This window comes from Cavia porcellus, unplaced genomic scaffold, assembly GCF_034190915.1.
Source record: "Cavia porcellus strain 051 isolate PalLab524CR breed Dunkin Hartley unplaced genomic scaffold, mCavPor4.1 scaffold_33, whole genome shotgun sequence".
NCBI lineage: Eukaryota > Metazoa > Chordata > Mammalia > Rodentia > Caviidae > Cavia > Cavia porcellus.
In genome coordinates, this window is record NW_026947516.1 from 14956533 (window position 1) to 15229332 (window position 272800).

The window sequence follows — 272800 nt, forward strand, 5'->3', positions numbered from 1 at the left end:
CCTGTTGTGTCCCTGGAAGTTCAGTGTGGTACCAATGCTTTCTCAGTGGGCCTCCAGTTTTTTGGGTGTTTTTAAAGAAGACTTGATTACCCTTTTTGAAATTCTCTGTGGGGTACATCCTGAGAGAAATCATTGCTAGTTGGACCTCAGGGGGAGAGATTGGTCAAATAGCAAAGCACTTTTGTGTGGATTCTCTTTCTCTGGTGACATTCAGGGGCATGGATGATTGGAAGCCTGTGCACAATGTACTAAGTGGAGGGTTATTCTAACCTGGAGGTAGGTGGGGAAATGAGTTGCAATGGGCACAGCAAGTTGGCGTAAAAAGCTTTTGGAGAAGTCAGTTCCAGCAGCTCTGTATGGCGCCATGGGAGGTGGTTGATGAAGTGAAAGTTCCCTTAGCTAAGCTGACTTTTCTGAAGAGCTACTCACATACCTTGTGTGTGTGTGAGGGTGTGTGGCTGCACCCTCCCTGCGGGATGATACTGGGAGCCTCCAATCTAATTGAGTCCCGTGTGCCAGGCACATGGCCCCCTCCCTCATCCCATATAATGCCCGCTTCTTTTACTTCTCTATCAAGTTCTCCTTTGCTGGGCTTGGGGTCTTGTGGGCAGTGCTTGAATGCTAAGCCAGGGTTAATATACTGGATAAGTTCGCCAGCCCTTTTTTTCCTTATCTGCTCTAAATTAAACACTTGTGTTTTTTTTATCTAACTCAGAGAGAGGCAGCAGCAACAGTGTTTCCTTGTGTGATAGCAAAACATGTACTCTGTAGAGCAGATTTGGTTTGTGTTTTGCTGCTATATATTTTTCTAATACACATTCCGAGGCATTCCTTTCCAATAAATTTTTCTTCCTGAAACACTGGGCTGTGATTCCCAGCATTCCTGTCTTGTGACTCTTAGCCATTTCTTTGCATTTAATTTTGTTCTTCAAAGTGTAGTCTTTTTAATTTTTTTATTTATTTTTTATTGGTACCGGAGATCAAACTCATGACCGCCTGCTTGCAAGGCCGGTGCTTATGCCGCTGAGCTAAATCCCCAGCCCCTTCAAAGTGTATTCTTAAGTGACCCCCACACTTTTTCATCGCTGAGAACTATTTTAAGTCCCTTTTACAGATTTAAGTGTCTTACTGTAGCTAGATTTATGCTTGAAAAACCAAACCAAACAAAGTGCAAAACATCCTCACTTTTGGAGTGTAGCAGATTCCCAGGAGTCAGGCTGCTCATGGAACCTCACAGGTCAAAGTGTAATGCAGTAAACCCTGATGGATAGGGGTGGGGTGGGAGTTAGATGCTGAGTCCAGAAGGAAAGACTCTCAGGGTGTCAGGAGATTCACAGATGGATCACATGAGGGAGTTCAAACTTTAAGAATCTGATGAAACCTTTTTTTAGTTTTTTCAGAAAAACACTCAGGCTCATAAGCTTCCACCCACATACTCATCCTAATTCTACCTGTGATTCCGGTACAGTAGCCAGAAGCCTTAGGCAGCACTGCAAAGGTAGAGGAATTAAAGGATGAAAAATGCAGTTCCTCAGGTGAACCAACCACATTTCAGGTGTTAAAAGCTTTTGCATTATCTGAGAGCTCTACATGATCCTCATGGGAGCTGTACTGTCTCAGTGCTGTAAGGAAATTTCCTTCCTTCGATTCAGTTTTTTTTTCCTTTATTGCTCTCTCCTTTTTTCCCCTTTCTGCTCCCCCCTCCCTCACACCTAACTAGGAAGTGCTTTTTTTTTTTTTTTTTTTTTTGGTCTTTTTGAGACAGGGTCTCAGTCTGAAGTTCAGGCTGGCCTTGAACTAATTTTGTAACCTAGGCTGGTCTCAAATTTGCAGGGATCCTCCTGCCTCAGCCTCCCATTGCTGGGATTATTACAGGCATGTGTTACCACACCTGGCTAAAATAATTCCTTCTTTTTCTTTTTTTGGTACCAGGGATCGAACTCATGACTTCATGCTTGCCAGGCAGGCACTTGCGCCACTGAGCTAAATCCTCAGACCTGGTACTTACTTTTATGAAAAATTTAGCATGTGTTTTTAAAAGTTAAATGATTCATCTTCAGAAAGGAGTGTTTGTTCCTACCATGCTTTTGTTCTTCTGTTTCCATTGGTTCTGTCTATTTTATCTTATTGGATTGTATTATATGTGATAGTATAAACAAATTTTATATGGAAAATGAGACAACAGAGTAGCTATTGTTTGTTTTCTGTTATTTGGTTCTGAATGCCCTGTAATACTCATTCTCTTGAATGGTTTTATACTATTTTGTTATCTTCGATACTATTATATATGAAGTTATGTTCAATTATTTCAAAGAAAGAGACATTATGGTAGTTACTATTTACGGGTGGTCTTGTGAAATACTGTGTTGCTTACATTGTTCTGTTCTGATCTGCTTTGTTATGTCCTGTTTTGTCTTAAATCTCTTTAAAATAGAAAAAAAACCTTTAAAAATTCCCTTCGCACTGAGGGTTACAGACAGATCAGAGTATGCATCTGCTTGTAGACTCATCTCAGCTTTAAGTTTGTTACTTTGTACAAACATGGATTTCAGTTCCTCTTATGACCAGGTGTGACACACTGCTTTTAAATAAAAGTCTTTGATGATATTAAAAAAAAAGAGTTACTTGAAGAGGGCATGTACTCAGTGAAAATGCAGTTTTCATTTTACAGGGATTTTTCCCTTTTCTAGCAGTGTCTGGCTGAGGCAATACTCATTGGTCAACTAGGTCATTTACTTCGTCTGGCAAGTCTTATCTACCTCCAAGTTGGTTTGTTCCTGTGGTACAGTCTTTTCCTTCTCCTTTTTCTCTCTGTGTGTAAGGGGGTACCTTCTCCTTGTAGAGCTGGCTCCCATTAGAGTTAATGACTTTCCTTGACTTGCTTTCATACACTGAAGCATGACAGCCGGGAACACTGAACAAATTAGATATATCTAAATAAAGACATGAGGAAATAAAAACAGCTCAAGTGTAAATAGAAATAATTATGAGATTCTGCTGTTGTTTCCGTGGTTAATTTCAGTAAGCAATATGCTCGTGAAGAGGACTTTTTTATGGAGAATGCAAATGGAACCTTTGAATTTGAAAAAAAAGAACTGTTCTTAAATTTAAACCAGAGTGATAAATTCAGTTTACATTTTTGGAAGTAAGAACTAGGCAAAGCATTATGGAGTAAGTGCTTCAAAATCTAAAGTTTTGGGAAAGCAGTTTACAAAGGAAGTCTGCCTTCTCCTTGGCAGCTTACTAGAAGAATGTAGCAGTTTTTCAGGGCTTGCCAGCTCCCTGTTGTGGCCCATCAATAGTACATACTTTAAAGTGGCTTTCTCATTAGACTTGCAAGTAAGAGTCAATTTTTGTTCCCACACATTTTAATAGGAGGTGAATTGATAAAGACACAAATACAAGTACAGAAAGTACAGATAGAATAATAATAGAATAACAGAATAAAGGGGGAAGTAACTTACTTTTTGGTCTCAGTATAGCATTTATTTGTACCTTACCACATGCAGAACATTGTACACGATGTGGCAGACTAAAAAAAGGGACAGATTGAACGGATGGCATTAGGTGTTGTATGGCACTGGGGGAGTTGACATTGTAATTTAGAAAACGTGATTAGAGCCTGGGCAGATAGAGGCTGTAAGGAGGTGAAAGTGTGAGCTCTGAGAGAAAAGACTTCTGCATTTGGTGATCTGAACTAGGCCTCAGATGACTAGAATTTTCATAGCCTTGGAGGTATGCAGGGTCACAATTCTAGAGAAGCGGGGATCAGTAAGTGCCAGACATAGGTGTAGGAATAATGTGTTGTAGGGAAATACAGTGATACCTCGGTTCATGAACTTAATTCTTTCCATGATTCTGGTTACAAACTGAGTTGGATGAAAACTGGATCAAATTCAGTAGTTAGGGTCAACATTGACTTTATGGGGAAATTTGATTTGGTTCTCATCCAATTTGGTTTTCGATCAGAATTAGGGAAAGAATTAAGTTCATGAACTGAGGTGCCACTGTAATTAGGATAAGCCGATGTTGAGGTTGGATAGCTCTTTGAATGCCTTGCTCAAAATGTTGCGTAATAAAAAATAAGAAAATGGATTTAATATAAGAATGGAGGCAATTAGATCCATGACCATCTAAAAATGTCTAGCTTTAATCCACATAAAGATTCATTTTAGGTAATTACAGTCTTAATGCTTAGATCTAAGTGCTTTATATTCTCTTCCCTGGTTTATTGTAATATATGGCTTTGTAAGCCAGAAAGAGAAAAGGGTACTATCGATAAACTACTGTATTCATAAATAGTGAGTGGGGCGAGATAAAAGTACAGAATAGCAAAGTTAAGGAAATAGTGTTGTAAGAAGAAAGGAGTTGAGCCAGGGATGGTGGTGCACACGTAATACTAGCTAATTTGGAGGGTGAGGCAGGAGGATCACAAATTCAGGACTAACCAGGACAACTGAATAAGATGATAACCCTGTCTCAGAGTAAAAGTTTTTAAAATAAGTAACCCTGTCTCAAAGTAAAAGTTTTTAAAAACTTGTTTCATTAGAAGTAATGATAATATGGGGCTGGGGATTTAGCTCAGCGGCATAAGCGCCTGCCTTGCAAGCAGGTGGTCGTGAGTTCGATCCCTGGTACCGATAAAAAATGGAAAAAAAAAAAAGAAGTAATGATAATATATACTAAAATTTTTCTGGACTTTAGTTTTTTTTTTTTACCTTTTTCATTTTTATCGGTACCGGGGATCGAACTCACGACTGCCTGCTTGCAAGGCAGGTGCTTATGCCGCTGAACTAAATCCCTAGCCCCTTTTTTGTTCTTTTTGAGACAGAGTTTCACTGTGCTGAGGCTGGACTTGAGCTCACAGCAGTTATCCTACCTCAGCCTCTAGTGCTGAGATTATAGGCATGAGCCCACCACACCTGGCCATTTTTTTGGATTTTGGAAAGATATCAAATATAAAGTGAAATTCTCGCTTCTGTCCACCAGCTTTTTCCTTCTACAAGTATCTCTTGAGAGAAAGTAGTGCCTCTCTACCTGTATATATAGCTATATAGATTTTCAAAGTAAAAATGTTTTGAAAGACCACAGGATGTAGCTCTGTGGTAGAGTGCTTGCCTAGCATGCGTGAGCCCCTGGGTTTGGTCCCTAGTACCACAAACAAAAAGAACAAAACAGAAAAAATTGGCATAAAAGGCTCTTTTTTGTCTTTGAGTTAGCTCTTGAAAACGTTGTTCATTTTTATTCTAGTGACCTGGTTGGCCAACTTTCCATTCAGATTAGCATGTGCCACAAACAGCATATGTTGGTACTAACACGTGGTATTGTGATCCAGAGGTACTCTCTGTTGTATGTGTAACTGATTGATTTAAAGGGACAAGATCACTTGCAGCTCCAGTCGTGTAAATCCAATTCTAGGATAGTATTTCTAGTTCTCAGAATGAGTTCACTCTGTTATATAGTTCAGTGGTTTTTAGCATACAGTATTCACAAAGTTGTGCAACCATCATTACCATCCAGAATATTTTCACTACCCCCCCCCCAAAAAAAAACCCAAACCTGTTACCAATCACTCCTTATTTCCCATCCTCGCCCAATCTTCTGGCAAGTACAGGTCTACCTTCCTGCCCATGTTGAAACATTTCAGATAAATAAAATCAAATATCATGCAGGCTTTTGTGTGTGGTTTCTTTCACTTAGCATAATGTGTTTGAAGTGCCCCCCACATTACAGCATTGTACTAGATATGCCATGTTTTATGTATTCATCAGTTGATGGATGTTAGGGTTGTTTCTACGTTTTGGCTATTATGACTAGTGTAACTGAACATTCATGTACCAACTTTTATGTTGGATATACGCCTAGAAGAGGAACTGTTTGGGAATTGCAAAACTTTTTTCTCACCGGTGTACCATTTTACAGTCCCACTAGTAGTGTATGAAGGTTCCATGTTTTCTTCATGTCCTTGTTATTATCTGCCTTTAATTTTAGCCACCAAAGGTGAAAAGTGCTATTTCATTGCAGTTTTGATTCGCATTTTCGCTACAGTATTGGCTAATGTCATTAGCATTTTTGCCCAGTTTTAAATTGAGTAATTTGGTCTTTTTTAACTGATTAATCGGAGGTGTTCAGATTATTTTTTCTTTTGTGCCTCTTGCTTTTGTTGTCATACTGAATTGGTACTTCATATATGGAAGCTACTGAAAAGTTCAGAAAGTGATATCCTTGATACCTGGTGGGTACTTGAAGAAAATTTTAATGAATGGTTTCCATTTCATTTTAATTGTAGTGTGCAGAGTTAGGCTTCGATTGAAAATGAAGCTTTAAAAAATACTTTTGGTATTTAAAAACTGTCACTTTGGAACCAAATTGGAACTTTGATGACTGAACTCAGTATTCTAGGTTCTCAATTATTCTTAGGTTTCTCAAATTATTCTAGGTTTTCTTATAGACTTTAATGTAAATCTGTATGCCTTACAGAGTGAGGCCCATAAGCATGCTGCTTGATTTCATCATGTTACTGGGTATAATCCTATGTCTCTGTGTCTCAGGTTGTTCAGAGCACTCCCTGAGCAGACATTTAAATCATTTCCATTTGCCCAGCTAGACATTTTTTATGGTTTTCTTTCTTTTGGTAGAAAGGTGATTTTAGAATAATATGTGCATTTTTAGGCATTGTCTGAAAAAGTGACAAGTGGTATGATATATATCTTTTTAGAGAGGCTGTTTCGTTTTTACTACACAAAATAGGTCAGTTACAGACTTATGTGTGGTAAACAGTAAAGGCATGTGTAGGTGTGAGCAGCACAAGGGAAGAGGGTTCAGTCAGAGATGCAGGTGTTTGGGAGGGGATGAAATCCAGCTGCGTATACAAGGGATGGGGCGGAGGAATTGGGGGGAGCCAGGTGCAGCTTGAAGTCACATGGTGAAAATGTTAGTGGGAGATCAGTACCACTGTTCTCATTTGCATTTCTAAACCCCACTGGCAGTGGCCCGGGGTCATGAGGACATGTATCCCAGCTCTACCTGGATGGATTCTTCGACCTCCTCCTCCTCCTCTCACCTGCAACTCATTGTCCCTTTGAAGAGTTACTCAGGATCTGATAGAGTCAGCCACTCCTGATGCTGCCTTGGAGGTTTTCCATTATCATAGGGCAGTGGCGAAATCTTCCTGTGGCTTCTGAAGCCCTGCCCACGCCAGGACCTGGTCCTCCAGCTCTGTCTACCTAGCATACTCCTCCTCTCCAGTTTCCAGGTGCTCAGGCCTTCCTGGGCTACTCCTAGTCCATGCCAGGGCCAGGCCTCCTTGGCAGGGCCTTGCATAAGTCCATCCCTTTACTGCTGAGCTTCGCTTGTGCTCAAACCTGGGTCAAATCAAATCCCCTCCCTTGGAGTCACATCGCTGAGAGCTGTGTCTCCAAGGACAATGCATGGCCAAAATGAACATCAAGACATGAAACACCCCCAATGGAAACCCATGTATGGTCTTTCATTAACACAGTGTAACACTACCCAGTTTCCTTCCTCTGTTGAAAGACAGTGCTTTTCTTTAACTGTTGCTCTGCAGGTGAAATACTTAGCTTAATGTTACAGGACTGTGTTATATGCACAGGAAGTCCTTCTGATGGCTAAAATCACACAGGCATGCAGGACCTGATTGAAGGGGTCTCATGTTTTGTCCCCTCCCCTACAGTTGTGCCTATCAAGGAGGGAGACGGTAGGCAGACTCCCCTGCACAATTTTTTAAGCATGCATTGATTGGTTGATAGGCTGTACTGGGGATTGAACCCTGGGCCTTCACCCTGAGCTACATTCTCAGCACCTATTTTTAAAATAGGGTCTCCCTAAAATGCTAAATTGCCCAGGTGGGAGTTGGAATTGTCTATCCTGCTTCAGCCTCCTGAAGTGCTGCCATTACAAACGTACACCACCGCCTCCACCTGCTCTTTTGAGTTTTGGCTGTCAGTAGTTCTAAGCTATCCCAAGTACCTCATTTCATAGGACTGCCACAGTTGTGACTTAAGGGACTTTGGGCATGGCCCAGTGTCTGGGCATCGTGGCACTCAACAAAAATATTTGTTGAAAAAGTATTTTCCTGTCTGTTCCATAAAGCGGCTTCAGAAGAGAGTCTGCAGGTGTGTGATTCACGTTTCACTTAAGTGATATTTTAAACCACTTAAACTCCAGTAAAACATAGGCACACTCAAATGTACTGTACACTAGTGATCCATCATCAGAGGGTAGTAGTTCTGTCCCTTTAACTTGTTCTCTTGCACATCCAGATAGCAGAACAGAGCAAGTTGAAAGGCTCTTACTGGGCACCTCAGGTATGACCGGGCTGCCACCCAGAGTGGGGTCATGGAGGGCGGGCCTTGAGTAAGTGGACCGAAGGGCAGAGCGGGGGAGGGGCACAGGTGCACACTGCGGCTGCGCACAACGGCGACGTCAGCGGCTTCCAACGGTCTCCGTTTGGCCTCCGTTTGGCTTGGCCTAGTCTGGCGACGGCGGTGACAAAGATTCGTTAGGCAGGTGTGCCGACGTGGAAGTCATGAAGCGAAAGCGTAAGGAGCAGCTTCAGTTGGCGGCGACCCAGTACTTGAAGGACCGACAGTATAAGGTCGAGGAGCAGCCATCCACGAGTCAAGGCTTACGCTTGCAGCAGAGCCCTGAGGAAATGGCGGCCCGCCTCTTCGTGCAGGCAGAGTCGGGCAGTGACAACCTTGTGGCCGCCGCCCCGTGCTACGGGGGTCCCCAGCAGGCTGAGGAACAGTTTGGCCGACTGTGGCAGTTCCTCCACGAGTCAGACACCCCGTCGCACTGCGACATTAAGCCGCTGCTCTACCCATTCTTTGTCTACCTCCTGCTTGGCCTGGTGGAGAGCGGCCCAAGGAGCGCAGTGGAAAGTTTCTACAACCGCTTCCACGGCCACTTCCTGCAGGACGAGAGCCAGAGGGACATTATCGAGCAGCTGGGGGCCACCCACATCGCCCAGGACATCCTGGCCTACCCTCGACTCTGCAACTTCCTAGAAAACAAGTATGTGGTGCGCCTCAAGGAAGATGGCTACCACTTCCTAATGCGTTACCTGCAGAGTGAGAACAACGCTGCCCTGTGCCAGGTCCTCACGGTGCACATCCAGCTGGACGTGCAGCCTGCGGGGGCAGCAGACACCCAGCGCAAGAGCGGCGCAGACACCCCGCAGGAGCTCAGCCCTGTACTGGTCAGCTTGCAGCACGATGAGGACGCCCTGGAGGCCTTGCAGGAGAGCATCAGGCGCGTCCGGGCCGGGCCGCCCTCCCTTATCGCACTACGCTTCTACACCTTTACCAACACGCAGCAGCAGCTAAACACGGCCGAGGTCGCCCGCAATGACAAGCTGCTCGCTGCCGGCTTTGACAACTCCAGCATAAAACTCTGGAGCCTGTGTTCTGTGAAGCTGAAGTCTGAGCCCCACATTGCGGATGTCTCGCAAGTTCACCTGGCTTGTGACCTCCTGGAGCAAGAGGAGGTTGAGGAGGGTAGCATAGGCACAGAGGTGAAGCTCCTTCGGGGGCACGCTGGGCCTGTGTACAGTGTGCGCTTCCTCCCTGACAGCACGGGGCTGCTCTCTTCTTCAGAGGATACGTCCATCCGGTTCTGGGACCTGAACACCTTCACCAACACTGTGCGGTACGAAGGACATGCCTACCCGGTGTGGGACCTGGACGTCAGCCCATACAATTTGTACTTCGCCAGCTGCTCTGTCGACCGCACTGCCAGGCTGTGGACCTTTGATCGCACGTACCCGCTGAGAATTTTGGCGGGACACTTGGCCGATGTGGACTGTATCAAGTTCCACCCGAATTCCAACTACCTCGCTACCGGCTCCACCGACCAGACCGTGCGGCTATGGGATGCCCAGCAGGGATCCTCTGTGCGGCTTTTCACCGGCCACCATGGCTCCGTGCTTGCTCTCGCCTTCTCTCCTAATGGAAAGTACTTGGCATCTGCTGGTGAAGATCAGGGGTTGAAGCTGTGGGACTTGGCTTCCGGGACTCTTTATAAAGACTTGAGAGGCCATGAGGATAATATCACCAGCCTCACCTTCAGCTCAGACAGTGCTCTAGTGGCCTCTGCCTCCATGGACAATTCGGTTCGTGTCTGGGACATCCAGAGCACACAAGGCACACCTCGCTTCCCAGGCGCCTCTAGCGAGCTCTTGGGGGTCTACACTGGGCAGGTGAGCAAGCTGCTGAGTGTGCAATTCATGGGCTCCAACCAGCTTCTGGTGACTGGAGTTGCGCAGGAGGATCAGCAACAGTAATGCTTACCTTGGCTGGAGCCCACCGGGTTGTGTCGGGAGGCCTTTGGCTGCACTGTGAACTGTGAAAGACCTTCCTTTCTTTCCTCCCAATTTTCCCTAGTGCCCCAGTGTTGCAGGGCTTGGATTACATATCAAGTTATGCCCTGAGAATAAAATTGTAATGTTTGAGAAAAGGATTAAATAGTTCTCCTTTTTGACAGTTACGTTTTGTTTTCTAATAAAGTGTATTTTCACGAACACTCTTGAGTGTTTATTTTCAGTATATCTGCAACAACAACAAAGCCTTCTGACAGATGCAAAAGCAGTTGCAATTGACATAAACTAGTGGGCTAAGTATCTGCTTCAGCTGCGTTTATCTTGATCCCACTTTTTACTATTTTATGCTGTTAAACCAGGTATATTAGTGTCTCTGAGTCAGTCTCCTCATCTGTAATATAGGAGTTTCTGAGGAGTAAATTCAGTGTTGGCGTATTGAAGGGTCCCATCAGCCTTAGCTGCTATTGTGGCTTTGCCCCTAAATATCAGCATTTTGAAGAATAACATATTTTTTTCCCTTGACTAAATTTATGAGTTAAGGACTGATACATGTAAGTCCCACAAAAGATTGTCTTTGCTTTTTATAAGGATGGGCAGGGGGTGGCAGGGTTGTCAAAACAGGTTTGGGCTGAGACACCTGGCACTTGAGCCTGGCTCCCTAGAGGCACCATTGAGAAACGTTCGGGTTGAATTGGATCCTTTGGCTCCCTTATGTAGGCCTGATTCCTTTTTCATTTGTCCTTCCTGTAGCTCTGAAATTTGAAATAGGATATGGCTGTAACAGGAACCTGTCTGTAAAACCACCAGTGAAGACTTTTTTTCTGTATTCATTCTGCAGAAATGTTATGCTAATCCAGGGAACCTGGCACTGTGATGAAATACTCATTTCATCTGAGTGACTTCCCAACGGTACCTAGGAGGTACTAGTGTTGCTAGCTGGCTGTTGTGTGGTACTAGAGATTGAACCCAGGGCTTCACGTATGCTAGGCAAGTACTCTGTCACTCAATTGCACCCCAGCCCTCCAATTGTTGCTCATGTTCCTGGAGGTTTCAGGATATCACATAACTCCAACTCTGGGCTGTGCTCTTTGGCTCTTGACACAGGATCTGACTTCTTTCTGGTTGTATGTGCCTACCTGCAAGGGCAGTTCCATTTTTACCTTGACCACCCATGAGTTTGACAGCCCTGTGGTGCCTTTAGCCTCAGCCTGGTGCTTCTTGTGTCATACTGTACTCCTCCCTTACACGGCTTTTGTTTGTGCTGTTTGTGTTATGCTATCTTGATTCTGTTCTCTGGAATACAACTTAATTCTTTCTCTCTCTTTTTTTTGGTAGCAAGGCTTGTACTTACAACCTGGTGCTTGCCAAGCAGGCACTTAGGCCACTGAGCTAAATCCCTAGCCCCCTACAACTTAATTCTCTGCTACCCAGTTTTGGACAAGTTTTAAAGAAAGAATGAAATATTATTCATTTTTTAATTTTACAGCTGTCTCTGAGTATGAAACTCAGAAAAGAAATGTGAACAGGTAAAAAAAACTCAAACTGATTAAATTGTAATACTTGGTGTAAGATTTTTTAGGCTTAGATCATGAACAAAATTTAGATATGATATTTCTTTTAGGTTAAGTATTGACTGCAAATAGAATTCAGATACTTAGAACATTTGAGTTCTGAAAACATTATTAATGTGAACTTTCTAATTTTTTTCTTTGCAGATAATGGTTTGAACTGAATTATAAAGGTAAGAGAGTTCTGACTTATGTAATAATGCTTTTGTGTATGTATGTGGTACTGAGGATTGAACCCAGGGCCTTTGCACTAAGCTTTCTCCTTAGCCCTTTTTGAAACAGGGTCTCACTAAGTCGTTCAGTTGCCCAGACTGGGATTGAACTTGCAATCGTCCTGCCTCAACCTCTCAGGGTGCTGGGGTGTGCCACCATGTCTGGCTGTAATATGCTTTTCTTACTCATATTTTTTTATTTGTAGAGTTTAGCTGAATTATTAAAGTGTGGGTTTTTTTTTTTTTTTTTTGTCTTTTTCCTTTTTATCGGTACCAGGGATTGAACTCATGACTGCCTGCTTGCAAGGCAGGTGCTTATGCCGCTGAGCTAAATCCCCAGCCCCAATGTGGGGTTTTTTTGTGTGTGTTTTTTTGGTACCGGGGATGGAACTCATGACCTCACACTTGCCAGGCAGGTGCTTGTGCTGCTGAGCTAAACCCCTGGGCCCAAAGTGTATTTTTTTGTTTTGTTTTGTTTTGTGGTCCTGGACATAGGACCCAAGGCTACATGTGTGCTAGGCAATTGTACCACTGAGCTGCACTGTCAGTCTTAAAGTAGTGTTTTAACCTTGAAGATTATTGCCTTTGGACAATTATCCCAAATATAAGAGACTTCACATTATATCTTTAGGTAAATTTTAAAATAATATAGTGTAGAGGGATACTTTTTTTTCTTTACCTTATGAAAGTAGTTTCAAAAGATTCTACTCTTTTTAGATAAAAACAAGGATTATTTTTAATGTCCATTAGCTGTTTATAATTATATTAATATATAGCTTAAATGTGAGGAGGAGGTGCCTAGGCAAACTTAAGGCTGGGTACCTTGTTCTCGAAGTTGACCTTAGTCCTCAGTCACTGCAGAATAAACTATTAAAGAATTGTAGTCATTTTAAGGGAGCATTACACATTATCCTGTGTTGAAATAACAGAGGTGACCAAAAACATAGTGCGTACTTAAAACCATTCAAAGCATTGCCAACAATGATGGGATGTGTCCAAAGCAAAGAGGAGCATTTTGAGAGAGATTAATGGTATTATATCTTTTACTGTAATACAATTTTAAACATTCATTGTATTTTTTGGTCACAGTTTGTGATCAAAGGTTTGTGGTGATTTCTGTCAAATAAAAACATCATGGTGTGTCCTCACCTGCCTTATTCACTGGCTCTGGCACCTTGCAATTTCTGGCTCTTCCCCAAAGTCAAAATGACCATGAAAGGTGAATGTTCTGAATGGATTCTGGATATCACGGCAGCCACAACAGTGTAACTAAATACACTCACGTGAGAGAACTTCCAGAACTGCTTCAGGAAGTGGCAAGAATGGTGAGATAAGTGTGTTCACAAGTAAAGAGTATTTTGAGAGATGTTAATGGCAATGTGTCTTTTACTGTCATTTTGAAAATTGAAACATTTGCTGTGTTTTTTTCAGTCACATCTCATACAATTGTTTAACAACAGGGTAAATTCTGAGAAACGAACGTCGTAGAGTGCTTTGACAAATCTAAGTGGTATAGGTAGAAACCTAAATGGTACAGGTCCATTACTAGACATGGCCTTGTGACATGCAGTGTGACATGGTATACTGTTTGACAGTACATTTTTTAATAAGTAGAAGTACATGCTAGCATAATGAAAAAATATAGTAAGTACATCAATTGATGCCAGTCATTTATTACCAGATATTATGTGCATGGTATCCTTCTTATATTACCAGCAGCGTGGTAGGTTGATTTCCACTAGAATCACCATAAACAGGTGGGGAGTTGGTTGTATGAGGCCAGCTGCATCACCAGGTGATAAGTTTTTCTGCGTCATTATAATCTGTGTGACCACCATGTTATATGTGATCTGCTATTGACTAAAATGTCATGTGGCACATGGCTGTAGTTGTTTTGTTTTGTTTTAGGGGTATTGGTAATCTTTTTTAAAAAGTTGTAGTTGCTAAAGCAAGATTCAAAATAAAGGAACTGATTTAGTGAATTTGTTTCCTGCAGTAAGAGATTAAGGAGCTTGAGGTTGTTTTACAGGTTAAAAAAAATTTATTATTGTTATTTTCAGCATTAGGGATTGAATCCTGGGTCTTCACACTGAGCTGCATCCTTAGCCCTTTTTAATTTTTTTTTTTTAACTTTGAGATAGGGTCCTGCTAAGTTGCCTGGGCTAGATTTAAACTTGAGATCCTCCTGCCTTAGCCTCTGAGAGTGATGGGCTTACATGCATGCTTCAGCATTCCTGGCTTTGAGGTTGTTTTGTTTTTCTCTAACATTAATGTATGTAGTCAAGGCATTAAGCAGAGCAACATTTTGATAATCTTTGCACTTTTGTTGGATAGTTTACATTTTATAAATCACCATGGTCATCGTGGGAGTGGTAATCTGAAAGAGGGTAAGGAATCTGTCTTGTTGTTGTTACTGGGGATCGAACTCAACGACCGCATGCTTGCAAGACAGACGCTTATGCTGCTGAGCTAAATTCCCGCCCCTGTCATTTTTAATCATGTTTCCATTCATTAGTTTTTCATTATGTAAAATACAGCAGAAATGTACTTTTGTTGGATAGTTTAATTTTTATAAATTATAGTGGTCCTTACAGGAATGGTAATTTGAAAGAGATAGGGTAAGGAATCTGTCTTTTTAAGTCATGTTTCCACTCATTTGCTTTTCATTATGCAAAATACAGCAGAAATGCAGAATTCTTACATGTTCAGTTACATTATACTAATTCACATTTGCATATGACAAGTTAGTCAGATAATGTTTACTGTAGTGGTTTTGCAAATTTATCCTAGTCAATAAAACAATCATTGTTCATGTCTTTATTACCTTCCCACTCAGCAAGTCACAATATCTACTTTTTTTCTTTTAATACCAAGTACATTTATTAGAAAAAGGAAAGTAATGAAATACCCTCATATCTTTCCTTGAGAAATTAAAAATAGAATAAAACTAGAAACGAATAGAAGAAAATAATAAAGATCAGAACACAATTCCTTATCAAACTGCCAACATCATTTTTCATATGGATTAACATTTTGATTCTTAAATTTCTGTAAAAATAGAAGACTCAGAATAATCTAAGCAACTTTGATAAAGAAACAAAAAGTCACAAAATAGATACCCATATAACAGACAGTTGATTTCTGGCAAAGATGCAAAAACAATTAAGTGGAGAAAGGATCGTACCTTCAATAAATATACTGGAACAACTGGACATCCATATGCAAATAACCCAAACCTTATGGCACAGCAAAAATTTCTTAAGACATCCAAAAGTCAACTCAAAATGGCTCACAGTGCATTAAAATAAAGGCAGGTGTAACCTGAGTCGTTGCTTGGCTTAAGTTATTCTCTCTTGGACAAAATACGTGTTTTTTCCTTATCATACTAATGAAACAATACAATGTTTATATGTGTGACATTTATTTCACTAATAAGTATGTTCTCAAGATGTATCCGTTTACCTATAAAAAGTGTCCAGTTTTTCATTCTTTATGGCCGAATAGTGTTCCATTATATAGAAATGCCACATCTTTTTTTATCCATTACTCAGTCAATGGGCATTTAGGTTGTTTCCAAGATCTGGATATTATAATCTGCTTTGATATTGAGGTTAAGAACCATTTTTGCTTCAGAGCTAAGCCAGTAGTTATTGGCGCTGTCAGTGTGGCCATTTAAATTAGTTAAAATTAATTAATTGGTGCTGGAGGTATAGCTTTAGTGTGGTCAGATGCGTACTTAGCATGTGCAAGGCCCTGAGTTCAATCTCTGGCAGCAAAATAATAATAAAATTGCACATTCACTTTCTCACTCTCATTGACCACATACATACCTAACGGCCGTGTATGGCCAGTGACTGGCTGTTAAACGTTGCCATCACTATGTAAAATTCTTTGCACACTGAGGCACTGAAGTTTTCCTTCACAGATTGTAATATATTTAGAAACTATTTACTACTGAAATATCTAGAGCTTACATAATCTGATTTAATATAACAGGACAAAGAAGGGCCTGGTGTAATGAATAGGAAACAGGATTTGCCAGATGTTGATAACTGAGAAAGCTGGGATTAGGGTTCATAAGAGTTTGTTGTTTTGTTCTCTTTATTCAGAAGTTTTATACATTTGAAATTGTCTATAGTAAAAATACTGAAACCGGCATTCAGTGTGAAGTGTTCCCTCCAGCACTTAGAAGTAACTCTCAGCAGACCTCAGAAATCTCACCCAACGAGAGCCACAGTATAGTGGCACATTGTTTTGGATTTTCACTCCAGTTGAAGACACATAAACAGCAAGTAGCACAGGTGGTGTTTGTTAGAGTTTGAATGGCCCAAATGTGTTGTGAGTGTAGCATGCTAAGCTATTAAAAATTCCATTGCTGCTCGCATGGTATTACTAATGAAAATAAACTGCATTAACTCAGTGGTTTGTTCATTTTATTTCACGGCCAGATCAGTGGCTTCTAGAAGTCTCTGGCTTTGCCTTGTCTTCAGAGCAATAGAGCAAATCCCTGGCAGAAGGAGTATTGAAAGGCTGTATGAAGTTGCTAAAGAAATCTGTGGACTTTGGTCTCTTAGCACTTCTTTAATAAATGTTGGGAGGGCTTACTGTGATCCTGAAGGGGCTGATCATAACATGATGTCAGAGCAAGGTCTTCAGAGCAGACTTGGCTTAAGCACCAACTTCACAACCAGCTGACCCAGGAAAGGGGAAGAGTGAGCCCTTTATAGTTACTGTCTGGAACAATGGTAGGATCAAGGGTGGAACCTGGCTGAGAGTTCAGTATATGAAACTTCTTGCAAGAAAGGAATAGCGGCTGTGTGCTTTGTTTTAAGCATTGATATTCCTAAAATTACGTAGATGACTGTACATGTGTAAAGGAATATAATGGTTCACTTTTATTTTACAGGGTTCTGAAGTCAAAGCTCATTAAATTAATAATGGCAGGAAAATCATCACTTTTAAAAGTAATTCTCCTTGGAGATGGTGGAGTTGGGAAGAGTTCTCTTATGAACAGATATGTAACTAATAAGTTTGATGCCCAGCTCTTCCATACAATAGGTGTGGAATTTCTAAATAAAGATTTGGAGGTGGATGGACATTTTGTCACCATGCAGATTTGGGACACAGCTGGTCAAGAACGATTCCGAAGCCTGAGGACGCCTTTTTACAGAGGCTCTGACTGTTGCCTGCTTACTTTTAGTGTTGATGATTCACAGAGTTTCCAGAACTTGAGTAACTGGAAGAAAGAATTCATATATTATGCAGATGTAAAAGAGCCTGAAAGCTTTCCTTTTGTAATTTTGGGCAACAAGGTCGATATAAGCGAACGGCAAGTGTCTACAGAAGAAGCTCAAGCTTGGTGCAGGGACAACGGCGACTATCCTTACTTTGAGACAAGTGCAAAAGATGCCACCAATGTTGCAGCAGCCTTTGAGGAAGCAGTTCGAAGAGTTCTTGCAACTGAGGATAGGTCTGATCACTTGATTCAGACAGACACCGTCAATCTTCATCGAAAGCCCAAGCCTAGCTCATCCTGCTGTTGATCGTTAGATAGATGGTCAGTGCATTCTAACCAACTCACACATACACACATGGTGGACAAGGGTGGATAAGAGAATTAGGATTTGCAGCAGTGTGTCATGTACTAATAAAATTAATGTATGTCGCTGCTTCATTAGTTGGTGGGAGAAGGGACGCATCCACTCTGGAAGAATCAATTTACTCAGTAATGGCACCTTGCCTTTCTAAATTGTAACTGTTGTCTAATGTTTCTTTGAATATGTAAGTTAGAGCTAATAAGAAATGACCAAGACTTTAATTATAATTAAACAAAAATTGACTATTCTAGAAGATACACTTGGATTGTTTTTTCCCAGGAAAAGGGAAAACTACTTTTCTATGTGTATATTTTTATGTAATTAGCATTCTATTCTTGGTTCAAGGGAAAAATCTAAAGCAATAATGTTATAATATTAAAGATCAAAGTCTAATGCATTTATATTGGATTGCTTTTTGAGTATGTTTTCATCTCTTTAAGATGATTTGAAACAAGAAAGGTCCTATTCATTCACAGGTTCATTAGAATTGATCTCACAGCTGCTCCCCACTTGTGTGCTGTGCAGGCACCCAACACCTCCCCCTCATGCTGAAGCTTTGCTGTATTACTCTTGGAGGAAGCAGTTGGAATTGTACTTTGTGAGAGGGTACAGGATAATAGGGTGTCTTGGTTTACTCAGCTACTTAATAAAGCGAGCACACTTGGTGTCTTCTCTCTTGCTCCGCATTGTAGTGGTTTGCACTCAAGGTTTTTCCTTCTAAAATGAGGACTTGCTGTAGTGACCAGACTTGATGAAGCAGATTGTGGTCTTTTGTGAGTCAAGTTCATGTTTCCTGCTGATGAGAGGCCTATGAAAGCAAATCAAAGCACACACTACAATTTACATGGATGGGATCCTCAGTTATAGGGCGGTGGGCTTATTAAAGGTCATATTGACATGGGATAAGAAGATGTCACACAAGGAGAGTAGAATTTGAAAACTAGATTGACTTGACCCCCACCTATTGGGAACTACTTGAAAAAACATTGCAGTAAGATAAACTTCTAAAGTCGAATTTCCTAAACAAAAGGGAATTTTGTCATATGAGAACATTTTAAATTTGGGGCAACACCCTCATTTTCTCAGGTCAGAGTGAGCTGTGGTTTTGATTATAACTGACCCCATCCCCAGCTATAATCCTCTGTATAAAAATAATCCCATAAAAAATTGTTAATATGTTATTGTTCCTTGTTTTTCTTTATAGACTTATCTATACTTTTTGCAAGTCAGAATTACACCCGATGTCTGGTAATTTGCTTTTTCTCAACATATCAACATTTCTATGTATCCTTTATTAGCTGAGTCAATGTGTGAACAATTTGTTAAATATTCTTAGTTGATATTGACCTAGTAGTAAGAAAGTAGTACATAAGGATAAAGAACCTCAAAGAATAAATTGCTTGCCCTTCATCCAAGTTAACTTCAATGGAAAAGCTTTTCAGCAGCAAAAGCAGCTGCAAATTTTGATTTTCTTTGGGTTGAAAGGACAATGATGGGTGGAATTATCTGTGTAAAGGTGAGCAATATGGAAAAAATAAAAAAGCAGATGAGGCACAAAGCAGGTGGTGACTCTGGTGGCAGAAGTGATGAGTAGTGCCCAGTATCCCAGAGAGACAGGCGATGGGCAGGAAGAACTGAAGGTCATGCTTCACACCTTGGGAGAGGGAGGCTCTAAGATACTGAAGGCACCATCGGGTGTGTCTGTCAGTTAAGTTCAAGCTGTGCATGAATGCAGTCTTTGAAGACAGTTGAGTTTTAAAAATGCAATGTACTGGACTCAGAACAGATACATATGCATTTGTTGACTTGTGTAGTGATTATAGCGTGGCCTGTGGAAGATGGAAACAATCCCATCAAAGGATTACTTCTGTTCATCCCACTTGCTTTACCCTTTGAAAAATTTCCTAGTTAGAAGCGTCCCAGCTGTTCCTTGCATTAAAAAGGATACCTTACTATATTTCTATACAGATTTAAGTTTTCACTTTAATATTACATCACGATGCAAGTTCTCTCACAGTATCTGTCTTATCAGGTGCCACAGTGTTATGTAGAAAAACAGACCAGGGTAGGTACCCAGTGAAAGGCAGAAGTGGACAGTCAGTGGCTTCTGGGATCCTACAGATTGTCAATTGGGAAGTGCTGAATGACTGAGAAACAGCATGGGGTAGCAGCAGGAAAGCAGAGAAGGCTGCTGCCTACACACAGAAACATTAATGCTGAACGAAGCAGCCAAAGACAATTCCAGCTATAAAGGGGACTTTTGTGCACTTTACGTGGATCAGGGGGCTAATGTGTATTATAAATCTAGTGCTGACATGTATGTACTTAGTATAGCCTGATTTTACCCCTTGGTCTTACACTCCGGGATGTTCAGGAACATCACCTACCAGAGCCAAGCTTTGCCAACTTTGTTTTCCTAATGCTTCGGCCCTGTTTCCATCCTGTCAGCCTCTGTGCATTCTCCGTGTTTCTGGAATGCTGCTTCCCTGGGTGGCCCCACCTCTGAGGTCCCATTCCTTGCTGGACTTTCCCCTGAGCTCCTTCAATGATGTAGTCACATGTGAAAATTGGCATTCAGCTACTCACAGAGCATGTGTGTTCCAAGCTCCCATCTCACCCTCACAAACCTAGAGAAAATGAAGACTATTTGCAATGTACTACTGTCATGCAGCTGAGCTGGGGCCTGAACCCAAGGCTCCTCACCCATACGGCTTCCTGCTGTAATGTGCTACTGCTCCTGGCTGGCTCCCATGACCGCCTTTGGATTATATGCTCATTGAAGGTGGGGCAAATTGTATACCATACATACATGTTTGGATACCTCATTTTATCATGGCTGAAATTACTCCTAGATTTCTACATGAGTATCTGTTTTCCCTGTTCCTAAAACTGGCACATAGTGGGAGGTGAAATGAAATGTCTAATGGGTTAAGGTTTTGGAGTTTGCAGACTTTTCATGGGCAAAATAGGACTGAAACTGGTGGTGGCGTGTAGTACTTTCAAAATGGATATCAAACTACCACAAACTTGGATAAATATCTTTATTTAAGAAATCAAATAAGAGTAAATCTGATGGTAGCAACTTCACACAAGGATATAGGATCAAGCTTAAAATTACTTGCTCAAAATTTTTGTCATTCAGAACAGAATTCTTCAAGTGCTCATAAGCACAGAAAATATCTGGTCTTGCTTTTCCATGGACATTCATTATTTTACATTGAAAACACACAGTATAGTACAGAAGAGACAACTATTAGCCTCCAGTGTACAACCTAAAAAGCTAAGTGCAAATGTTAATATAATCCAAACTTTAATGACAGTTCTTCAACTGTATTACAATTTTTACAAGCACAGATACCAGTCAGTTTATTCAAGTTCCATTTTACTTTCAGAAAAAATACAAAAACATAGGGTAACAGAGGCAACACATTTCACTATGGTCTGTAAACTTGGTCCATTATACACATACAGGTAAAGGATTCCAAAGTTATAGCAGTGATGATCACTAGTCCTAGTCTCTGACAGAGGCAGGCATACAACAAATAGCCACGGCAAAAGCGTTTTGATTCAGCTTAGGTAGTGCTGTGTACTATAAATGTTTATAGTATATCTCCAAGTGTACAAATAAATCACTGTATGTGCTATCAATTTCATTTCCTTCTGCACAATCTTAGTTTTAAATCTGTCTACCAAAGCTTGACTATGACATTTGGTAGTTTGACACTAAGGTCAAACTATCTGGATAAGGAAAGTCAAAAGCTTTTCAATTTTTTAAAAAAAATTTATTTAAAGGAGAAAAAAACAAAACTAAACAGTAAGCTTCCCAACTTTTAAAATACAAATATTTCAAAATTATCGACAAGGAACTCTATAAATAACACTTGACAAGCAAATACTGTTGATATCCAAGATGAAACAATGTACTATTTTTAAATTATAAAAGAAATTCTACTAAATTTAGATAAACTGAGAAAAGTAAAAGTTTATAGGCTAATCAAGTTACTTACAATGTACACATTCCTGAGTATATCCCATTGTGACACTGTTTATTTTGAAAATTTTTCTGTATTCAGCTTAAAAGATGTTTCTTCCCAAGAAACTGAACTTTTCTGTCAAATGCGCTTGATCGAATAGGAGAGTTGGGTTCATAAAATGGATTCATTGCAAACTAGAAAAGAAGAAGGTATTAGTGAGCTTGTCAAAGCAAAAGACTGAAAAAATCATAGGCCTTAAAAGGAAATTATTTGGAACTTTTAAATTAAGTCATAAAAAACATTCAAAACAAAAATCACATTTTTAAGTTTCATTCTATATCCTCAATTGTTAAACACTATCTCCTTAAGGAAAGTTTTGTCTTTGTTTTAGTTTTGAGAAGTATCTAGCAAAACTAACGGTAATAGGATAGGTATTATTCTCTGAGTAAATTAATTTTCTAGATCCACCCTGTGTGTGAAATACAGTACTAATTTACTAGTAGTCTTTAGAACAAATAGACTGAGCAGTAAGGCACTTTGCATAAACAAATGAAAATCTGCCATGTATTCAGAGTTAAGAAAAAGTTACTCTTGGGTATTTTTTAATCAGGTTTTTAAATATATTTTAACAGAAAGCTAAATAATCAGTTCCTTATCTAAAGCAGTTAAGTGCATCGTAACAGATGTGAGGAAATTAACATTAAATGGAATTACTGAGGAAAGGAATTGCTGATTTTTACATCTTAATCACTTGATACTTATCCGTCTTTTTTTTTTTCTTTTTGAGACATGGTCCGCTATGCAGTTCAGGTGGGACTTGAGCTCACTTTGTAGCCCAGGCTGGTCTTTTTTTTGGGGGGGGGGGGCAGTACTGGGGATTGAACTCACAACCTCACGCTTGCCAGGCAGGTGCTTATGCCATTGAGCTAAATCCCCGGCCCTCAGGCTAGTCTTGAACTTGCAAAGTTCCTTCAGCCTCAGCCTCCTCAATGTTGGGATTACAGGCGTGCGCCAACACACCCAACTAGCTTATCCATCTTTGTAAGAGTTAAACATGCCTAGTTGGTACCTCTGACTAGAAATAGTGATTTTTCAACTTTATTGTGGTGCAGATATGTAAGAAATCCTGGCTAGATATAAAACATATTTAAGAACAAACTGTTATTAGCACTGTATGCTAACCATGACATCATATTACTATTTTCTCATTTCAGTATCAAATGTAGGTGCACCGTTATCCTTTTTCATGACGTAAGAATTAACACTTCTGGGGCTGGGGATTTAGCTCAGCGGCATAAGCACCTGCCTTGCAAGCAGGTAGTCCGGAGTTCGATCCCTGGTACCAATAAAAACGAAAAATACAAAAAAAAAAAAAAAAAAAAAAAAGAATTAACACTTCTTGCCAGTTTAGGATCTATATCCACGGCATTGTAGATATAAATTATAAAGCAGATTTCCTTTATGTAGGCCATTTCCTTGCTCTCCTAAGGGTTCCCTAACTCAATAATATGCCTCAGTAGAGGAAGAATGGCACTGATTTACCTTCATAAACATTTAAAAATACCTACCACGGGTTATTTTCCTGACTACATATTAACTTAGCAGCAAAGACCTGCTTGCTGAGAAAGTTGCCAGAGCTAGTTCTGATTTGGCAAAAGCTAATCTGAAACGAAAACTAGCTAGCCTTAGGGAGTTAAACAGGTTAGTTTCATGTCAAAGCTAGATTAGATTTAGAAAATTGTAGGACATGCCATACCTTTATATACAAATCATAAACATCAGTAAAGAAGTTCTTTATTCCATCTTCTTGCCTTATATCGTGAAGCATAATAAATCTCATATGTGGAATAATTAAGGTATCATTTATTAAAAATGAAAAGCTATCAGTTGACACTTTAAGTCGCCTGCACTGTATTTTGCAATGGAAAAGTTGAAGACAAAAACTGGGTTTAAAGTCAGCTTTATCATACAGAGAATGTAACCTTTTAAGGTTAGGAGACAGATATAAAAATAGCTCTATAAATGGAAATTTTACCATTTTTACCAACTCCTTGACATCTACAGATTCTGAACCTGGTCATCAATGTTCCATATTCTTGTAAGTCTGTTCACCCAACCTTTAGTCAAATATCTTTTTTTTTTTTTACTTTTTTATGACTAATAAGGTAAGGATATGGCCGGCAGTGACAAATGCTGACACAAACCACTCATTAAATTTGTCCACAGTTTTCAAGTACATGTTGTTTGAGAGCCACATATTTTCATCCACAAGGTCAAGAGCAGCATGAGCTATGAATTGGTTCAGATGACGATGATCATCCTAGATGACAGAGAGCAGCAACAGATTAACGTTTCCATGTAGCATCAGGAATGCCAACCCTTCATTCTGCAGATTCCACATGTGGTTTTTTCATGAGGGAAAAACAGTACTTGTTTTTACTTCATCTATCATCATGAGACATAAAAGCCTCTGGTTCCCTATATTCTTACATTTTAATCTGATATCTAAAACTTGACAAGGAAATAGGGAGCCAGCTAATAAATAAAATGTGTTTAAGAAGCTACACAGAAAACATTTTTAGTGTTACAAGAAGATAGTTATCAAATTCTGTAACCATTTAAGGATATGAAAACAATACTGCATTTAAGAGGGAACACACACACACACACACATACTCGTGGTAGATCCTGCTTTTCAGAAGCTTGTATCTTAATCAGAGGAGAAAGACATGAACCTGTCAGTGGATGTGGGTTTAGGGGAGCACCCTAGGAAGCCCAAGCCCAAGGAGGTGGTGAAGGAAGGCTACAGAGGAGTGGGCTGCACTGGCCAGAGGCAGCAGGGAAGGTCGGGTTCCTGAGGAATGACACCAGGGATGCAAGCAGCAGTGACAACTGAGAGGTAGTACACATGATGGCTGCCCAGAGGCCTCTTTTAGATGAACAGAGCTCATACTATATATGGGGATCCGGGGTTGGTGCGAGGCCACGCTCAGCTCTAGCTTGTGAGCAGTCATCTATGTCAGCAGGGGACAATCCTGCCAGAACTGGGAATGTCCTTGTGCTGGGCTTATATTGCCTAATTGGAAGGTGGGACAGATCCACCCTAATATAGAGAACAAATTCAGAACCTAAGATGCAGTTTTACCCCTGAGGAGTTTTCTCTCCGTCTCTCTCTTTGGTAGTGCTGGAGAGTGAAACCATAGCCTCGGCAGTGCTAGGCAAGTGCTCTACCACTTGATCTATATCCCCAGCCTAGAATTCTTAGTTTCAAAATGTACTTGCAGTGAGTATCTGTTATGGATTAAACTGTGTCTTCCCCAAAATTCATAGGCTGAAGTCCCAAGCCCTAGTGTTTCTGAATGTGGCCCTAAAGAGGGTTGCTGCAGATGTGGTTCATGTATGCTGGGCCTCTGGTACACTCAACAAACACAGGAATGCCCTGTGAACACTGGTGTTATAATTGCTACAAACCACTAACTACCAGAAGCTAGAAGAGAAGCCTTGGAATGAACCCTTTCTTGGAGACTTCAGAGGGAACATGGCCTTGCTGACACCTGCTCTTCAAACTTCTACCAGTTATGGGTTCATTCTAGATGTCCCCCCAAAGCCTTATGCAGGAATAGGTGGGGCTTTTCAGAGGTGGTAGGATCTGGAGTGTGTGATGCTGGGATTAAGGGTGTGTGATTACTAAATCAGTCCATTGATTGATTTGGCAGTTCTGGGCAGGTTAAGGCTACCCCATCCTGCGTGTGAGTGCTCTCTGCCCTAAGGATGGGTAGGCTTGATAAGATTAAGAGACAGAAATAGATTTTTGGGTCCTTTGTTGCTTATTGCTTGCTGCCTTCTGCCCTGCTTTGCACTGGACTATTTCTCTCCTCTGCCATGTGCCACTCTGCCTTGGAGCCAGCTGACTATGGACTGAAACCTCTACATACTGGGGGCTAAACCTTTCCTCCTTTAACTTTGGGTTCCAGGTATTTTGTCTCAGCACTGAGAAAAAAATAACTAAGCCCCCTTGGTCTATAGGAATAAATTTGTTGTTCCAAGCCACTTGAGTTTTAACACAGGAAACCAATACTACCTTTTTCCTGGGAAGTCTGTTCCCATGATTAGGCTATAGGAAGGCTGCCAGTTGCCCTGGAATCCCTCATATTGCTAAGTATGTTTACTTCACTCACATTATCATGGCAAAACTAACTGAACCCTTAGAGAAAAGGGATGTATTTTGTCTCTAGCTCACAGCAGTACTTTCGATGACTTTACCGTGATGATCACTCCTGAAAGGGAAGCAAGGGGATATGAAAAGAATTGAGATGCGTTATGTTCATGTACCAACCCCCACAGTCAGTATGTTGAGCAAACATAGTAACAAAAATTCTTTTAAAGACTAAAAAACGATCACTTTTGAAAGATTGGAACAAACAGTAAAAATAGTTTAAGAAGGTGGGCAGTACCAGGAAAGAGAACTAAGACCAAGTCAAGTGATTAAGTGTTTTAATTATTCTTTTTTTGGTAATGGCAATTGAACTCAGGGCTTTGCGCTTGTCAGGCAGGTGCAGTACCACTGAGCTATATCCCCGGCTCTGATTAAGTGTTTTTGTATGTGCTATTTTTTTTATATTGGGGATCAAACTCATGACCTTGCACTTGCCAGGCAGGCACTTGTGCTGCTGAGCTAAATCTCTGGCGCTGTATGTGCCATTTTGTCCACCATCAGCCCACTGTGCTGCACAGAAACTGAATGCAAGTAACAATGTCCCATGAAGCAACTAGTGCTACAAAAGTACCTCAAAACAGAGTTTTAATGAGTAATAGAACTCTCATAAGAATACAGGGAAAATTATGTTGCAATAGCTCCTGGTACATAATACCTTAAACAAGTCTTTTTGTGATAAGTGAACATTTTAAAAGCATCTTACACTTAACATTGTGCACTATGACTAAGTTACAAAACCAACTCCTTGTCTTAAAGGACACTGAAGCCTATTTGTGGAGGCTGGGAGAAACACAGCATACTTGGCGGCAATTCATTAGGCACATGGATGAGTACAAACAGATGGAAGGGACTGAATCTTTGACTGTTTACTTTGAATGGTAGGTAATGTTACCGAAGCAAGCTCATTTCTCTGAAACCATTCCTGGCAATCAGATGGTTGGGGCTTCGCCTCTGGTGCTGCTTTCAAAGTTTCTTGAGCACAGACAGGGTGTCACTACGGAGAAGGCCATGCAGGTACCACCCAGCGAGGCAGTGCTACAGAAGTCACTGGAAACACAGGCCCGCAGACCTAGCAGCATCAGGACAGTATGAGAGTCTCTTTGAATCCTCTCAGATATAAAGTGATCCACTACATCCATACCCATGAAAAGTGTGAATCACCAAAATAGAATGGACATCTAATCCTTTTCAAGGCAGCAAGGATTGTTCTTCCAGACTCACTAAGGTAGATGATGTTTCCATGCATGTAAGAAAGAGCATTTCCTAGGGGTGACAGTGAACCAAACATCATGGGAAAGAGACCTGGGCATCTTGCTAGTCTAAATATGTGCTGAATAAAGGTTGCCTAAGCAACCCCAAAGACATTCCTCTGGCTAGCTTCTACTGTCTCGAGACTCCAGAGTGCCTCATTTAATGGTGGTGAATTTCGGTTACCTCATCTGACCAGATCTTCCAGGTCTAAAATCATACCACATCATTATACCAGTTTAAAAATTCTTATGTAATTTAAGATTTCATACGTACTTTGGATTCTGCTTTCCCAGCTGGCAAAAATTCCATTTCAAAAACTGGATTATCATGGTGACCAACGATTACAAAGTAGAAGCTTCCAGACATTGTCTTTAATATATGGCTCCTAATAAATGAAAAATACTTAATTTTGGTATTCAGAAATGAACTCCAAACATAGTTAACACAACATCCAGAATTATTTTCTTAGCTTACAATTGGCTTGTTTTCCAGTATAAGTATGATAGATATACAACTTTTGGACTATTAATGTTAGATATCTGGAATGCATCCTATATAATCCAATGTACTATGTTGTCAGAGAAAATGGAAAACCTCTAATATAAAATAAAAAAGGAAACATTTTTGTGACCTGAAAATTCAGGACATTCAGCTCGAGTCCCTGTATGTCTCATGGAGTAATCCAGGCTTAATTTGGTTTGGACTGGCTAGTGTTCACATTAACATCTAGGCAGATGAATTGTGAGTAGTTAAGTGCAATTGAAAGTGAAAACACAAAGGAAATAATGAGCTTGTCTCAGAAACTTCTAAGAAACATCCTTTAGAGAAAGCTAAAAACAGCTGCACCATATATCATTTACACAGGAGACACTGTAGCATTAATCTACAGATTGTGTACTCCAGTCCTCTTTTTCCCAACTGAAGGATATGTGCTGGAATTTAAGTCCCTACACATTCAAGAGCCTACAATATGCCCCTTAATATACCTGAAAGCAAGGAGTTTTATGTTCTACAAAAAATGGATGAAATAATACAAAAAGGAAGATATTCTGAGGTACTGAAAGGTCTTAGAAGTAAGGGTCATCAGGTTGACCGGGGCGGGGGGGGGGGCGACTAAGAAACTGGGAGAAAACGTTAGTGATCCCATGGCTTTTAATACAGATCAACCAAAAGCTGCACTGGTAGATGGATGTGTGGACAGACAGGCAAGTAAACAGAAAGACAGATGATGGCTGGACAGAGGGGATAAATAGATTTACCTATGTGTATATTTTTATCATAGGGCTCTGGAGCCAGATGTTAAGTTCAGTATAGCTCTGTTTCTTACCACCAATTGCGACCATCTTAATCTCCCAGGGTCTGCTTCCTCAGCTGCACAACAGAGATAATGCTGTAGCTACTTTGATGATATAATCATGAGAATTACAATCTAATGCCTGAGAAGCATGAAACTCTAATGCATGGTGCTTAGTTCACTGTGTGTGTTCAATAACTATTATTTAGAACAACATGGAAGAGCTCATGCACACTAGGCACCTGGTAACTCCTCAACATGTGGTGGGAAACTAGTTAACTGGGGGGATCTAGTCAGCCTCCCAAACATCTGATGTGGGGCGGGCCCAGGATTCACCAAGCCTCATTAGACCTTCTGCTGATTTACTCAGAACTCCCGACACAATCAGAAGACATCTTCTTCTTTTTTTTTTTTTTTTTTGTCTTTTTCCTTTTTATCGGTACCAGGGATCGAACTCACGACTGCCTGCTTGCAAGGCAGGCGCTTATACCACCGAGCTAAATCCCCAGCCCCAAGACATCCGTTTCTTTTTTTTTTTTCCTGTGTACAGTGCAAAGACATCTGTTTCTTAAAGAATGAAACATTTTGTAACATGAAATCAGGCCACATCTGGCACTTTTGACTCAAATTAGAAGGCTATGACTGGAAGAAAATGCAGCTAGGAGACTTGGCATGATGAAATAGGATTTATATGGAGCAGAGGTCAGCACCCTACAGACTGCAGGCTAAATTGAGCCTCATGCATATCCTTACTATCTAAAGGCTGCTTTCACTCTTCAATGGAAGAGCTAAGCAGCTGCAACAGAGGCCATCTGGCCCCCAAAGCCAAGAATATTTACTCTCTGGGCCTACACAGAACTTTGCCTTTGCTTTAGGGGAAAGATAAGTAAGACTGGATGACAAAGACAAGCAGAATGATACAAAATTATACAAAACCAGGAGAAGTTGCAATAATTCTTCAGAGAAAGTGAGATAAAGAGGAAAGGGAACTTGAAATGTGAACCAAGTAAACAATAATATCACTTTTTTATTTTAAAGGGATTAAGACAAAAGAGTGTCAACATAACAAAGCAGATCAGAACAGAACAATGTAAGCAACACAGTATTTACCACAAGAAAACCCGTAATTAACAGTCACTACCATGATGTCACTTTCTTTGAAATAGTTGAACATAATGTCATATACGATAGTATCAAACATAACAAAATAGTATAAAACCATTCAAGAGAATGAAAGTATTTCAGGGCATTCAGAACCAAATAACAAGAGAATGAACAATGGCTACTATATTATCTCATTTGCCATATAAATTTTTTTATACTATTACACATGATAAAATCCAATAAGATACAATATGATTGAACCAATGGAAACAGAAGAACAAAAGCATGGTAGGACTTCAAAGGAAGATGATATTAAATCAGCACTGGCTATTACAATGTCTTGTTTTCTTCAAAATAGCTGTTCATACTATCACAGATAATAAAATCAAACAAACCAGGATAAAACCATTCCAACCAATGAATGCCTAGACCCATGCCTATCACCATGTACTAAACTAAAATCTAAATGGATCAAAGATCTGAATATTAAAACAGAAACACTAAATCTGTTGGAAGACAAATTAGGTAAAAACCTTGAAGACATAGGGGTAGGTAGAGAATTCATGAACAGGAATCAAACTGCACGGGTAATACTTTCCAGAATCAATAACTGGGATCACGTCTTATTAAAAAGTTTCTGCATGTCAAAAGAAATCTCCAGCATAGTGAAAAGAAAACCCACAAACTGGGAAAAAAACTTAGTGAACTGTCCCTCAGACAAAGGACTTCTGTCTAAAACATATAAAGAATTTAAAAAACCCCAACAATATCATGAGTACTCTACAGCTGCAGTTGGCCAAGGGAAGGGCTTATTCTTCTTCACATTTAAGCAGTAGCAGAAGAGAAAAAATAAAAACCCAAGCAGCAGAATACAAACACACACACACACACACACACACACACACACACACTCTATATTTACATCCCTCCCTGCATACTTGCTCCTTTATGGAATCCACAAATGGGAAAGAAGCACAGTGTTTAAGTACAGCATGATGAAGAGGAACAGAAAGGGGTCTGAAAGGTTCTGTTACAAACTACCCAGCTGGCCAGATGAGACAGAATCTTCTTTATATGCATTCTGTCCTTGATTCGAGCTGCCAATAATTTGATTTGTAAACAGCTCTAGAAGCTAGAAGGCCTATAACTCTCCATTCTATTCTGCGAAGGGAAATCTGACAGGTAAAGTGGAAGAACTTAAAACCCTGTGACAAAAGAATGCCAACGCCTCAGGAGGATAATGTGTGCAGTCATTTAGCACCTGCGTGTAGGCTTACCGCCATGGATACTGAGCAAAGGTAAGACACACCTCTGCCAGCCAACACAATGAACTTTGTGCAGCCATGGAAGCGTCCTGTAACTGCTGTCTACAGTGAGAGCCAGTAAACCTTTAACATGTGGCAAGTGTGAATGCAAAATGGAATCTTTAATTTTGGTTAATTTTACTTTAAACATAAATAGCTGTATTTGGATACTAGGTACAATATAGGACAGTACAACTCTAGATAAATGATTCCCAATTCCTTACAAACCATAGAATTCCAATAAATAAAACAATACAAATAAAGGAACTGCTGTGATTGAGCATCAGTGTTTGTATAGGTATATGTATTTTTTTTTGTCTTTTTGCTTTTTATCGGTACTGGGGATCGAACTCATGACTGCCCGCTTGCAAGGCAAGTGCTTATGTCGCTGAGCTAAATCCCCAGCCCCGAAGTATACATATTTTTGTCTGCTCAATTTTTCTACTACTTTAAATAGAGGGTCTGAAGCATCCCATGGGAAGTCTGGCCTGAGAGTGTTGAGGAGACAGCTACACAGAATTTAGAAAAGAGTTAACCAAGGAATTGAGAAACAGATGAATCTAGGATGGTTTCCAAATGCCTAGTTTAGGTAACCATGCTGAACAGTGTCTCCTTTCGAGATGTCTGTGTCCTAATCTCTGGAACCTGTGAACATGTTTGGGTTCCTGGCAGAGAGAAATTGAGGTTGCAGATGGAATAAAAATGATCTTAAAATAGAGAAATTAAGCTGGATGTAGCAGTACATGCCCGTAGTCCCAGCACTGTGGGAGGCTGAGGCAGGAAGACTGAGTTGGAGCCCAGCCTGAGTCATATGGTTAATATAATGCTGGCCTGAGTTAAATGGCAAGCTCAAAGCAGCCTGTCTCAAAAAAAGGGTAGGGGGGGATTATACTGGATCATGCAGTTGGGTTCAATGGAACTTGCAAGCACCCTTTGAATGGAAGAGGGAGGCAAAGGAACAAAGTGAGAGGGAAAAGTGGGCAGGGAAGGATGGTCACAGGGACGCAATGCTGATGGCTCTGAAATCAAACGGGTCACACCCAAGGAATGCACGTGGCCTCTCGAAGCAGGAAAATACAAGGAAATATTCTTCCCAAAGCTTTTGATAAAAGCATACCCTGCTGACACCTTCATTTAAGTCCAGGGAGATCCATGTCAGATTTCTATCTGCAGAACACTGAAGTATTTGTGCTCCACTGAGCTACTAAAATTGTAGCAATTTATTAAGGCAGCAGTAGGAATCTTGCACATATGACAAAGCTGAAAAACCTGTAGGCCTGAGAAGGAAGGAAGGAAGGAAATGCTCAAGTCAGTATCAGCACATTCTACAAAGAGAATGGGAACAAAAGGGAGTTTCCTTGCCAGGGTCAAGGGTTTCAAAGCACAGGGCAAAGATGTCAGGGGGAGGCCACAGGTGCCTTAATGTGAGGACTGCCACAATGTGTGGGTGTCAGTGTGGAGAACAGGGGCATGCAGTGCTCACACAATGAACTGCAGACAGGACTGTAGCTTAGACAGTGATGCCTGTCAGCTGCTGCTGTGATGCAGGAATGAGAGTCAGGAAAGGATTTTAGGAGCCTCCACACTAAAAGGAGCTTTTCACAGCTCCAGTGCTGAGGCCACAGGGGTCTCAGGTGACCAAGGAAGATGTCTGTGTTCAGATAATCCACAGCACCTGGGTGAGAAGTTGCTCAAGTCTGTTGGTGCCTATGAAAAAGTCCCCCATGACAAGGGCCTGGATTAGGTGGCTGATGAGACGGAAGCCAGGACTCTGACTTGTGGTGGAGACAACACTTGTCTCAGGTGATTTCCATAGCTTGAGCTTCTATTGAGAGGGAGACACCTTTAGAAAACAACTTGGTGATACGAGGTGTTAGACTGACAAACAATGTAGGAAGTCATTAATTGGTAAGGAACATAAAAATGGGATCAGAAATCTCTGAGGTCAGCATCAGAGGGACAAAAGCCCACAAGGAACTGAAGTATATGAAATATCTTTTTTTTTTTTTTTGTCTTTTTCCTTTTTATTGGTACCGGGAATCGAACTCACGACCGCCTGCTTGCAAGGCAGGTGCTTATGCCGCTGAGCTAAATCTCCAGCCCCATATGAAGTATCTTAAGAAAAAAAAAGGTCTTTTTAGCTAACAATCAGGTAAAAGCAGGAGAAAGGTCAACGTCATTTACCACTTGGTACACAATGAAATGTTCATGTTGAAAGAGAATAGCTTTCAAATAGTAAGCACCCAAAAAACCAGGTTAGGCAGGATGCAAACATCACAATGGGTCTGTTAAAAAAATATCTGGGTATTTCAACAGCCTCCAGTGTTTAGGTCCTGGCAAATTATATACAGTAGCTTGGACTAACAAATGTGATTATAGGTCTACTGTTGATTGACATTTGAGAAATCACAGGCAGGAAAGTGCCATACCCTCTGTCTTGGTTACTTTTCTCTCATTGCTGGGACAAAATACTGGACACCCAAAATGAAGGAAGGAAAGGCTTATTTAGCTTACCATTTGTGGAGTCCATGATCGACTGGCTCCAAGGCAGGATGATGGCATGGCACTGGGGCAACAATTCAAGGCAGCAGCCAGCAAAAGAAGCCAGGACAAGAGGAGGGAGGAGCAAGCCTCATTTCCTCCTTGTATTGTACACAGGCTACCACCCCCCTCCAGGTGGGTGTAGCACTCAACAAAATCTTTTTGCCCTCCTCTAGCACAGGATGGGGATGTTTACAAAGAAGAATCCTGGCTCCCTGCTTAGTCTCTTAGTTAAACTTCTAAACTTCCCAAGTTGACACAATGTATCAACCATAACAGCTTTGAGATAGCTTAAGTGGTATTCCTATTTTCAGAGACAGAAAAAAGGGGTTCCCCTTTGTAACTGAATACAAACAGACCAAAACAACAGAAATATGTATTAAATGCCTGTTTTTCTGGGTGGTGGTGGTGGTGCTCAGAAATGCCAGGTGCTTTTATTATACATTAGTTCATTTAATGGGAATCCCTGCAAAAAACAGTAAGTTATTATGTATTCACATACCCAGGACAAGCCAAGCCAAACTTGCATCTTTTGTTTAGGAAGAACAGTATGATAGGTAGGCAATAAATCATTTTTGGAAGTATTTTGGTTATCTACCTAAGAACAAACTGCAGGTCTGCAGCTAGCCTGGGTGATAATACAGTTTTGCTTGACTGGTGCCCTTTATAAGGACACACATGCTGATTGTCTTGTTCACATTGGTATCCCCAGAACTATAACAATGTCAGGGTCCAGTAGGCACTCATTATTTGCTGGAGAAGGGACCACTCATAGCTGACTTGTGTGTTCATACTTAAAGAACTGGAATTTTCTATGTCAGTTTATGGCCCAGGGTCTCTAGGGGAGGCTCTGAGGTTGACTTTAACCTATTCCAGGTCAACATTTGAATGTGTAACTTGGATGAAGATAACTCACCACATTCAAAGATAATGCTAACGGTAGCTAACTTATTAGAAGGCGTAAGTTAGGATTCAAAAACATCTCCATGACTAGGAGAGTTAGATGAATTTTTTTTTTTTTGAGTTAGATGAAATTAACAAAATGTAATTTAAGAGGATGAGCTTAAAAGAAATCAACAGGAAGACAGAAACCTACATTAAGAGCAGTTCATCTGCACAAAGCCCCAAGTTTTAATTTACTGCAAGCTTATTAAGAGGCAGCAGTGTAATGTGGTGGTCAAAAAAGCTAAAGTAATTGTAGGCTGCATTAGGAGAAAGAGATGGCCAAGCCAGGCTGAGAAGGTGCTGACGCGCTCTTTACTAATAATACCACCTGTGAGGAAGTACTCAGATCCGGGAACAGCATTTTCAAAGGATTGATAACTAAAAAAATGTGTTAGGGCCAACGGTGGGATCTAGGTTAGGGAATGCTCTAGAGAGAAAAATGAGAGGTGACCAAACTTTAAGAGAGAAAAAGACTGTTTTGGTCGGGAGATACAGCACAGTACTATTTTTAAACATGCTGTTTAAGAAAGGGATTTGACTAGGGATGGCAAAAGGTTTCTTTTCCTTTGCCATCTCAAATCACTTCATAGTGATTGCCAGGAACTGGTGATGAATAAGAGTCTGTAGTCAGTGAGTCAGCAGGAAATCACTGTGATCGATTCTGGTTTGGGGAGTGCAGGGCCTATAGGAGAGTCAATGCTGTATTTGTTAGTTTTGCTAACTCTGCATGGCACAGATTTGCTCTACTTTTCTGCACAAGCCAAGCTCAGGGTTGTTCATCTGAAGTTACCAGGAAGCTAAAAATGAGTAATGGCAGATAGAGTAAGAGTACCAGGAGCACCAGAGTGGGAGGATGAACTCAAAGAACTTAGGAGTTGTTCCCAACCCATCTTAAGTTGCAGACAAAACTCATGAACTGCAGCTCCAAAACCATTTATTTTTTTATAGCAAAACTCTTTACAGCCTCTACAAAAGGATTTCTAGAAAACTGCCCTGTGCTCTGGATAGCAGTGGTTTCTTTCAGTAATTCCACAAGTCTGGGCTGCAAGACTGAAGTGGGGTGGCAAAACACATGTCTATTTAAATGAGGAGCAGTATGAATATTACTAACAGGTCTCTAATGGGAAATTTTCCTATTAATATTATAAGCAGTTCTCCCTATGGCCAAGTTTATTCTGGCTTTTGGTGAACATTTCATCTAATTCTATTCAACTTTTGGACCAAACATAGGGGTGGGTAGCAAGAGTGTCTTCGGGAACTGATGCTTCTTAAAAATCTAGTGTACTTTTTAACGGTATTTACAACACTGCGATATCACACTGAGCTATACTCCCTGTTCTCCCCTTTTGACAGGGTCTCCCTAAGTCTCTAAGTTGATCAGGCTGGGCTTGAACTTGAGATCCTCCTGCCTTAGCCACCCAGAGTGCTGGAATTACACTACTACACTCTGCTTCATGTTATCTTTCTAGAACACTGTTTTCAACATTTTACTATTGTGCTCAAAAGCCTTACTGCTTCCCAGCTACAGGTCATGTACTAGTACTCAAAACAGATTCTCAAGTTGCTCCTTCAATCTTATTGTTCACTTTTGCTAGAGGTGACAGGTCTACTTACTGTTTCTCCCAAATTTACTTTCATTGTATCAATGTTATACTTTAGAGTTACTTTCCTTATTTCTCTTTTTATATTTCAATGGCTCTTCCTGAGTGTCCAAACCTTACCTATCCAACAAAGTCCTTCTTCCACAATGATTTATAATAAAAACTTATAGGCTCTTCCACAGTCAGTATTGGTGGGAATCCAACCTAGTACAACTACTATGGAAAATAGTATGGAGATTCCTCCAAAAACTACGAAGAGAAATTCCATTTGACCCAGGTATTCCCCTTTTAGGTATCTTTCCAAAGGTATTAAAGGCATCATATTACAGTGATCCATGCATACCTATACTGACAGCAGTAACGAGTGTAATAGATACATCTTAGAAGTGGCATACATGTCCATCAGCAAATGAACGGATAAAAAGAATGGATAAAGTAAATGCAGTATCCATACACAGTGGATGATGACTCTGGCATAAATAAGGATAAATTTGAGTCATCTGTAGGAAAATGGATACACTTTGAGTCATAATGTTCAGTGAATTAAATCAGAAACACAAGCTTAAATAGCAAATAACTTCTCATATGAGAAATCCAAAGTATTAATAAGTTAAAGAGCAAAAAGAAAAGACATAATAGAAAACGGAGATACACGTTTTGCAAAAGGTAAGGGTACTCAGGGATAGAGGGAGATGAAAAAAGGATTAAGATATGTTATGTATATAAGTCAACTTCCCATAATGAACGTAACCCTTATGCACTGCAAACATGAACAACAACAACAACCCCCTACAGCATGTCCACCTCCTAAGTGTTACCCTTGCTGCCTCCGCGAAATACTATAAACTTTTCATAGCCAGAGATCAAAACTTGTACTCTTTAGTGCTGTGCACAAAGCTGACACTGACCCAATTTTGTCCTCATTGGTAGGACTTCCCCATACTCTGTATCCCCAAAAGTCAAGCCAGAATTTCTACTGCCTCCACAAACGTCCTTTTTTATATTCCCTTGTTCATTTGCCCTTCTGCGATATTCTGTTTGTCCACTATCTAAATCTTACTAATCAAGGCACTGATGAGTAATGCTTTTTCAGAGAGCCGACACTGCCCTCTTTCATCTTCAACTGCCTCTTTCCAAACTCTACCCTACTTACAAAAGCATCTTAGTTCTTGTTCTATTTTTAGGCTGTAACGTTTTCATTATTGCTTCTGAGATTTAGTTCCTTTGCTTTCCAATTAAGTTTAAGTACCCTGGGGCCCGGACTTAACTTTCTCAAAGTACACAGAAGTGAGTATTATAAAGTTTGGTTCCGTAGTTCTTAAATAGGAGCAATTCCGCCTCCCTGAGGACATGTGACAAATGTCCGCAGGCAGTTTCAGTTTTCAAAACCACGTGCCTGGAAGCGGTGGGCATTAATAGTTACACATCACGGATATGGTTAACATGTTACAATCACAGAACTAGACTAAGTCCTACAACAAGGAATTTTCAGGTTCCAAAAGGCAACAGTATCACGGGTAAAGAAACAATGAGTTAGCTGAAGGACTTAGGGAAAACCAAGCGTCCTAAAAACGAACATCAGCAGGTCGAAACGGGGTGTGGCTCGCTCAGATGAAGCTGGCCGCGATTTATATACAAGGTCAACGTCCGCCTCACGCCGGACCTAGGACGTCCCCTAGGGAATCAGAGAGCCCGTCCTTTCCCCTCGCTACAACCCCTACCTGTAGTGAGACGCAGGCAAAGGAAACGCCCAGCTAATTCTTGAAGCTGAGACCCGCGCTGTAAACCCTTAGCCGGGACTCCGGAAGCAATCCTCGCGAGATACCTCCGTTACTGAGCTCTCGCGAGATGTGGATGAGTTTATGGTTCGGCGCATGCGCTGAGGCATTCTGGACGTAAGTGGCCAAAATGGTAGGCTCGCGGGAGGGCACGCATAGAGTCTCAGCGGCAAAAACTTGCGGTCCTCCATCCCTGCTAGGCTTCTTTCTCTAGTTCTCCGCCCACCAGCTTCTGTCTTTGAGAGTCCCATCAAAATCAAGGCCTCCTGTACTGTTCAGAACCGCAGAGAGAGGGAGTTAGTGTCTTTGACAGAGTTCTAGTTCGAAGTGCTAGGCTGAGCGTTCTCCCTTGTTCTCCGGTCCCCCCAGATACGGGACTCTGAAATCAGGGATTCCCTCTGGTCTAGGGCCGGCAGCCTGGGTTGGGCCTTGAATCGGGTCACAGCGGTTCAGGCTCGGGAGGAAGTAGTTACCGGGTGATGGCTAGGTAGCTACAACTGCCGCTTTGCGGAACCGACGCGACAGAATCCTCTCATTGTGTCTGTCGGAGTTCTTTTACACTATAGGCATCTTAGAGCTTCCCGGGCGGCCACTGGCCTGTTTTCAGAAATTCACTTCCCCTCTGCCCTCCCGGTAACTTGAAACCATTTTCTCTTCCAGTCCATCATGCCCCACAAGTGTGATGTGTTGAGTCAAGATGAACTGCGCAAAAAGCTATACCAGACGTTTAAGGATCGGGGCGTACTGGACAAGTTAAAGGTATCAGATTTAGAGAAATCTGTGTCGTAGCTTTTGCAAGTGTAACCTAAAACAAATAGTCCACATTTAAATTTATCCAGAGCTTGAGTTTTAAAAGCAGGATGACGTATGCGTTGTAGTGACGAGTTATACGTTTATATGGAAAATGTTGAGTTTGAGTTGTATTTTTTTTTTTTTTTTGGTCTTTTTCCTTTTTATCGGTACCGGGGATCGAGCTCACGACTGCCTGCTTGCAATGCAGGCGTTTATGCCGCTGAGCTAAATCCCCAGCCCCCAAGTTTGAGTTGTCTTAAAAGAGCCTGTTTAAATAATAGATTTATGGAACTGACATTAAGATAGAAGCAGTAACATGTACTGAACACATTTGAGTAAGATTAGACTTGATCTATAAATCTGGCATACCAGTTCCTGAATTAATTGGTGATTTTGTAATACATTTGATGAAGGCCGTCGACTCCATACAGAAAATATTAAGTGTACTACTTACTGTAGAACAATTTGATACTTTTTTTTTAAAGACAGGGTCTTGCTGTGTAGTCCAGGCTGGCTTTGAAGTCGCTCTGTAGCCCACGCTGGCCTCCACTTGCAGCGATCTTCCTGCCTCAGCCTCCTGTGCTGGGATTACAGGCATGCATCACCACACTTGGCAACAGAACAGTTTGAGGAGTGACATTTTTCCCTTAAAAAACATTGGGTCATACCCTTTAAGCTTTGAGAATAAAATATGCAACAAAATGGTGACTTGGAGATGGAAGCCCACTACCTGGGTTCCTCATTCTGTTTGCATGCAAGTACACAGTTTTTATGCTGAGGATTCATGTCCAAAAGTCTTGTAAACTTAGATATTTCACCTATGTAGAGCAGATGTCAGTGTGGCTTAGCATGTAAATTCGTGCTTTAAGCTGTAATTTAATGTAAACGTGCATCATAGTATTTGTTGTGTTTGACCTAATATAACCCTTGTAATAAAATTTTGTATAGATTTTACTGTTTTTTTCGGGCTAAACCTTTGGGAAAAGGGCTAGCTAGCAAAGGTAGTTTTGAAATAGATGTGTATATGATTTCTTTTGAGCGTTTTCTTTCTTTTTTTTGGTCTTTTTCGTTTTTATCGATACCAGGGATCGAACTCACGACTGCCTGCTTGCAAGGCAGGAGCTTATGCCGCTGAGCTAAATCCCCAGCCCCTGAGCGTTTTCTTTATAGTGCATTTAAATTTAGTTTGACTCAGTACATTTTTTCAGTTATTTAATTAGTAATTTAAAGTGTGTGGTAAATCATTGGGAAGTTCAGATTCATTATGGAGAATCAGTGTGCAGAAAGCATAATGTTTAACAATTTTAACATCAAAAATGTTACTCCTGCATAAACATATTTTAATAATTAATAGGTGTTTCTGTATATATAGAATGCATAGAGTACCTTAGTAAATCTTTGAATCATAAAAAATAAATGTAGGTTAGAACATAGAATTTAATATAGACAGTAGATATATATAAGTACATTTTATATTTTAACAGGAGTAGTATTAGCTCTGTTTTCATTTCAAAAGCATGAAGTAGGAAATAAAGAAAAGTAACCCTGATTAGTCTCACCCTCTTGCTCATTATTTTGTAACCTCATAAAAACAGATTCATCTAGAAAATACAGAAATGCAGAAAGGGGGAAATGATGTCTAATTCAGCCTAAGTTGATATAATGTGTATATATCTTGTTTTAAATTGTATGGTAAACATTTCCTTGTTGCCTTAAATTTCTTTTTTTTCTTTTTTTTCTTTTTTTTTTTTTTTTTTTTTGTCTTTTCCCCTTTTATCGGTACCAGGGATCGAACTCACGACTGCCTGCTTGCAAGGCAGGCGCTTATGCCGCTGAGTTAAATCCCCAGCACCTTAAATTTCTTGAAATCCTCATTTCAGTAGCAGCAGGCTCATCTTTGGATGTATGAGTAATTTATGTTGCAGTCCCCTATTGAATGTTTAGTTTATATCCAAGTCTACACATAACTTCAGTTGCACCTTTCATATTTTTGCTTGGCATAGATAAAATCACATTACTGAGTCGACAGAAGTATTTTTAAAGTTATTGAACTTGTTCTAGAAAGATTATATTAGTTTATGTTCCATCAGCAGTTTAGGAATGTTTGTTTCCCTGCAATATTACTAACATTACACTTTTTAGCAATCTAAAATTGCGAACAAAACCTGTTGTTTCAGTATTTAATATTTCATTCCTTTGCTTATTGATGAGGTTCATATCTTTTCTGTCATTTGTATTTTCCATTGATGACAATTCATGTTCCTTTTGTGTTTTTCCTGTAGTGTTAGTGTTCTGTTGCCAATGTTTTTAGTTTCTTTTAGTAGAAACTATTAATCTTTTCCCTATTTGTATTGCAATACATTATCTCTGTGTTCAAATTTAATTTGATCTGTAACATTTTTATATGGTTAAATCTTTTTGAATTTTTACTTTTATTCTTGGTACTTGCAAAGAGAATGACTATTCATTTTTAAACTTTATTTTTCTGGATTTTTTGAAATAGCATCTCACTACATTGTTCAGTTTGGCCTTGAGCTCACCATGTTGCCCAGGCTGGACTCAAACTTGGAGTGATCCTCCTGCCTCAGCTTCCTGAGTGCTGGGATTTCAGGTGTGCACTACCATGCCCAGCTTCACTTTTAAAATTTTAGTAAGACTTTTTTACATTTATTTCCTTAACCCATCTGTAATTAGCTGTAGTATATGAATCTACCTGGAATCATTTGTACTTCATTAATGTACTTTCTGATATTAACAATCCTCACGTTCCTGGGCATGTCCTATTCTGGGTTAGATTTGATAGTGTTTTACTTCATATCTGGAGTCATGACTGATATTGGCCTATCATTATCCTCCTTGAGCTCTCCTTTGCTTTGGTGCAGGGTAATACTGGCATTATTCACTCTGTAGCTACAGTGTAGCCTCCTGAGAATTACTGCTTCCTGTTCATTTTGCTGCTGGATATTCACTTTCTGATATTCCATCTTGATCACTGTTGATCTTTACTTGGTCAGACGAACTAATTGTTACTTTTTGATGACTAGTATAGGTGAATTCTGATTTCTTTTTTCTTTTTCTTTCTTTCTTTCTTTGTTGTTTTTTTGATACCAGGGATTGAACTCATGACCACGCACTTGCAATGCAGGCACTTATGCCACTGTGCTAAATCCCCAGCCCAAATTCTGATTTTTAAAATTAGACTAATATATGTTTTGTTTGGGTATTTGAGAAGAATTTCTGTTTACAGTGAAATACACAGTCAGTTTAGGTGCCATTAAATGAAGCTTGTGAGATCTTCTGTTCCCTTATTCTGTCCTAATTAATCAATTTCTGAGGACTTAGAAGTCTCTTCTCTCCCACTTCTCTTCTCCCCATGGTCACTGTTCTTTTTTCTCCTCCTCCTCCTTTTTCTTCTTCTTCTTTTTTTTTTTTTTTAAAAAACAGAGTCTCGCTGTGTGGTTCAAGCTGTCTTTGAACTCACCATGTAACCCAGGCTGGCTTCAGACTCACAGGGATCCTCCTGCCTCAGCTTATTGAGTGCAGGAATTTCAGGCATGCAGCACCATGCTCAGCTCAAGCTAGTTTTTTCATTCATTTTAGGAAGTACTAGATGACATGATTTTTATGTTTTTTGAGCTAGAAATACATCTATGTTGTTTCATTTTTTCCTATTTTTCATTTCATTAGTTTATATCATTCATTTTTTTACTTTATTCTGTTTCATTACTTGTATGCAAAAAGACTCACTAAATCCTTTTATTAATTAAGATCCATCTGAACATATCAGTGTGTTACAGATGTACTGTAATTAAACTCCTTATAAATTTTAATGATGGACATTATAGTTACTTTTTCTTTGCTTTATTTTAGGTAATGAATTGTTTTAGGTGAGACTGAGCATGCATATTTTGTTCAGTATAATGTCTTTTTAAATACAGAATTTTATATGTATAATAAGTCCTGCTCTGTCTTGGTAATTATATATCATTCTTTTATAATTAAAAGACATAGAAAGGTAAAATAAGAACTCCATTTGTTGCTTGCATGAATTGTGTTAATATGAATTATGAGATATTATTTCCCACAAATCTAGGCAGTTTGTTCTTGAGATCTGCCCAGTTACATATTTCCAAGTTATATATAAAATAGATTAAACAGTCAGTAGTCCATTTAATTTAGGGGTTTTTCTTAAGATCCAAATGGTTAATAATACCAGTGCTATCACCTTGAGAAAATCGCCTATTCCAAACCTAAATTTCATGATTTATAAATTATGAAAAGATTATTATACTTAATAATGGCTCCAGATGCTAATATTCTCTATATAACTACATCCTCCCTCTCTCTCTTTTTTTCGCCTCTCTCTCTCTTCCCTCCCTCCCTTTCTCTTTCTCCCTCTCCTTTCTCCCTCCCTCTCCCTCTCTTTGTGTCTCTCTGTCTCTCTCTGTCTCTCTCTCTGTCTCTCTCTCTGTCTCTCTGTCTCTCTGTCTCTCTGTCTCTCTCTCTCTCTCTCTCTCTCTCTCTCTCTCTTGAAGATTGAATCCAGGGCTGCCTTTGGGCTTACTAATTTTCCTTTTTTAATTTTTTGGCTACCTGGGATTTAACTCAGGTCTTGCATTTGCTAGGCAGGCACTTGTGCCATTGAGCTAAACCCCTAGCCTAATTTTTTTCCTTTTGGGAACCCAGTTTTACTTTGACCAGGCTGCCCAATAAACTGACCTAACAGTAGTTTCACAGCCTTGAGCATTCCACAGCAGTGTGAAGTCATCAGATGTTCTACTTTACTTGATACCAGTCACAGTCATTTGTACTTTTAGGGAAGCTAAGTGAAGAGTCTACAAGTGGTCTGAGTTCACCTGGATCTGGGAAGAGAAAGCTTTTGCCTGAAACCTTTGGGGCTACTTTTCTCATTAGGTCAGACAAATTATACAGGGCTTAGTTCTTAACTTGTGGCCATGCATCTAGAACCATTCTGGAAAAAAAAAAAGATTCCAATGGAGACAAATCTGTTTGTATTGCTAGTGAAGCAATCTTGCAAAATTTTTTCTTGTGTTTTATTCCCTCCCCTCTTTTGTATTTTGCTTTTTTTTTTGCTTTGCTTAGACACAACTCAGAAACCAGCTAATCCATGAACTGATGCACCCTGTACTGAGCGGAGAGCTGCAGCCTCAGTCCATCTCAGTTGAAGGGAGCACCCTCCTTATAGGCGCCTCGAACTCTATAGTGGCTGATCACTTACAAAGATGTGGCTATGAATATTCCCTTTCTGTTTTCTTTCCAGAAAGTGGTTTGGCAAAAGAGAAGGTAAAGTCTGTTTTTGAATTTTCTCCTAAGACTTTCTCCCTCTGATAATTGTAAAGTGCTGCATAACAACTAAGTTCGCTTTTTGTGTGTGAACTGTGGATTGGCCCCAAGGAGCTATATCCCTGGTCTGCTAAGTGTTTCTTGACTAGCTTCTTCATCTGTGAATTCACGTTGTGTCTGCCGGTAATACACAATTTAGTAGCTTGTGTATTGTTACATAACAAATGAGTACTGACTGTGATTATTATTCTTTGGTATCTCAGTGTTTTAGAGCCGGAGCTGATCTTACATTCCATGTAGTCTAACTAGTTTTTATCTGCCATTTCTGTTGAGCATCACCTGTGAACTTGACATGATGCTATGTACAGTGTAGGTGTCATATGTTGTAGATGACTAACCAGACCCTGGACAGGTGATTTACCCAAGGTCACATTACTAGGAGGTGATGTAATTTGTAACTATAGATCACTAAAATGTGCTCTTTTTACTGTACTACAGTGTCTTCAGATTTCTCTGCTTTGTAATTGCATAAGAGAAGTGAAAGATGCATAATTTAAGAAAAGCTATAAAATTCTCAAGTAGTAAAACACTTTTTATGTTTTATCGCTTTTATGATGATTTTAACTGTATTTTCATAATATATTAGGTAGACTTTACTATTTGAAAAGTATATGTAGCAAACATCTTTGTGGATTTGTTTTTTAAAGATGGTGTATTTTTTTCAGAGCAGTTTTAGGCTCACAGCAGAATTGAGTGGAAAATCCTGAGAATTTCCATGTACCCCAACCCCACACATGCACAGACCTCCCTACTGTCACTATTTCAACTCTGGATGGTATATTTGCTGTCGCTGGTGAACCTACAATGACACATTTTTATCACTCGAAATTTACAGTTTATATCAAGGTTCTTGCTTGGTGTCAGCCCTGACTTTTTACTCTCTATTTCATTTATAATTATCCAAAAGTATCATTCCACAGCATTAGGGAAATAAGATCATTAGTATTTGAATGAATGAAATCTTAAAATTTAAATCTGCTGTGTTTCTTCATTAAGAACTAAATTCTGTTTATCAAAATTAGGAATTGGTTTTTAGTCCATCATTCTCTAACTTTCTAATGATGCTTTATACTTTTGCTTAATGTGTGATGATTAATTACGTAATTATTATGGCAGCAATTAATCCAGTTCATGCATTTAATGGTTTGTACTCATAAAATACTATGCAGAATATTTTCTTTATAGGAAAACCATTTGAAAATAAATTACTACATCTCAGTGTTCTCAGGGTAGATATAGTAAATGATATATACTGTAGTAGAAATCCATATTAAAAGTAGCTATTCAAAATGTTGGTTTAAAACTATTTTGGGTGCTTTGTAGTCATTCATAGTTGAAAGGACAGTGAAAATTTAGTTTCTTTACATTTTTAAGTAGTAATTGCAATATGAAGACCTGTAATTCACTCATCTATTCATTGATTCATTAGATACTATATTTGATTGTCATCTAAAAGGCATTAACTATTTCTGTCATTTCTGTTGGGCATATCATCTTTGATATTAAGTATTTGGGAATTATTTTAAAAATGTATCCTTTTACCCTCAATATATTTATTGTAACTTATTTAGCAATATAAGAAAAAGCTCCAATTTTGCATTAGCAACATAGTTGTAATCTTCATTTAATCTGACATATAATTCCTAGTATAGTCAGAAACATACCCTAATTGAACATTTAAATATTGATGTAAAAACATAACTACTGTTTTTTCCCCTTAAGGTATTTACTCTACAAGATCTATTACAGCTCATTAAAATCAACCCCACATCCAGTCTCTACAAATCACTGGTAAGATTTAGTTTTTATAATCTGTGCTTTGATTTGTTCATTATAACTGAATAGTTGAGTAAATATGAAATATTATCTTTTAACAGATTTCAGGATTTGAAAAAGAAAACCAGAAAGGTAAGAACCTTCATCTTAGTGGAAATAAGGAACATTTTTGTATGTACTTTTTGCTATGAAAGTATGAAGCTATTAATTTTTAAAGGAAGGCATGGGAAATTTAATTTGAACTAAATAATTTGATTTTCCTTGTTGACTATACCTCACCTTTAATAACATTTCAAATGTTCTGACAAATGTAGATCACTTCTCATCTTCCCTTCTTTTTACTAACTCTTAGATATCAAGAGTGCTACTTACAGATTGAAAATGTTTTTTGTAAAAGTACTCATTGGGATGTGTCCACATACACACACACACACACACAAATTTACTAACATTTGGCCAGATATCTTTGTATCCTAGGTGTCCCCCTCAAATACAATTTATAGAGTGTGAAATGTATTAATATTGTTTTAAAGAATATCTTTTCAGCAATGTTTTAAAAAAAATTTTAGTGTTTATATACACCTAATAAATTGCTTTAAAATTGACCTTGATAATCTTTCATAGAATCCATAGCTATTGCAGTTGCCTTACTATACGTTAGATTTTTCTCTCTCTCTCTTTTTTTTTTTTTTGTCTTTTTCCTTTTTATCGGTACCAGGGATCGAACTCATGACTGCCTACTTACAAGGCAGGCGCTTATGCTGCTGAGCTAAATCCCCAGCCCCTATACATTAGATTTGATGATGGGCTTTGTACCTTGAACATAAGCTGGCAACTTGCCTTTGATGCATAATTAATCTTTGGTCTTTTAAAATAATTGATGATCTTGTGTCATGGTCCTTCTGTGTTAGTTTGCTTTTGGATTTTTTTCTGTTGCCAACACTGCTGCCATCCCTACTAGGACATTGTTTTCTTTGGAACTCATTCAGCAAACCTTTAAATACCAACTTTCTCTTTCTTTCTTTCTTTTTTTCTTTTTCTTTCTTTCTTTCTTTCTTATCTTTCTCTTTGTTTGTTTGTTTGTTTGTTTGTTTGTTTTGACAGGGTCTTGCCTGGTAGTTCAGGCTGACCTTGAACTCACTGTGTAGCCCAAGGTGGACTTGAACTCATGGCAGTTCTCCTGCCTTGGCCTCCTAAGTGCTGGGATTATACACATACACCACCACGCCTGACTTGAGTACCAACTTTTGGTACCAGGGATTGAACTCATGACCTCACACTTGCCAGGCAGGTACTTATACTATTGAGCTAAACCTCCAGCTGAGTACCAGCTTTGAATCACCCGTTAGTCTGTTGTTTAATTGCCAGGTCTCTTAGAGATAATTTTTGATTGGCTCACTAAACGTACTAGAATACCTGCAAAATAGATCATTCCTACTGAAGTCTGGTAAGCATTGTATATTCTGGACCCAAAGGCAGTGCCATCCAGATTAACTCTCTGTTATGATGGCAATATTTATATATATATATTTTTTTGTCTTTTTCCTTTTTATCGGTACTGGGAATCAAACTCACGACTGCCTGCTTGCAAGGCAGGCGCTTATGCCGCTGAGCTAAATCTCTAGCCCAGCGATATTTATATTTGTTCTGTCTCATGTGGGGACCACTAAATGTGGCTAGTGTGACTAACCAACTGTGTTGGCTACTTTTTTCTTGTTGCCGAGACAAAATACCTGACACCCAATTAAGAAAGGAAAGGTTGATTTAGCTCACAGTTTGTAGAGAATTCAATCCATACTCCACTGACTCCAAAGGCTACCCACCTGAGGGTGGGTGTGGTACTCACATCCATAATGCCAGCATTGGACCACGAATGAATCACAAACTCTAGAACCCTGCTCGATGACCACAGGAGGCTTTGCGGGGACATCCAGATACTATAAAAACAACTGAATTTTTAATTTAGTTTAATTTAAATTTAACCACATTGGACAGCACAGTCCAAAGGTATGTAGCTAATATCTGTTGACATATTATTTGAGAAGGACATTCGGGGCTTGAAGGGATGCTGAGAAAAATCTTATTATGGGCATTTATATTATCCTTAAAAGGTTTTTCCCCTTTATACAGTCTCCTTAAATGCTTCTAGTTCAGAAAGATATCTGACTAACAATCCTTACCACCTTCACCCAGCATCTGAGTAAAATTTTTGGAAGTCAGAAAAACTATGCCAACATTTGTATAGATCTCTTTGGTAACCATAAAACAGCTACTGTTAAAATGATACTAAAAATTGGTAGCTTCCAATTAAGAGACTGAGACCATCAAAAAATAAGTAGGAGTTAGGCATGCTGGCACATGTCTAACTCCAGCACTCAGGAGGCTGAGACAGGAGGATCATGAGCTCCAGACCATCTAAGCTGAATAGCAAGCTCAAGGCCAGAATGGTCAGCTTAGATCTGGCCCTGTCTCAAAATAAAATTGAAAAGAGCTGGTGATGTACCTTAGCATTCCACACACTGAGAGAGGGGGGATGTACAGATAGATAATATGCACATGAAAAGATGCTCAAGATCATTAGTCATTAGGGAAATGAAAATTAAGGAGATACTACCACATACCTTTTAGAATGACATTCAAAACAGTGAAGCAAATGCTGATAAATGTGTGGAGCAAAAACAGCTTTCATTTGCTGCTGATGGAAGTTCAGAATCACTTGAAAGAGACTGGTAGTTTCTTACAAAGCTAAATGTAGTCATAGCATAAACCCCACAATTACAGTACTGCTACTAGGTGTTTACACGACTGACTTGAAAACTCATGTCCTCACAGAACCTGCATTTGAGTGTATTTGGCAGCTGTATTTGGAACTGCCGTAAACTAAGAGCACCAAGAATCCTTTAATAGGTGAATGAACAATGGAGCTGTGGCCCAGCCATACAAGATAGCGTTACTTATGTTACTTATCTCTCAGGAGTGCCTTATTAGGCCATGTAAAAATGTAAATGAATCCAGGGATTAGGAGGAAAGGGGTGGGGATGTTGAATAGGTGACAGCATGGGATTTTTAGGATAGTGAAAGTGTCCATATTGTATGATACTGCAGTGGTGGCTACTGGACACAAAATCCAGGGAACTTCACAACATAAAGCAAATCTGAATGCAAATGTAGTAGGCCTGGGGATCCCAGGGTGGATTGCAAACTGTGACAAGATAATGGAGCAATAATGTCCTCAGGTTGAGAGTGGTGGGGGAAGGGGGAGTGCCAGGCCAATAGAGACTACCAGTCTTAAAGCCATTGTACACGGATACTGGCACTGAAAATTCAGTCAGCTGGTAGTAGATGGTTAAGCTTCTTATTGTTTGAATGAGAATTTACAGATATGCAAGGAAGGAGGCTAGAATGATCCATGTGGTGAAAGACATCAGTATGAATTCATGTTTAGCCTAATTTACAGATGCTATATATAGAAGTAGCTATAGATAGAGTGGCACCTTGGTTTGTGAACTTAATTTGTTTTATGGTTTTGGGGAAGATGGTTATGGTTTTGTCTGTCACTTGATGCAGTTTGCAAATGGAAGCAGAATTTTGCCCAAGGCTTTTCTTTGCAAACCAAATTGTTTGCAAACAGAAGTGTTCATGAACCGAGGTATTGTATGTGTATACACACAAGTTAGTACTGTATATGTACATTTGTTTGCTTGTTCTGTCACCTGAGAGAGCCCTAAAACAGATACTTCAATAGCAGTGAGTGCATTAGTGTCCAATTTGGGCAAGTTTGGGTCTCTGTTACCATTCTGTAATAAAAGAAACTAGGACTCCTTGGAGAAATGCCTGATCTTAGAAACAGGCAGAGAATATACAAGATGATCTTGTAGCATCTCTAATGCCACAGCATAAGAAAGTCCTTTAAAAAATTCCACAAAGATCTGCCAGAGGCCAAAGCTGGAACAAATTGGTGCACCAAAATAAAATAATTGGCTGATGTAAATAAAAGGATGCATTATATCCCCAAATATGAAATAAACAAGGATGAGTCCATGCTGATAGTAGTAAATTACTGGAGGAGTAAATGGAGGCGGATAGGTGAATCCTTCACAGAGGTGGGTGTGGGTGTGGGCGTAGGCATGGGTGTGTGTGGGAGGGGACACAGGGACTCCTCAGGGGCTGGGAAAAGTACAGATCCCAGAACTGAGGACAGGGAACAGCCTTAGGAACACTTTAGTGGAGGAGCATGTCTCTGATGATCAGTCAGTACTTTTATAGTGGAACAAAACTTTCCCAAAATAAAGATACTTTGGGGTTAGAAGGGTTTAGGTTTAGGTAGGATTTAGGTTAGGTTAGGGTTTAGATTTAGATTAGGATTTAGAATTTAGAAGGTTATGTTAGGGTTTAGGTTAGGGTTTAGAAGTCCTTGGGTTTAAGGAAAAAAAACCAGCATAGATTTAGTCTTAGATTTCTGTGTCAGAAAATTTAAAAATCTTGTACGTCCTATGGAAAGAAAAATAGATATCTCCAAAGAAACAACTGAGCTGGGATTTCTGGGAGGAATGTTCTGACTGGCAATATCCTATTGGGGCAGCCCGCACTTTCCCTGCAGATGCTCCTGATCCCACTGTTGTGCAGCTCACATGCCGTGTGACACAGGGGACTGACATCTTCCCAGGCACAGGCGTGAGGTTGCTGTGTGATTCTGCCTGTAGAGGGGAAGCCGAAATTGCAGGAAAGAGTTTTGAAATCTTCAATGGAGAAGAAAAAAGACCTGTAACTTGCCTGATGCAGACATAGGAGTCTTTTCAATTCTTCCATTGGTGGCTGGGCAATTTTTTTATTGTTTTAAATTTAGAATTTTCATTAACACATATTTTGTAGTCACGGAGATGACACTCATTGTAAGGAGTTGGTCCATGTACTAAACACGTTAACACTTTTTGTGACCCTTCCCCTGCCCCCTCCCTCCATTTCCTGGTCCCCTGCCCATTTGCCAAAGACTATTTTTAAAGAATGTTTTTAACCCCTATTCATGGAGACTTAGTTGTTTTATTTGCTTTTTGCTATTAGAGGTGATCACTATGCACCCTTATGAAAGTGAGTGCAGCTATGTAAATTCATAAAAATAGAATGACTGGGGTAAAGGACGTACACATTTTGAATATATATATAAAACACTGATAAGTGTCCTGTCTAAGTAGTGACTATATCTATATCCCTCTCCCATGCCAAAACTTAGTATTATCAAGGTTTTATTTTTGTAGTGGTATAGGGAACATATAGTCTGTGTATTTAGTATTAATTTGCATTTATTTTTTTCATGTTTACCCAACATTTAAAAATGTTTTTCATCTTTATTTAACATTTAAATTTTTTCCTGTGAACTATTTGTATGGTTAGGTTGATAAATCATCTTATTCCTTCTAGGTTTTGTATCGTGCTTAGAAAGACTTTTCCTCAGAAATTATTTTTAAATAATGTAAAAAATGATAGTTTTATAAATACAAGATTATATGAATAGTAACTGAGGAAGGATTCAATAAAAGTTCTGAAGCAAAACTATGCACATTGTGTTTTTTAGGTTTCCTTATGAATTTCTTAACAGAATTGGTAGAATATCATCAAGCTAAAGAGAACTGTGATGTGGAAACTCAGACAAGTTCACCATTTCCTAGCAAGGACTCTCTTGGTAATTAAAGCTCTAGCTTTTTTTCTACTGGTTTCTTTTTGAATGGAGGAAAAGGCCTCATTTATCATGGTTCTTAGTCAAACTGGAGAGAAGTAACCTTTAAGGGATAAGGACATTCACTCATCCTGGAATTGTGTTACTGGAATTTGGAACCAGGAATTGTTCTCCAGTGTTATTCCCTATCCTCGCCAGGGCTACAGTGGCCAAATGGTGCAGGAATCCCAAGGCCCAAATTCTTCTTAGCTTGCCAAGTGTAACTTCTCTTAACTGAAGCATTCCCCCTCATGTCTCAGCAAACTTTATTTTATAGCCATTAAGGTAGAATAGCATAGACTTATTTGCTCTGCAAAAAGCAAGAGAAGTCTTTGGCCCATCAGCCCATCACTTCAGTTTATAGTTGAGGAAACTGAGGTTCAGAGGAAGAACAACGTGGAAATGTCCAGTCTCGCTCAGAATTAATATTAGAACCTAAGTTTTCTGGCCCATGAGGCAGAGTTTTTTTTTTTTTAAACTATGCAAGATTTCTATAACACCATGCATTTTGTGCTCATTAGACATGGGAAAAGAGCATTTTAAATTGATGTGCCTAATCAGCTTATTGGCCTGTCTTTATTTGTAAATAATAATAGTGCCTTTAACTTGTAAGAAGAGAAGCAATTCATCATTTGTAAAAGACTTGTATGATTAGGCCTTTGAGTAGTGGTTGAATTCCATTAGAAATATTTTCCATGTTGCTGGGTATGGTGGTGCATGCCTGTAATCCCAGCACTTGGAGGGCTAAGACAGGAGGATCGCTGTGAGTTCAAGGCCAGCCTGGGCTACATAATGAGACCGTCTTTTTTTTTTTAAAGAGATCTATGTATGTATGTATATTCCACTTTTATTATAAATCAGTGCTCTCCCATAATGCTAGCCACATAAGTAATTTTAAATCTATAGGAGCTGCAAAAACGTAAAAAGAAAACAGGTAAAGTTCTTTTAAATGTTTTGCTTACCCCAACATATCCAGAATATTTCAACATGTACTCAGCATAAAATATTACTGAGATATTTCATTTAGTTTTTGTACCAAAGTTGAAATTTAGTGTGATTTTTATACTTAGCACATCTCAGTTTGGAGTGGTCTTATTTCAAGTACTTGGAAGCCACATGAGTCTAGAAAGTCCTGTGTTAGACTGCACAGGTAGAGAGCATTTGGAAAACCTAGAAAAGTATCTGGAAACACATGTGTACAGTGCTACTTTACAGGAAAAAACCCGTTGCTGTGTTAGTCTGCTTCTGCCAGCCTGTTTTACCCTGCACATCTTTGCTAAATGTTGGTGCCATACGTGGTTGGGTTTATACCCAAGTTGAGTGTGTACTCTGGTCTGTGGCCAATTCTGTCCCACAGTTGGTTTGAAGGTGGCAGGCTTTGTGGAAAGATGCTGGCTTGAGGTGGAGCAGACTTTCCTTTAGTACCAGTTGTACTGTAGTTGCTTTACCCTCTGAAAGTCATTTTGTTCCTTATCTAGAAATGGAGGGTTTAAGATACGTGATTTTTGAGTTTTTCAAAATAATTGTTTTGAATCTGCTCATTAAATTTAAAGTGCTCTGTGCCTTGGCAGAGACTGGGAAGAGAATCTGGTCATTTATGATTTAAATCGTGTTCTTTTGATTCTCCCAACATTTTATTAAGAACATTCTCAAACACACAGAACAATTCTTACAATGAATGTGTGCATCCCTGAGGCTACCATAAAATTCATATTATATTGGTTTCATCCCTTATCTGCTCATTCATTAATCCATCTCAATTTTTTGATCAATTTCAAAATAAATAGCAGATATCCCTACAGTTTTCGCCAAGCATACTCTGCTTTTTTCGTCTTATATGCCTGACCAGATTTACATATCCTAATCTGATGTGTTATTTCTTAATAGCGGAGAAACTTCAGCTTATCGATGATCAATTTGCGGATGCTCGTCTTCAGCGTCCAAAGCTAGAGTCTTTTGAATTAAAGTTAAATGAATATAAGAGTGAGCTACAACAAGGACTTCAAGCAGAAATGTGTCAAAAGGTAAACTGTATCTCTTGTTGATGTTAACAAGAGTGATATTTTTGTTTCTTTTCTTGTGAAGTATCTTGATTTTAGGTGTATGGGAAGACATACAGAGATTGGGATAGTGTTGCATGTTATTTTAATTTCCAATTGATGTCATTTGTTTTTGACTTTTGGCTGAACCATAGAGGTCCAGAGAATGTAATAAAACTAAATTAAATGAAATGTGTTATATTTAGACAGAACATTCATATTAAATTTAACTATGAAGAGAAAATTTGTACTGTTTGTTCAGTGTAGTAACTATACTTTCAATTTTCAGTTAAAGCACTTCAAGGAGATTGAAATAGCAAAGATGAAAATGGAAGAGAAAAAAAAGCATGAGAAGGAATTAGCGAAGTTCCGGCATGAGTTTGAGAGAACTTACAAAACGAAAACCGAAGCCCTCATTTCTCAGGAAAAGAACGTTCTGGAAAGAATTCAACAGTATCGGGAGGTAATATTTGAAAAGAATGTAATGGGTGGTGCATTCCTGTAGCTGTTGGAAGGTTGGTTTAAGGTCCGGGTGAGGGAAGGGACGGTTGATGGAACAGGGTCCTGGAGGAGCAATCAGGACGGGGCCAGGCTGTAGGTGGAGAGAACTGCGGAGTGACCATGCAGGCCAACACACACACTGAGTGAAAGCCGTCTTCTCAGGCACTGGGGGCGTCAGTGAGGGGTGTGGGGAGCCTGAGAGGTGTAGAGCTGCGCCTGTGTGCAAGGGGTGAGCAGTTCATTTGTGGAGAGAGGACTGGTTGGCAGGATTGCAGGCCAAGTGAGAGGCCAAACCATGTGCTTGGAGGCAGGTTCTCTCCTCGCTCTGAGGGCTGGTAGTTCATGAGTGCTTCATCTTTCAGCCCTGTCAGCAAGGTGGATCGGTAGAGGTGCTTCGGGAGCGGACCTAGGCACAGCTTAATGTCCTCGACTGAAGAAAGGCGGCTATTGAACTGGGGCCTTGGTGCTCTGCTAGGTGGTACACGGAAGGCTGGAAACAGAGGGGAAGGTGTGGGCTCCCGACCTGAGGGGATAGAGATAAGGGAAGGCCACAGGGCCGTCTTGAAGTGACCAAGAATAGGCCCCGAGGGACTGGCAGGTGGAAGAGTGAAGCTAGGCCAAGGGCCAGACACTCGGGTGAGGTTTCAGGTAGTGACTGTAAACGGTGCAGCGAGCAGTGGCTGGGTGGAGCTGCAGAGGAGAACAAAGCTGAGGGTCCCCGGGATAGTAGAGTCCAGGGCTACGAGGGTTGTCCATGTGGCCCTTCAGTCTCATCACTGGGGAGTGACTACTTGGGCAGTGGAGAGGCTGAGAAGTGGCCAGACCGTGTGTCTGCAGGTAAGGTTTGTCCAGCTCTGCAGCACTGTTTCCCTGTGTGCACCCAGAGCTGCCGCCGCCAGGAGATATGAAAGGAGGAAGCTTCCCCTACCGTCCCATGCCCACGGCTTCTCAGGACCTCCATATTTCATGGCAGACAGATCCCTCCTTCAGTTAAGCTATAGAAATAAGTGTTGGAAACACAAATCTTCGAGATAACTGGATTGTGGATAGAACAATAGCTTCATTTCTGTTGAATGGTTGACTACATCCCCATCCACGTAACATTTTCTGAAGGCGTTAAAGAGGATTGGCATTCTCCTGGAATGCCCGTCTACTCCTGTACCCCTCTGAGAACACTATTCTGGCCTTGAGGGATTCAACTTGGCTGTCACTCTGGAGATGTCTTCCCTGACTCCCACTGAGCGATTCATTCAGACCTTGTTCCTGTGTACAGTCTTTGTGTACTTGCTTATGGAATCCCTATATCTTAGCATAATTATTCGTCTCTCTTTTCTTGACCAAATGGTGAGCCTGAAGGATGGGGATTATACGCTTACCTTTTTATATCTAGCTCCTGGTATGCTGTATAATGTGATAAGTAGCTAGTAAATCCATGCTTCACGCACTTCTCAGTAGGCCTCTTCATTCAGGAGTTCATAGGAGCTTGCTTGAACTGAATCAGAATTACCTACAAACTGAAATATCCATCCATCACCACCACAAGGAAATCACTACCGTGGGGATTCTTTTGGAGTTTTGTTGCTGAAAAAATGCACATTTTAATTTTTTCTTGCTGACAGACTTACCAGAATTTTAAGTAAAGGACTGAGAGATGTTAAAGAATTAAATAGAGTAATTAGATGAGCTGTTAAGATATAGGGTAATAACATTAGTAGACATTGGAAAAATAATTTTTTGTACAAGGGAGTAACTTTTTGTGCAAATAAAATAGACCAAAGCATGCCTTGAATCGAAATCTCTTGCAGGTGAAAGTATTACCCTAAATGTCTATATTTCCATTTTTTTCTGGAATTTAAGAAGCCACGTATGAGTTCCAATCCGTTTTATTTTCTTTTGCTTGCTAAAAATCAATGTTGTCCTATACAGGCTGAAACAAAAGAAATCTATGGTCAAAGGCAGCTTCTACTGAAAGATATAGATTTGCTAAGAGGCAGAGAAGCAGAGCTGAAGCAAAGAGTTGAAGATTTTGAATTGTAAGTAATACATGTTTGTTTTGGATACTCAGAACGAGGTGAAAAAGGCTTGCTAAATATGTCTAGAGATCCTAAGGTCAGTTGCCAAGTAAAGTTCTTGGTTGTAAACGTGCTATTACCTAGCTTTAGAAAGGTCTAAATTAAGCGAAACAAAGACTAGGATTTTGCTTGTGAAAAATTAGAAATTAAGGCAAAAACCAAAATGAAACATCATCACTAGGCACTGTAAGACCAGATAGATAATCGAGAGAAGCTTGAACAAATCATCTGTTGTGCAGTTTCCCTCAGTCATTCAGACCCATTCGTTTCACTTCCGTAACTGGATTCCACGCATCCAGGCTGCTGCATTTACACCTGCCGTGTGCTCTCCGAATGAAATGTGGCGACGCTTGGACTTACCTTGTGATGGGTGAAAGCATTTCTCACAGGGTGCTGTTCACTTTTTCCTAGTGTTCACAGTGTTTTTTCCTTCAAATCTTAGCTGAGTGCGATAGCAAGCTAACCCATCTATAATTTGTGCTAGGCCTTCTTTCTCATTGAGAATTCACTATTAATTTATACTCACAGATACTTTTAGGAACCTTAGTACACTGAAGACATTGTTTCTGTCTTTATCAATGTTTTCTCATTTCTGTAGGCTACATTCGTTTGATCTTTTTCTGTGTCTACATTACTCTTTTTGACAGCATGAAGAGGCAATTTGATCGAGCACAAGAAAGGAGCACATTTTTTGGCTATATGGTACTGCTCCCACTTCCTCTGCTGCTCTTGCCCCCTGAGCATATAGATGGCATGAATGTGCCTTTCCAGATCAGCCAGCAGAGGGCGTTCTCCTGTTCTCTCAGGATGGCTTCATCTAAGTAGCATCTGTGAACCCAGCCTCTGCTCGAGGCTTGGCTTTACTGTTGATTAGATAGCAAACAGGGCCATAGATCTTTTGTAAATGAAGAGATGGAGGGAGGAGGAGGGAAAAAGGCAGTAAAAGAATTAAGACATCTTATGTATCAACTCCGCATGGTGAATGTAGTCTTTACATGGTACAAACCTGGGCTAATAAAAATTTAAACAATTTTAGAAAACTATGAAGACATGTTGAGGACTGATATGGAAATGAGATGACTCATTGGCAACTGAAAGCCCTGATCAGTCTTCTAACTTTTGATGTGTCATTTCACACTTCTATCTATATTAACCAATAGACCATTAAATAATAAAAAGCATCCTTATTATCCATGCACTGATGGCTTAGATCTCCCAGTTAGAAGCAGTATTACAGAGAAGACAAGCACTGAGGACCCTAACTTTTGTGACTTTGTAACTAACAATATCATTCTCCCATCTTCAAACTGATTAAAGAAACTACTTAGTTTTTCCTCCCCTAGCTGCCTTCTATACAGTTCCCTCTGATGTTTTGGGTACACTGTATCTAGGCCATTTTCTAAAACAGAGGACTTCTGGCTTGCTCTTTTATTTTCCAGTAGGTGATGATCACAAAACAGTATTAGCCTATTGAGCCACAAATATGTCTTATTTTTCCCTTCAGTTCCTTACCTCACTTATCATAGTTTACTTTGTGTGTTTTTGTTAATTTCAGGAACCAAAAGCTCCAAGAACAAAAAAATAAAAGCATGGCTGAAGAACTTAGGAGACGGGAGCAAGATATAGAGAGCGCGCAGGAGACCTTTGAGCAAAAGCTTAAGAATGAAGTTCTAAAGTAATTGTTTGGCTTTTAAATTTTTTTCTTTGTATATGATTGCAATACATAGTGGTTACATTCACTGTAGGAAGTTGGTCAGTGTTCCTAGGGCATTTTGTTCTTTTTCCATCCCTTTCCCGCCCCCTCCACGCCCTCCATCTCTTGGTTCCCTAAGGAAGTAATACATTTGAATTAAGTTGGTGAAAATGTGCCAAAGGCTGGTGGAATAAATAACAGTAACACTTTATGGCAAAATTTAGTGTTTAAAAAAAATACCTACTCGATAGTTCTTTCCCATGAGAATTTGAGTTAGGATACTTGTAAAATACACGATGTAGAATTATACCTTTCACCCTTTCTTTTTTTATTTTTTTAAATTTATTTTATTACAATGATTATGTCTTTCACCCTTTCTTATAGCATCTCCAGTAGTTACCGAGAACCTGCAGTTTGCTTTACTTTTGAGGACACTGTATGACTTTCTTGCTCAGCTTGTATAGCTCGTGAGCTATAGAATTAGAATTGCAGTCACTTTTAGTCATCTTTTCCTCTACTGCGCTCAGACTGCCACTTAAAATGCTGATCTCTAACAGTTTACAGAGGTTGGAGTATTTGGCCCTCAATGTGTGCTTTGTATTCGAGAGTCTGCAAAGCCAAAATCAGAAGAAATGAACTAAAATTAACTGTATAAAGCAAAGGCGATATATGGAAAGGAAAATATGGACAGCTATGATTACTTGTACTTTTTTATAGTCTGAGTTTTGTGTATCAAGGGAATAATATCTCAGCACAAGGACATTACACCCATATGGGTAGCTTTTCTTGGTGGCAGCATTGCATATTGCAGTAAATAACTGTTCAGTTAATATTTCTTAAATAAATGTGTAATGAAGAGATGACTCAACCCAGCTGCCCCAGGCATTTCATAATCATTGGTCTTTTCTGCTGTCTTGCCTATAATTTGTCATTGATTATCCATTATATAGTACTTCAGAGGACTTCTTGAGGTTATTAAGTGAATTGTATTAAAAAAGGGAACAGCAGCTTTCCACCTATCAATTTTAAAATGATACATTTTCTCCACATATTTTCTGTCTACTCTTTTACTAAAGTAGGAAACACTGAAGCTCCTGTAGGTGTTAACCCTTTAGGAATGGGTATGCAAAAGTACATATTTCATTTTGTGTAGTTTTGAAGCCTGTGAACTGTTTGGATCATTTTGACATTTCCATGACCTGGGAGACCTTTTATGACTTTGGCAGGCATGAGCATTTGAACAGCAGCCATCCAAGGGTTTGTCTTTCTCTTGTCCCATCTCTGAACTAGGAGACTGACTGGTGATATCTGGTGAAAATAAGGGCAGCTTCATGCAAACGTGCTTGTGGCGTGGTCGAGCAGGATAGGATGCTGTTGCAAGCTGGCCGTCAAGATGCTTACAGCTTAAGGGCAAAAATTCTCCTGGTTGGGGCTGGGGAGATGGGGCCAGTGGATGGAAAGTGACAGCCTCATTGGTCTTGGGGTTTAGAGCCCATCCTGTGCTGGGTTAAGTTTACCTTAGTTTACTACTTTGTTCTCTGAGCCAGCTGAGTGTTGCTAAAGCAGCATTGCTTTCAGTGACCTCAGGAGAACACTCCTCATTTTGTGCAGTTGATTTCGGAGTCCCAGTTTACAGGATCAAGGCAGGGAAAGAGTTTTCTCTAACATTTTACGTTGAGAATTGAGGTCCCCAGCCTTAGTACTGAAAGACTTTCTAGTTTGTGCATTGTTGTGTTCAGGCCTTCTGTTCTATTGCCCTAGATCAACTCCTGCAATGATAGAAGTCGTTCCAACAAGATGACAAGGAACTCATTTTTAGTCATTTTGATTCTCAGGTATCAACTTGCACTAAAGGAAGAATACCTCACAAAAGCCAATAAACTGGTTGAAGAAGAAAGGAAGAATAAAGGTGATGGGGGTGGGGAGCTGTAGTTTTCAGTTCTGAAGTAACTTACTGGCTTCCTAAGTTGGATCAGTTCTCTATTTTAGAAAATGTATAGCCCTTACACTTCAGTTTTACTCTAGGATTACATTTTTTATGATTTTAATTTTACAAAATTGGAAAAAAATTATCTTTAAGGGAAACCTTCATGTTTACCATCTTGTATATTAATAAAGGCCAGTGATTTATCAGTAGTTTATCCAACTTCATTTCATTATATTTTGATAGAGACATCTGTAATTATTAAGAAGTTAGTAGCAAATTATTGCTGTATGGTACATACTACTCTTAACTACAAGAGATTTTAGTTTTGGTTTGTTTTGTTTTGTTGGGTTTTTTTGAGACAGGTCTCACTATGCAGTTCAGGCTGGCCTTGAGCTGTGTAACCCATGCTGGCCTTGAACTCATGGTATTCCTCCTGCCTCAGCTTCCTGAGTGTGGGATTACAAGTGTGCGCTACCACACTTGGTGAGACTTTAATTTTTACTTATGGGAAATTACATTTTAATTTCTCTGTCCTCTGTGCCTGAGGTTACTTATTTTGCTTTAATATATTTTTACGCTTCATGGTATTTTTACTTCACATGTAAACTCCTACACTCTCATACACACTGACCTGAGTCTATGGAGGTTGAGAAATTTTTTACTCTTTAGATACTCTACATTTTATCATTTCTCAGCCTTTTAGCTAAGATCAGGTATAGATATTTTACATTCAGTATATTTCTAGGAAATTGCCTGTAACAAGAAATTGAACTTCTGGTGGAAATTTTAGACAGATGCTTAGGAGCAAATTATATTCCCAAAGTGTAGCAGTACCTTTACCACTGTCTTACAGAAACCAGTATTCCTTTTGTGGATTAGTAGCATCACATACTCCAAAAATTATCTTTTAATGGCAGCTCTACATAGACTTGTGTTAGAGGGAGTGAAAACTACAAAATACTAACAGACCTTTGTCTTGGACAAAATTTAGACTGTTGGCCTTAGGACCATGTGCTGGAACTGGTTACAGTGTGGCACACTGGACAGTACTAACTTCATCTCACCACTGGATAGTAAGGTTTATTTCTCTTTTTTTTTGTCTTATCTCTTTTTATCGGTACCCGGGATTGAACTCATGACCACATGCTTGCAAGGCAGGCGCTTATGCCGCTGAGCTAAATCCCCAGCCCCAAGGTTTATTTCTTAACTTGCCTGCTGAATATTTGACTCAGAAAACATTTAATTGGTGAGTTCTTTGTTTCAGAAAAAGCCATACATTTGCAAGAGGAGCTCACAGCTTTTAATTCCAAAAAGGAAGAACTCAGTCAGTCTGCAAATCGTATAAAAGAACTGGAGGTAATTGTTAAGCCTATTTTTAAATAGAATTTAAGCAATACATGAAGTTGTAGTAAGTGAAAGTTCAGCACAAACTGTTAAACACAGTTTTTCTGAAGTCATCCCTTTGATCTGTTTGGATCCATTATTCTATGGCTAAGAGGTCGATGATTGAAGTTAATTCAGTAGTTCTTAATTTCAGTGGAGGAAGAGCTTTGAGTCCTAGAGTCCCATCTTTCTCCTTTTCTGCTTGTGTGCTTCTGGGTGGATTCTGTGAGCTGGGATTCTGATTTGTAGACTTGGGATATTTCCTACCATCATATGGTGGTTCAGGGAAGTGAGTGAGCTAACTTAACGTGTCTAGCTTATAGCAGATGATCAGTAAATACAAGCTTCAACACCAGCCTCTTCTCCTGTACCATTAGCAGTGGGGAAAACCTGGTATCATCGCATCACTATCTTACAACTTAAAACAAAATGAGACGTGCTTTTCACATGCTGTTATTACTTTTATTTATTAGTGTGATTGCTTTCTGAAGAATAGAGCCAAAACTTTTAAGTACTGAAAATGTATATTTGTAAGTAAAATTTACATTTTCAACCATGATGGCTTATTTAAGAACTTTGCAGGCTTCTGTATCCAAATATAAGGTATATTATACTAAGAAAAAGAAAGCACTTCACAGCGAGTTTATGGATAATATCTGTCTCACCTTTTCCTACTTTAAAAATGTATTGCCACAGTGTATGATTGTTATTGGGTCCTGCTTGCGTTTGGAAAATGGAGTGATGACTTTCATCAGAAGTACTAACTTGATAGGCATGGGTCTATAGATGCAGGTTATGAGTGTCCCTTGCCCACTTCAGCACAGATGACTTTCCTTATGGTACAGTAGTTAGGATCTGTGGTTGCAAAGAACCCGACCCCTGTCCAGTGACCATAGGAAGTTGCTGCTCAGCTTAAGGCAGCCCCCCAGCTTTCATGTTTCCAGTACCGTGATTCACATGGAAGTTTTCCTGTCTCATTTTCAGCTCGAGTTAGAGTCCATCAAAGCACAGTTGACAACAACAACCGAACAAAACCACTTGCTGAATGAGAAGCTTAAAGACATGAGTGATTATTCACAATTGAAGCAAGAGAGACTGGAGCTTCAGGCACAAAATAAATTGCTTAAACAACAACTGGAAGACAATAAAAATGAAAACTTGCGTCTCCTAAACCGTATGTCTTTTTTTTTTTTCTAATGTGAATATTTCCTTAACCTATATGAAGTCATCATTATGAAACTGCTTTGTACTTGTAAGCGAGGCCTCAGTTTCTTGCACTGGAAATGCTTGTTTTGCATAAGTAACAGTATCACCTGAAGAAGGCCCACCTTTAAGGTGCGCTGCTCTGCGGGTAGTAGCCATGCTCACCTTGCCCTCGGACCTCTGCTGGGGTTTGGCCACTAGGGAGTCCCAAGCACTTGGAGAGAGGCAGTTGAGATGGTTATCACCTCATTGTCACCCCATTTCCATATCCAGCAGCCCTGGAGCATTGTACCTGTCAGCCAACTGAGGCCGTAGTACCTGCTGGTGGCCTGTCACCAGTGCTCTCTGTACTGTGCTCACTCAGGCTCTCTACTTCTGAGAATTTCTTCTTCCTTTCACCTGCCAGGCCCAAGTGCTGCTAACAGTCTGGCTTCCTTTCTGGCCCAGGAAGTGATACACTCCTTTGTAGTTACCTTGCACATGGTACCATTCATTAAAGGGTCTTTGGGTGACCCAAATTGAGGACACCACAACACTGCCTGTTACTATCGTCGCTCAGATCGGATGAGACCTCAGGGAAGTCATCCACAGGCAGATGGCAAGAGAGTTCCTTCTAGGCCTTCTGTGAATAGTAGAGGAGAAAGGCAGGCTTGGAGGTCATTTGTGGATTTGCAAGAATTCTTTTACTTGGAGTAGGACTGAAACAGTAGCAAGCAGTGCATCAGTATGCATTAAATTCTTTTATTCTGAAACTTGTGAATCAGGATTGCTTTTAGTCCAGTTAGAAGAATTGATAGAATATTAATTGCAGGAGTACAAAGAAAGGAAATGGTTAAATTCTTTAGTTGCTTTTGTTTAATAATATAAGCAAAGTTAAGGTTGGTAATAACCAGGATTTTTCTTCTGCCTTTTTAGGCATTGCTCAGCCGGCTCCTGAACTTCTAGTTTTACAGAAGGAATTACAGAAAGCAGAAGATACTATCGCACTTAAGCATAAGGAGTTTGAAACTCATAGGCAAGCTATGCAAAAAGAGCTGCAAAATGAAGTGAGTATTTTCTGTACTCGTGCCTGTAATGTGCCAGGCCACCGAAGCTACGTAAACTTGGCACAGGTCACACCGCACAAATTATGTCTATGTTATCATCAGAAGTGACTTCCCTAAATGTGCTAAAGGATCTTTTTTGATCTGAGAAAAATTTTTCATGACTGTTTGACTTTATATTCCTAATAGTAGTAAAATTCAAAGAAAAACAAACACCTCTAAACACCCAATTTTGTGAGTGTCCAATAGTACCCACGTTAGCTTTTGTTTCTCCTTCTGAGACTTATAAATATTCACTGTCTCTTTCTGATTTCTGCCTGCCTGCCCAGAAGTAGCTATTGTTTGCTATGGAGAAGGTGGTGAAAAGCTTGTCTGTGTGTTCTGTTTCGTCTTGTTGTTTTAAGTAGAGGTCCATTGATGACTGGTGTAAAGCTTCTCAGAACTGGCAAGATGGAAAAAGAGGATAAGCACAATGAGACAGTTTCACCTTTGATGCAAGCTATGATTTGTTTTACATGGATTTGTTTTTTTCTGTATCTTTTCAGATTGAGCATTCCGCACAGCTAACGGCGCAGCTATTAGATTATGATTCTTCTGTAAAGAGGTTAAATCATCAGATTGCTGATTTAAAATTGCAACTGAAACAAACTCAGAGAGGTGTGTGACATTTTTAACCTGTAAATATCTGTATGTGTAAAGCTTCTGACACTTGTGGAAATGTAATGGCTATAATCTATTGGGCATTTAGTAACTCTTATATTAGGAGGAAAGCCATAGACATATGTATCATCCTAGAAGTAAAACTTCCTTTCTAGCTCAGAAATGCCACCTGGTCATCAGCCACATCAGTTGCCTCACAGGTGTCCCAAATAAGAGGGGTGTCGTGGTAACACAGATGTTCTCCATTTTATCCTCACATTTCCTTTTTCTTTAATTACCCTGATGACTAGACATTGGCTATGTAATAGTTTTTCTTATTCCTTAGCAGACAGATATATAAATCTGAGAGAAGCAGGTGGCTTAGCAAAAAGAACATTGCTATCCAAGTCAGAGAACCATTATTTGTCCATTTATTTGTTTTTGAGATAGGGTCTTGCTATGTAGTTCAGCAGCTGGTCTCAATCTGGCTGTGATCCTGCTGCCTCAGCTTCCTGAGTGCTGGGGTTATGGGCCTGTGCCATCACTCACACCTAGCCAAGAGAACTGTTTTTGTTTGCACCCTGATTTTGAAGTTAATTGTTTTGCCTCGGGTAGAATACTTCAACTGCCCTGGGGCTCCATTTCCTTGCTTGCAACAGGGATCCCAGTACCGACTGGGTCATACTGAACAGAGATAGATGGGTCCCAGTCTTGCTCCTGGGCTATGACAGGCACTCAGGAAACGGTTACTGCCGCTGTTTCATTACCCAGTGAAGGTGGGTGCACATCTGCCCCTTCCTGCCTTGTAAGAAGGGTATGTATACTTAGATGCTTTATTTTTCAGTTGCTTTAAAACCCAAGCAGGTACATGTTACCAGTTGTACACATCCTGGACCTCAGCCTATCTTGGTTCCGACTTGTATTCTCCTCCTCAGACCCTTGTTCCTTTGCCCTGCACTTGTTTTATTCTTTTTTCTCCTCACTTTTGCTCTTTTTTATTCCTCATTTTCTCTCAGTTGTCCTGTTAGCTTTCCCACAGCTGAAAATCACAGCGCCCCCATATGATGGCAGTAATTCCCTGTGGCTTTTGCTTCTGTGGTATAGCAGCACAGATGGGGAGCTGACCGGACACTGCCTTTGCAGAGGAGGTCCCAGCAGCTGTAGGACCTGTTGGCTGGGTGGCTTTGCCTCAGTATACCGCTGTCATCTGTAAGATGCAACAAGTGACAGAGAGTCCTGTCCTCAATGTTGCTTTCCCTTATCGGAATCATGGGCCATAGGCTGTGGACTTGGCAACAGCCCTAGGAATCCTGAAGCTGCATCGTGTAGTGAAGGAAGCCGATCACTTTGCAGTCAAATGTATGAATAGTCATGCTGGTTGGGCTAAATAAACAGATCATAAATGGCTTTAGATCAGTTCAGGTCAAGCTTTTCGACCAAATGAATTTAAATCTGGTTGGACTTTGCCACTGCTTAGTAAGTAAATGTTCAGTTACTTAGCTTACAGCTTTCGGAATTTTAAAATCACACACAGTGGATTGTGAAGTTGTATTATATAAAGGAGGGCATGTCTGAAACTGTAGCTAATGCAGACAGGTTCTCAGTAAATCTTAATAGTAGTGATTATGACTTCAGAACCTATTTACTGTGGAAGTTTTTCCTCTTTTCTTTCATTAAAAAAAAAACTGTTCTTGAGTTTTAAGTTTTATTCACCACCTTCTCTCCTTATTTGTCAAATTGTCTTTTTGTAACTTGCAGCCCTGGAGAATGAAGTGTACCGCAACACCAAGCAGTCTGTGAGTCATCAATGTGTGAATAGTTTAATGAGTGACCCGGTGGTGCCTCACTATGGGAATGGACTCAGGGGGATCCTGATCCACCCCCCGGGACAGGAGGCTATGCCAGATATCACAGGTTTCCGGAATGCAGGGAGGGAGGGCAGCTCCCCGGATTCAGACCTTGAGTTTGTTGCCAGTACCAAGGTCAAGGTGAGAGAGCTAGAACAAGAGGCTGAACGCTTGGAAAAGGCTTTCAGAAATTACCATCAAAGACTCACTCAAAACCCTGCTAAAAGCCCACCCCTGGCCAAGAATCCACTACCTTTGCATTTGCTTGGAGCTTTCAAAAGCAGCAGTTCCACTTCCCTGGGAAGACGTGTTTTCCCAGAGGATGGAATTCTCTCTGAGCAACCTCAAGTGTGTACACGTAAGGAGGACAAGTGTGATGCTGCCGAAGAAGCCATGTCGGGTAGTTCGACCTCACGGCTGCACAGGAGCACCTCCTTGAGACGCCTGTCCTCCACACCACTTCCCAAAGCCAGAAGAAGCCTTGACAATGAGCTGTATCGGGAAGGTGAGCCACTGCCTTGAAGGTCATGGGACACTGGCGGCAAGCAGATCATGTCCTCGTACTTCTGACTTGAATGCGAGTGCAGCCCGAGACAACAGAAGGGACGCACGCAGCCAAAGCCCTGGCCCCAGCAGCCCCGGCGCTCTGTCCTGCCATCTCTTGGCTGGCAGTAGTGTTGCTCCACCACACAGGGCTGCCCTGGGGTCAGTAGCCTAAAGGCTGTCAAGGGCTCGTGTTTGCTCAGCAGGTAGAGGTGCTGAGGAGCCCCAGTGGCTTTGCTCGTGCTGCTGCTTAGTGCTGCACAGCTTAGCGTTACCTCTGGAGTTTAATTCTCTCTGTGACTTCCGGGTGTCACATTTGGCTATTAGCAAGGATAGCAAAATGTATTTTAAGGCTTATAGAGCTCTTTCACAATCATATTAGTATCTTCTCTATGTCGTTCATAATATCCTTACCCTTGTTTCTTCTGTCACTTAGGTCTGAACAGGTCATGTGTTGTGTCCCCCAGCCCTTGTCCTGATGAAACGCCCCAGTTATCACCTGATGAGTCAAAGCACAGCCTCTCTGTTCATTCATTCTCCAGCCCGCCAGTGCAGAAGGCTGCGTGAGTATTGTTTTCTGATTGACTTCAGTTGTGTCTTGTCACCCACTGTCTCAGACTTTACTCCTTTGAATTTTTGAGGTGTAGTAAAGATCATGTGGCTGTATAGAATTAATAATCAGACTGTGAAATCATGTGTAATCTTTGTGTATCATCTGCATCCCCGGGGAATGTGAAATGATACTAATAACCCCTTTCCTATATCTGTGAATAGGCTCAGATTCTGAGATAAACAAATGTATAAAATTTGTCAAAAGCAAGTAAATTGAGCTTATTTTTAAAAGTTGGAACAATCTCATAAGTCATGAAAAGTCATTTTAAAAAGTGTTTTGACATTTAAATATAAGCAGATATGGTTCCAATTTGTATGTTATTGAAACAAATTCTGAAGTGCTAGTGGGCTCTAGGGTATGGCTGCTGAAGCAGAAAGGAGTGGATGTCTTTAGAGACTAGGGCAGTGGTCACCTAGGCTGTGATTTATAGGCAGGACTTGTACCCATGCTTGGTCTCCATGACAGGAAATTCTGACTCTTCGCTCTGGGCTTATGCCTGGGTACGCAAGGTTTACATGGTTCTGTACAGGGCTGGAAACTGCCATGTACCTCTTGTGGTCCTAGGGCATTTACATTGTTTTTTTTTTTTTTTTTTTTTTTTTATATTGTACTTTCCTGTATGATGAACCAAAAGGTAAAATAAGACCCACACATACAACAGATTCATGCACTTCGATGTACACTCAGGCTTGTGATGGTGTATCCTCAGCTGGTTTGTGGCGATGGTGTGTGGAAATTCTTTTTCCAAAATGTTGTGTAGTTATTGGAAAGTTAAGTCTTGTCTTAGTTACTTTTTGCTCGTCACTGAGATAAAATTCCTGATGCCCAAATTTGGGAAAGGAAAGGTTTATTTCCTACAGTTTTTGGAGGTTTCAGTTTATATTCAGTTGGTTCCAAGGCAGGGTAGCATGGCGGGGCCACAGTTAATGGTGGCTGCGAACAGCAAGGCACAAACCAGCAAGAGAGAGAGACATACCTTCTTCCTGCCATTGCATTGTATGCTGGCTCCACCCCTAGATGGGTGTAGCACTGACACCACCATCAATCCAAGCACTAGACAATAAACCAATCACAAATACACAATGCAGATGCTTGAGGCCTGGGGCCACCGACATAAACCATGACAAGTCCTTAGGAATGGCATCTGGAGATAGTACGAACTTCTTGCTGACAGAGGGGGTGCCTGTGCAGGGTGGCAGTGGTGCAGGGCCAGCTGAGTCAGCGCCCAGTAATTGCTGACGCCTCTCTGTTCTTGGGTTTTACTTTTCTTAAGACTCCACACTCATGACTATTCTTGCAATCTAGTCTTTATCAGAGACAAACAGAAGAAGACAGAAGTGAATTTCCAAATCTGGAGAAGCCAGCTTTTAAAGATAATGAGGCATTTGAACCAGCTTTTACAAGTAAGTTGAAATATAAGTACTGATTTTTATAAGTTGAAAGCACGAAAAGCTTAGTTGTCGTGAAATGTGGTATAGCTATTAGTATAAGCAAAGCTGTTACAAATGGGAACATTTGCGATAAGACCACAAATAAGAGTACATTTCCTCATTTTTCTGTCACAAAGATTTTCAGGGGTGTATCTGAGAACCCTTTATAAAAATGTTAGGATGACTCATAATTTCGTAGTTATAGCTGGGTTCATAAGTGAATCCCTGATTTACCAAGTTTGTGATTACCTTGAATTTAAAATAAGTGATGTTTCTTTATTTTCCCTTTTTACAGAATATGAAGGTGTTATTTTACTTAAACTACACTCATTCTGTTGATTGCCCAGATTTATTTTATTTTTGATTGCCCAGATTTAGAAAATCCCATCCTCGGTGAGAAAATGGAGGTGGTGGAATCCAAAGCTCAAGAGTCCAGAAACTGTTGTTCTGCCTCTGGCCCTGCCCTGGACTGTCTCACCCTGTTGCCCACTTCATAAGTGTGAAATAAGGATGTGGGGCCTATCATCTGAGGCTCTTTCCAGCTTGAGAAATCTTTGTTTTATTTTGTTTTTATGGTGCTGGGAATTAAGCTCACGGAGCACTGAGCTATACTCTCAGCAGTTTTGTTTTTTTTTTTTTTTTTTTTTTGAGATAGGGTCCTGCCAAGTTCCCAGGCTGGCCTCAGGCTGATGATACTCCTGCCTCAACCTCCTGAATAGCTAGGGTTACAGACATGAGCCACTGTGCCTGGCTGAGCAATTTTTGAATGCAGTCCCTTAGCCTTATGAATTTAATTGTCAAATCTAAAAGTATCATTTATCATTTTGACAATTAAATGAGAGAGCTTATAAATTTTATAAATTTAACCCACCAGTTAAAAGGACTGTTGAATCATTGACATTTAAATTGAATTCAAATGATTTATCAGCAAGCTAAGTGAATTCTGCTGCTGTTGGATTGATTTTTCCTGGTGGGTAATAATCCAATTTGGTAAACAGATTTGGTCCTTAAACATACTCATGCCGGGGTCATAATTGCTGTGTCTCGCTGCCAAATGGCTCTGACTTGAACATGTCACATCCCCGCTGGTGTGAACCACTGTCCTGGGACCTGTTAAAGTATAAAAATGCTTTGACTTGGGTTCCAACTGCAGCGCTACCAGCAGCACTTGGAGAAGTGACCTTACTAGCAAGTGGTAGGAAGGTGCTTAGTATCACAGAGGAGAGGGCAGGGCACCTGGTGGCTTTAGCTGGGGTTCCCTTCCCCGCCCCACATACTGCCCAGCCTTCACCTGCTGTGTCGGGAGAGACTCATGGTTGTGTGTTGTTTGCACCTCAGCAGATGCAGAGGCTTGGCCAAGGCAGTTTGAAGTGGATAGGCTCCTCCCTGCTGGTGACATGCCTCACATGGACACTGCTGCAGCTGCCACCCCCACCCCCACCCCCCACTCGTATCACAACCAATGTAAGTGTGCATTTACTCCAGCAGCTGCCACAGCCAGGTACTGAATGCTGATTTTTGTGCTCTAGAAATTATTTCAGGATTGACAGGTTACTTATAAGCATAAATTATTAAAGGCTTGGGGTTGGAGTATTGTTGGAATTAATGACATTTCCGAAGTAACCGCACAGGTAAACACATAAAGATGGTACTTGGAAAATCTCACGAGGAAAGAATTCTGGTTTAGTGTTCCAGGAAAGCAGCTTTCTAAAGTTTTGTCTGTACCTATTCAGAGCCCGACAGCCTGCCTAAGACTTTGGCAGAAGCTGAAACCATTCCACAGGCAACTTATTATCTAGGCAAATTATGGTGAGAAACGTCATTAGCAGTCAGCTCCTCTTCCATGGCTTTGATGTGATGACAGCATTTTCGTATTCTCTCTGTTTGCTTCCTTTATGGCTTAAGAAATTAGGACTAAAATTTTATATTTCAGTCTTCCCAAAAGTTGACAACATTCCACCAACTTGTCGATGGAAGGAAACTGGTCACACTTTTCCTATGTGGCCCATAGGTTTTTCTTGGTTTCTCCATAGGGCACAGAGCTGAGTGGCCACATGGCCTCCACTGACAGCTGGGTCCTTTATTCTTTGGACCAAAGCCTTCATGTGAGGAAGCATCTCCCAGTACCCCTGACACATGAGGACAGCATCATGTACTATATATACTCAGAGGCTCTTCATAGCAGTTTGTTGGTTTAAGTCGCAGAGAACATGAGAAATTACTGAAAGAAGCCATAGATTCTGAGAGCATGGGGTTGCTTTTTCTGACTCCACAAGAAATCTGCTTTGGAAAGCACCCCCATCAGCCGGAATTGATAGAGAACTTTCTCCCTGTGGGCTGCTCTCCTAGGGCAGGCATTTAGCAGGAAGCCAAACCAAGCTGCTTCTTACAGTGTCTGGGGCAGGGAGGCAAAGCGGCGCCCAAACCCTCACCAAGCCCCAGGATGGAGCTGCTGCCCCATCTGTGGGGCAGCGGCCATGGACCCAGCCTGAGGGAGGCGACTCAGTTGCACAGTAGGAGGTGGATATCCGTGAACAGTAATGCAGATGATGGTGACGCCTGTTGAGATAATTAGTAAGCGGTACTGTTATGCTTTGGTCTTTGAGAATTCTCTGACTAATTCACCTCTTCCTGTGGACACAGAAGGACATTGCAAGGCCAGAACATGGTATCTTTGAGGTGCCAGTGGGCCTACTTACCTTGGCTCTTGTGTCTCAAGAAACTTCCGTATAGCAGCCCACAGGTGCAACATACTGCCCCCCAGAGCACAGGAGCAACTCCCCCCCCCTTTTTTTGGTGCCGGGAATCAAAATCTACCTCACATTTGCCAAGCAGGCACTTATACCGCTGAGCTTAACCCCTAGCCCCCAACCTCCTTTGTTTTAATCAGCCCCAAACAGCGTTCCTGTTTTGAGATTGCTATTCCTGTAAAAGCAGTGCTGTTTGGGAGGGACCCTTCTCCACCAGCAAGGAGGCCGCTCCAGTTCTGCCTGTGGAAGTGATTCTTGGCTTCCCCTGGATCCAACAGAGTTGGGGAGAGAAGAGACCGGGTCTTTTCTCCTAGTAGCAAAACTAACTCTTTCTCACCAAGATTCAGGAGAAGGCACAGCGGAAAGCAGTGGAAGTCCTCTAGTGAAGCTGTGGTATTTTCTGCTCATTGACATTGCTCAGGTTAAAAAAAAGAGTTATGGGGCAGAACTGAAAGAGAAAGGCCAGCTTAATCATCTTTGGTGAGGTTTAATTAAAGCTTGGAGTATAGGCCCTGTTGCCAAGAGTGAGAAAGAATAGTCAAGTAATTAAAACATGGGCCTTGCCCAGAAGAGATAGAGGTGAGACCAATAAGTACATGAGGTTGGTGACAAAGCAGGGACAAGTTAACCCTGCAGGTCAGGTGTCCGAGTGCTTGTCCTTCAGAGGACCGGCATGTGAGTCCAGTATCTAGTAGCATGGCCAGATTTGTGCCAGAGACAGGAGCACAAGGCCAAGGAGCAGAGTGGCCGTGAGCTATGGGCAGGGACCAGAGTGGGCTGGGGTATGCAGACTGGTTTTGGGGCAAAGGCGGGGCACTATGCGCTGTGGGTGATTGGTTTGGGAGGCGGCAGGCTGTCAGGTCCTAGACAGCTGTGGGTTTGGGCTATGCCCAAGCAGTCACTGGACTGCAAAACCATGTCTGCCTTGTAGGAAATGCTGAGGGCTGATGTCAGTGGGTACTGGAAAGCGGAGCCTTCTGTCAGGGAAGGCATTGGCTAAGTGCTCCAGGGAAAGCCTGAGAAGGCAGGGTGGCAAGGTTGAATCTGCAAGCCCTAGTGGCCTAATGAACAAAGGGGAGAATGGACAGAGGTTTGTATTATTTTGTTTTTTTGCCCAGGCTAACCTGGAATTCAGGGGCTCATGAGTACCCCCTACCTAGGTCTCCTGAGTAGCTGGGACTACATATGTGTGCCATGCCCAACCCAGGAAGCATATGATTAAAGGAATAGCGTAATTTTAGGAATGAAGCCAGTGGCATGGGATCTTCATGTGCTGATGGCAAGAACTCATTAGAAACATAGAAGTAAGGCTAGGGTGAGAGTTTGGGACCAGAGACATAGATGTGGGAATGGCTGGGGCCCAGGGATCACTAAAACCCCAGGAAGAGCCACCATCAGTAGGGAAGTAGCAGGTAATGAATACTGACATGGTTCGGGAGCTGGAGGATTTTGGAGGCTTTCTTTTTGTTTGGAGGAGATTTGAGCATCTTTCTGGGAGAAAAAGGGCTTTAAACTGCTGTGCACATGAATAGAGGCCAGTGGCTCTAAGGGGGTCCTCAAGATGGGGCAGATGGGCATGGAATGCGGGATTTCAGGGAAAAGTAACAGGAGGACAGGCACGGCTGAAGAGGACGAAGTAACATGGCACAGTGGAGTCTTTGGTGGGGAAGGTGCCTTGTACTCATCTCGGGAAAGCCAAAGGTGACATGCAGCAGGGCTGGGGTAGGTTGGGGGCTTGAACCAGGTCCACAGTTGGGGACAATTCTGGCAGAGCATTCCTGCAAACAGAGCCTGCATCATATGGCAAACTTGATGCTGGAAGCTAGTCACCCTGTATTTTCCATCCCATTATGTGCAGGTGAGAAACAAAGTGGAGAACATCAGGAAGAAGAAAACACGTGGGCACAGCGTGTTAAAGAACAAAAGCAGAAGGAAGAACGAAGACGGAATGAATTGATAGAGGCTCTGGAAAGGGAACGGAGAGAACTGGAAAAGTTGGATCAGGAAAGGGTAAGTGACACGCTCTGAGCTGCTTTTCTCATGTCTCTGTTGGATGTGTTTGGAAGGCACCTTGGGCTCTGGGAGGTGAGCCAGTAATGTCTTGAAGCCAGAGAAGTGGTGGGTGACCGAAAAGGCATCCCTGTCCTCAAGTAGTCATACTGCAGTGGGAAGGGCTGCAGAGTGCACACTCTTTACAGGTGACACGCTGAGTGTCACATACCCTTTGCCAGAGTGTCACACACTCTGTGAGTATCATGGTAGAGGACAATTTGGGAAAGTGCTTTTGTATACACTTGTGCTCCTTAAAACAAGCCCACAGAGGGAGGGAGGGAGACCATGCTTTGGTATGGAACACCCCTTTGTAAATGTGGCTAATGAACAACCTCCTGAGGTCAGCCAGCTGTGACTAGAAGAGCCAGGGGTGGAAGTGGCCCCCAGTCAACTGTTAATTCCAGGGACACACACTGCCTTCCTCCTCCCTCTGCCCTGTGGTTCTCATTTTGCTTTCTACAACCTGGCTGTGGTCCTAGACTGATGGGACTACTCTGGCCACTGAACATGCTGATCAAGTTTCGTTTCATTTTCCATATGAATGTTCCTGAGGCCAACGAATGTCCTCCTTTGAGATGCCAAGTTGGTCTTCCTTTGATGGGAGCATGACTTCAGTTGAAATCTATAGTTCTTCAGCATGCAGGCTGTACCTAAAGGGTCAGGATTCTATTACTGTGTAATTTCTTAAAGACTGAAGAGCTTTTTTGTGTATTTCCTATTTTGGCACCCATCTCTTTAATAGAGGATGATTGAAGAATCATTGAGGATTGAGATGAAAGAAGAAAGTATTGAAGAAATGAAAGAAAAATCAGCTGTTGGTGAAAATCCTTTAGAAAAGTACATGAAACTCATCCAGCAAAAGACAGAGCAACAGGCTGCAGATAAGGTAGGTGCCTGTGCTGTGGTTAGGCCTGTGCTTTGGGAGTCAGAGGGTTGTGCAGGGCTTCCATGAGTCCTCTCCTGAAGACAGAAAGGTTTGAAAGCATAGAAAATCCATAGTTTAAAAGGAGCCATGAATCTTTTTAACTATATCATGCTCTTTCAACAAAATCTCACACATTTTGCCCAGGCAGAAGATTGAAGAGTTTTTGATTTGTCAGTTTATATAGGTTTGGGTGTTTCTTACTAAAAACAAGAAAGGAATCTGTCACTGAATAACAAGTACATTGTAAGACAAAAGTGAATTATTGGTGTTAAACTGTAGACTATATTTTGATGTGCTTGTAAAATTTCACACTGAGGTTGTATTTGAGACTCATGTTACATATATATTTCAAAAATAGTTCTTAGATAAATGAGCATTTCATAAAATTCATGTCTAACTTCCAACCCCCTCCCTTGCCCACTGTCAGAGCTCCAAAAAGACACTTCGCGAAAGCTCTCAAGGGGATACACTGCCACCTAGCGACAAGGATGAAAGGTATGCTTTCCCTAACCTGTTCCTTAGGCAACCATTGTGGCTCCTTTTGTCAGCCCAGGGAAATGGTCAAATACTTGAGGTTGCCTTTGACAAACTGGTCAGTCAGTCCAAAGTATTGACTTTAAAAAACAATCTGTTGTGATTTTAACTTGTGGGAAATTGACCCTGATGCAAATGTAAGTGAGGGCAGAAGACTCCCCACGGGAGAAATGAAAACATTATGATGATCTCAAACTTGACATGAATTTTTGTCTGATTTAGTTGTGCAGGTTTTTCTCATGAAGAACCAGATGACACTTGGTAATTACGCTAGCTGTCCAGCTTCTTACAACCATGAAGTAACCAAAGTCTAGTTGTTTCCAACATTTCTCTGTAATTGAACAAAATTCTCAATAAAAACTGTGCAGTCCAGTGTGCTTTTTATATCATTTTATTTGGGTACTGTAGCATATGAACCAAGCATAATCTAGTCAAGTGAAACCCATTCTTCAGCTATAGAATTTCCCATTCATCACATTCCAGTGAACTGTTTTCCTGCCCATTTTTTTTTTTTTCATCTTAGGTTTGGCTTATTTGAAAATTTCTCTTACTGGTCAAACTCCAGGCCTACATTTTGAAAGTGTAAGATGTGTGTTCCTCCCCTTCCCTGGAGTCAGGCTACTACTGGTAAAACAAAGGGCCTATTTCCCAGCACCTTCTTGTTTCCTGGACGGAATTTTCCCCTCTAGACCAGAGAAGGAGTACTTTTGGCATCAGCTGTGGTTTAAATGTATGTGTCTCTCCAAAATTCCTGTGTTGGAACTTAAACCCTGAGGTGACTCAGTCCTCAAGATGCCATTTTGGAAGCCAAGACCCAACTCTCCCTGAACCTGGCAGTACCCTGATCTTGGACTTCCCAGTCTCCCAAAACAGTAAGAAACGCATTTCTTTATAAATTACCCAGTCTGTTTTCTTACAGCAGCAGGAATAGATCGAGACAGCATCTTTACTGGGGAATCTTCAGTTTTCCTTTTTAGTGAGCAGATTTAAAATGTCATTTTTAAACAAGTGGGCTCCTCCCTTCTGACTTCATTCTCATCTCCTAAAATTTAAGTTTTGTAAGGCATAACTGGGAAAAAAATTGTCTTCTTTCCAAAGGTTCCTAAATTTGCTGGCAGGATTACAGTTAAGAGACTGCTTATGATTTATCGAACATTATTTACAGTTTGTTCTTAAGACTATATAATTACACAGAATGCAACTAAACAGAAGATAGTAAGCAGTGTGACAAATAGGCTAATCCAGCTCCTGCTTCTCCGCTGTCTCTAAATGAAGGGTGACGATCCAGACTCGGCACCTCATTTAGAAATGTCACTGTCAATGGTGACAAAGGCTGGTCCTTACTAAGAAAGCTCAGATGTAGCAAATCCAAATGCATAATGACACTAACAGATAAGTAGTTTTAAAACACTGGAAAGTGAAATCCTATATAACAAATTTAGCTCTGCTCATCACTGTCATATGCCCAAATAAATCTTTCATTAGACTTTTATATTTTAGGTTCAAATATGAGCCAGTGTTATATACTGCCCCTTATTAAGGCTCCCCATTGTTTCTGCCTTGCCAAAGATTAACTCTTGTGTTAACTGTGTAGGTATGTGGCCTTTATTTATTGGAGGAGCTAGTCAGAAAAATTGAGTGTTTTTCAAACATTATAATATTTTCTCAAATTGCTCTTGCTGAACAGAGATTCCTGTCAGAAATAAAACATCTAGTTCTTATAGATTAGATTTCTACACAAATGTGAAATATTGATTATGCATATTTAAGAATGACACCATACTGAGGACAGAGACAGATAGGATTTATGTATGGTAAAAAGGCAAACGAATGAAGCTATAATTTTATTTCATTACCGTTAATACATCCACAACTATTTATTTCCACCTAAATAGATCTTTAAAATAAGCATACACAAGTATTGACTATTATCTACAAATATTTATTGTAACACTTGAATAGAACTACAGGAAGCCCTTGGCACTGATAGAAAATATTGATTCACTGTTAGGTTACAAAAATTTATACATAGCAAAATTTAATGCTCTTTACATAAAAAATATTAGACTACGTCAACAAAACTTTCAAAAGTTCCTGGTAATAGCTACCAGAATTAGAAAAGTAAAATTAGGCTTTAGACACTGCCTCTTCTAGAACACTGGACTCTAACAGCACCTCCACTGCTGGAAAGAATATTTAAGTTCGTCATGCAACAGGAAAACAAAACACTATGCTACTTTAGAACACTTGTTCTACACAGAAGAGAGCTTCTCCAAATTAAGAAATCCAAGTAGGCATTTTTTTAGGCATAACTAAAAATAAAGAATCCAAATGAAATATTATACTTGATGTTCAATTTTAATAGTATCTTGATAAATGTATGCTTCCTTTCATTTGAATACATTTCTGCACATGTATATGTTTTAAAATCCAGGAAACAGCCAAACCACAAGTTAACTCTTAACGTGAATATACATAGTTAACCCTATAGTATGCAGCCCCTTTGAAAAGCAGTGATGCACCCAACAGTTATATGGATCATTTCAAAAAGAAAAACACAAAGTTTACCATCACTAATACCCAGTACCTATAGTCACTTAATGTTCTGGAACACAATGATTTAGAAGGCAAATTTCTTTTGAAAATGGCTTAAACTCAAGCAGTTTTCTTGCTGAACATCAGACATTATTATTCCAGGAAACTTAAGTTTTAGATAAGAAAAAAATACGGAATAAATACCAGCCCTAATTTATTTATGTATTCAAGTTTATAAAAGTAGGAGGTTAGAGGTCTGTGGTCAATTTGCAGTTAGGTTTTTAGATAGTTGGTATGAAACTGTAAACTCACTATTCAGACCACTTAAAAATGCTTTAGAATGGTGGTCATTTTAATAAGGTAACACTTTTTACTTAAAAATAGCTATGGAAAAAAATTCTGTGGAGGATTTTGGGGTCTGTTATAATACAAATTCTTAGAAATTTAAAGCAATACTCATTAAGGCAGAGCTGACATTTACTTCCAGAGAAGAATGATAATAACTGGATCAGTATTTTGTTAAAATGAAATCTATTATAAAATTGATTCTGGAAAGCTTAGTGAGTCAGAGCCCAGCTTCTTCAGTGGTAAGTTCAACAGAGTTGTTGTAGCTCATTTTAGCATTATTGAAAAATAGATTTCTTATTGGTTGAAGAAATTAATGGATCTTGACTGAGGGGGTGCAAATGTTTTTAAAGTCACTTGTAAGAATCCAGGTTTGATAAATGTCAGCTGTCAGAGATGGAACATACCAATTCCATTTTATTTCCTATATAGATAATGTTTGAAGACAGATGATGGCATATGTGAATTTATGGTTGCACCCTAGATGTTGGCTTGTCAATGGTCCCTACCAAGGAGTGTGACACATTCCCATCACCTACCTTGGTAGATTCGCTCTAAAAATAAGTATGTCCATGCCACAAATTTCAAAAGAATGGACAATCTTTGTCAAAGTGTTGCCTTTTAAAATGGCTAATGTGAAACCTGCAATATTTGTCCTAAAGAAAAAAGATTTACCCACTGGAAGATTTTCCTAGAGATACATCCCAGCAGCTTGAGACAGACAGTGAAGTGTTGATACATCTACATTAGTTTATTTGGTGGGATACACATCTGTACTGCAGAGCAGCTGTCTGATGATTTGTCAGAGCTGTAAATTCGTCGGCTGAAACACTCTGGCAAACATTTATGTGTAAGAATTGAGTTGTTCTTTTGACCGAGACTGGATGTCTTGCAGTTCCTGTTCTTCCTTTGCTTTGATATCGTGGTAAGCCTGCATTTTGCTTGCATCCTTTAAGTAAGCCCAGTTAGAAGACAGTATCATGAGGAAGTGGATCTGGAAAAGAAGGGTGAGCATGATGGCTAGTGAGCATGTGAGAAGGCAAAGCGAGCTGCTAGTCAGATTAGACGCACTCGGCAGGGACAGGACGGTATTAATAATACTCATGACTACTCATTCTGCTTGCGGAGGTGGCAGACGCTGAGAGCATGCTGTAACAGTATGCTTTGTATTAAAAGGCCAGAGAAAAGTTAGTACACAAGTAGAGCAAATTGGGGGGAAAATGGCCAAAGTTATTGTTAAGAAAAAGCAAAAATGAGATACAAAAGGGTGTTTTTTACCATTTTGAGGGTAATTGTAAAGACTAACACGGAAGTTGCAAAACGTGTTCTAAGTGAAGGCAGCGCAAAGATCTTTTCAGCCTGTGGATAAAAATCAATTTCCCCCAAAGGCCTAAAAGTGTGAACAGTGTTTATTTCCAGTAAATAATTTAAAAACTACATATTTAACATGGAAAAAATTAAAATGTCAAAACCAAAGTTAAGAACTATGGGGAAAGCATGCAGTCTCTATGTTAACAAAATTTTAGTAATGAAACTACGTTTTTCATTTTATTACTGCCATTATTTCACAAAATATAAAAATTCTTCTCTAGAACTTCTTTCCAGTTTATTTCCTCACATTTCCTGCAAATAAATCTACATCTCAGTTTCCTTCTATTTCATACTTCCTTCTCAACATATTTGAAACCTTCAGATCAGCACCCAATTTCTCTTACTGTTAAAATCTTTCATGCAGCTTGAAACCTAGCTACAAAAACACAGTTAACCACTCGCCAAAAGACAACAATTTAAGGTTTCCAATTTGGTAGGCTCTAAAGAAATGATTGTTAGGCCAAAAAATTATATGAAAATAAATCCTTTTTGCAGAGAACTCAAATGGGCGATGCCCCTTTTCTTCAAATTTTCATTGGATATAAGGGGACAACTGTTACTGAACCGTGCTGTCATAAAAAAAGAACCTTCAAGTTAAAATATATTTGCAAAATATTTTCTATTAAGAATGTGACAGAACAAAATCCAAATTAAAACATTTCTCTTTCATCATTGAATCTGGTAACCAAGCAAGCAAAAATAACAAAATGCAGGGGTGCCAAAGCATTAATTTTTTCATGTAGACATTCTGCTCAAAGACTCAAGAAAGTTATTGTCAAAGGATGCTCACCAACGTCAGTAAGCGAATCCTTTTCAAAATGGAGAAATGGGCAGATCTCATTATTTTGTAATTCATGTACAGTAAGTCATTTTATTCTACCATGCAAAAGGAGTTAACTGAAGCTATTTACAAATTACTGTCACAAAACTGCAGAAACCTAGACTCTGCTTTAGTCTGGAGTGTCAGTGATATTCATGCTACAGAGTAGAGCTCGCTAACGCTCCTTATTGGCCTTATGCAATTTAGAACTTAGTGCAGCAATCTTCCCGACTCTTAAACTTCAAAACCGCATAGTTATATGTAGTAGCCATCATGTAGATCAGCTGGTGGAAGAGAACAAAACAGGACAGTAAGATACAGGCAGTGAGGGTTGATGTCATGACACTTCTAAGTTTGGGCAGGGACAGGTGCCAGCTCACAGTCTATGGTGATTCTTTTTCCCCACCTGCAGTCTCAACAGATAATTTTCACACGTAGCACACACAAACTTTTCCTCATTGCACATAGACAATCTAAGTTCTTGGCTCTGCCCTCGGTAAGCTTGTTAAAAAGCCTTGGGTGTGTGTCAAGGATAATAAGACAGAGCCAGTCAGCAGCATGGGAAGATTGAAGCTCAAGGCCTTATTTCCCTTCATCTTTTCCCAGGTGCCTGATCAGCAACAATGAGTCCCCTTCCAGCCTGTTGCTCAGCCAAGAGAATGGGTCACCACTGGGAGTACATAGGCTGCTTTTCTTCAGAGGCTGTCATGGGAGGGAACGACCTAATGGTTCAAAGAACCAGGAGCGGCTCATTTCCAGGCAGCTGAGATATCCCTTTTACTCTACCGATCTTAATTGCTTTCCTTCAGATTACAAACCAAGCCCCCCTCCCCGTTTACACACATGCTCACATACAAATACATGCACATGCATGCACGAGCACACACACACACACACGGGTGTCTTTATACAGTTGATCTTATGTGCAGATTCCATTTGCCTACTTGCTAAAATACGCAACCACCAGAGCAGTGCTCAGGGAAGTTTCTCAGTTACAAATTGACCTAGGGCAAGGTGGGGGAAAGGGGGTTATACAAGCTTCTAGTCACCTAATGGCATGACTTAGGCATATTCACCCCAAGGCTGAACAAAGTGGCATTTAGCCTTCTTGGTTCAGTGCTCAGGCTATAAACAAGGGTTCTGGAGGGATATTTAGTGCCACCAGGTTGTCAATTTCTGTTGATTTTGTGATGGCTTAGGAGAGGGCAATGATATGTGTGTTAGAGAGTTATCACTCAGACCTGAGTGACAGTGCTGTTGGCTATGAATTAAATCATAATGAGCCAGAAGTATGTGCTAAATGAGGTGTCTACACTAAAACACAGGTTATGTAGTGCCAGGCTGGTGAAAATGGTGTGACCAGAGGCTCACAGGAACCCTGCCCTATATTTTCCCCAGAGGAAGTTGCTCAGTAGTCACTGTCTTGGGCTTGAAGTGACCTTATAGAATATAACTGCTGCACATAATGACATCAACTATGTATGTCTAATATATGTATGCATACATTTTCCATTTGGCAGTTAAGATTTTTTTTTTTTTTTGCAAAGAAACAGGCAATGCCTTGCATGAGCATCTGCCCATGAATGAAATCATGAAACTTAAGTGCTAAATGCAACAAGGCAATATGCTAGGCCCAGTTGACAGGTGTTGGAACCCTTTCTTCTTCCTACAGAGTCCAAATGCTATTGCCTACGATTGGTGCCAAAGGCAGCCACTAGTACTTCCTGCAAACTAGACATGCGGTAAGTTTACACAGGAGACAGTTCACCAAGACTGAGTGGCAGGACCGTTTGCTTCTGTAGGCTGGTAAAAGCTGGAAGGGAAATCTGTCATTTAGAGGCTGGGGGATGAGGAGAGCTAGACTAGGGTGGTCCCAGGGCAGTTACTCACCAGGGCAATGACGGTGGCACCAGCTCCAGCACAGGCCACAATGAACAGGTGGTAGGACATGTAGAACTAGGAAAGAACAGGGCACCAGCATAAGCATTTGCAGGGGAAGGAAATGGCCTACATGTGTTCTGGAATGTAGTCACAGCCGCCTTTGCAGCTGCGCGCTGCAAGCTTGGGCTGCATGTTGGATCACCGGTGGGTGGGGAGGCTTCAGAAATGTTCTGATGCCAACAGTATGCCCCAGACCCGTGAAATTGGAACACAAGGCCCAGGCTTGGCCATCGTGTACTGTACTGAGCCTGGATGACTGCGATGTGCAGCATGGCTCGCACCAGTCTGTGTTATAGTTGCACAGCGTGGCAAGCCACGGCGGAAGGCTGAGCATTCCTATAGTTCACTGCTTTTGGAAAGCACTGTTGGTGTTTTCTTAGTTATGCAAGTTCCCACCCATGCATTAGTAATTTTACTTTATAAACAGAAGCCCATAACTGAAGAGTATTCTAGAGTTGAGACAAGGTGTCACAACGTACTGCTAATGAATGAGAAGTAGAAATAAGGGTAGGCCATTCTTGAAATAATTAACTGTGACCTCTTATGAAAAATTTGTATATAGGAGTTGGGGATTTAGCTCAGCGGCAGAAGCACCTGCCTTGCAAGCAGGTGGTCGTGAGTTCGATCTCTGGTACCGATTAAAAAAAAATTTGTATATACACAAATCCAGGGAGATCTTTGCTGCAAAAATTACATTTTTCTGTGATACATGTTCTACTTGGAAAAGCTTTCTGAGGCAGAAATAGAAGGCTCAGTTCTCCAATTTGCAGATCTGAGCTCACTTAAATTACTGCCCAAAGGAAGAGCTTACCAGTCCCTAAGGATCCTCACTGATATGACCCTTTTTGTAGGTCAAAAATGATTGAATAGTGATGGTGACATACACTTCACAAGAGTGAACATAAACATATGGAAATGTTACGGTGAACCCTGGGGATTCGTGAGAGAGCTTTCCTTCAGAGCATTCTGGCCATCTCTGGTGCTCTTCCCAGCCAGGAGGACGCTCTTTCTCAGTCTAAGGTATGGGGGCAGCACATGTGAGCCCTGTGAGCTGTGACCGGGTTACCTCGGTAGTGTTGCAGATGTTCTCCAGGGCGGAGCCACAGATTTTTCCTGGGAAAGCATTCCAAGGGATGATACCTGCCAAGTGAATCCCAAAGTTAGTGAAAACCACAGTGCCTCACTGGGGAGATGCTGGGGATGGACAGAACCCTGTGAATTAAGCACACTAAGCACAGCGCTCTACCACTGAGCTTTACCCACAGCCTATTTAATGTACTCTAATTGATCAATTTATTTTGGCAATACTGAGGACTGAATTGAGGGCCTTTGCACCAAGCTACATCCCCTTTTATTTATTTATTTATTTTTTATTTTGAAACAAGGTCTTACCAAGTCACTAACTTGCCTGACCTGGGCTGAAATTTGGGATCCTTCTGCCTCAGCCTCCCAGAGTGGTAGGATTACAGGCATATACCACCATATCAAGCTCATGTTCTTAACCAACCTCACCAGTCTTTTGTTTTAAACAAGCAGTCCACTTTCCCCTGTGTGGCCCAGGCTGGCCTTAGACTCACTGTGATCCTCTTGCTTCAGCCACCCAAGTGCTGGGGTTACAAGTATATGCCACCACACCCAGCTATAGACCACACCACTCTGACTGTCAATTATAGTATAACTATAGGCTGTGTTACCCATTAACAATCGAGATATCTGCCATCTGCAGAACTGGCATTTCTGGCAAAAACAAACTCAACTATTCCATGAGAGATTTAAACAGCTTGGTATTTCCCTCTACAAACTGTGGTTTTTCCAGCTGAGTTGATACTTGCAAAATGACTTGCAATACTAGCTTTTGCCTACAGTGAATTAATTGGTGCAGGGTGCCTCCCCGTAGTAGCCCAGGGCCACTGTGCTCAGGAATGTTTCCACGGGAGCGCCAGGGTCTACAGCCAGGCTACTCACATTCTTTGACAGCGGCCCATGACAAGCTAAGTTCCAAAAATGACACCACATACCAGACACAGTGGCAGTTTGACAGAGCAATTTATGTGTGTTGAAATCTGATAAATCCTGGATTTATATTTTGTATATCTGTGTTGGAAACACTTTGGGCTTGAAAATCAAATTGGAAATATAGGAAAAAAGGAAAGACACTAATGTCCTTCACCCCAGCGGGTAGAAGCACAGTGTGTGATGTGTCTTGTCGCTGTAACTCTGAATGGCTTCTGCAAAGAACTTTTACCGAGATGCTGATTTTTCCCTTGTAATGTACAATTGTGTACTTATCTATTCAGTGCAGCTCAATTCACACTTCTCCAGTAGGCAAGGAAGATATACATCAAAAACAAAAAAAACCCCATAACTTTATTACCTCCATGCCTGACCCAGGCCAAGAGTAAATAGTCATGGGAAGAATGGGAAATTGTCAGTGACACCACTCAGCTCACGAATAACTGGTTGGGCAAATTCAGATTTAAAGAGAGAATTATTATTAAAATTTGTGGCAAAGAGTTATTTTTAAGGACTGGGGCAGTGATATACTTTTAGATAGTCTTTAACACATGCTTTGGAAACCAACTTCAGGCTCTGTTTTTGAATGCATCATGAAGAACAGAGTAGATGGGCCCGGGTTTTTGTGAGGAGATTAATCCACCAGGCAGTTTTTGGCAAGCTTCCTATTATGTTGTAAGGTAAGATGTTGAGAATAAGTCAGATGAGAAAAACAAGCAGCAACACTAAAACGGTCACCCCTCTTCAGCAAAGCTCAAGAAGGACCGTTATTTCTTTTTTGATTCTAATGAAAAGCCCTTTTCCTCCCTAGCTGTTTTTGGCCAAGAACAGATTTCCTACCATCCAGGCTGGAAGCAATAATCAGACTCCTTTCTTAGGATGCTGCCTTCTCTTACGCAGTAGGGAAGTTGAGTCCCAAATTAATTGATGGTAAGAGCCAATGGCTCCTTGTGAGGCTTGTCACAAGGAACCAACCTTAGTTCCCTATTGTGATGATCCCATTCATTAGAGACAGCATTTGAACTGGTTTCCAACAACTGAAGGCAGCTTTCACAGATTACATCCTGAGACCTTTCAAGTACATACGAATTTTATGTGTTGTGTTTTTCAGCAGGGATGAAGTTTAAACAGTTGGTCATTTAAAAGCTTGATTTAAAGAGTCAGATGTGCAAAAAATTACTTGGATTGTATAATGTGTGTAATCTTGTTTTATATGAAAAGTCAGTGATAAAGCCAAGAAACTAAAGAAAAAATACATAATCTTGTTAGAGTGGATGTCCGGAAGTCTTTGATTGAATCGCATTATAAAGTGGTTCTATATTAATAAAAGCTGCTTTAAGTGCACACCTAACTTGAAAATACAGTAGAGCAAAAATTTATATGAGACCCACCAGCAAGTAAAAGCCCAAGTGATGCTTCCACCCAAAAAACTGAGCATATTGAGAGAAAGAGCATAAACCACTTAGCGGGATGGGTGAGACAAGTCCGAATGACTAAAAAGATGTCCCCGTAATAACCAAGGTCCAGGCATGTACGAACAAATGTACAAAACCAGCGGGCAGGGGCAGGGGAGAAAGTACCGTATTGCCGCACGTCCACACAGATCTGCTCCACACCCGTGGTGCCGTTGGTCTGCGGTGACTTGATGACCTCACAGGTGGACCATATGTTGTAGAACATGAACACAGGCACTGCCGAGAAACCAAACACACCCAGCCAGGCCACACCAAGCACATAGGTGAGGAAGACGAACTAGGCCAAACACAAGAGGAAGGAGAGAGAATCAACACTGAGCCAGGCAGGTACATCTTCCAGAAGAAGGACAGGCTTGTCCTGAGCCTGTGGGATACAGGATGCATTCTGGGGACCCCGCCCCCCCACCCCCACTGTGGCAGTGAGAAGGAAATGCCAGAACAAAGTAGGAGGCTGGAGACTAGGGAAAGTCCGAGCTGGCTGTGCTCCTCATGAAGCATTCTAGAATGGTAGTGCCAGAAGCAAACTCAGGGGGGCTTTCAGGTCCCTCTTGATAACCATCCAGGACATGACACCCCAAGAGGTGACTTTACATACCCCAGGTCACAGGGCTAATTAGTGGCAGAGCCTCCCAGGAGGTGCTCAGTATAAACATCAGTTCCAAAAACTGTGTATTCTACTTAATGGGACAGGCTCTGGGTGCTTTTCATAGGCTCCTGAACCAGAGCACCCCATTAATATCTCAAAACCTACCTTTATCCACATGGGTATAGAACGACAGCAATTGCAACGGGAAGCCTTCTCTCAAAAGCAATCATGCTAGTTTCCTGATCTATGAAATTTCTCAAGCATTAGATTGCCTGAACCTTTATCAAAAGTTCAAACAGTCCACAACGCAAGCTAAGAGCCCCGTGAGCCTGAAATGGCACTCATTTTCCTCTAATTTGCTTTTGTCTCTGAGGTTCACAGTGCCTGGCAAGCAAGCAGTGGCTTAGGGACAGGTTCCTGGTGGTTGCCCGCATGTTGCCATGAGTGGTCGTGGGGAAGAATGTAGCCCTACCGCTTGAATTTCTTCATGACTGGCTAATTTTGGAACTTTGAAAAAACTGCCTCAAACGTGGTATTTCTGTCCTCAGAATGTGTACCTACAGGGCATGGGCAGGTCTGGAGTCCTCCTACCTGACTGTTCGTTGTTCAGACTAACGGTGGAGACATGAGGACTGCCTCAGTCTCTCTGCTGGTAGCCAGAGACACCTGGACAGTGGGAGGTAGGCGGGGCTGCCTCCTTTTGGTCACCCAGGGAAACTGCAGAAGCAAGGCCTTTTTCCTTTTCTTTCAAGGCTGTTTATGGGGTTGGAAGCATTTGCATTTCTACAAATATTCAAAGCAGATTTCAGTGGTCACTACCACCCCATTTCCTCTCCAATGCTTATGATCTGGCTGCTCCAGAGTAGGGTGGCTTTTTATTTCTCCAGCAAAACAAGCAAACAAAAGACCTTTCGAGTCTTTCTAATAACACAAGGCCTTGAAAGGGGGCTGCTGAGTCTTGGCCTTGATGAGCCTTCCCTTCCGGGTGGTCAGTGCCCCAGAAGGAAGGCCAGTGCCCAGCAAAAAGAGCCTCACTGGGGGCTGTTCCTGTCCCAGCAGCCACCAGTATTCAAAGCCGCCTCCCTCCCTCGGCCACCTTCTGGGTGCAATGCCCCATCCCCAAGGACGGGAGAGCAAGGCTTTTTACCACCAGCCCCGCCCCTCCATCCACTGTCCTGTGAACCTAACCTTAAAATGCTGGGGGGCAAGAAGAACCCAATTTGGGACTAGGAAGGTCAAAGTAACAAGGGACTAAATGGTTCACAACTGAGGGGCAGGTTTTGTTCTTGTAGGATCGCATTTGTCTGAAATGCCAGTAAACGACACTTATAGTGGGGACTATTACTTGTCCTGAAAGGAGCATTCATGTTCACAAATTTAAGAAATGTACAGGGAGGAGGCAAAGAGCCACCCTGAAGAGGCCTGGCAGTGAGCCTGGGTCTGACCCATCCATTCTGAAGTCCCACAAGTGCTGTCATTCTAGACAGACTTTAGGGTGGCAGCTGCAGCTCTGGGGATCTGTCCCTTTGGGTGCCATTTCTTCCTGAAAGGGCATTCTTATGTGGAACACAGAGACTGGAGTTGGCCCAGACCTGCTGGTGCGAAGAAGCAACAGGGGCCAGGCAAGACTGGGCCTGTGGTCCCCAATAGGTGTAGGGGCCACAGCCCACGGCCATCAGTGAGACTGTGACATTCCTAGCCTTGTCTTCTGGGTGCTGGGGGCTGAGGATCTGGCTAGACCCTGTTGGAGGCCATGGTACAGAAGATCAGGAGCTTGTAGCCAGGCAGCGTGAGATGGTGGAGGCAGCAGGCAGAAGCCCAGGGAGCTGCATGGAGTTCAGGATGGCATGGTGAAAGCCTGGGCATTTCCACACACCCTGGGAGGACATCTCGGCTCTAGGTGCTCTTGCCACAGGCTTTGCATGCCTGTGAGGAGGGACGACACACAGGCCCCGAGATTACACCCAATGATCTAGAGCCCTTAGGAGCATCTCTTTGGTCGCCACTCCTTCCTCACTCTCTGAGCCCTTACTGCCTCTCTGGCTGATCTTCCTCAGTTTCCCTCAATGCTCCTCCTTGGCCTATCCAGTGGATGGTGCTGAGCTCCAGGACACTCATTCCTCAAGCCTTTTCTTGTTCACAACCACTGTTCTTCCATGGACCACTTTCAGTCACCTCGGCCTCCATGTGACACAGTTTTGTTAAGCCCTGATGTGGCCCATGGCACCTTTAGGACACACAGCCCCCTCGGCACACTGCCCAAGCCAGGGACGTGGCACTTGTTCCACCCTCTCATGCTCAGATCCCTGGCTGTGCCTGGAGTCCACTTCCGCTTGTCTTTAAATCTGTCCCCCAGCCTCCACCCTCCCCCTGACCTTTGTGTGTACCTCTGCAGTTGCCTGCTTGTGCCTTGCCCTGTCCTGCACACCACTTGGAGTCTCGAGGTCTGGCTCTTGCTGTGCACTGTCAAGTCGCTCCCCAACCTGTCCCTCAATTTCACTCTTAGCCTGGCTTTTGAGGCCTTGCCTGAACTGACCCCTGCTCCTGCTCCCAAGCAGGACTTTTTCCTTCCTCCTTCGCCAGACCCTTCCCTTCAGCCTGCTCACTCAAGTGGCCCTGGAGTCACCTTCTTTTCCAAGCCTTGCCCTGTTTGTGCCAGGTCCTCTTCCCTAGATGTCACAGGAAGCTGATTTCATTGCTCTGCCCTGGAGCAAACCCCTCCTGATGCCATACAGCACAACAGTGCCCTCCCCCTCTATGGCCCTGCTGCCCTTTAGCCAAGGACACAGAAATGCAGCAGAAGCTGAAGGCCCGGTGGAGCAGGAGCTGGGCAGCTCCCGTCAGTGCAGTTTAGCCAGGCCCTGAGAAGCCCTCCTAGGACTAGTGCCACACCTGCCCACGGCAGCTTCATGCGGACCTTGAGTAGCTTTCCGTGTCATGTCATAGGGACCATACACCTCATGCCTCACCCTCATGACTATGAGGGTCACAGAGACAGCGCAGGGTTCCACCGCAGCTGGCAGGACTCCTGCGGGGCTTGCCTAGAGCTTCAATTGGGCTGCGTCTGTCTTGTCCTCACTGACAGTGACACTCACTGGGGCACCCCAGGGAGTCTGGGCCCTGCCGTGATATCTTCCTCATATTCCTCAGGAGAAGGCCACAGCGAGCCTGGTACTTCTTCCTTGGTGTGAGCCTCCCTTGACTCCCAGAATGTTTTGTTTATGCCTTACCATCCTTTCAAAAGCCACACCAACGTGGCCAGCCACTTGTGCAGTATTCTAATATGAAAATGCCAGTATTAATTCCCATTCAAACACAAACACCATCTTTAAATGAGCCCTAGGTTCTGTGTGGCCCGCATCCCTCCGCATACGTGCTTCTTGTCTCCTAGGCTCATTCTCACAGTTGGCTTTCCTTACGTGATGCAGCATCCTGTTCTCTTCTTTTTTTTTTTTCTTTTCTGTACTGGGGACTGAACACAGGCCTTCCCCACTGAGCTCTATCCCTAGCCCTTTTTCCACATTTTATTTTGAAATGGTGTCTTACTGAGTTATTCAATTTGCTCAGGCTGGGTTTGGATTTGTAATCCTCCTGCCTCAGCTTCCCCAGTGCTGGGATTGCAGGCACGTGCCATCTGGCTACTAGCTGTTTGTAAAATGTGTCATCCTCTGGGGAACAGATGCATATGGACAGGCAGGGGTGTGTGCCGATGTGCATCACAATCCGGACTGTGCCATTTTCACAGGAGGTGAGATACTCACTTGGCTTTTCCCAATCATTTAAACACATAAAATTTACCCTCAGGTCTTAAAAACAGACAGTAAGCTGAATGTGACCCACAGGTCACTGTTTTGCTGTCCTTGTCTCACACTGGAAGCTCCTAGAGGGAGAGCCCAGTTTAATCCCTGCATCTGTGAGGACAAGCAACGCGACTTGTGCTTGGTACAGTACATGCTGGTAAATGCGTACAGGGTTGTGACCATTCCCCACAGGACATGCATGTCTTCATGGCCACTAACACTCAAAGAGGAATGAAGGGAAACAGTGGGAAAGGAAAGTCATATCCTTCTCTAGTGGGAACTTTACAGTTGAAGACCCTTATTTATTAGCTGTGTGTTGCTAAGGAAAATGTCTGATGTGATATTCCCAGCCATAAGTTTTAATTTATCAGCAATACCACGATGGAAGAGTCCATGTTGCTAACTGCACACAGGTAAGACCGGTATTTGTGTCAAGAGACTATGGCTCTGTGGAGAGCAGTGTGCACATGCACAGTCCGAGGGTGGGGGCCCCACTCACCATCCCGCTGATGCATCGACCACAGGCAGTGGTTTTGAACTCTCCGTGCAGCTCCTTCACCGCGCTCGTGGTGTAAAAGCCTTCTGCCAGCAGAATGATGCCGTATAGGAAGAAAAAGGACGCAATTCCATAGATGACATACTGCATCAGCTGTATCCTGTGCACACAAGAAGAGATCTTGGAATGTGAGTTCACCTCACGGTCCTGTGCAGTGACGGGCAGAATCTTGCTCTGTAGTGAACTCAGGTATTGAAGAGTTAAGTTACTTAGTGAGGATGCTCAGCGACAGAGCCACCATCCGAACTATGGGTCAGTGGACAGCATGTTTCTGCCATATACAAAGGCTTCCAGGCCAGGCCTGGTGGTTAATGTCACTCTGACCAACTAGGCACTCACTCGGGGCCTCTCTAAGAAGTGGCATGGGCAGATGGCTTTTGCACTGAGATCCCTATACCTAAGCAAGTGTATCAAGTGGGTTTAAGTTATAGAAAGTTAACTCTCAAGTACGTTTGTCCTATGACAGTGGGTGCAGACCCAAGTGACAGAAAGGGACTTTTGAGTCCCCACTGGAACCACCTGGGGTGGTTTAGAAAATGCTGGCGGCTGGATCTCATGCCCAGAGATTATGACTTCATTGGTCTGGGGTAAGGCCTGGGCATTTTTAAAACTTCTCAGAAATTTGAGCTCTGTTTGGAATGAGATCACTATGAGATGAAATCAGTACACCTTTTCCAGGTTCTGCCTTGGTACACAATCCTTCATCACCCAAAGTTAGCACATGAACCCCCCTTCCTGGCTTGATCCCTCCCTTAGAACCTCCCTGGCCCCTCTTCCTTTCCTTGAATGTCATTCAGCAATGGATTAGAAAACCATTCCCTAAGGTCTCTTCCAACGTGATTTCATGATTATTGCATAAAAATTCAGTCTTGCCTTCTTCACTGTGATGGAGAAACTCCTTACTATCCAAAAACACATAAACACTCTGAAGGTTGGGGATTAAAGGAAAGAAAATGAAAATGCTAAAGGAATGGAGAAAAAGGGAAGATATTCAAAGGAAGTAACTATATTGCAGAGCTTGCCTCATTAGGAGGCTGTGCTTGGGAGCTATGGAGAATTGTCTCAGAATGGGGAGGCAGAGACCAGGGGCTAACCCCCAGAATTTTCCCCTTTCTGCATTAGACAATGCTCTGGGGTATGTTCTTCTGCCAGAAGAATTTCTATTAAATACTGTTCCCAAAGACACAGAGTTGGGGGTTAGCCCTCAGCAGGGGCACCAGAAAACTGGAAGGATCAGCACATTAACCTGTCACCTTGTCACATGCCTCCAGGTTTGCTCCTACTGTGTGAAGCACCCTGTCTGTCACCTGGAGCCATAATGCCACCACGTGCTTGGCCATTTCTGTTTCCTCCTCTCATGGGCTTTTTTCTATCTGCACAAAGTGTTTTAATTAAAAGTGTCAGTTGTCTGCCAAGAGAGTACACGGTAGTCTTTAGGGAAGCATTGCTGAGTGGCTGCATATCATATCTTTTTTCTTTTTTTTGCACTAGACATTGAACCTAGGGCCTTTACACTAAGCTACGTCCCCAGCCCTTTACAAATATTTTTGTTTACTTTGAGACAGGGTCTTGCTAAGTTACCGGGGCCGGGTTTGAACTTTTGATCTTCCTGTCTCAGCCTTTCAGTGTGCTGGGGTTCCATGCGCGTGCCACCCTACCCCGCTTCACACACACTCTTAAAGGGCGCAGGTACTTACACTTCACTCAGCAAGGCGTGGTCACTGGTGTTGGTGGAGAAGTGTTGCTCAAGAATTGCCACGGTGCCCGCCAGAGCCACATGCCCACAGCCGCAGAACAAGGCGACTCCAGAGAAGCACAGGATGGTGGCCACCAGGGAGGCGTAGGGGACTCCTCCCAGACACTTGATGCAGCATTCAAAGCAGCCTGGACCCAAAGGAGAGAAAAGGCAGCCGTGATGGGCAGGGATGCCTGTGGCCTCCTGAACACCCAATGAGCACGCAGGCTCTGCTCTGTCTTCTCTCTTGGGCTCTGTGGCTGATACCTCCATGGCCCCACTCGCAGGGGTCGTTCCCATGGCCATGCGTCCTATGGGAACATGAGGACTCTGGGTCTCTCAGAGGGAATTTGCTCAGAGTCTGGAAGGGTGGTGAATGACAAACAGTTATGGAGGCCGTCACAATTCTAGAGCTTCCTAACAGACAGGGCTGAGGGGGCCCTGTCTAAGTGACAATGCCCATGACAGTCCACTAACAAAGCCAAGGTAATAGCAAGGAAAGTGCAGCTCTGGGAAGGTAAGCAACACCCAGGTTTCCTCTACCTCTAGCCTTCTGGGGGTCACAAGAACATCCATTGCTGTAGCAGCTGTGGCTTTCCCCAAGCCCCTGACCTCTCAGGACAGTGGAAGAATCTGGTGCAATAGTTATCCTGGCACTAGGTTTGGAAAACTATTAATGTGGTCATTTTGGAAAGGTAATAGACACTTGGGTCCCTAGTTCAGTGAAGTACAAAGTCACAGAGATCCACTCAGACAGGCCCATTTGTTTTATTCTCTGTAGCCAAAATTACCTCCACTTCAGAATGAAATGCTTCCCCCAGCTCAGGGAGCAAAGCAATTCATTCAAAGTCCTCCTCCTCCTCCCCCATCCCACCCCACCCTGGCTTCCATCTGTCCCCTTCCCAACACACATGGCCAGAGTCAGAGCCCAGGACTGGTGGGTGATATTTAAGTACTTGAAAGGGGAAAAGGAACAAAAGAAATAGAAAAAGAAAAAAGAAAGACGAAATGAGCATCCATGAAGTGAAATGAAGGAGACAGAACCATAATTCAGTCTTGAGAAGATGAAACTGTTACTCATTTTTTAAAGTAAACATTTCTACTTGAGAGTTCCACAAAGGCCTCTCTGATGGGCATAGCTAGGTGACATTTTCACTTGGGAGACATTTGCGCCTCAACGTAACAGTTCTGGCCTCAGGGTACTGTCAGTACCTTCCTAACCTCCCATCCCTGTTCACATTCTCCAGACCCTTAAGTAAATGGCTTGTCAGGGAAATTGAACTTTAAATGCATTAGAATGTTTAACAGCAATCAACAGCAATTCATTACAGCAAGGCCAGCGCGGTGCATTAAGCCAGTTTGGTTTCCTTGCCCCAGACAATGGTCTTCAGAGTATTCAGGGGATGAAAACCTAACACATCAGAGACAAACTTCTCCATGCGCATGAGTAGCACTGGCTTAAACTGACCACGGAACGTGCCTGCTGCCCCCTTTACCAGATCCCCCTTACTTAGTTCATTGCAAAACAAAGTATAAGGGCTTCATAAGAAGCCTGTACTTCCTTTTCTCAATTTTTGTTTTTATTAGTATATGTCTGCAGTACAGAATGATCACCTTCATTGTGGGGAGCAGGTCCATGTACATATCGCATCTTAAGTCTTAGCCTGAGCTTCCCTGTATTTCAAAAGTGGAACAGCCGTTTCCAGGAAGACCAACGGCTCTCAGGCCAGTTTTTGAAATCTCATCAAATGGGAGCCAGTGTACAATGCAGTTCAAGTTCACCAGCAAGTCAGTACCCTGAAGAGATGTAGACACTTGACACTGGTGACCAGAGATTCAGGAGCTCAATCTTGTTTTGTCACCTTTTTTTTTTGGAGACTGGGACGAAAGGACCATAATGACAGGACTGTAACGATGGCCACTTTCTCTCCAGACTCCAAACCACGAGGTCCAAATTCTCTCTAGCCTCCTGCACCAAGAGCAACCAACATCTTTGGTCTTGACGTGTCCCATATGCCCAGAGCAGGCAGCCCAGTGTGCGTGGTGTCATTCACAACTTCCCCCACATACAGCCTCTGTAATGGTGCTAAGAACAGCACTAGCCTGCTCTCTCGGCTAGTGTAGCTCTGTCTGGTCCTTGTGGGACAGAGATATGTGACCTTGGGACTGTGCTGGTGCAAAAAGGCAGATGTGGCTAGTTACAATCAACTTGTTTATACCTGAAATGAAAAGCTTGGGTCCTCAGTTGCACTAGGCACATTTCACATGTGCCATTGTGATATACATAGTGGCCACTCCAGTGGACAATGTAGATAATTATTTGGCACCACAGAACACTGCTTTGGAAGGCTGTGTTTTTTCACATGGTGCTGGGGATTGGCTAGGGCCTTCACACTTCAGTATACCACCAGACCTTTCAATTTTTTTCAGACAGAGCCTTGCTAAGTTGCCCAGGCTGGGCTCTAGCTCGTGATCCTCCTGCCTCAGCCTCTGTGTGTGCTGCTGTGCCCAGTAGAAAACATATTTTGTATTGCTATAGAGTCAATTCTTTTGCAATATAAATTGGGTTCTGAGCTTTGGCTTTCATTAATTCAGTAATTTTGAAGACCTACTAGGTGAGTGGCAAGTACTGGACTTCACACTGGGGATCCTCACCTGGTATCAGACTTGTACTTGGTCAAGGTCAGTCTAATACTGTCATGGACAAGAAACACACATTACAGTAGGGCAGGGTGAGATCCAGATGGCCAGAGAGCCCAGGAAGTGTGGAAAAGGGAATAGAATTCAGACTGGAGAGCGGGCAGGGACTCCTTTCTATAATGCAGGATACAGAAGGCTTAACACTGATCTATAACCTGGTAAAATGCCCATTAACTTCGGGATGCCTTTAACAAACCCACATCCATTCTTATCATCTGAAGCTAGGGTTAGGTGTTATAGCGTAGCGGCGCGCACATCCTTTAACAATAGACCACATCCTCCCCAAACCACGGGTGCTGCTTCAAAAACATGTTTCATCCAAAGAGTCAGAGGCTTCTGCCTCTTTCAAAGCAGACTCCACAGCTGCTCTCAGGCTCAAAAAGACAGGCAGGCTTAGAAGAATGATGCAGTCCAGTCCCAAATTCAACACTAGATCAAGGCTGAAGTTTCCCTCCAATTTATGCCTCTTAAGGACTCCACGCACTCCATGCTGGGGAGCTGGTTTCCTAAAAGCAGAGAAACAGGGATTCAAGAAGCTGCGTGATCACATCAGTGAGTCAGTCTCTCGGCAGACGTCAGTGGCTCAATGTTTCCAGCAGATGATTTAACTTGTGGCAGGAGGAATTGTAGTTCCTAATTCTACAAATTCTTTATAGAAGAAGTTTGCAAAGCGGGTGGTAGTACATGCCTGTTATCTCGGCACTCTGGGAGGCTGAGGCAGGAAGATCACAAGTTTGAGCCCAGCTTGGGTAACTTAACAAAATCCTATTTCAAAATATAAAATTAAAAAGTCTGGGGATGTAGCTTAGTGTGAAGGCCCTGGGTTCAATCCCTAGTATGAGGGGGTAAATGAAAAGTTTTCGAATCTATATCTAAAAGCACAGGTTGGTTTTAGAGTATGGTTTATGGAGCTGCATTATCATCATCTAGGGACACACCAAAATGCAAATTCTCAGGCCTTGTCTGCCCCAGGATATCAGAACCTCTGAGTGTCTGTATTTCAACAAGTCTTGGGAAATTCTCATATACACTCAACTTTGGAAATAACTGTCCTAAAGAATTATACAAGCTTCTTTACTTGTTTAATTCTATCTGCTGGATTTTATAAACAGCCAAATTCTACTACCATGAAAATCTGATTCCAAGAAATGACTCACCACTTTAGGCCAAGATACAGGAGCAGACACTGAAGCCAATTTCTGATAGAAACACGTACAGAACATATAAACTCTGTTTGTCTGTCTCTCTCTATATATACTGGGGGTTGAAAACCTAGAGTCTTCACACTGAGCTACATTCCCAGTCCTTTTTAAAATGTTTCAAGACAAGGGCTCATTAAGTTGCCCAGGCTGGGCTCAAACTTTGGGTTCTCCTGCCTCAGCCTCCCAGAGTGCACCAGCACACCTGGCTATGTAGGACTCTTAGAGCTCATTTCACTGACACTCCAGTAAGGCAGAGTTATGGCAGAGGAAAGGACAACAGTGATGGTGGTGGTGGTAGTAGCTAGTCTTTCCTTGTTCCTCAAGGACTGAGCACTAGTCCAAATGTCTTCAACACCCAGAGTTTCACACTGACAGGTGTGATCTACACTCTGTTGGAGTTGACAGTCTATGGGAGCAAGGGTGCACGCGAACTGGACTGCTTTAACGTAAAAGTGTGGACGACTGGCTTCACTTTCTGAGGATACCATGGAAGGATCGGAGCTCAGATCTCAAGGCTACATCTGAATTCACTGGGTAAAGAAGAGATAGTATGGGAAGGCAGGGTGAACCGGGAATCAGGAGGAACATGACCCAGAGCTCCCCATGAGACAGAGCAGGGTTCATTCACAGGCCACCTGAATGGTGACAGGAGCCAGAACATCCAGGGACAGAAGGCAGAGTGTGGATCGGAGTGAGGAAGGCAGCCTGGCCCTGTAGGAACTAGAAAGATGGTGCAGACCTGTGGGCTGCCTAGCGGGTTCTGGATTTCACTCTCAGGGTCCCAGGGAACAGCGGAGAGTTAGCAAAAATCACTCTTGCTGGCATGCATGTCTGCAGCTCTGGAGAGCAAAGCTTGGATGCCCACAGCTTCTACTGGGCAGCAATGGAACTGGCAGGGGCAGAGAAGAGAGGAGTAGACCTCGTCAACAGTCCAAAGTGCAAAGAAAGCTTTGCAAAGTATAGATCAGGACCAGCAGCATAGCGTCAGCAGGGGGCGTGAGACAATGCAGACCTCTCATTCCCACTGTCACAGCCCTTCCCGGATGATGTGTGCAGCAGGGAAAGCTGAGAGCCGGTTTCTAGCCAGCAGCCCCATCTGCCCATGCTCCGGTGCAGTGCCCTGAGTCTGCTTTGACATCTAATGGTTTTAGAGTTTTCTCCCTAAGGAAATGGGGACTAGGCCCAAGGGGTTGGGTATACCACTCCAGCCCTTGCAAATCAAATGGCAAGTTCCAGGAGCTGCAAGGAGAAAGACAACATGTTCCCAGTTGTCCAGCTTTCTTGAAAAAAGTATTAATAGAGCACTTTTTCAGAGCCAAGCAAGTAGTTAGTCTTGGAATTTGTTGCATCAAAGATGCTTTAGTAGCTAAGTGTGGTAGTGCATGCTTGGGATCCCAGAACTCAGGAGCCTGAGGCAGGAGGATCACCACAAGCTCCAGGCTAGCCTGGGTTACAATGTGAGTTCAAGGCCAGTCTGCACTGCATGGCAAGACCCTGTCCCAACATCCTCCCCACCCAAAAAAAGTGGTTTAGTGCCACAGCATTGGCAGGGTCTGAGAAATGGTTATGAGGCTGCTTGAAAAAGCAGATGTACTCCTCACCTCCCACGGTGCTAGCAGTGTCCACATAGACAAGGAAGTGGACTTCCGACTCGGGCTGTCCCCAGTGCAAGAAGTCAGGTGCAAGATGACGTTCTAAATCCAGCAGCGGGGCTGATCTCATGCTGGGCAAAGCTAATGCTAGCAGGCGAAGGAAGAGCTCTTATAAACCCACAGACTTGGTTTCTAAAGCCTCAAACCAGCAACGACAGTATTGGTTTATAGGAACCAGAAGAGACATGGAAGAATTTCTTTTAAATGACCACGATCTACTCACATGAAAAAAAAAAAAAAAAGCAAGCAAGAAAGAAAAATAGAAATTAAGAAACACCAGGATTCTTAGCACATTTTATTAGTAATTCTCAATACCCCTCACTACAGTCCAAAATCTCTGTTGGACTAATCATGTCTTAAGCCTCCATTTATCTGGTCTCTAACTAAGAAGAGTTTTTAAGGTTTTGATTCACACAAAAGCTCTAGTGTGCATTAGCCTAAGACAGTTTAAATATAAACCACATAGTAGGGAGAAAAAAAAAAGTACACATCAATGCCCCTAACTGTCAATGGCCATTTTGTCTCCAGCATCCCTAGAACCCTTTGTGCAGAACAACAGAATAAAACACCTTTTGTCCTCAGGCTTGCGGATGGCCGTTGCTATGGCTGTGAGTTCATAATGGCCAAGTGATTTGCCCAAGTTGTCCGCGATCTTGGCTGCAGATTTAATGCCTGCTCAGAAAGAGGGCCAGCGGGAACAAGGACTCAGATTCTTCCCCAGGGAATGAATGTCACATACATACACACACACCCTCTCCACTGGGCCGTCCTTGCTCCTTTACCGATTTCTAATGAGCCACAAGATTCAAAAGAGGAGGAGGAGGAACCAAGCTTTGTAACTTTCAAACCACCGGGACAGGAAAATGGAAGGAGGCAGAATCTTAGCCGAGAGGAGCAGAAGTGGACCGCAGTGGACAGAAGTGTCCCTGATTCCCAAAGGGCTAAGTGGCCTTCTCAACAGGAGACGATTGTGTCCCCTCGGGGGACATCTGGCAGTGCCTGGAGATTATTTTTGGTTGTCACAGCTAGGGGAAGGAGTGCTTGGAGCCCAGGGAGGCTGGTCAACACCCCATTATGGGCAGAACAGCTCCCCCAACCAAGATGTATCCGGGCCCCGAATGGAGCGTTTGCAAAGGAGCATTAAAAACCCCATGCATTGTTTAGTTCTCAACCCCAGGCAAGGTGGCCCTCCCAGGGGACATCTGACAGTGTTTGGCGACAGCTAGGAGGGCGCTTCCACCTGTATATGGGAGGCTAAATATCCTAGAATACACAGGAAAACCTACCCCAAACGAAGAATGCCTGGTCCCAACGCCTTGTGGCAAGGGCAAGAAATGTTCCGAGGTTAAGCTGCACAATCCGAGTTCGAGGGAGCTAATGGCACTGCCAAATTCGGACACATTTTTAGAGATGCTCAGAAAAAATTGTACTTCAAAAAAAATTATAGAACACAAGTTCCTGGTTTTTCCTGCACATTAGAATCACCTGGAGACCAGTGGAAATTCTAATGCCTGACCAATTGAATTGAAATTTCTGAGGGGTAGAAATCAGGAATGAGGAGGTTTGTGTTTTAAAGCTTCCTTAGTGATTTCAGCGAATGTACAAGTTAGAGAAACAGGAGACGTCGAAAGGAAAGGTGCGATTGGTGGCCTCTGGGCCAAAGCTGGCTCTTTGTGCAGCCTGGGAGCTAAGAGCAATTACATTTTTAAATAGTAAAAATGGAAAATAAAAATAAAAAGAGCTCAAAACATTTTGTGACACATGGAAAAGTATATGAATTTCAAATTTCTGTGTCCTTAAATAAAGTTTTTTTTGGCATACAGCCACAGCCTCTTACTTACATATTTTCTATGGCTATTCTCAAGCTATGGAGGCAGAGTTAGTGTTAGCACCTGGCTTTTTACAGAAAAGATTTGCAGAGTTGCATGAAAGAGAACTGGCTGAGCCAAGGCATGGTGGTTTAGTCCTATAATCCCGGGACTCTGGGAGGCTGAGGCAGGAGAATTAAAGGTTTAAGCCGTTTGGGCAATTTAGCAAGGGCCTGTCTCAAAAAGGCTAGAGATGTAGCTCAGTGCAAAGGCCCTGGGGCTCAATTTCCAGTATAAAAACAAACAAACAAAAAAAAAAAAAAGAAAGAAAAAAAAAACAGTGGCCGGGAGACGTTAAACACAGTCTTTTGTGTCAAGATGTCTGGGGAGGAGACAGGGCTACTCAGTGTCCTGCCGCCCACCAGCCCGATGCTGAGCCAGGGGGATGGACACAGAGTTCTTCAAGGATGGTCTGGCTTTTTCTTTCCTTACATCATGCACAGGCAGGAAGAGACATAAATAGAAAAAGCCAGCTTTGCCTAAAAACATCCTTGGAGCAATACAAAGGGGTCACTTGTTTACTAACTCAGCCCTAAGGACGTGTCTTTACCATATCTGTGCTGTGGAATGGCACGAAGGATCCACACATCACTTCAGCTGAATAACAGTGCACTTCAGGTGAAGTGCTGGTGTGACCAAGTTACCCGCCGAGTTAGTATCTTTTTCTTTGAGTTTTTGACATAGGGTCTCACTATGCAGTGCAGGCTGCCCTTAAACTTAGAGGATAGCCCAGGCTGGTCTCAGTCTTGCAGCGAACCTCCTGCTTCAGCTTCCTGAGTGCTGGGGATTACAGGCATGCGCCACCATGCCTGTGCTATGGTTTTCTTGAAAGAATTCCTAACAAGCTATAGTTATTCAGACTTTGGTATTCAGCAGACATTTTCGCAAAAATAAGCCAAGCGAGCACCTTGTCATTTCAAAGAAAACAAGTGGTAGTATCTGTGGCCAATAAACTTGGGGAAATTGTACCCACCTTAGTGAGAATAACAGCATCCCAAATTTGAAGACTCCTTCATAAAACTGGTGGTGATGTGACAAAAATTAAATGTTTTGGTATGGTTTAATGACCTGTGTCATTGAAAGATCTGAACAGTCCGGAAAACTGGTATTTTCCAAACAATAAGTGTGGGACTTCACAATATCACCCATGAATATGAGGGTTAAAGGGTAAGACAGAGCAACAGATTTTGAGGAGACACACTAAAAACACCCATCCTTCTGGTTTCAGATTCCACTATAAGTAGTCATTAAGAAACCACTACTTGCTGGAGTTGGGTTGTCTTATCAAGGAAGAATTCTATATGAGTCCATTGTCTTTTTTTTGTACCAGGAATTGAACTCAGGACTTTGCACTTGCCAAGAAGGCACTGTGCCACTGAGCTCTCTCCTCAGCCCTCTATACATATTTGAAAAAGCCACTAAAACACTCTTCCCTTCAGCTATGCAACCCGTATGAATTTGGGGTTCTTTATATTTCACACAAGCAAGAGCACAAGATGTCTCCGAATGAATGCAGAGGCATGGATCCAGCTGTTTAATATTAAGCCAGGTATTAGAGATTCACGAAACCTGCAAAACAGCACTTAATCTTCCCACTAAAATATTCTTTACAGTGGCAAAACAGCTGTCTTTTCTAAGTACTATTTAGGATAACATATAATGGGTTTATTTTTATTTTAATAAATAAGTTTATTATTAAATACACTTCTCAGTTATGCTTTCTAATGTAGAAAGTATTTGTATAAATATAACCTACACAGCTAAAAGGTTTGTGGGGTCTTTGGTTATTTTTAAGAGTGCAAAGGGACTTTATACCCCAAATCTGAGAGGCACTGCCTCAGGCCAATAGGATGGTATTAGAAGGTAATGCATGGGATGGTTTAAATAGCTAAGTGGAAAATCACTTCCACGATACATTGCTTCCAAGTTCCCTTTTGACTTTTTTATGGTCCTAGACATAAAAGTTCAAGTATAGGCCAAGGATGTTGCTCAGCAGCATAAGTACCTGCCTGGCGTGAGGTCGTGAGTTTGATCCCCGGTACCAAAAAAACAAAAAAAAAGTTCAAGTATATAATGCTCAAAATCTCGAGACTATTTCTAATGCTGTAAAGGGAATTGTTTCTTAGCAGACCCTTTTAAAAGCTTCTCCTAAAATCTTTTCAATAAGGAACTTTTCTTTCTGTGGCACACTGCGGAAGTCTTAACACAGATTGATTACCCATTGACATTTGTAATAAGGTATGAGCTTGGAAGGTAAGTGATTACAGAAAGTAAGATACACTCCTATGGCTGGGAATAAACACATCCAAGAAACAGATGCCTGTCAGTCTCTTCCTGTGCCCCTTGTGGGGACTAGCTTTGATTCTTCTAATGAACACATGTCCCCTCACAGGCTGCTGAAGGGAGGGAATGAGGAAGCAGGGAGATGGATGCGGACAAGATAGTGATAACTCGAGCACAGACAACACAGGTTTTAAGGGAGGGAGGTCTGCAGAAAGCGATGTCCGCTCAGGCAGCGCTGCTGCAGCTTCCCTGACCATCTAGGCCAAAGTCTTGGCTTCTCCTTGCCGGGTCCTATTCATTCTGCGGCTGCTGCATGTGGGGTGTTGGGACCATGTTGGGGTGCCCTTCCTGAACCCATTCTTGGAGCAGGGGATGAGAGAGTGACATAGGAGCCTTCTCCACTACAAAGAAGGAACATGGAGGGGTGCGGTAGGGGCAGGACCCCCACCATCAGTTGTAGGAATCTAAGGAAAGGCTCAGGAAGTGGAGTGGGACAGGGGCCAGGCTGCCACTGAGTTTGTCAAGGACACCAAGGCACTGTGGGGAGAGGACCTGTGGGTGGGACGTGTCCAACCTGCCGGCAGCAGGCAGCAGGAGAGAGGGAAGGCTGGTGTGCGGGCGAGTGACAGGATCCGAGATGTGCTTTAAAGAGACGAATCTGGCACTGGCGTGTAGGCTGGGCTGGAGTGGGTGCAATCCAAAGTCTTCGGCAGTAGGTGGTGGCGTAGTGGGTGGTGGCAGAGTGGGGCTTGCAGAGTTTATTCAAAGGAGGTGGAGTGTCTTTAAACAGAACAGGGGAGATAAAACCCAGCCACATGACATTTTATAGGAATGGACAAATGGGAACGGCTGAGCAAATCTATGTGAACGAATCTTCCTAAAGGCCATTCTAGGAAAGGCAAACTTATGGAGACAGATAGAAAGCATATCAAGCTGGGTGTGGTGGTAAACCCATGTAATCCCAGCACTCTGAGAGGCTGAGGCTCAGCCTAAGGCACTTCAGAATCCTAGTCTTAACTAATAGGGCTGGGGATGCAGCTCAGTGCAAAGGTCCTGGGCTTAATCTCCAGTATGGGGTAGTGGGGAAGCAATCAGTGGTCGCTTGGGGAGAGGGCTGGAGGGAGGGAGTTAATAAGGTTTGGGGAAACTTTGGGAAATGACAACGCATCACCTTCCTCTTGTCGTGCAGGTTCCACCAGAACACACATGTCAAGATTTACCCAAAAGACTCTTAATAGATACAGCATGTGCATGTCAATTATACCCCAAACAAGTTTGCTTTTGTCTTTTCAAACACTGGTTTGATTTTTACAAAAGACACTCAAAAGGGTTGTGAACCTCTCTAGAGAACTAACGGTTGGTGGCAAAAGAAAGGACCATATCACTCTGGATGGGTGGACTGGGGGCCAACTTGGTAGATGCAGAATCAATGGGTGCTCTTCACTTGGTGACAGGAACCTTTGGGTCATCATGGCAGGGCAGAAGGCCACTTCTGTGCTGAGTGCCAAGAACAGCAAAGGGTAGGGCAGGACTCAGGACTTCTGCCACACAGACAGAGGACAGGAAGCCAGAATTAGAGCCAAAAGAGTAAAAGGAGCTGATTAAATATGTGTGTTCTGCCCTGGGTGGGAGGGAGAGACAGAGACAGAGACAGAGACAGAGACAGACAGAGAGAGAGAGAGAGAGAGAGAGAGAGAGAGAGAGAGAGAGAGAAGAGAGGGTCACAGAGAGGATGGACATGACCGCAGCATGGTAGACGCACGTGTGGGAATGTCACAGTGACACTCAGTCTGGGCTGGCTTAAATACCTGTTGAGCTCCTGAGCAAGTCAGAGACTGCAAGATCTTGTCACCAAAACTGTTCACCATCGTACACAGCCACACGTGTAATGAGCACTAAAGGAAATTCACTCTCAGTGCTATGAATGAGAGCTTTCTTGGACCCAGGCTCTGGGGTAGGACAAAGCAGAGAGAAGACAGGAAACTCATAGAGACATTGAACACCTGCTAGGTTCCCAGGCTTTGGGAAAGTGAACTGGCCATTAGCATTCAGGAGACAAGCCAGGGCTTTAAGGAGGCCCAGGATGCATTTCCGCTAGGAAATGGCAGGCAGCTGTGTAACGTGCCTTAGTGATCTTCACCTCCTATATTCACTGCCTTGAGGCTCCCTCTTCTACAGAGTGGCTGCACCCAGGGCTTTGTTTCTCAGCGTTAGAATACGGCCAAAGTGATGGCATGTCACTTCTCAGACTTAGGCCTCTGTAGGCCTTAAGGTGGCAACCTATCAGTTCTGCTGCTAGAGCACAAAGCAGCCACAGGTCACCTGTAAATAAAGGAGCATGGCTGGCTTGGGTACAAGTTTATTTACAAAAACAGTGGGTGGCATGACAAGCCTGGTCTAAATCAAATCCTCAGAGAAATTGCCATTGATTACCACTGTGGAGCAGCACATAAAGGTAAAGTAGGTTGTTTCAAGACACAGAACGGCTTGGTCTGACCCCATCATGTCCCCTCCCAACCAGCTGCCTTATCACTAGAGTTATTTAAGCACTGTTCTTGGAAGTTTCCAGATAAAAGAGAAGCATGATTTTCAGAGAAAGCCTTATTCCACTAAACTGTCAGTCTGACAGCCAAAGGAGTCCATTTAGTACAGAAGCCATTTTCATAGACATGGAAAGAGGTTAGAGTGTGGCTTTCTTGGGTGTGCTGAGGGCACCCAAAGAACCTATCCTGGATAGGTGGGAGTCAACGTCAGCTACTTTCCAGCCACTTCAGAGAGTCCCCAGTTACCTTGAAGGGTGACAAAAGACTGTAAAGTAAAATTAAGTAACTGAAAACATAACATGAGGTATGTCATAAAAGAGATAAGGACTTAATACTTCTAAAAGACTGAGAATTATTACGTCTTGAGTAACCCAAACGATGGCCCTAAAACCAGCTGCTGTGTCTAAGAAAAAGCTCCACATTAGCACTCAGAATGACAGATTTGCTTCTCAGCTCTGCTTTATTTGTCTGCCTACACTGAAAGGAGGAGCAGACCCAGGACCAAAGGGCCAACTCAGTGGCTGTATCACAGACATAGGAGGTCACTAATCAAGTGCTAATCATACATTGACAATACAGCAAACAAAGTATAGAACACTGGAAACAATCAGGATATGCCATAAACATAAGACACACACATATCAAATGGCTGATTACAGTCTCTGCAAAATTACCTATAAAATTGTTACTGTACAATAGGCCACATTTTTGTGAAAACTTCCAGTGATTTGAAAGTGAACTAGTTTCCATAGCAGAAAATAAAATGCAAAGAACCTAAAAGTCCCCAGGCCTGTACAGCGTGAACTTAAGCTGCAGTAAGCTTGCACAGTGTTCTCCATTCCCCTCCACTGAACCAGAAATGACCAGAGTGACCAGAAATATCTGTAAGTGGAGAATTTACTGGCTTGGAAAGCTTCTGCACACAGCTGTGGGGGACAGGTAGACAGCACCATCAGATCTACACAACAGTACCAGCCCACAGTTCTGGAGGATAATGAACCACACAGTGGTCCCACAGTACAGCGAAAATAGAGGTGCTTGTGCTCATGGAATACATGTGGAGTGTTTTGGAAAAAGATCTCAAAGCTAATGGCCTTACAACCTTAGGTTAGGAAAGAGTGATCCTAAAGAGCAATGGCAGAAATCCAATAGGATTTCATAGGTGTCACAGAAGAGAAAACCCCAAGTTCACCCTTGGGGGACAGGAGGTAGGGAGAAAGGCTACTGTTTCTATGCAGCCTGCCCGAGGTCACACCTGGACAGATGCAAAGCCTCAAGTAGTATAGTTTGAGTCACAGCAGTGACCTCAAGATGCCAGTCCTTCCTCTCGGTCACCAATCTGCCAGTGCTGCTCAGGAATCCATTCCCAGCAATGCAAGTTATAACACCTGGGCTTCTTGCTAAGCACCACCACCCCCAGCTATCTTATCTCCATGCAACAGGGGACTTTCTTTGTCGGGGCTGCTGCAGTTATCCAGGGTTGGTTGAACGCAAGGATCACAGCAGTCGGGATTTGGAAGGAAGGAATGGGTGAGAGTGAGGCCGGGTAGGGTGGGGTGGTGGTGGTGGTTATTACCTCCTCGCTTGTCAGGCTGAACTATGGACTTCAGGTCAGGGACACTCATTCTGGGTGTTAGTTTGTACCCCATGTTAAACCATAACCTCTTGCATGGCATTGGATTACATTAAAGAGGAGATGAGAGTCATCTGAGAACCTCTTCAGCTCCCACCAACAACATTCTCCTCTGGTCCTTTGTTTGCTAAAAGGAACCTTTATTACCTTCACTATTCCTTCCAGTCTCCTTCATCTCACAAGTAACTAAGAGAATCAAGGTCACAATCCAACAGGGACTTGGCATGGGCATCACTGCCACAGTGATTCTTCCCATGCTTCTCCAGAAAGAGAGAGGGAAAGAAGAACCAATACCTTAAGTAATTCTCTCTCCCTTGCAAAGATGGTGACTTCTAGATCTCTTAAGAGCAAGTTCATATCTTTAATTTCTTCCTGTGGTCTCATTTTTTGCTCTAAATTAGTGCTTCTCAAACTTTCATGTGCGCACATGGGAATCTTATTACAGTGCAGGTCCTGATTCCCTATGGCTCATTGAGGCTCTGCATTTCTGAAAAGCTCCTGAGCTATGCCAGTCCTACTGCGCCACAGCCTATGTGTGGAACAGAGGATCAAAATTCACCCACTATCCTGCGAAGCCTGTGTAACTGGCACAGGGATCTATAGCACCAGGGAGTGCAGACCTAGTGCTAGCTGTTTCTTTTGTACCCTACTTGCCCCAGGTAGCAGAGAACAGGCAGTCTCCTAAGGGGTTGCCTGTGGACAGTCCCTCTGATCTCCTTCTGTGAACAGGACCTGACCAGAGGGGCTAAATCAAAGAGAAGACAAGAAAAAAAAAAAGAAACCAATGGTGAGAATCAAAAAAACATAATTCTATTGGGAAATTACAGAAGACAGGAAAGACAGACAGACATGAAAAACACCAAGACAAAGGAGACTGGAACCATCCTAACCTTTCTGGGGGCAGAGGGAACTAAGTAAGTTGGGTAAAGGCAGTGTCACTCACTGTGACCACACAGGTGAGACAGACATCCTCTACTGGCAAAGACTTCCTGCTCGGCCTGTGTCAAAACCTCCTTATTCCTCCATGGAAAGAAACAGAATTCTACCCCCTCCCCCCAAAAAAGCAACATGCAAGAGCCATATGGAATTCTCTATTTTCTCCCTCACACCATCTGGTTTGGAATCTAAGTACAGAATGGCAACTGCGTAGATTTTGAAGCCAACAAAACCTCCCAGCGCCTGGAAAGGCGCTAACTGGGCCAGATTAGGGCTCCCCGCTGGCCTAACCATTGTCTTTCTACTATCAAGCATTAAGGTCTCCTCTGTAGCTGGCTCCCAACTTTTAATGCCTTAGAAGCATCTTATTTCTACTGATCCGTAGTTGATGCATATATTTAAACAACATGTGAGTAGAGACCATTTCTGGGTCTAGGAAGATATGTACTTATTTAAATCAAATTCAGGGATTTTGTTTCTTCCCTAGTTCATGGAAGTCTCACTTATAATGTTACCCGCATCCTGATACCATGCAAATTTCATAATGTCTCATCACACCATTCTGAAATTAAGAAAAGAAACAAAAACCTCAAAATTATGGATTAAAAAAAATTACTTCTTGACTGATTCAGCTGGCAGCAAAACCTATGATGATTCTAATGATCTTGCTGTCAGAATCCAACTGGAATGGACAAGGGACCGGTGACAGTTTGCACTTATTTGCCTCCGGCTTGGTGGAGACTAACGCATGGGGAGTGGCAACCAGATCGTGCTGGTGGTATCACGCCGTATGCCTTTGGAGAACCCAAACTCTTCAGAATTCTCCAACAACTTGATTTCAGAAATTAGAGTCTTGTGTTTCGTTGGTACTGTTGCTTAGAATGCTAATATTCTGAGGTTTGGTTAAAAAAACATACAGAAATCTCCCCCCCCCCCATGCTTATATAAGGGGCTGCTCAACACTTGGAGAAAGTTGTCGAGAGCTAGAGATGGAGGTACATAGCTCCCATATTGCTATTTACTCTCTTTGTTTGCGTAGTACTAAGATTAAACCCAGGCCCTTAGCACTAGTTACCTCTCTCAGCCCTTTTCTAATTTTTGAGGCAGAATCTCATTCAATCGCTAAGTTACTCAGGCTAGGTTCAAACTCAAACTTTCTCCCAGCATGTTTGGATTATAGGCTTGTGCTACCACACCCAGCATAATGGTTACTCCTTACCACACGGTTTAGTGAATTAAAATATTGGAAAGACTCAAGTTCCTTCTGGATTTCCAACTGGCTTAGCATCATCAAACAGTCTGAAAATGAACCATTCCACCTCACCATAGTGTCTGATAAATGGGGAGGGGGCTCTTTCTTGTTATATTGACAAATATTTCTTTCTCATCCCCACCTTGAATTATGCACATCCAACAGGTTGGTGGTAGGGGGCTTTTTTTGTACCTGGAATTGAACTCACAATCTCAGGCTTGCCAGGCAAGCGTTGTGCTGCTGAGCTTATCCCTAGTCCCTTGTAGTGGCAGGGGAGGGAGCATTTTCTTCTTTCAAAATAGCTTCAGATATAATTTATATATCAAAAAATGTACCTGTGCAAAGTGTACAGTTCAATGGTTTTGAGTAGACTTACAAATTGTGTAACTGTCACCACGATTTCATTTTAGAACATTTTCATCACCTCAAAAGAGAACCCTTATGGCCCACCAGTACTTAATCTCCATTCCCAGCTTCCTCCAGCCTCTGGCAACCATGAATCTACTTTCTGTCTCTACAGATTCACCAGCTCTAGAAACTTCATGTAAATAGTCATAATACATTGGGTCTCTCGGGTTTGGCTGCTTTTATTTAGCGTCATGTTTCTGATGGCCATCCACCGCCTGCCACCTCATATATCAGCACGTCATTCCTTCTTAGCTGAACAGTAATGTGTTGCATGGGCATAGCACATCTAATGGCAATTTGTCAAGCAAGATTCCAGAACCCTGTGCATCCTCTAAAGGATCTCTGAGAAAGGATGCCTGGTTCATCTTGTCTCAGCTTTTCTAACCAGGAGCAGTCAGGCACACTTGGACCAGCACCTAACAGCCACATGTTGATTGAAGGAATGCATACCCCAAGATACAGCACTGACTCAAAGTCAGATTTCAGGTTAATTAATCCGATGCCACAATCTAGGTTTTAAAAGGACGTAGAAAGAGCTTTATTAAATTACAGGTTTTGTGGCTGCCATTTAGTGGTATCTTGCACTATATCTCAGGATTGGTCTCTCCTCAGCTCTACGTGTCATCATTTCTGACTTAGTCCTCAAAAAGCAGGCAAGCATTCGAGAAAATTGACCTTATGGGTTGACACAAAATCAGCAATACTTGAAGGTTGTTGCTGTGTTTCTCCAACCCCATTTCCAGCTCATTATAACAACATTTTATGCAGTAAACTGAACTAGGGTTTATTGTTGGTAAAAATCAGTAGGTTTTGGGGGTGCAGAATATTAAACCATGTGAGGACCTGGGGACATGGGAGAGTGAATGTGCTTATTGATCAGCATTCTCCCCATCCTAGGTCCCCAAACAGACTTGCGCACATTTCACTCAGACCTACCACCCGGCAGTCAGAGAGGCCAGTGGTCAGCATGAGCGAGGACGATGGGAAACGGGCCCCGTGGGCCTACCTGCTGGGAAGTGAATACACAGTGAAGATTACACAGGCTTCTCAAAGGCAATGACTGACATTAAAAGAAAGTAGTGCCAAGTGGTAGGGACAGGTGGGCACTGGGGATGCTCAAGACTTGCAGCTCCAAGGCTCCTTGACTGCCCTGGCCAGTTCTGGGCCCTAAGTTGGACAGGTATGGTCCCCTTTCCTACTACTGGTTCATACACCTGAAATTTCATGGGTCACCCAAAGACATATCTCACTGCAGACTGTATTCTTTGAGAAGAGGTGGGGGTGAGGAAAGAAGGAATGGGGGAATAAAGTAAAAGACAATGGGGGTGGAATGGAAAGGGAGAGAGAGAAATGAAAGATGATCAAAATACTTGCAAAGGGCCAATTCCACCCATGCTCATGTCAACAAATGAACGCATCAAGCAAAACATGAAATATCACCAAGCCGAAAGAGCCATTACAAATCATAGTAAAGATAACAGTTGACTTGCTGTTAGAATTCTCCCCAAGGCTGTATTTACCTGGACTGCTCAAGGGGCTAGCCCTGTCCCCCAGGGTTGGCACAGGATGGTACTGGTGGTTCTTTGAGCCTGGGTACATCCAGTGGTACCTGCCAATTTCCATTTCAGCTCTGCTGTTCACTGCCAATTTCAGGTGGCAAAGAGTCAGTGTCTCTATCTCCAGCAAAGATTCTATATCAGCATTTTATGTTATTCTTTTACCACATAGTTAAAGGAATGGGGAGTTCAAAGAATATGTTATTGAAATGCAACCCTTCAGTACCAACTTATCAACTCAGCATTATAAATGTAAGAATGTTGGGAGTTTCTTTTTCCATTTTTGAATTTATGCTTACACAAAGCCCCCAAATAGTGTTTTCTTTGCTCAATATCTTTCCTCCTCCCCCCAACTCACCTCTTAAAGTGCTCATTTTGGGAAGATACTATTTATAGTTAAATTTTGGCTTCTCACAGTAGTTTTCTTTGTCGATTTCCTTTTCAGACCAACAGAGCACTATAATTACTGCCAGCTGTACAAGCAAAGGTGAACACGGGCTCACTCTCCATAATGGTCCCCAGTTCCCATCCTAAAATTTTGGCAAATTATCCTGTGGCCTGCTGAATTCCGAATGAAATAAATGTCTGTCCTTTCACTGACATCTGTGATATTCTCTGTCACATTCTCTTCAGCTCATTTTATCAGAACCTAGAATGTTCTTGATTAAATCCAGTCTCAGTGATCTCTTGCCATGTTACAAAAGGTTGCTGGCCTGGGGTCACACTACTGTTTACTCACTCAAAGTGGTGACAATTGGTCCCCTGGGGAATCAAGTCTCTTTCTGGTGACTGTATTTCCCACTTCTTAGAGTTTTGGCAAGAAAAATACCTTCCAATTTGCCCGGTACACAGTAGGCTTTTGGTAACCGTTAGATGAATTACAGTCTTAGAGTCCCTGAAAAACTATGGCCAGTTGTCTTCCTGAAAATCCCAGAAAACCTAATTGGTTATATTCTCTGGGGTATCATAAATATTTAAGGACCAAAAAACAATGCCTCTGTTATTGACTTGGGCGATGGTTCCATCAGGAGAATGGGTTTGAATCTTTCATATGGCACCACAGATCACTGAAGATAAAGACCAACAAATAACCATGTCACAAGGCAACATGACACCACCCCTCCAGGCCCACTGAACACCTCACAGAGCCTGCCCGAAGTACCAACTCTATTCTCCACTAACTCTGAAAACTCTCCAGAGCTTTCCATTTGGGAAGCAGAGACATTCTTTTCCAAGTGGTACTTTAGAGAAAATCCTTTGGGTTCCAAGGTAAATTAAAAATGCCTTGTTAAAAAGGGAAAATTAAAGATACTTGGATAAGATCAGAACTGTACTATTAAACATTTTTTTTGTTTGTTTTGCTGTCAATAAGGATGACCACAGGTCTACTTGATGGAGGACTTAGTATATGATAGTCATGTTAAGCACATGGTACCTATTACCTCACTTGTCACAGTTAGCCTGTGAAATCATTATTCCATCTTGCCAAATGAAGGGAGAGCAATGAGACAGGAATGATCACTGGTAATTCAGGCACTGGGCAGAGAAGGCTTGGCACGCCTGGGCAATCAGCCTCCAGAGGGCGTACTTTCAATAACACCATATCCTCCAGGACCTCAACACTTGCTGAAGTTCTCCACCCTTGCAGAGGCATTACTTAAAGGTAAGCAGAATTTCTCTGAGGTTCATGTGGACGTGAGCTGGGTTTCTGTGTCTTCTAAAGAAAAGGTCCAGGTCCTCAGCTACTGATATGAATTCAGGGAGAAAGTTCTAAACTCTCAGCCTTCTTTGGATTTAGATGTTTACTATTTCAAGAGATTCTCGGAGACAAAAGTGGTACTATATTCTCTGAGGCAAAGAAATGCAGCTAGGCTGGAGGAAGGAGCCAGAAGGTCAGGTCACCTCACACAATCCATTTTCTCTTGGTAAAGAGGTGAGCCCTTCTCATTGACCCCCAAGGAAGAAGATTCTAAATAGCTCAATCACCCTTGATTATGAACATTTTCTTTGGGGTAGGGGTTCGTGCTGGGGATGTAACCCAGGGCCTTATTTGTGCTAGGCAAGCACTTTACTACTGAGCCTCATCTGCTTTTTTCAAACTGTATCTCTGTACACCCAGCACACAGTTGGTAGCCAATAAATATTTGCTGAATGAATATTTGGTTGAAAGCACCCTGGCATCCTGTGGCCCGGAAGTCACCTTGCTGACTCTTACCCTATCCAAGCCATGCAATTCAGAGGACTCCTCCATACCCTGTCCTCATCTCTTCACCTGGATGGGGATATCTGCAGATTTTGGGCACTCAGGTACTGGCTACTGGGTGACAATCATGAAAAACCATGAACGCTCCAATCCTGATGTCTTTTCTGAGAAAAAAAAATGGTAGCCATGCTTAAAACACTCAAATAATGACAATAAAATGACAATAAAAATATGGCAAGCAGGGGTTGGGGATTTAGCTCAGAGGCATAAGCGCCTGCCTTGCAAGCAGGCAGTCGTGAGTTCGATCCCCGGTACCGATAAAAAGGAAAAAAGACCAAAAAAAAAAAAAAAAAAAAAAAAAAAAAGGCAAGCCAGTAGATGCAGAAGTAGGACTGGGCAAGTGGATGGATGTTCTTTTGACTAATACTTCTGGGGAGGCCTTTTGACAACAGTAAATCTTTACATGTGAAAGAAAAGAAAGCCACTTCTATTTTATACTGTTGAGCCAAGGTGAAATTGAGCCATTAAATCTAAGATTATTCATTAAATCTCAGAGGTCATAATATACATTTTATTCCCAAAGATAGGGTCCCAATAGCTGAGTCATCTGATTGTAAGAAGGATCCTCTGCTCGAGTGCTTTATTAAACATCTTGTTCAATTTAGCATCCGACAAGAATGAGGAAATGGTTTCTGCTATACTGGGAAAGACTTCAAAAGGTTCTTCTTTTGCAATCAGAAGATAGTGGTGATGTAAGCAGTGGTGGCGTATGGAATAGCCATCACCAAAGGCAGCCATGACACAATGAGAAACTGAGGAAAGGAAAGCAAAGCAGTGCCTCGTTCCCCTTTCCCTTATTTACTTAGATAATGTGATCCGTGACAGGGCTGATCGAGCAAAACTGCAGAGTGGAATGATTTTTAGCACCTGGAAATTAGCCCTGGAAGGAATTAAGTGACAAACACTGAGCTGCCCAGGAAGACCATCTTGGCTAGGCAAGGTCTTTCAGGGCTCTGCTAGGCAGCCTTCATTTTTAGTTACTAAAGGAAGCCACAACAACAGAATGTAGTGAAAGTTGGCAAACCATGGTATCTATTTTTATAATGAAGTTTGTCCGGAACCCAGTCCAGCTATTAGTTTCTGTACTGTGGCTGCTTTCACGCTGCAATGGCAGACGTGAGCAGGTGCAACAGAGACCTGGGACCTGCAGAGCCCAAAGTATTTTCCAACTGGTCTTTTATGGAAAAAGATTGTGAACCCCTGGAATTGGATGTGGTATAGGAAGGCTTGATTATAGTAAGCTGTTAGTGTATTTAATACAATCAGACTGTAAAATAGAATATTATTTCACTTTCTCTTATGGCATGCTCTAAAAGGAAATGTCATTAGGTTGACTAGGGGGTCGAGATTCTCTTCCGTGGCACTGCTGTCTGCCATTTAATTTGCCACCAACCAGCAAAATCATGGTTAAACCCACGATTATATTCCTAGTGGTGCCTATAATGCGCTAGCTCCCTGCCACTCCTAGAACATAGACTAAGAAGACAGGGAAGGTTGACATTTCAAAGGAGATGTAAAGGAGAGCATTACTAGATGAATAAATGAAGAAAACAATGAAGCACTTTTGCAAAGTTAGGATTGGAGCCTCCCTCTCACAAAGCCAACATGCGTCTGGCTCTTCCTCCATCCCGCAGCCACAACTGTTTCTGAACAGTCGCCTCATGTGTATGTGCATCTGGTCCAACGAGAAGAAAGCAAGGGAGTGTCTTTGGAAAATCCAATTCAGTGAGGGGAAGGTGACATCCTAAGGATGTTGGCTGTTTCACATGTTCTCAGATATAGCGAGACTTAACAAGTTTATTTTATTAGGACCATTCACTTCAACTTGACCTGTACTTCTGAGTGACAGAGAAACGGGATCTTAAAAACTTGCAATCTGAATTCAGCTTTACATTCAATTCCAAGGAAGACAAATCCCAATTTCCAGAAATAGGCAGGAATTCTTTTTCTCAAGGATCAGTAAGGGCAAGTCTTCAAGCATGCTCATGGAACTGATGATACGAAAGTAGCAGATCACCAAATGGCTCCTTGAGATCTTGTTCCACACTTAATTTTTCTTTTAAAAAATCCCCAAAGGATGTCATATCATACCTACATGTGTTCCATGCCATCTGGCCGGCCACTTTTCTGTACAGCCTACTCCCTAGATACCGCCTCTTCAAATGTCCACCCTGGCAAATTCTGACAGAGAATAACTGCATCTAAAACTTTCTCCAGGCCACAGCCTCATAAACAGGTAAGAAAATGTCAATAAAAATTCACTAGCTCATAGACCATTATAAAATGTCAACTGTTTCCCTTTGGGTTATAGCATACAAGCTCAGAAGGTGGAGAAATGTTTTACTTTCTGAGTAAAAAAAAGGGTCATCTAAAAGCACACACGTTTTGTTAAATTAAAAAAATATAAGAAATTATGTCTCCTTGATCAAAACACCAAAATGGAATTTCTAATGTTTTAAACAAGTCAATAATTTGAATGCATTTGTTACTCTGACTATATCCTGCAATTTATTTTAAATTAATCATTTTTCTTTTTCTTTCTTTTCTTTTTTATCTTTTTGAGACAGGATCTCACTGTGCAGTTCAGGATGGTTTTGAGCTCACTTTGTAACCCAGTTTGCTCTCAGACTTGCAACAATCCTCCTGCTTCAGCCTCGTGAGTGCTGGGATTACAGGCATGTGCCACCATGCCCAGCTGAATTAAACATTATTTCCAATTGACTATATTTTTCTTCTTATGTGGTTAGGAACTTAATTTGATATGTGGATTCTGGAATTTGTTTCAGTTGCGATTCACAGGAACTAAAGTAGCCTGACTGTAATTACTTCAGTAGAATCCAATTTCCTACACATAATAAAAATAATTTTCATAACAGACACTCAATTTTTTTACATAATAGTGTATGAAGAGTTTCTGGGATTTGATTGCTTTTCTTCCTAGTAAGTACATGCTCCTAACAATTCTAGATGCATCTGTTTTCACAAATGAACTGATATCAAGTAATATTCCACTGAAATAAATGGAAACCGCACTTTCCATCTCTTTATTACTGGACCTCATGATCTATTTTCTTTGATTCTGCCTTACTCATTTTCATCCCTTCCTCCATTTTCAGTGAATTTGCTTATTCAATCCTCACACTTTGATTTAATTTAATGCTCCCAATTTTAAAACTGTCATTTGCAATAATTAAGCATTTCGTACATTCATCTGAGAAAAATCTGCTTGCTTGTCTTTATTCCTGAATATTTACTGAGCACTTCTTGTGAATTTTGGTCACCCAGTAGTATTCTTTGACAAAAGCAATGAGGCAATTTCAAAAATACAAATGTTTTCCTTTTATAAAGCTTTGGATTATTTTTGTTCAAAATAGGAACAAAGGCATTCTGATTTAGTTTTTAAAGAAACAGCTCTCTCAGTAGGAGTTAGTGAATCACTGTAGCTGGGATGTGTTATCCGGTGGAAACTCCCTCCTGGGAAAGGACACAGACTAAAAAAGCTGAGGCCAATTTATAAATCTGAGCTTCCATTATATTCTTAATAGACACTGTAATATTAATTATCCAAAGCTATTAATTCACAAGCTATCCGGTGGACAATAGTATCCCAAATTAAAGGACAGGCATTGTCCCTGTCGCCAACAATTAAAAACAAGTGAGAATGGAGGAATAGAGAAGGAAAAACTGTGTACATAAAAAACTCCATTTGAAGTGACAAAATGTATAGGACTAAATCCAAGAAAGAAGGGCCCTTGCTGATAGGCTTAAAAATAAAAGACGGAGGGGTGGCTGGGAGCCACCAGGTCCAGGATGATATCATACATCCTCCAAGTAATGATGGAAAAGTTTTAAGTGTTAATTTAAATGAAATAAGCATTTATCCAGTAAATCAGAGGGAATATGGGGGTAAATGAGCACACCCGACTGCTGTGGCTATTGTTTTTTATGTGCAACTAAGACAACAGGCAAGCAAACTGGGGGAGCTAGAAAGACACTTTGGGCTGCTGGTTAACGAACTTGTTCGTCTAAATGAGCACTAAAAGACAGGCCGCCCTCCAGATCAATGTTTTGGTAGGTCACAAATTGATCACAATCCTTGGGGCTATCCATCAGTAAAAATAAATTTCCTGGCCCATATTATTATTTAGACCTGGACCTATCATAGGTGTGACACTATCTTTTGATCCCTTGGTGTTTTTGAATGATTTAATGAACAGCTGATATATATATATATATATATATATATATATATATATATATATATGTTATGTGTCATTTTAAAAGTTTCTCTAGGAATGATTGTTTCATTTCTAATTTTGTCTCTAAAACCAGAGCTTGTGAGTTTTCATATACAGATTGCCAGCAATGCAAATGCAACCTGTAGACCTGTTATTGAATAATATTTAATGGACATAAAATCAGTAATAGTCCATGAAACAATATGATAAGATACACAGTTGTGTAGTAAGGGCTGTATACTGGTTATATATTCCTCTACTGCTTTAGAGAGAAAAAAAGAAAGGTATGTTTCTGCAGAGATCAAAATGGCTTTATTTGCTAAAGGCAAGCACTATATTACTAAAAATGAAAACTATGTAGGAAACAGAATCACCTACTTCAGGGAAAAATGAATTGTTACAAACTGTGAGAGATTTCCTCAGGACAATGCTATTGCGTTAATTATATCCTCCAAATATACAAGCAACTTAGTTTCTGATCATGGACATGAATCTTAAAACTTTGATCTCACTTCCTCAGCTTGATGAGTATTCCTAAGAGCTTCTCATATTGCCTGCCACCTGGTCACTCACACAGATTTGAAAAAAGAAAAAAAGATACCTACAAGAAAAGACAAATTGTCTTTTGTTGGGAGGAGGTAGGTTTGATAAAAGGACTGAACTAAACTACCAAGTTTAAAGTTTAATCACTAGCTTAATGCCACTGAGTTCTAAAATGAAAAAAAAGGATGGTTAAAATGGCAAATTAATGTCACATGTGTTTTATCATACTTTAAAAAATAAACTTAAAAATTTAAATTGCTCTATTTAGGATAAAATGTCAACATACACAGACATTCTATATAAAAGCAAGGAGCCTTCACCTTAGCACGCTGTTAAGTGGAACCACATATACTTGCTGGTTTTTTGTAGGCTTAAAATGGTTGATTATTCGCAATTTCATCTGGTTCAACTTGCATAGTCACAAGGAAACTATAGTTATACCTCTCTCCTGGAAAATTACTATAGTTTAGTGACTGTCATTGGACTCAAGGGCCATGAGACAAAACCTTAGCATGAAGGTTTTTGGCATCAGAATCACTGCAGTTGTAGAGCATGTTTTTGCACATTTATGACCATCTACAACTTCCAGCGAGCGACATCAGTTACAATGCAGTGCTATGCCATTAACTAACAGTGGCTGAGCTGATTTCATGGGGCAGCACACTTGACATCAGTTGGGATTTACGAAAAGAGAGATTAATATTAGCTTCTATTTGCTGCCATTTTCTCACTGTAGAAACACCAATTTCTTGAAAAAGCTACCTTATGTATCAAAAGTGTGACCTGGTCTAAGATTATCTTTAAGGAACAAGACCTTTCTCAATTGTCCTACCCCAAATTTTTTACGCTGTAACTAGCGAAAGACTTCCCCACCCCAGCAGCACTAGGCGACAGAGCTCACGTCCTCCCTCTCAAACTCCAACTGTAAATAATTATTACATGTCACAGTCGGGGCCTGATATATGGGAAGAGCAATCATATTAGAATAAGAAAATCAGAGAAGGTCCAAACCAAAGCATAATTAGCATGCATGCCCTCTCGTCCTTCCTCGGCACTAGTAGAAGACACACATTTTCACGTCCTGGAATATCACATGCAGAACCCAGTACCTCGATTATGATTAATGCTATTTAATAAAAAGACAGTTTCCCCAACCCAGCCTCCCAAGGTGACAAACTCCAGACATCCTTCTATGAAAGATCACCTTCCGTAGAAAGATTTGTGAAAGGAATAGGTCGCTGAGAGGCTGCTCTGTTAATTTAACATTAGCCCACAGGAAACCACCACCCTGAAAACAAGCTCATGCCACAGGGATTGTATCAGAGCCATTTGCAAAGAGGGACAAAACCCAGCTAACCCTTTTCAAGCACCCTCAGTGAAAAGCTTTAAACAGGCTATTGTCAGAGCGTGGGGTACCTTTTCTCTCTTGGCTTTGTTCAGTATTTTCCTCGGCTGCAGTTTCCATGGCTGGCTTCATACCATCCACCAAAAATGCTTTTGCCTGCTCCCCCTAATGCACGCTTTTTTTCCCTCCTCTTCCTTTTCTTTTGGGCTCCCCTCGGTCTCTTATTTACACCCGCCTGATTGAGAGGCTCTGTTCTTCACTACAGTAGATTACAGTTCCTTCCAAGATGCAAAAGTCTTGTCAGCGTCAATTTCGCTCTGCCTACTGGTCCATAAAGACAGCTGCCAAGGAGCCGGCAGCCATACGTCAGCGAGGATCCCAGTTATAAAACAGCCATTCTGCACCCGACTGTACCCCCACTCTCAATGCGGCCGGCCGGGGGAGGATCTGCTCCCCCACAGGCTCTTGCTTCTTGCTCTCTTTCTTAAGATCTCTCTCCCTCTGCCCTCCCTCCTTTCTTCTTGCCAACTGCACCCAGTGAATACTAATTAATTCTCCCAGGAAAGAATAGATTTGTGACATCAGAGGAAGGGCTGTGGAGGAGAAAATAAAGAGCCCCCTCCCACCACGTGACTTAGTTGGTTGGCCACAGTGTATGCTGTCTCTCGGGAGAATGGGTGTCTCTCTTTCCCATGCCACCCTTTTATGGGCCATCACAGTTTTTTACTTCCTCTATTTATCCCTGAACACACGTAAAACATATCCAAAGGATGTGCCCATGGGCTGTTTAAAACACTATGCTTTCACAGGTTCATTTTGTTTAAATATATATTAAAGACGAGAGGTAGCCGTTCTGATGCAGGAAGAAAAGCCCAGTATGGATTTAACAATTGCAGTGTAGCAATTCAGCGATTCAGCAGTAGAATATACTCCTTTGTCAGCAGGTAATATACATGATAGTAAGAGAAACTTTAAGCCCAAGCTCCTTAATAAAAAGGTACCCTTCCTTACTTAAAAATAAGCATTGCAGGTTACCAGCATAGCTAACCAGCATTTCGGTGGTTTCTGAATAAAAACCAAAATCTTTTTTAATTTGGTGCGGTTCCTTCTAGATGGAGTTTTGTTAAAACCCCTCACTCAAAATCAAAAGGGCATTTGCAAGAACATTTTATTTATTTATTTGTTTTATCTTCTTGAGACAGGGTCTCACTATACAGACCCTCAGGCTGGCCTTGAGCTCATTTTGTAACCCAGGTTGGTCTTGAACTCAAAACAATCCTCCTGCCTCAGCCTCCCGAGTGCTGGGATTACAGGTGTGTAGCACCAGGCTGCAAGAGCATTTTAAGTGTTCACCACAGAGGCTACAGTATCTGAGTGGGGATTTTGATCACTGATTTCACAAGCCTCTTGGCATACTTAGATACTCTCTCACTGGCATCCTTAGCCCACCCTAGTATGTAAGCCTTGATCATGATTATGAGCTGTATGTTCACAAGCACTGCTAATTTCTACACCATTTTTAATACATTTGGCTGGCCCACTTATCTCCATCTTCTGTATTTGAAAAAGTTATAGAAATTCACATGCAGTAGGAAGATGACAACAGATAACCACAGAATGAGGGACTCCCTGACCTGCTGCGTTTGCAACTTGGCTATGCTTAACACTTACCCAAAAGGTGGTGGCAAGCTGGAGCCCATCTCTCTCCTAAAACTGCTCCCCCAAGTTCAGAGGGTTTGCTGCCCAATATTTTTTAAAAAACTGTGTAAGATTTTGAATCAAAACCCTCTAATAACCTGATCTTTTAATGCACTGGTTTTAGATAATCCCCCCAACCCAACATTCAGTACCTCTGGCTTGTTAAACAAGAGATTTAGAAAACCAGCTGAGCCTGCTTCAACATTTCCCTTTAGTATTATGTCTCATTTTCCCCATTCCCCATTGTCCTAGAAGACCATGCCCACAACCAACCTTGGCCTCCGTCAATTTCATTGTCTCCTGGTGAGTGGATCCAGAGGCATGGCAGCCTAAAATGGAGATTTTAGAAGAAAAGAAAAAAAGAGTCCTTTGTGATATAACTACCTTCATGGGACAAACCTATGATGTGTCCTAATGGGAAAGTTTTAAACATGCTCTGCAAAGGGTAAATATACTGGTGTATGACAGGATGGTCCACCTTGAGAGTTCAATGAAAATTGAAAGCAAAATGAAATCCAATTCAGCACAAAAGAAAAGTATGATTAGCTGTGCCAGTTTTTAAAAGTGTCTAATGATGTCATTCAATTCTATTACTGGCAAAGTAGAATAATTTTAGGGTACTGATTTAAAAAAATTTTATCTGCCTGTTTATCTATCAGCAGAGCTATGTTGCCCAAGCTAGCCTTGAGTTCCTGGGCTCAAGTGATCCTCCTGCTTCAGCCTCCCAACTAGCAGAGATAGAACACTGTACCTGGCTAGAAATATTATTCTAATATTGATACAAGAGGGAAGGCAGGATATAGAAGACATTGTTAATTAATATATAATATAATATAAATATAAACAAGTCTTAACTCCGTATCACAGTGACCAAAAAATCAGCTGGATGAAATGGTCACAAATCCTCAGGTTGCCATCTTGCTATACTTTCACTCTGAACAGCTACAGGAAGATGAAGAGTTCATCTCTTTTGCTTCCTCACAACTTCATCATCTTCACTGGGGCAAAGATCTATGGTATTCTAGAAATTACCATTGTATCAACACATAAGCAGCCTCACAACTCCTAAGCAGCCTGAGGGTTACAATAAACCATTTGATCCAGAAAAATAGCCATAGAAAAATTGTCAACAACATGAAAGAAAACTGAATGTATGTTTCTAGTGTCTTCCAGGTACGCATGTATGTTTGACCCAAACATAGATGGATAACGTGAGAAATGTCTCCAAGAACCAAAAACGTTTTTCTGAGCTCCAAGGTGCAAGACAGTACAGATGCTTCTGAAAGGAATAAGAATACCGCCACAAAGTGGTACACGCCATCCAACCCTGTGACACTGCTGATACTGCCTGAGATGATCAGCAGATTTACGTGGTTCCTCTGACAGGCCTGTAGGGTTGCAGCTGCTGAGTAAAGGTGCAAAGTGGCTTGCCAAGTGCTAATGTCTCCAAGAAGCACAGACACAGGCACTGTCGCTGCCTTCTCCAGGCTAAGGGGACACAGAACTTTCCCAAACCACGATGCCGTTACGTACACAAGTTCTATGGTATCACAGTGACAACAACGTGGATGGAGGGGGCTTCCTTAAGCACCTACTGTGTGCACTGTTCTATGTACGTGACTGTTCAGCTGGTGGACAGTTCGCTGAGCTGCACACAGATCTAACGTGTGTCTCTATTCCTGACACACAGCCACCAGAGATGGTAACCAATGCCTATGTGGCCCAGTTTTCTGGAATTGCCCTTTAAGTTTCTTCTGGCCTCAGTCAAAATAGAATTAAGTAGAGCTAGAATCTCTCTCTCTCTCTCTCTCTCTCTCTCTCTCTCTCTCTCTGTCTCTCACTCTCTCTGTCTCTTTCTCTCTTTTCCTTTCCCTCTCTCCTAGGGAATGTTAACCCAGGGCCTTTGCACTGAGGTACTCTCCAGCCCATTTTTATTCTTAGATAGGGTTGGGCAATCCTCCTGCTTCAGCCTCCCAGAGGGCTGGTATTACAGGCATGTTCTAACCCACCAGCTAAGAACTGTTAAGTAATACATCTAAGGTCCAAAATACACTTTTCAGTTAGTAGAAATATCCAAAATATTAATAATTCAATGCTATTTGAAACACCACTTAAATTTAAAAAAGACACAGAACAGAGCCAGAAGTTTAGAATGTGACTGCCTGGAACTGGTCCTTTCCATAACCAGACTTTCCCAAAGCATTCTCAGTTTGGTAATGCCTTTGTCTTCCATTCACACAAACACTTTTTCATGTAAGGTGGGTTTTTGAGAAATGCCTTTCAATTTCATACTCTTATTACTCCTTCCTGATGTCCTTCCTCTTCACTTCCTACGTACCCGCCTTCCTGACCTTAATGGGCAATGACACAGGTGCACAGCTCAGAGCTGAGGCAGATGATGCACAGACTGTCCAGCTCCTGAGTGCACAGTGTCACTGTCAGTGTTTCTCTCACGGGACAGGTGGTTCCCAGGGAGGCCAGCTGGCCAAACTGGCCAACATCAGCAACTCTGAACATATGCGTTGTCTCTTTCTGGCCAACTGCTTCCCACCCTAATCAGCTGTTTATTTAATGACAGGCAGTGTCCTCATTAGGAGCTTTGGTGGCTGCCAAAACAGCGATTGTTGAGTTTGGCAGAAGCCAACTTGAGGTGTGATGAGTCTTTCTCTCTCTCTCCTGGCAAAAAATCCCTCCTCCACTAGACTTCATTTTCAAAAAGACAGCAAGAGAATAAGTTCAGTGACAGTGGCCTGAGGGGTCACAGGATGCAGACCTGGCAAGAAAAGCTTCAGCTACTGGACTGAGAAATGTGCACAGCACAGGCACACTGTGTATGAGGTGGCATGTGTGACATCCTCACTGTGGGGGACCATGTTTGTCTGGCTTGAGCCAAGGTCAACACTGCTACCTCTCTCCTATCTCTTGTATCAGGCTTGTTCAACCTCAGCATGGGCGGTTTGGTGTTGCCTCTTCTTTGCTTCAAGGGCTGCACGGATAGTGTAGGTGTTTCACAACACCCCTGGCCTCTCCTCATTACATGCCAATATCACCACCCCAGTTTCCCAAACTAAACACACTGTCAACTATGTTCCATATGCGCAATCACCCCCAGCTGAAAACCATTGACTTAAATCTCTCTACTTCTCTGTTATTTCTTTTGGCTATAATGTCGTTCTCTCAACCAATCGGTTTCAAGCTTGGTTGTACCCTGTAATCAACCACCAAGTTTTGACAGTGCTCATGCTGGATGCCACCCCCTGGAGTGTGATTAGAGAGAAAGTGGTGCATGGTGGGCCCAAGGGCTTTAATATCTCCTCACGTAACTATACCATGTAACCAGCTGCTACAGAAAGTGGGGACACACAAAGCACAAAACACATGCAGTGATGACAGTGACACAACCAGAGCTATCTTAGTAAATGTGTACAGTGAGCAATTGGACAGAGGGACAGTAGACCACAGTGATGAGAGTCAGGGTGATCATACTTGACAGGGGAAGATGTGGCAGAAATAAAAAAACCCTGAGCACCAAGGGAGGGAGTTGGGGTTCAGGTTGATACTCAGACTTTCAGCTTGAATTCCTAGAAGGATAAAGAATGTTACAAGGAATATAGGGAGTCTGGGTGATGCACTGGCTTTCAAAAAAATTTTTTATTAGTGTCTGTTTGTGATACATAATAAACACATTCATTGTGGGGAACTGGTACATATACATATCGCATCTTCATCTTTTTACTTCCCCTTTAGGCTACCGTGACAAAGTAGCAAAAACCTGAGTGGCTTTTAAACAACCGAGATGGTTCACTTACTGTTCTGGATGCTAGAAGTCTGAAGCCAAGGTATGAGCAGGCCACCTTTTCTCTGAAGGAACCTAGGGGAGGATCCCTCCTTACCTCTTTTAACTTGTGGTGGCAATCAGCAATCCTTGGCATTATATGGTATCTTTCTGTGTCTCTTATCATGAAGATACCAGTCATACTGGCCTACTCAAATCAAATATGGTCCCATCCTAACTTGACTATATCTGCAAAGATCCTATTTCCAAACAAAGACCAATTCACAGGAGGTAGGGATTAGGATGTCAGCATATTTGGGGATGGCGAGAGGTCATAATTCAATACCCTCCACATGAGAATGACTGTCACATGTGGAAACTATGTAGGCCACATCTATGCAGCTGCTCAAACTGGGTAGAGTTTGGAGATGCAGACTTGGGCATTATCAGCAGAGAAGAATCAATTATTGAGGAAGAAGGTGCAGAAGAGAAAATCTTGTGGGTGCCACTAATTCTGAAGGGGGATGATTGTCATGAAAGATTCATTCTTAAAGGATGCAGAGGATGCTGCAGAAGATCCAGGACAGAGCCTGTCATAGAGGAGGGGTATTCCACACTCAAGGCAGCCAGAAGGCGAGGACTTGGTAAAGAGCACTGAAATGGAAAATTCCAATTTCCTTGCCAGCGTCAGCACAAGGACCAGAATTGTAAGCAGTTTATAGACAGGCTATGCACAGGGCTGGGAAGGAAGAGGAGAAAGCCAGCCTACTTGCTGGAGCGAGGGGAAGGTGAGGGGAAGATGCAGGCAGATGAAAGAGCCAACCACAGTCAGAAAGAGAGTGCCCCCAAATGTTCTAGGTTGAAAGGCAGGGGTGAGAGAGATCTAAGAGGCAAGTGGGGGCTGATACATGAGTGGAGATCACATGAGAGGTAGGCGGCCAGCAGCAGGGGACATGAGAGGACACGTCCCCCTCCAGAATGGAAGGGAGGAAAAGTGAGTAGAGGGCAAAGTGTATCAAACTCCAGTATGTCACCTTAGAAGAGGTAGTAGGGACAGGCAGGTTGAAAGCACAACCTACTTGATCTAGTCCAAATCACAGCCCTCGGAGGGAGGGTCGCCAGTCCCATTTTTAAGTGACATAATGCCAGGAGCCTGGTGTCGGCCTTAGCAAGCCAGCCAGCTTGCCCTGAGTCTGGGATGTTCGGGGTCTAAAGGGCACTGAGGTTTCAGGGGATCCGACACCACATGGAATGAAAGAGACAATACCTGAGTATGCACTGGCACCCCAGGGAACAGACCCCAATATAATGCAGCCACGCCCAATAAAACAGAAAGAGAGGAGGAACAGAGGATAGTTCTTTTAAATGTTTCAGATAAGGGAAAATTTCCACTTCTGCCTGTGTACACAGGCGAATGTCAGGAGACCGACAGCTGATGGCCTGACAGTCACCTTTCTGCTCAATTAGTGCATCCCTGGGGTGCTCGGAGTGCTCATTAAGAGCCTTGCACCATCGATGAGCTCTTCCTGTGAGAGCTCCCAATTAACTTGCCTCCCCAGCACGCACCAGGTCAAGGCGACTAGAGCAGGCCTCATGAACCCCTCTTTGTCAGCTCTGAATCTGTTAGTGGAATCTGGTATTGTCTCTGGAATGCTCCTTTTCACGTCACTAAAATCCACATGGACTGGAGAATTTTCTCACCCAGAAAGGCAATGGCCCAGCTACACAGCTGGGGAATCAGGGTAAGTTCTCTCTACTCTCGTCTGCCTGGTGGCCTTGCTAACCAACCTGTGCCTCTCAGTGATCTGTGCCAGCCTCCCTGGACAGCAGCTATCCCCACTACAAGGTCACTTGTCCAGCTTCACCTGTCTCTCACTCAAAGTTGCAAGCAACACCTTGGACTAACCCTAACCTTCAACAGTGTCCCCTCTCCGAGAAAGGCTGCCCCTGATTGGTGGATCTCAGTATCTTTGGCTTGTGTTAAGGAAGACATGTTTTCAAAGTCAAGATTCAACTACAATACATCCAGACGATAAAAAAATTCTCAGAAAAGCCTGGTGTGGAGATGCCTGTAATCCTAGCCCTCTGGGAGGCTGAGGCAGGCACATGACAAGTTTGAGCCTTGCCTGGGCAACTTTGTGACTTACAGAAACCCTATCTCACAATAAGAAATAAAAGGAGGGGCTGGGGATGCAGCGCAGTATGAAGCCCTGGTTACAGTCCCCAGTACTACCCCTCTACAAAAAGTAAAATCTGAACACTTGAGGTGGTGATGTGCAGCATTTCTACTCTTCTGGCTAGAATAACATACACACATACTGGCTACAAAATATAAATTACACGATTTCTGTGAGCCCACAGATGTGTTAATACACTCATGTTTTCATCTAAAAAATACACCACACAAGATAAGCATGATCAGTGAGATCCATGCTAATGACTTAAACTAATTTAACATTCAATTATTCTTTACTTAGAGTGACCCCAAATGGAAAGCAAAAATACCCTGACAAGTCAAGAGAGAAACTGGAGAAGAAAGGGAAAAGCTGCCGTTTCCAACAGCACTGTTTTGCAAAGTTTGGAACAAGCGGCCTGTGTTTGCATTCTGCACTGGGCTCTGCAAGTTCAGTAGCAACTTGGCCTGTGAGACCTGACCCAGTGAGTTGTCACTGCAGAGTAAAGCAGGTGGGGGTACTTGGCCATGTTGTGGCCTGCAGTGAGGGGTGGGGTTGAGCCTGATGACTCTATGGCAGTGTGGGCTGCCACCGAGGGTAACAGGGGCCTTCCCCTTATTGGCTTGACTCCAATGCATAAATAAACTTGAACATTGTAGCCTATAACAGGCAAATGCTCATGGTCTAATAGACAGTGCATTAAGGAAACACGGGAGAGCTGAATATAAATATGCACGCAAAGAAATGCTTACTGTGCCCACAAGGAAACGGGTGTATTTACAATCAAGCCCTGTTCAAACACTTAGGACCTCCAAAATCTGTTGAGACCATTGGCTCTGATGGTTGAGACTAAAACAAAGGTCTGGCTTCTTCTCATCTTGGCTCTATCACTTGCCAGTGATAAGGCTTTGAGCGACTCCCGTCTAAGACCTGTGCTTTCCCACCTTACGAAGACTGGAGAGACTGCGTGTGGTGATGCCCACTTGGAGACCTAGCACTCTGAGACGATGAGGCAGGAAAGATCGCAAGTTAGAGCCCGGCCTGGCCCACTTAGTGACCTACTGAGAGCCCTATTTATATCCTCAGTTAAAAATATAAAAAAGGGGCTAAGGATGTAGCTCAGCAAAAAGGCCCTGAGTTGAATCCCAAGTACTACAAAAAAGGGAGGGAAGGGGAAGGAAGGGGTGGGAGAAAGGAAAAGGAGGGAGGGAGGAAGGCACTGAAAGGCTAGACAAGATGCTTTGTGAAGCCTGTCCTGGTTCTGAGGTCCAGGGGTTCCTTGGTGGCCAGTACAGAGGAATGGTCACAAGACACAAAGAAACATCAGGTCAAGAGTGCTGTAGCCAGTGGTTGTGGTACAGGCTCAGCTCCACCACTGTGCTGACCGACCGAAGTCACGTACTCCCTGTGCAGGTCAGCTGAGTCTTTACCTACTGACATCTTAGCAGCCTGCAATAGATCCTCCCAAGCTTCTGCAATTCTTTGGAGGAAGATACCAGAAGCTCTTTCGCTGAAAGCAAGCAGTACAATTCAGTCAATTAGAAGCTTTGTCACCTCTAAAGCATCATTGAATTCACCTACAGTCCCCGAACCTGCTACCTTAACTTCTTTCTGGTCTGACCTCAGCGTTTTCTAAAAGTCTGTGTATGATGCTGAGATCCACATAGCACATGACAAGTCCCCACTTATCCAGCTCAGACCTTATGATGGGTTGGACAGTTTCTGCTACAATTGTACATTCAGAATTTCTACATCAATGAACTAAAGTCTATTTTTTAAGATAGGCGTATTGGAGAGTTTCTGTTGCTATCATGACATAGCTGGGAAAAATCAACTTACAGAGAGAAAAGTTTGATTTTTGGCTCCCAGTTTAAGAGGTTCCAGTGCACAATTGTTGGCCTCACTTTTTTGTCGGGGAGGGGTCTCTGGCAAGGCAGCACATCATGGTGGGAGCATGGGGCAGAGCAAAATTGCTCATGGCATGGCCAGCAAGCAAAGGAGTGAAGAGGAAAGGGGTGAGGTCCCACAGTCCACCCTGGAGGAACATCTCTGGTGACCAGAGGGCCTCTCACTCTATGCCACCCCCTAAGTTTTCAGCACCTCCCAACAGTGCCACCCTTGGGACCAAGCCTTTAATTTAACACACAGGCCTCCAGAGTACAGTCAAAATTCATACTATAGCAACAGGATTACAAGATTAGTGTCTTAGTCACTTTCTTCATTGCTGGGACAAAATATCAGGCACTTACAAGCTTACAGAATGAGAGGTTTTGTTTTTAAATACATGTAATTTTTTGATCCAGGGTTTCACTATGCAATTCAAGTTAGCCTTGAACTCATTTTGTAGCCCAGGCTTGCCTCAAACTTGCAGTGATTCTCCTGCCTCAGCCTCCTGACTGCTGGGATCACAGGCCTGCACCACTATGCCTGGAACCAAGCATACTGTTTTGTTTCAGTGCATGGTCAGCTGGCTCAAGGCAAGAAGGCATGGCAGAGGGACCTGGCGGAAGACAGCTGTTCACAGCATGGTGGACAGGAAGCAGAGAGAGAAAAAGAGAGAGGGACAGACAGTGAAAGGAGGAACCAGGAAAGGAGATAATAGTTTTTAAGCCATAGCCCCACTGACCCACCTCTTCTGACCATTCATTGCCTCCTACCAGCAAGTCAATTATAAGCCCTTGAGAATTAGGCTTTGGGGGGATATGGATGTATAAACTGTAACACTCAGGAATTTTTTTTTAACATTCAGGAATGTTATTACCTATATCTACCTAACAAACCATTTGATGAAATCCTTTTTATATTTTGGGGCATTGGTTCAGTGTTGGCAACATACCAGTACACTGTAAGATTCATGCTCATCTATGGCTTTTAACCAACACACCATTTATTATACACTCAAGAGGAATCAGAATGTGCTACTGCACACTCAGACTGGCCACTAAACAATGGCTGAGATCCAGAGAGGAAGGTTTCTCATTCTTTTCATAGATCTTTGTCCCTGATCTATGCCACAAAGGTGACAATGACACCTAGGGCCCTGAGAGGGGCAGGTACACATATACCTTCATTTTACTGCCCAGGCATTTATGAAGTGAATCTAGAATTTTCTCAAAAAAAAAAAAAAAAAAACTACCACAGACCTTTGTTCAACTGTTGTGATGCTATGGTTTTATTTGTAATAAATATTGTGTACACAGAAGCCCAAAGCAGGATAAAAAATTTAAAACTACCTAGCTCCTCTCTCTTCCACTAGCCTGTAACTAGGAAGGGCAAGACTAAAGAATTCATTTCTCTTGCTCTTGCTTGCACCTGATACACAGTTAGTAAATATTCATTTAGGATAAGGCCTACATTGCAAATCTACAACACATATACTAGGCAGAGGTGATACTTCCTACAGACATATATTGCGTCTTTAGAAGAACTTGTTCATGCATTGCTACAAAATACCTTTTAACTATAAACTGACTGAGACAGCATAATGGAGAAGACAGCGTAAATCTTTGGAAATCGATACTTGTTAATATCAATTTATCTTTTTAATGAAAAGCCACGGATATATCATGCTATAGGATTAAGTGAGCTAATGCATGCCATGGGTTTTGCGTAAGCCCTAGGAACAGTCAATAAAAAGTAGTTGCTGTGATTAATAGGCAAGACCAGAGTGGGGTTTGAAATGCTTTTTCACGAAAGCAATAAAGCTCCAGGACTGAGTTCGTCAACCTGCCTCAGCCAGAGTGTAATGGATGGATAATGGTCACCTGCTCCACCCGCTCCCCGGGGAGAACCTCAGATTATGGCAATTCCCAGCTCCCAAGCTGAGATCCCACTTAGGAAAACCATATCAAAGTGGACGGCTGTGACAGCTGTGTACAATCAGAATAAGTGCGTGTGTTTATGAAAGGAAAATGGAAACTCAGTGAACACCTCCACACTTCATTACGAGCAGCACTTTATTGGAAACTCTTAACAGTAGCTATAGCAGAGAGTGCAGCTTGTTCCATGGCTAGGAATGGCTGCTCTGGGTGAATACAAAATGCCTCTAAGCACTTAAAATGATAAAGCATTAAAGAGTCTAATCTGTTCTTGTTATCCTATTGCCAGAGAAAAAATGATTAATGTTAGGGATAACAGAGGACAAAAAGCAAACTCTTGATTTGGACTAATTCCTCAAATCTCAAAACCAAATATGAGTTTGGAGCTTTTTTTAAAAGAACTTGATCCTAAAGACTGACATATAAAAATAAATTGTACATGGCAGTGTGATATAAAATGAAAATCAAATATATTTAGAAAATTTAAACAGTCTTATTTGTAATTTGCCATCCTGACAATGAGCTTGCTCAAGATATCAAAAACCTCATTTGAAGGCTTTGCTGCATAACCGCAGCTCATTTGTCAGTTTCATAGATGGAAATGGCAGGCAATTCAAATAGTTGATCAGTCCAGACATTAATTATGTAATATATTTATTCCTTTTAAAAAGCAATTTAATTATAAAGTATCCAAAAAGAAATGAGGTAGGAATTTCAACCCTGTTCACCTTGTACTTGTCTTAATACATTTGATAGGAAGAAAGAGAAGGTATTTCACAGAAATAATTGCTCATGATTATTTCTACCACCGTAAATAAAAGCAGGTAATCAGTATAGTTAATGGGCCTCAGGTAGGCTGTACTGTTCTCAGTGTGAAACACCTTCTTAAAACGGTAACTTTTCAACTTTTCAGAGTATTTCCATCGTCCTTTCTCTGTTCCTCCTGTGCCATCAAAAATTCGGGTATCTCATTATTATTTTTTCTGTTACCAGAGATCAAACTCACAACCTTGTGCTTGCCAGGCAGGCTCTGTGCCACTGAGCTATATCCCTGGCCATTCTCATTATTTCTTGATAAAGCATATTAAGATTCACAGAAGGACACAAAGGTGATCAGGGTTAGTTCTTTCCTTCTGAATACTTGTGATCTACTACTAGGACACTTAGGGCCAGTTCTAAATATTTTAATTGTAAATCACCTATTTGTTTACTTAATGTATATTCATCAAGCATCAGCTATGTGTCAGGGATTGTGCCAGGTACTGTAGATACAAAGAGAAGAGGGAGAGTGTTTTTTGTTTAGGAGCCCAGTTACACAGATACCCACTTATTCTACATTCATTCACCTATCTGAGTGAGAATCGTTGGCATGGAAGCTACAATTACAGAGGACATCACCAAACTAGATGGTCCATGGTGCTTGGTCCACATCTCATTCATTTGCCAGTGCAGGCCCAGCACGTAGTCAGGGACAATTGTCATTGGTGTTGCTGAGTGACAAGTACAAATCTGGTCCTCAGCCTCTCCAAGATCATACAGACTGTGGAAGGATAGCTGGACCAGTGGGGACAGCAGCACAGCAGAACTTAACTCTGGACAAGTCTGGCAGAGAATCATCAGAGAAGAGAAAGTCGAAGTGGAATGGCTCATAGAAGAAAGGTTGTCTGGTTGGGCACCTTAGGGACAAAGATAGTTTTCTTTTTTCTTTCTCTCTCTTTACCACTTGTGGGGATTTCATGTAATTTCTCCATCAACACTGGACAGTGAATAAGCGAGTAGCTTAAGATTTGCCCCCAACTCTACTATACAAGCAAGTTATTTGAGTCCGCGGTACCTGGGATCCTCCCCTACAGAATGGGGTATTTAGTCATGTGCACCTAAAATGACTGGGAAGATTAAATGAGGGCACAGTAAAGTGGTGACAACAGCTCCCAGATGTAGTAAGTATGAAATACATGTTAGTACATATAAGAGATTACATGTGGACTGTTGTTTTGTTTTTTGAGACTGGGGATTGAACCCATGAAGTGCACACTGAGCTACATCTCTAGCCCTTTTTACTTTTTTATTTTGACACAGGGTCTTTAATTACCCAGGCTGGGCTCAAACTTGTCATCTTCCTATGTCAGCTTCTGAGAGTACTATGACAGCAGGTGTGCACCATCATGCCTGTCTACTTACATGTACATTTAAAAAACTAACATTGACCAGCCTGATGTGGTAGCAAACTCCTAAAGTCCCAGCTACTGGGGAGGCTGAGGCAGGAGCCAGCCTGGGCATAGTGAGATCCCAATTTGAGAACAACATGTAAAAACCTATCATTGTCCAAGGCTTTTTCCAGCTAATAGCATCGTCATCATCATTGATCTGCCTAAAACATTGACAGCTCGAGGGTTTTGGTGTCACTGAGTTCCAAATCAGTATCTGGGAGTCTTGCTTTCAGGCACCCAGATTTTCAAGGTGACTCAGAATGGGAACTGAAAAACAAACCAGGCCCCCCTCAAACAGTTTCTGGGTCTCCTGATAATGTGATCAAGTGAAGGTGTTCAGTAAAGACACTGGCAACCCCCATCCCTCTTCACATTTTAAACTGACAATATGTATATATGGGAACAATAATTCAAACCATACAGAAGGAAATAAAGTGAAAGATTAAAATTGTTTTCCTTCCACCTCTGTGCCACCCCCATCCTAATCTATTACAATGGGCAGCTTTCACATTTCATTTTCTGATACACACACACACACACACACACATATATGAGAAAATGAAGGAATACATGATCACTGCTGGATGTGAGAAATGCTCCACAAGATGTCTGCAGCAGCTTCCAGTTTCCTGAGCTAGAAGCAGCTTAGCAGTCAAAGCCAACTCAGAAGGAAATGCAAGCTGTTACGCAGAATAACGTGGCTCTCACACGCTCTGCTCTTACATCACCTACTGAGATTAAATGCACAGACAGACAGACCATGGCAACCACTAGTTCACGATCTGTAGGAGATGAGTCTTGGGCTTGCAACCAGTGGTGACTTTCAGTCACTAACAGGTGGCTGATGTGCTTGTTTACTATGATTCTCTTGACCTGTGATGATTTCAATCAGAAAAAAAAATGAAAGCTGCAAACAGACTGTGATTCTAATGCTAAAGCACCTATTATAACAGTGAACAGAGTGCCCGAGACCTGAACTGAAGGAAGAAGCATATCAACATACACAGTGTCAATCACTTAATACCTGCGTGTGTCCAGGTACATGAGTTTCTTCTTTGGAGAGGTCAATGAATGAGCATTAACCTCATTTTCTATCCAGTCAGGTCACACAGGTATAAATACAGCCATGCATTGCTTAATGAAGAGGATACATTCGAAGACGTGCATAGTTAGGTGATTTCTCCATTATGTGAACAGCATTAAGTACGTTTATACAAACCAAGAGGGCCACATTACTAGGACGTATAATCTTACGGGATCATAGAAGTGGGCTGTGCCACCAAGTGCTTCTCGATTGCAACTTCCCAATTACAGTGCAAACATTTATCATACTTCAGCTTGTCAGAATTTATAATCAAAGGAAACAAAGACATCATGTTTAACTTTCTAAAACAGCATGATATTACAGAGTATTGCAATAAAGACACTGTGTATTTTTACTTCACACCTGAAGCAAACTACCATCAGCGTCTACTAGGGACTCGACACTAACTTGGAATCCAATTAACATTCATTTTCCTAGTTTCTAACAGTTCACCGTTGTGTATGATACAGAATACATCACATGCATGCATGGCAAATATACAAATTACCTCCAATGAGTCATGTGAAATTTCAATTTGGAAGCACGTTTGCTGGTTTTAATGGCCGTTTGCCAGTGCGTGCATTATTCTTCAGTTATAAAATTCACACATTTAAAAAACTAACAGAGCCAAAATGTGCCCATAAGGAATTAAATCTATTCACTTTACTGCATAAAAATCAGCCACTCAGAGAAGGAAGGAAAATAAGTTTTCCCTATTGTTGAGCATCGGAGCCCACATCCAATGCCCTCTTCTCATTATACAGAAATTCTGGTTAAGTTTGCCCCATAAAAATAAAGTCTAAAAATGTAGTGACCCATCTAGTAATCCAGTGAGAAAGCCAATTGGATATGTCGAAGATGTAAATAAGCACAACTCAACAGTATCACACCACAGTAAAACATGGCTTTGACAGATACATTATGTAGGCAGCCATTGCATCCTGTCGTCATCGTAAAGTTGTCAGTGCCATTGCAAAACCCTGATTCCTCTTTTCCTTGGCTATGTCTCCTCTAGGAGGGTTCAGCCCAGCTCTGCTCTCCTGTCCCTGACCCACGCCCTGCTTAACTTCCTCACCCTGCGCTCATTTATTAATTTGAAGCACAGCGCCTCCCTTGAAGGAGTCCGGAGGAGTCCCCGTAGGATGTGGCTGAGCCGCAAAGATGAAGAGGCAGCGCCTGCGGGGGAGACCGCGATGTACCCATGAGAACCCACTCAACTCTGGGCAGCCCGCAGACCCGAGGGGCTTCACGGGTGACCGGAGCTGCCACCCTATTTATCCCTTTCTCCTTGCACAAAAACAAACCATGAACCCTCATAATACCCCCTTTGGCTCTCTCTATCATCATTCATATCTCAGCTATGACAGGCCTAAAAAAGACTCTGATGGGAAATGTGCCTCGAATTAGCATACCCCCCCAGGGCCACACAATAGAGGCTTTTAAGCTTCTGCTTTTTAAAAGCAGGGGAAGGGGGAGGGGAGGGGAAGAGCAAAGCTGCTCCTAGCAACAGTGTCTGAAATTCGGTGATGTTTCTCCCTCAAAGCGCCTTCCTTGGTTTTTAATTTTCTTAAAGTAAGCCTCCTCTCAAATGGCTGGAAAACTTGTTAGAAAGTGTTTATTGGACCACTGAATAATAAACAGCCTCCCTCTCATCATTAAATTGTAATTAAAGTCTTTGATTAAAATAAATAATCACAAACCCTCGACCCTTCCTCCAATCCCGCTGTGCAGCACAGTAGCCTGCTTCCTCCTGGAGAAACCGACAAAGTGAAGAAATCCACCTACTGTAAATACGCATCCAGGGAAGATGCTCTGAGGGGGGCACCTTTGCCTTGCTTATTTATGTTTCTCCTCTCTGCGAATAAAGAGGAAGAAATTAAGGAAGAAGCCAAGGCCACATGGATGCCGTTTTTGAGATGCCTACGAGACTGTAAGACGCGAGTGGTCACTTTCTGCTCTTCTTTTTTAAAGGTTGGCCCTGTCACCTTTGTCTTTGCTCAAGGACAGTCCTAAAACACAACAGGCTCAGACCAGTGAAGTAGACTGGCACATTTAAAAGGTCACAAAAACAAGCTCACATTAGTAAATCCCTAAGAAGCTGGCAAAGGACATTCATGTCCTCTGCCACCAAATATTAATTCTGCCAAGGACTGAGTCTCCATTCGAGGAGAAATGAAGATCTGGCTCAGAAGGAATTCTTTATAAGTGCTCTGAGCTTTTAAAGTGGCCGCTGGAAACCATCAGGGGTGCTTAAAATGTCACTTTTTCACAAAGGCGCCTGTTTCTTTATTACTGTCCAAGCTCACTGGGCTTCCAGACCCCTGAGATGAAGCAAGCAAGATTCAAGTTGGAGTTTTCTCTCCTGAGCCTAAGATGGAGCCAGGCACCAGCTGGGACTCAGCTTGGCTCTGCAGGGTCCACAGGGTCCTGCCTTTTCCTGTCCCCACGGAGAGGAAATGGAAAATATTAATACATGAGAAGTTCCCATGCTTTGTGTCCTAACCATACCCCCTACAGAACTGCTGTCTCCTCCTGCCTTTACAGGCATCTATGCCCTCCCTCCTCAAAGCCTGGGGTTCATCTCTACCCCTGTCCCCCACACTGGGACCAATGTGTACCACTGAGATCCAGGCTCTAGTCACTGATCTTGGCTCAGTCTCCATCTTTCAGTTTTCTCCAATTTACCCTCAAGCCCTATCTCTCATCCATAGCAATATTCTGCCCCTTTCTCTGTTGACTGATACTACACTGGCCTGGATCATCACTTAAGTTGGGTCCCTCCTAATTCCAAGTCTTCAACCCATCAAAGCTCTACTTAAAAACTGCTGATCACATGACTGGTTCATTTCACCCAATGTGATCTATAGATTGGAAGTAGTCAAGGCACCTTGGCAGATTCTATGACTCACTGTAAAGCTCCATTTAACGATGGCAGTGTGGTACTGACCAAAGGTCACACATAACTTGGACCAGAATAGACAAAGCCTAGAAAGAACCACACTGGTGTGGTCAACTGATTTTTGACAAGAGAATGTGATGGAATCATTTCGGCAAATGGTGCTGGAACAATTTCATGTTTCTAAGCAAACTATGAACACATACCTTATATAAAATTTAAGGTGGATTACAGAACTGAAGTATAAAATATAAAACTATGAAACTCAGAGGTTCATGGAGGAAAACATCTGCATGACTTCAGGTTTAGTAAGGAATGTTGACACGGACTACTAAAAGCATAGCCATGATTGTTAAGGTGGACCTCATCAGAGCAACAGCTTAAGGAGGCATGTAAGTTGGGGTTTAAAGATATGTGCCCCACCTAGCTAGCAAATTTATGTGAAATCTCTCATCCTGGACAAAGCCACAGAAGGGTCAAACACTGGATCTCCAGGAGGAACACCTGGCTGAACGTTTGCAAGATCTGAGATTTCCTGGGTCTGCCCCCATGTCCCCACTTGTAGGGAACCTGATACACATCACAAAAACAGCACCAGACATTAAGATGACATTTATTAGGCTCCTATATCTGGTCAAACACTGCTTAGAACAGTTGCCCAAGGGAGAGAGCTCTCTTCCTGCTCTCAGCGCTGCCTGCCCTGGTTTTGGCTCCTCCTCCTGTGTGATCCATGTATGAAGACATGGAAGGCTTCTTGCTCATGAAGTCATCCTTGCTAATAGACCCTAATAATCACTTCTAGTCAAGATTCTTCATTACTAAATTTTGGGACATGATTTCTAAGTTCTAGTCATTCGTGTGTTTGCATAGGCATCTTGGTTACTTTCTCATTGCCAGGATGAAATACTTAACACCCGCAGCTTAAAGGAGAGGTTTAAATTTGGCTCATGCTTTCTGTCCATGGTTGGCTGGCTCTAAGGCAGGAAGGGCTTGGGGGAAGAGTCTGGCAGAGGAAAGCTGCTCGAGTCTTGGTGGTCAGAGAGCAGGAGGGAGCCAAGGAGGAGCCAAGCAGGGAGACGAACTCTTCCAGGTCACACCTCCAGTGACCCGCCTCTAATCAGGCCCCACGTCCTGACAGCAAATCATCCAGGAACTCATCGGTGGACTAAGCCACTGATGAGTACAGCAGCCTCATGATACAGTCACCTTCTAACCATATGAGGTTTGGGGGGGTCCCCCAAGATCTAAAGCATCACAATGTACATATACAAATTCACATACACATACTTATAAACATAAGAAAGGGAAAGATGAAGGAAGTGCGATAGGCTTTAGCACATCTTGAGTTTACAAGGATGTAAAATACAGATAAATATATGCTGGCTTTGTGCAAATGTGCACACATACAATACATTTGTATACAAGTCTATCCATTCATAGACAAATAGAACAAGTACATATACACATACAGATGAACATGCACACGCATGAATACACACATGCACATACGTGCTCACTTAGGCATATGCTTCCATATACTTCAATATCTTATATCCTTCTACGCTCCAAATATGCACAGTTGAATTCATCTTCTCAACGCCCACTAGATACCTCCTTAGCCCTTTGCCATGCTCTCCTTTGCTCCTGGGCAATTCTACCCACCCAACGGCTTCGTCTCAGGACTTCCAGAACCTCAGCACTGCTGCCACCAGCTAAGTCCCTTTGAGAAGTTATGATTTCATCTCTCTGGACACTATTCTTTTTTTTTTTTTTTTGTCTTTTTCCTTTTTATCGGTACCAGGGATCGAACTCACGACTGCCTGCTTGCAAGGCAGGCGCTTATGCCACTGAGCTAAATCCCCAGCCCTGGACACTATTCTTATACCTGGAGGGCAAATGCAGTGACACATTCCCACATCACCATAGCACGGGGAACATTCATTCCATTTACAAATGTTTCTGCCATATGCCATACATTGAGCTCTGCTAGAAAACAGGCATTTGTCAGCTGTGACTCCTCCACGTTCTTAGTTACTGCAGAGGCACAGGAGGGGCTGTAGTTCAAATCTGTCTTTGCCTCTTTCCTTAACCTCTGCTGGTCTCAGGCTTACGTGGCAGCAGTGGCTGACCAGCCAGTTAGCACCTCTTCATTCTCCCATGACCAACCCCAGATGGAGGATTGTCTGGCCCAAGCTAACTCTTTCACTAAGCCATTTGCAGTCTAGAGTGGAACCACTGCTGAGTAGACAGGGCTGGTGCTCGTGCGCCCATGCATCGACCCACCCTCCTCTCCACCAAACCAAGTGTCCTTGTCGTCCACCATGCTCCTCTCAGTCACCTCCATATGCTTTCTCACCGTAGCTTCCTAGGCCAGTTTTCTTCTCACTTTTTTTCCCTTTCCCACGCGTTCTCATTCTGTTTTATTCATTTTCAAGGCCCAACCCCAGGGCTACAGCTTCTGCAGAATCAGGATTTGGGTCTCACCTTAGGACATCCTATCTTTTTTCCAAAACATCTGTGTATTTAAGTATTTACATTCTTTAAAGACTTTAAAGGGACAAGGGCCATATGCTTCTCTACTAGTGCCATAATATAGCAAGTAGCCTAGATTTAGAAAAACATGTTCATATTCTGTGAGAACTCACTTATTTTTCAAATAGTAATTATTAGGATATCTGTAATGCTTATACTTTGTGGCTTTCAAAATAAGGGTGTAATTTTTCTATCCTAAACAACAAAGAACCACACAGTATCATGTCTCTCTTATGAAAGTGTTAAGTAGCCTGGTGTGTGCTCATAGTCCTAGCTAATAGGGAGGCTGAGGCAAGAAAATTGCTTGAGTCTAGGAGTTTGAGACCAGCATGGGTTGCATAATGAGACTCTGTCAAAACAAGAAATTGTTAACAGCACTTCATCAACAGAGAGGAAAAATTTGGCGCACGAAGCACAAATTTACAATCCAATACATTACACTGGTAGGATTCAATGCCGAACAACACTGAGTAGTTTTCAAATTCCACCTGTGGCATGTGACGCCCAAGGGCCTGAAATGACCTCAATTATGAACAGGAGGCTCATCCATCTGCCAGCAGCGATTGTTTTATTGACCTGATTAAAGAACAACAATTTCCATAGTAAAAAAAAATCTGTCCAAACACATCAACTTAAGGTACACATTGGCATAATTAGAGATGTGTATTTACTGAATTAAAATATGAGACAATAGGCAAGATGTAGAATAAAGATTAATATCTCCACAATATATTTCTTTCACTGGTTATAGTGCATGATTAATGCAGAGACCATCTCACTTTAAAAAAGGACAGCTTTACTGAAATATCACTGACATACTACATAATTCACCAGTTTTAAGTATACAATTAACTTATTTTAAGTATATTCCTTCCTTTCTATCTGTTCAAGTTATATGGTTGCAACTGTCACTACAATCTAATTATGAATGTTTTAACCCCTAAAAGAAAGTCTGATCCTACTTAGCAGACAACTTCCTTTCTCCCTACCCTTCCTCACCCTGTTCTGGTGCTCAGGAATCGCTCAGCTACTTTCTCTCTGGATCAGCCTTTCCTGGACATATCCTATGTGGTCCTTCATGAGTATTTCCGGACAGATGCTAGGCAGTCCTCTGGGACTGGCTTCTTTCACTTAGCATGCTCCTATGGGTCACCTAAGCCACAGCAACATATATTTCCTTTCTTTCAATTGCTAAATCATATTCTGCTGTAAGACATATCATATTGTATTTATTCATTCACCATCTGGATATTTAGGTTTTCACTTTTTGGCTCTTGTGAATATGTAATACCATCACGAACATTAGCAAATAATGTTGGTGTGGACCTAAGTTTTCATTTATTTAAGTATATACCAGAGTGGAAATGCCGGGTCACACAGTAACTCTGTGTTTAACTACAGGCTGTTTCTCAAAGTGGCTTGGTGTGCTACTTTGCATTCCCATCAGTGGTGTGAGGGTTCCAGCTTCTAAGCATCCTCGCCCGTCTGCGCATCCAGTGTTTATGCAGTAACTCACTGTGGTTTTGACCGCATGTCTCAAAAGACCAATGATGTGGAACGTGTTTTCACGTGTTTATGGAACATCTGTGTATCTTTTTTGGAGCAATGCCCATGACATCCTTTACTGATTTTTGTGTTGTCATTTTATTATTGAATTATAAGAATTTGCGAATTCTAGATGTAAGTCCCTTTGAAATACATGATATTGAAATATTTTCTCCCAGTCTGTGGATTATCTTTTCACATTGTTGGCGCCCTTTCTAACATAGACATTTTTCAATTTTGATAAAATTACAATTTATCTTCCACTTTGTGGCTCATACTTTTGGTGCTGTATCTAAGAAACCACTGTCTAACACACTGGCATGGATATTTTCTCCTGATCTTCTAAGTGTTTTACAGATCTAGCTTTTACATCTGCGATCCATTTTGAGTTATTGTTTGCATACCGTATGTAGTAGGGTGAAAATTTTTCCTTTTACATGTGAACATCCAGTTGTCTTGGCACTATCTGGGGAATAGTATTTTTTTTTCTATTCAAGTGTCATAGTATCTTTGCTGAAAACCAACTGACTATAAATGAAAGTATTATTTCTGGACTCTGTATGCCTTTTTATGCCAACATCACATTACAGCTTTGCAGGTTTTGCTATTTTGGAATCCTCAAATTCCATTTTGATGGAACTCTTAATACAAATATTGGTGTATTAAATGTCACTGGACAAACCTAATTTCACCTCCCACTGATGCTTGTTAGATACCAAAAACTTCCAGTGCATTAGCCTCCAGACAGTTAAAAGATGTTCAGTAAATCACATACACGTCCTGTGACTGTCAAATATCCCACTGAATAATTCCAACAATGTAGTAAATTCGGTATTATTGAATTGGCATCAGAGTTATCATTCCAGCTGGATACAGTATGGTGACTATTAAGTCTTGAACACAAGAAAATGTGGAGCCAAGTAGCTACAGAATGTCATTATCCAGGTCAACACTGGGATTCAGAAACATCTGTAAAATACGTCACTGGGTTGCCCACAGTGTTCTCTAGGTTTAGATAGCTACAGATGGTTCCCCTCAGCTCAAACTTGCAGCCCTCCTGCCTCAGCCTCTCGGAGTGGTAGGGTTACAGGTGTGTACCATCATGCCGAGCTCAATGTGAAGTGAAACCAAGGAAGCTGGGATTTACCTTGCCTTCCTGTACTCAAGTGCCTTCTAGTGTTTTGCAGAATGTTTTCTTTTGTACAGGGGAAATCTGAGCACCTGAAAGGCATCCAGTTCTCTTGATATTTACTTTAGACTACTGCCAAGTTCCATCTCCCAGACTTTTTCTTCACTTGAATGAAATGGCCTTCCATCTAACCTATTCCAACAGCCTATTCTGAAAACCAAAATGCTTCCAATATACATAGAAGACAGGTTGGATTTTTCCATGCAAGAGTAAGTCGAGAGGGCATAATTCTCTCTCCTAATATTTTTGTGTATTTATTTTCAACTAAAAGTTATTTAGATTGCAGCTTACTACTAGTCGGGTATTTATAAATCAATTTTCGCACATTAAATAGTTAGCATTCCACCATTTCATAGGGTGCCTCTGCCTCTAAAAAGCACAGCCAGTACCTTCTTGAGGAAATTCCTCATTAGCGGGTGCCAGTTTCTGGCAACATGATCCCTAAGAGACACACACCCACACAGAACCTGGGGTAACCCCCAAAGCAGTGGTCCTCATTACCTGTTCCATCAAGCAGAAAGTTGTGTCCTTCTGAGAAAAGGCACTGAGGCTCAAATGTTGGCAGAATGCGGGGACCCCAAGGCCACAGAAAAGGGGGCCCAAATCCCTGCTCTCCACCCTTTGCTCCTTTCTGCCTCTTTCATGTTTCATCTGTCTTTTCTCTACCAGTTAGCTGCCACCCTGTAACATCTAAACCTCAGAGCTTCCTACTCAGTGGCTGGCCCATTTCCTGACTTCTATTCCCTCAGTAGAATATGAATTCTTGCTCTGGTCAGCCCCCAGATTTTCAAGACCAAGTTGTGCACTTCTGATCCACGTCCCTGAGCATTATGATAAATACTTGCCAGGCCCTCCTGAAGCCCCAATCCAGGCTCATGTAGAGTCCATTCCTTCTGCAAAGGCTCCCTGACAGTCCCTAAGGGCACACATATCTGTTGCCTTGCTCTGGAAGGCAAAGGGAAAGATAGACCCTGACCAAGCACAGCAAGTTGGGGTTTCCCTCCACACCACTAAGTTCTGCTAAGCTCACTTCTTCTCCTATGCATAATCTTCTTCCTCACTCATTATCTGGGTTTTGTAGACCAGTATCTGTATCGTGGGGAATCATCAACACATGCAGGAGTAGCTCGTTTACTTAATTTTAGTTGTTAAATTGACCCCTAATTGTACATATTTTGGTGTTCCATGTGATGTTTCAATACATGTATACACTACACAGTGATCACGTTAGAGTAACCTTGTCTATCACTTTAGATACATCATTTCTGTTTGGTAAGAATAATCAGAATACTCTCTTCCACCTATTTTGAAATACACACTATTTGATCAATAAATATGATCATCCCACCAAGCTCCAGCACACCAGAACTTATTCCTTTTATATAACTGCATTACAGTACTATCTACCCACCAATCCTTCCTGCTATGGTTGATACACTGTGTCAACTTGAGCAGGTTAGAAGTTTAAGAGACTCAGCAGAGAGCCAGGATCCTTGTTTTGTAAACATCCTCCTCTTGTGCAAGAGGAAGGCACAGAGATTTTGTGAGTGCTACATCTGCCTTGAGGGGCTGGGAGGTGGCCTTCATACACTATAAGAGAGGAAAAGAGGCTTGATCCTTGCCTTTTTGATCTGGCTGCTTTTGCTTGCTGCTGCCTTGAAGTGTTGCCCTGGTGCCATGCCACTCTGCTTTGGAACCAGCTGACTATGGACTGAAACCTCCACAAACAGTGAGCTAAATAAAACTTTCCTTCTTTCATTTTGGTTATTGGGTATTTTGTCCCAGCAATGAGAGAAAAGTAAACCAAGATACTTCCCCATTTATCGCTCTCCCCTACTTTTTCAGCCCCCAGAAATGCTGTTCTACTTCTATGCGATCAACTATATTAGCTTCCATATATGACTGTGATCATCTTTTGGTGGATGGCATATTTCACTTATTGTAATGATCTCTTGTTTCTTTCATATTGCTGCAAATGGCTGGATTTTGTTTTCATGGCTTCATAGTATTCTGCTACATGTGCATACCACATTTTCTTTATCCATTCATCTGTTGATGGGACGCTTTAGTTGAGGAATCACTCATTTACTGGCCTCACTAGATGCATGTATGAAAAAGCCACAAGCTTTCTATGATCTACATCGATGAGATTAATGGACAAAGACAAGCAAATAGTTTCCTCATTCAGTCAGCATGTCTGTTTCTATGACATCCTTCCCAGCATTTGTTACATTTCCATATTAAATACATAAACATATAAACTCAAGACCCAAGCCAATAATGAGGCAGAAATGAGACTTTATGAAACTATTTGCGTTAAGGAAAAATACCATCTTCTACATCTGCAAACATCCCTACATGTGAGCGTCTGTCAGAATACAGAAATGGCTTTGAACAGAAAAACATGGCCAAAAAATTATTTGAGAGGAGTAGAACTGTTCAAGACTGCTATTAATAAAAATTAATACTTATTATATGTATTAAAAAACTCCATTTTAATATTTACCAGTGAGTTTCTCTCTCAAAAGTCTTCTTTAAGCAAACAAGAACCCTTGTTCTCTGTGGATTTTAAAACGTTATTTCTAAATGCAATGCATAAATAGCCCATCTAAACCCCAACACGACATTAATCCTCCTTACAGTTCTACATAATTATGATTCCATTCAGCTTCATTGTTGGCATCACTCGGGGGCTCCCAATATTCGCTTCTTTCTAGAAAATGGAAGTGTACACTAATCCGGTAGCCACTCAGCCATAAGTGGATTAATGCTGGTGCATTAGAAATGGCTCCTGCGTACTGCGTCAAATGAGTAATTCCCCATATTGGACTTTATAATGAAGCCAAAAGGGCCCTCAAATTACAGCTTTAACACAAGTGTAATAATAAGGTCCTTCTACAAGTAATTTTACTAACCTGGCAGTTTAAGTATCAGTTGAATTCTCCATCACTAATTTTTTTAAAATGGTGCTGGGGATAGAAGCCAAGATTTACACATGCTAGGTGAGCATTCCACCATCAGGCTACAGCCCCGCCATACTTGTTCTTTTTAATCCTATTTGTTTCAAGAAGTAAAAGATGAAGCAGAGAAGAAATACCTATTTTATTTTTGCAGCTTAAGCCTGGCACTTCATGAATATTCAATGGCCATTATACAGATATAAGGGGGGGGCTACCAAACAATCAACAGAGACCTTTAAATGTTTTATGTGACCCCCAACACCCATCCATGCCACATATGTCCCTCAGTTGGCCCCGCTGTGCCCCCAAACATGCTTATGCACGCTTTCTCCTCAGGGCTTCCTCTTTCCATTATGGAGCCCACCCTATCCAAATTGGGTCTCGGAAAATTTATTCAAACTTGCAAATAACTAATGTGCAAACACCCTTCAGCAACAACTCCCTTGAGTGTAAAAATGGCCCATCTGAGACAGGGAAGATGAGCAGTGGAGGATGAGAACCTAACAGACATTCAAAGTGACTGGAAGAAACAGAACAACAGGCTTTGAAACAGAAAACTAATTCAAGCCCACTCCTATGAGATACTTTGAGCTAATTCTTTTGAGTTACTTTGCTACTATATATCATTTCCATAGCTATAGTAAACACTTTGATCTCTGTTTTACTGGCCATTATTTTTTGAGCAAAACTTTCCTTGTCAGTAAAATTTTTGTCATGGACATCCAATAAGCTTCTGGGGTAACCTGACTGTGACAGCACTGTGGAGATAAACTGGAAGACCAAGACATGGGGGACAGAGGACTCAAGACAGGAGGACCTGAAGATAGTCTCAGCAAAGATAGCTGCTCAGCTAAGCCCTGGCCCTGCCTCAGGCCTCTAGTCAAGTCATTTATTTGTTCACTCAATAAGTACAGTATTTGCCAAACACTCATGACACTTCAGGGCATTGTTCTAAGGACACTGGGGACATAGAGGTGACAAAGCAGACAAAGCTCCTCTCTGGAATTCCTAGCCCACAAAGAAAGGCTGATGTCCAATAAGGATGAGACTTGCAGTGTGGCCACCTTGGCAGCATATACAGGGTCAACTTAGACTGGGTCCCAGAAGACTTCTTGGAGGAAGAGATGCCTGAGCTGAGGCTTACAGGAGAACCCAGAGTTGATGATCTAAAGGTTCAGGATGGATGGAAGAGTGCGGAAACCTTCTTCCTAACAGAGACAGTGTGTGCAAAGGTCCTGAGGTTAGAAGAAACTTGAGAACCTAAAGGAACTTGCAGCAGCATGGCTGGAGTCCAGAGAGCAAGACAGGGCTCTACAGAGTTTTATGAAAAGACCAGGAACAATGAATGCTGCCAATGTTACCCAGATTCTCCTTCTCAAGAAGAATACATTTATGAACCCCAGCTGCTGGCAGAGTGGACTAATGACAATCATAGCTGAGGACTTCCTCCTCATGACTGTTCCTGTCCATGATCATGTCACCTCATGGGCATGCTTGTACTCAGTGACTGGCCAGCAGGAGGGCAGAAAGACCTAGGTCCTTGCCCCATCTCTGCCCAACTCTGCAGAGGCCCCTGGCTCTAGAAGTCCTATGGGATGAGTTGAGAGCTTGCCCATGATGACACCACTGCCTCATTTCTCTTTCAGTCCAGTCCTTCTTTCCTCCTAGGGCGAGTGACACTTCAAGAGCAGGGCCCAACAAATTTCTCCATCTCAGAATGTACTTCTTAGGAAACCCAGTATGTGACAATGGGTTGAAGTGTTTCTCCTGGCTTTAGTTTTGCTAAAGGGATGCAAACAAGGTATAAGACACCAGACAGCAGGGTGCAGTGGTGAAAATCTGTGATCCCAGCATGCTGGGAAGCTAAGACAGGAAGATCACAAGTTAGAGCCCAGTCTGGGCGACTTAGAAACTTAGTCAGATCCTGTCTCAAAAAGAATTTTTTTTGAAAATAGGGGATCAGTTTAAGGGAAAATAAATAAAAAATAGAAGGATACATTATGGTAACCTACTTTGATTTCCTATCAACTTGATTTGAAATCCTGTATTGCCCTCACCATCTTGTTTTGACTGATTTTCCCCTATTCTGCTTTGCTTGATAGTACCAAGTTCGAAAGTTTAGGCAACAGCTGTGAAGATAGTGGGATTCATTATGACACCCATTCTGGTTGACTATTCTTTTAAAGTCCTGTAATGTCTCCAATGCTTTGGTTTTATTCTTTACTGTTTTGTTCAATTTTATTATGACTGGCAATTCTTCTTAAAATAGCAAGAGGCAGTATGGTAACCATTGTTGATCACCTAGTATTTTGTTTTTACATTATCTGTTATGTCCATCCTTTGATTTGACTGACTCTGTTCTGATATGTCGCATTTGGTTTTACTCTCTTCAAAAAAAGTAATAAGAACTGTGGGAGTAATAAAACTCAAAATGTGTAATTGTCATTACACCAAAGAAAGGGAAAGAAAGTGCTCTAAAGGTTATAACTGCATATATGTTTAAGTGTATAAGACAGATAACCATATTACTGAGTTTTTTTGGATCACTGAACAGAACTGTTTGCAGTCTCACTGTTTGAAAGTCTACTTTATATGCTTTAATTATGTAACTTCAACAACTATTTCTAAGATGAGAATATGTAATCTATTAACTACTGATTTCTTACTGTTTATTTTTTAAATTTTGTATTACTTGTACTCTTTTTCTGTTTTTTTTCTTTTTCTCCTTAAATAAAAAAAAAAATAAAATAGGGGATGGGGTGTAGCTCAGTGTGAAGGTCCCACGTCCAATCCCCTGTATGGCCCAAAGATCCTAAACAAAACAGAAAGGGAGGATGCTATGGTATGTAAATTATACCTGAATACAAGTATTCAAAAAAATGTGAGAAAAATAGAGTTGATTTGGATCAGAGATGGTAAGTTGGACTAGGTAAAAAGAGAATTTAGAGAAAAGAGGACTGATTCAAAGCATGCTGAGAAAATAGAGCTGCCAGGATTCCCATGAGCTGTCCCCTCAGTGCTTGAGCATCCATGAACTCTCAGGCACCCACACCCTGTCATAATCACATGCCACCTCCCATCCCCAGTGAATTAGCTGGTGCTGCTGCCACTGCTGCGAGGCCAGATGTGTACATGGGCTCACCATAAATACTCACAAACAAATGAATAGGGAAACAATTGAACATAATCACAGAGGCTGAATATCATTGATTATTCTGGATTACACTAACTGTTATCATAATGGTAGCACAATAAAGCTAACAATTACCTTCACACAGGAGTTCCTAAAGGCATCAACACAATAGTAAAATAAAAACCAATCTGTGAGTTCAGAACTACAACTGTAATTGATAGCAAGAAGAGAACAGAATACAGAATCAGGGATTCAGCCTAAAGTGACAGTTTTGATAGAATATTGGGGTAGGGGGCAAAATAAAATATATCAACACTTTAAAACATGTTTGTCTTTCTGATTGAGAGTCTTCCCAGGTACTAGTTGGAGTCTGTGGATGGTGTAGCAGATAGAAAAATCTGGGTCCAAAGGATTGGGAGTCCGGACCTTGGCCAAACTATGCATGGGCTTGGGAATATGCTTAACATCTTGAACATTCAGACTGCTGCAGATCCTTCTCAAAAAATCAATGGAAAATACCAGTGAAACTCTGTGTAGCCATCAGGACATGCGAGCAATAAAAGTGTAGTCATGTGCCCACGGCAACATTTTAGTCAATGATGTGATATGTAAGATGTGATAATCTTTTGTAAAGGGTTGAGAAGTAAATATTTTGGGCTTTGCGGACCTTATAGACTGTTAGAACTGCTCAGCTCTGCAATTATAGCACACAAGCAGCCATAGACAATACAAAAAGAATAGGCATGACTGTGTTTCAATAAAACTTTATTTACAATAACAAGCATTTCCTCTGAGCACAGTGGTACAAGCCTGTAATCCCAGCCAAACGGGAGATTGAGATAGGAGGAGTACAAGTTCAACAACTTAGCCTGGGCAATTTAGCATGACCGTGTGTCCAAAAAAAATTATAAAAGAGAGATCTGGGAATGCAGCTCTGTGTAGTACACCCCAAAGTTTGATCCCAGTACTAAAAAAACATGGCATTTCAGCTTAAGCTCTGTGGTGTCAACTGGTTCTTGCCTGGTGTCACAGGATGACATGACTGCAGGTACATTAGTTTGAAAGGACACCACCAATGGCAGGAAGCAGATGTGGCTTTGGTGAGTCAAGGCTCAGGCTGTCCCATTCTGATTGGCTGGCTGCTCACCTTGAACCACTTCACACCTCACACCATCTGAACCCACCCGCAGCTCTCCGGGCTGCAGCTGCTGCAGGGAAATGTGCCTGGCATGACAAAAGTGTCTCCGAACAAAATTACTATTTATCGCAAGCAGCTGCTTTTTAAAAAAATGACCCCATTCTTTCATTCTGAGGCACTACAAAGGGCCAAAAAGGAGCCGAGGGCTGCTGCTGGCTTCGGAGGTTTTTCATGAAAGACAGACTGTACCAGCTCCCTGAGAAAGCAGACTACAGAATAGCATTTCTTTGGTTTACAAGTGGGAATTAAATACACAGTCTCTCAACAGGAGATTTCTCTCTGTAGCAAGTATTTTCTAGGTATTCTAGAAAAGCACACATATTTCCTAATGCAATGACCTCTACGTGTGCTCCTTTAACATAAATAATAATAGTAAATTCTCTAAAGGCTGGCTTGCTTAAAGGTCCTCTGCCTACTCGCTAGTAGTCCCATTTTAAACTTACCTGTTAATTGAAGTATAATCACACGAAGAAAATGACAAGTCTGCCCCTTGCTTTATTTTCACAAACTGTATACATGCAAACACACAACCCCATTGTGCCCCTACTGCACCTCCAAAGCTAGTCATGACCTTGACTTTTAATGCTACCAATTCCTTTGCTCAGTTTTGACTTTTCTATATAGAATCTTATGGAATATGTTCTCTTTTGTGTTCAGCTTCTTTCATTCAACCACATGCTTGTGAAATTCATCTATGGTGCTGTCCACGGTTTTTCACCACTATTCAGAAATACACTATAGGAATATGCCATAATTTATCCAGTGAACTCTGAAAGGCACTGGGAATGTTTCCAGTTTGGCGCTGCTATTAGGAGGGGTAGAGCACATTCATTCTCTAAATGCTAGGAAAACTTTCTAAGTTTTTAAGTAGCAGGCATATAATATCAAGTACAGAATTTAGGAGTTTGACATGTACACACAAGCACACAGCTGATAAGCAAACCCAACAGCAAGACACGGAATGCTTGTATCACCCTGGAAGGCTCCCTGAGTTGGCCCCAATTTTCCACCAGCAACAACAGAGCACATCAGTAATCCCAGTACTCTGGGAGGCTGAGGCAGAAAGATCACAAGTTTGAGCCGAGGCAGCTTAGCAAGACCTTGTCTCAAAATTTAAAAAAAAATGAAAAAGGGCTGGGTATATAGCTCAGCATGAAGTCCCTCAATTTGATGCCTAGTATCACAAAATAAAAGGAAAAAAAAGAAACCGAACAGCTTCCAAGTCTTTATACTTGGAGCACAGCCTTCAGTGAGACAGTGCAGCAAACATGCTCTGGCCAAGAGTTCTGCTCCAGGCTCCACCACTGGTTTGCAACTGCCGAAGGTCACTCTCAGCCTAGGTTTCAACCATCTACAAACTGATGGGGTGGGGCCAGGTGAATTCCAGGGCCTTCTGCAGCTGCAAAGTCCTCTCAAAGAAAACCACAATCTTCCCCGCCAGGACTGATTCCCTAAACCCAAATTCTTCTTGGTGTTATTTTATCCTCTAGTTGGCTCGGCAGAGACGAGGCACCATTAATCACCATTTCCCACTTACTAACTCTCTGGTTTCTTACATGCCATTATTAAATCACCCTTCCGCCTTCTTTTCTTGGGGTTGAGTAATTGCAGCTCTTTTCCTCTCTCTCCTGTTGGCGCTACTCCAAGCCTTTGTGGCTCTCCTGGAAACATTTTCTAATTCTTTATGTGCTCGTAGAAACTAAGAGCCCCACCAGGATAGAGTATTTTAGTAATGTTGACCAAAAGCAATTAAGGAGAGAGGAGCCCAGAGCATGAATTATCTCCTACAGAGCCTTCCTTCCTTGGGGTCACCCAGGAGCTCCAGACAGCCGCAAAATCCCTGCTCCTCCCAGACTGCTCCCACCCCCTGCTCTGTGTTGCACCAAGATCCCCTGTGACCCTATGCACGTTCAAGTATGCATGAAAAGCAAAAGATGCTCTAATTAAATCTCGAAGTCCTCAATTACTAATTTCCTAGCACTGATGTAACAAATGACCACAAACTGAGTGATTCAAAACAACCTGAAGGTACTCTCTGAAATCTTCTCTGGCTAGAAGTCTGCAATCGATTTTGCTGGGCTGAAGCCAAGCAGTCCTTCTGGAGGCTCCAAGACACAATCCATTTCTTGCCCATTTCAGCTCCTAAGGGCCACTCATCAAAGCCTTTCTAATCTCTGTCCCTTTCACTTCTGCTTCCTCACCTCTCCTTCTGTTTCACTCCCAGAAAGGACCTGTGTGGTGATGATGAGCCCACCTGTGTGATCGAAGCCTAATTTGTCCACCTGAAGAGCCTCAGCTTAATCACATCTGCCAAAAAGCGGGGGGGGGGGTGTCCTTTGCCATTTTGAATGTAAGGTGACACATTCCCAGGTTCCAAGGAGTACGATGTGGACATGAAAGAAGAGGGAGGTATTAGCAAATCTCAGATGAGGCCCAAGAGAAATAGAATAGAATAAGACAATAATGATTAGCCAACATCGCTTTTTGGGTGCTGGGGATTGAACCCAGTGATTCATGCATGGAAGGCAGGTGTTCCACCGCTGAGCCACATCTCCAGCCCAGCAATGACTTATACACATCATCTTATATTCTGAAAATCTGACACAAAGAAGTCAAATGAAAGTATAGCAAATTTGTATGTCCTACAGAACTTTTCACCTTAACACAGAACAATAAATGGTCCTGGCTCTGAGCCCACAAAGCCTGAGCTCTCTTTCCTCTCAGAATCATGGCATCTTAGACTTGAAGGAAACTTTGATAGTAAATAGTTTAAATGTCAGTGCTGTACAAAGAGACAGACGTGGGCAGACGGATGCTCTCCAAACACAGACACCAGGATCTGAGCCTGGGATACGCACAGCACAATAGCACTTTTTGAAATGTTTTAGGAAACCCAAGGTTTGTTTTATGCTGCAGAGAGCTAATTGATCTTTCGATAATTACATGTTAGCTCACACTGAAATTGCCCAAATTCATTATTTCAGCAAGCATTTCTGGTGCACCTATTGTGCAGCGCTGGGTGCTAGGATACACAAACGTACAGAATTCCTGGCTCTTCTGGTGTCTGCACTTTAATGAGGCAGATGAGCAAGGAAGCAAGCTCATAGTAACGCTATGGTAAGAATTAGCTCACCATTTCATGAATTTAGCTGCTATCAGTGCTTTGCAGGTGCTGGGAACCAGAAGAAGGCTGGGAGGTAAAAAGAGAGGACCTGATTCTATACTGGATGCATTGATGACTTGAGAGCTGTGGGTATCACAGAGAAGTTGAGGCAAGGGAGAGCACCTTTTATTGAAAGGGTAAGAGGCTCCATTTTCATCAGAGCTGCTTCTTACAACTGTGCTTGGGCCGAGGCATGCTACAGCATACATATTCTTGACATAGAACTATCCCTTTCCCTCAGCATTAGGTACTTGTGCCTTTTCATCTTTGTTGTTGTTGTTTTCCCTGTATCTGTCCCAGCCACCTCTACATCATTCTGCTCACTCGCTTCTCTCAAGTTCATGGTTACTCAGAGTTACAGTCATAATGAGCTGGTTAATGGCTAACAACTGGCTGGGAGTAGAGAGGGGCTGGGCTCTGGGACATTTGATTTTCCAGGTGAAAATATTCCTACTATGGCTAAATCAATCTTAAACTACCAATGCAATGCCACTGAACTTGGAGTTGGGAAGAGATACCACAATTAGGACAGGAACCAGGATACAGCAGCGAACCAGGATACAGCAGCAAACCATGGGACAGCCAGGCACATTTCCCATCCCTATTTGACAAATTTCAAAGTCCTAGATAGTGCAAGGTTTCCCAATACATTGCAGTCCAGCCACTTTCAGATCTAACCCAAGCCTGGATGTGTCAGGGCCCTTCCCTGGCCACTCCTATGCCCACTAAATTTTCTCCCTCTGTGTGCTCTGCCCGGACACTTCTCAGCACCATGCATCTGAAACTCACATGGGATTTCTTGTTTTGAAAGTCTCTGTACCTTCCCTGTGGTTTCTGTGAGAACAAAGGTTCTCATCAGTCCCCTGCCATCATCCTGGAGAGCAGACAGGTGTGTGGAGAGCCCAACATCACCTGCATTGATTCTCCTTTGAAATAATCCCAACAGTGCCTAAACCAGGATGTGTTCCAAGAGTTCTCATTCACTTCTTCTAAACCCCATGGAAGTCTGATGTTATATACACATCCAATTTGCAGCAAGTGTGTTTTTCTAGCTTTGGGGTGTAATTTACACACATTAGAATTTACCCCTTTTAAAGTATACAATTTGATGAAATCTAGTAATTATGTGCAGTTGCATAATCAGCACAATCAGGATACAAAGTGGCTTCCCTACTTTACGAGGTGTCCTGGTACCTTTCTGCAGCTCATTTCCTTGCTCAGTTCCTCTCAACCACTCATCTACTTTATGTTGCTACAGTTCGGCTTTTTCAGGTATCATTTAATAAACTCATGTGGTAACTCTGGGTTTGCACTTTCACTTAGCATAATGTTTGAGATTCTTTCATTTGTTTGTGCATATCCATATGCCTTTTCTTTTCACTGCTGAGTAGTATTCCATAGTATGGATATACCATATGTGGTCTTTAATATATTAACCAGCTGAAAGACATTGGTTATTTTCCATGTCTGGGCTACTATGAATACTACTGTGAACATTTACTTTAGGTCTTTAAGTCTATGATCAGGTTTTGTATTTTTGGTACCATTCATTGAGTTCTTTGATATACCTGTCACAATTATAAATGCATTATAATTATAAACTCAACGTCAACCTCTAAGGGATAGTTTTCTTTCATAACAAGAAAAACTGAAGTTACAGAAGTTTACACAGTTAAGAAGTGGAGGAGTCAAGATTTGCACCTTGCTAATCCATAGGGTTGTCATGGGGATTAGATGAGTTAATACATATAATGTGCTTAGAATAGCAAGTGTTCAATAAATGTCAGCTATTATAACTAAGCTGTTTCCCACACACGAGCCTACCACCCACAGAGTATTCAACAGTGCTTGAAGGCGAGGATGAAGGGCTCCTGAAATAAACGGATACTGTGCCTCACCATCGTATGCCTGTTGGCTTTGTCATCTCTCTTCTTCCCCATCCTCCATGCCAGCCCCAGGGTAAAAAAGAAACCCAGGTTTTATCCCCTTGGCAGCTGACATCACAACTGAATCATCACTCAGTGCTAACACACAAAGTAAGAAAAATATTTCAGAAGGAGTTGAAAGAAAATTCAGTTGGTCAGATGGATTTTATACCCAGAATTTAAGAGTAAAATAAGATAATTCTTATCACGTTTGGTGCCCCCATTTTTTTCTCCTCATTAACACCCCCCACATCCTTTGATATATTGCAGTTTTACAGATTTTAAAAATAGCACACAGGAAATGTCACACAGCCCCTGTTGGGAAGAGTAAAAGACGATCGTCATTTCAAATATAGAGGAATCTGTAACTCTGGTATGGTGAAAGATTTAGCCTAAACTATGGCTCCCATGTGGCACCTAATCAAGGCAAAAGATGCACTACAACTCCAAATAGGTGTGTTTTTGGTTTTGTTTTTAAAGACAGTCACAGAAGATGAACTCTTGTGAAAAATGTCTAGGTAAGTCTCCAAGTCTCCAAGTATTTTTGTAAGGAATCTTATGTTCTACATTTAAAATCATTCGGGTAAAAATTTAGCTGACGATCATGAACAATGGCTCTCAAAAATGGCTTTTGGCAATCATGATAAATACTATAGATTGCAAAAGTCAGTAATGAATGCTGTGCTTTCAGTGTGACTCTCCAGACTCCATATTAGACTTTGTCAAAGAAGCAAAGTCCAGTTTTAGTTCTTGGTCTTTTAATTAATTTGTAAAATGAAAGATACCTGGACAGATTCATTTAGCAAGTGGAATATATGCAAATTGCAACCCAAAACTCAAAACAGACATAAAGGGTGCAAGTGGAAAGTGAAGGTAAGCATGGCCTCCCCCTTCTACAGCCCTGAGTAACTGTGGGCATGTCTGCTTCCACTGCTGCAGGTGCTTTTCCAGGGAGGGGCTCTGGGAACAGGGCAATCAGCAGTCCAGTTCGCCTGGCTTAGAACAGAGCAGCAGGGTCACATCTCAGGTAGGAGAGAGAGAGAGTGTGTATGTGTGTGTGTGTGTGTGTGTGTGTGTGTGTGTGTGTGTGTGTCTGTCTGTCTGTCTGTATATATGTGTCTGTGACCGATGAATTCCTACCAAAATTGCAAAATCAAAACTACAATGTCCATCAGGGGATCTTGGTATTTAGAAGCTAAAACTCCAATGAGAAAGTCATATATGCCTTTCAGTTGTGATTCTCTTCTTGGAGACGGGGTAACCGAGACCTAGTGGAATGTGAGGGAAATCAAAGGGGAGGTACCAGCAGCTCCCTCTCTCCCCCTGGGGTCACCTGTTCTAGCATGTGACAGTCAACTGCACTCACCATGAACCCACTGGAGCCCGGGGATGTTTCTTCCGACAGAGATGGCAGAACACTGTGCGGTTTTGGCCTTGGCAGCAACTTCAAAATCAATACAGTGTTTCTGCTTTAAAATTGCAGCCACTCTTTTCCTGACATTAAGTAAGAGTAACACAGCGGGCAGGTGGGCGATAGAAATGATATAAAGCACTAGCAGTGAAAAGGACAGCTGGCTCTTGGAACTGGAGAGTTTTGCATCTGCAGATTCAACCCATCGCGGGTGGAAAATATTCAAAGACTGTGCTGAACACGCACAGACGACTCTCTTGTTTCTGTTATGCCCTCAACAGTAAAGTCTAACAACTATTCCCATAGTACTTGCATTGTATTAGGTATAAGGTGTCCAAAGATGGTTTAAATATAGAGAAGGATGTGCCTAAGTGACAGCAAATGCCATACCACGCTCTATCAAGGACTTGAGCAGCGTGGGTTTCAATATCTGAGGGTATCCTGGGATGAGTCCTGTGAAACACTGAGGCATGACTGGACACTGTATGGCCCATGAAAACAATTCAACGAGAAAAGTATTGTGAGTATTGCTCCCCCAAAGAAAAACCTCTTTCACCTCTGATTTAGTTTGTGAAATTAGTCTTTAAATTAGCAAAATCACATGCAGCAGCACACAAGTGTAATCCTAGGACAGTGTTGGTGAACCTAAGGCACGCGTACCACAGTGGGGTGATTATATCATTGAAAGCTCTGAAAGGTTCTCCATCAGTGTTCTAGGAGGTTGAGACAGGACGGTTGCTGAGTCCTGCCCAGGAAACTTAGTGAGAGCCTATCTCACAAAATAAGAAGGGCTGGAGATGTAGCTCCGTGTGAAGGCCCTGGGTTCAACTGCTAGAATCAAAAAATCCCAAAACAAAACAAAACCAAAAACAAATAAACAAAAACCGACAGAAAGTAACAAAAACCCTGGAAAGCAACATAGGCTTAACATAATCTCTCCTTCCCTCTGCCAATACTGTGTTTTGTATCTTGTTTAGGCAGCGAACAATCTTCAGGAGCAGCAGGCTTCTTGGTTCTGCTCTGATGATAAGGAATCTTGCCCATTTTTGCATATTACGTAGTTAATTTGCCCAGCACATCCTTGAGGGCTAATGTTTGAAACACAAGTGGCAGAAGACAGATAATTCCACACAGTCCTAGTCCATCTCATCTCTAGGTAAGAGCCGACGTCTTATCTGTGCGCTATAGGCACCGAAAGTCACAAGGCTCTGAGTTTCACTGTAGTCGCCAAGGCCATGGTGACTTTCTATCTCCTAGACAAGCGGGAGCTCGCAAAGCCAGGGCAGAGGGCTTGGAAAGAAGACAGTCAGACTTAGTGGAAACTTTGCTTGAAGACACCAGGGATTCAGCCCCAGAGAAAACCACAAAAGCTGGAACACGACAAGCAAAAGCAAGCTGGTAGTACTTACTCAGATGCCAAGTCGGCAATTGTGTGAGCTTTTCCCATGCTGGCCACGTCTGAACATTCATTATGAGAAAGGTTGTCCTTTCTCCCTCCTGAGTGAATGCGGCTTTTGAACACACTTTCTACTTGTATTTGGTCCCAGCACTGGTAGGTTATTTTAACCACGATGCCCAAATGGGAAATTCACTCACTTTTTCCCAGAGAAAGAGCTGCCTTGTGATAATTATAGCGGATTTCAAAACTCCAGGATATGTGGCCTTTTAAAAGGAAAGGGACGAGGTCTTTGGCAAAAACAACAAAGAAATAATTTCCCTTTGGTCCATCCTCATCCCTTTTCAACTTTCCAGTGAAACAGTGAAAGAAACCAGAGAGAAATTCCCAAGTTGCAGTTCCATGTGTGATAGTCCAATCAGCATTTTTACTATACCAACTTTTTATGGTATCTTATGTTATTATATCCCAAACTAATAAGAAATGATAGCATATGGTGACCCAATTCTTTCTGGAAAGCAGTGAGAGATTACTGATGACAAGAGGACTAGTCACTATAAACTGGACCAACAGAAATTTGATGTAGTGGTTCATGCCTTTGATCCCAGCACTCTGGGAGGCTGAAGCAGGAGGATTCCCAGTGCAAACTATGCCTAAGCAATCTTGCAACTTAGCGAGACCCTGTCTCCAAGTAAAAAAACAGAAAAAGGGCTTGGGATATATATCAGTGCAAAGGCCCTGGGTTCAATCCCACAGACTGAGAAGTAAATAATTGAATAAACTGTCAAAAGCTCATCTATTACTTGATTCCCCACTCTACAGTACAAATGGGAAGTCAGTAAGCACCTCAACAGATGGGAGGCCATCTCTGCAAGAAGAGGCAAGGTAACATCACAACCCCGGGAAGCCCATGGGGGCACAGGGCTGGTACCAGGGCACACAGGACCTAAAAACAATCCCTAAAAGGCAGATTTGTTTTCAGGGCCAAAGATTTTAAAGAAGCCTGTGTTATTGGACGAGGTACTCCTTAAGGAGCCCCCAGGAAGCAAGAGGGGCACTCAGGAAGCTGGAACAACTTCATGAATCACTTTGCCCACACCGCCTATATCAACGACCAAGCAGCTTGCATTAAAAGGCAGACAAGAATCCCAGAGGACAGAGTCAGAAAGGCGAGCTTCCAAAGTCTTCTGGAGTATGGGACATGAACTTAGTGGCCACAAGGTCACAAGGCATCCAGTTCTGTCACAAACACAGCCCACGACTTAGCAGAATCACCTCCGAATTACTAAATAGGCCTTAGATTCTGTACCTCCTCCCTTTTGGTGATACTGGGGAGTGAATCCAGGGCCTTCACGCTGAGCTACATCCTCTGTCTTTATTTTTTTTCACTTGCTATGTTGTGCAAGCTGGGCTCAAACTTGAGGTTCTCTTGCTTCAGCCTCCCAGAGTGCTGAGATTACAGGTGTGTCTCACCATACCCAGCTGTATTGTGAGTAGCTAAATACAACGATGGGATTTTTAACTCCGATCTGAAACAAAGCTGGGGTTTTTCTTCCATTTTCTTTATTTCATATAACTCTGCCAATAGAACATGAATTAGATATGTAAATCAGCTCTCCCTAAAAGCCAAATGTAGGATCTTAGTCATCTTTTCTTAGATAAAACTGTCTGTTGTTAGTTATTAACCAGCCTACATAGGAAAGATTAACTTCTAAAATGTGGTAGTTGCATAAGAGTTTTCCTTTACCCCTTGGGTCAAATGAGGAGAAATTCCATGGCACAGAAAGCGATGTATGCTGTTTCTACAGAAAAGATTCTGTTTCCCCAGAGTTTGGCAATAGCATTCTTGGACCACTAGTATCTTTCCTTTCTCATATTTATTCAATAAAGCAATTCACTGCATGGCTCCCAGAAACAGCAATTACTGACCTGCACATAACATAATCCACATTTTTCCCCTTTTGGAGACCCTGGAACATTTCTTAATTCTAACGACATTCCAAAGTGGTTAATAGTGTACACATTTAAAGCGTGCTGTTTGGGGCACCTATGTGGTATGTACACATAGCTATGGAACACTGGGTGGGTCATTCTACCCTAAGAGCAAAAACCATCACTCTAGTCTAAAGGCATTAGGGGGTCACTAACTTGTGAATGGATAAACTTAATGTGACACATACATTTCCATATAGTGGGATATTGGGCTACAGAAAGGAATAATGTGCAGATCTATGCATAACACGGATAAACCTCAAAAACCTTATGCTAAGCACACACACACACACACACACACACACACACCCAACAGCTGAGTGTGGTTGTGAGTACCTGTAATCACAGCATTCAAGAGGCTGAAGCAGAAGGAGTGACACAAGTTTGAGGTCTCCCTGGACTAAACAGTGAGTTCAGAGTCAGGCTGAACTATATATTGAGATGTTGTTGCAAACACAAATGGTATGCTAAGTAAAGAAGCCAGACACTAAAGATCATGCATGATACTGTTGGGGCACAACTACATGATTAGTAAAGGCACAGTTACAGAACAGCAAACTCATAGGTATTTCATAGTAAAAGCTGGAGATCAATTAGTGGCCTGTGACCATGCTCCTGCTGCTTGCCACAGAGTCACCCTGCTAACTTCAGTCAGCCTTGATGCTCTGGGTCCAGCTGCTTTTCTTCTGATAATGCCCTGGTTCAATGTGACTGTTCTCAGCTTATGTTTCCCTTAATTAAGAAAATACATTGCTTCTAACTGGCTTCATGGACTTTGGTTGGGGCAAAGCAACCCAGTCAAAGATACGTTTTAACTCTTCTTGCTCTGCTTGAACCCTCTCTCCCCTCTCTCCTCATCTCTAGGATGTTAATAGATTATGATAAACAATTGCTTTTAAGCAAATGTACTTAAGAGTTATTTTTCCTGATAACATATGACTTAATTCAATCCATGTAACCAATCATGTAATGTCTTGTACTTTCTTCTTGCAAACTGTATTTAAACTGAACCCAAAACTGCCTCAGTGCTGATGATTTGGATCTGAGATTCCTATCAGCGCACAAGTGTAATAAATAGTTGCCTTCTAGATTCCTCGGTGCAAAGAGTCTTCCATTCAGTTTGCTATTGGTTCTTCTGCAATGATATCACTTAAGATAAACATCTCAAATAGTAAAACCCATAGAGACAAACTAGAAATAAAGCATTGCTTGGGGCTGCTTATGGAGAGCAAGGAATGGCTGTTGACTGAGAATGAATGTGGGGGCCCTTTTTATTAGGGGGACAAAAATGTGCTAAAATTAGGGTGTGCCATTGATGGTACGACCCTGAGAATATTTTTTTTTTTTGTCTTTTTCATTTTTATCGGTACCGGGGATCGAACTCACGACCGCCTGCTTGCAAGGCAGGCGCTTATGCCGCTGAGCTAAACCCCCAGCCCCAACCCTGAGAATATTTAAAAGAAAGAATTATACACTTTAAAAGGGGTGAGTTATGTGGTATATAAATTATATCTAATTGAAGCTGTTAGAAAAACAACAGGACATATGATAAAAAATATGTGGCCATCAACTTGTTACCTAGTTATCTATGGTTACCTAGTTTAATTTCTACATTGAACCAATAGCCTCCCACTCAGGATTTATTTATGCTGCTTTAAGAACACAGTGGCATTTCAATCATCTTTTTAAAGCTTTTTTAGCATCTTTTTAAAGCTTTTTTTTTTAAGTTTTGAAATAACTTTAGATTTTCAGAAGTGTTGGGAAAATGTCACAGAGAGTTACAGTATCATTCATGGAGGTTCTGTTTATGTTTTAACATCATATATAACTATATAATATTTATCAAAGCTAAAGAATTAGCTGGGTGTAGTGGCACATTCCTGTAACGCCAGAACTTTGGAGGCTGAGGAGGATCTGAAAACTCAGTTCAAGCCCAGCCTGGGCAGTTCAGTGATTTAGTAAGAACTCTTGTCTCAAAACTTAAAAAAAATAAGAACAACCTGGGGATATAGCTCAGTGCTAAAAATTCTGAATTCAACTCTCGATACAAAACAAACAAAATCCTTTAAAAAGTCAGCTTTTTTTCTTTTCTTTTTTTTTCTTGGTACTGGGGATCAAACTCAGGACCTCACACTTGCTAGGCAGGCGCTTATGCTGCTGAGCTAGATCCCCAGCCCTAAAAATCCTAAAAATATTAACCTGATGTTATTACTACATAGAGAACTCACTTGGATTTCACAAGTGTACCCATTAATGCACCTCTTCTATTGCAAGATCTTACACCACGATATATTGTCACAACTTCTTAGTCTCCTCCAATCTGTGATAATTCCTTAGTCTGCCCTTGACCTTGCCTCTTTTGAAAAGCACTGGTTACACACTGTACAGCAAATCCGCAATCTGGGTTTGTCTATTTCCTCATGACTGGGGGAGGTTCTGCACTTCTGGGAAGAAAACCTCAGTAGTGACACTAGGTCCTTTAGTGACAGTATTGGGGCTAATTGGTGTTGACATGTATTAGTGTGACGTTAACCTTGATCTCTTGGCTATGGGGGCATCTGCCATGACTCTCACTAACAAGTCAAATTCAACACTCATGTTACTATACTCAGTGCATCAGTGCAGTGTTTGCACTGTGCCTGACACAATGCCAGGCTCTAGCACAGTGACAAGCATTCCTGCTTGCACAGAACCTAGATCACCTGTGAAGCCTGTTATATATCCACCATCCTGGACACAGCCTCACAAGATTCTTTGGGGACATTTCCCCAGGAGATGCAGACAGTAGCCTGGTTGGAGAAGCAGAGAAATAGGACAGTGGCCCTTTGGGGGGCTTAAAGTCTGGGAGGGAAGAAAACTCATATGCTTTATGGATAACTCATAAAGCAGCCATAACCATCCAAAGAGAGGCATCAAGAGTTGCGCATGAACACAGAAGACCGAGGCCCCCAAATGGTCTGGTTCCTTGCATGGAGTCCTTAGAGGGACTCAATTGTACAATGACCATATGTGTGCAAAGTATACAGTACTTTACTGCATCTACATGCATTTTATCAAAAAAGCCACACTGTAAAAACAGTTCTTTGCAATAAAGTTGCTTTTCTACAACTTTGAGGCTAACTCTATTAGCCCCCAAATGTGTTGAAAAAGTTACAGCACCCCAGCCTCTGCCAGCTTCAGATTTGGGAGACAAGGTCACCAGAGATTCCCTTAGGGGTTGAAGGCTAAAAAGGTAAGCAGACACCACACAGAACTCCCAGTGGCTGTTTGACTTGTATCCATTGGTTAATTCCATTTTCTTAACTGTAGACTTAACTGTAGGTTAAGTCTTGTTTCAGCAGCTCAGTCCAGGCTCATTTTACATTAGAAACATCAAACTCTTAATGCCAATGCCTGGTTACCATGGGTTACACTGTTGGGTCCTGTGGGGCCTGGGTATTGGGTAGGTAAGTAAAGCCTTCCTACATGTGACTAATGTGAGCCAGAGTTCCCAAACCTTGGTTTGGATGGACTGAGCTTTTCTCCTCAAAATGTGCCCCTTGGCCTGGCAGTACCTCTTTCACCTCATGGCCCGTTAGAACGTAAAAGCTCAAGTTTTGTTGATGTATTAAAACAGACACTGCCTTCTAAGAGGATTTTCAGGTAATTCGTAGGTACATTAAGGTTTGAAAAGTACTGAGGCAGAACTACTCTAACACATGGTAGTTTCCAGCTACATATGACTGTGTTGATTAAAAATTAAAGTCAGCTCCTCAGTCACAACTAGCCCCATCTCAAGTGCTCAACAGCTACGGAGGACTAGTGGCCACCATATTGGTCTGCACAGATACTGACCATTTCCATCATGGAGGAAAGTTCTGCCGGGTAGCACTGAGCTAGAGTGTGAAATGAGCAGTTGATATCCTTGCCAGGGTGAAAGTCAGATGTAGAGGATGGGAGGTTGCTATTTCTCTAGTTATGATGATCAACCTTTATCCTTGGAAAACCGAGATACAAGTTCATCAAGGGCCACCAGGTTTTCTCATAGATGTAATCAACCAAAATGCAAGAACTCACAGTAGGCAAGACACTGTGGAGTTTGATGTTTGATCTGTTGCATTTCCTTTGCCTGTAGGACAATCTAACTAGTACCATAGAGGTCACAGGGCAGAGTTACAGCCTGAAACCATGCTCTAGTTCCTCCTCATCCATGAGGGATAGGTCTCCAGGCCCCCAGTGGACGCCTGAAACCACAGATAGCACCAAGATCTATAATTTAACACCTTAGTGCCTTAACCAAGCACTTCTCTTGCACCAAGCTCATCACTTTTGCTGTTTGAAGTACAACAGTAACATGGGCACAGATCTCTTCTTCACAATTTCATGACAAGAGATTTGTTCTTACCATAGATCTTAGCAACCTCCACATATAATTCTTTTTCTTTCCTCATGAAGCCAAAAACTTCCATCTTTTCACTTAAAAGAAGCACTTCTCTTTGGCAGACCCAAAATGCCAGCATTCCTATTCCTGTGGCAAGTAAAATAAGAGCTCCTGAAGCACGATCATTGTGACACCAAGAGAGCTACTAAGTGACTAGCAGGATGGGTAGCAGGTACTGTGTGAACACACTGGAAAGGGGCGGGTTCTCATCTCAGTGGGATAGAGCAGGGCAATACAAGAGTTTATCAGGCTACTCAGGATGAGCGCAATTTAACATGTATTATTATTTATGGAATTTTTCATTTAATATTTTTAGACTGAAAGTGACTGCAGGTAACTGTGAATAAGGGTGGATTCCTGTATCATTTGTCACTTCTGGGAGTAACGGGTAGCATCAAATATTCTTTTTTTGTTGTTGTCTTTTTCGTTTTTATCGGTACCAGGGATCGAACTCACGACTGCCTGCTTGCAAGGCAGGCGCTTATGCCGCTGAGCTAAATCCCCAGCCCCAGCATCAAATATTCTAAGACCAAAAGAGTAAATCTGGACTTTCTGGGCCAATCAGGAAGCATGGTGACCTAGGCCGGGATGGGAAAGTGAGCAGGGCTAGAACTGTAGCTATGAAAGTCATCAACACAAAGAAGAACAAGAGTAGATCCTGGTGGGTTTACAGAGCAAGCAGAAAAGCCAAAGACAGACTGCAAACATTTAGGAGGTGGGCAGAGCGGGGGGAACCTCAGAGGAAAGGAATCGATGAGAAACAGGATAAAGAATGAAAAGGAAGGAGGAAACTAGAGTTCAGTGGAGGAAGGATATTAGAAGAGCCCATGAATGAGCAGTAATGAGCATGGGACATGATCTTGGAGGAGGGCAGGGCAAGATCAGGACTAGGTGACACAACATAGCCAGACCCTCAACTTTCACAGCTCAGAGTGAGCGCCCTCTCCCATCTCTTTCCACCAACCCAGTCCTGCACTTGTGAGGGTGTTAACATCCTCTGAGAGGTGAATGGAAATGTGCTGACAGAGACAGATGTCTGGTGTGCTGTATGCAAGCGTGACAAAGGAAGAAAGGGTCTGGCCCATTTCCCTCGGGAAAGACTGAATTTTGTGATATCTGTTTCACCTGCTTTTCACTGAAGAATGTGAAGTTAAGAAGCCTGAGTGCTCCCTGCTGCTCCCCTCCTAACCAGGACATAAGTGACAGCTTGCACACAAGCAGGAATCTTCCAAAAAAGTGGTAGCATAGCCTGGAGTCCCAGGGCTCAGGCTCTGACAGGGGCTGCACAGCTTCCCAGTTAGAGAATCTCAGGAAAGGGTGATCAGACATGTTTTCTGATTCTGACACAAGGGATGACAATGTTTCTTTTGGCGGAGCATGAACACAGTTCGGAACTAGACAGAATCGGTGGTTGTACCACACTGCAAATGGACTACACATCACTAAATTGTTCACCTTCATATGGTTCATTTTCTGTCATGTGAATTCAATCTCAATTTTTAAAAAGGGATGAGTATCGACTTCATGGGCAGTGTTTGGGTTCAATGGGCTAATTAGAATGAAGTGAGCCATACATTAAGCCCTTCAGTGATACTGATTACAATTATATCATAGTCCAGCTGCTTCACGCTATTAAGTACCCTGAAACTGTGCTCAAGGGATCAAGGCAACTCAAGTGCTTCAGTTTTTACCTAATGAATAATTAAAAACCAAGCATTTATGTTTAAAATGCATTTCCTTTCAGAACATGTCTGAACGATCCTGTCTTTCACATTTTCCATCACTGAACTAGCAAGTTCTCATTTCATTAAACTTTTAAAAATTAAATATAGCAAAAAAAAAAAAAAAAAAGAGACTGGGCCACTTTAAATGACAAAAACCACCGTGTCATCTTTTCTTATCCTGTGTAACATGTGAGCATACTTAATAGTACATAATTGTGCAAAAAGACACATTTAGACTTGAACTGCCAGCAGTTTACAATGGATACATTAATACTGTTTTTATTCAGAATGTAAAAAATTAGGAAAGACAGCAGCGAGTCAAAACCTTTGTTTTAATAGTTTGTAAACAAAGACAACGATTAAGATTTCCGTCTAAGGATAAAATGAAACATTTTTATTTGAAACATTCTCTAGAGCTTAAGGAGAACAATTAAGGAGAATACACTGGGGGAAGGAATACAGTACATGGCATATTCCTCGGTAATTAGATGCCAAAGATACGCATGAAACACTGGGTTTGCCTGACACATTCTGCGGGGTGCTGGGGACTACAAAGTTGGACGGTGGCTGGTAACCACTTGCAACGCTGGGACAGAGAAGGAATGACAGCTGTCTACCCTCCAAAGTGGCACAGGTATGGCAGCAGCCAAGGGCTTGCACCTGGAGAGAAACTGCCTTCCATGTGACTGTGGGTTGAACTGTGGCCCCCAAGATGTGTTTGGGTTCCAGTCCCCAGTCAATAAGAATGTGCCCTTCCTTGGAAATGCTGTAGTGACTTTATAGACATCATTTACATAAGTCACACTAGGTTCAGGTGAGGATTAGGGTGATTAGGCTCCTTGTAGGAAATGTGGACACACAGGGTAGACCCGGAAAATGTGGGAGTGGAGGCAGAGATTGAAGCCAGGAGTCTACTGCCACGGGATACCAGGGTCCTCCAGCAACACAAAGGAAGGAGGCACGGAACTCAGCCACCCTCAGAGCCCTCCGAGGGAAGCTCTCTGACTCCCAGTGCCTTGGACTTCTGGCCACTGCAATCGCAGTGCATGGGTTTTGGCTGGTGTGGTTCTGCCACCTCATTTTGTTCTAGCACACTTGGGAAACCGATACATGTGCCACCCAGGCTTCCTTCCTCAAGGACAGGAAGAAGGTAACCAAGAGAGTGGTCAGAAACATTCTGAAGTTAGAGTTCTTATTTTTTTTTTTTTGAGACAGGGTCTTGCCATGTTGCCCAGGCTTGCCTTGAACTCATGGCAATCCTCCTGCCTCAGCCCCTTGAGTGCAAGGATCACAGGCATGTGCCGCCATGCCCAGCCTGGAGTCAGAGGTTTTTCACTCTTTCATGTGAGAGCTTTTTTGTCTCTAGTCAGGCTCTAAGTCTCCCTTGTGTACTGTATCCTTGTATTTCAGTGGGGAAAATAATGGAATCCACCTCATATGGTCAATGGTCACAATGTGACCATTGTGAAGGCTGAAATAAAACAAACTCAAGATGGCTGCCTTAATTCCACTGGTACTCTGTACCCTACCTATCTACATAGCATTCTGCCCCCTTCAACCTTACCCTTTTTATTTGATACATTATTTCTAATATTTTAATATTTCAAAAATGGTGGACCCAATTGTGCCTGCATTGCAATAAGAACCTCTGATAAGCAATGAAATCACACCTCTTTCTTCCTTTTTTGGGGGGAGGTATTGCTGCTGAGGATGGAACCAGAGGCCTGTGAGTACTAAGCAGAGCTCTGCCACTGAGCTACCTGTACCTTCACTGCCTAGTTCTGTAGTTTCCAGTTGTTTCTAGCATAACCCAACAAGAGAAAGGTAAAACTAAGGCCCTTGAGCACAGGGGACCAGCATCCACCCCTGTCCTTAAGAAGCTGACAGCTGGATGCACGTAGAAGAATAAACAGAGTCAAAGCCAAAGAAAACAGGGCCCATGTAAATGGAGACAGAAGGCAGAAGGAAGGGTGAGTAAGGGGCATTCGTGGGACAACCAAGGACGCCCAGATTGTCAGCAGAAGCAGGAAGCCACCAGGAAAGGGCTCTAGAGAAATGTGCAGAATAGGTAACTCTTTGAGACAGAAAGCAGATTCACAGTTTCCAGTGATGGGGCAGGAAGTGATTGCTCAGTGGGTATGCACTTTCCTTTTGGGGCGATGAAAATGGCTCAGAACTAGACAGCGGTTCTGTTTGTACAGTTCTGGACTGATCGCTTTAAAACACAGTGTCATAAAGAACGATAAACATGAGTCATTTGTAGGAACATGGATATACTTTAAGACCATAATGTTAAGTGAAATGAACCAGACACTCGGGCTTAAATATCACATCTTATACAAGAAACCCAAGGTATAAATAAAGACCAAAATAAATGATAAATAAGAAGTAGGGAGATGCTTTCTCATATGGAGAGGGAATCGAGAGATGCAGGAAGGGCGGGCAAGCTGTGAAAAAAGGAATCAAGACATGTGATGTACATGCACCAACTCCAAACGAAGAATGTAATCACTATGCATTGCAAACATGGACTGATAAAAAGTAAACAGCGACAGTGGTAAGTTTTAGGTTACACACATTTCAGCACAATCAAAAATAAATTAAAAGAACAAAATCAAGGAAAAATTCCTTAAAAATAGCCACCAAAAAGCCATGGGGAATTGCGTGACAAATGGAAGAAGAGAACTATTGGTAATTCTTTTGTCATGGGGAGGAGACAAACATTGAGAAAAGCATCTCAGGCAACTCTTCTTTAATCAGAGATCAAGGAAGAAGCCACCAGCAACAGATGCTAGCCATCCTCAAAGTCCTACATAGCCAGAAGCCACACACAGCCCGAGTCCTCATGGTCCTAGACCACCAGCAACATGGCCTTAGAAGTCACTGATACACTGCTGGTGGTTGGTTATTCATCAAGGGAGACACACTGGTGAACATCCAAGATGTCTACATTTTTGTCTTCAAAATGTTAATAGTACCGTTTGCTAACATTTCCTATGGGGAGGCTTGGGGGTGAAACTAGTGGTAGGGCATTTTATCTACAAGCAAATGTTCTCTGATGAATGCCCGTAAGTCTGGAGCTCCTGGCAGACCTGGCCACCCAGGATAGAGACTGAAAGCTCTGCCTCGGTAGATTATCTCATGTGGAACTTTACACTACGTGAGGCTATGTGTGTAGAATGGACCCATCCAGATAGCTAAGGGATCATCTGCAAGCTTGAGTGACAGGAAAGCCACCTATAATACCTGGGGACAATGGACAAGAGACGAGTGGTTCTTGGTGGAACCATCAAAATAGAATGCGCCTGTTTTCTGGCTATGTGTGGGGTGACGTCATGCACATGCCATGGTGCCGTGTCACCCCTGGCATAATGGACAAGCCACTGCGGCAATGAGGGAGCAAGTCTGGAGTTCATGTGAGTGTGCAGACAAGACTGTTTCCTGTATCGTGCAGTCTCCAGCTGTGTATTTCAGGGTCACTCTGGGGCCTGGGTCACAGAGCAGGAAAGGACACTTCCCCGACCATACCCTCCCACAAAGCAGCCTCTTGATGTCCCTAGGCAGCTAAGGGAGCCACCCACCAGCTGGAACTGCAGTCACAGGGGCCTTCTGTCCCAATAAGACATGCTGTCCATCCAGGAGAAATGCTCAAGGAGACAGAAGAGCAACTGTGATGTGTAACCAAGCAAATGTAATGAGGCTGTCGGAAATGTCAGTTTTGCTTTTCCAAAGAGCTCCCGGACAGGAAAACTGGGCCTGGACTCTGGAGAGACTCCTTAGGACACCCAATAAGGCAGAAGTGGGGGAAACACGATGCGGGTGTGATCAATAAATATGGTGAAGTTTAAACTTAAAAAAATATTATGGTAAAAGACACACTGTCATTCATCCCCTCAAAGTACTCCCCCGAGCTTCAAACACTTCATTCTCCATGAGTGTCTTCATGAGGTGTGATAAAAATGTGGCGAGTTCCATGCACCGAAGAACAGTGTTTAAAAACGTTGAGTGTATCTTCGTCTACCTTATTCACTAGATCTGGCACTGTGAATTCTGGCTCTCCCCCAAAGTCAAAGTAACCCTCTGCTGAATCTACTCAGGACATTGAATTAGCCACAATGGCACAACTAAAGACACTAAGGAAACAGGACTTCCAGGACTGCTTCAGAAAGAATGATGCGATCAGTGTGTGTTCAAAGCAAGTGAGAGGATTCTGAGGGAGATGGATGGTAGTATGTCTTTTAATGTAATAAACTGTTAATTCAAACATCTGTCATATTTGTCTATCACATCACATGGTAGTTTCCGAGTGGCTGGAATGGAATGTAGGCAGTTCCTGGGAAGCCAAGCTATCACTCTGGTGTAGTACTAAGAAAAGGTAATTGTTTTGGAAACTGTGTGCCTGGCCATCTAAATCCTTTGGGTAATCTGATTGTATATTTTAAAAATCACTTTACCATATTTGTTTCATGTCACTTTTTAAATAAAGTACATTAAAATAAAGCAAATCCTATCTGACATATTCCAACTAAGCTTCTTGGTAAACATTGAGAACATAAGCACATTTTCCTATATAACAACAGTGCTTTTACTATTCCCGCAAAACTTGGAGACAATTTCTTAATGTGATCCAAAACCTGCCCATTTGTAAATTTTACTAATTATTTTCCCCCAAAATGTCACAGACAGGTGGTCTCGTGGAACCAGGATTGACATGGTCCTGATATGAGGCAGCCAAAGGCAAATCTAGAAAGTCTGAACCGAAAATCGGAAATTATTCCTTAAAGCTGATTTTAAAAAAAAATCAAAAAGCAGTCACCATAAAGGCAGATTTTTTTATACTTAGTGTTTAAAGTGGGGAGGATAAAAATACATTATTTAGAGCAGGAAGGGGTTTTGCCCTCCTCTGCCTTCTACTTGCAAATGCTCTGATTATTCCTCCGAGCAATGACTGGGGACCCCCCACCAGTGGGGTGTCAGACAACAGAGCCAAAGGTTCTGGAATGCAGAAGGCAGCCCTGGAATAATTTTAAAAAGATCCAGTGCAGATGGTTTGACACAAGAACATCTCGAAGTTTCCAGTGCCTCACAAGAGGCCACCAGCTCTGGGCCAAAAGTTTCGTATCTTTCTCTTTTGATCCCCAACGGAACTGAGGCCAGAGGGAAATTCAGTGACCTTCTGTGGTGAGCAGAATCATCATCCCCTGCGCCCCCCCCCCCAGTTGTCCCTATCCTAATCCCTGGAAACTGTCACTATACTATATTACATGGCAAAGGGGTAAGGGCTTAAGGTTCCAGATGGAATTAAGACTGCTAATCAGATGACAAATAAGCAAGATTATCCCAGATCACCCAGAGGGGCCCACTGTTACCAAGGGGTCCTTCAGTTTGGAAGAGGGAGGCAGAAGAGGTCAGAGTGATGCAATACGACACAGGTTGGGGCTGCTGCCTTAGCTGATAGAAAAAGCTGGCCAGCAGCCAAGACTTGCAGGCAGCTTTCAGATGCTGAAAGGGACAAGGAAAAGGGTGTCTCCCCTGGAGCATGGAACACAGACTCTTGTCACCTTGATCTGAGCCCAGGCAGGGCCTTGTTGGATGTCTGATTTCTAGAACTGTAACGTAACAAACCTGCATTGTTGTAAGTCAGGGAAGTTTGTGGTAATTTGTTATAGCAGCTATAAGAAAGTAACACAGCAAAAAAATAGAGAATGGCCTCCATACAGAAGATCCTTTGCTTCTATACTAGTGCTTCCAATATTTATTTCCTCCCCTTAGCCAGCTAGAAGATACACATTTTGTAATGTTCCAGGACTGAAACATCAACCTGCCCTCCTAAAGCACATCATAATTGATGACGCAGATTCACAAACGACAGATCAGCTGGTGGTATGAGTCATGGAAGAATAAAAAACTCACCCGAAGGAAGCCGCAGTGTAGACAGTCCACTGTGGGCAAGTGACAATTGGCTTTGCCGCCTGCTGTTTTTAGATTCAAATATAGCACTGCCACTTGTTCTCAGTAGGAACTTTCTAGCAGGACAGCCAGAGGCTTCTTGCAATTTTAGACTGTTAAATCTGACTCTGGGAGAATGTAATTACATCAGTTCTACAACTCTGAAAATTCCAATAAGCAGAAGCCAGCCCAGAAACATTGTAAATGTTATACTGTACAGCAGCAGCTGACAAAGAAACCTAAATAAAACATGGAGAGCCTCAAATACAAAGGGCTGGACTCAAACATTTGATTCCTAAAGCTACCCAAAGGTTCAATGTTGCCTTTAAAAGGTTCCCGTGAAAGAACTTTGGCTCCTCCTTAGTCATGTGCAGTAGCATTTTCTACACCAAACAACCATCTCTAGCAGCAGAAACCAGGGGCTTTGGGGTTACCTGATTTTTGAAAAATCACTTCACATTATTGCATCCTTGGTGGGGCTTATTAAAGCCTGTATTGTTGGGCCCAGGTGCAGAGTTTCGGATTCAGTAAGTCTCTGAGAATAATGTGTATTTCTAACTTTATTAGTACAGCTGGGCTTTGAACTCAAGCATTAGAGCTACAAACGTTTATGCTCTGAGAAAGTGCACTTCAGTATATCTGACCTCAGTGCCTGTGGGTTTTGATTTTCTTCAGAAGTACAAACCAAAGGGATCGCCTACCTATGCACATGAAAATATTTGTATAGATTGCGAGTCCCCCACTGTGATCCTTGGACAAACACAAAGATTTCATGGGCAAAGTGAATCACCTATTGAAGTATCTCTAATATTTCTGTTCAGCTAGTTTTCTCAATGTTCACTTCATCCTTCTAGTCCAGGGTAAGAGTCTTGATTACTTATCAGTCTCCCACAATCTGGGTTCTAGAATAAAGAGCTGGAGCTGTGCTGTCCAATATCATTGCCACCAGCCATGTCACCAGTGAGCATTTAATATTTAAAAAAAATCTTTTTTATACTGTTTATACATTAAAATAACATTTTGAATAGACTGGGTTAAATAAATCCTACTAAGTTAATCTCATATGACTTTAACTTTTTAAATAATTTTAATAATCTTCTAACCTTTTAAAAGCTACATACATGGCTCACATGTTTCCATTAAACAGTGCTTTCTAGAATATTCTGGAAAGTTATTAAATAAAACCTCTATAATAGTTTTCCATGTTGGAAATACATACTTTCTCAATTGGGTTTTAAATCTGGAATCGAATGTCACATTCCTCTAGATTCTAAATGTCAAATGAACCCAACAAGTCTCCTTCAATTTAGTCAAATCCACAAAACTAAATAGTCTGATGTTCACTTTTATCTATTTCAAGAGCAGTGCATTTGCTTGTCAGAAAACAATTTTGTATTGTTCTGAAATACAGGAGAAATTATTTTAAGGACCTATCCACTGACACTGCAAACTCCCTAAGCTAAAGATTCTGTAGATTTTACCTCATCTTTATTTACTCTCATTAAAAGATTCTGGAACCATGGTGTTAAGAAGGGATAATGAGTAGTCTCCATTTTCCTGTCACATTTTTAACCCTGAAAGCTATAAACTATAATGCAGCATGTTATTAAGTGGGCTGAGTTTTCCCATAGACATTAGGTAATTAAGGCTGGGCTTCTGACCAAGGACTTCAGATCCAAGGGAGTAAGTAAATAAGGCAAGAGGAAATATACAACGTCTAGCCTATGTAAATGTTCACAACATTAAGGGGATCCATGTAGTAGATGGGCTCAGATGACACGGTTCAAGGAGCTCTTTGCATCCGTAAAATGGAAACCTAGAGAGGAGGGTAAGAAAATGGCATCTGTTGTGTCTATGTATTTTGCATATGTCACCTCATTTAAGGGGACATCAAGTAAATTGGTATTGCGGGAATCCTTTCCCCAACTCTGCATTCCCAGAATAGGGCATTAAACAAACTATCTGTACTGCTTTTCCTATTAAAGCCTGTAAACTATACATAACTATAATTATCAAGTACACATGGAAGATTGTTTTAGTAAGGTACATAGGCACCAAATAAAAAATAAAATTTCACTGTGACTTTAGTTCATACCAAACTACCATACCAGGCAATGTAATCACCAAATATTTCATGAATTATCCAGCTTGCCGCCTTAGAAAGAGGAATTCTTTGCTCTTCAAACAGATGTCTGGGTAGTTTAAGCTCAATAGTCTTCTGTCAATAATTTCCCTCTGGCAAATAGAGGCATTCAGAAAGGACACCTTCAGAAATTCCTGCTATGGTTTCTCAAATAAGTGAATGAGGACACAAGGACACACAAAATCTGGAGGGGAAGCAAGAGGCTAGGCTTTCCAGAGTGGCCCCTTCTCCCTCCTGTCTTTTGATATTTTTATTATTAAGTTTATTGCTGTAATTTAGATATACAAGATGATCACATTCATCATAGGGCATCTGCACCTGTACATGATATATCTTATTTCTCATTTTTCCCCATTCCCCTCCCTTCAACCCTTCTTCCCCTCTTATTTACTTTTTTTTTTTTTTTTTTTTTTTTTTTTGTCTTTTTGAGACAGGGTCTCGCTATGCAATTCAGGCTGGCCTTGAGCTCACTTTGTAGTCCAGGCTGGTCTCGAACTTGCAACAATCTTTCTGCCTCAGCCTCCTGAGTGCTGGGATTACAGGCGTGAGGCACCACGCCCAGCTCCTTCCCTTCTTATTTACAAAGCTTTGTTTCCATTTTATCTTTCTTTTCTCACTGGCTCCCCCCAGTTCTCCTTTCTGAAAGGTTCCTCAGGGAAATGATCAGGGGCAGGTAGAGGCCACGGTTTTCAGAGGCTGCCAACACAGGACCCTACCAAAGTGCGAACAACCCCCTGGGCCAGGGTGACCTCTTGGGGACCCTCTCCTTCTACTTTTTATCACTGCTGCAGGCAAGAGTGACGGGGAGGGGACAGTAGCCCTCCTCATTAGGGTGACAGGGTAACCAGCAGGCGAGAAAGGGCAACTGTGACTGTTGGTGGGAATGGAAATTAGTAGGACCATTATGGGGAACAGTAAGGAGGTTCCTCAGAAAACTAAGAGGGAATGGTCAAGTGACTGCTGGGTACATATGCAAAAAATGACATCAATATTTGAAAGGGACATTGGCAACCCAGATGTAGCACTGTTCTTGAGAACTGAGATATGAAAACAGCCTGAGTGTCCATTGACAGATGAAGAAAACTTAGTATACATATAAAATAGATGGACCAATATACATAGATGGAACTAGAGGACATTATGTTAAGTGAAATAAGCCAAGCAGAGAAAGACAGATGCCAAATGTTCTCACTCGTGAGAGCTAACAATTTTATTTCAGATCCAGGTGCAGCAGCACATGCCTGTAATCTCAGCGATTTAGGAGGCTGACGCAGGAGGATCACAGGTTTGAGCCCACCCTGGGCAACTCAGTGACTGAGACTCTGTCTCAAAATGAAAAATAAAAAGGGGCTGGTAATGTAACTTAGTGCAAAGAACTCTGCATTCAGTCCCCAGTACCAAAGGGGGTGAAAAAATATTCAAAATAGCTAGAAAAAAAAGGATTTTGAATGTTCCCAATACTGAGAAATGGTAAGTGTCTAAGCTGATAGATATACTACCTTGATTTGTACACATGCATCAAAGTAACACTGTGCCCTCATAAATACATATACTTATCATATATACTTATTATTTATCAATTTAAAACAATGTAAAGTGATGGATGCAGTGAAGGAAGGGAAGGTCACAGCTGCCACCTGACAGCAAGGACAGGAGAGGAAAGCCCCAGAACAACTGGATACTACTTTAGGTTTCAGGTTTGATCAATTGTCATTTTTCACTCCCATGGCTTCTAAATGTTATTGAAATGACCCCAAGTAAAAACCCAACTTTAAAACCAAAACACACAATTTAAAAAAAATCTGCAAATGACAAGAATTTACATATATGCAACAGCGATACACTCATAATTTGTTAAATTGGCGACAGAAGGGAAAGCTTGACCTTGCGATCTACCCCCTTCTGAGCCTCTAACTTGCAAGCGTAAAATGCTTATTGATTTCTGGCTGATGTGCTACAAAGACTTCACTGAATTAGTATTCTATATATGCAGTGAGGCAAATTTATTCAAATTTAAGCTAATGAATTAGAAAGCAAAAGCTCACCCTCAAATTCCTCATTTAATCAATGATTAATTTCACCTGACGCCTTTATATACTCGCTTGATCTCTTTGTAGGTTACCACGTTTCTCTCCAGTGAAATCAGAACACATTCCTTCTAATAACACATGCCTTCACTTGTATGTTATAGGGCTGTGCACAGGGCGGACTGCATTATCAGAGCATGTGACAAATGCATTCCCACGCAGCAGTATTTCTCAGGTCTCGAGACAGTTGACATTATAGGGCCTGGGACATTCCCTACAGAAGCCCAATGTTCCACACCCCGTCCTCGAATTTCAAGACATTTCTCTCTGCCTCCATGAAAACACCAGGAGACCCTCAGCAGCTCTTCAGCTGTCATCGTCACTCTTGCACCTCTAAAGGTGCCTGAGGGCCAGCATCAAAGTGGGCCCCATCTCTCTCCACTTTAAGCCATTGCAGAATCAAAGAAAAGTGATGTGAAATAGGGAAGCTCTTATTTTGTTTGATGCACAAAGTTAGGTGCTAGGCGACAAACATCCCTTCAAATAGTTGCTTCCATCTTTCAGCTACATTAACAGCCATCCTATCTATGCCTGTTCGTCCACTGGCAAATGCTATTTCCACCACTGGTGACAATCAAGTTTGCCAAGCTCCAGTAATGTAGAACATAGCAGAGAGAGGAAAATCCCTGAAAGGTGTTGGGATGAGCAGTATGGAACCCACTCCTACAGTTTTAACCACCCCAGAAAAACATGATAGTAAGAGGACATTGCCCCTTTCCAGAGGCCTTTGAGGCAGCAGCATCAAAGGAAAGTCTCAGAAGCCCCTGAGTTGACCTGAGTCTCCCTCACCTGACTTCCCCCCGTGCTGGCAATAGGGACAGAGTCAGGTGGTGGTGTGTGATGAAGTGAGTCTCAACATGGACTGGCTGTACATTAGAATCACCCCTTGCTCCCCTGACCCCAGGCTGTACCCCAGAACTAATAAATCCGAATCCCTGGGCTGTAGCTTATAAAATTCCCAGCTGAATTCAATGGACAGAGTAGCTTAAGAGTAGCTTAAGAGTAGCACATGGGAAAGGTAGGAACTATATGGGGTCTTGCTTCTAGAAGGACCTCTTCTCCTTTCCACTCCTGGTTTCGAAAGACTTGGAAAGACAGCTGATGCTCATTGCAGGCCTTTATACTCTACAGAGGTCACTAGGACAGAAGCACAGATGGAGCACCACCAAGTTAGACAATCCCTTAAGCACTTTCACCACCCGAAAACTACTTTTCCTGTGGTTCTTGTAGCATCTCACTATTGCAACACAATGAATACTAAGGGAAAATGTCTGGACTTTGAAATATTTCTGTACGCAGCCAGGGACCAAGGCCCACTTTCTTGAGGCCCACTTTCATTTGTGTATAAACTTGGTATGGGAAATGCTTTTAATCATAACAAGTCTTCCAATGCACATGCAAAACTCTGGAAGGTAAAGATGGATCACCTTATTTTTTCTGTCACACAAAGCTGCAAAGGATTTAGAGAAATATGCACACACTTCTTAAGCCCTGATAAATGAAACGAAGGCTGTATTTGTCACATGGCTTCTGACTGAGCCAATATCTGGCGGTTCAGACTCTGTCCTCCCAGCCTTTTCTACATTCTTCAGAGCCCTGCACACACTGAAGCATTATACCCAGGCTCCCTGCAAGGGCAAACAGGAAATACATTCTTCTCTCTGGAAGAAAAAGATGTAACTTTTGGTATTTTTTATCTACAAGGGATGAGATTATTCCATCCATTTACTTCCTGGATCTCTCCTCACTCGTTTTCTGTCTGTTCTGCTTGGTGATGGTTTTAACAACTAAAGCCAGAAATTGGCCTCTGTGTGTGTGTGTGTGTGTGTGCCTTTTGCCTTTTGTCTCCAAAGCCAATTATCTAAAATGGAATCACAACTGATTCTTATGGTAACAATACCTCTTTCCCTGGAAACAATCTGTGCATTTGCAGACCTCTCTCCAGGCTCCAGAAATATACAACACTTTCTTTCATGGTTGGAGCCAAGGGCTCTTTAGCCCAACTAAAACAATTCTACATTAACATGAAAAGAACCTGCGAGCCTCTCAGACTTTACTACACAAACAGTTTTCCTGGGACCTTTCTTAAATGGCAGTTGCTGATTCCCAGGCTGAGACTCTGGATTTCCAAAAAAAGCTCCATGGTGACATTTAATGCCACTGTCCCTGAACTGCGTTGTGAGAAACAAGGCTTTATACTTGGCTTCTTAACCAGGGCACCTCGTGCAGTTAGCTGGTGCTCTTTCTAAAAGCCTAACTCCTGATCAATGGAACAGGAATCTCTAGGGTGTGACCTGGGCATTTGTGGGCATATAACTACCTCGGGTGATTCTAGTCTAAGCCTCTTCCCAGAGCATCAGAGAACAGTACTTAACCACTGTCTCTATTCTACATTTCCTGTAGCACAGGGCTAGAAAGACAGAAGACATTAAATATGAATGTGTGGATAATGGCAAATTCCTGTTCCAGTGAGGGTAGCATATGTACTACTAGTAGATCCATCCATCCAGCAAATATGTGTGCAATGCTTACTAAGTCCCAGGAAAATTTCAGGGCTCTGGGGACATCATGGAGCCCAGAAGAGGCGTAGTGAGGTGGACAGGTTAGTGGGAAAGGATGTCAATCAACTTACCACATAAACCACCGTGATTTCCAGCTGTGAGTTCCAGGAAGGAAAAGGACCTAGCGTGATAAGAAGGTGGAACAGGGCAGTGGCTTCGCATGAGAACCAGCCATCATATGGCTCGTTTACTGTCCAACGATCAAGGACCCAGAGGGACCCCTTTGTAACGCTGGTCAAGTACACATAATGTGAACTGTACAATTCAGTGGCATTACATAAATTTGCAAGGTTACATAGTCCTCACCACCATCTAGTTTCACAATGTTTTCATCCCCAGAAACAAAATCTATCGTCACTGAGCAGTACACTATTCCCCAGCCCCTCCTCCATTTCAGTTGAAAGGGATTTTGGAAGCTTGTACTTCAGTAGCCTAGTTTTACAAAGCACTAACTTTATAGTTTACAATACTTGCCACAGAAGTGTTTGCAAAGCAGAGTTAGATCCAAAAGAACAGCTGGGAGGCTGAGGATTGGGAGGATTGGGAGGATTGGGAGGGAGGAGTGGGAGGAGTGGGAGGATTGTAAGTCTGAGCCTAGCCTGAGCAACTTAGTGAGACCCTGACTCAGAATTTTACAAATAAGCATAAAAAGGGCTCAGTGCAAAGGCCCTGGGGTTCGACCCTCAGTACAAAAAGGAAGGAAGGAAGGAAAAAAGAAAAGAAGGAAGGGAGAGAGAAAAGGAGGCAGGCTGGCTATTTGGTACATGCTGCTAGTCACTCTCAAAGATCATTAAAGAAAGAAGTGTTGAGGACCCAGCTTGTTGAGGGCAGGAGCTAGCTAGGTTAAACCTGGCTTTTTGAGGTCAGGAGCTACCTAGGTTAAACCTGGGCTCCTCCAGCCAGCACCATCAGTACTGAGGGCTGGATATTTGCTGTGGGGCTATGTGAGTGCACTGTAGAGTGTTCAGCAGCATCTCTGGCCTCTACACACTTGATGCCAATGACGCCAGCCACGACAACCAAACACATCCCTAGACATTTCTGGATGCTGCCTGGGGAGGGGGCACGGTCTTCCTGGTCAAGAACCACTGGTTAAGTTGGAAAGATGTTTTTTGAAAGTGCCATCTCTTCAAGGAATGAAGTCAGGACTGCAATTGACTTAGGACCTAAAGGAAGACTTATCCTCCCTTCTGATTCTTCCATCTGTGAAGCTGCAAGGTAGCTGTGCATAGGAAAAGCCCCAGGGGAGATTTGAAACTACCCTCTGCTCAGGCCACACTGCAGGTAAGTCAAGCAGACCCACTGGGGGGCGGGGCTCCCATGTGAGTAGTAGCTAAAGCTCCCAGGTGAGTCCAGTGCAGCCAAGGTTGAAACCACTGGTCAAATATGTGCTGCTCAAATGTGACCCAGGGGTCAGCAGCCTTGTATTCCCCAGGAGGTTTTTGCCAGTACAGAATCAGGCCGAGTGTGGCGGTGCAGAGGTGGTCAAAGCAAGAGGATCACAAGTTTGCGCCAGACATGGGCAACTCAGTGACTCAGGGAGACTTATCTCTGAAACAACAACAACAAAAAAATAAAATGAAGAAGATAAAGAAGAGGAAGGAGGAGAGGAAGAGCAAGGGGAAGGGGAAAAAGAACCAGCACCAGAACCAGAGCCCAAGCAGACTTAAATGCACATTATGGTTTGAGAAAGTTTCCTCTGAAATTCATAAAAAACAGCTCCTTGCTGTGAACCATGCTAATGCTAATCTTGCTTTCCAGCTGCATAAAGTCATTCCAATTAAACCCAAAACAATTTGCAAATGGCAATTCTGAAAGAGCTGTTTCTCAATTTCCCTTCTTTAAGCCCAGGAGGACACACTTTCAGGGGCAGAAACACCAAGGGAGAAATGTGGCCTGTTTGCCATTGTGAACCTTTGTCTCAGCTTGCAGTCCGCCTGCAGGGGGCCTGACATGCTGCTCTGTGCTTCGTGGGTGCTTAATAAACATTTGTTGGCTGCCTCGCCCACTCAGATGTGAGGACAAAGTGTGTTTTCCTGGGAAATCGATCCACCGAATCTAACCATTTCATCAGATTTCAGGCGAGCAGTCACAAGTCTGAGAGTCTCCGGGTTCCAGAGAGAGGCAGGGCAGGAGGACTGAAAGGCAGGCAAGAGAAAGCTAGAACCTTGAGAGGCGAGGCAAGAGGGTGCAGGGGGCACAGAACATGTCGCTGGACCCAGGGCATGAAGTAAACAGAGGTATGCCAATCACCGCATAATGAATTCGCTTCTGGCTGCCAAAGTAGGAGCCGTGGAACAATGAACAATTTGGGAGGCTTCTGTTTCCACAATGTGGCCTTGTGTATGTCCACAGGCAGAAAATTCTGCCTACCATGCACTGGGAATTTTTCTTTCTGGGCAGTCCTCTAGGCCTGGGCAGCAAACTGTGGAGCTGAGAAACATTTCGTGCCAGGGCGAGGGAAGTGAACACTTGCGCCTCCTGCCCAGCCTGGCCCTTGGAGACGCCAGAGTTTCTTTTTCTGGAATCCATTTTCTCAAGCAAAGTCAAGTGCTCAAAGCAGCAGAGGTTGTCCAGCTACAGGAACAGTGACATACCAAAAGGGCTTCCAGAATCTCCCTGCCGGCTCAGCCATCTCCTAGGCATCACTTGAGTGTTGTCACACTGCCTTGGAGTCTGTGCCTACCAACCTGACAAGTCAAGCAGTTTCCTCCGCAAAAAGCTCTGACAAGTAGACCTTGCTGATACCGCCCACACCACCAATGTGTGCGGAAGGAGGTCTACCAAGAATGTCCCCAAGCTGGCATTTGGAGAAATTCAGGAATATTCACTACAGACAAAATCAGGGGTCTAAATGAATAATGTCTACTCTCTTCTGTAACTCCCTTTCCAAAACAACAAAATCTTTTACTTCATCAGTCACAGACTCACGTATGGCTGAGTGAGCTTGGGCACATTCCTTGCTTCTGCTTAGCTCCGTTTTGTTATGTGAATATTGAACTGTTGGATGGTAGCCAGACTTCTGCCTTTCTGGGAAGATGACAAGCTTCAAAGATGCCCGAAATACAGCAACAATGATGACAGAACCCTTCGTGACAAAATGCACAGGCAATACTGACAGACATTCTTTCTTTCCCGGCACAAATAAAGATGAATTTTGGTTTTTTTGAAGCAAGGAGCCATCTGTGCTAACCTCCTCCCACCTTCGTAGCTCTCAAACATGTTAGAGGCTTGAGGCTTGAACATCTTTCATGAGAGATAAAGTTGGTTCGACAAAGAATTTGTGACTCCTATCTAAAATAAGTGCTCTGGTATGCAGTACACAAGGGTTAGCAACTTAACATCTTACCTCCTTTTTTCAACAATCTCTAACATTTTTTTGCCCTTATACCTCTATTAGTTTACAATCAGCTCATATTCTGAATGTATATAATTTAGGTACAGATTAGGCACTTAAAATACTGGCAGTAGGTATGTGAACTGTAGGTAAAGTTTAATCTCATTATTTTAAAATAAACATGGAGATGTCAGTATTTACTTCCTGTGCTAATCCACCTGTATCCACCTCACTGTGTGACTACAGATCTCCTTCCTTCATTTTCCACTCGTGCACCCAACTGAGAAAAGGTACTGAGATAGTAAGAGAGAATGTGACTCTGCTGTTCTGAGTTCATCTGGAACATTTGTTTCCAGCCTTATACACATTTGCAAGCATTTCTTTTCCTTTGTAGGATGTCCCAGTATGAAATTCTATTTCTGTCTCCTTGTAAGACTTTGCTATCTGATATGGCGCTTCATGAGAAGAGGGTCATATATTTATCCCCACTCCAAAGTCTGGTCACACACTTAACCAGAAAACCAAGGTCAGGTTTGTGGAGAAGACTTTCCCGGGCTCATAAGAATGCACTAGCATTTTCTAACTATGGAGGAGAGAGTTTAGTCATTTATCCTAAGTAATGCATGAAACAACCAAGCAGGTGCTGTACTACTGAGCCACATCCCCAACCCTATACCTAAGTTTATGAGGCACCTTATCATAGCATTTGCTCAGAGCAAATTTAACAAGCCATCAAAGCACTTACAGACATGTACACAAACAACTGTCTCACCATGTGATAGGTAAGTAAGAGTGGCATGTACGGTGGGTGCAGAATGGACTCACCAAGGAAGGACCATGAGAATGCCCGCGACTGGCAGTGAAGGGTTATAAGACAAGTACTAAATGAAGAACAAGGGGCTAGCTGGACAGACAAGGTGCAGAGGGGGACAGGAACAGAATACACAAAGGTGTAGCACCCTGAAAGACTGCGGTGAGCTTGCAGAGAGATGAATGGCTTGCATGACAAAAGCAAAGAAGGGAATACATTGGGAGATGGGGCCATCAATGGAGGCATAAGCCAACCAAGGCTTATAACAAAAATGTGTCTATATCCCTCTTATCAACCATTAAATCCATTTCTGAGACCCTTAACTGAGGATATGCTTTTAGAAACTAATGATATTAAATTTTATGAATCTAGAAACTTCTTCCTCAATCTACATCCCCTAAAGTATAAGATCAGATGACATAGATTAAAGCCAGTTAAAGGATGGAGGAAGCCAACGAATTACTTAAAACATAAAATATTTGATAAGGGAATATACTACCAGTACTTTATTTTCAGAATTTTGTCTTAAGAGGTAGCAGAGGTAGGTCGACTGCAAGGGTCTATCATTTTAGTGGAAGTACTTTCTGCAAGACTCACTTTTTACCTCTTCCAGGAGACAGCTTCCTCACTGCTACCAGACTGAGACAGACTAATAAACTCTAAGGAGGACTAAATAAAAAAGAATAGCTTTCCACACAGAAACCAGTGATGTGCAATTTAGAGCTTGCCCACCAATGATCATGAGGAATGAAAAGTTACCAAGAAAAGTTTCTGCCTCTGGAAATTTAGTTCTCTTTGTACTGATTATAGGATCTTGCTATCCCTGCATATAGAGGTAATCACGAAGTATTTGTTGGGAAAAGAGATGGAAAATATAAAAGTACCAACCCAAAGGTATCAATTTTTATAGATGCACAGAGATAAGCAAGATATAGCATCTACTTTCTGGAAGCTGCCAGGGTGCTTGAAAAAATAAAATAATCCTTCAGATCTCTACAGTTTAAGCTTGAACACAGTAAGCCTCAGGACCAGAAAAGAGAAGGACTTGCACAAGAACAGCCTAGAACAAGTGTAGAGAATGGTGCAGTTATCAATCTATTCTCCCTTAGGTGGCCACAAGTGACTGGCAGTGGCCAGCAGTATTGTCTTTCCCTGGAGGTCCCTATTTCCTTCAGTGTCTAAATTCTTGAAAGACACTTGGGGGCAGAGAGGGCTGCCTATGAGCTTGCCGAGGAGAACAATTTTAGGTGCTGCTCTAGTTGTCTAGAGGCCTTGGGGGGATTTGGGCTTAAGAGGTAAGTGCAGAAGATGCTCCAGGTGCACTGTGGAGTAACTTCAGTAGTTTGATATGAGTACGCCATGGACCATAGCAGAACAGACCTCAGTGGCATCAGCACCTGCCTGACAAGCGCTAGGTCATGAGCGTGATCCTTGATACCAAATAAATAAATAAATAATAAAATTTTTAAAAATTAAAGAAAAGAGGAGGTGAGGTTACCAGGCTTTCATTCTACCCCTCTAAAAGGTTGTCTGATAGCTCAAGAGGCAACATAGTTAAAACACAGTAATCATTAGCCAGGCGTGGTTTTGTCCACTTGTAATTCCAGCACTCAGGAGGCTGAGGCAGAATGATCACCGTGAGTTTGAGGTTGGCCTAGGATACACAGTGAGTTCAAGGGCAGCCTAGAATACATAACAAGATGCTGTCTCAAAAAAAAAAAGGAAGAAGGTAATATTGTACGCAAGTGCATGTGTGTGTGTGTTGGTGAGGAAGGCTGGCGCATTTAGAATTAAGACTGAATAACTCAAGGCTGATGCAAAAGTCACGCCTCCACATAGCTTTGCTCATAGCATACATTCGGACTTGTTCTCAGAGGTCTACCAGTTTTCTACCAGAAACTAACTCTTGCAACTCACTGGGAAAGTTGTCTAACAAAACTTAAAACAAGCATACTGTGGGTTTCTTAAATCAAGGTCTTAGCAAAGTGTTTCAGTAACGAGCCAGATAAAATGTGTGTCTGATTTATTTCATTTAACATTATGGTCTTAAATGTAGGAATCCATTTTCCTACAAGTGATTCAAGTTTGTCTTTCTTTATGGCAGGATAGTACTCCATTGTAAGTACCACATTTTTTATATATTCTTCTGTTGATGTATATATAAGCTGCTTTCAACATTTACCTATAGGGCTGGAGATTTAGCTCAGTGGCATCACCATCTGCCTGACAAGTGCTAAATCATGAGTTTGGTACCAAACAAATAAATAAATAAATAATAAAATTTTAAAAATCTAAAGAAAAGATTTAGCTATTATGAATTGTGCTTCTATAAACATGAGTGTGAATGTATCACTATAATACAATGTCTTTAACTCTTTGGGGAAGATACCTAGGAGGGGAATAGTTGGGTCAAATGGAAAGAACTCCATATTAAAGGCCTAAACTTTGGAAATGGGATGGTAGCTCAGTGGTAGACCACTTGCTTAGCATGTGCAAGGGCCTGGGTTTAATCACCAATACCAAAACAAAGCAATGCACATACACACACAGACACAGACACAGACACACACACACACACACACACACACACACACACACACAGAGATACATATGATTACCTTAGTTTCTCAAATGACTGAATCCCCTCAGGTTCAACTGAATGACCTAGTATAGTGACAATGTGGTGATCAACAGTGACTATGAAACAATATTGGATCCTACCTTGTCTCTAACCAAAAGATTACTGGAATGAATGACAACTGATATTAACATATTAGCAAAATTGTCACTTCTTTTCCTTACTGTGTATATGAGGGCCATTACAAACAAAAGCTAATAGCAGATTTGACCAAATGGCCAGAAATAGACAGAATGAAGTGGGAAAGCAAGGCTTATAAAATATTACATCCTGGGTTCCTCAGCCTCAGAGAGCCCAAAGTTATCAACACTCCAGCATTTAGAGTTCAGATCCCCAAAGTCACTGCTAGCTGAGGCCACACTCACAAGGCAGAGGTCCCATAAGTGATGGGATGCCTTCCACACACCTGGTTTTTTGCACATGCTTCAAGGAACAAAGTTTGGCATGGGTGTCTCTGTCTCTCAGCAAGGAGAAGGAATGCCAGGCTGGATCTGCCCTTGGGTAATGCAGAATCGGCTCTAAGATAGAAAATCACTGTCCCTCATGGGATGAGTCCCTCTCCGGGACATCCCAGAGAGAACTTTCTGTTTCTACAGCATACAGGGGAGACCAAGACACAAAGCCCTGGTGCGCCGATCCCCTCTAAGTGACCTGAAGACATCTTGGCCAGCTAAATTGTTGAACAAATCTGCAGATTAAGTGGGTACATTCCACAGCCTCTGACTGAGTGACACAGAACCTTTCCTCTCCGAACTCAAACCTCACTCTTTGATCAAAAGACCTAAGAAAGAAAAAAACAAAACAAAAAACCAAAAATACTATGCCATACTATTGTGGCAAATCTTCTTGACATAATATTGTGAAATCTAGTTGATCAGACAGGCTATACAGTACGTCTATGAAGCGGCAGTCATCCATGTTTGATCTCTCTGTGAATTTAAAGCAGTGGGGTTTTGTGGTTGTTTTTTAGTTTTTTGAGAAAGAACTCACTATGTAGTCCAGGCTGCCCTTGAACTCACCTTGTAGCCCAGGTTGGTCTTGAAATCGCAACAATCCTCCTGCCTCAGCCTCTCAAGTGCTGTGATTACAGCATGTGCAACCATACCTGGCAGCAGTTCTTTCCGGCCTTGGATATTGGACATACTGTACTCATCTTTGGATGCGAAATGATTCATTTAGCATGTTTTTCTTTTTAAAAAAATAGTCGAGTCATATGCTTAGGTGTGCTATTGGAACTTGTTACAAATTAAATCAGAGCTCACATGTTCACTTGCCTCCAATTATTTATAGGTTCAACAAAAATTCATAAAACCATGTGAGAAGAAACAAGATAGCCGATCCAACAACTGATGAGAAAGGATGTTGGCCTCTTTTCTGAAGAGTAATCAGCAATGCAACCATTCTGCATTTTACACCTTGCAACCCCAACAAGTGCCCGCTGCTCTCAACCTATTCTAAGGATAAAGGATGTTTATATATGCAGAGAACCAAATCAGGCCCCCCCTATACCCCATCTCTTATCCTCTCTGACAAGGGCTCAGCTCTAGAAGATTCAAATGACAATAATAAGTTAAGTCGCAGTCGCTGTTTTCCCTGAAATGTTGCAACAGCATTTTGGTGAGAAACGATTTGTCACTCCTTGCCAAGCAAATATTTTCTTTGATTTTTAAATTATTTCCCTCTCATAATAGGCAAGCTCTTAATTTGAGAGCATCTACTGGGGCCTCTTAGTGTCTTTAGAGCTTCTAAATATACCCACATAATCACACCAGCCCGGTGACAGTAAGCGTGTTAGCACCATGCCCTCCCCGCCACCCCTCCATGATCCTGCCTCACCGGGGCCCCAGCAAGCACCTAGAGGTACCATTTCTACAGAACTTCATAGGGATCTGGTGCTTTCCTTGTCTTCATTTAATAGTTGTTTTAAGAATCTTAAACTTGTGTTGAAATGCACAGCTTTTATTTCCCTGGAGAGAAATAATATTCCTTTAGCAAAATTCTTAGGTCAAGCCCATGTGTATTTTGGAATGAACTGAAAACTAGGAAAAACCCTCAGCTATCCCTTGGGGGGATGGGGTAAAAATCATAGCCAATTATTAAGAAATCCTTCTGGCAGTGACTAGCGGAGAACAGAATCTTCCCGACTGTATGTTGAGGACTGCTAGTTCCAGGGAATGTTAGCAGGCATGTCACCAACTGAGGATGTCCGAAAAGTGACACAATGGGTATCTATCATGGAAAACAGGAATGGACATTGGATCAGCCAGAAAATACCATTTTTAAAACCTCGGAGTTCCAATACTTCTACGGCCTCAAAAATTCTATTTTCCATTAAAGTATTATTTGTGAATGTATTGAGTATAGGGTGTCTAGTTGATGGAATAGAAATTCTGGGACACAATTAGGGTTTTTAAAAATCTCAAAATTAGGATTTTAAAAAATAATCTTACCAGGTATGTTGGTGCATGCCCATAATCTTAGCACTTCAGGAGGCTGAGGCAGGAGGATCACAAATTCTAGCCCAGCACAGGCAATTCAGTGACTTGGCAAAATCTTGCCTTCAAAATAAAACATTAAAAAAGGGGGCCTGGGGATGTAGCTTAGTTTGAAAGCCCTGAGTTAAACCCCAAGTACAGAGAAAAAACCCCACTTAAATATAGTGCTTATGAATAAAAATTTAAAGCTACACCTAGAAGAGAGGTAGTTCATCATTTTAAAATTAAGAGAAGTAAGGTCTCTCTATGACTAGAAAATAACAGAAGGAAACACAACGACTGGAGAATCCTACAGTATGAAAAATGCCACCCCAAGACAAAGGGTTACTGACGAGAAACCATATCCTATAGATGGAAAAAAAATACAAGTCCTTTGTTCCAAAAACACATTATGCCCAGATATTACTTCTCATTCTCATAAAAGCTTCCTTTTAATGCAGGAATTAAAATACATTACTAAATCATATTAGAATGGATCACATGAATCTGCCAGGCTTCTAGGTTAAAAAAAAAATCACATGTTGGCAAATTCATACAGTCCATTGTACCAGAGGAATCAAAGAGAGAAAGGTACAAGACAGGGGAGTCCAGAGGTTTAAAATTTAAGTAAGAAAATTAATTTGACTTTACTCATGGGAACAAAAAACAAGGAATATTTTTTTCAGATGATGAAACCTACCGTTCAGCGGATGTGCTTCATTTGTAGGAAAAGTTGAGATCTTGTCTGAAATGCATCTAATAAATACCCACCCTGCACACAAATTTTGCTCAACAGCTGGACTCCATCTATAAAATCCAGTAGACTTTGAGAGTTATTGGATTTGTGCATTTTAGATGTTTCTTTCTTTCCTTGGGGTCAACAAGTTTCAAAGCCATCTTGATTCACCCAACACATCTTTTCTCTCTTCTATGAATGGGTGGATCTTATCTGGTTGACATCAGTTTACTATAATGTTATCTTCCAAAAGGGATGCCAGTTAACTCACCAATATCGCTGGGAAACAAGATGTATCATAATCAGTTACTATACTTTGAAGCCATATGGAAAATTATACTTAACAGGAAACAAGCTTTCAAACAATCCATCTCCAGAGGAGCTACTCTCATTTCTTGCTGCTATTGTTTTAAATCATTCCAATGCAAACTGATGCTACGAAGACACTAAAAACTCCAGATGCTATCACACATACACCCCACAAAGCAAGAGTGGGCTGCTAATAAGCGTATTGAGATCTACACATCAAGCTGAATCTGTTACTCTCTGGAAGGGAAAAATCTTCCCCTGTGAATTTTGGAGCATTCCTATTGTTTTTCTGTGAACTGTGGAGCATAACATTGCACCACTTTGCTCCTCAGCTGCAGGTCACATTCAGTAGTCCAAGGAATGTACCAAGCTTGTTCCAAAATTGTCCAGATGGGTTCGTTCACATACCACTCCAGTAAATAGCACTGGCCATGCTGCAGGGCCAGGCAGTCCACCACGTTCACCCCCCAGGTCTCCTTGGCTATCTACAGGTCTCCTTGTAGAGCTCAGGACTCTAAGCATGTTCCTTTTAATTTCCTTATGTGCCTTTATTTATGCTACAATTAATTTACTTCACTGTTTTAAATCAATTCAGGGTCTCTATGAATATCACTTACAGAGCTTCACTGCTATAGATTATTTGGTGGCAACACTGGCCAGCTTATCACCCTTGTTAAGCAGAGGGCGTATGCACTGGCTTATTGGAGGTACTGTGTGTGATCCCTTTAAGCAAGAGTTTCCCAATACTTAGTAGTTTTAAGTAGTAGTTTCGGCACTACTGACATTATGGGCCAGGTCATTCTTTTGTTTGTTTCATTCTTCTTTTGGACACAGTCTCCCTCTGGAGTTTAGGCTGGTCTTGAACTCACTATGTGTCTCAGGCTAGCCTTGAACTCACAGTGATCCTCAAGCATCAGCCTTCTGGATCAGGTCATTCTTTATGATGAGCGCTGTCTTATGTTTGGTAGAGTGCTTAGAAGCATCCCTGGCCTCCACCCACTAAATATATCACCCTTATTGTCACAACCAAATATGTCTCCAGTCTTTGCCCAGTGGCCCCCGGGAACAAATCACCCCAGTTGAGAACTGTTAATTCAGACTTTGTGAAATTCTAAACATAGTTTGAGGGTTGCTTACAATTTGTCCTCATGTTGTTTAGGATATTACTGTTTAACATGTGGCTTCTGGGCTGAGACTACAGCTCAGTGGCAGAGCACTTTCCCTCTTTCAATGAGGGCCTGGGTTTGATCCTCAACATTGAAAACAAATACTTTAAGGTGTGGTTCTTAAACTAAGCAACATCTGCATCCCCTAAGAGCTTGTTGTAAATGGAGAATCAGCTAGGTGTAGGGGCGCATGCCTGTTACCCCAGCACACAGGAGGCTGAGTCAGGATGCAGCAAGTTCAAAGCCAGCCTGGGCTATACAGCATGCCTCTCTCTCTCAAACACTATGAAACACAACCCAAGGAAGGGCCGTACCTCCTGTCAACAATATCAACCTATGGTGATCTGATATTAACTTTAAAAGCAGAACTATTTATTTAAAATAACTGAAGACACATAATATGCATATTCAACAGTGGCAATATCATCCCCAGTAGAATGGAAATCTCTTACCAAGGGGCCAAAAAATTCCTTACTTTTTGTGTACAAAACATACATACAGTACATAAATGGATATAGACTGAACATCCCTAATTCAGAAATCCAAAATCTGAATTGCTCTGAAATCTCAAAATCTTTGAATGCCAACGCAATGCTCACAACTTTTTGGATTTCAAATATTGAATTAGGAAGACCCAAGCAGTGATGTCTATGCAGACAACCCAAACGCTGTAAAACTCCAAAATGTGAAGCACTCCTGGTCTCAAGCATTTCAAGTAAGGGATACTCAGGCAATATAAAGTGCACTAATGGCATTAAGATTGCACAGTGGGGCTATTAGGAAATTCAAATCTAAGTCCCTTGGAGTGGGAAACAATAAGCAAAAAGGCTGAGCCTGCAGCGCTGGGTTCCATCTGCAACACCCAGTAGAAAGAGGGAGGGAGAGAGGGAGCAACAGGTCTTCAAACATTCATTTCTTAGAAGATGAAATGCCATGTCATCTGACTCGTATGCAGCCTCAGGGAACAGATGGATTATAAGCAATAATTCCCAGGAATTCAGCAGTACTATCTTTGTCTCAGAAACACGAAGTATAGAATGAGAAAGGTGAACTACGGGGACAGAGGAGTCTGGGATCACATGGCAATGGAGAAAGAGGCTGCTCCTTAGCTGTGACTCCTGGCCTGGCCTCAACCTCCTCTACCATCTGAGCAGGTGGGGAGAAGAATGAAACCCCGTGATTATGGGAAGGCATCACCTAGCAGGAAGTTAGTTTATGTGAAATCTTAGCTTTCTCTTTTCTTTCATTTATCCTCCTCTCCAGTTATAAGGTTTATTTCTAGTGGTTACTGGGGACCGCAACCAAGGCTTTTACATCCGCAGCCGTTTTTTATTTTATGAAGGGTCTATGGTAAGTCTTTAGGTTTCCCAAACTGGGCTGGAACTTGTCATCTCCCTACCTCAGCCTCTCAGAGTGCTGGGATTATAGGCAAGTGCCATCACATTGGGAAATTATAAGATTTTTAAATGCCATTGATTTTTTCCTTTGGCAAATAAATCTATTCTTTCTTGTGTCAATTCTAGATAAACAGCAAATAAAACTATATCATAACAACACAAATGTGAAGAAATGAGCCTTTTATGTCATCTTGAAGATAACATTAAATAGGATGAAATCAGAAAGAATGTTTAGTGCTTAAGGTTTGTACACACTCAATGCAGCATCAGTAAATAAGAAATAACAAGAAATGTGTCATTACACCTTGAGTAAAGCCTTAAAGTTTCTTGTGAAGTAGGCATCAGAAAGGCTGCAGGTGGGAGTTACTGGGAAGGGGTGACAGGAGGTCTACAATGGCAGGAAAGGTCATAATGCTACATGTGGACAGAGGTGGCTCCTAATATCTGGGATACATAAAGGCAGCTTGCAGGTGTGAGGCTGTGTGCATGCGCAGTGTGCATGCTCTGACCTGATGTCACCTCCTTCTACTGGACGCAGTTTATTGTACTGATCTAATGTTTCAGCAGGAGAAACAAATAGCACGTAACCAAGTGCAAAATTCTCATCATGTGCATCTTGTTCATGGTTGCAAAATGAATGTTATAGGCGAACTGACTAATGTTCTAAGGCTTAAATTTCTTAATCTCAGATTTCTCTAAAAAGAAGGGATGCTTTTCCTCAAGGACATTTTTATTTGGAATCAGATCCAACTGAGAATACCGCATAACATTCCTGAGTTTCCACGGAATTCAAGAAGTCACAAAATCACACAACGTGTTGAACAGGTGACACAGCTGCAGAGGGGATTCTGCTAGACTTAGCAACAGATTTCAAATCCCTATGTGACTTACAAGGGCCTCTTCACCTCTCTGACCCTGGTTCTCCAACTCTCTAAACTGAAAGTGCTTTGAAATGACCTGGGCCAGGGTTGAAAAAATAGCAGTTGAATGCAAATCTGACTCATAATAACAAGAAAGTTATCATCCTTTGCTACCTCAGCATAAAACAGTCATTAAGGCAGCTATGAAATGACAGAGAGGAAAATAGGCAGTAAACCTGCCAAACACGAAGGCAGCTCAGACACAGGAAGATGTTGGGGGGAAGCAGCAGCTTCACCAATCCGAGAGAATTTCATTTCCTCCCATGGGGTTTCATTAGCTTTCGCCTCTTTGCTTTCTCTTGTTATTGTCTGGACTGTCCCACTTCCTTGTTTAAAAAAGAAGATTCAGTCTCCCAAGTCAAAAAACATTATTCTCCCTCAATCCATTCTTCCTGTTGTGGTGTCCGAGGGAACTTCAAGTCATCTGACTTGCTTTTCACTCTCCCCTAAACCTGCCAAGGACACTTGTTCCTAGAGTCCCGCCAGGCAGATGAGGTCACACTGCATACCCCAAGGATCTGTGCTTCCTTGAGCTGGGGACTCTGGGTTCCAGGCCACTTGTAGAGCAGCAAACACATTGGAAGAAGGGCTCAGACCACGAGAACCTGGCTGAAAGTCAGCAACACTGATCAGAGATTTGGTGGGTTCCTCTTATGATTACTCCCTGCTCAACTAGGTAGTGAAATTATAGCACTGGCAAGCTTTCCAACCAGGAAAGAGATGCTTTGAAGCTCTAAGTCTGCCTGGTAGTTTGATTTCTCATTACTAATTCATCAAATTACATCCAATTTTAAGGTTTTCATTTTCAACTTTTTTTTTTTTTTGCAGTAATGGGTATCAAACCTAGGGAACTCTACCATTGAGCTAATCCCAGGTCCTTAGTATTTTTTATTTTGAAACAGGGTCTTGCCAAATTGCCCATGCTGGCATCAAATTTGCAGTCTTCCTGCCTCAGCCTCCTGAGTAGCTGGGATTACATGTATGTACCATTGGTCTAGTTTAAGTTTTTTCTTTTTTTTAAAGAATTGCTATACAGAATTTAAAAGAATAGCTATATGGAAGCGAAAGGTGAGAACAGAGGTTATGGTATAACTGTACATGTCTTACATCAAGACTCATTTGGTCTGACTTCAGAATTCCTGTATGGTCATAAGACTTTTCATAGAAGCAGAATAGTAGTTGATTATGTAACAGGAACACACAGGCATGGTTTTTCTGATAAGAGTCAGGCCACCATCACTGAGGAAAAATGGTCTTCCACAAAACTCCTTCACTGGAGAAGTACAAATAAGATCCTATTTTGTAAGGTCTTTGCCCCTTTCTGACAACAGGTGCCTTCAGAAACAAGTGGGAAATACTCCAGGCCTACATACATGAATATTTACCCCAACCTAATTTGTTAGTAGAGGCAATTGCAAGCCTGTGGGCTGCATTTATTTTAGCATTTACACTGATTACCTCGTTTGACCATTTTAGCCCTTTGAGCTAGACCTGGCATGGCTCCTGTTGCAGTTATGAAAATGGCTTGCTCATAAAATGCTTTCTCAGCATTGCTTCATTGATTCTTCAGGGAGGGTTTGACCCTGGTTTTTGACAAGGTCCCTGAAGCACACTGAGGCTCAGCCTTCTGAGAGCCAAGATGTCATTCAGATAGTGGAAGTCCCAGGGCTCATACCCAGGTCTCAGACCTTTAGTACAGCGCTTCTGCTCTGCCATGAAAGCTCAAATCCACAGGAGCCTCCCAGAGCCTAGAAGCAGATCAGTAATGAAGCCAGGGAAAGAACCTCGGGCTTCTGTCTGCAGCCTGGCGAGGGCCCATACCTGCCCACAACCCAAAGCCAATTCAATCTACCCTGTGCCCACCTCTTCTTCTCCTGACAGTCTTGACAAGGCCCCCATCCCCTTGTCCAGATACATGACCTGTGGTGCCACCGCCTGAACCACAGAGCTGTGGGACCTAGTCCCATATAAAAGGCTCTGAGATCAGGTGCTATCAAGATGGAAGGAGGCTCACATGAAGGGTAACCAGCTGGAGATTACTGGGGATCTCCCTAGTTTGATTCCATCAGGGGATCCAGGAAGCATCCCAGCATTCGCTGCAGCTGACAGTGTCCTAGAAAGGACCACAAGCTGATATGAGTGTTAAGATCACAGGGATGATTGGCTTAGATAGATGACTTCTTGTGCTTTGTCGTGCCACACTTGAAGGGGTCCTCCCCTAATCACTACTGCCCTTTGTGACTACACAAGGTGAGTCTCTTAGTACCAGGCCCAGATGACTCCATCCTTTGATCACCTGCCAGGATATCAAGGGATCTCTGGGGCCCATGGGGCCAGCCTCAGAATCTGGTTGTATACCAGGTTGACCCCAAGCACTCAAGCACAGATCAGCCCAGGCAAATATTACCTCCCAAGTACTGAACATTTGCCATGTACCAGTCAGTGTATTACTCACTCATGACAACACCCTATCCAATTAAGCACACTCACCATTACCAATGTGGAAATTGAAATTCAGAGAGAATAAAGATAGATACTTGTCCAAAGCACAGTTAGCAGGGCAGACAAATCAGCACTCTGCCCTGAAGCTCAGGTTCATTATCATTTTGCCACGCAGGTTCTTGGAGCTTCTCCAACACAAAGCCAGACTCCAGGGGGACAGATGCTAGCATGGGCAGGGTAGTACAAGGTCATCTTCATGGTCCCTACCATCTAACACTAATGTGCTACTCTGCCAGAAGTGGTCCCCTCCCATTGAATTTCAGAGCTGATGGTCTTACTAGGGCCAGGACATACATAAACAAATACGACACTACCACATGGTGGAGCTGGGGGTGAGTGTCTGTGACTGGCACCAGGGTAGTAGAGCCAGGGGAAGACAGGACCAGAGGGATCCATGCCGGGCTTTGAAGGCTGGGGACACAGATGGAGGGGGCACACAGGAGGGCACATCCAGCAGAGTGATAAATGAGCGCCTCTCTGTGGCTAGGAAAAGAGGGACAAGATCATTTGAGGAAGGGGTGGTTCTCCCAAGATAAGGCTCTCCCAGTGGGACAGGGCTCTTTGGATTCCTCGGGTAGCTGGTGGAATTGTCTGGGTCCTCTTGTTTGAATAGTGTTCTTCAATGAGTGAAGTAAAATACCTAGAATTATGAAGTGAACAAATTAAACTATAGGACATGTAATAGGAACCAGGGAGATGGATTTTTTTGCAAAAGGGATGGGGAGCAAGAGAGGGAGGGAGAGAGGAAGGAGGGGAAGGGAAGGGAATGAAAACAAAATTGAGGTGTGCTATGGATGTGTACCAACTCTCCACCATCAAGGCAATTGCTACATCAAGGCAAGGCACAGCAAACATGCAGGAGTAAAAATTAACAAAGTGAAATATATTAAGGAATATTGTAATTGTTATATGCAATAATATGTAAGTGTAAAATATATCCATTCTGCCACTGCTGGTGGATGTATACAATCTGAAAATAGAGTAGAATGATATTGTGAAATATGACCAATATAATAAGATATAGGATACATGTAATTTCTATTAATGCCAAAGTCACAGGTACTGCTAAGTGACAGGGGTTTGTTGCCCACATTCATAAGAACAAATTCTGAGTTTTGATTAGAAGTTAGTGAAATACATATATTTTTTTTCCTATCCCAATTCCTCCCGAGATCTTTCTCTCTAGACCGCAGGGAGGTGAAATGTGCACCCTATTTAAGAATTCTTGTTAGAGATCAGGGCTCAGCCAACTATAACACAAGGGCCAACTTTAATCTGTTGCCTGTTCTTATGAATAAAGTTTTATTGGTACCTGGTTACACCCATTCCTTTAACTGCTGTCTAGTTCTGCTTTTGTGCTATGGCTGCATCTGAGTAGATGTGACACAGACTCATCATCTAGTTCTTTAGAGAAATACTTTGCTGACCCCTGCAGTATACACACTCACTGAGCTGCAAATTCTCTAAACCTCTAGGATCATTTGGGGCCCAGGGCTGAAACTCTGGGGCTGGATGTGTGAAGCATTTGAGTAGGTTCTAAGGCTTGATTGGGCAGGCAGTGTGAGGCCTCGGCCATCACCCAGGCCTCCTGTGTTCTCTAAAACTTAAAACAGCAGGAGCCAAAAAAATTATCTTAAGACCTAAAAGACAGTAAGGCCCAGAGTAGGTGTCCTCCACTTTGGGGTTTCTTCTGCCTTCAAGAAAAAACAAATCAGATTTTTTGATACTCAGAGATATGCTACAGGAACTGGGATTGGAGCTCGGTGGTAGAGTGTTTGCCTAGCACATGCAAAGTCCTGGGTTCCCTCTCCAGCACTGGGGAGAAAAAGGAAGAAGACAACTAAAGATGTTCTATGGCCTTCAACAGAGCCCATCATCCTGTATTCAAATGTGGCTCTTGCTCTTGTTTGTTTTTTGTTTTTTTTTTTTTTGTCTTTTTCCTTTGTATCGGTACAAGGGATCAAACCCACGACTGCCTGCTTGCAAGGCAGGCGCTTATGCCACTGAGCTAAATCCCCAGCCCCAATGGCTCTTGCTCTTTACAGTTTCTTAAAATCAGGGGCTGAGTACAAATTTCCTCTCAGAATAGGCCACCCTATTAAATGCAGAACTTATCTGCGGTGCTGCGACATGCAACGATACAAACATTGCACATACACGAGCCATCAGTACAACACGGGGACCTGCCTATCCAAGGAACAACCTGCTAATCCTGCCAGGCATTCCACCTCTGCCATGTTCGATGCAAAATTCTGATGTTTCTGAATAATATGGTTATGCCACAAAAATGGATCAAGGTCTACCACACTGCCTGTCTTCTGATTTGCCCAGTGTGTATCACATGTTGCTATTCTACTGTGATCTGCTTACAAACACCTACTTGATCTTGGCTGTGAGTAGGCCTGGTATGAGCCAGCTACATCCTCCATTCATGAAACAATGGGAATGAAAAAGAAAAGAAAGCAAATAATAACAACAAGTTTCTGAATCTATCTTGATGCTGAATATTAAACAGCCCAGAATCTGAAAATGAACTAAGGGCCATGTTGATTCAAGAGTCACTGGTCTCTTGAATCAATTTCATTGATGCGTTGATATACTGCCTTCATACCATAACGCATTTCTCCCCTGATAAAGAACATCTTGAAATGCTCAAAAACTTTAGAGTGATGGAATAGAAGGCGAGGGCGAGGGCGAGGGCGGCTGCTTTTGAGACTGCACAGCTGCTGTGGCAGAATTGTTTTGCTTCTCTCTCTTCCCTGGGTTCTCTCTCAGCAGCTGCTTTTGTCTTTTGTTTCCCAGCCTCCTCCCACTGCCCCGCCCCTAACCAGTTACAAAGTTGGGGGCTAGGGGGGTGATTGCGGAAATACAAAGCAGGGCTTGTTACAAATTTGAGTAAATCTGGGCTAATAGCCAAATTTAATTCTAAAGACCCATTTTGGAGGCTCAGCATTAAAAGGGGATCTAGTAGAGGTCTGGCTGTTTCTAGGACACCATGTCCCTATTGCACAAGGGAGGACAGGGGGCAGCTGAATTTGCTTCTGTTGGCCACTATGTTTGGAAGATTTGATACATATTAAAAATAAGCAGTTTCTCAAGGAGATAGGTTATGAAAGGATAGTTTGAACAACTTATGGTCAGATGAAATTTTAAACCCAACGAATGTACCATGCATCAACGTAACTGTAATTCTTATCTTCTTCAAACCACAACCTATGTAGACAAAGAGTGAATGTAGCATTTTATGTTGGTTTATTTTCAAGAAATGTCCAGTCTACTGGCCTCCATATTTTAGGATGAAATTCATTAGAAATATCTAGTACTTCAAAGGATTGAATAAGTGTTGGGAAAGAAAAATCATCCAAGTTCATAAAGTCTTTTCAGTGATCAGATTTTCCCCCAAAATGACTCAAAGAACAATCTTAAAAAGCTTTTCAAATCTCATGTATGGCTCCTTCATTATTAAGTTATGTGGCCCTTATGGGAAAATAACTTTTGCTATTTTTGGTCTTTTGGGTTCTAGGGTCATCTCCAGGAAGATTCCAGAACGATGGACATAAAAGCAAGACCACTAACTGCAGAATGACCTAACTGTACTTACATGCAAGAGAATCTATATAGTCTTCTGCTTTTTCTGGTTCTATGGCTCTATTAGCTTTACAGCCCAGTTTTAGATTAATTAGGATGCAAAGTGAGTTACTTACCTTTCTGTGTGTCAATTTTTAAGCAACTCCTCAACAGCTACAAGAACCTTGTGTGGGATAAAATCAAACATAGCAACTGATGTTTTCTATATATATACACACACAGGTCACTTCGGGGAATTCTGAGAACCCTGCTGTTACACAAACATCAAACCTAGATGCTGTAGCCTGCTACACACCCAGGCTGTATGGCATATATGTGATATACCCTTCTAGGCCACACTGAGCAAAGCGACACGAGAGTAAATCAAACCCAAGTCACATAAAGTAATGCTAATGCAATGTCTATCATGGTGATACCACCTTAATTCAGCATGTTTATAGTGAATACACACACACACACACACACACACACACGGAACATTCCCTAAAATAATGGCAAAAAATTTAATAAGGTCATAAACCAATGGCATTTATTATCACTTTCAGGCATTACGGATTTGTATGTGTTATGCTTCTATCTGACTGGCAGCTGGTGGGTTTGTTTACACCAGCATTGTCACAAACACATGGAGGAAACCCTGCTTTGTAACAGCAAGACTGTCACCAGGCATTGGGAGTTTTCAACTCCATTATAACCTTGCATGTATCCGTGTGCATGTGTGTGCATATGTATGTGTGTGGTACTAGGGACCCCACGTAGGACCTTTTCACTGAGCTGAACCCCCAGCACTTTTAAAAATGTTTAGATTTTTTTTTAGACAAGGCTTTGTTAAACTGCTCAGTTTCCCAGGGTGGGTTCAAACTTGTGATCCTTCTGCCTCAGCCTTTCAGAGTGCTGGGATTACAGTTGTGTGCCACCAGTAATAAGATATGCTGACATCACATGTTCCCCGTGAAGAATACAACATCTTATCAGTGGCATTCTTGTTCAGAGTCATAACCTGAATTTTGACATAAGAAAAATCAGCCAAATCCAAATTCAAAAACATGCTACAAAGTACCTAATCAACAACAGAAAAGGGCTAGAAGAAAAAATTATGAACTCTGAATATACTGTGTAGTTAACAGCACTGTACCAATGCTAACTTCCTGGTTTTAAACACCATACTATGGTCATGAACATTATCAACATTATGGGAAACTTGGTAAAGGACGTAAGAAGATGTGTATTCTTTTTAGTTTCTATCCAAAATTTTGTCAAAGTAAACAAAAAATATACATGGATCAAATGTGGTCCAGTGTACAAAGGGCAACATGAACCTGAGAAATACCTGCCACAGAAATATTTAAAACAAAGATATTTCGGGGTTTTTTAATGAGATGAGTCAATTTCAGATTTACTGAGCATATAGGTGGCACATGAAAACTTCTTGGAAAGGGATCTATAAGTAACACATTCTTGTTTAAGCAGAGAGTATCCCTCAGAAATAACATTTTTAAAACCTTGTATTTGCCAATTCTTAGATTTACAGAATTATTGCAAAGATGATAAAAGAGTTCCCATATACCTTACAGCCAGTGTCCCTTATTAAGAGTCTTGTGCTTGATACTTCTATTTATGTGGTGACAGCCCAGGCTGGCTTTTCAGGTAGCCAACTTGATGCTGGTGTCCTCATTATTTGGAATCATGGTGCTGACTATGGACCAGGTATCACAGTTGTGATTTACATAAATCACCTCATTTCACTATAATAAAACTTAATTAGGTGGGTGCCTTTCTTACTCCCACTAAATAGAAGAGAATGAAGTTCAGAGAGGTTAAGGAACTTGCCCCCAGACTACCCAAGAAGAAACAGAGAAGCCAGCTGCAGACAGGGCTGGTTTCTAAGCACACACTCAACCACGCCAGCTGTCAACCTAAACCTCTCCGCAGCTGGTTAGCTAATCTTTCCAGACCCTGGACAGGTTCTGTTGGTTTTATTTAAAGTAACTTGAAGGTTTCTCTTTCTGCTTCTTTCACATCCCCTTAGAATGACTCCTCTTTTTTTCTAACCTGTGAATAATGCCTTGGGCATTCACCTGTCATCTAATACCTACTCTCTATTTCCAGATTAATCTCATCACCCAATGCATGGATTCTTTGCTGTGTATAGATTCCTATCACTGGGAAAAACGTGCCTCTGCACAAGAACCTGTGAAAGTCCCAGCCCTCCCCACACAGTGCAGTGGAGGGTCTCTGACCAGCCATGCCTGGCCATGCTTCCAAAGCAGCCACTCTTATCACTAGACACAGGAGCCTAGTGGGCCTGAACCCTTGCTGCTCAGCAGAATCGCACGTGACTCCAGCAAAACCCCAAGCCCAAGAAGCAGCCCCCCAAATTCCACTCATTTGCACCTCTGGGGGTGCAAACTGGCCTCAGTAGTCCTATGGCTCCCAGCCCAGGTGATTCCAGGGCAGAGCTGGATTGGGAATTACCATCTTGCACACCACTGCCCTCACCCAGAAAGAGCCCAGGGATCACTGTGTCAAGCCCAGTGGCCATGAGTACTCTGTCTTGGCATTACCCTCATCACCAAGTCTAATCACTCTAGAGAGAAGTGCGAGCCACTGTATAGTTCACTGTACCCCCCCCCCCCCAGGATCTTGGCCCTGTGGTTTGCTTCATTCTACCATCGACGATTCAGAGAAAGGGAAGAAAGAGCAGAAAAGGAGGTTGCCTTAGAATGGCTCAGCACAGACATTGAGCTTGTTCATTTCCTTTGGGAAGAACTCATTACTTGTACTGGCTGAAGTCTCAAAGAACAAATCTTAATTAACCATGCTATTCTAAACTGTAAGTCATTTACTTTCCAAAGGGGGCTGTTTTACACAGGACAACCTAGGCATTAAGAAATGACCCTGTGGCACATTTATATTCATGTATGACATGTTATATGCAGGTTATAAAACATTAAGTCTAGCACACTAAAAACACCGTCTATCACAAAAGTGCTTTTATGGTGTTTGGGGGGAACTGGAACAGTAATGAGATTAAACCCAGGGGCACTCTAACACCAAGGTTCAACCTCATGCTTTCTTCTTTTAAATTTTATTTCAAGACAGGGTCTTACTAAGTTGCTATATCTGGGGTCATATGTGAGACCCTCGTGCTTCAGCCTCCTGAGTATAGATGGGCTTACAGGCATGCACCACCCCACCCAACAAGATAGCATCATACACTCTTCAGTAGATGAAATAAATAATCGCTAAAACACAGAGTACTCTCCATGGGCCAGACATTCCTCTGTGTACTTTATACATATGAAACCATTTACCACTCATCATACAAAATAAGCACTGTAAATTGTTCCTGTTTTTCAGGTTAGAGAATCAAAGCCCAGAGATGTTAATTTGCAGGTAACTGGTGCTTAAATCAGCAGTCTGACTTAAAAGCCCACTCCCCAATGGTGGCAAATTTACAGCATATGTGCTACAGTGGGCTTTTTGTACCATTGAAAGTTCTAAAAGGTTCATCATCACGGCCCTAAGCCACAAAATGACACAATTACACCTGATCCTCTTGTTAGAGCCATAATAGTACCATACCTAAGTATACAGAAGCAGCAGTTGCGATACTGATAAATGCAGTGAATCCAGGAGTGGCTCAGAAATAAGGTCACTGATCTCTAAAGGCTCGAGGTAGAACAGAATCATCATTTAACTTTCATCCCAAGCCTCTTGCTGGCCACACCATAATCAATTCTCAGGTGTCTACCAACTAGCACTATCCACAGAAATTTTTAGTAATCATGGAAATACACTAAACATTATTTGGTTGTCCAATATAGTAGAGTCTATCTGTATGTGACTACCTATCGTTTTAGATGTGGCTAATGTGGCTACAGGACTGAAATGAACTAAATTTTAACTGATTCGAATTTAAATGGCTAGTGACAATTAAATTGGAAATGCAATAATATGGGCCATGAAAAGTCAATCATTTTGGTCCTCTACATTGTAAAACAAATTCCTCTCCCAAAGCAGGCTTGGTCTCCATGATGACTGAACAGCTCATGAATCTATCTCAAGTGCTACTGAGATCAAACACCATCATGAGGTTTTGTAGCTTAAGCTCTGGGCTGTAAATTGGAATATGTGACTCACAAACAGGCTTAGGTCAATGGAAATATTTCCCTCAGAAAAATCATTACATATGGCCTTGAGCATTTCAGGTGTTGTTTGTTCCCAAAGACCTGGAAAATGTTCTGGCATAAAGCAAATGTGAACTTCACTCATCAATACCCAATCACCTCACCTGGCTGACCTGAAATACTGCCATCTGTTGTGACATTTAAGACATTACCACCACAAGGACTTCCTAGCTACCAATCATAGCATGTAGTCATTATTTCTTTATCATCTTTTTCTTCTCACAGATGATGAAATGGGCATCAAGATAGATGAAGGTGAACGATCTTACCAAATAGTCACAGGCTTAGTCTGCAGTGAATCTAAGAGTAAACTCCAAACCACTGCCTTCCCACTTCTAAAATCCCATCCGGGAAAGCAATGCTTAAAGAGAATCAGATAATTACTCTGCAGTTTCTCTGTGAATACATGTTCCACTGCTGAGAAATAGCTGTACAGTTCAGACAGCAAAGTGATGCTGAACCAACAGAAGATTTAATTGTTGCTATTTAAAGCAATTACTGCATAGAACGCTTTATTAATTAGCATCTGAAATCAGGTTGCTGAAACCCATGTTAGCACACAAAGTCATCTGACCTCCTCTACTACTTTGGCTCCTTATGATTTTGATGTGAGATCTGTGCCTAAGACAATTCAGTAAATCAGTACAGAACATGATGCACTTAAAGCAATCCTTTTGATGTACACAATTGTGAGAAGGTTGGCACTTTTTCAAATATGAAAAAGAAATTAATTAAAATGATCTCCACATACAGGAAAGCCAATAATGTGAATGTAGAAAGAATTGAAGTCAGACAGTGAAAGAAATGGTTAGGAAATGGGGCTTACTGAGGAGTAGTTCTGGTTTTAGCATATGCCTATAATAAGGGAACCCTGGGAAGCTGAGGCAGGAGGGTCAGAAATTCAAGTCCAGCCTGGACAGCTCAGTAACTTAGCAAGATCTTGTCTCAAAATAAACAAACAAAATAAATAAATAAACATACAAATACATAAAAACTGGGGTAGATCAGTGTGAAGGCCTTGGGTTCAATCCTCAGTACCACACACACACACACACACACACACACACACACCACCTGCATGCATATAGAATTTCTGCTTTCATTAGTGGAGGAATGGGACACCATGTGAAACAGTCACTTCATTTCACGTGTGCCACCAGGGTTATCATTGCTTTCTGTACTCAACACAGTTTTGGCTACTTAAAAATGACTTCCCACGTGGTTATTGTAAAAGGAAGATTAAAAATTTCCAGTTCCATGTAGTTTGTTTTCATATCCTGGCCTGAAGAAGACTTACACAAGGTCTATAAAATCACTGGCTCCATCTTTTATCACTGTAAAGTGATACAGAATGTATTTCATTTACTTTGTATTTAGATGAAACATTTGTAATCAAAAGTATGTGTAGCCGAAAGCCACATGCTTATAGTCAACTTCCATAGGGAAATGTTAATTTGTTTGATTTTATTGTGTGTGATGGTATGGACAACCATTTTAAAGAAAACAAGAGATATGGCAGCTATTACTGACTTCCTGTTGTCTTGTTTTGAAGTCATGTATCGTTTGTATTGCTCTGTTCTGATTTGCTTTATTGTTTTGTTTTGTTCTCTAGCACTCACTCTGTGTTCCATGCTTAGCACCACAAAAACAAACACAAACAAACAAACAAACCATGCAGCACATGCCTGCAATCCCAGTACTTGTGAGGTCAAGGCAGGAGCTTTGCCATGAGTTCAAGGACAGCCTGGGCTATGTAGCAAAGCCCTGCTTCAAAAAATATAAAAACTAAACTAAAAACTCTCAAGACGATCACAGCACACATCAGTCCTCCCATATTTTCAGATCACTATACAATACCTTATCTCAAGGTAGGGTTCAGCCTCAATTAACTAATAAAATGCATTCTTCCTCAATTTACACTGGCCAAAATGTGAATCAAAACCAGCCTGTGAGCCACTTTTAAATGTTAACCATTAATATGTTAGGATATTCTTGTCCTATTTGTTCATGATCTTAATTTTGGAGCATTTCACAAAGTAAAGGAAATTATATTTAAAATGTTTTCATACTCTCAACTAGTTGACAAAAGTCTTATCTCTATCATGGATTACTCTACAACATAAACTATATGGATTTTTAGAACTTTTACATTTAAAATATCCATTTGGAACATGAATTACCTGTATATTATCCTAAATGAAAAATAAAATTATTTTAACATCTGAAATTGTTTCAAATATGAAAGTTTACATGTTTTTACCAGACTTCCTTCTTTTTTCTTATGTAAATGTGTCAGACATTTCTATTTTCAAGAATCTATTCCACTGTCTTTTACCATGATAGTGTTAGCTGTCCAGGTGGCTAAATGCTTACATTTCCCTCAATCTCTTGCAGCTAGGTATGATCACATGATCAAGTTCTTCTTGTTAGGATGTTCAAAATGATGTGAAACTTCTATAAAATGTCCCTGAGGATAAGAGCTTGGCTTCTTTTGTCTTCTTCCTATTACCAGGAATGTGAAGATGATGGCAGGATCTGCAGCAGCTGTCTTGAGTCATGAAATGGAAGCCAAATTTCAAATATGACAAGAAAAGACAGGCAGAGCCTTGGACCCTGGCCCCTTTGTGGAAGAGCGGCAACCATATCAGCTAGTATTTTCATATCACAAAGATGGAGACCTATGGCATCTCAAGCTATTATTATTATTATTATTAATATTTTGGCAAATTCTATTCTAGTAAATTTTAGCTTATTTGATATAACAGCAAAGTAATAAAATTATCTACATGTGTTTTGTTCTATTAAAAATGACAATGCATCCATATAAATAACTAGTCTGCCAAACCACTTGGCACCTAGAGATGTTGTTCCTCTTCTTTTGGAAGTGTGTCCAAAGACAAACAATTCTTGGTGTTTTACTGAATCCCCAAATCGCAGTCATCAGGTTGGCCACCACCTTATTCATCAGATTCAGCCCCAATATGACAACTTTCCAAATATATAACTCACTTCCAAAGATGTGCCAACATAGACACTGCTTAAAAATGAGCCATTGTCTTTCCCACTCCCTCTCCTGTACTGGCAGAAGACAATGACATGAGAAAGGACATCTTCCATCACAGCTCTCCCTGCACCCCTCAGCAGAAGGCTCCTTGTGGTATGAGCAGCAGCTCTGAACAAACCAAGTCAAACACGCCACCAAATGATATCTACTGCATTGCGGGGGGGGGGGACACAAGCCTGAGACCAGAGTTCCGAGTTTTCATACTAACTCTGACACTTTCTTGCTGCATGAGCTCAGTCTCATATCTGCGATATGGTAAGAATTACAAGGTTGAACTGGGAAACTACAGATAGTAAGGACTCAAGTGTTTTTATGTACATGTATGTATCACATGTATATATATGTATGCATATAACATACATATATGTGTGTAATGGGTGTGTCATGCATACCACTTGTATGTGTTCATATATACCTGTGTGCCTGTGTTATAATACACACACTAATTTTCAATGATAAGCACAAATGAGTTATGCATACGTGTGCATATATATCTCCACTTTTTGGTACTGGGACTTAAACCTGAGATTCTAACATTGAGCTATATCCCCAGCCCTTTTAAAAAATTTTTTTTTTATTCTGAAACAGTGTCTCACTAAGTCACTAAGTTACCAAGCAGGACTGAACATTGTAATCCTTCTGCCTCAGCCTCTCAGTGCTGGAACTATAGGCATGTGCCACCAAACCTCGTTATATCTCTATTTCTTAGTTGATACACACATATATTCTGATTCTGTGAAACTCAAATTGATTAATAAAAACAATGTCCTTAAACTCTCCCAGGGTTATTTTCCTGCATTTGCAGTGTACCTAATAATTACGTGCATCTGCCGCTTAGCCAGCCCTTGTGGGCTCTGAGAGGCCCAGCAGGATGTTCTGCCACTCTGGGCCACCCTCAGCAGGGGCACAGGGCTTGCTGCTGCATGAAGGAGGGAGGTCTCTGGCATTAGTCTTGAGGCCTCCCTCATGAGGTTTCAATACAACTATGTTTTCTTTATGACCAAAGGAGATGATTTGAGCCATCAAAAAAAAAATGATGTGAACACAGAAATACAAATGCATTCTGCCAATAGCAGATTTCCCTATGGGCAGAAATGGATGAGAGAGAAGTGTACAACACAGCACTTCTCTTCCTGATGCTCCTCTCAAATTTTTGAATTGGATATTGAAACAACAACAACAAAAAAGGATGAAACATCATTGCTTCTGTCTCCAAAGTAGGACATATTCATGTCACCAGTGAGGAAACACAATGCAATTTCTGCTTGAACTTACATACACTGATTGTTATTCCCCACTTATCCAGAAATTGAATCATTTTAGAAGCCGCAGCCATATGCAAAAGAGTCAGGTATGAAAAGACTGAGTGCCCAACAGCTGTTACAGAGCCCATTCCCATGGAGTAACTCCTAGGCACCCAATCCAGATGACCAGAGGGAAAACACTGAAGCATTTCAGACTGCCTGAATTATTAGAAAAGAACACGCCCATGTTTATGCCATCTGTGTGTGTTTTAAGGAGACTCCATTTTTAAAAATACAACATGGCAGCTGCTTAGCTACAATGGGACCTCCATGACAATAGAGGGAGCTACACATAGACAGACATAGCCAAGTAGAGCATTGTGCAGACTCAAGTGCAAAGTCAGTGGGCACCTCCTCCTCTATGACCCTTGCAAACAGGACATGGTAGAGTATGCTTGAAATCCCAGCTAATCAGGAGGCTGAGGCAAGAAGATCACAGTTTCAAGGCCAACTGAGGCAACTTAGCCAGACCTTGTCACAAAATAAAATTAAAAACTCAGGGACTGGGGATTTAGCTCAGCGGTGTAAGCACCTGCCTTGCAAGTGTGTGGTTGTGAGTTCGATACCCAGTACTGATAAAAAAATTAAAATATAAAATAAAATAAAAAACTCAGCACTCCCTGGGTTTGAGTCCCAGTATTGTAAAAATAGAAACAGAAAATCCTTCACTGCAAGCTGAAGATACTTCCCATTACATCAAAGTATAATTCATCACTGTGTCTGCCTGTTACTGAGAAACAGCCCATCCCATTCAGGTCATCTCACTCTATAAACATGGCAAGGATACAAGTGCAGTATTTTTCAAATATTCAAATTTTTCTGTGATGGAAACCTAACATCTCTTTAGTATTATACAGCAGTGATGAATTGTACTCTTGTGTGATAGTATCTTTGGCTTCCAGCAGAGGGGATACACTGATGAATAAAACAGTCCCTGACCTTGAAGAGCAGCCCACATCTGGCGGCAAATGTGCCTGTGAGCTGAGAAATTATCATAAGGATTAAAAACAAAACAGTAGAAATGTGTTCCAAAAAGCATTGTGTTCTGTGATAGAGGACTGACTGTGATACAGGACTGACTTTATTTCTGCCACATATACACTACATTGTACATGTGTGTTTCTCCTCTTACACAGTAGCTGACTGGCGTCATGACCGTATTCACAAGTTCTTGAGTTGCATCTAAGTGTGGCTACTTTTGCCAGTAAACACCCTTGAAAAATATTCACTTGAGAAGAATACAACCTTTTCAAAGGGGCACTTTCTGAATGTAGCAAGACATCATTGATAGTTTAATGCAATTAGGAAAATAGAGATGGTTGGTGATAAAGCAAATCAAAACCACAAGTTGTGTCCCAGAACAAACCATAAATGATGTCAGTTACTATAATACGATGAGATGCCATCATCACTTGGTACTTCCTTCTGCAGAAACCAAGCAACCCCATTACCTGAACACAAATGCAGGCACTGTTCGAATGTCCAACAAATTCTAGCCTCATATATTTTAGCATTAAATACAAGGATTCGTTTAGTTATTTTTATAAATTTTATCACCTGTGAAAAGTTATCTCTGGAGTCATGGAGAAAGGGTATATGTTATTGTTCCCATGGAAACTTTGTACTCAAAATGGCAAGCTGTACTTCCTCGATTTAAAATTATCTACAGTTTGATTACTGTGAAAACCTCTACACATAATTTTGCTCCTGCCCAGTGACTCACTCCTCATGGGACTGGTGTGCAGTAATTATCTGGACATGATATTTTTACCAATGTCAACCAAATATATGAGGAAAACACTTTCCTGTAAATATCGATGACAATCAATTTTATATACCAGTATCAAGTCACTGTGAAGCATTCATTAAACATGAGAAAAATAACAGACTGAACATGATTATAGAACTTCAATTTTGTCCACAGCACTTAACCCAAAATGCATTCTGCACAGCCAAAGAGAATACAGCGTGCAGAAATCTACATTTAGGGAGGAGGTAAAACGGGAGACAGTTCTTTGTTTCTGCCAAGGACTTGTGAAGGACAGTATTTTTGATTTCTTTTGTCTGTGTTGGAGACAGGGTCTTGCTATGTAGCCCAGGCTTGTCTTCAATTCACAGCAATCCTCTTGCCTCAGCCTCCCAAATTCTGGGATTACAGGTGTATGCCACCACCCCCAGCATATTGTAGCATATATTTGTGAGAGATTCCAGATCTAGGGACAGAGAAATCAAAAATCAAGTCTTCTGTAAACTGCACAAATAATACTATGACAACCCAGACAAAGTTTCAGAAGAAAAAGAAGAGGTGAATCCTTAGTCTTGCTGCAGTATCCTGCTGCCAATGATCCCAGGGCTGGAGTGTTCAGACTCTTGCCTTCTTTTTAGCTTGCTGGCCACCAAAAACAGCCAAATATGGTCTGTTTCATATGCCTTGACCTGATCTGCTCACTAACAGTTGGGAAAGTCAGTGAAATGTGGTGGTTAAAGCAGCCATTATACTATTCATTAGCAGCTCTTAGAAAATCAAAACGTTTAACCTATTGCTTGAAATTAAATAATGAAGAACCAGTTGGTTCGCTTCCACATCCTATGCTATCTTATTTTGCTACATTGATTTTTTTTTGGTCTTTTTGAGACAGGGTCTCATTATGCAGTTCAGGCTGGCCTTGAGCTCACTTTGTTGCTACATTGGTATTTGAGAGTTTTCCAGAAGAATTAAATAATAAATAAAGACTTTAGAGTACAAAGAATTCTTCGAAGCAAGTTATGAATTCAGTTTGTATCACATATGCTATCATAATTTGGTTCATTATTTTTATTACACAGAATGCCTGGCTCATGGAAAGAATTCAGTGAGGATCACCTAAATTACATCACTAGCTCCCTAAAGGCACCAGGAAACCATGACAACCAGGACTAGGTTTGTCTATCTGGAGGAGAGGTTTGTCCTGAAAGATCGATTTCAGAAAGGCATCCTTAAACTGGGTGGCACCTTCCACATCTGAAGCCCTGAGTGCAATGCTTAGAATCACTTACCCCGTTTCAGCCCAAATCTCAAATCTTCCCTTGTACTGAATGTCTTAAAGGTTTGCTCTCAATTATTCTGTACTCTTGGTACCCGGGGCCTGCTAACTCTATTGAGGTAGAGGTTGTCTACTGTAGGATGTTTGTTTGTTTGTTGAGATACAGTCTCGCTATGTAGTTCAAGCTTAACTCACTATAGCTCAGGTTGGCCTTGAACTCAGGGTGATCCTCCTGCCTCAGCCTCCTGGGTGCTGCGTCCAGCTTTGTAAGACGTTTAGCAACATCACTGGCTTCTACCCACCAGATAAGAGTATCCTCCTTGTTTTGAGTCACAACAACCAAATATGTTTCCACACACTGCCATGTATCCTTGGGGTTGGGGGAAGAGGCAAGACTGACCTAATTGCACAAACTTTTCAAGACCAAAAAAAGAAAAGAAAAGCAAAGCTCTGGGCAGCCACATGTGTTCAAGCAGCCAACCAAACAGAGCTTTCGAATCCAGCAACCCACTCTGTGTCACAAGTACTTTGGTCTAAGCTTTAGTTTTCCTTTTAATGATACCACACTTGTCATGTTAAGCTGAGGAAACCGCCATTCAGTCACAAGAGGAGAAGCACTATCACTTCCGCCCAGACACCTACATGCCTCACATTTAGCCACAGCCCCCAGCCTAAACTTCAATTTTATTTATTCATTCATTCATTCACTCCTCAGTGCTGGCAAAGGAACCCAAGGCCTCCTGCATACTAGGCAAGCACTCTGCTGCTGAGTTACAGCCCTACCCTACACTCCAATTTTAAATTCTAAGGTTTTTATCTTGAGAAACTACCCAAGGACAAAAACATGACAAATGAGGCTAATGGTAAGAATGGATTCTTAACTGGGCATGGTGGTCCAGGCCTATAATCTGGACATTCTGGCAGGCTGAGACAGGGGGATTCCAAGTTCAAACTCAGCCTTGGCAAGTTAGCAACCCTTGGTCTTCAAACAAACTAACAAACAAACAGCTGATGATGTAGCTCAGAGTGAAGGCTTTGGGTTCAGTCCACAGTATTACAAAAAGAAAAATAAAACAGAGAGGAGAGGGAGAGAGAGGGAAGGTAGTGGGGGAGGAGGGGAGGAGAGAAGAGGGGGAAAGGAGTGATTCTTTGGACTGTAGCCTCTAAGAGTACTGAAATTTGAATGTATCTAAGCATGTGTGAGGATGGCAGACAAGATGTACCAAGTGTCCAACGGTCCCCAGGGCTTCTGCCCCTCATAGCCAACAAGGGGGCCACAGTGCCATAGTTCAAAGTGCATTTTCAGAAATACATTTTGGAGAATTACATTTGAGGTTTCGGTTGCCCTCTAGTAAATAAATAAAAGTTTGAGGCCTCGTGGAGGAATAAGAATACTTCTGTGAAGTGATGGGGAACAGCCGTGCATGTAATCTCATTTGACGGCTGGCTAAGCCGCACTGCAGAGTACTTCAAGCTGGGCTGCAGCGGGTGTGCAGGCAGCCTCCTCCTCCTCCTCCCAGCTGGAGCAGCTCTGTGGAATATTCTAGAAGGGCTTCACTAAATGACTCCAGGAAACTAGGTAAGCTTGAAGCCACCAAGAAATGTTCCTGTGCACAAGTAACATCACCAAACACAGAAGAATTGTTCCAAGACAAGGGCTGCCATGACACCTTTCTGGGGTGACCCAAGTCACACGGCTCTAAGATACAGTGAGAAGCAGGCCTATTTCTCTTTCCACTCAACATCTGGATGGAAATTTAGCTTTCATGATGGTGCAAATTAGGTTGTTTTTCTTTTAGAAGAAACTCACATTTTAACATAGTGAGGATTTTTCTTTTGCCACAGGGTCTTGCTATGCAGTCTAGGCTGGCCTCAAACTCATGGTGAGCCTCTTGCCTCAACTTCCCGAGTGCTGGGATTAGAGGCGTGCCAGCTGGGTGTGGTGGCACATACCCATAATCCTCGCACTCTGGGAGGTTGAGGCAGAAGGACTATAAATTCAAGGCAATTGTGTCCTAAGCAAGGCAGTGTGTCAAAATAAAAGATTAAAACAATTAAACGGGGATGGGGAATGCAGTTCAGTGCTAAGGCTCTAGGCCCAATGCCTAGCAATGAAAAGAGCAAACAAAAACACCCTCCTATCGCTCCCCATCCCCATCCTCCAGGGCTCCTGTCTCACGTGCCCTCCACAGAGAAACGGGGAGGCATCCTGGGCTCTCTGCCTCTGTTTGTCCCCAACACTCACTGTGCGGGTTTGCCGCAGGTGCTCACTGCTGCCTCTCCTCACTGTAGGCAGCAGCGGAGCACCGATCTGTTTTACCTGAGCCAGTTCTAATGCACTAGCCACACATTAGGCTTGTGTATGCCTATCTTTAACTCAGCATGAGAGCAAGCTGCTTACTGACTGGGGAAAATAACACCTTAAACATGCTTCTGTCACCAGCTTAGCACTCCATCCAATAAACATCTGATGAATAGATAAATCAGTAAATCAGTATTTTTTTTAATTGCAGCAATAGGGACTAAACCCAGAGCATCCAAATGGAGCTACATTCCCAGCCTTTTTTTTTCTTAGTTGAGATAGAATCTCAACTAGTTCACTAAGCTGCCTAGGCTGGGCTTGAACTTGGCAATCCTCCTGCCTCAGCCTCCCAGAGTGCTGAGATTACAAGCATGTTATCATTGTGAAGAAGTTTTAATGTTCAACAGGTAGCTCCCAAACTCACGCATGCCCCAGTCCCAAAGAAAATGCAAGGCAAGCAAAAATCCTTTTTGTATGTTATCCACTAGCTCTGGTCTCCACCGGCAAACAGATTTTCTTCCAAAATTACTAGCTCATCTGACTTCTCATCCTGTACCAACTTGGTAACAAAATCAACATTTTTGGCAAAAATACTACTAATTGGGAAACTTAGCAAAGGAAACAGCATTAAAAGTTAAACAAATTTTGAAACGGAATTTTCCCTCAGTGAGAGTCCAGAAAGAGAGGATCCCCCAACCCAACCCCGTCACAGTGCGCACAGAGTGCCTACTGTGTGTCTGCTATGTGGCAGGCTCGGACACAACTGGGTGCTCTGGCATAACCAGAATCAGCTTCCTGATAGCTTCCTCATGCATTTGACCAAGTGTGTCCAACTTGCTGGACTGTCTGATGCCACAAATCTACAAAAGGAAATTGTGACATTGTATGGAAATAAACTTCACATGAATTGATTTATGTTTTTACATTTAAAAAAACTACAAAAGCCATAAAGGACCTTAAAATATATCTTTAAGAATATGCAAAAATGTTACTGGGGGATATAAAACAAGATCAAATGCATGGAGAAGCATACCATGTACTCAAAAATGGAAGATTCAGCTGGGTGTGGTGGTGCATGACTGCAATCCCAGGACTCAAGAGGCTGAGGCAGGAGAACTGCCTTGAGCTCAAGGACAACCTGGGCTGGATACTGAATTCGAGGCCAGCATGAACTACACAGTGAGGCCCTGTCTCAAAAATTTAAAAAAGACTCAATATATAGTATATCATTAAATTATTCTACAAATAAATTGTAATCTGACTCAAAATCCTACCAGGGATGTTTGTGGAACCTGAAAAGATGATTCTAAAAGCAAGGATCAAGAATAGCTCAACCAGCTTTAAAGCACAGCAACAGGAAGAAACTTTTCGTAACAGATAGCCAGGTTTATTATAAATCCATAGTAATTAAGACAGCGTAATATTAGTTCAGGCATGGCAAAGGAACAGAACAGAGTCCAGAGATATATTCACACATATGGTGGTAGTGTGTGTGTGTGTGTGTGTGTGTGTGTGTGTGTGTGCGTGTGCGTGTGTGTGCCTAAGATATAATAATCAATGGGGAAAGGATGGGCAGTGTTTTCTGTATAGAAAATGTAGCAAAACAGGTATCTACTTCATACCATACCAAAATGCATACCCAGTGGTATACCCAATGGAACAAAGATTGAAAAAATGAAAAGGATAACTGCAGAAAATCTTTAATATAGAGAAGAAAAACATCTCCATGACTTTGAGAACAGAGCTAGTTTTAAAATAAGGCCAAAATGAAAAGTATGTATCGTAAAGGAGTGAAAATTGATATTAAGACTTGATTACAATTTGAAAAAATCAGAAAACAAAGGATGTGTGCAACTAAGTTAAAAGATAAGTAAAGGAAGATGTTAGTGCCCATATAAAGTATTGACATCTACAACATATAAAGAATTACTACAAATCAATAAGACAAAGACAAAGATACAAATGGAAGACAAAACTTAAATGCTGACAACCCACCCCAAACTACTGACTTCTCTCAGGAGATGCATATAAAATAATAAAATACCATTTTATACCTATCAGATTTTGGAGAAATTACAGTGTGATTATATGGAATGCTGGTAAAGACCCTGACAATGGAAGTATAAATTGCTACCATCACTAGAGAAGCACCAGTGACATGGTACGACTGAAAGCCAGCTCCCTGTGGTGACAAAGCATTCATTTTGCTGACTGCATCACTAACCAGGTCGATGAGAAGACTAAAATTCCTCACTAAGGGAACAAAGGCAGGTTATTGCTAAGCCCAAACAACATACAGAGAAAAGTTAACTTGGCAAACACAATGTTGTATATTTATTTATAGTTCCAGGATGAAATGCAGAAATCATTCCTCGACAAGCCTGCAGGCCACATTTCAGACAACTCCTGAAAGTCCATCTTCTCTATGAAATGAACTGGAAAGAGACCTCATGTTATGGTTTATATGTAGTTGTTCCCATCAAGCCTCATGGATCACAGGGGGACCTTTGGAAGGTGACCAAATTATAGAGGCTTATAGCTGACTTGCTGTTAAGAGGAAGGGTCTGATGGAATGAGGTGGGTCACTGTGGGCATGACCCAGAAGGGATTATCTCCCTTCTCAGCTCCTCCTTTGATGTCTCTGCTTTGTGGGTCCCCTAAGGTGAGCACCTCTCCTCCGGCATGCCCCTGGGCCATCTCGATCTGCATTGGAACTGTCTGACCCTGGACTGAAACCTCTAAAAAGCATGAGCCAAAATAAAGCTCTCCTCCTTTAAAGTGAGAGTGCTGGGTATTGCGCCCCAGCCCATCCATTCAACATCCATTCCATCCTTACACCTGGAAGCCAGAAGACATTCACACTGATCACTTCCTGAGTAAATATGGAGCTACTACCACTTCCTCTGTATTCACCGCTACTCCAAATACATTTTCCACTTTTGAGGTAGACAAGGGCGTGCCTTTACCTTTGTCAACTATTCAGCTATGTGCCTGTTTTCCATGCACCTATCTCATCTCTCCTCAAGTATTTTCAAAGTCCTTCTCACAGCTGCTGTGTTAGCGGTTTTCCCTGAAAGTAGATGGTAGGAGGCAGTGGTTTGCACAACTTCCTCACAGAGGTCTACACGCAAAGGTATTTCATGAATGCTTTTAACCACCCTGATTTAGGAGCCGGTCTACTTTCCAGATGGAAAACATACCCTGGTTTTAAAATAATGCTATTAATGTTGAGTAAAAGCTGCCAACACAAGAGTTCATACTATATGATTTCATTTATAAAAAGTGCAATCACCGGGCAAAACTATGCTGGTGAAATGAAGGGTAATTACCATTGTAGATGCTGGAAAGGCAGCTTGAAGGGGATTTCTAAGGGGCTGGTAATGATCTGCCTTCTTGCGTGTGTATGTGCTGGGGGTGCAATCCAGAGCATCACTTTGTTCCTTCTAGGCAAGCACTCTACTACTGAGCCACACCCCAGCCCCAGTCCCATGTTCACCTTAATCTTCTTAATCTAAGAGCTGGTTATATTTGTAAAAAAAATTATCCTGCTATATTCTTATGATATGTCTACCTTTGTGTATATGTTATATTTCACTAACAAATTTCTAAATGATTTTATAATACTCATGTCTCTTAAAAACATTTAAAAATATTTATGACAAGGTATCATTATATAATAGATCTCCAAACAGTTTTTGGAAAACCAATACAATGGTTTTGCAAAATGATAATAATTCATGCAATGGAAATATTCTGAGTTCTGTTTTACTTACCATGGAAACTGTCAGAATATGCCAAATGAAAAAAACTAAAAGGAAAATACAAAATAAAGGCTGCATCAAACAAAGTTATCTTAAGGGCTTGAATTACTTTGCTAATTACACCTCCATTCTTTGCTCATTGTGCAAAGGAACAGATGTCTGAATTTAAGCTCCTATTGAAAAATCCACCACTGAAACCGTCTTTTCAGAGAGACATGTAAAGCCTGCATTTCTAAACCTGAAACAGTGACCTGATGCACATACCAAAGAGCACATCCTAAGCTCCTTCTCACCTTCCCAGTCAAAGTTGCTTCTCTCTTTACATAGCACTCTTTTATGTGTGCTTGGCATCTTGGGAAGTCCTGCACTTCTGATCTCCACATCCGGATGGAGGTAAGGATGGAGAAGCCTGGAGGTAAGAGGGTAGGGAGATAGGTGGTTGCAGGAACACAACCTCTGTGAGTGCCGAGAGGCAGCAAAACTTGTCTCCTGCTACTCCTGCATCTCTCAAACACATGGGCGAATGTGATGAAAACGGGGCCATAGAACCTAGAGAGAACATGCGGGAAGGCTGCCTTACAGGCTTAATCTGGCTAGATTTGATTATAGCTAAGGAGATGAAGTCTAAATTTGGAAAGGCCGTCATGGTAATTAAGGATGTGATTAGATCCTTCATGTCTCCCTACTTAATGAAGAGAAGGAAACATGATGAAAATGATTTTAGTAAGCAAAACAAACTTCACAGAGTCAGTCCTCTCTATTGGTTACCAAGGAAAAACAGTCATTCTGTGTTGAGGGGAGGTCACCTCATTTCTGAGGTGGTTTGGGCACCATTTCACTCCAGAGAAAGTATGAATCAGGTCATCTGCCAGGCTGCCCATTATACCCCTAAGACTCTCTGGTGATGCTAGGAAAAGACAAAAACAAAATAAAACCTCCTCCAGCAAGGAAAATCAAACATCCCCTTGGGAAGAACATCTTTCTAACTAAAGATCCCCCCATTATGCAGATATGTTCAACTGAGTCCAGTGACAGCACTGCTCAGATTTCATGCAACTCTGAAGCTCGAAAGATCATCTGTCCTCCTACACAGTGGTTCCCAGTATGGTCCAATTGTTCTCCCTTTCCCCATCCAGGTTATTGGCAACTTCTGGAGACATTTTTGGTTGCTACATCTAGCAGATTGTTACAGCATCAGGTAGAGACCACGGACTCTGCTAAACACCCTACGATGCAGAGAACCTCGCCCCATAACAAAGAGTTATCCAACCCAAAACTCAAATAGTGCTGAGGTTGTGAAACTTTATTCTAGAAGTATACTTACCTGGGAAGCGAAGGGAATTTTTATTTAATTTTAAGTGCCTAGCTCTAGTAATCCCAGTTCGAATCTCACAGCCCTACAAATACATAAGCAAACTACTAAGTCCAGCTGAAGATTCCCTCTAACTTAAGATCATTTATAACAGAGCATCTGACATTGAGTTCACATATACTGAGCAATATGCAGCCTGTGAAGAGAAAAAAGTCTAATGATCAAGTTTAAATATTTTTTCTTTGGAAGATTGGGGGGGGTAATCAAGTAAGTAACTTTTACTTTTAGACATTAAAATTCTACTTGTTAATTACAGGAAGTGTATTTGCTTTCATTAAGTGATCAGCGTGTCTACTGGGTATAATTATCACAATGTATCAAGTTATCAAAATAATTTTAAACAGATTACTTGAAGATTGAACAAGCCAAACATGGTGGTGTACATTTGTAATACCAGCTACTCATGAGGCTGAGGCAGGAAGAATTTGAACATACAAATTGAAGGCCAGCCTGGTAACTTAGCCAGATCCTGTCTTTAAACAATTACATATATATATATATATATATATATATATATATGGCTAGGAATGTACCTCAGTGGTGAGTATCCTTGGGTTGAACCTCCAGTACTGCAAATTACAGGTTAAAAAAAAGAACAAGGAATGCAAAGTACCCTCCCAGCACTCCACAGGAGGGTCACCATGAGTTTGAGACCAGCCGGGGCTACATAATGAGACCAGCCTAAATTTACATAGAAGTTCACTGTCTCAAAAAACTATGCTTTTTACTAGAAATGAGAAAATACCACTATGGAGCCAAGAGACAAAAAGGTGAAACAAGTAATATAAGAATATGATGAACTTTATACCAGTATGCTTACTATGTTAGAGAAAACCACAATCAACCAAAACTGAAACAGAGTAAATCTGGGTAATCCTACATCTGTTAGAAAAATAGAATTATAACCTAAAATATTTCCACAAAGAAAACACTAGACCAGAGGGCTTCATACACCAATTCCTTCAAATATTTAAGGAAGAAACAATGATACTTTAAAAAGCAATAAGAAATAGACAGAGGGGATGGGTTCCGTTTCAATTTCCAACCGTGGTGGAGTTAAAGCAAAGATCACCCCATTTTCCATCCCCGAGAGCTGGCCCTTCCGTTCCCTGCTTTACCGTTGAAAGGCAGGAGACAACAGGCAAGATTAAAAACATTTTTGCAGAAATAACTTATTTGTGTCCATTTCTAATCAACTAAATTACGTTACTTTCATCCGGCTTTCAGCTGCCTCTCTCACTCTTACTCTCTGTTCTTTCTGCCTCTACTCTCAGCTTTGTCCAAGCAGGTTCTTCAGGCCACTAGGAAACCTTGCTTGTTTCTCTGTCTCCTTTTCATCTTCTCAGCACACCTGCCATGCTAGGCGCCCCCGACAGCTTCATCAAAGCCACAAGGTTTCACCCACCTCAGGCTGCTTCTATGCTTTGGTGTGTGGTGTGTGTATGTGTGTTTTAAACAGTGAGTCTTTTAAATTTTTTTCTCTTTCTCTTTTTAAAGATCAATATGTGGGCTATACCTAATACATACATTCCTCCTGAGAAGTTGATCATATACATAGAGCATCTTGATCTGTTTTTAAATTATTTTTGTTATTTTAGACAGGGTCTCGTTACCTAGTACAGGCTGGCCTCAAACTCACTTTGTAGCTGAGACTGGCTTTGCACTTGTGGTGATCCTCCTGCCTCAGCCTCCTGAGTGCTGTGATTCTAGGCGTGCACCACCACACCCAGCTACCTGGATCCTTTTTAATTTCCCTTCCCTGCTCTGCCCTTTCCATCCTTAGATCCCAATCCTATCTCCAAATCACACACCAAGCCTTCTCCATCTCCCTGGATTCCTTTTATCCCCTCTGGGAGACTGTCATTTCCCTCCAACAATCACTTGGTGCTTAAATGCCTTCCCATTCTCTCCCACCATTCAACAGAGTAACAAGAACAAGTCCCTTCATGATGTCACTCAGGCCTGGCAGGGCTCTCCTATTCCTCCACACTGAGGCGACTCCCAACTCCTCAGGGCACCCACATACCCAGCCTCCATCCGACTCCTGTTCTGCCCATCTGTACCCAGTCCCTGACTCATTTCCAGCCCTACATCATTCTGCTCATCCTTTCGGACTCAGATTAAAGTCCAAATCTGAACTCTTCCTCCTCCTTTCTGTCCTCGGTCAGGACCTCAGGCTTCCTTTAGAGACCTTTATTTGCCCTGGTGAAATGACCGGTTATTTTGCAGAGACATGGCGTTTTTGTTTCAAGACAGCCAGGTCTTGGCTCATGCAGAGAGGCTTCAGAAGAAGGCCTGTGAGCCATCAGCTGTCTCACCTGTTGTTGCGCACCTCACAGGGAGGGACCAAGGAGGCACAGGCTCGCACCTAGCACTGGCTAGTTGGGTGGCACTGTGGGAGGTACTTATCCAGCCGTAACCTTCGAAGCAATGATGCAAACACAGAACTGTTTCTTTTTACTCTCAGGGCAATGAGTTTCACTGAAGCAGAGTGTTTTACCCTCTACATTCCCAAACTTCAAAAGCCTAGATAAGAAAGAGGGACATTTCACGGGAGCCAGAAAAATACTTTATCACATCTGAAATAAAACTAAAGGCAAAAAAAGTAACAGAAGAACATTCGAGCAGCTCTTTAAATTGTTTTTGTGTCTGTGCCTGCCTGCAGCAGCTGAATTACCTCAAAAGTGACTTGAAGTGTTGAAATTCTGGCATTCTGTAAAATTATGTGACAAAAGTAGTATTATTAAAGAACAATGCAATTTGCCTATTTAATTTAGTATATACTATAAGTTTATAATGTACAAATAAAATTTTACACATTGTGATATATAAATATTAAAATGATAAAAATAAAAAGTTTCATATATCTTGAAATCTGTACATTTATAATATAGACAGGCCTCAATAAGATGCATTTTATATGATAAAATCCAGTTCTTTCAATAAGTACCTGTGGAGTGCCCACAATATGCCAATCAATGAAATGACTACTGGGAAATGACAATGAATACAATTATCTCTGCTTTTGACTAATTTGGTTTTGAACAGAAAAGGAGCCGCACTGAAAACACGAGCAAACCAGCTAATCATAACCTGAAAAATCATGTTAAAATTATTAACTGGATGACAATGCTTAAAACACAACAGTAGCTTCCTTGCAAGTGTTCACCTGAGTAACCCACCCAGCTGTAGCCACCGAGCTTTTCTAAGCCATACAGAACATCTGTGTGACACTTCTCTCATTAGCTGGATTGTGTCCTCAAGCACTGTAATGTTCCCAAGCTTGTCCACAGGTTGTGTTTGTTATCGTGCTTATGAAATTTATTTTAACATCACAGAAACCAATCGAATACAGGTTGCAGAAGAGTTCTTTCTTTGAAGACCAGGTTCATTGCTTTGGAAAGACGTAACAAAAATGAAATCACTTGGGAAATAGTCACGCGAATAAGTATGGGCAAGACACCTTTACAGGCTTAAGAGTAGTGGGACAGGTGACATAAAGGACTCTGGGGGGTGGAGGTGTAAGCTCAGAAGTAGGGGACTTGCCTAGCATGTGTTCCATCCCAGCACCATAAATAAAAGAAAGGATTCTGCACACCGATCAGCTCTCAATGCCTTTGTGTTCTCATTCTACTCTATCTCCTTCTTCCTGCTGCCTTCTCCTCCTCCTCCTAGTCCTGACGGTCCTCAAATTCACAGAGATCTGCTGCCTCAGCTTTTCAAGTGCTGAGGTTACAGGTACTACCATACCTGGCTGTCATTGTATTTTATAAGACTCTGAAACTAGAAATAAGAAGGCACTGAACTTTAGCTGTGGTTGGCTTAAGAAAGACTGCAAAGAACATCAACCAAGACTTCTTACTCAAAGCAAAGACCTAGACACTGCATCAAGGACCTCATGTCCAAACTTAAGTAAAATGTTTAGGACACCTGTATGGCACTTGGTCTGATCTACCACTTTGAAATTTTCAACAAACCATCCAACTGCTTGACCTGAGAATCAATCATGGGTGTAGATGGGGCTAGGGTAGGTGGTTGAACCACAGCTTTTGCTAGAGCAGAAATTATTTAATAAAGACTTAAGCCCACTTCCTGTTTGTCACCAGCACTACTGTACTCTGTGGTCTTGCACTAGGAAGTTTACTCAGAATTTCAGTCTGCATGAGACATGAGAGGGGCACTTTCCAAGACCTAGAGGCTAGCTTCTTGCTTTAGACCTCAGGACCCAAGGGTGAGGCTGGCCGGTGTGTGGCACGGTGATTTACACAAGATGCCTGTCTGGTGTCTCCAGCAGCATCTGAATTCTCAGCAAACTTCCAGATCAAGCACTGCAGACAGAGGTCTTCAGTGTGCTTCCTTTTCAGCACACAGCCTGGGCCCTGCGTGTAGGGCAGACATGGTGTAGACAGCTGTGGTGGAGCTAGGCTCTGGTGTAGACAGTTCTATAAAGAAGAGGCGGCAGGAGCTGAGGCCAAAGCCCATTATGGCTTCTTCCACCTGCTGCCCTGGAGGAGAGCCAAGCATCCCAGAGGTGGGCGGGTACTGAACGCAACTGCAGCAGTGGTACTTAAACAGCTAGCCAGCTGTTTCCTTGCGTTTTTCATGCATATTATCATCCTGTCCTTACTTTTGCCTAAATTACATACTTGTAGATTTGCAAGGACCCAAAGAAATAATCTCGCTGGATCGTTTCGTTGGGAGGTTAAGGAGAGGAAATGATTTCCCCTAGTTGGGAATGAGGTGAGCAGTGCTAGGCCAGTGAGGTCAGCCAGGCTTTTGCTGTATTCACCGCCCAGGCAGCAGCAGCACCTGTAGCATCAGGAATGAAGATACTGAGGCCCTGCCCAGGCCACTGGGTCAGGTACCAGTTTCTCCTCAAAATCAGGGAGATAATTTGCACACACATCTCAGCTAAAGCAACCTCAATCAGTATTTTTAAAACTGCTGTTTTGTGAAATGACTGACCATGTTCCAGTTTGTAACTTCTAAAGCCTTTCTTTCAGTTGGGCATACTGGTACACACCTGTAGTCCCAGCTATTACTTCTGGAGGCTGCGCCAGGAGGATCCCTTGAGTTGGAGACCTACCTGGGCAACACAAGAGATCCCTTAAAAAAGCACCACCAACAAAACCCAAAAGTTCTTTGGAGAAACGGATCCAAACAATTATTCCAGTCCTTTGCTGTGTCTGATCATTTCATATGTGATTTTCTTTTCAAATTACAGGTAGCTAATAAAACCAATTCAGCATTCTTCTCTGGATATATAAGCCACAATAAAGCAGGATGACCATTGCACAAATACCTTGCAAGAAGTTACCACATGGATTCCATTTACTTATTACGTCGTCAGGCCTAGGAACAGAATACCAGAATAAAAATTGTGTTGGCCAAGGTGGATTCCTGTCAGACAAAACCAGAGTAACACCGGAGGGTAGAGGGCATGCCGGGTGCTCTGTAGAACCCTTCAGCCAGAGAAATAATTAGTTTCAACACAATCATTAGGTGGTGTGCTACATACAAACAACACATCAACATCTTCTCATTTTGCAAAACAACCAGAGTTACTGAATAGTCACACAAGAGTCCAAACATTAATTGGCTCATTCCATTGACATGAAGCATCAGATGAGGCAAATCCATAGAGACTGAAAGTAGGTTAGTGATTGCTAAGGGCTGGGGGAGGGGAGTGTGGGGTAAGGACAATGCTCTCATATCAGATATTGGTGATGGTTGTACAAATCTGAATGCACTAAAACCCACTGACTTGTGTTCCTAAATGTGTGAACTGTGTGTGAATTGCAGTTAAAAACAAAGCTGTGATAACAAACTGGCTCAACAATTAAAAAAAAATCCACATGCTGAAATGTACACACGATCATTGTTCATTACTTTATTTTCCTACTTAGAGGTTTTTCAAAATATTTAAATATGAGCCTGAAGGGTTTTCATTTCTACAAACCTCATCTATTTTAGCAGTGAATGAACTAGTACCAGTGTAAGGAAGTGACTTGTGCAAGAATCACCTCAATGGACCAATGGCCAGAAGTTTCCCAGTGTTAAATCATTTCAATTAAAACATTCATAGGAGCATGTTCTGTAATTAAATACATCTGGAAAAATAAAACTGGTTCACGGCCCTGTGGTGTATTTACCAAGAATCTAAAGGAAATCAGTATGTTTTCTTTCTGGCATGAAGAGGACTTTCTTTTTAATGTAAAACTAAAAACTAAAAACCAAGGATACTGCCAGATCCAGTGAAATATGCACAAATTAACATAAATTGGCAATTGAAGTGTGGGACCAATAACTGTCCAAGACACAAAGTATGTCCTTGAGAATAGGCCTCTGGCTTGGGCATTTGCTCTGTGAGAACAGTGTCTACCATACCTATCTCAAAATAAAGCCCACCCTAATTAAGTCTGAAGTACTGGTAAAAGCATTGTGAAGAACGTCCCCAGGTGCTAATTCCATGCTCAAATTTGACACGCAAATCTAAACTCCTGACATTTCAAAATCCAGAAGGAATTTTACGTCAGGAAAATGCGTTAGTACTTTCCTCAGTACTGCCCTTCTATGTAATGGCTACGTCTTTGGTGGCCACTATTGCCAATGCAGGCCCAGGGTGACGCACAGCCACCGTGTGAATGCTGTGCATGAACCTTATATAAAAGAGGCCTTCAGCTGGGCATGGTGGTGCGCACCCTATCATCTCAGCACTCTGGGAGGCTGAGGCAGGAGAAATACAAATTCCCGCCCAGCCTGGGCAACTTAGCAATTTAGCCAGACCCTGTCTCAAAATAAAAATGAAAATATAGACTATGTGGCTCAGTGCAAAAGCCCTGAGTTTAATTTCTTAGAAACACACACACACACACACACACACACACACACACACACACAAGTAGGGGAGAGCTGAGTGAAATCACTGGGTAGAAGGGAGCATTAAAAGAAGTAGGCACCAGAGGCACAGGTCACTCGATTCTGTTCTTTCTAGAAAGATCTTACCTTAGCTCTCACCTAACTTTCTGGTAAGAAAATTTCCTGTTGGATTCAAGGCCTTCCTTTCATATTTCATTCATAATTTTTTGTAAATTAAACTATAAAATTATTTGGGCTTGTTAAATAACATACCCTTCTTACTATCCCTCACCAAAAATGTTAACCAGTACAAAATGACCACTTCCTCCCCCTCCCCCACATTTAACAGCAGAAGAAATGTAGGGAAGAGGTAAATGAGGGGGCTAAACACACTGGCTTCCTTATCAGGAATCCATCCCAGGGCTCTCCGGACTCCTGGTGGCGCTTGTGGCTGGAGCTGTCTGTCAGTGGAGAACGATAATGAAGGAGAGAGAGAGGAGAGAAAAGAGACAGAGAGAGAGAGAGAGAGAGAGAGAGAGAGAGAGAGAGAGAGAGAGGCTTTGCCAAGCACAGTTCTCTAGGAGTGCCGTGGAATTATGGCGCTTTTTACTGAGTTTTCTCCCAATACAGTCCCCCTTTAACTACATGTTGCTGACGGCAGCATTCCGGAGTGTTTGGGAAGTGACAGAAAGGTTCCTCCAGTGGCCTAAAGCCCGCGGCGGGCCAGGTGAGAGATTTTGCCTCTCTCTCAACGAGGCGTTCACCGTTGCTGGCCGGTCCCTCAATTATATTGGAACCTGCTTCCCACCTGCGTCCCGGGCCCTTAGAACAGGGGACAGGGACAAAGATGAGAAACTCAGCCTGGGTCCCATCTTGCCCCCTCCCCGCCCACCCCGCTCTGCTGATTCCACGGGTTAAGGTTCTGAGCTGAGCTCTCTCGGATTACCAGCCTCCTAGGTTGGGGATCCAGGTATTTCCTGTAGGTTTAAAGGGAACAGAATAACGGCAGGGCGGGCCAGGACTGGACTCGGAGCTGCAATCTCCAGCGACAAGGAGATGTCCCGTGGAACCAGCAAGAAGCTACTCTCTCCCAACCACTTGAAATAAGGCAGGAGCCTGCGGCCCGGGACGCGCTGTGTGCTCTCTGCACCCTACAGCCCCCGGCACCCAGCTTTTCTGCCCCCACGCATCGCACACCCAGGAGTGCAGCCCGGTTGCAGCTAGAACGTGGGCGCCCCCAGGATGAGCAGAGACGCGCACCTGGGCGTTCGGGACACCTGGGCCCGCCGCGCCCTCGCATCTCCAGCCTCACACCCCCAGGCCCCCACGCCCCTGAATCCACTGCGTGACGGAGGTGGCAGAGGCAGCGCCACCTAAGCGGGGTTGCGGCGCGCCCTTCCCGGGGAGGGGGCGCGGGGCCGTGGGGCCGTGGCTGAGGCGGTGGCGCGAGGCCAGTGCACTCGCTTACCCATGACTGGTGACCGGCGGGGGGAGCGTGGATGCGGGCGCTCGGGCTTCTGGGGGCCGGGCAGGGTCGGTGGCACAAGTTTGCAGGTCGGGCGGGCACGTGCGCGGGCCGGGCTCCGGGCTGGCTGCGCGGGGATGGTGCGCTGGCGGCGGCTCCTGCTTGGCAGGGGTGGGAGCGCGCGCGGCTCCGCCCGCACTGGGGGCCGGCCGCGCCGAGAGGGGCCCTGACGTCAGCGCCGGGGGCTTTGTGCGCCCGCGGCGAACGCCTGGTGGGGGGCAGCGGGCACCCTCGGCTGCCCTCACACCCCAAAGCCATCTCGGGGACCCCCGAGCGAGGGTGAAATGCCGATGGGGGAACAGGGACAGAGTGGACAGAGGACAGGACTTCTAGGATGGCAGAGGCCTGATCCGCATCCTAGATGCAAAACTGTTAGAGTTGGAGGGAGCTTGGAGGTCTTGGCTACTGCCCATTGTACAGATCCAGAAACTGAGGCTCAACACACTGAACAAGGACCCCCAGGATTTGGCAGCGCCGCCTCCATACAGTCCCAGATTCTTTTGTTCCCGACACGCGCTGCAGGTGGTGGCTTAATTCAGCAACTCTCCACCCCAACTGCACAAGAGAAAGAGCTTGTCAGCTTTTGGAAACAGTATTTCATCAGGGCCTCTGCAGGTGGAACCTGGGCCTTGCTCTGTAAGATTCACCAGGTGACTGCAGTCCCAACCCTAGCCGTAAAGGCGCCTGGCTTAAGTCACCTGAGGGTGGACAAGTGGCTCAGAAGACCACAGGTGGCACTCTACACGCAGGGTGGGCCCTGATGTGGTAGTATCCAAAGTCAGCCCAAGAGACCCCCGGCAGCCCATCCTGGAAGGTTCTGCGGGACCTCGAACTTCCTCCACTCAACCTGTGCTTTGCCTTCTCAGACCTCGCTGTTGAGCCTTTAAGTGAATTAATGGCTTAACAGTGGCCAGGGTTTAAGTTCCTCCTGTCCCTTTAGGAAAGAATCTTCCTGTCTGTCCCCAGAGGTATTAGAAAAGCCATGAGACCCTTGCAGTTACTGTCAGGCTAATGCTTTGTGTGACTTATCTGAGCCCAATATTTGCCTCTGATATTTTATGTCGTGTTCCTTAATTGTTTTGGAAATATATCATGATACTTGAACAGAGGGTTACATAAACAGTAACAATAGATAGCATATTTGAGGAACATTTAAACCAGAAGAGAGAGGCTTTGGGACTGAGAAAGGGAGGAGGAAGCAAGCATTTCATCTTTTGAAATTTATTGGATTAGGAAAGATTTTACCAAGGCAGAGCTCTAGAAAGCCTAATAGTATTTTGCATAAAAGGTCGGAGATTTGTGCTAGGCGGATCACGGGCTCATTTTCACAATTCCATGGGAATAATCATTCCTATCCAATCTTCATGCAGTAATAAAGTAGAAGGGAGCTCATAGGTTTAACTTTTTGTCCTCCTGTTACAATAAAGTAATCCATTTGAACGATTCCTGTATATCCGTCTGTGTAGATGATGGTGACTGAGGGCACCCTCCAGGGATAAATGACAAAGATGGACTGAGCAAGAGCAATGGGGAGCTGGTGCTAAGTCCCGGTTTAGGGAAGCAGAGTTTGTTTGGTTCCTAGGTGTTAGGAAGCTCTTAGAGATAATGCAAACGGAGGCACAAGATCCGGGCATGACAAACTGACAAAATACAACCTCAGTGAGACACCCTGGGACTAAGAATTGGAAGATTTTGAGTATTGAGATGAAAGTAAACTTACTGGCCTGCTTTCAGTCATTCCCTAGAAGTCCGTATTTTTTTTAAACTAAAGAACAGCTGTCCAAATATTGGAGCTACTCACAATGGGATGCTGTGATTAAAAAGAAAACAATTTATAACAATTGTGTATAGAATGTCAAAGGAAAGCCACATTTTAATAAAAAATTGTCCTTGCTTTGGAAGTGTCGTGGATTGATTTCAACAGTGGCTGTCCCTAAAACCCTTAAGAAAAACAAAACAGCAGTTGGAAAATGAACAAAAAGGCTACTAGCAGCGTGCAGGGATGGGTTAGTGAGCATACTTGATTTTTCTATTATTTAAAAAAACGCTGTCATAAAGTAATAACGATAATACATTTTCTCATATTAAGTGACCAAAATCCTTTCAAAGTAAAGCAAGATACACTGCAGATGGGTGACTAAATTGGTCAAGGCTTTCTTGAGAGCCATTTGGTAGTAAGTATCAAAAGACTTAAGAATATTCATAGCCTCTGACTTGATAATCCTTTTTCTGAGACTCTCTCCTAAGTAAATATCAACTGCTAACGTTGAAATTACTGCAAAAGGCTGTTTATCAGAGGGCTAGATAAAATAGCAAACAACAGGGGCTGGGGATTTAGCTCAGCGGCATAAGCACCTGCCTTGCAAGCAGGCGGTCGTGAGTTCGATCTCCGGTACCGATAAAAAAAAAAATAGCAAACAAGAGAACAAAACAAAAACAAGAATACAACAGCTGCTCAAGGGAGGGGAAGTCGTTACATAAAATTGCACTTAGCAATATCTAGGACAGTTCAGAGGCTCCTAATATGGGACGGGGTTGCTGTCCTCCAGTAGGAAGAGATCAGAGGTGCTACTAAAGCGCCTACAATGCAGACTGGTCGGTGTGGTGGTATAGGCCTGTGATCTCAGTGCTCAGGAAGCTGAGGCAGAAGGACGGTTATGAGTTGCAGGGCAGGCTTGTCGTGGTGCTTGCCTCTAATCCCAGCACTCTGGGAGGCTGAGACAGGAGGATTGAAGGTTCAGATCCTACCTGGGCAATTTAGCAAGGTCCTGTCCCAAAATTAAAATAATAAACAAATATAAAGCCCTGGGATAGAGCTCAGTGTGAAGACCTTGGTCCAATCTGCAGTACATAAAACAAATCCTACAGTCTACTGAATGGCCCACCCCCACTCCCGACAAAGAAGGATCTGGCCCAGCCATCAGTATTGCTGAGGTTGAGAAAGCCTGATTTTGTGGAGAAACACTCAGAGATTTTGGCTCTTTTCGAAACCTAAATATATATTATAACCCTTGTTGTATTCGTATATACATAAATGTATTGAAACAAAAGAAAATACATTATAGTAGGGATTATTATTTAGTTTCACTGTGCTGGATTGAACTCAAGGCCTCCCACAAGTGAGACAAGCGCAGAGCTACATCCCTCAGCCACTGATTATTTTTTCAACAACTATTTGTTCTATCATGCGGGGGCCTATGACTGAGTTCTGTTTAACCAGTGAGATCAGAGGTGCTGTCCACCACTTCCGAGTCTGCCTTGCAGAGCATTCAACAGCCTCGCTTCCCCATGACTGCCCCTTTTGCCCCTCAGTGGACTCTGGACACCTGGGTGCCTGCCAGCTTGTGTCTCTGAACAACTTAGTGCCGTGTACAACCTGCAACTGTCTTGGATACATTGGTGACCCAGATATACATTGTGATTATTTTGGGGCTATTAAGTGTTTCAGGACTGTGGGTGTGAGAGGGTGCATTGGTGATTTGACCCATGTCCTTCACACTAAGATACCTCCTCAGTACTTTTTAAATCTCTCTCTCTTTCTTTTTAATTTTGAGAGAGTCTCACTAAGTCTCTAACTTCCTCAGGCTAGAGTCCAATTTGTGATCCTCTTAACTTAGCCTGGCAGTTTTTGGGCACTGGCACGTGCCACCAAGTCCAGTTTGGGATTTATGTGTCACAGCAGTGACCCTAGCCTTACTAATCTATAGCAGTATATTTACTTATATCAAGATAGTTACAGGATATGTCTCTAGGATATGAGATTATGGAGTTTTTAGCTTTATTTTTTTGTGTTTGTGTTTTCCCAGACTTCAACAATGAGCCAGATTTTTCTTCAATGCTAAGAATTAAAGGCATTATTTTTATGATCAGGAAAAATACAGAGTTGTACCCCATGGTAGAGATGCTTCCCTCATAATTTAGTGTGTGTGTTTGTGTGTGTGTGTGTGTGAGAGAGCGAGAGAGAGAGAGAGAGAGAGAGAGAGAGAGAGAGAGAGAAACAGACAGACACAGACACAGACACAGACACAGACACAGACACAGACACAGACACAGACACAGACACAGACGAGTTTTGCTATGTTGCCCACGCTGGTCTCATACTCCTGAGCTCATGATTTGCCACCTCAGCCTGCTTCATAGCTAGGACTTTTATGAAAGTGCTACTGTGCCCAGATTAATTTTATTTTTACATTATTATTATTATTAGTTTTTTGAGACATGGTCTGATATGTAGTCCAGGCTGGCTAGCCTTGACCTTCTGGTGATTCTCCTGTCTCAGGCTCCCAAGTGTTGGGATTATCGGTGTACACCACCCAATCTAGCCCAGTTTAATTTAAAACTACAAATAAATATCAGTTCCAAGTGACTTTTATAAATATGACTGAGATTTCCCTAAATCTCATTCACTACACTGTAACACCAGCATACGATGATGAGCCCTGTGGAGAGGAGACAGTTTAATGGGGAAAGGAGAGAAGGAAAAGACCTTCACAGCACTCTCTGGAGCAGGGAAGCAAGCCAGAGCTGGCCTGGAGTAGCGCCTGGGAAGAAGAGCCATCCGGGAGGACCTTGGAGAGGAAGCAACTTGACCCTCTGTATTTCACCACAGTCAACTTGGAGAGGGAAGACAAGAAGATCCTGTTTTTGCCTGTGAGATGCTTAAGTGTCTAATTGTCTTAGGGCTGGAAAAAATAGACGCTCATGATACTCCTGTGGGCTCTTCAGTCACCTGCAGGGGACAGATGGAAGTGCACCTGGCCTTCTCCTGAGCACCTCCTTGCACATGGGGTGAGGACACGAGATGCCCTCTCACACTTTACTGGTGATCTTAATATGCAGACACCTTGCCTGCCTCCTGTCTCCTTGGATGAGGAAAGTGGATCTTGGAGACAATAGTTAGAGTATCCCAGGCCACGCATTGAGAACCCATCAAATCTAGATTTACTAGGACTGCATTCGGAGGTTCCCTGTCAGAGTCAATGCAGTCGGAGAAGTGTCTCCATCCTGCAGTGCGTGGTGGCGAATCACAGACAAGAGCCAGGGAGGACGCAACAAAGAGAAGACGGCAGCATCTGGGGGACCCTGGAGTTCAAAGTGGGAGAAAAGCAGATCCAGGCTTGAAAACACAGGTCATTCATTTCTTGCTGTCGCCTGTGAACCCGAGCAATTGACAAAGTATTTTTCTTTGGTTTGTCCTGAGCGTTTCAGTCTAGAGGTCTGGTGATGGCCACCTCTAATGCTTGTGTCTTTCGCAGGACACTGTATCTTTGGCCTGTGGCTGAGTTATCTGTTATGTGAATTTAGATCAGAACTCACAACTGTGTATCAGGAACTCACAAGGATGTCCAAGAATGCAGCTAATGTGACAGCACGTCCTTGTTTTATAGATGAAATTTGAAATTGAAATATAGAGTGAGTTTGAAAAAAATGTTTTTTTAAACTAGCTTATCATTTGGGTAAGCTGACAATGATTTCTCTTACCTCTCCTACATTTCCCAGTTGCCTGGTAACCATGAATTTGGTAACATGAATTTTGGTATCTCCCCTCCTAAGTGATTCTTGAAAAAGGAGAGGAGACCAAGAAATGGAAGGAGAGGAAAAGGAGGGGAGGGGAAAGATAAAAAAATTAAGATGTGTTATGTATATGTACCAGTTCCCCCAGGATGAGTGTAATATTAAGCTACTGCAAGTATGGAGTACTGTTAAAAATTTTAAAAAGAAAATGTGTCATAGCATCTCTCTGAGCTAAAGGGAACGTCGTGATAACTCTTCCAGTCCAATTCTCTACATTCCTGAATCCCTAGTAGACACTCAATAACTATTACTCATTCAAGTATATTTGAATGCTTTTTAGGACAAGAAATACAATTACTATTATTTCTCAAGAACTGTGACCCTTAAAAAAATTTTTTTCCCATCCCAAGTCACCTCCTACTCCAGAAGGTGACAGCTTAAATTTCACCTCCTACTCCAGAAAGAAGTTTCTTTTATCTCAAGCTAGTATAAGGCCCTCGGATTGTTGTGCAACTTTTTATATTTATAAACTTTAACAAATGTTTAAAAAAAAATCTCTCAACATCCTGAATAGCCTATGGAGAACACTCTAAACGCTGAACTTGGTCAAGTGGGGGTGCTGTGAATAAGGTCCACATCTCAAGCTGATTAGATTGGAATTTCCTCTTCCTTTGAGTTGGAAACACTCTGGTAATTTCTTTCTTTCTTTCTTTCTTTCTTTCTTTCTTTCTTTCTTTCTTTCTTTCTTTCTTTCTTTCTTTCTTTCTATGTGTATTTTATTTGCTTGCAACTAAGCTTGTTAACATTGTATAATGAAATGTACAAAGACATTAGTCTTTAAGTCAAAACTTTCATTAATAAGGAATCCTCAAATGTGAATATGCCATTTGTTAGAACACTGGTCTCTGAATATTACCTTACTTTGAAAGGTATTGGCAGACATTTGAATCAAACTCAGAGTCTTTTGAAATAGGCTGTAATTAACAAACTATTCTACATTCGTGTTTGTGCTTTTTTCCCTCCATTCCTATGCCCTCCCTTTAAAGCCCCTTCTCCTCATTCACAAAGCTCTGTTTTCATGTTATCTTTCTTTTCTGATTTTTTCTTTCCCTTCCCTCCTTTCTCTGTCCCCGCTCCCTAGTTCCCTTTTGCTTTTGAGCAGTTTCTTCATATTTTACAGTATCTATTGTACATTTTGGTTCTTATTTACAATTTCAGCTTCTCACATCAGAGAGATAATGTGATATTTACACATGTGTCCAATTTATTTCACTTATGATTATGGTCCCAACGTCTGTCCATTTAGCTATAAAATCTCTTAATTTTATTTTCCTATATGGCTGAATAATACTCCATTATATAAAACCACATTTTAAAAAATCCATTCATCATTTAAGGGGCATTTGGGTTTTTCCAAGATTTAGCTATTACAAACTGTGCCACTATAAACATGGGTGTATGTATATCTGTGGTCTGATGCATTTCATTTTTTCCAGGTAGATACTCAGAAGAGGTATGGCTATGTCAAATGAGATCTCTAAACCTTTTTTTTTTTTTTTTGGTATTTTTACCAGTACCAGAGATTGAACTCACGACCACAGGCTTGCAAGGCAGGCGCTTATGCTGCTGAGCTAAATCCCCAGCCCCTCTAAGCCTGTTTTTTGAGGAATCTCCACACTGATTTCCACAGTGGTTGCACCAGCCTACACTGCCACCAGTAGTGGAGAAGGATTCTTGCCAGCATTTGTTATTAGCTGTTTTCATGATAATAAACATTTTTTCTGGAGCATTGCTGTATTTTTTCTGTATTTATTTGCTGTTTGTGCTTTTTCTGAGAAGTGTGTATTCACTTCAGATTCTCATTTTGGATTGAGTCTTTGAGCTTGGAGGGTTTGATTTTTTTCAGTTCTTTATATCTTCTAGATATTAGCCCTTTGTCTAAAAATTTTCTCACTCTGTGGATCATCTTTTTACTTTGTTGGTGATTTCTTTTCCTGTTCAAAAAGTTTTTCATCAGATGATATCCCAGTTGTTGAATCTTTGTGATATTTTCTGTATGACCATTTTTTGTTCATAAGGTCTTTGCTACTCCTGTCTCTTCCAGAGTCCTACCTAATCTCTCTTCCAGCAGATTTAGTGTCTTTGTTTTAATACTTAGACCTTTGATCTATTTTGATTTTAGTTTACTGCATGGTGCTAGACATGAATCTAGCTTTAGTCTTCAGCACGTGGAAAGCTAGTTTTTCCAGCACCATTTATTAAAGAAGTTGTCTTCCTTCCAGTGAACATGTTTGGCCCCTTTGTCAAAGATCAGGTGGCTGAGTGCATTTGGAAAAAGAATGTGTTAGTTCATGTTTGCAGTATATAGAGATTTGATTCATCATGAGGAGTTGGCTTATGTGTATAACACATCTTACTTCTTTTTATGTCGCCTTTTCCTCCCTCCCTCACCTCTCCTATCTTTTGGTCCCTTTCCCTTAGCAAAAGATCTGTCTCCCTGTTTCCTATTTCTTATGTTTTTCTTTTGCTCTTTAATTTATTTATAATTTGGGTTTCTAGTTTAAGAGAAACCCTGTAATATTTAAGGTTATATGTCTGATTTGCTTTACTTAATATTGGGGTTTTAAGGTGCACCCATTTTCCTACAAATGACTCAAATTCATCCTTTTTATAGCAGAGTAGTACTTCATTGCCTACAAATATATTTTCTTTGTCTATTCTGGTATTTTTCTTTCTAATTTTATTGAAGTAAATTTCACACAACAGAAAATTAGGGAACTCAAAGTGTAGAATTCAGTGGTGCTTAGCACACTTGCATTGTGGTGAAAACATCAATAGTGTCTCCTTCCAAGACATTTTTTAATACTCCAGAGGTATTTGAATCCCACACTCAGTAAACAGCCATACTCCTTCCTGCCCTGCCCCAGCCTTGTGACCATGAATATACTTTCTGTCTCTGTGGATTTCTCTCTTCTGGATACTTCAGAGAAATAGAATCACACAATATATGAAATTTTGGGGGGCTTCATTTACTTCGCATCATGTAGTTGCAGGTACCAGTAGTTTACTCCATTTTTATGGTCTGATAGTATATTACAGTCTGGGGGTACTACATTTTGTTTATCTAGTCATCCTTCTGATATTTGGGGTCTCATTTTTTCTAAGTTATTTATACATCTAAATATTATTCCTCTGTCTGAGTAATTGCTTGCAAAATTGTTCCCATTGTATACGTTGTCTTTTCATTCCATTGGTTTTCTCTTTTGCTGTGCACAAGCTTTTAATTGTGTTGCATAAGTTCTGGTATATTGTACTGGCATTATCATTTAGTTACAGAAACTCTCTTCTTTCTTCCTTGATTTTTCTGTAACCTATTGTTTAAGAGTATATTGTTTAGTTTCCATTCATTTGCATAATTTATGTGTTTTCTTTTGTTGTTGATATCTAGCTTCATTGTGCTATGATGTTATCATATGCATGGTAATAATCTCAATTCTTTTACATTTAATTAGACTTGCTTTATTGCCTAATATGTTGCCTACTTTGGAGAAAGTTTCATTTGCTACTGTGAAGACTGTGTATATTTTTTAGGTGGGTGGAACTCTCTTTAGCTATCTATTAAGTCTTTCTGTTCAAAGGTTTTGCTCAAATTCTGCTATTTCTTTATTTTTTGTCTAGTTGATCTATGTGTGATAGTGAGTATTGAGATTCTTCACTATAAATGCATATGTTTATCTGATCTTTTGTGTCCAACAGTAGTTTTTTCCTAAAGTTGGGTATGTTGTTGTTTATGAGCATGTATGTTAATAAATATTCTTTTCCTGTTGGATTTTCCCTTAACAAATATATACTGATCTTTATTGACTCTTTTGATCAGTTTTGGTTTGAAGTCCACTTTGTTTGAATATATTATAGTTACGTTTGCTTGGAGGGGGTCTCATTGTATGGAATATTGCTCTCTGTCCTTTTATTTTTAGTCAATGAGTGTCTTTTTGGGTTAAATATATTTCTTGTGTAAAGCATGCTATTGGATTTTGTTTCTTGATCCATTCTGCTAGCCTGTGTATTTTGAATGGGGATAGAGACCATTCACATTAAGAGTTATTACTGATAGGCATTGACTTATTCTTGCCATTGTTTTATTTTTCTGCTGCTAATTTCTTATCTTTGTCTTATACTCACCTCCTCACCCTACCTGGTATGTTCATTAGATCTTTTGTTGTTGTCTCTTTCTAGGGTATCCATGATAATTTTTTGAAGTGCTGGTTTGGTGGTTGTACTTTATCATGGGAATATTTTATTTGTTCATCAAATTTGATAGATAACTTTGCAGGATGTATCAGCCTGGGTTGGAAATTGCTTTCCTTTAGGGAATGAAGCACTTCAAGTTCTCTCAGCCTTTAAAGATTTTTGTTGAGAAGTCTGTTGTAATTCTAATGGGTTTACCTTTATAAGTTATTAATTTTTTCTCTGCTTGTACGGTTCTAATCTTAAAGTATTAAGACCTCTGAGATTCTGACTGTGATGTGTTGTGGAGAGATTCTTTTCAGATCATGGCTATTTGGGCTTCTATATGCTCCACTAATCTAATGTTCAATTCTTTTCCCTTATTCGGAATGTTTTCTGTTATTATTTTAGAAAGTAATTTTTTATACCATTTTTCTACCTTCTGATTTTTCACTAATTCCATTTAATCTTCAATTAATCTTTGGTTTATCTAGGAGCAGTTTGATCTAATTTTCATGTTTCCACATTGTTTTTAAGGTAGCTCTCATTAACTGGTCACCAACAACAGCCCTGCCTTCTAGTCCCAACATTGTCCTTCCACTGGTCACTTCTGCTGCCCATACTTTTGATGGAATTTAATTGCCTGAATTTTCTTAGTAGCTTTTTCATGCACTCTAATTCTCTTTTATGCTGATGATTTATGTTTTGCATCATTTTGTTTAATTCTATTAGCTTCTCATTAGTATCTTCTGTAGACTCGCTGACCATTTTGGTTATTTGGACCAGTATCTGTTCACTTATATTGTCTGTTGAGCTTGCAAAATGTGTGATTGATCTGTGTTGTTATCTCATCTGATTTCATTTTGAATAATTTGACCATGTGGCTTTTGGTCTCCTCACCCTTTGATGCACCATGGATCAGCTTTGGGTGAATTCGGGTTTTTGGAACCATTTTGTTTCTTTGCCTTCTCATATTTCTCTCTCTCTCTCTCTCTCTCTCTCTCTCTCTCTCTCTCTCTCTCTCTGAATGTGTGTGTCTGTCTGTTTTGAGGCTTGTGAGTTGATTACAGTGGAAAACTTTGTTGTTACTATGGGCAAATCTTTCATTAATGTCTACTTTTTTGCAGTGTCCTCTAGGCAGGGCTAAATATTGACCTTTACCTCTATCCCAGGATCTAACCATTCTCATTCACTTGGAATGGGAAATTGCAGCATGTTTGGCTCAGTACCCTGTTGTCCAAGAATGGGCTACAGTATTGTTAAGGACTTCAAGACAATCCAGGTGTTGGCATCCTGAGAAAATCAATTAATAGCAACACAACTATGTCACGTTAGCTATAGTAATAAAATCTGCATCAATTATTGCATCAAAGACAAATTGAATACTGACAAACCCTAAGGACTAATAATGTACAAACATTAACCATAGAAAAGAGACATATAATTATAGTATGCACAATAAAACAAATCAAATATTGAGCTACTATTGACCTACAGAAAATACCTACTAATTGGAACAATTCTACATCCACTAAAAATAGAATGGTATTCTTCAGTGATAGTGTAGAATTAATTAGCTATTTAGAGATTCACAAAGCTTAGTAGTTATGCTAGTATAGGTAGAAGGGTTGGAAAACCAAAGAATGAAGTAAGTAAAATTTGAAAAATTAATCAATAGGATATGAGGAGATGGAAATAAAAGTGAGATATGGGGGTCTTATTGAAGATCAAAAGGAAATTAATTGTGTTAGCAAGAAGTTGCAGGAAAGAATGAGAAAAAAAGAAAAAAGAAAAACAGAAAAGTGCAGAAAAAATAAATATGAGAAAAGAAAAAGTTGGAAGCGAACAGAGAAAAAGAGAAAAAAAGCTGAAAGAGCAACAGATCAAAAAGGGAAATAAAATCCTACTGACTCTCCCCAAACCTGATAAATAAAACAGAAAATAATAAAAATAAAATAAAAATATTGAGTCAAAGAAAACATCCCTCTGCAGTTTTGAATGAATGGTTTCCTTCTAGGATCTGCAGTCTTGGAATCCAGCTAGTCATGCTTTTCTCCACCTAGCTTTAGGGTCTGTCAGTTTTTAGGCAACTTCCCTGCACTGAGGCCCTTCTATCCATTCACCCTAGGCTGTGGTTATTGTCTAAGCAAATGCATGTCCTTGTTCATATTGCAAGATAAGAAACACGATCAGCCCTCTGGTCTCTGCTTAATGTAAGCTACAGGGTGGGGGTTTAAGTGGCCTGTTGAACTTTGTGTTGACACTTACGGTATCTGGTTGCTCCTGATGGAAAGCAGGACCTGTATCATTCCTAGCTTGAGCCTACACTTCTCAGAGATGTCTATGTCTGGCCCACACCCTTTTTGTGGTGGTCTCTCACCCACTCACTTTGGAAAGGTGCATTTTGGCTCCTGAAGTTGCTAAACAAGTCCATACTTTTTTCCTTGGGTCTGCTTGTTTTTCAGCCTTACCTTCTCTCATCAGTTGTTGTCCTCATCCAGGAATAGGCCAGATGGTGAATGTGTGGCTTTGCTACTTCATGCCAAGAGAAAGTAAAATGTAGAGGCAGCTTAGAGTTGGTGGATGATCATGCCATGTGACCGAGATGACCTGCTTGCTTGCGTCTGGAGCCTCACTTTTCTCTGTATTGCAATTTTTACTCATTAGATTGGATGTTCCACATGGGCAGAAACCTTCTTTATTCTGATTGCCGCTGTAATTCCTGTGTACAGAGTATATCAGTTTTAAAAGTCTTTGTTAAATGAATGAGTAGCTCCTTAATTGTATATAATCCTGAATACAAAGATCTTTTTATTATTTTATTTTTTGCCATCCTGAGCTTCATACATGTTAGACAAGTGCTGTACTACTGAGCTACATCCCCAGGCACAACAGAAGTACTTTGAAAATTCTTGTTCATGTAAAAAATATCATCCAAATGTGGTGGTTCACTCCTGTAATCCCAGCATTCTGGGAGGCTGAGGCAGGAGGATCACCATTTCAAGTCCTGGCTGGACAATTTAGCAACAGAGAGAACCTGCAGCAAAATAAAAAGGAACTAGGGATACAGTTCCAGTTCAAAAAAAAAAAAAAGAAAAAAGAAAAGAAAATCATGATATCTTACATGCATCATTTTACATGTTGATTATTCTACCTAACATATTAACTATCCATATTAACATATTAACTAGATGTGTTTGGTGAACACATCTAAATTTTTTTCTATCCTGTGGATAAATGTATTGATCCTGACAAGCTTTCTTCCTTTAGGCTGACCTCAATTCATCGACCAGCCTTCTTTGAGCACAAGTGTTTTTAGCCACCAGGATAATCCCTGATTGTGCTGACATCCAGCACGCATTTCTCTATGTCGTCCACAAGGAAATAACAACTTCTGTTGTGGAAAAAGGCCACCCTCTGTTTAGCACACATAACATTCGAAGTTGATTCAGCTGTTCAGCTGGGAAATACACCTGTTAACAGGGTGGTTTCCAAAATGCAAGTGGGTGAAACCCACTTAAACAGATGTAACAAGTATGCAACTCCCTGCCCATTTTAATACCCAGAAATGGTCTCACAGAGAAGGGACCAGTTTTTTTTTTTAACCACATTGCAACCAAGATCAAGAACACATGCAGGATACTAGCTTCTTTGGAGAGGGTTTCAGAGCTCTCAGTTCCTGCAAATGACCATTTCTCTGCTTCAACATCTCCTGAAGCCCAGACGGTGTTCACATGTCCTTCTTTCATCTAGAAACTTTATCTAGGAAGCAATGAAGTTGGGGATGGGGCACAAACTACTGGGATTTATTTTTATATTTATTTAAACATCTCAAAACATTTTTTTCAGAACTAGAGATTGAACCCCATTGAACCAATGTTGCACTGAGCAACATTAGTACTTTAGAAAAAAATTGAGTCTTGTTATCATTAAGTTGCCCAGGCTGGGATCAAACTTGTGATTTTCCTGCTTCTGCCTCCTGGGATTAAAGACAGGTGGGTGTCATCCTGCCCGGCTACTGCTGCAATGCAATCTAGTCTGGTTTCCTTAAGATCATCTCTTTTTCTTAAAATGTGCTCAAATCATATTTGCAAATAGACCCTACATTTTTAGACACACTCTACACATCGCGAGTATTTTCCCAGTGCGTTCATGAAATAGAGGTGGTAGGAAGCTTTTATCAAAACCTTGCAGATGAGAGTATAAAGATTCAAAGTAGTGCCTTAACCATGGTGCTCAGACCCCCAGGTGATTGGAATCAGAAATTGCTGACAGCAGTCATAAGGCTCCTCAACAACTTCCCTTCACAGCAGCATCCAATTAGAAGCGGGGGCCTGGAGATGTAGCTCCGTGGCAGACCACTTGCCTGGCATGCGTTATACCTTGGGTTCCATCCCTAGTATGGCAAAAAAGGGTACCCCATTGACTAGGCTGCCTGCTCTTTAGTTTGGGGAAAGCCCTTACTTATCCTTAAGAGACCAGGAATTTAACTGGCCCAAGTTTGTTTGTGGAAGTAGGTATGTCACCAGACAGGGCCCAGGAAGGTTCTAAAAACTGACATAAGGAACCTAGCTATCCTCCTTGTAGAATAAGAAAAAGAATTTTCAGGACTAGTCAGTAAGAGGCATAGGAAGGGTTGTATTAGGCAGAAATTCAAAATTACACACTCAGAGAAATAGTGCAGGCCATCAAGAGAGAGGGGTGCAGTTTCCTGGAATGAGGAACATTCTGCTTCTCTTGAGGGAGTGGAAACCCCAGGAAAAAGTGGCCTGTCCTCCAGAGGGTATGGATCTGGTTTTTTTAAAAGATAAATAATTTAGGCATTCTTTGAATTCTTTCAACCTGTTCCTTTATCTTGGGATCAGGCTCCTGCTCTTTATTACTCAGTTAAGCCGATTTCTGGCCTTTCAGTGTGCCTGAGGTATTTTGGGTATGATGGGGCTGCAAGGAAAGGGGCCTAAATTGATCCAGTGGAAGCTGATATGAGTCACCTTGGTGCCTTTGACCGGGCCCCTGAAATTGTGGTCTTTTTACAAGAAAATTTTTTAATGATGATTTCCTTGTCTCCTTTCTAGCTTTAATTTCTCGCATCCTACCTTCAGAGAATAGGAGGCTCATAGAGAGTGTTTGAACTCACACAATTTGGGTAAAACCCTGCCTCTGGGTTTAGTTTTTTGTTGTTATCCACATTTATTGTGGGGAAAATATAACATACAAGTAAGAAAAAGGGGGTTACTGTGAAAAACTAATCTATAAGTAACAAAAGGGGAGCAGAAGTCTCCATCACTGCAGAACCCTGAAGGATGGTTCTGTTAATATGTCGGCATGTATCTTTTTAGATTTGTCATTCATCTGTTGGATTTTTAAAAATTGTATGCCTGGGATCATGGTGCATATAGCTTTCTACTCTTCAGTATTCACTTACTATGCTATAAGCACTTTTCATGCCAATAAGCAGACACACACTAGTGCTTAAATGGTTGGGTAGAATTCCTTGAAATATCACAGTGTGTTCAACAGAACATTATTGTTGGCTATTTAGGGTATCTGTGTATTTTTATTAGGGCAATTTAACTACATAGAAAAATACCTTTCACCATGATGTTTTCATACCTGTAGACATCATCCTTTTGCCCTTATTGCCATGATGTGTTGAATCAATGTCTTGCTTTCTGTACTCAAGATGCAGACTCTTCTCTCAATCTGGTCTCTTGATGTATCTTCTGTTCCCTGTGGCCCAAAGGGTCTGTATCATGTCTTTAAAGTCCTGCAGAATGCAGGAGTGTACCTGACTGGCTAGAACTCTGGAACTCAAGTGAGAGGAATAGGAGGCTTTTCTACTTTGCTTGGGCTACTGTAGTAAAATTACATAGACTGAGTGATTTATAAGCAATAGAAATATGTTTCTTCCAGTTCTGGGGTCTGGAAAGTCCAAGATCAAGGCGACAGCGGCTGTCTGGGGAGGGCTGTTTCCTGGTTCATGGAAAGCCATCTTGCCTCTGTGTTTTCACATGGCAGGAGCAGCTGGAGGTCTGTGGGATCCCGTTCATAACAGCACTAATTCCCTCCTAATACCATCACTTAGGGATTGTCAGCATACGAATTCAGAGGGCACAAATATACAGACCATAGCAGAGGTGTTCATTCTTAGCTTGCCCGGAGATGCCTTAAAGGTTGGCTGGACCCTTCTCCCTCTTGCCCTCTGTGTCCTTGCTCCCTCAATGCACGTTTGTTGAATGAGTGAATGAATGAATGAAGAGCAGCTAGACCTTGGATCAAACCGCCCCTCTGGCCCTATTAGCTGAGTTTCAGTTTCTACACCTGGAAGGCCAGGGCAATAGCAGCCTTGCAGAGGTGCTATGAAGATTCAAATGACAGCTACTCCATATTTTTCTCCCCTCCATTCAATTTACATCAGTCTCCCTTTCAGCAGAGTATCCACTTTGCATTTTGTTCTTTCTTTCCATTTTTTTCCTCCTTGTCAAAGACAGAGCTGGCCAGGAGGTACTTAGTTCTGCCTTTCCTGTCATCTGATCTGCCCCAACCCATACTTCTATTCATTCTTCGCCCTCTTTTGTCTAGATATGAGTATAAAAATATCTTTTGTGCTTTGCGGGTCATAAATTAAAGCATAGCACACACAAGGATAAAATATCAGCCCATCACTCAACCTACATAATGTCCTTTTTTTAAAATAAGGCCAAAAAAATCATGATTCTAATTCCAAAAACTGTTACATTTCTTTTGATTTCTCAAAATGCAATTGAATTTGAGATAACCAATCAAAATCTTTTTATCAGCATTACATTGAAGTAGCTTTCTATCTCCAAACAGGTCACATTTGGGGAGCAATTTCCCAATAAGTAAAATGAATAATGATTGCTTTGGAATAATCATAACTACATCCCCAAAAGGGAATTTTATCACAGTTAATTTCTTTCTTTGTACTGTCAAATGACTGATTCTGAAGCAATTATAAAGCACAGCATTATTTTTCACCACTGAATAGCACGCCCATTATCCTTCCTGTCTCCTGTGTTTCTCTGCCCCGCATACATTTGAAAACAGTGGTTTTGTGATTTAAACTTATCGTGCCCAATGCCATTTAGAGAGCTGATTTACTAGTCGACCTTTGAGTGTGTACATCTGTGTACTGCAGTGCAGGGCCTGGAGAAAGTGTGTAGGAGGGCGGCTACTGAAATTTTATCCTCTCTGCTTTTGGCTTCCACTTTGCTAAGAGTCTTGCGTGGGTGGTGAGAGCAGATTGACATCTTAGAAAACCAGCTCTCTCTCCCCGGTGCAAGAGCTGCGCCTTCGCAGCAGCTGAGCCTAGAGTTTGTGGGGCTGCCTTGGGGAGGGCTTGGTGTCTTGGGTTGGCCTTCAGGGACAGGTCCTTGGGGGAAGTTTGTCCTGAGACCTGTTGTTTCTTACCTTGCTGCTCGGTCCACATGAGTCTGGCTCCCTCCCGGGAGAAGTTAATTATCAGATCCTAGCAAGAAGGGAAAGTGGGGGTGGTTTGTGAACTCTGCAAAATACACACAACAAGAAGTAGCTTAGGGATTCAGCTGAAGTTAAGCTGACCAGGGTTCAAATCCTGCCCCTAGCTTCACACAAGCCATGAGACCTTGAAGGACTTGAACCTGCTCACCTTGAACAGTCCTGCATTATAGAATGGAATGGGAATCGGACCTCTCTTAAGAGGTTTGTTAGGAAGCTGAGTGAGTCAGTGCAATTAAGCACGTAGTAAGGAGCCTCTCTCTGAAAACGCTGGACACATGGTAAATACAGAGCGGGAGCAGCCGGGCTGCAACAGAAGGACGCAGTGTGGGCGAATCTGACATCTTCAGTCACTCTGTACTGTGGCTTCTTCAAAAGGCTTTGCTTGTGTGCACGTGTGTGTGTGCCTGTGTGCATGTGCTGTGTGTCCCCAGAACACCTTCTGACTGGGGAGTGATCTCCAAATGTTCGCTTTGTGAATCTGGGAGGAAATGTGCGTGGCAGTATTCACGTGTGTGCCCTTGCACGAGTATAGTCATCGCTCCCCTTTTGGTAGCGTTATTCCCAGAATGGAGTTCTAACGCCAGCATATGTGGCTTTGCTTTGGAGAGCTTTTTCTCCTTGTGAGCTCAGGTCGTCTCATAGCTCAAATTGCTCTCCACTTCAGATGATGTAGTGGGCTCATGCACGTGTCTGAAAGGGACTCTGATGTGGGGGAAAGTATCATGCCACAGCTCACTGGCTTTGGCAGAAGCCCCTGGCTGCTCACACCCCATCCTCCCACCTCCACAGTGTCCTTGGCTCAGACCCACAGCAGTTGTCTCCTTGCTGTTCTCACGTCTTATTCATAATCACTGCCTGTTCTCAATCTGTCTTTCTCTGATTTCCTTTTTCTTACTCCTCCACCTCCTCTTTTTTTTTTTTAAGTCTTCCATTTCCTCTGATTCCCATCAGCCCCAGTTTTCCTTTCTTATTCCTTTCTTTGTGTTGACCAGGCTAAGCCAACGGTGCAAAGTCAGGGGGTGGCGCTGCCTGCAGCCACGTTATCCAACCCTTTGTAGGATGAGTCCAAGTGGCATGGTGCTGTCCGCTGGTCCTAAAGAACAGCAGTCTATGTTCTCTACAAACATCTCCACTGTCTGCACAGAGCTTGACATATCTGATGCTCATTCAGAACAGCAGATCTCGAAGCTCAGTAGTGACCCCTTTACACAATGAATCACGGTAAGGAGTCCTCAAAGTTTTGTCCTGCCACTAGCCTGCCAGAGAGCAAGAAGTTCCCATGCTTGGCGCCACTCAGGCTGTTCATGTCTCTGCCTGATTGCCAGTTACTCAGTAGAATTATCTGGTGATGCTTGTGACAGGCAGGCACTCAACATCCTGAATCAAAAGTTTTCTGCAAGGGAACCTGTATTTTTTTTTCAGTTTTAAAACGTGCATATACAAGCTAGAAACATGTATGTGTTTCTTTTTAACCGAAAGGTAGTGTATCACAATTCTGCTTTTTAAAAAATTTTTCATCTTTATTGGTACATGTATGATTACAGTCATCACGGGGCAATTGTACATGTACATGTTGTGGTGCTGGGGATCGAACCCAGGGCCTCCTGCATGCCAGGCACCTGCTCTACCACTGACTCACACCTGTAGCCCAGTAGAGCTCTAGAACCATGGTTTTAACAAGTTCTTGGGCAACTCTTACTCTTAGGGTGTGGACTCAATCCAGGCAGCAGCAGCAGCATGTAGGACTTTTTAGCCTTCTCTGGGTCCTAGGGGACCCCATCCTGTGGCGAGACTGTGGGCTCTGCACGTACTGCTAAGTTTGCATGGATCCAAGGCAGTGCACTGTAGCAAGCTAGTCCAGCTTACCAGAGTTTACTCTATACAGCAGGAGTATATTTTCTTATTGTTTTGGCAGGCAGAATTCAGAAATCAGGGTCACTGAGATGCAGTTAGAGTGTCAGCAGGACTGGTTTTCCTTGTGGTTTACAGCTCTTCCTTAGCTGCCTATGTTCCTCAACTCACGGGCTCTGGCTCCTCCTTCAAAGCTTCTCACTCCAATCTCTCTTCTGCTATCTGCTGTATTCTCTTCTGTCTCTTTCTGCCTTTCACTTCCAGGATGTTTTGGATCACACTGGGCCCACCTACATAATCATCTTCCCACTTCTGGATCCTTAACTACATCACATCTGCAAAGAAGTCTCCTCTGCCATATAAAGTAACATATTTACAGGCTCAGGGATGAGCTCAAAGACACCTTGGTAGGGAACATTATTCAGCTCTCCACAGGCAGTATCTGTAAAGGCCATTGTCATTGTGTTACCTGGAAGCAAATGGACCAGTACTTATCACAGCCTTGTCTGTAGTCAGCCTGTTAACCCTTGTTGTTCCTAAGCTTACAGGAATCCCTAAGCGGCCCTTTGAATGAGCAACTCTGTGTTCTAGGTAGGCACTTCTGGTGGTTCCTCAGAATGATCCCTTGAACAGTAAGGGTTGGTAGACCATTCCTGCTCTCTACTCAGATAATCAGGGCCCCTGGCACACAAGTAACATGTTCACAGTCACACAGCTAACACGCAATGTGACTCTAAAGCCACATGGGATAGCCTTGCTATAGTCCCTTTATTGATCATTTCTATTCTGATCGGAGTAGTGCTTGCCAAGCTTTAGTGTACACCAGAGTCACCCAGAGAGGCTGTTAAAACATAGGCTTTTGATTCAACAGGTCTGGATAGGAGCTTAGGAATCTGCATTCTCACAAGCTTGGAAGGGTGTGGGGAAAGTTACCAGTCTGACAATCATGTCTGGAGTAGTGCAATGGGCCTTATGACCAGGTTAAGGCTGACCTCTATGCTGAGAATTTCTTTTTTTTTTTTTTTTAAACTTTTTACCGGTACCGGGGATCGAACTCACAACCACCTGCTTGCAAGGCAGGTGCTTATGCTGCTGAGCTAAATCCCTAGCCCCTTATGCTGAGAATTTCTGCACATCTAGAAGATCAAGTCTCCTCTAGTCTCTACGTCAAACTTTGGCAAAAATGCAATCACCAAGAGAGCTGCTACGCACCAGGGCCCCACCTTCAGAGTATTCATTCAGTAGGTCTGAAGTGAGGGCCATGGTTGCCAAATTAATGCCAACTCCCTTGATGCTGGTGTCACTGGTGCCAGAATCATGCTGTTTTGGTGTCAAATGCATGCCCAAGGGTCCTCTAACCCCAGGCAGTGATGGCCCCAAGCTACTTATCCATCAGTGGCTCAGTCACCCTGCAAGGGCACTCACAGAAGGAGAGAATTCCTCAGTAATTCAGGCCAAATCACTTACCGTGGTGTCAGGGAAAGACCTCAAGCAGAGAGAAGGGGACATTGGCAGTTAGAGGTGGTGGGCCAGTGGTACCAAGAAGGTGAGATTCTGGCAATGTAGGCGAAATGTCAACAATGAGTCTCTCCACCTCATGGAGGCTTACTTTTGTCACAGAAAGTGGGAGTGGAGGATGTAGAGTTGTGTGAAAAATGGGAAAATTCTCTCTCTCTGTCTCTCTCTCTGTCTCTCTCTCTGTCTCTCTCTGTCTCTCTCTCTCTCTCTCTCTCTCTCTCTCTCTCTCTCTCTCTCTCAATACAGGAGATTAAGCCCAGGGATTGCTGAGCTACATCCCCATCCCGTTTTATTTATTTTTAAAAATTTTTATTTTGAGACAAAGTTTTACTAATTTGCCAGGCTAGCCTTGAATTTAAGATCCTCTTGCCTCAGCCTCCGAATGGCTGGGATTACAGGTGTCACCACTACACCTTGCATAAAATAGACAGAATTATAAAAATCCCCCCCAATACTCCTAAACGTCAGCATCTGAATCTGTGAATGTGGTGAGCTATTCCTCCCATGACTGGGTTACTGCTACAGCTGGAAGTTTGAGTCAGCATGAGCTCTTAAAACTTTAAGAGCTTTAAAAAAAGAGCTGTCTGTCTGGTGGGAGAAGAGGAAGGAGAAAACAGAGCTGAGGAGATGAATCCTGGAGGACTGAGCTCACACTGCATGGTTTAAGCACTGAGATTGCTATGTAACAAATGGTCCAAGTGTACAGAGCTACAGCCCTGGGAGTTTCTCATAAGAGCAGGCACCTAAACCTCCAGGTCTGCTGTGTGACAATCTGCATTTTAGCAAGATCCTGCTGGACATGGTGGTACATACTTGTAATGCCAACACTCTGGGCGGCCGAGGTGGGAGAATCATAAATTTGAGCCGACCCGGGCAATTTAGCAGTTTACGGATACCCAGTTTCAAAATAAATAATAAAAAAGGGCTAGAGATGTAACAAAAGCCCCGGTTTCAATATTCAGTACTGGACAAAACAAAACAAAACAAAACAAGATCCTGTGTGATTTTGCATTTGCATACTTTAATATATACAAATGTATACAAAGTTTGAGAAGTGTTGTTCAGAACAATCAGAAAACAGGACGTAGCTCACAGCCATAATTATTTTCTATAAGGAAAAGCACAATTTACTTATTTGGATGAATTAAAATTGAATTATTTTATTCTAAAAGTAACAGAATCTCATTATAGAAAAATAAGAAAAACAAAAAGAAAAATATCACCCATCCTCCCAACACCTGAATGTAGCCACTATTTTTATATGTGTATATTTCACATACATACATTGTGTATTCATGTCACAGTGTACAATTCTTTAAAAGGCTTTATCACAGAACATTGTCTGAATATCACAGTTTTACCATGATTACTTCAATTGCCTTTAGATACTGCAATGATTTACTTCACCATTCCCCAATTTTTAGATTACTTTCCATGAATGTAATAGTGTGAGAAATGTCTTAGTGCATGTAGCATTTTTCTGAATTTCAGATGATTTCTTTGGAATGGATTTCCAGAAGTAGAATTGCAGGGGTCTGGATAATAAACACTCAAAATAGATCATTTTAAGAAATGGTGATACACTACAAGAGTGTGAGTGTAAATCGTGACCTTGTTATTCTGGGCATAGAAATCTAATCTTTTTCATCTGCATTCCATACCAGAGTATAATGCTTTCTCTCTGCCTCCTAAACAACTCAGTCTGCTTTCAGCCTACAAGAATGATGCCTGCCCCAATAGAATCCTGGTGACATTTCTGGGAGGAATGACCTACTCCCAATCAGGGATTACTGTATCTTTGGTCATCAGTATTACCCTATGACAAAGTGGGCTGTTCAACGTACCCTGTGACCATTTATGCCAATAGAATTGCTTAACTGAAATAGGCACTAATTTTAACTGTTTTGATGCACTGGATTAGAAAATAGCAACGGATGAGTCACTGTCATTTGTCATTTGTCATTTGAGTTTTGACCCTTCATTTTTTATACTAGTCAAAAGTGAGACAAATATTTAAGACTTTTTTCCCCTGGTGTACTTTTTCTTAAAATGTAGAATTCCAGTGGTTTTTCAGTAGCAATCATCACCACAACAAATTTTAAAACATTTTCATCACTAAAATAGGTGTGGTGGTGCATGCCTGTCAGCCCAGCATTCTGGAGGCTAAGGCAGGAGGCTTGCTCTGAGTTTGAGGTCAGCCTTGGCTACATAGTGAGGTCAAAGCCAGGCTGTACTACATAGCAAGACCCTATCTCAAAGACAAAAGCACATACAAAACCAGAAACAGAACAAAATAACAAAAACTTCATTTTTATCACATTCCAAAGGCACTCTACACTGATTAAAAGTTACTTTCATTTGTCCTCAGCTCCGGTGGCCAGCACACGTGTAATTTCTGCTCCAACACTTTTGTCCATTCTGGACATTTCATATATTTAAATTCATGCAAAATGAATTTATGCCTGACTTCTCTCATTTACACTAATATTTTCAAAGTCTATCCATGTTGTAGCATATATCTATACTCCATTCTTTTCACAACTGAATAATATGCCATGGCATGGATAGATCACATTTTATATATCTATTTATTAGGTTGATGGATAGATGACTTGTTTCTTTTGTGGGGTTATTATGGATAATGATGTTATGAACATTTGTGTACAAGTTTTTGGTAGTTATATGTCTTCATTTGAGTACATGTCTAGGCGTAGAACTGCCCCGGGTGGTATGCTTCCTTAGCATCTGACTTTTTGAGAAACTGCTAAAATATTTTCCAAATCAGACTCAAAATTTTACATTTCCCCTGTTTTAGCACTTCCTAGTTGATGGACCACAGTGCCCAACACCCACAACTTACAGGAGGTGAGGTTTATTTGAGCTCTTGGTTTCAGTTCATGATTGGCTAACTCTAAGGCAGAAACAGGATGGCAGAGGGGCTTGGCAGGGTGAATTGTGCTCAACCCATGGCCACCAGGAAGCAGAGAGAGAAGGGAGGAGTTGGGACAAGAATACACCATTAGGCCACATCCCCAGCAGCCCATCTTCCACCAAGTCCCAGCTCCTAACAGCACAGTCAGCTACTGAACCCATCAGTGGACAAAGCCACCAACAAGTATAGCATCCCCGGGACACATCTCCTTCCACACACATGAGCATCTAAGGGATTAACAGTGCACAAAAGTCCCATTTTACCCACATCCTCACCAACACTTGTAATTGCCTATCTATTTTATTATAGCTATCTCAGAGGTAGGGATATATAAAATGATATCTGACTATGGTTTTGATTTCCATTTCTCCGACAGCTAATGCAATTGAATATTTTTTGTTGTATGTTGCTTTGCTTTGATTTTGGTGGTACTGGGAATTGAACCCAGGCCTTGAGAGTGCCAAGCAAATACTCTGTCACTGAGGTACCTTAGCCTCATCTTCTTTTTAAATCAAGAATAAACAGTGTATGAAGATATATATATATATATTTTTTTTTCTTTAAAGTAATGTCTATCCAAATCCTTGCCAATGATTTATAGTTCAGTCATTTGTCTTCTTATGGAGTTGCCAGGGGTCTTTATATACTTATATCCCACTGTCTTATCAGATATATGATTTACACAAGTTTTCTTCCATTCTGTGGGTTGTCTTCACCAGCACACCACTTTTAGTTTACATATAAATGAAGGTATAGCATTTAGACATTTGCTTTTCCAAACCATAGTTTTCTGGTGTGTGTGTGTTAAATCCAGAACTGAAGCATCTTTTTAATACAGGCCCCCAGAGTGGAAGCCAAACCATTCATTGCCTGTTTGATTTGCAGTGTTTGGTCTTTGCAGTGAGTGAGTGGAACCAACCCTACATTCAAACATTTATTTTCTCTCTTCTGTGCCCCTTGGCCTCCTAACTTAAATGTAGATCTCCAGAGATGGAAAAATGGAAAGAAGAAGTAATAAATCCTTCACATTGGTAGGATCACCTTGTAAATAACAATCCCCAACAAAAGAATGAGTTCGCCAGTTGAGCCTGGTGAAATCTACTGCAGAATGACATCTAAGTGGGGGAGGGGGCAATAAATAGTTAAAAAAGCCAACTTTCAGGAAGCAAGTTCTACATTAATAGGAAATGTAAATGTTCGTCATGTTGGACAAATGTTCCTTTGGGAAGGAAATTGTTGATTCTCTCCCTACTGACACATGAGGGAAGGATGACTTAAAATGATAGCTGCTCATCTGAAGCGAGGTTGATTCCAAAAACTTCCAGCACATTTTGAAATCAGGAGAAAGAACGGATGGCTTAAAAGGCTTCCCCTTTCTCTCCTGTTTGATCACATCCCTACCACCCAGCCCTCACGTAGCATCCAGTCCTCCCTGAGCCCACACACGTCCTGTCCCTTTACTCTTCAATTGCCCACAGCATTCTGTCCTTACCATACAACCCGGACTGGATTCTCTGCTTCCCGAGGTTGTTTCTCTGTGAGCATCTCATCTCCCTCTCTGCCTGCAAGTCCCTGAGGCTGGGAACTATAGTTTCCCAGGCCTAAGGAAGGGATTCTGTAAATATTTGTTGCAGTGAAATGTATTATGACCTCTGAGAGTGGGAACTGCTGCCAGGTGGGCTCCCACTGCCTCGTGGGATTGTGCTTTGTCTTGCTTCCCAGGAGTACTGGCAGAAGAGGGGACAGCAGGCCCGGGGGCCACAGCTTCTGTCACCATGCCATTTGGCTCTTCCTCTTCCTTTCTATGTCTCTGCTTTCTATTTCTGCCCTTTTCTCTCTCTCTCTTTAAAATCATGTATCCTTCCCACTAAAATAGGAGAAAAAGATGGTAGACAGAACTAAGAGGTTAGCAAACCCCCAAAAAATCTCGGAATTATTTGTTTGGTTCTATAATGTTTTTCTTATTTTTTCCCCTTCCTTCTTTTCCCCAGTGCTGGAGATCTAACCAGGGCATTGTGCATGGCAAGCACATACCCTACCTCTGAGCTACTTACACTCCCAACCCCTCATTTCTCTCATTTGAAAAAATGGGCTGAGTGAGCTTTTGCAAATTTGTATGTACTTAGGTTTGTAGCTGGTGACAGGGTCTTGAAATAGATCCTATAGCCCAACATGTAACTTCACCACAAAGAAACAGTTTTAAGTTTAAAGGAGAAAGCAGAAGGGTTGGTCCCAAATAGCACAAGTGGTAAACAACAAGGTCAAGGGTAAAGCCTGGGTCTCTTGACTTGCTGTCCAGTGCTCTTGTGCCTGCCTATCATATGGAAGTTTTAGACATATAAATAAATGCCTGATTTATAAGGCAGGGATGTTTGATAAATGTCACTATTATCACATTTAGCAATGCCTGCATGCCTGTTTAATGGAGGTTGATTGAATAGTCTATAAGTCTAGGGATTAAATTCAGCATCAGACAGAAAGCAAACAATGCATCGCTCTGTCTGACACATTTCCAAAAACTCATAGTGGCAGTTTCCAAAATCTCCACAGCTTCCGACCCCATAAAACTGCTTATTTCTGACAGATGATTAAAACCAAAATCTGGCGCTACACTATGAATTAGAGGCTCAAAAGCGGGTGCAGTATCAAATTCAGAAATGGTGTGGATGGCAGGAAGTCTCAGCTGGCGCTCTGGTAACTCTTCCCAGGCACCCCTCCCCACCCCCACCCCCAGTTCGAGCCAGACTGCTGAGTATTTAGAAATCTTGTTATCTGTTGAGGGAGAGGTGGCAGACTTCAGGCTAATCCGAGATATGGTGCTACAGAAAAAACTGAAAGAGATGTATCTATTCCACAGAGCTCCATGAAGTGTATCTGCGTGAGACATTGGTGATGTCAAGGGCAAGAAGGTAAACACCTTGGGCATTAACTTACTTTGAGAACTTTCTAATAGAGTAAGAAACTGAACTTCCGTTCAGCAGAAGCCTTAGGACTAGCCTCCTCTACTTTTATAGGCAGTAGAAATATTACTCTCCTCTAATCCTTTCTTTTAACATAAAAATCTTGGTTAAATAATGTAGGAACAATGAGAGAAATACAGTGACAGGAGAAAAGAATGGAACCAAGATACTGTGATAAAAGACACGGTACAATTCTGCTATTTGATATTTTCTGAAAAGTCTCACAGTAGCCCTGGATTTTTACACGTTTTCATCTTCATGGTGGTTGAGGCTCTGATTGTAGCAATCAAATTCAAGTGGAGCACCAGTTGAATTTGCTCCTGGGATAATGCATCTGTCTGGGAGAACTGTTGAGCTCAGAGTTTTAGAAGTAATGGTCATCAGAATCATGCTGAGGTACTAGCTGTCAGGGAGATGATAGATGCAGAGATCCTGGGACAGGACCAAACCGGACTTTCAATGAGCCTGCAGCTCGAGGTCTTCTGTGACCACCCAGGTCATCCGTACACCCCAGGAAAGTAATGTCCCTCCCCAGAGTGACATGGCACTAGTGTTGCCTGTGTTATTTTACTCTTGTTTCTTGTGATCTAACACCAGTGGGGGAAAAAAAGAACCTCAGGGCCTATGAGTCTTGAGGAAAATTATTCCTGATGGTGGGAGGAGGCAAATAATGGTGTGTCGGTTTCCTGAAATACTGAGGAGCTGGCAGGCATTTGTTTTACATTCATTGAGCATCTACTGTGAGATCATCTCTCCGCAAGAGACAATGAGCATCAGAACACAGAAAAGAGGACACGTGCCCTCTGGGAGATTACAATCTGAGGTTGCTCACATTGAACTCCCTGGTATGCAAGGCTAATCTTATGCAAAGATCACTTTTGTGCGACTGGTACAGAGCCATCCCACTCCAAGGGTCACAGCTCCTTTGAAGCCTGAGACATATACTGCCTAGTTCAGTGAATCTTAGCATACTTATTAGCCACATAGCAGCCATCACATAGTAGTCAGATGATGTTCACCTCAGTCCAATCCTAATTCCAAGAGGGAAACTTCACAAAAATTTGACAAATCCCCAGAACCTTTGTGTTTATTTCTCTGGGCTTGTCTCTTGCCCTCCCATCAATAAGACCACCCAAATAATACAAATTAAACTAGGAGAAAAGCCCAAAGGCACTGTCTCATCTATTGAGTGATTGATTGTGGTACTGGTACTCAAAGCCAGGGTCTCATGCACCTAAGCAAGCATTCTGCCACTGATCTGTACCCCCAGTCTGTCTCACCCTCTTATAGTTCTTGGTTTATACTGCATGGTTATATTTTGAGCTTGGAAGATACTGGCATTTTTGGAATTTGAGTCATCAGGATCTGCATTCATATTGAATTGAAAAACAGCAGAGTTGTTTCCAAGGAACATATTGGACAAACAGAAGAACCTCAAGGATTGTGTGAGTGCAGGAGTGACTTTATGCGGATATCCAGGAAGCCCAGTGTATTCAGCCTGGAGGTTTAATTAGTTAAATCAGTCATCTCAGCCCGACACTGGAGAGCAGTGGTTCTCAGTCTTGGATGCGCATTACAATCCCCTAGGGAGATATTAAAATGTATAGAAGTCTGTGTCCCATCCCAGATCAATTACATCTGAATCTCTGAGGGCAGTTCACAGGCATGAGGATTTATTAGAGTTTCCACTGCTATCTAGGATCATCACTGCTTGTGAAGCACTGAATTAAGATTCCTGGTAGAAAATTCAGAGGGAATGATTTAAAGATCCTCTTCTTTTGTGAGTATAATTCAATTCTATTTAAATATGAGACCTCAGAATGATGTGTCAGGCCCTAGTAATCTCAACTGTTAGGCTTTCTCTTCTCCATGATTTGTGTTACCAAGGGAATACATGCTTGTATTAGCATGTTTGAGTATACAATAATATATCCATATAGAGAAACCAGGTTTTGATGTTTCTGAAACTATGATACATAATGGTTTCACTTATTCTGGTGGTTATTTGCTTTTTGTGCCCTGAGCCCCAAACAACCGATGGTTTCTTTAGTTCAAAGAACATGGACACCAATACAGGTGTCAAGGAAGATGTGATAGATGGCAAATCCACGTGGCCTAGCCAAGCTTTGGGGAAGAAGAGCACCATCGCAGCAGCCACTGGAACAGTGCTCTAATGAGATGTGCTGTATGCTAACAGGTTTGAGATTGGATGGATGGAGTCAGAGAGAGTGTAGAAGAGCAGACTTTCTTGCTACCTGATGAATGAGAAGTACCTTGGTACCTTGCCTGGGAGCTCAGCATAGGGATGGAAAAATCAAGATGGGATAAGGTAAGCTCAAAGACAGGAAAGAAATTCTTCTATGCATCTCCTCTTGCCCTCATTGGTAACATATCATGGATAAAGAAGACTGAGTAGTAGTGTTTAATCTTGTTTTATTTAACAGGGGCTTTGGACACTTATGTGGGTGAATGAAATATGATTCTTGCTTTTTGGGAAATTTCTAACTGGGGCCTAAGAATTATGATCTGCATTACCATTCTTTCCTGTTTGAATGGATTTCCTCCAAAGTAGATTGTTGAATCTGCTACAACTGAATACAAGAGGCACCCTGTGGAGAGGAATTAGAAACCCTTGTTATATGTAAGTATCTATAGCAGTAGGCCTGAGGCTTCAATATGGTCATAACTCTCTTTGGTCATCTATCACTTTGCCATTTTCTAGTGTATTTGAGATTTATGAAAGCTTTGTGCGGTAAGCAAGACAAGATAAGCTGTATTTTCCAAGTTCACTCAAGATTGCTCTAGAACACACACCTTCCAATTTCTTATCCTCATTCTGTACAATTTTTCTCCTTCTGGTCAAACACAAATTTGTCACAAATGTTTCCATGTTATACTATTTAAAAGGAAGAGAACTCTAATCCTGGAACAACTTAATTTGAGGCGAATGTGTTAAAATTAATTCTGACTCTCCAGTCGAGTATCTTAGCAACCACATATATTTAGTAAGGACTACTTCTACGCCTATAGAGCAAAGCCAGCGTGCATTTGGTTTCATATGTACTCCCAAAGCTGGATCATCATTTAGCTGCAGCTCTAGTCTCAAAACTCTTTCATTCTCAGAATCTTATTTTCACTGTCTGCCATGCATATGATGTGTGAAATTCCAGCACTTTCTCATTTGAAAAAGAAATCTTTTATATAAAGTGGATGACGCTAATGAGGGATTTTTTTTTCCTTTAAGATTGTTTATCACCTTAGTAAACATGGAAATTTATATAGGCATGACCTTTTTAAAGAGCAATTTGATAGTTATTTAAAACCTAAAATATGGTCTCTATTTGGCTTGCTAATTCCACCTCTGGAATCTGTCTTAAGGCAAGCAAATCTGAAATGCTGACCAAAATTAATGCATAAAAATTTTCATTATTTATAAATAATGAAGCATTATTCATAAATATTGAAACATTCATAACAGTGAAAAGAACCACTAATGATTTAGTGGACTGGTTGAATTAAATTTTATATAGTGACAAAATGGAATAGTATGCATCCATTGTAATAAATAATTCTTTTAGTAGGAAAATGCTTATAATAGTAAGTTAAGAGACTTAGTGGAATAAAAAGTGTTTGTGTATTATGAACCTAGCTATGTAAAGCCAAAACCAAGAGAGAGAAATACAGCCAAAATACCAACAGTGATTGGATCTGGGAGGTGGGCTGCTTGTAAATTGTTGCTCTCATTTATACTTTTCTGGATTTTGCAAGTTATCTACCTTGAGTATGCATTATTTTTACAATTAAATTGCATTTTAAAGATTCTGTGTGTTAAATGTAGGTTCTTCATGTATAATTACTTTGCAAACTGCCTTTCGCCATTTTCCTTTGTCCAAAACATTTTAATCTCAGTAGAGACATAAGCACATTTGTGTATATAGCTTCACAGTGGTCTGTTTATTCATTTGCATATTTATTGTGCACTTATTAAAATTGGACAAGTAAGGATATATCTTAGAGATCATCTTTGCTATATAAGTTAGGCTCTATTAACTTTGATCACTTATAGAATATATTTCAAAGACTTCTCTGTTATAAAGACCTATACTTTGTTTTTCTATAATTTATTTGTTTGCTTTTGGATAGGTAGTACTGCCACATTGTTCAATAGTCCAAAAATGGAAGTGCATATATGGTAAGAAACTATATTTGTATCTCTGTCTTCTAGCTTCCCATCATAATGATGACTACTGTTAGCAGTTTCTTATATATAGTTATGTAAATGTTCTACCCATCAAAACTCAAATTAGTACATTGTATGTCCCTTGTTTACCCAAATGGTAACGTACCATAGACACCACTCTGTACTTTGCATTCATTCTTAGTGTATCTAGTGTTATAATTCGGGCCATGGTACAAAATCCAAGGAAGCAAGAGACCGAAAATTTAGCTGGCAAAGGCTTTATTTCCAGGCCTGGCGACCAGTCTCCAGGAGCCAATTTGGAGACTGTGTCCCAGAGACTGAAGGGAGGACTTTAAAAAGAGGCTGGAGGAAAAGGGTGGGGGGAGAAACAAAGAAACCTGCAGAGCCATCAAACTTGTTGACCCGAGTCTGGAAACTGTATTGCTGTCCACTTAGCTCTGACAATCTCGGGAGTTCCTGGTGTTTCTCAAATTACTCCCATCCTACAGACTGACATTATCTCGGAGTGGCACATCTGCAGCAATATTTGGGGAAGAAAGTGGACAGTTAATTATCCCAGGACAGCTCGTTTTCACTAGTGGGTGCGAAGGGGCTAAGAGTTACAAGGAGATGAAACTTAAGTTTTACAAAGATCTGATATCTAACTCATTTGATGCGTATAGAACAAAAGGAAAGCACTGATTGGGGTTTGGGCCATAGTATTTCCCGGTAATTTCTTTGAAGCTAAACAGTTCTTAAAATTTGGGGCAGGCTCATTTTATGACAGATCATCACCAGGTCGGGAAGAGGTCACCAGAAACCCAAATTCTTTATGGCCTAGATAGATAGGTGAGGGGAGAGGGAGGCAATAAGGCGCCATACAAAACAGAAAACGGCGGTTATGTGTCAAGGTCAGGTAAAGGGTTAAACTCATACCCAAATCTCTCTGCACACAAGCAGGTTACTTTAAACAAGTGTAAATTAGTGGGCCATCCTAGTTTCCTTTAGCTTTTTAGCGGAGAATAGAGGTGCCTAACAGTGATTAACAACCCTTGTTAGCTTGTTTTAGCACAACTTCTGTAGTTTGTAGAGGGCAACAATGGTTAACATATCAATTAGGTGAGATTCTTGCAATTCTTTACAGAGGAGAGTATTTCTCAACATATCAATTAGGTCACTTAACGTATCAGTTAGGGAAAAAGGATAAAAAAACACATTTAGTAAGCCACACTTGCAGATTTGCTATAATACACATATAAGGAAGCTATTTTCTTAGAGTACAACATCTAGGAGATCATTTCTTATCAGTACGTAAAGATTCCCCTTATTCTCTTCATGGTGCTATAATCTGACATGTGCCTTAGCCAGTCCATATTGGTGTATGTCTGGATTTCTGCATTGTTTCTATTCTTTTGCCATCATACATATGGTTTGTACTAGGTCATTTTGCACATAGGTGGACATTTGTAGAATGCATTGATAGGGGTAGATAAGTTGTTACTTTGTTGCCACAATAACTTCTTTTTGAATAGAAGAATACAGGTTTATACAGTCGGCAATGTCCTATAAATTAATATATAATATTTCAGCATATTATTGCACAGTATATAGGGAAATACTTTGAGGAAACATTCAGAATGCTACCTCTGGATAGTGGGATTTGAGTTCATGATTGGTGAGGAAAAATTTTACCTTTAATTTTATAACCCCTATATTAGTCTTGTTTTTTACAATGTGCATGTACTACATTTACTATAACAATATAAAAATAGGTTAGATTACACTCCAAAATGGTTACAACTATAGAATACTGAGGTTGAGGTATGAAAAGTAGTTTATTACCCATTCCTGTTATCTTTGTTAGCAATAATAAAAAGTTTTGTAGAGTCAGGAAGCTAGAATCAAAAGACAATTTGAGAAATAGAAACTTGACAGAAGTTGATACATTCAGATGTGGTTATCTTCACCTCCCCAGTTAAGTAACATTTCCTCTTTCCAAACACAATACAGAGATGATTAGCCCCAAGGACATCAGTCTGAGAGAAAGAGAGACTTGCATTATAAATCTACTCCTGACCACACCTAGCTGTAAGAGAGGCTGAGAATGTAGGTTTTTACCTTTTTACATTTTTAGTCTAAATAAACCCAGCCTCCTGATACTCAGGAAGAAAAAGAGAATGGACATTAGATGATCATTTGTAGCCTTTTCCCACTCTAAGTTTCACATGCAAAATGTGCTAATAACAGGCCTTTTAGGTTCTATTGAAGGCTTAAAAGAAACAAAAGGCCAGGAATTTAGCTCAGCAGTTCAAGTGGTTGCCTGGTAAGTGCGAGGTCATGAGGTCAATCTCCGGTACCAAAAATAATGGATACAATACACAGCACATGATAGGTGCTCTGTTCATACTTGGTTCTTGCTTCTCCCCTTTACTTATTTGCTTTCACAGGCATTTTTCTTTCTTTCTTTCTTTTTTTTTTTCTTTTTCATTTTTATCAGTACCGGGGATCGAACTCACGACCGCCTGCTTGCAAGGCAAGTGCTTATGCCACTGAGCTAAATCCCCAGCCCCCTTCACAGGCATTTTTTATCTGAGAATGCAAGAAACTGTGAAGGCAGTATAGGTTATATCATTTTTTGCAACCTGAGTCTTAAGTCTTCACTTAATTTGGCATAATTAATTCCAGTTAGAAGCATTTCTGAAATCTTCTCTTATGAATATTGCTTGGTTTTTTAAAAAAAGCTTAAAGGTTGCTTGCCAAATCTTAAATGTTAAAAAAGCTAAGTAGCACAATATTGGGTGGCTCGCATTGGGTGTGTGAAGATATGTACACAAAAAGCCAAGAAATGGGAACTACGTAAATGTTCAATAACAGATGAGTAGATAAAGAAAATGTGATATATATGCACACTGGAATACTATTCAGCCATAAAATAGATTGAAATCCTGTCATTTGCAACAAGATGGATGAAACTGGAGATTACTATGGTAAGGGAAATATCAGTCACAGAAAGACAAGTACCACATTATCTCGCTCATGTGAATGCTGAAAAAAAAAACAGTCTCATAGAAGCTGAGAGTAGAATGGTGGTTACTAGAGCCTGGAGAGAATAGGAGGGAGAGGTAGGGAGAAGTTGGTCAATGGGTACTGAGTTATAGCTAAAATCAGGATATTCTGGTGTGCCATTGCATGATAGGGTGACCAGGCAGCATAATATACTATACATTTCAAAAAACCTGAAGGAAGAATTTTGAGTATATTTACCCTAAAGAAATGATGAATGTTTAAGGAGATTGATATGTCTAACCTGATTAAACATTATATAATGTATAAAAAATGTCACATGACACTCCATTAATATATACACTTTTAGGAGCGGAGGATGTAGCTCAGTGGTAGAGCACTTGCCTAACATTCATGAGGCCCAGGGCTTGATTCCCAATTCTGTAAAAACAAACAAAAATATTTACAGTTTTTATTTTTATGTATCACTTAAAATTAATTTGGATAAATAAATGAAAGCAAAAATTCCTCCAAAACACAAAATCAATCTCAGAGGCCAAGCTGCATGAAAAAATGGTTAGTTAGGAGCAAAATGGGAGCAAGATTTTGGGTATTTATCTCATTCCATACTTACTCTGATTAAGTTGCAAAATAAGGCAAAGATAAAGGAGCTTCACAAATGTAATTAAAGTACCTAATCAGCAGACTTTCACTTGATCAAAAGGGAGATATCGTATTTCTAGAAGGGCTGGAATACTGACCCAATCAAGGGAGCCCTTTAAAAAAGGAATTCTCTTGCTGCTTTAATAAAAATAAACTGCACAATAAGATCCTGGCTTCAGTCACTAACAAGTCACAAAAAGCAAACTGCAGTGCCATGGAAAGGGTCATTTGTCAGGAAATAGTGGCATCTCATCGCTGACAGCAAGGAAACTTGGATTTCAGTACTGCAATTTCAGGACACTGCATTCTGCCAACAGCCCCTCGTGTCTCAAACAGAATGCAGCCCAGCTAGGAGTATTCTTTCAGCTTCATGACATCCAGAACAGAGAACCCAGTCACATAGCGCTCAGGCTCCTAATCCACACAATGTGTGATATAATAAATTTCTTTAAACTGCTAAGTTTGTGGCAGTTTGTTACATGCACTAGAAAACAAATATGGGGAATGATTTAGCTAGGATTCCTCTAGGAAAGGAATCAGCAAACTTGGCTAACACACCAAGCCAACCCATCAGGTAATTTTGTAAATAAAGTTGTATTGCAACATGACCCGTGGGCATTTGTTAGCCCATACTTAATGCTGCAGTGCCAGAGCTGAGCAGGTGCAATGTCTAATATATTTGTAACCTGGCTCTCAATAGACGAAGTGCTCTAATTCCTGCTCCAGAAGAAGTTGAGTATTTGAGAGCAAGCATTTAGCTTGGGTGTTGAGCTCCTCAAACACTAGGGGTATACGGACATGAGCCAGGTAAAGGCAAACAATAAAAGGTACATTATTCAGCTGGTTGTTACTGTGAGGACTGGGGATTAATCCTGCCAGAAAAGTCTAGGAACCAGTACTAGATATTCACTTAAGAGTCAGCTAAGCGATAGGAAAAGGAGCTAGGTATTTTTGAACTTGGACTGGTTGTTGATTGTGAGCTGCTCCACAGCTTTGAAGGCAGCCTTTTGGCAGACAAATGAAGAAGTTAGTGATCAGCCTTAACTGGTAAGTTCTCATGGATAGAGGTGTGCAGGAATGTCTTTTACAGGAAACAAGAGGATATGTGGTCAAGCCTAGCTTCTCCCCACGTCACCTCTCTAATAACCTCTTCCCAGAGCTGAAGGTGACATTTCTAAAGTCAAGTGTGGTAGGGCATGCCTATAATCCCAGCACTCTGGGAGGCTGAGGCAAGATTATTGCAAATTTGAGCCCAACTCAACCAATTTAGTGAGAACTTATTTTAAAATTAAAAACTTTTTAAAAAATGTTAGAAATAGAGCTCAGTGAAGGCTCTGGGTTCAATCTCCAGTACAATGACAAAAAAGCAACACTCCTAATTGGTGAATTTGGTAGAAGGGGATAAGCGTTCTCAGGCCAAGATTTCTTGACTTGTTTCTCTTCTAGATTTGCCTGCCCATTTATACAATCTATTCTCACTGCTTTACACTGAGAGAAATTTACAGGGTGAACAATGACCAAGAAAATTTGTGTCCACAGTTAAGTTTAAGTCAATAGGAATGTATTGGAAAGCGCATTTGGACATGGATTTAAAGCAATATTCGTCAGTTCTTCAATAATCTTATCAGTAATGAAGTTGATATTTCTATTCCAGAGGCTGGACTCTTGAATTTATTGTTCATCAGTCTTGAACTTGGGTAGAAAAAGGCAGTTAAAACCGGAGATGATGTGTGCCTATAATTCCAGATTTTCTGAAGGCTAAGGCAGGAGGATGCAAGTTTGAGGCTAGTCTGGAGAACTTAGAAAGAACTTGTCTCAAAATAAAAATTTTAAAAAGAGCTGAAGTAGCTCAGATCCTTGATTCCATTCCCAGTACCACATTTAAAAAAAGATGGCCATAGTTTAGTAGGCTCTTAAACTTCACAGATGATTATTTCTATGGACTGACTTCTGTAGGTCCTTAACACAACCTAACAAATTATTGTGAAAGACACCAAATGTCCAGTTTGTGAAAAGGATGTTTTGTGTCTCTATTTACTCAGTACATTTTGTTTTCTTAAGTGAAAGAAGACCAAATCCAGAGTATAGAATATTGCATCAAAATGCTGCTTTTCTACCTGGTACACAGAACTATTTTTTTCTGGAAAGGTGACAGTAAAGTACTGCATAGTGGAAAATGCTCACGATGGATTAGTACTCTTCTGTCTATAGCTTGGGCAACAATGGCCTTTTGTGAACCAGAGAGACACAGTATATTCTACAACAAAACTAACAGATGTGCATGTCTACCATAAAAAAAGACTTGCACAGGGAGTGCCAGTTACCCCAGGGAAAGTGGAAGGGAGTCATAGATGAGAGAACAGTGATGCCTTTTATGGTTTCTTTTTAGAAACTTGATTCTATTACCCATTTGCTTTTTACTTCATGCATAATGAGTTTCATGCATAATGAGATTCCTTGCTACTTGTGTTGTTTCTATTTGGTAACTACTCCTATTTCTACTGTACTTTAGAAAAAAAGCTTGACATATCTTATGAAATGGCCCCAAGCAAAAATAGAAAATTGGCTACTTGTAGGAAAATGGACAAGTTGGGCAGAGCAAGTTATTTAAATGCGATGCAGATGAGATGGGCAGGAGATGTGAACCGGAAGTCAGTGATGGGAGAAATTTGTCCTGGCTTCCCTCCATCTTGAATAGGCCACATCCTGACCATTCTTATCTGGGGTTTTATCCACAGTATGGCACGGACTAGGTGTGTCAGAAATGATTAGATGCAGAAGTAGGTGAGCAACTCCAAATCACAGGGGCTAAAAACCATGAAATTTATTTCTCTCATGTAACAGACAGGGGAGCCCAGAGCTGGTGTGACTTCTGTATTTACTGAAGTCCCTGAGAACTCAGATTTCTCTCATCTCAGTGTTCCATATTCCCAAGGTGTGACCTTCCACTTGTGGTTGAAGATAAAGGTCAAGACTCTAGCAGAATTCTAGGAGGAGAAGGAAGCAATGAAGACCAAAACTACTAAATGGGCATGTGCCAGCTCTCCTTTATGGGAGGTGCCTGGCAGTAGGTAGGACACCCTTTTCCTCAAATCTCGTTGGTCAAAATATAGTCACGTGACAATGGCTAGCCACAAGGGGGAGTGTGAAGTGTAGTCTTTCTGTGTACCCTGCTAAGCATGAGCTTGTACTACTATGGAACAAGGAACATTAGATATTGGGGAACAACCACAGTGTGCTAGAAATTGCTCTCTTTGCTCTCCATGTGTTGTTTCCAAATGTTGGTTCTTAGGATCTGTGCCACCCTATAACAAGGTATTCACTGGGCTCTGTTGAAATGTAAACAGATTTATACCATGTGCTAATTTTTAAAGTTTTTTTCTAGAGATTGTCCTTTATTCTGTCTTTATATTTCCATCATGTTCTTCCCATTTTTTGTGTTGCAATGGTATTTTTTTCTGAAGTCATGATGAAGATATACAGTGGCTATTGGCTACCCTGTGTCCTTATTCCTAAATTGTTTCTTTGAAGAACTCTGTAGCACCTATTCCAGGCAGCGCCACCCTTAATCTCCAGGAGGTTATACTTTAAGTGCACCTAGGTTCTCTTCCCTGTGACACTGTTGTGTACTTGTTTACTTATATAGTGGGTTCAAAGCATGGTTTTTTGAATCTAGATGTGCAGAATCAAATCTGATTTTTCCACAATTGGTGTTAATGTTTATTTTAATCCTCCATAAAGCAGAATAGAAGAAACAAATTCATTTGGGTCAGGATGCCTCACTTTTCCATAGCATTATGTCTAAGTTTAGAAATGGGGGCAGGGTATCTGCTTTTGGGGTTTTCCACTCACCTCTTCATCAGTAAGGATGCCACTCTTACTATTTGGCTCTCAGTTGCCTATCACCACAGCTTCTGTTAGGCTGGCCCTCATTCCCACTGTCAAGGTCGTATTGAGCCAGAATTCCTCTGTCCTCTCCCGGTTCCTCTTGGGGACATGGGAGTGATCCAATGTGTCCTTACTATGTTGGGCCTTGACAACTTCTGTGTGTTTCCATAAGGCAATGTTCATTCTTGCCAATTTCAGATACATGGGGACACAAGTACACCCTGTTATATCTATACATGGCTGCCTGAGACCTTGCTCCCAGACCATAGGACCATATTTTAGGTTTTTGGCTGTGAGTCTGGATTGAATAATCTTCTATGACAAGAAGGTTGGAAGTGGACAGGCTAGTTCCAGTGCTCAGCTCAGTCAAGTCTTCTCAGCCATTTTCTTAGCTTTGTTGGGTTCATCACACAATGCTTGCTGCAATGCCACCTGCCACATTCTCTCTCGACCATTTAAAGCAGCAAAGTGCAGTCCTTTGCTATCCTTTGAGAAGCACAACTCTTTTCAGGGCCTATCTTAACCAGTCATCAAGAAGGCTTGGATCGCTGGATGATTGTGGCTGGTTTAGAACAAGCATGAATCATTCTTTGGGGCTTAGTACATTGTCACCCATATCCAAATGGTTTAGTGAAGCAGGTTATACTAATACTCCTATTTTGCAGATGAGGAAACTGAGTCACAGGAAGGTGAGATTACCTTATTTTCACAGGGCTACTTGAATAAGAGGCTAAAGTAGGAACAAAGCTCAAGCTGTCTAAATCTAAAGCTTAGTCTGCTATATACTATAATTACTGAACATTAGTAGATTCTCAGGTTTTATGAGACATTATTATTATTATTATTATTATTATTATTATTGCAGTTCTAGGAATTGAGCCCAGGGCCATGTGCATGGTAGGCAAGTGCTCTAACACTGAACCATGCTCTATCTCTATAACAAAATTATTGGTGGTTGTTTTTGTGTAGCTAAAGCAGTAAAGGATAAAGAACACAAATTTTGGAGTTTAAGCTTATGTAAGAGCTTAGCCTGTAACTCCTCCAAACCTTCCTTTTTAAAAAAAAGTCTACAAAATGGAGATGACATTACACACTTTCAGGATTAAATTTGACAAAGCTTGTTAAGTTCCCTGCATGACACCACCTCTGAGAGCTTTTATTATTCAGTCAACTAACTTTGAATGGCAGTCACCTCTTAAATTTCTCCCACCAATAAAGGAAAGCCCAAAATGGAATTATAAGCAAAGACAAATAGAGATGAAGCAGACTTTGGCTGAGTTGAGGTCTTTCCAAAGGATCACTCTGCAGTGGAGAATGTCTACAGTAGAGTGATATCAACCACATAGTCAACTTCTGGGACGTCTGTTTGCCAAAATAACAGAGGAGAACCGGTTTTTAATGTGTAGAAAATTCCAGCTATGTTAAAGCCTAGGAATTACCATGAGCTGGAGCAGGTGAATCTTCTTTCTCAAAATCTGTTCTCAGTAGTCCTGAAAGTGGGAGTGTCTTGCCTCATGAATGTGTCCCTAGCGCTTGACACTTATCAAATGCTCAAGTTTATCACACACAAAAAAGATAAAGGGCCTCTCTTCAGGCCTGACAAGGGAGCTGTCAAAGAAGTCAACACATTTGAATGCTAACTTTTGCAATCACAAGTTCAGAGACATGATGTTTGTACTCCCACAAGGGCTCCAATATTCTTGAAAAGGAAGAGAATTGTGTTATAGTTTGGGTCTTGAATGTCACCCAAAAGCTGGAGAGCCGAATGCGTGTCCCCAGCTCGTGGTACTCTTGGGAGGTGGTGGCACCTTGAGGAGGTGGAGCCCCGTGGGTTGAAATTAAGTCACTACAAGCATGCCTGTGAAGGCCATATCAGAACACAAGTCCTTTTTTGTCTCTGCCTTCTGATTGCTACCAGGTAAGTAGTTTTTCTCCACTGCATCTCTCTGCGGTGGTGCTTTGCCTTACTATAGGCCCGAAGGCAACAGGGCCAAGTGATCATATGGACTGAAACCTCTGAGATTATAACCCCAAAATCTTCCTCTTTTAACTTGATTATCTCAAGTATTTGTTACAGTAATGGAAAACTGACTAACACAAACTGGGCTATCGGATTCTTTGGATTATTGCAAATTACTATACTTTGAGTAAGAGCAAGTTGAGAGTTCAAACTTACCCATGAGGAACAGAGTCTGTAACACAGAACTGGAGAGCTACTGACTATTTGGTAGAAAACTGGAGGAACAGTTGAGATGTTTGAAGATTATATGTAGAGATTTAGTGTAAAATTTCCTTATTAGTATAGGCAAACCTTTCTTTGTATTTCTTAGTGTTTTTATTGTCATATAATTCACATGATGCAAACTCACTTGGCTAGAATATGCTGTTCAGAGTTGTGCAACCATCACATCTTTTTCTTTTGCTTTATTTTGTTTGGTGCTGAGAATGGAACCTAGGGCCTCATACATACTAAATGTATTCTACCACTGAGATACACTGTGAACTCCACTATAATTGATTCCAAAAGGTTTTCATCACTTTAAAAATAAATGCCACACAAATTAACATTAGGTTCCTTTTCTTCTTGAAGTCCCTCAGCCCCTGGCAACAGCCAGCCTACTTTCCAACTCTGTGGATTTGCCTGATCAAGATATTTTACATGTTAGATAAAATAGCATAGCAAGTTTGTATGTAACTATAGTTTTGTCATTCTCATGAGCAGTATCACTCCAGTTAAACTAGAGAGACCCAGATTTGTCATGAGGAGGCATAATCACATAACTAGGCCATTATCCTGTCACATATAAACAAACGGTTGGGATGTGACCATTAATTCCCTTAGTAAAATTTCTGAGCTATTTTAAAATTAACACTTATGTGATAAAACTGTAGTTTTGACTTGCAGTGTTATTAATTATGACTCATAATTTTTTAAAAATGTTGTTCTTAGTATTTATTTTATTCTTTGTCCCTCCTGTTAACTCTCAAATTCAATCTCTGCCATTCTGCTTGGCTCATTTCAAAGGGAAGGGTTGAAATGCAAAACATACAGCAATAAAGAAGCTCCTCCTGGCTTTTAGGTTTTAAATGCTCGTCCTTGGGCCAGATTTGTACGGCATTGTCAGATAGGTCTCTTGGGTGGCACCACTGAGGTCCAGGGTACACTGATGTGGGGCTGTGTCCACTGGGAGGGAAGGGCAACCTTGGTTTTATTTGCAGAAACATGCCTTAAGAGCTAGCAGCAGCCTTGCCCTTAACTAAAAATAAAGAAGGCTAAGGCAGTAAAGTGAGGGACTACTTGAGTTTGGATCAGGCTTTACACACAGACCTCAGAGAATCCCATGAGGTTTGATCATATCCTTCCTCCCTTTACAGACAATCATTTGCTTCTTGATGCATGTAGTAGAAACCGACATGCATTTCCTCTCATGCTGACTGCAAACCATACTGTCCAGTAGAATTGTGCGATGATAGATGTGCTGTCTGGGTAGCTCATGAATACTTGAAATGTGGCTAGTGTGGTCCAAAAAACTGCATTTAAATTTTTATTTATGAAAGAATGCAATGTAACTCCCACACATAGCCAGTGGCTATCATATTGGATAGTGTAGATGGAAGATACCTTCATCATTAAAAAGTTTCATTCTGGTAGCACCACTTCTCTGGTAAGCAGCCCTGAGAAAAAACTTGAGTTTATTTGGAAGGGTCTGGCCTGTGGGCAACTAGAGAGGAGTCAGGCCAGGGATCTGTGAGAGGCAATTCAAAGCACACACCTGTGGATAAACTTGCCCAAGAGATAATGGATTGGTGTAGCTCATCACTAATCCCCACCAGTGGCTGATGCTGGGTCACCCCAGGGAAGTGTGACTTCTTGGGCACCTTCATCTGCCCAGAACCTGTGTAAAGAAGGCACTACAGCCCAAGAGGACCTGGCACAGAGGGAAAGTGGTGAGGATTGGTGGAGCCTGAGCTCACAAGGTACCCACGGTGCCTACCTCTCCTGCATTTGACCCCAGACTGTTCTCCAGACACAACTGTAATGCTTCCTGCACATTCTTGGATGCATTTTTGCATACATAAAAAATCTATATGGAAATATCCATGTACTTTTTCCCACTTAGATAAATAGCTTTATTCCATACAAGCTTGTCTGCATTTTGCCTTTTGTACTTAATAGCGCACCCTGAAGTTATTCCGTTAGCGTCATTTCTTTCATTTCCTCTTCTTGGCTGTCTTAATCATAAAGGAGTTCAGGCTGAAAGATAAAAAGAGCTGCAGTGGCTTGGCTGAAAGAATTCAGAGAACCTCATGTTTAGCTTATGGATTTAAAAGGCAAGCTGTTTGTTGAGACTGCAGAGTTTGGTTCAAGGCATTTCAGGATGGCATGATTTTCCTGGGAAACACAAATGGAAATTTCCTTGGTGATAAACTCAGGCAGTGTGTGGGCCGATTAGACAACAGAGTATGCAATCAATGCATTAACCTCCCAGGATCTCTGCAGCACTAGAGAGCGGCAGTCCCTGAGGCAGACATCTTCTGAGCAGAGGCCTTGGAAATCCCAGATTCGGGTACCAACCCTGCCATGGACTTGTGTCACTTTTGGTGCCCCTTGATCTTTCAGGGCTGCTTCCTTATCTATTTGAAGTGGAAGATGGTAATAAACATTTCACCGTTTCTTGATGGGTTTGATGCACAGATAGGTCAGGGTTGCAAATGAAATACCTTTAAGGTCTCTGCAACCAAGTGCATGTGAAGCTGTTGTAAATAACAGGGAGTAGCAGAGCTATCGCTAAGAGGAGGATTAACTACACACAGCCACTCAGTCTCTTCGCTGTTAAAACATTTCAACAAATGCTTTCGTAACCAAACAAAGCATGTTGGTGGCCTACATGCATCCCTTTGGCATTCTACAAATTTGAATTTTGACCCCATGTATAAGAGATGGCTCTGCTGTCAGTCACTGTTTACTAAGCTGCAACCCTATTAACTCTTTTTTCCCCTACTGACGCTTAAAATACACCTTCGTTTACTTCCATGGTCCCTTTTTGTAGCAGTCAGGAGAAGCAAGGTCACACTCTAGAAATGACTCTGATTCTTGGCTTTAATTATTTCTTGCTTGCACTACATGGCCATTGGTCATGGAGTTGAGGCTGATCTTGAAGTTCTTATTCACCAGCCCAATGGAGTCTCATCCCGGGGCCTTCACATTGTCCTGATACTGTTTCTGGGGTCTTTGGAAGGAAAGAGAAGGAAGTACCACACTGGAAGTGCTTAGACTTCTGTCTGCATTTCATTGACCAAAGCAAGTCATGTGACTCTTCTCCCTTCTAATGCAGTTCCATCCCACTATGCAAGGAGGACTATAAGTACCTGCACACAGCACTGAGATGTCAGGGTTCCCTCAGACATCCCACTGTCTCTTATGTTTCTGCACTTCTCTGGATAAAGAGATTCCATTTCATCAGATGGAGGGTTGTATACTGAGCCTCCTGGCTGCGTCTATGACACTTGACGCCTAGCTCATTAGAGTGTAAATACAGCAGTAGTCAACATGATGGGATTTTTTCTTTGCCTGCTTCTTTCATGAATGTGAATCCTTAGCTTGGGAATGGGGATCCATGTCCCTTTACTTTTGGTAGCTTTAATCACAAATGATTGAAAGAAACATGAAAATCACTTAGGTCAAACAATCCTGCAAAGGTTTAGACACAGAAAGTATCCCCATACCCTATCTTTCCAACCTGACTCTGATCTCTAAGGCCCCTTATTTGCAGGTGGTGATAAGTGCTACGAGGTAATACAAGTAGCAGAGTGGTGAAGGCCTTGAAATTCTTATTTTTAAAATATATTTTCGATACATCATAATTGTACATATTTATGGGAAAGGTACAGTAGGATAATTCATACATGTATTTATTAGTCACTTTCCTGTTGCTGGGACAAAATACCTGACATCTGCAACTTAACAAGGGGAGGTTTATTTTGGCTCATGGCTTCAGTGGGTTCAATCCATGATTAACTGGCTCCAAGGCAGGAATGTCATGGTACAGGGTCTGGTAGAGGATAGCTGCTCAACCCATAGCAGCCAGGAGAATACACACACACACACACACACACACACACACACACACACACACAGAGATAGATAGTTAGATATATATATATATATATATATATATATATATAGAGAGAGAGAGAGAGAGAGAGAGAGAGAGAGAGAGAGTCAGAGACAGAGACAAAGAGAAGAGAGGAGAAGAGATAGGGACAAAAATATATACTTTCAGGTCATGCCCCGAGTGACCCACCTCTTCCTGCTAGGTACCACCTCCCAACAGCACATTCAGCTGTGAACTTATCAATGGACTGACCCACTGATAAGTACAGTGCCCTAATCTCTGAACACAAGACTTTTGGAAGATATTTTAGATCTGAACCATTAACAATGTACAAAATGTAATTATCAAGTCAGGGTAATTTGCATTACATCTTCCTCAAATACTTATCATTGTTTTGGAGTTGGGACCTTCAGAATCTAGTTATTTTGAAATATATCACAAATGTTATAGACTATAGTTACCCTATTTTTGGTGTTCATTGGCTAGCCTCTCTAAGTGACATTTGAATACAGGAAGGAGAAAGTGATTTATGAGATAGAAGGTGATTCATTTCTAGGTAAAGAATTCCAAATCCCTGGGGCTGGGAATGTGCCAGGCTGTACTGGCACAGAATTCCCTACATTGAGACCACCACCAGAGGTAGTCCTTTGACCTTGTACCAGAATCAAGAATCCAAATAAACCTCTTGTCTTTGTCATTTAGGCAATCTGTGGTGTTCCTCTCTTAGCAACAGAAAATATTTTAAAAACCGACCCATTCCCCCATTTCTGTGTCATCGGTCTGCTTCATGGGCTCATTATTCTAGCCCAGGGCTTCACGGCCTTCTCCTCATCATGACATACAGGATATGAAAGATGATAAAGCAGGATATTTGCAAATCTCAGGGCACAGCCACACTAATGCCAATACATTTTCCCCTAATTAAACATTTTAATCTACTTTTGTTAAGAAAGCAAGTCATTTGCTAATCTTGCTCTCCTGTTTCTTCATCATTGTGTCAAAGTTCTTACATCCCCAATGCTCAGTGTTGAGTCTATGTCCCAGTGGTGGCAGAATTTTGACACAAGTAAAGTTCATATGCCTCATCTCAGGCTCACTGCACCAGTCCAACAGCATGGCTCAGGAATCTGTGTTTTAAGTCAGATTCTCAGGAGATCGCTGTATGTGCTGAAGTCTGAGTAGTGGCTGCTATCATCGCCCCTCAAACTGAGCTTCTTGGACTCCAGTGAGAACCACTGATCTGGTCACTCTGCTACACTAGAATCACTTGAAGAACTTTAAAACAACAATGATATCTGGGTCTCTCCTCCCTGTGATTCTGATTCCATTGGGCTGGGGTGGGACCTGAGTGATTCTTTCTGGGAAGCTCCCAGATGGATCTACACTGTATTTCCCATCCCAAGGAGAATGCCCTTCCTCATGCTGTTCCCTCTTCTGGAGTGCCTGTGTATGCCACCTCCATTTTGCCAGTGGTTTCCACTTGAGAGAGCTTAGCCCAAGCCTGACTCTTCCACAAGCTGACCCCTGAAGCTCTCCTGCCATAATTCCTGGACCATCCTACTGGTAGCTATATTTTCTTACTACTAGAACTCTCCATTACCTTTATTTGTCACATATTGCTTTTCTCTTACTTCATAATGTGTGGTGTGTTGATGGAGACCACTACAAAGCAGTTCTGAGCAGGATTTAAGATTAACAAATTGGCTCTCTACGTTTACTTGTGAATCTGTCCCAGGCTTAAGCCCCTTGTCTGGAGATGGCTAGTGGATTTATAGTAAGTGAACGCTATGAATCACCGGTCCTGGCTGAGGCCTGTGTTGGCCTGTGATGCTGTGATGCCTCGTAGGACAAGATAAGGATGCCTGGCTCCAACCCCCATGAACTAGACGGAGACTGCAGCTGCAGGCCTCTCACTCCTGCTGTCTCAGCCCTGCCATAGGTGTCAAGCTGGAGATAAGGTGGCTCTCCTAAATAAGCACAGTTTACTGCTTGCAGAAGTGTCTGAACTGACCCCCAAGTTTCTGATCAGTTCCCGCGTTTCCCCCTGTTCCTCCCTTTGTTTGAAACCAAGTAAATGTGGCTCTCCCAGAGAAGTTCTTTGTCTCAGCCCCCAGAATCTGGAATTCTGATAGAGATTTTTGATCCTCCTGCAGCCCTAAAATCATACCACCTGTCTCTTTACTTAAGGCTTCACTGTCCACTTGTTTGGGAGGTTGCAAGCCTGATCAGTCAGTCCATGGGAGTGTACAATTCATTTCTGATCTCTTTCATATCTCCCAGTGACCTAGAAAGTGGTGGATGATTCACAAAAGTTCATTATGAAAATATACTTCCTGCAGAGGAGCAAGAAGTCACTTTGTATTGAAGCCCCATGGAGGTCTGCTGTGGCACTGTGGCCAAAGAAGAACCCTGACCTTGTGCCCTGCTAGAACGATGCCTTATTCAGTGAGAAAGCCTCTCACAAACTGTCTCATGGAACAGTGTTGTGACTTATATATATTTCTTGGCACGAAGCTGGATGAGTCATGCATATCACGTGACTTTTGCACATCCCTCTTCAGGTTTTTCTCTCATCTCTAGCACACAGCTTCTAAGTGGATTTAAAAAAAAAAAAAAACCAAAAACTCCTTTTTAAAATTACTTTCCCACAGAGCAGAAACCCATGCAACAGTACCCATTTGAAAGTGAATGATTCAGCGTCTCCTGAATTAAGAGTGCTGTGTATGTCTGCCACCTCTATTTAGTTCCACAACACTTTCATCACCCCAAAAGAAAACCATGGCCCCATTAGCAGTCATTCACCATTTCTACCCAGTCCCCAGTTCCTGGCAACTACTAGTCTGTTTTCTGTCTCTTGTTAATTTGCCTTGGATTTTTTCATATAACTGGAATATGAGATTTTTGGAGGGGAGAGGATCTGTCTTCTTTCACTGACTATAATGTTTCATAATGTTTCTTTCTACTTATCTTAGTTACTTTCTCCTCACTAAAACATGATACTGGGAACCCATAAATTAAAGGAGAGGTTTATTTTGATTCAGTTTCCAGAGGTTTTAGTGCCTAGTCAGCTGACTTCAAGGCAGGGCAGCATGGCAGAGGGGGATAGGAGAGGAGAAGCAGCTTGTGGCATGGCAGCAGGAAGCAGAGATAGAGAGATCAAGGCGGGAGGAGGGAGATAAATCCTTCCAGGCCACACCTTCAGTGACCCACCTGCTCAACCAAGCTTCACCTCCCAACATCACATTTAGGTATAAACTCATCAGTGGACTAATCCACTGATGATTATCACAGCTCCCTGATCCAATCACCTCCCACAAACCCCACGTATGAACCCATGAGGCTTTGTGGGGGGAGGGACATCTGCATATAAACCATAACACCACTTATCTCTTATCCTTCTGGTAGGCACAGGAGCATATGTCTTGTAATATCAGATACTCAATGGGCTGAGGCAGGAAGATGGCACATTTGAGGTCAGTCTAAGAAGCTTAGTGAGACTGCCTCAAAATAAAAATTTTAAAAGGGGCTGTGGTTGTAGCTCAGTGACAGAATGCTTGCCTACTGTGCATGAGGTCCTGCGTTTAGTCCCTACCACTGCAAATAAATGAGAAACAATACTGGGTTTTCTTCAAGTTTCATCCTTAGTTCTTTTTCCCTGTTTATTCTATTCCTGTGGAATCTTCCACCCATATAGACCTGTTATTCAGTTTTTGTCTCTGGCTCCCATTTTTCTCCTGGGTCCAAAATTTTGTATTTATGGGAGGTTGAAGCAGGAGGATCATGGAAAGTTCAAGGCCAGCCTGGGCTACATAGTGAATTCAAGGCCGGTCTGGTTACAAATCCAGTTCCTGACTCAAAAAGCCAAACAAAAGGAAACAAAAGACCTAACTGTGATTTTAAACATGCACCAAACCACGGTCCACTACAGGAAACTCCCTGTTCACCTTTTTCTTTCTTGCATTCCTCTCCCAGCAAATGGTGACTTCCCCTTAGCTCTCCAAGCCAGAGCACTGGGGCTTGCTTAGC

The 272800-nt window shown here is 41.9% G+C and overlaps 5 protein-coding genes and 1 long non-coding RNA gene across 16 annotated transcripts; 4 read left to right on the forward strand and 2 right to left on the reverse strand.

Annotated features, from left to right (window-relative positions):
* Positions 1–4718: 4718 nt before the first annotated feature.
* Positions 4719–17068, forward strand: LOC134474541 (TAF5-like RNA polymerase II p300/CBP-associated factor-associated factor 65 kDa subunit 5L). Of its 3 annotated transcripts, none has more exons than XR_010045383.1 (4): positions 4719–10219; positions 12055–12080; positions 13209–13444; positions 17026–17068. XR_010045383.1 is itself a non-coding variant. In XM_063242762.1 (3 exons), exons 1-2 carry the CDS (start codon positions 8549–8551, stop codon positions 12064–12066), a joined length of 1683 nt encoding a protein of 560 aa, XP_063098832.1. In that variant the 5' UTR covers positions 4723–8548; the 3' UTR covers positions 12067–12080; positions 17026–17068. The 3 variants fall into 3 exon arrangements, 1 of the variants encoding a protein (XP_063098832.1); XR_010045384.1 differs by having other exon boundaries at positions 13321–13444; XM_063242762.1 differs by lacking the exon at positions 13209–13444 and having other exon boundaries at positions 4723–10219.
* Positions 17057–18402, forward strand: Rab9a (RAB9A, member RAS oncogene family). The gene has a single exon (XM_005000508.4). The coding sequence runs from the start codon at positions 17057–17059 to the stop codon at positions 17660–17662; it is 606 nt and encodes a 201-aa protein (XP_005000565.1). The 3' UTR covers positions 17663–18402.
* A 2341-nt stretch (positions 18403–20743) lies between these two features.
* Positions 20744–37802, reverse strand: Trappc2 (trafficking protein particle complex subunit 2). 2 transcript variants are annotated; one of them, XM_063242765.1, is made up of 6 exons: positions 37668–37755; positions 31977–32136; positions 27431–27542; positions 23862–24010; positions 23447–23528; positions 20744–21884 (listed from the first exon to the last, which is right to left on the reverse strand). In XM_063242765.1, the coding sequence occupies exons 2-6, from the start codon at positions 31991–31993 to the stop codon at positions 21786–21788; spliced, it is 459 nt and encodes a 152-aa protein (XP_063098835.1). In that variant the 5' UTR covers positions 31994–32136; positions 37668–37755; the 3' UTR covers positions 20744–21785. The 2 variants fall into 2 exon arrangements, with proteins under 2 accessions (XP_063098835.1, XP_063098837.1); XM_063242767.1 differs by lacking the exon at positions 31977–32136 and having other exon boundaries at positions 37668–37802.
* A 34-nt stretch (positions 37803–37836) lies between these two features.
* On the forward strand, positions 37837–74935 carry Ofd1 (OFD1 centriole and centriolar satellite protein). 3 transcript variants are annotated; one of them, XM_063242760.1, is made up of 23 exons: positions 37837–37857; positions 38385–38483; positions 43620–43820; positions 45603–45671; positions 45758–45788; positions 51229–51336; positions 53257–53393; positions 53698–53871; positions 55836–55942; positions 57537–57656; positions 59510–59583; positions 60866–60957; positions 61969–62158; positions 63103–63233; positions 63776–63887; positions 65628–66221; positions 66696–66822; positions 68178–68275; positions 69644–69766; positions 72911–73062; positions 73847–73990; positions 74457–74524; positions 74786–74935. In XM_063242760.1, exons 1-23 carry the CDS (start codon positions 37855–37857, stop codon positions 74826–74828), a joined length of 2997 nt encoding a protein of 998 aa, XP_063098830.1. In that variant the 5' UTR covers positions 37837–37854; the 3' UTR covers positions 74829–74935. The 3 variants fall into 3 exon arrangements, with proteins under 3 accessions (XP_063098830.1, XP_013000329.1, XP_063098831.1); XM_013144875.3 differs by having other exon boundaries at positions 37838–37857; positions 69641–69766; XM_063242761.1 differs by lacking the exons at positions 37837–37857; positions 43620–43820 and having other exon boundaries at positions 38390–38483; positions 69641–69766.
* Positions 74936–76484: 1549 nt separating this feature from the next.
* Positions 76485–224578, reverse strand: Gpm6b (glycoprotein M6B). Of its 6 annotated transcripts, none has more exons than XM_005000506.4 (8): positions 118234–118687; positions 109738–109857; positions 91703–91889; positions 89949–90105; positions 85169–85340; positions 82642–82715; positions 81525–81590; positions 76485–78437 (listed from the first exon to the last, which is right to left on the reverse strand). In XM_005000506.4, exons 1-8 carry the CDS (start codon positions 118292–118294, stop codon positions 78288–78290), a joined length of 987 nt encoding a protein of 328 aa, XP_005000563.1. In that variant the 5' UTR covers positions 118295–118687; the 3' UTR covers positions 76485–78287. The 6 variants fall into 6 exon arrangements, with proteins under 6 accessions (XP_005000563.1, XP_005000564.1, XP_063098834.1 ...); XM_005000507.4 differs by having other exon boundaries at positions 76485–79918; XM_063242764.1 differs by lacking the exons at positions 109738–109857; positions 118234–118687 and adding an exon at positions 224366–224578.
* LOC111754878 (uncharacterized) lies at positions 111338–114913 on the forward strand. Its single transcript, XR_002789555.2, has 3 exons — positions 111338–111436; positions 114113–114272; positions 114604–114913. It is a non-coding gene; the product is annotated as an uncharacterized LOC111754878 (long non-coding RNA).
* Positions 224579–272800: the final 48222 nt, after the last annotated feature.

Excerpts from the sequence above, each read along its gene's own strand:
- LOC134474541 (XM_063242762.1), top strand. The coding sequence starts at position 8,549 with ATGAAGCGAAAGCGTAAGGAGCAGCTTCAGTTGGCGGCGACCCAGTAC.
- Trappc2 (XM_063242765.1), bottom strand. Across the intron at positions 23,529-23,861 it reads TTTGTCACTGCCGGCCATAT|GAGATTTATTATGCTTCACG; the intron begins CCTTACCTTATT and ends TATTCCACATAT. Across the intron at positions 21,885-23,446 it reads TTTATGATTTGTATATAAAG|TTTGCAATGAATCCATTTTA; the intron begins GTATGGCATGTC and ends CTTCTTTTCTAG.
- Rab9a (XM_005000508.4), top strand. The coding sequence starts at position 17,057 with ATGGCAGGAAAATCATCACTTTTAAAAGTAATTCTCCTTGGAGATGGT.
- Gpm6b (XM_005000506.4), bottom strand. The coding sequence starts at position 118,294 with ATGAAGCCAGCCATGGAAACTGCAGCCGAGGAAAATACTGAACAAAGC. Across the intron at positions 85,341-89,948 it reads GTCGATGCATCAGCGGGATG|TTCGTCTTCCTCACCTATGT; the intron begins GTGAGTGGGGCC and ends TGTTTGGCCTAG. Across the intron at positions 82,716-85,168 it reads TGTGGACGTGCGGCAATACG|GTATCATCCCTTGGAATGCT; the intron begins GTACTTTCTCCC and ends TTCACTTGGCAG.
- Ofd1 (XM_013144875.3), top strand. Across the intron at positions 66,823-68,177 it reads CCGCCAGTGCAGAAGGCTGC|TCTTTATCAGAGACAAACAG; the intron begins GTGAGTATTGTT and ends CTTGCAATCTAG. Across the intron at positions 74,525-74,785 it reads CCTAGCGACAAGGATGAAAG|TTGTGCAGGTTTTTCTCATG; the intron begins GTATGCTTTCCC and ends TGTCTGATTTAG.